The sequence below is a fragment of the Macrotis lagotis genome, chromosome X (genome assembly GCF_037893015.1).
Source record: "Macrotis lagotis isolate mMagLag1 chromosome X, bilby.v1.9.chrom.fasta, whole genome shotgun sequence".
In the NCBI taxonomy this organism is placed as follows: domain Eukaryota; kingdom Metazoa; phylum Chordata; class Mammalia; order Peramelemorphia; family Peramelidae; genus Macrotis; species Macrotis lagotis.
In genome coordinates, this window is record NC_133666.1 from 254785374 (window position 1) to 255053078 (window position 267705).

At 35.4% G+C, this 267705-nt stretch overlaps 2 protein-coding genes and 1 pseudogene across 12 annotated transcripts in view; 1 reads left to right on the forward strand and 2 right to left on the reverse strand.

The window, feature by feature from the left end:
* Positions 1 to 20393, reverse strand: part of SREK1 (splicing regulatory glutamic acid and lysine rich protein 1) — a 55607-nt gene extending 35214 nt beyond the window's left edge. For 2 of the 5 annotated variants that reach the window (XM_074204424.1, XM_074204426.1), the window contains exons 1-5: positions 20208 to 20393; positions 12325 to 12458; positions 6524 to 6639; positions 3424 to 3588; positions 3102 to 3280 (exon numbers count right to left, since the gene is read on the reverse strand). In XM_074204424.1, the coding sequence (XP_074060525.1) occupies positions 3102 to 3280; positions 3424 to 3588; positions 6524 to 6639; positions 12325 to 12458; positions 20208 to 20368 (755 nt within the window). In that variant the 5' untranslated portion in view covers positions 20369 to 20393. Of the gene's footprint in view, positions 1 to 3101; positions 3281 to 3423; positions 3589 to 6523; positions 6640 to 6923; positions 12459 to 20207 lie in introns of those variants that run through there. The other 3 variants (XM_074204422.1, XM_074204423.1, XM_074204427.1) reach the window with 3 other exon arrangements.
* Positions 20394 to 30512: 10119 nt separating this feature from the next.
* Positions 30513 to 31947, forward strand: LOC141499009 (26S proteasome regulatory subunit 4 pseudogene; annotated as a pseudogene).
* An 8463-nt stretch (positions 31948 to 40410) lies between these two features.
* On the reverse strand, positions 40411 to 242624 carry ERBIN (erbb2 interacting protein). Of its 7 annotated transcripts, XM_074206732.1 has the most exons (29): positions 242520 to 242624; positions 192504 to 192628; positions 168557 to 168710; positions 144964 to 145020; positions 138512 to 138709; positions 127504 to 127621; positions 116495 to 116573; positions 109606 to 109695; positions 102228 to 102284; positions 96796 to 96859; positions 95684 to 95758; positions 93331 to 93475; positions 91178 to 91250; positions 87382 to 87511; positions 86660 to 86775; positions 85247 to 85316; positions 77714 to 77813; positions 75178 to 75299; positions 74390 to 74563; positions 72974 to 73156; positions 71334 to 71448; positions 68093 to 68273; positions 64102 to 65665; positions 55219 to 55362; positions 52654 to 52776; positions 49133 to 49342; positions 47297 to 47389; positions 45832 to 45906; positions 40412 to 44725 (listed from the first exon to the last, which is right to left on the reverse strand). In XM_074206732.1, the coding sequence occupies exons 5-29, from the start codon at positions 138698 to 138700 to the stop codon at positions 44618 to 44620; spliced, it is 4398 nt and encodes a 1465-aa protein (XP_074062833.1). In that variant the 5' UTR covers positions 138701 to 138709; positions 144964 to 145020; positions 168557 to 168710; positions 192504 to 192628; positions 242520 to 242624; the 3' UTR covers positions 40412 to 44617. The 7 variants fall into 7 exon arrangements, with proteins under 7 accessions (XP_074062839.1, XP_074062833.1, XP_074062832.1 ...); XM_074206731.1 differs by lacking the exon at positions 168557 to 168710; XM_074206734.1 differs by lacking the exons at positions 55219 to 55362; positions 168557 to 168710.
* Positions 242625 to 267705: the final 25081 nt, after the last annotated feature.

Below are 267705 nucleotides of genomic sequence, written 5' to 3' on the forward strand. Positions count from 1 at the left end.
AGAATCACAGCATCTACTTAGTTCCTATAAGGCTAAAGTAGAAAGAATTGGTATACCTTGCTTAGTATGGACAATAGTTTCTTTACTTCCCCTCAAATCTGTTCCTCCCAACTTCCCTCATCTTTGAACCACCATCCTCCCAGTCACCCATATTCATAAACTTCAGTTATCTGACTCATCCCTCTTCCCTAACACCAAATCCAATCTATTACTAAGTCCACTTGGTCCTATCCTTTTAGTATCTCTTACATCCATCCCTTCTTCTCCAGTCAGAGCCACCACCCTAGTACAAACCTTATTACTGTTCACCAGCATTATAAGAACTCCATAACTCATCTCTCTACCTCTGATCTCCCCCAATCCATCTTCCATTAAGTGACTAAACTATAACCTTTCTAATGTTAAGTTCAAAAACATATCACATCCTTGTTCAACAATAATCACCAGTTCCTCACTGCCAGTACAATAAAATACAAACACCTCTTCCTGACATTAGTAACACTCCAAAAATCTGCTTAAATCTTCTGGGTTTATTTCACACTACTTACCGTCAAACATACTATGTTCATCAATCATTCTCTTCAAAACTGTCAAACTTATTTTCTCAGTCTCTTTTGTAGGTTCATCATCAATGTCCCCCACATTCTATGCTAAGATATATTCCAGGGCTCCTCCCTGAGTCCTATTCTGTCTCCATCTTCTCTTAGTGTACAGTCTTGGCACATTTATGGTCAAATGATTGAGCTCACCAGTTCTCACAGATTCAAGTAGTTTCTCTTTACAGAACTTCCAAATCTACATATCCAGGCCACATCTCTCTCATGAACTTTCATTAGCCTCCAGACATCACCACCTGGATGTCCTATAAGAATCTCACACCTGGCTAATCCAAATCAGAAGTCATTATCTTCTCCCTTAAACACTCCTCCTCCTCCTCCTCCTCCCTAATTTCCCTATTTCTGTCAAGGGCACCACCACCCTTCCAATCATGGGCCATTCTAAAATCTGATATAAATCAGTTGCCAAGGCTACCTTGCCAATGTCTCTCACTTCTAATCCCTTTTCTTCACTCACCATAAGTCTTTTAGTCCAGGCCCTCATCTCTCTCACGTGACATAATACCACAACCTTCCCTCCCTTAAGTCTCTCCCTTCGATTATTTATCCTTTCACTCAAGCCATCAATTGACATTTCCAAAGTCCAAATCTGACTACATCATTCATCTGCTCAAAAGGCTTCTAGGGCAGTTAGGTGGCACAGTGAAGAGAGCACAGGCCCTGGAATCAGGAGTATCTGAGTTCAAATCCGGCCTCAGACACTTAATAATTACCTAGCTGTGTGGCTTTGGGCAAGTCACTTAAGCCCATTTGCCTTGCAAAAACCTTAAAAAAAAAAGGCTTCAGTTTCAGTAGTTTTCTAGTGACTTTAAAATAAAAATACAAACTCCAGTTTAGTATTTAAAGTCGTTCACAATCAATCTCCAGCCTATCTTTATAAGTTGACTATACATTCCTCCAGTCATTATTACTCTACATTCCAATTAAACTTGCTACCTATTTACTCTTTCTCTGTATGCATCCTCCTATATACCACACACCTCCATGCCATTTTCAGAAGTAGTCCCCTCCATGCTGGGAAAGGACTCCCCCTTTATTTCTGATGCATAATTCTCAGGTTCCTTTAAAGTACAGTTTATGTACTACCACCAAGACCTTTCCAGATTCGCTCTAATTCCCTTCAATTATTGAGCCTGATGCTTTCTAGCCATTTTCATGCCCTGCCTCTTTACATTTGACCAGGCTCTTCAATTCCCTAGGGCCCTCCTTGCTCTTGATTGACAAGGGTTCTCTATAACTAGACCCAGAGCTACCAAACTGAATGCAGCTCTCCAACCATCATCATACATGTCAACACCTGAGTGCTCAGCTTTGCCCTCCCTTTCTGCTTCTACCTCATGGATCAATAATTAAAAGTACACTATTATTTCTGTTAAGGATATGGACAATCACAAGTTCTATGGTTCTATTCACCACCCCTACTGACTTCCCAATCCAAAACATCCTTCCAATATGTGTTGTCCTTGAGGGCAGAAAGTGTCTTCTTATTTTCTTTCATTCATTCATACTCTATATGTATCAATGAACATGTTGAATCCCCTATTAGAATGTAAACTCTTCAAAGGCAGGTATTATGTCTCACTTTTTTGTATTTATAACCCCAGTACCTAGTATAGTGCCTTGATTAAATAGATCCACTAATACGAACTATTTATCTGTTAATCTAGCAGAAACAAATGGATAATTATAGCAAGCACCTAAGCAATTCAATAATTTCTGTGATAACTTTTGGTCTGAAAAACCTAAATGACAGTCTATTTTTAGTGAATCAGCTAAAGTCTGCTTGTGATTCACTGTTTAATTTAACCTTAAAAAACCTCTAATTATTTGATGTGCAGCCTGGGCCTGGAATCAGCAGGACTCATCTTCTTAAGTTCAAGTCCGGCCTCAGACACTTACTAACTGTGTAACTCTGGAAAAGTCACTTAACACTGTTTGTCTCATCATAAAACGAGCTAGAGAAGGAAATGACAAACCACTCCAGTATCTGTGCGAAGAAAACTCCAAATGGGATCACTAAGAGTCAGACTCTACTGAAACAACTCAACAACAACTAAATTTAGCAAAGATCCAAGAAATAATTTCAAATGATCCCCTCAGTTCTCTCAACTAGTCCATATCACATGCTTTTTTAAAAGTATGACACAAAGAATATCTCCAAAATCAAAGTTTTGAAAAATACTGTGTGTGATTCAGTATTTTCATATTAACACTAAATTAAGATCTGTAGTATAAACAATGGCAAGACAGACTTGGCAACTGATTGGACATCAAAGTCTAGGATGGTCTAGTTTGAGAACTTGGATGAATAAAAGGGTGGTGGGGCTCTTAACAGAAACAACTTAGGACTACATAATAAACATAAATGTCATTCCCTCTTAAATGGTAATTGTTAAAAAAAAAAAAGGCACACATTTAACAAGACCAAAAGTAATAATTAATTTTTCCAAGACCATTACAATTTCTTCTTTTAGAACTTCTTACTTCAGTGGCCTGTCTCCAAACATTACTCCATTAAAAGCAAGAGCTCTTGGTACAGAGTTCTGATCTGCAAATTCCACAAAAGCAAATCGAGTTGGCTGAGTCTCATCACCTGCCATACGAACAAACTTCACTTCTCCAACTTGTTTAAAAAATTCAAGTAGCTGATCAGCTGTGGTTGTCTAAAAAGACACAAATAAATCATAATAAATCTGTGATCTAAAGAATCAGATAGACATCAACCAATGGCAATAAAAAAAAAAATGTCATTAAGGGGAAAAAGGAGTTACTAGTACTATTTAGGTTTCCTTCTTTAATTTCTTACCTGGGAATTCAAGTTTCCAACGTAGACAGTCCTCCTAATTTCATCAATTTTGGAAGGATCCACATTTCCCATAAGTGGTGGCTGTGGTATCTCTCCAAGTGTTGCAAGGTTAGGATCTAGTGCAGCTGCTGGTATAGCTCCCAAGCTGCTAAGTGAAACACTAAGCTGAAGGACAGACGGAAGGAAGGAAGGAAGGAAGGAAGGAAGGAAGGAAGGAAGGAAGGAAGGAAGAGAGAGAAAAGAAAAAAGAAAAAGTACACATGCTTTTACTATTAAATATCAATCAATAAGTATTCAATAAGTACTTCCTATGTGCTAGACATTTTCCTTAACACTGAGAAATACAAAGAAAAGTTTCTTTCTTCAAGCTACTTATAATCTGATGGGGGACACTATGTGAAACAGCATGCATAAAAGATATACAGTCTAAGTGTAAGGTAAGCTCAATGGGATGAGTGAGAGTCACAAAAGATTTGCTGGTGAAAGTGAGATTTGTGCTGAGTATACAAGAAGGCAGTAGAGGTGAGGAGGGGAAAGTAGTAGAGACAAAGTCCCGTATGAAGGACTGTTAAGTAGGCCAGGCCAATCTAACCCCGGGAGGGTTGTAAAGAATAAGACCAGGAACAGCTAGGTGGCACAGTGAATGGAGCACTGGCCCTGGAGTCAGGACCTGAGTTCAAATCAATCTGCCCTCAGACACTTAATAATTACCTTAACTGTGTGACCTCGGGCAAGTCACTTAACCCCACTGTCTTGCAAAAAACCAAAAAAGAAAAAAAAGAATAAGAAGCCAAAGAGGTAGGAAGAGGTCATGTTTTAAATATGAAAGAGATGACTTTACAGTTGCTCTTGGAATATTCCCTTATGACAGAAAAACCAAGATGTCATAATTTTAGTCCACAGGCCAATTGGAAGAATTATAATATAGATTCCACTAGAAAAACTACTTCTAAATTGTTGGCATGTATAATCTCTCCACCAATGAAATAAAACATTTCCTATCTAAGAGAGATTATCTTTTTGATAGCAGCCTTAGTAGAGCTCTTAAGGTCTCTTGGCCTCTCTACCAGAAGTTACAGCAAAAAGAAGTCATCACCCAATCTAAGCTTTACAGATCCTCAGACAAGAGTAACAATCTGTCACTGAACCTGTCCACAATATATTAATAGTTTTTTGTTTGTTTTTTTTAGGTTTTTGCAAGGCAAATGGGGTTAAGTGGCTTGCCCGAGGCCACACAGCTAGGTAATTATTAAGTGTCTGAGATCAGATTTGAACCCAGGTACTCCAGACTCCAAGGCCGGTGCTTTATCCACTACGCCACCTAGCCACCCCTCCTATTAATGTTTTTAAGAAGAAATTTCTATTATTTACTATTTTTCTCATTACTAATAATTTATTAGGACTTCAAACACTTAAAAACCTGTCAATCAGCCTAGTGTGAGTGTCAGGCACTGTGGTGGACAACAGAGCTGTAAGTACAAGAAATAACAATGTTCTTATACAATAAACATATTCTCTAATGGAGAGAAAACTAATACATTATGAAACTATGCACAGCATATGTGTGTGTGTGTGTGTGTGTGTGTGTATTTTTCCACTTTGTATATGTTTATTTTTATATGCATATACAAAGGGGTTAAATATAAAGTAAATGAGTGGGGAAAGCACTATCAATAGAGTGAATCAGGGAAGAAATGGTGGTGTGAGAATCCATGAGGGAGCAGTAAGGAGGACATATTTAAGCCATGTGGTATAACAAGCACATGGGAATGGTGCAAAGTAGGGGACAGAAAGAACTGTTCAATGGGAATGCAGAATGTAAGAGAAGAAGTATTGTTCAATGAAGCTGTAAATGTACTCTGGGAACAGGAGGAATATGGCCTTAAAAATTAAAAAGAATAGTTTATATTTAATCTTAGCAAAAAGGGAGCCAGTAGAGTTAACTGAATAGGGAACAGATTTAGATCTACACTTAAGGACAAGGAAACCCATTAGGAGGTTGCTAAACTCATGAGCTGTGTGATTCAAAAGATGTTGTAGAGCTAGAAATAGCAAGATTTAGCAGCAGATTTGCATATACTAAGGGAAAATAAAGAACACAAGATGCCAAGACCAAGATTACAAACTGAGACTCTAGTGTATGGTGGTACTTCAATAGAAATAGAGAAATTTGGAAAACAGGAGAGTTGGAAAGAAAATGAATTTTAGATATGTTGAGGTAAAAGACATTCAGCAACAGGGAAAAGCTCAATACTGGATGAGAGGGATATCTGAGGCTGCAACTTGCTGGAGAAGATAGGCAGGTCAGAGAGAAAGTATTTATAGTGGTTTTCCTGGCAAATATAACGATTATCCTTTTGTCAGAAACTTGGGTAAAGAGGAGAGAGAGTGGGAGGGATTTAATTTTTCCTTGATTCATCCCCTAGAGCTCACTTCCTCAGATATTATTCCAAACCTTTCTTTTGCTCTTAAAACCTCCTATCCCCTCATTTTCCCACTCTTAGCTGAAATTGCCTCTTATTTTTCTAAAACACTTCAGTTCTTTGTTGCAGCAAGGGCTCAGCTGTGACTGGACTGCATGAATTCATTCTGTAACTTTTTTGAGGAAAAGTATCTATGGAATTTTTAACCATTTCCTACTTGTTGTCATGGGGGAGGGAAGAGTTTAAATAAATTGAAATATTTTCTAATTAACTAGTTCAAAGAAAAAAGGGGGGGAGAGATGAAGAGTAGAGTCTATTTAACTAGGGAAAAAAACAACCAATCAGAATTCCAGACTATGAATTTTAGGTTGTTATAAATAGTCTAAGTTTCATAAATTATAACTTCAATTTTCTAATGAAGAACATGTGATGTAATGTTTTTCAATATTCTTTAGGTGTTTCAATAAGGGATAATCCTGAGAATATTCTGCTCTAACATTAAAAAAGAGGAAAAGAAAATTTCAACAGTAGAACTTACTTTCAAATTTGTACTTTTTTAAAGTGTTCAACTCAAAGAATTTTTTTAATAAGACTTGACTGTTTACAAGCATAAGTAATTAAATTATTTGAAAATAGTTTTGTCAGTTGAAAATCCCAAAAGGATTAATACTACTTACTGTAGTCAAGGGATTTGGAGTTGGTATAGGAAGCAACCCTGCACCAGGCATCAGACTTGTCATAGTTGGAGCAGGAGCCAGTAAAGAAAGAGCTTTGGATTCTTCAGGAATTTTACCTGGAGAGGCAAGTTCCACACATTACAGAGAGCAGAAACACCACATAAACTTTAGTCTATGATTTTAAATTACCCTTGCACTTAAAAAATAATAATAATAAATGAATCTATCTATCAGATCCTTAAAAAGAAATAAATAAGAACTTAAGTCTTTCCTTTACCCTACTCTACTAGGAAAAATAAAAGTGATCAAAACTTCAAAGACTAGCAATCTCATTAATGGAATATTATTTTAAAAACTGAATAATGTAGACAATTATTTAACACTTTGAGCTATGGGTCACCTGTACTGGAAACTTAATGTTCATGAACCAAACGATATCAAGCATGGACGCTTTCCCAGGACGGTGTTTTCGCGGTGATCGAAAGTTGTGTTACACATGACAACCGTTCGTGTTGGCTGCATCACTAATAGCACACAGAACATCAGATACAGAAAAGAAGAACATTTTTTAAAGTTTAATCCCCAGAAATGGCAAATAACCAAATTAGTAAAAAAAGAAAAAAAAAAGAAAAAAAGAAAAAAGAAAAAAACAAATGTGCGAATTGAAATCTGAAATCTGTTCCTAAACCAATGCCCCTTTCCTATCACTGAAACTACCTATTTATGATGCAAACGATACTGATGATGCCCAGACTCCATGTTTATTTCAAGTAGCCAGATAGGAGGCAAAAAGTGTTCCATATAGTATTTTTGTCAATTTTAATTTAAATGGGGGGGGTAAGGGGTGTCCTTATACATATAACTAATACAAACATGATTTCTGTGACATATTGAGATGCCTCAGATAATCAATTTTTATAAGTTCCCCTTGAATAATTTTGCTAAAAATTAGGGAAGTGAAGTAATTAAACAAGAAAATATATCTGACTTTCAAGAAATCCCTTAATGCTTATATTTTAAATCATACTTGCTTGAAAAGAGACAGTTAACCATCATATCCTCTTACAAACAGCCCCAATGACTACTATAACAGAAGTTAACAACTAATTTCCTACAGATTTAGAGGGGAGAAAAAAACCTCAAATGACTGTATTTTAAAACTCCAAACTGCCTTTTAATCAATATCTAACAAGTGTTTAAACCCAATCAGTTTAAAGACAATGATCCATTTATTTTACTGTACTCCATTTAATTCAATGTTGTTTTATAATTTACTGAATAAAACTGCTAACCTAAAAATTATTTCACTTCAAAGGTCTGAATCCAAGATTTAAAAATCTGTAAAGATTTTATAGGTACTATTCATACCTCTGTGGCAGAGTGGATATGTACTTAATCCCATTATAAGCTTTCTAACTGAGAAATTTAATTCAGACTATATAAAACCATCCCAGGGTAAAACTGGGTATATAGTAAATTAACTGGTAAGCGAATTTTCAAAAGCACTGTATTAGGTTTTTATTGGAATGATCTCACTCAAAATATTCAAATATATAGCAAAATCTGAAAAATTTCATCAGAATCTGGATTCTTTCTCTAACAGGAAAGTTTAAACAAAAAAATAGTTATATCTAATTTATAGGAACTGAACAGAAGTGACAGCTTACTAGATTTAGATTTGTTGATACAGCCAAGTCAACAGTAAAGTATTAGAATCCTAAATTTTGAAGCAAATTATACTACTTAATTTGACTAGTATATCAAATTACACCTAATACTACACTATTTGAATTTAAGCTCGTATACATGCAGCTTTAACTTGCACAAAATTAAGATGTAAGGTGGTTTTAATGACTGGAATTGTTTCTAATTTAGCCTACATTTAGTAGTTACTTATATTAGCAAATTCAGTTATGCCAAGTAACTGCTTTTCTTCTGTAGTATCTGACCGTGGATTATATATTCTTTAGAATGGATAGTATGATTTTTTTAAGTCCCAAAATCTAACAGCTCCTGAAGAGTTAATCTACATCCCTGAATTCAGAACATATTGTAAACATCCTTTGATTGCTAAAATAGTCATACATAAAAACAAATCGTAATTCCTACACTGTCTGTTTTAGCATCTCCATCAGGAGAGATCCATAGAAGAAAGTGTGCTTAAGTTATTGGTGGAGGGATAAGGGGAACAACAGCTCAGCACATATGAAAAAGTGAATCAATTAAGTTTTAGAAAATCTTTCATTTATATTTGAATGAATTTAATAGCAAAAAATCTTATTTTAAGTCATATTATATGCTAGGAAGTATTTTTCTGATTCTGTCCTTGGTGATACTTGAAAAACTTGTTTCACTGCTTAATTCCTAAGATAAAGTTCTATTAAATTTATCCTTAAAAGTCTTAGGTGTGTAAGAGTGGAATGTAAATGGCCATCTCTCTTAATTTGTATTTATGGAAGACAACAGTTAGGAAAGACAATATGTTCTCCTCTTCCTATGGCTCAAAATTCATTTACACAAACTAAAACACTGAAGATATGAAGAATTTGAACAAAAGAACCAAACATACACACACACACACATATACATACGACACACATTCTCTCTCTCTCTCTCTCTCTCTCTCTCTCTCTCTCTCTCTCACACACACACACACTCACACACACACACACACACCAGAAAAGCCAACAGCTTTCCCCCTCCAAGAAGCATTCCCCACGTAGACAGCTAAAAGCCTTCCTAGTTAAAGAAAATAAGATTTTTTTCCTGTAATGATTAAGTATTAAAAGTCTCTTCACTCCAGCCTTCATATATAATATATATGTGCTATATTATAAAAATATTCTTTATTATAAAAATGGGTTGCTATATCCTTGATGATTCTGATATCCCTAAATTTCAGGAAAATGAAAGCAGAAACTACAAATTAGCTTTTTTTTTAACTGAAAGATGTGGTTAGTTTTAGAAAGCAGTCTGCAGAAAAAAGTTTCACTGAGATTAGAAAGTATTCAAAAGTATATTTATCATTGTTTTAGTACAGAACTTACAAAATCAGTAATTAAGATCTAAGCTAAGTTTCACAGCACTAAAACTGAATTTCTGACACAAAATTTATTTGGCCTTAATTCTAGAGTTTAAGTTGATAAACTGCAAATATACTACACCTTCCTTTCATATACAACTGTGAAACAAAATGTTATGAAATCTTAATGGAATACCATTTACAAAGAACTGGAATACCAGTTCACAAGTTAAAAGTGAAAGAGATTTAACAAAACAAAAACAAAAACAAAAAAGGGACAAAATAAAGAAAAAGAAATTAAAGTAAAGTAAAACAATAAAAAAACAGAGACAGGGCGTCCATCTTCAGCGGGTCAGACTCCGATCTCATTTCCCCCATGAAGGATTCACTTGACGGCAGGTTTAGTGGCATGGCAAACAATGCCTAACTCAGGCAAGTGTAAACAGGTCTGCCTTGGCCAGTCTAGTCATCTAATAATGCACAAATATCACATAGAGAAAACATACAAAACCAAATTAATAGTCAAAATCCATCTACCAGAAAATGTGGACACAAAGTTATGACTGATGGTTATGTGGCACCTTTATGTTTCAACCTTTTCTTTTTCTAAGTGTAACATTTAAAGAAAAATCTGGGTATGTACGCAAGGAGAAAAAAAAAAATCACATTGGGACAGTGTAATGAAGCTGTAGTTTAAAATGACATTTTATGACTTGTAATAGCTAACGGTTCATATGTAATGTTACACATTGAACATTATTTCCACAACTGAGGTTCTTCCTCTTATATTGCCTACACTTAAGCAGTAACCTAAAATAAACTGAAAAACACTTTCCATAAGCTTTTATTAGGGTTTCCTCTTTATTGTTACAATGCTTTTTCTAAAGTATGCAAAAATAAATGCTGACAGTATTGACTGCTACTTAATGATGTATACAGAAACTCTCATTTTACAGTATTCAACGAGAATTTTTTCCTTTCATTTATTCTGAAGTAGCATCATGCTATTTTTAGCAAAATAGTAAAGCCTTACAGTTTGCAGTGCAAAATCTGATCCATAATCCACTGTAAACTTCAAAGAACAATCATTTGCCATATAGTAAACCTTTAGTTAAATTATTCTTTGAAATAAAAGATATATCTGATTTTTTTTCTAATAGTTCAACTATCCATGGGGGAAGTTTAATATCTTTAAAAAAAAACCATCATACTTACTTGTAACTAAAAATGCAATAAAAATCACTGTTTTTACATTCTGTGAAAACTTCTATCTTAAAATGGTAAAAAGTACTCAACTGTAATTAAAATTTTACTTTTAGCTTTTACTGAATATCGCTCAAAAAAAAAGGAATTAGACATCTCACAGTTAAGACTTTCAGGTATTAAGTTCTCCAAGGAGATATAGACAATATGCCAAAGTTACACTGGTAATGCAAAGAGGTGAAATGTTTTCAAAAAAAAAACCCTGATACCAATAGTAGTTTTTCAAGAGTATAGTTATGGGTAAGCTTCTGCACATTTAATCTTAGTGGCTTGTTGGTTGAATTCCAGTAAGAGAGATCTTCTATGGGAATTCTTCACCATGCAGTTTCTACTTGGCATAGTGCATTTGTTACCTTACTCCCAAGCCTTTCAAAAGCAAATAGTTAACATACCTTCCCCAACTATTATAGACTCAAACCCCTCATTGTTCAGACTATAAGAGATATTACACAAATAATTAATTGGATTCTTTGTGGAGAACATCCATATTTAAACACATTTGAAAAAAATCCAAAATGTTCTATCCTGGGATCTCAACTACACCAAACTGTCTTCACTGCATTGGACTTTTAATGTTTATACAGTCCCAGAATAATGCATCCTGAATTATACACAAAGTCTCAAAGTATAATCTAGTCATTATCTTACAAGTAAATTTGTTCATGTGATATAAGCCTCTAATGAAAACATTCTTTAAATATTTTAGAAATTTAATTTAAAAATTTCAATCATTCCTAGATGCTATAAAACAAAATCTTCCTTCAAAGGAATTAAAGTAAAAGGTCTAGTTTTTAAGTAAATATTAATATTTTAATCCTGAAGTTCTTATATATCCACCAACATGGTGTATTATAAGTGATTTAAAGAGACTAAAATATGCTATCATTTAAAAATCAATACTGATAATTACTTGTTCTTAAGATAATGTAAGGCACTTAACCTTAATGAACAGTAACCTTAAGGCCTTTGGCCTCTTTCTGATGGATTTCTTAGAATATATTTTTTAACTTCAAAAAAAGCCTGTAAAAGTAAAAAATAAATTTGTTTTATATAAAGTCAGTATCAAGAATGTGAAAATAAGATCAATAAATTTAATGAAATAAATTAGATTTTTATCATTAACACAGACATCATTACTTAGATAACCCCAAATTGGCAAACTGTGCCCACTCTGTTTTGTTCCAATAAAAAAAAAACTATTAGAACAAGTTGTTAAGGAGTTTAAACTCCTATTATGCTGAGGTATTTAAATAAATAATAACCCTTAAGTTGATAATCCTTTTAGAATATGCTAGTTTGTAATACTCCAAAATTTTTAATATTTAGATGCATAGCTAAGAACAGACAATATATGCATTTTACTACTAAAATGAAATCTTTTTTTTCCATTTCCAATTTTGTTTTTACTTTTAAACCACAAAACAGAGTACCAGCTACTTGCCAATTTCTGGGAAAACTAAAGGCCATCAACAAAAAGGACAGACTGACATTACAGAAAAACATCTAAAATACCAACCTTCTGCACAGGGTACAACTATCAGAGCTCTGTCAATAAAAACCGTGTTAGTTAGATGCTGGGCCACACCAACACTCGATGGGTCACGAAACTTAACATAACATACTTTGGAGGAAAAAGCAAGAGGTGCGTTGCTGCAAGATAAAAAGAAAAACAATCAGTCTTATAAACTTATTTAGATTTTTCATTGTTTCTCTTCTTTAAAATAACTTATAAAATCTTACACAATCACTTAAGATGAGTTATTATAGCAACTTGACCAAACTTGAGTTCACCACACATCCACTTCTTTTAATGTGTTAATGATCAGATAACTAGGACACTGCCCAGTGCTTAACCAGAAAGATGTTTGAAAACAAATATTTGATCTAGAAATAGTCAAGCTGGATAAGTAAGTGGTCTCCTTTATAATGACCTTGTAGTTTATTTAAACCAGAGATGTCAAACATGATCCAAGCCACTCTCCCATTACAATCTGGACCAGAGTAAAATGTAAGTGGGAAATATTTAACAAAATAAGTAAAAAATGTAATAAAACAAAGATATTTTAACAATACATTTTAAAATTAAAACAATATGCCATTTGAAGCGATCCTTATGGATGATTAGTCCCTTTTCTATCTGACTAGCTTTAGACTATTTATAATAGTCCAAAGATACTACTTATAATAGTCCAAAATCATTCGCAATCCCCTTTCCTTCCTGAAACTCAGATACCAAGTATTTTTGATTATACTTTCTTCTGACCCGTTCTTATAAGGTCACCTCTTTAGTTTAGACCTTCATCAATTCTCTCCTTTCTATGCTATTAAAAATGACCTCCAAAAGGTACACTTCCAAAAGATACCCTCTACAACTGCCCAAATAAAATTATTAACATAGGTCTGACCTCATCACTTCTTTGTTCAAAAATCTTCAATGGTTACACACTACCTAAAGCATAAAATAGAAATGTCTCCATCTATCCTTTAAGACTCTACCTACAATCTAGTTCTTCCCTACTTTTCCAACATAGGCATACATGCTTAATTCATGATTCCTCTCTGGGGACTTTATATTCTAGCTAAACTGGTCTATTAGCAATTTCTCCAACTCAGTGATGGAATCATCACCATACATGAGTGTACTTTCCTCCTCTCTTAACAATTCATAATTTCCTAATAAAGGCTTCATTCAGTTTACCTTCTGCTGTGAAAAACTTTTCTAGACTATTTCATGTTGCTCCTTAAAAAAATTGGATTTATCTCTTCTATTCATCTCACTCTCCACTCTTCACAAACACTTAAAATCTAAACTCCTTGAAAGCAATCATTTTTATCTTTTAATGCCTGTCATTCAACAGTATCATAGGCACAAATAAACATTTCTTGAGGCCTCAAAAGTGGTCAAAAGAAATCAAGGGTCTTTTTTACAAGTCCAGACATGTACTAACACCTATTTTGAGAGGTTGTCTTATAAGTAAACTGACCACAGAACATCAGAGCGAGCAGGGACATGAATATCTTGTCATCTGATTAAGGGGAGCCAAACCACAGAGGTCAGAGTTTATGAGAGCAACTGTTTCAATCAATCAATCCATCTAACTAGACAAAGTTATCATTCACAAGTTGGTGAAAAGTTTTAAAGCCTATTAAAGCCTATGTATGCAATTTAAAGGTTATAAAGTCTTGATACTTTTTACTTGATACTTGCTACTTTTACCCAAAGTAAGAAAGCAAGCATGCTGTAAGACACATGAATCAATATAGAAATCTTGCAATTAAATTACTATACTAAACATCATTTTAGAGGTTAAGACTTTTAAGATCATTTTATACAACATATAATAACACCACTTGGAAGTGTTGAAGAAAAAGAAACATCGACTCAAGTCCGCCACTCTAAAATATAGTAAATCCTTTGATGTTGATGAAAGATTAAAATTCATGTTCATAGGAATGGGACACTTGGGGTAACAACAGTGATGTAAGAAACATCTCAAAAACTTACTTAAAAAAAAGAACAAGTAAAACCAAAATTATTTTTATCAAAATTAAACTTACTTATTTAACTAATAAGGCTGACTATGGCAAAATAGTTTTGCTTTGGAACAGAGATATAAAACTGGCCCATCACAAAAACTCCCAAGTGGAGCAAGATTCAGATAAATATGTGATTGGTAAATGCTTAACAAAATAAATAAAACTACAGGTAAATGTTAATTTGAAATTTTCTATATCAATATACAGCCAACAGGGATCCATTTCGATTTAATTTCACTGTCCCACTAACTTCTGTGCCTATGTCCCAACCCCATTCAACCCCCAAATCAAGTCTTCCTAGGATATCCTTCCCTAAGACTATACCTATAAATACAACATCATCTCACTCCTTTTTCCCCACTTCTCCCAAACCATCAAATGATTGAACATCTATTCCCTGACCATAGTCATATTCTCTGAGAGTAATAGACAAAATAATCAAAACGCCTTTCTACTATAAGAAGTTTTTCAATAAAGTATTTGGAATACAGTGATGATGTGAACCTATGTACTCTATTTAAATAGATTTCTAATATAAATAATTTTAAGACAAAAAATTTGGCATAGCAGGGGCTAAACGCATATCATGAAGATAAATTTATATATATTACAACTACATAGGGTAAAAATGAATGGTTTACTACTGGTTTGGATGTTTCTTTGTCATTCTATCTTCAAGGTATTTCATACAATTTTCATCTCCTATTTACTTTATAGGGTCATTAGGTAAAAGTGAACATTTTTAGGAACAAATTTTCAGGAAGAATATAATCTAACTTTTAACATTCAGAAAGAATTTTTTTTTAGGTTTTTTTGCAAGGCAATGGGGTTAAGCGACTTGCCCAAGACCACACAGCTAGGTAATTATTAAGTATCTTGAGGCCGGATTTCAACTCATGTACTCCTGACTCCAGGGCAGGTGCTCTATCCACTGTACCACCTAGCCAACCCCAGAAATATATTTTTAAAAATGCTAACAGTGGAAAGAAAGATATATGAACAAATTGACACTGTAATTTTTAAAAATCAGTCTAAGAAAAGGTTTCAAATTTTTTTGTAAACATTTATGAACTGTTTAATCTTATTTTAATCTAAAAGGACTATACTTCTCAGCTACATTTTAAATAGGAAATTCTAGACAGTTCCTTTTTAAAGTTAGCCCTAAATCTTAAACAGCATTTGGTAACTATTTGTCTTCAAAAGAAGTACTTTGGGTTCCTTAGAAGAAAATTTATTAAAATCAGAAGTTTTTTAAACCTAGACATCTCATTCAATATATATTCAAGCAAAAAAATAAAAAATGAGTATAGAAATTACATAAACATATAAATAACTCACAGCAAAAGGGAATGAAAAATAACTACAAATTTTTTTTGAAACAAGTTAAGATATCAGGAATTGCTGAAATGTGATTGATGAAAACTCTTAATATAAAATTTGAATTTTTCATCTGAATTCACTTTTATACAGCAATCAAAATTTTCAAAACAATCAAAACTTTATTTTAAAAATTAAACGGGGGCGGCTAGGTGACTCAGTGGATAGAGCACCAGGCCCTGGAGTCAGGAGTACCTGGAGTCAACAAAACATATTTCTAATCTCAGAACTAAACTAATAATTCCATCAAGTCATGAATAATCAGAAAATGCATTTTACTGATACTCTAAATTGGAAGCTCTAAGACCCTAATACAATATTTAAAGTATCACTATGAAAATACTTATTCATCACAGAAGGCAAAACCCCAACTTACCAAAAACAACATCAAACAACTGGCTGTTACATTTATTTACAAAGTCTGGCTTTATATATTTTATTTAAGAATGGAAAACACACACACACACACACACACACACACACACACACACACACACAAAGAATGGATAACAATGACACATAATATTTTTCAAAGAAAAAAATTTTAAAGGGTCTTCACTTCAATTTGGACAAAGTATTTCAAAAGCCTTTGCAAACTGAACCAACTATTCCAAGAAAGCAATTTGGAACTATGTCCAAAGAGACACCACTGTTAGGTAAGACATCCAAAAAAGGGTAAAGGATCTATTTGTACAAAAATAATTTTAGTAGTTCTCTTTGTAGCAGGTTAAGAACAAGAAATCGAAGGGATGCCCTTAAATTGCAAAATGGCTAAACAAGATGTGCTTATTATTGTACTGGAATATTATTGTGCTATAAGAAATGAAAACAGGTTGATCTCAGAAAAACATGAAGACTTACAAGGACTGATGTATATGGAAGTGAACAGAACTAAGAAAACACTGTACACAGTAACAGCAATATTGTACAACAGATAACTGTGAATGACTTAAGTTATTCTCAACAATACAATGATCCAAGACAATCTTAAAGGACTAATGATGAAATATATTAACCGACTCCAAAGAAAGAACTGATATTGTTTGAATACAAACTGAAGCATGCTATTTTTCACTTTCTTTCATTTTTCTTTTATTTGAATTGTTCTACACAAAATAACATGGAAAAGTTTTACACGAAAAAAATTTCAAACTTAGGTTTCAAAATGCTTTTTATGATGACTTGTTTTTATTTTAAATTTCTTTTTTTAATGGAGAGGGGGAGAGGAAAATTTCCATGAACTTAAGTTACTGGTGTTCTTTATGTTTTTACAGATGTACTTTTAATAGACCAGATTTTTGCTAGAATGTGATCAATTCTTTCAGTGTGAAACCATTAGCACTAATTAAATAAGAAAGCTTTAGGGAGCAGCTAGGTGGCACAGTGGATGGAGCACCAGCCCTGGAGTCAAGAAGACCTGAGTTCAAATCTAGCCTCAGACACTTAATGATGCCTAGCTGTGTGACCTTGGGCAAGTATTACTTAACCCCATTACCTTAAGTAAATTAAAAAAATTTTAAAAAGAAAACTTTATTACAAGATATCTATGTTCTCATGATATATATATTCTATTCCTTACCCCCCAGCACATTTCACCTAATTTAATTCAAATTTTTCAAGTGCCTTCTAAAGGTAGTACACTATATATACACAGGTATATAGTGGTTTATAAATTTTATGTATTATACATTTATATGCATCTAGGCAGCTGGTGGCACACTGGATAGGACCTGAGTCTAGAGTCAGAATGACAGCTTGAATACAGCTGAATTTGAACACAATTCAGCTTCAGATACTAATTAGCTAAGGGACCCTGAGTAAGCACTTAACCTGTTTGCCTATTTCTTCAACTATAAAATTAGGACGTTGATAATAACAACATCTACTCCATGGGGGTTTTTTAAAGGACCAAATGGGTCAATATTTGTAAAATAGTTTCCTCAAAAAGCTTTTAATGTAATAGAGACTTAAGTAAACAGACAAGAGTAACACTAGGAATATAAAAGGGACCTGTTGTTAGTGTTGAGAATTTCCTAAGAGTTAATTTATGTACTAGATGGCTACTGATTTTTCAAGCAACTAATTCCTAATTAGGGTGAATCAAAATGCTTTTGTTTGTGTAATAGAAATCAAGGACATGTTAAGTTCAAATATACTACAACTGAGTTCATTTAAACACAAATTTATTTCTAGAAATGCTTTTTCTAATCTGGTCATTTCTGTTCCCACTGTAAAGTCATTATGAGTTTCCAGGTCAAGTCCTTCCTTCATTGTACATTTTGTAAAATTCTGTACTGCATCTACATACATTAGTGACAAGCATTAGCTGTAAATGTGAATAAAGTATTTGTACAGGAGATTCAGGTAATTTTTTAAAAAGGTAATATAAAAGAAGTCGAAGAGTAACTAAAAAAGATTCAAAGATCAAATTTAGCTGGAGGAAAGCATCAGAGGCTATGGAGTTAAAATTGTTTTAAAGAACTTCAACAGCTTGTATGGTAGAAAGTCATTCAAAATAAACGTCTATATAAACACAATAAGGTATAAAAGGGAACACAAGATCAAAAAATCACTAGTAATCTAGTCTGGCTAAGGCATAATATATAAATTTGTATTAGTATTTAAATAGGAACATACCTATCTTAACTATGTATTATTAGAAAGATTATTTTAGCAGTATTGTTAAAAAAGGGACACCCTACTGAGGTTAAGGAAAAAATACAAACCCTTTAGCTTGACATTTAAAGCCATCACAACAGGGTTTCTATCTTCCCTTCAAGTATTATTTAATAATATTTCAAGGACTCAGCATTCCAGTCAATCTGACATGCTGATCGTTCCTTATACAAGGCATTCATCTGAAATGCACTTCCTCTAATTTCCACTACAGAAGGATCTCTGGTTTTTTCCCCAAACAAAATTCAAATGCTATCTTCAAGAGGAAATAGAAACTTTTCAAGAGAAGCAATATGATGATTAATTCCAATAAACAGCTTTACCACCGATTTCCTGGGCTAATCTTCACTTCCCTGGCTCTGTTGTTTCTTCACCTGTAGGACTGGATGCTATGTTTCTAAGGTTCCTTTCAATTCTACACGTATTTCTATCACCATCAGTGGTGTAAATACAAAAGGATAATGTTACTTTGTGTACTTATCTGTGTTCTTGTATTTCTCCCATGTCCTTCCTTGAAAGTAGGGATTGGTTTTTTTCCTTTATTTGGGGGAGGGGCAACCATAGATGTTTATTATTGGGAGCATGTTTGTTAACTTGGGAAGGGACAAAGCAGAAACAAAGGCCTGAGTTACAAGGTTACTACTATGGTCCACCCTCTGGAAAAAAAAAGTTTGGGTTCCCCCCCATTTCCTGGCAATTTAAACCAGTGAAAAATATCTTTCCACAAAGTTAATTAGCGGAAAGCAGCCAAAGGCACAGAAAGGTTAAATGATTCGTGTAGGGTCACAAAGAGAGAGAGATGAAGTTTAAACCCGGGTCTTCAAGCACTCTATCCAATTTTGAAATGTTTAGGTATGCCGGAACTAATCTTATGAGGACCCCAGAGATCTATCACAAAATAATACATCAACAAGTACTATGATGCTTCCCTTTTTAACCGGGGGGGGGGGGGGGGGGGGAGAATTTGGAACTCAAAATTAAAATGAATAAATCAATAAATGGACTTCCAGGGGAAGGAGGAAGAAATCGTGATTAAGTGCTTAAGTAACTGTAATTAATAACTGTTTTGCAAGAATACCGTAATATCAGAAACTGCCGGCTGGTGTGTTATTGTTTAACTCCTTCCTCCCTACCTTTTTTAACGACACAAGGAATGGCTTGTCAGGGAGGGAAAAGGTTTCTATCTAGGGTTTTGTTAGAGAGAAGAAAAGGCCACAGCTTCGAGTGGACTATTCCACACAACAACCACATTTTTTTCAAGTTTCCTGTTACTAATCCTTTTCTGAGGCGCTCAGCCGCGGACTGGGGGGTCTGAGCATGTCATTGGGCCGAACCCCAAAAAGCCCAAGCACAGGGGGCTCCCGGCACGGGGCAGGAGGCAGTGCCCGGGAAGACACGGGAGGGAGGCCGGGAGGCCGCCGGGCCCCGGGCCCCGGGCGGCGCCCACGCCGACCCTTCCTGGGCGGGAAAGCGGGTCCCGGGCTCCGGCCATGAGGGCTCTGCCTAGGCCCGTCCGCGGCCATCTTAGATTCAGGCAAAAAAAAAAAAACAAGCGCCCGCGGCCGCCCCCCGCCATCGGGCCGGCGCCGGCCGCGCTCGGGGACAAAGCCTCCTGCGGCCGGCCGGCCCCGCTCCGGAGCCTCGGCCCGGCCGCCACGGCGCGGGGGGCCGCCGGCCGGCAGGGGTCTCCGTGCCCGGACCCAACATGGCGGCGGCGCGGGCCGCGGTCACGTGGGCCGGCGCGCCCGCCCCCGCCCCGCAGTCTCTATGGCGCCCGCGCCCCTCCCCCCGCGGAGCCCGGCCGCTTACTCCGGGGGGTAGAGGCGCAGCTCCTCGATCTCTCCCAGGAAGGTGAACAGGGTCCGCATCTGCTCGCTGGTCACGGCCGACGACAGGTTCGTCACCTGGATCACCGCCGTGTTGGTCAGGCCGAAGCCCAGGCCCAAGGTGAAGCCGCCGCCGCTGTTCATGCCGCCCCGGGTGCTCGCCGCCGTCCCGCAGCCCAACGTCCACTGCGCCGCCGCCGCCGCCGCCGCCGCCGCCACCGCCGAGAGCCGAGCGAGAGCGGGGCGGAGGCGCGGCGGTGCGCGCTCCCGACGGCGGCTGGGGCCCGGGCAGCTCTAGCCGGCCCCTGCGCAACTCCCTGCTCCTCCGGGCTGCGCGCGCCCCGGCTCGCCCCCTCCGCGCGTGCGGAAGCGTCGCCCGGGCAACGGGGGGCGGGGGCCTCACCTGCGGCCCCTCCCCCCGCGGCGGCGCGGAGCGCGGGAGTGCGTCACGGCCGCGTGCGGGAGCCGCCCCGGAGCGCGGACCCGGGCCGGGCCGGATGTGTGCCCCGGAGCGCGGACCCGGGCCGGGCCGGATGTGTGTGCCCCGGAGCGCGGACCCGGGCCGGGCCGGATGTGTGTGCCCCGGAGCGCGGACCCGGCCGGGCCGGATGTGTTCGGAGGGCCCGGCCTGCCCGCCGGGAGCTTGCGAGGGGAGGCCACGGGGCGCCGCGGGAGTCCGAGCCCCAGTGCGGCCGCAGACACTCCATAATGACCCCGCTGCGCGGCCTTGCGCAAGCCACGCAACCCCACTGCCTTAAACAAAATCAAAAAAAGAAACAGTCGTAATAATAATAATGCGGTTAACGTCTGTCACGTGTTCATCTTCACAATAACCCCGTGATAATCTTCATTTTACATAAGAGGAAACTGAGGCTGAGAGCTGTTCAAGGCAGGTAGATCATGCTTGCATGCTCAACACTCTACCCAACAGCTGGGGATATTAAGAAGTGACAGATGAGGGGAAAGGGCATTCCAAGCTATTATAAATTCATGAAGGGAGAGAGAAGGGTCTTGTGAGGAGAAGCAGGGGCAAGTGGAGGGAAGGCCGAAGATGTTGTAGTAGGCAAAGAAGCACAGAAAGGGAGGTACCAACCCTCAATCAGGAAAGGAGAACATTCTTTCTTCCCACAAATGCATCTATTCTCAGATTATAGGTCATAGACTTCTGTTGACTGGTCTGGTAATTTTGCCACTACTTGTAAAATTTTTATGGAGATGTTTTTGAGGTTCAAAAAACGAATTTAAAAATCAACTTCTGGAAAGTAATCTTTTAAATGCTGAACACTCTTTAAAATAATCATATTCACAGGGTAGAGGGTTGGGTCAAATACAAGGAAAATTAAAGTGATAGATCTTTTTCTAGGACTTTATTAAATAAGACACTAAAATTCAAGCATTTTGTTTGCTGGAGTGGTACAGGAAGGAAGGTAAGAGATGTTCCAAAGGACACTCCCTTGTGGTAGTTGTTTTGGGCTGCAATACCTGACTCTCAGTTCTCAACTTCAGATTCCACAGAGAATTTCTAAGTCTGTTGTCATTCATGCAAATAGTTTCTTGGACAAGCAGAGCCAAAAAATGAACCCATGCACAGGTAAAAGAGCAGGAGAAAGCAAAGATAAGAAATAATAAAAGGGAGTAATGAATATGGGGAATGGGATTGTGGAAATACTACTCTACTTGCAGGAACCCTTCCATTTCCTCTTCCCTGCTGTTCTGACAAGATTGTAATTTAGGCAGCTGATCTCTTGTAGTGGAAGAGACCCTTTTCCTCACAAGTAAAAGGAGAGAGACACAAATATATGCACCTGGACAGACAAGAAGAAGAAATAGAATGTGGCTATGCAATCACCTGTACATGAAACCCATTCTGGCTAGCATAACAGGTGCTACCTTTATAGAACTTTTGTTCTGCCTGCCACTGCAGAGTTGATGCAAGAAGTAGACAGGTCAAAGGCTGAGAAGACATTCAGTACACTGATAACAGCCTGCTTTTATTTATTGCTGTCATTTGGATTAAAGATCTGGTGAGGTAAGTTGATTGAAACAAAATAGGTCTAAGGCAAGAGGACTATTTTCCCCAGCAGTGTGGTGGCCAAGTCATGCTACTTGATTGCATAGTCCAGGGGTTGAATGTCGAAGGGAATGGCAGGTGAGGCTAGGTGCTGCTGTGATTTCCTTCTGTTCAATCAAGGTCCTGACTGCTATGTGTAAGATCAAACATTCACTAGTCCCAGTACCCCTTCCAGTCAAATCTCAAGAATCTGTTCTGTTATCTTCAGTCGCTGCCTCTATTGATGCCCTTCCCTTAATTTTCAAACATAGGCATATATTGTTGATCAAGATTTGTTTTTGAACTTTTTCATCTCTCCTACTACCTAGCTTCTAACTCTTAAGTGCTATGACTCTACAAATCCAATTAAGAAAAATTAAAGCTGTAAGGTGTATTTTAAAGAACAAAAGAGAGTATTTAGACTATACAAATCTTTCTCCATTTAATTCAGAATTACTATATACATATATATATATATATATATATATATATATATATATATATATTAACAAGTCTTTGAAGGAGGGTAGGAGAAGGGAAAATGCATGGCAAATTTAGGACATTTTGTTTCTCACCTGAAGTTAGTATGTAGCAGTTGCTCTAAAAAGAACTAAGGGTAAGTACTCATTAAAAAACTGGAAGTTTAAGTTCATAGAAAAATATATGTTAGAAAGGCCCTAAAAATTTAGCAAATATATGTCTGTCTTTAGAGAACTCAATAACATGCAAAAATTCTAACTTGCAAAACAGATAGGAGGAATTTTCATATTATAATTGGATATCTCACTACATTGTAGGATTCTTTTAAATACAAACCTTTTTATGTGGAGTTAAAATGAAGTTTATTTGCAAATCACTTTTGTATAATTATACATAATTATATTATTTAAATTTTAATAACATAGTAGGATCAGGAGAACAATTTGCATGATGACCACAATAATGTAAAGAAAAACAGCTACAAAAAGACTATGATGCTGTTCAATATAATGACTAATCATGACTTCAAAAGACAAAGGATGAAGAATTCTATTAAAGATTTTATTTATTTTGAGTTTTACAATTTTCCCCCAGTCTTACTTCCCTCCCCCACCCCCCCCCCACAGAAAGTAATTTGTCAGTCTTTACTTTGTTTCCATGTTGTGCATTGATACAAATTGAAGGATGAAGCATTCTACCTACTACTACTGTCACAGAAAAGAGACTAGCAGTATAGTGGTGCTAAACGAGATACACATTTTTAAACATGATCAATGTTAACTTTTTCTTTCTTTTTTTTGTTCTATTATTTTTGTTTCAAGGTGGAGTATTTGTTTAGGACAGTTAATGGGTAATCATAGAGATGCAAAAAAAGAAAGAAAAGGCCATCCCTGAAACATTTAAAAATACTTAAAACTAAAATTTCAAAAGAGACCATAATCATAACAGTTTTATTATTACCATGTTAACTTTTTTTTAGATTTTTTTTTTGCAAGGCAGTGGGGTTAACTGACTTGCCCAAGGCCACACAGCTAGGTAATTATTAAGTGTCTGAGGCCAGATATGAACTCAGGTACTCCTGACTCCAGGGCCGGTGCTCTATCCACTGCGCCAACTAGCTGCCCCACCATGTTAACTTTAATAAGCACTTTACAGATGTTCTCAATTGATCTCTTTTTTGTTTTTATATATTGAAATGTTCATTTTAAGTGATTTCTTATAAATTCTTAATAGAATTGATTTCAAAAACAAGAAAAATGTTTTTAGAAGAATATAAATAGCAGGATGTGCTTTTGAAATGAAGAGTTATAGAATATTAGAGTTGGACTAATTATATTGCCCAGTCCTCTACCTGCACATCTCTTTCCCAGCATTCCCAGTAAGTAATCCATGCATTGATAGACCATTTCTCATTCTACTTTCAGCTAGATCCAACTGTTACAAAATTTTTCCTTTGAGAAGAATAATATTAATATTATTGGAGTTTCACAAAATATTCCACAAAATATTCACAGATATCTTATTTTATCCTCACAATAAGCCTTGGAGATTGATACTACTATTATTATCCCCATTTTACAATTGATAAAAACTGAGTTTGACAGAAGTTAAGTGAATTGTCCAGGTCTCACAGTAAATATCTGAAGTTAGTCAGATCTTCCAGACTTCAGGAAGAAATCTATCAACTTAACTACCAAACTGCCCAAAGCCCCCTGAATTCTGTTTGTGTAATTTTTCTCTAGTGGTCCTAGTTCTGCCCTTTAGAGCCACAAAGAAATAGAGAATGTCTTTCATGTGGTACCTCATGAATTTTTTTAAGACAGCTATCAGTCTTCTTCAGAATTTGCATTCTCACTTGTTTCAAATATTGCTCTTAAGATTTTAAGTTTTTCGGAAGGCAAAAATGAAAAGCTTATACCTCAATAAAAAGGAATTATGACTTTTCAATTAAACTTTTTCCTTTATATTCCTCTTCCTAAAGAAAGAGGGGAAATTGTTTTGTACATCTGTTTGAAAATCAGTTGAATAGATATTTGTTAAGTATCTACTACATTTTTTTTTTAGATTTTTGCAAGGTAAACGGGGTTAAGTGGCTTGCCCAAGGCCACACAGCTAGGTAATTATTAAGTGTCTGAGACCAGATTTGAACCCAGGTACTCCTGACTCCAGGGCCTGTGCTTTATCCTGTATGCCACCTAGCCACCCCAAAGCATCTACTACATTGTGCAAGGAAGATACTGTTCTGGATTATCCAATAGAGTATATGAACAACTGAAAGAATTAAGAAAGACACCAGGAAGAAGATAGCCCTTGGGCTGAAACAAGAAGAGGAAAGGAAGGAACAAGCATTTATTAAATACCTACTGTGGGCTAGTCACGGGGTTCAACATGTTACAGATATCTCACTTCTTAGCAAATGAGTAAGGGTAAGAAAAGGTTAGGAGGTAATATCTCCAATGCACTATTGGTGGAGTTGTAAGTTGATCCAACCATTCTGAAGAGCAATTTGAAACTACACCCAAAGGGCAATAAAACTGTGCATTACCTTTGACCCAGCAATACCACTACTAGATCTATATCCCAAAGATATCATAGGAAAGGGGAAAGGACCCACATGTAGAAAAATATTTACAGCAGCTGTTTTATAGTGGCAAAGAATTGGAAAATGAGGAGATGCCCATCAGTTGGGGAATGATTGAGCAGGTTATGGTATATGAAGTTATAGAATACTATTGCTCAAGACCTCATGAGTGGTTGGACTTTAGAAAAGTATGGAAAGAATTATATGAAGTGATGCAGAACAAAATGAGCAGAACCAGGAGAATACTCTACACTGCAACATTGTTTGATGATCAGTTATGATGGATGCAGCTCCTTTCGGCAATTCAGTGATCAAAGACAACCCCGTTATCGACAATGCCATCCACATCCAGAAAAAGAACTATGGAGAGCGAAACATACTATATTCACTTTTTTTCTCCTTAGTTCTAATTCTTCTTTCACAACATTACTAATATGGGAATATGTTAAACATGATTGTCCCTATACCACTTTTACCAGTTTATTCATTGCCATGGGGGAGGGAGAGGGGGAGGGGGAAGGGAGGGGTGGTACTAAAATGTGGAACTCAAAAGCTTGCAAAAGGTTGAATGTTTTTTTAAATTCATTTTTATTTAAGATATTATTTGAGTTTTACAATTTTCACCCCAATCTTACTTCACGCCCCCCACAGAAAGCAATCTGTCAGTCTTTACTTTGTTTCCATGTTGTACCTTGATCCAAATTGGGTGTGATGAGAGAGAAATCATACCCCAAAAGGTTGAATGTTGAAAACTATCTTTGTATGTAATTGAAAAAAATAAAATAACATTCACACACACAAAACAGGAGGGATTGTCCTTCCAGAATGAAATATACCTTGTGTCAAAACAGAGGAATGGAGAATGGAATGTTGAGTTAGAGAAATATTTAGTTGTTCAATTTGGCTGCAATATACTGTGAGTGAAGGGAAAATGGTGCAGTACATAGAGACAAAACACATTGCATCTGGAATCAAGAAGACCTGAGTTCAAATTCGATCTCAGATACTACCTATTTGACCTTGAGCAGAACAATAACTATCCTAAAACTCAATTTTCTTTTCTGTCAAGTGACGATAATAATGTATCTACCTCCCAAGGATGTTGTAAGGACAAAACAAGACATTTGTAAAATAGTTTGCAAATATCATAGTGCTATACAAATTCCTTGTATAAATATTCTGCAATCCTTCCAAGAAGAGTGGCTATACATTCAGGGAGATAAGAAGAAAAAGAAGAAAATGCCTTAAGTGACTGAAAGTTGTATTATGTCTAAGGATATCAGATAGGACCTGGAATGGTTCAACAAATTCAATCAGTTTGCATGGAATGCCAAGGACGTGGGGAACAAATCAGCCCTAAAGATGGATATAAAAGCTGTGATGGAAGGAAAATTGTTCAAGAGAAGAAGATTTTTAGAGGTTCATATTGAGAAGGATAAGTATTTTACATACCCCAGAGAATTTGCTTGTCTTACATTGGAAGAAATTTGCTTGAAGTTGCCTTATAACAACCTGAGATCCTAGACTTCTGTGATTGTTCTCAGTATCAATAAAGTCCTCAAATATATAAATATATTTGACTTGAGGTGCAAAGAACAAGTCCACACAAAGGATATTGGAAGAACTGTAGCAAATAATGTTCAACGGAAACAAGATTGCATAGTAGCAGCAAAATGAGGACACATAAGTGTGATGAAGTATCAGAGTCATTGGGATTCTGGGATACATTAGGAAGGAAAAGTCAGAAAGCCTACAATTATATGTGATAAAATCCTAGAAAGTTTAATTTCATATCCTACCTATTCATCCTCAGTAGTTTATCTGGAGATTTCTCAGTCACCAAATTCATATATCCTTTCTATGGTCAATTCCATGTCCTTCTTACAAGAAAACTTCTCCCATGCCCCAAAACCATCCCTCACTGATAACCACAATGAAGGGTATCTTGGCAAGGTTAGTGGCCAATTGAGAACAAGATAACAGGCTTTGCCAGGATTCCCTGGACCTGTGACCAAAAGTATTCCGTGGAGATGGTGCTTTGATACTGCAAAGGAAAAAATATCAAGAACCCCCACACCACCACTTTGTTATACTGCTTTAGAACCTCTGACCTTTACCAATATGTTTCCCAGTTGGGAACATAGAAAAGACATTGTTCAAATCATCAAAATGGATACAGAAGTTTCTAATCAGATAATCCTTGTGGAAGATGTGTTAGCCAAGCTTTGTAAAGCCATTTATTGACTGACTGATCTCTTAGCCAGGCCCCTGAAGGAGTCAGTCCTTTGAAGCTTAAATTTACCTTAATGATAAAGACTTTTGAGTAGCAGTAGACATGACTAGAGAAGAATATAGTGTTGCAGTTATCTTGGAAATGAGTGATCCTTAAGAAAACAAAAAGACTTTTCTAAGCATCAATGCTGCCAGTAGAAGATAAGGCCAGAGAAATTGCTGTTGTCACTTTCAATATCATTGGGCCAGAATGATGGAAATCTATTTGCTCTTCAAATTTGTAAAAGTCAAAATAAAATGATCCGAAGTAGAATTGTGTAATTTTGTAAATGTGTAAAAGAACTCTGAAAACTTTCACTCTCTGGCTCAGAAGGTAAAACACCCACCTCAATTAACAAGTTTCTCAGGTAATTGTGAGAGGATGGTGATGCCCTCAATAGAAATCAGAAATTTGGGGGGAAGGTTTTTTTTAAGAGAATAAGATAATATGTTTCATTTGGGACATATTGAGTTTGAGATATCCAGATATCTAGTTAGTAGCTGAGTGTTAGGTTCCTGCCACCTGGCTTATCCTTTACCCTTACACCTTTACAAACATTGAAGAGGTGGAAGACAAGGATGAAAAGTTCTCCAAGTTCTCCATTTATTTACCAGAATACAAGTGCTTAAATATCTTCCTCGGTCCCTGGTCCACTCCCACTCCCGTGACACTCTCCAATTAACCAATAAATAATGCTCTGGTGCTAGAGGACACCAGGTGATTAAAGTTTACAGTACTCCCATACACAACAGTCCCTTACAAATCCCCCTTTTTGTTTTATTTTTGAAGCAAAATTCCATAATTCAATTACATAATGAATGCCACATAAATTGTAAACAAAAGTTCAAAAATAATATAAACAAATGTCAATTAAACAATAATAAATACAACTAAGCATCCAAGTCAGTTAACATGAGTTATAAAACAATGAGTTATTAAATTTTACAAAATAATATTTCCATCATTATATTATGCATGAATCCACAGATTTATCTCAGAAGGTGGTCATGATTTGTGATATTTCCCTTACCATAAACATGTCTTTTGCCAACAAAAGACCTTTCAAAGCAATCAAATTCAAAACCCAAACTAAAAGGAGTAACATTAACTCAGATAACTGTAACTATTTCAGATCTGAATTGCACACACACACACACACACACACACGAGTTAGACACTAACACAAACACAGGAACAACTCTCTTGAAACATATTTACCAAGCCGAGATTGACACCCTGGACAGTACCAGATCTCAGAATATAGAAACATTTTCCCACCTCTCGAGGCCAGTAGAGAGATGTGAAAACATCCTATTGATGATTAAATACACATATACATACATAACACACCAAAATATTAGCCAAAAGCATAGGCTTCATTCAAAAGATGAAATCTGAATTTCCCAGTCCCAGGAAAAAAGTCTTCTTCCCCTTTTTTTCTAAACTAACTGATCACAAAGACTTACATGAAACGATGCTGAGTGAACTGAGCTGAACCAGGAGAATATTGTAAAGGATAATAGCAATATTATGTGTTGATCTACTAGAAATGATTCAGGGACAGCTAGGTGGCACAGTGGATAGAACACTGGCCCTGGAGACAGGAGGACCTGATTTAAAATTTGACCTCAGACACTTAATTGCCTAGCTGTGTGACCTTGGGCTAGTCACTCAACCCCATTGCCTTAAATAAATAAAAATTAAAAACAAATTTAAAAAAAGACATGATTTAGCTCCTCTCAGCAATACAATCCTCTAAACAATTACAAAGGCTTAGTTATAGAAAATGCCATCCATATTCAGAGAAATAATTTATAGAGTCTGAATGTGAATCAAGGCATACTATTTTTGCTTTCTCTTTTTTTTTTCTTTTGGTCTTTATCTTCATCTGACTAATGTGGATATATGATTGCACATATATAACATAAATCAAATTGCCTACCTTTGGGGGGGGAAAGGAAGGAATAAAGGAAAAAATTTAGAACTCAAAAAATTTTTTTAATAAATGTCAAAAATTGTCTTTACTTTTAATGGGAAAAAACTAAATACTATTTAAAAGGATTTGAATTCCAAATTCTATATCTCCTTCCCTTCCTTCTCCCCATCCTGAGATGGTAAATAATCTCATATAGGATACCCACGTGTAATCCTAGGTAATATATTTTTATATAAATCATTTTATGAAAGAAAATTCAGAAGAAAGGAAGGAAAGAAGAAATAGAGGAAAAAGTGAAAAATAATATGCTCCATTTTGTTTTCAGATATAATCAGTTCTTTCTCTGAAGGCATTTTTCATCATGAGTCTTTTGGGATTGTGTTGTCATTATATTGCTGAGAAAAGTCAAGTCATTCATAATTGTTCATTGTTACTATTTTACTGTTTTGTTATACAATGTTCTCCTAGTTCTGCTCATTTCACTTTGCATCAGTTTTTCAAACATTTTCTGAAATATGCCTCTTTGCCATTTCTTATAGCACAGTAATACTCCAATGCAATCATTTCCACAATTTGTTCAGTCATTCCCCAATTGATGGGCATACTCTCAATATCCAATTCTTTGTTACAAAAGAAAGAGGCACTATAAATATTTTTAAACAAATAAGTTCCTTTCCCTTAAAAATAATCTCTTCAGGATATAGATCTAGTGGTATTGCTGGATCAAAAGGTATGTAGTTTTATAGCCCTTTGGGAATAGTTCCAAATTCTTTTAAGAATGGTTCAATCAAGGGGCAGCTAAGTGGTGCAGTGGATAGAGCACTGGCCCTGGAGTCAGGAGTACCTGAGTTCAAATACGGCCTCAGACACTTATTAATTACCTAGCTATGTGGCTTTGGGCAAGCCACTTAATCCCATTTGCCTTGCAAAAAAAACTAATTAAAAAAAGGTTCAATCAGTGGGATGAGGATGGGTCAAAGTCAGAGAGGTGGACATGGTCCTGGGAGATGGTAAGAAGCATGACAAGAAATAGAAAAAGAAATATAAGCCTCTAGTTCCAACTAGTTTGAGAAAAAAAGAAGAAAACAAAGGGATTAAATGCTGCCAACAAATTGCCACTTACAATATCTTATACTCAATGCAGGCTAAAATTATTGAATTTGGAGAGAATTAAAGATTATCTTCTTATGGAAGAAGAGTTCATCAGATATCAAGAACAAATGAAACCACTGGAAGAAAAGTAAGAAGAAGAACAATCAAAAGTAGATGACCTAAGAGATATCCTATTGCCAATAGGGACCTTGGAGGAGCTCATTGATGATAGTCTTCCTATTATATGTATCTCGGTGGCAACAGAGCATTATGTGAGCATTCTATCATTTATAGACAAGGATGTGCTAGAACCAGGATGTTCTGTCCTCCTCAACCATAAGGTTCATATGTGATAGGAGGTCTGATGGTTGATGATGAGCCCCTTCTTGAACACTGATAATGTTTGTCCTTCATTCTCGAAGAAGACCATGATATTAGGGGAGGTGATGCTATGACAAGCACATGAATTGGATTTTAGTAAGGGATGCTGTGCTGTCATCAGCCTCATTTTCTCCTCCATAGCCATCTGTGTCCAGTGGCCAGATATGACTCAGGATGACTGAAGATGGCCCTAGATACAAGGCAATCAGAGTTAAGTGACTTGCCCAAGGTCACATAGCTAGTAAGTGTCAAGTGACTGAGGCTGAATTTGAACTCCCCTCCTGATTCTAAGACCAGTGCTCTATCCACTGTGTTAAAGTAGAGAAGCCCCACAGAAGACATATGCTGATATAGGTCGATTGCATAACCAGATTCAAGAAATTAAGGAATTTGTGGACTTCCTCTCACTCATCTTGATATTATGAGGAGGTGGATATTAAATCACCCAAAGGAATAATTCTCTGTGGTCCACCTGGCAAAGGTAAAAACCTTGTTAACCAGAGTTGTAGCAAACCAGACATTCGCAACCTTCTTCAGAGTTGATAGTTCTGAGCTTATACAGTTCTTAGGGGATAGGTCTAAACTCATTAGAGAATTGTTCCAAGTAGCTGAAGAAAACACTCCATCTATTGTCTTCACTGATGAAATTGTTGCCATTGGGACCAAAAGGAATGATTCAAATTCGGATGGAGAAAGAGAAATTCAGCAAATGATGTTAGAATTGTTGAACTAGTTGAATGGGTTTGACTCTGCAGGAGGTGAAAGTGATTTTGGCCACAAACAGAATAGAAACTTTGGATCTAGCATCAGTCAAACCAGGACATATTGACCAAAAGATTGTGTTCCCTCTGCCAAGTCAAAAGAAAAGACCAAGAAGCACATCTTTCAGATTCATATATTACTCAGAGAGGATGTGTGGGGCACTCATTGAACTATGCTGGTCTTTTGTTCTCTCTGTTTCACTGAATTCCGAAATAAAGCATTCTCTTTCAGAAAGCAAAAAAGAATGGCTCAATCAGTTCACAGCTCCCTGGTTTTCTTACATCCCCACCAACTTTTATCAGTTTTCTTTTCTAACATATTAGCCAATCTGTTATATGTGTCATTATACTTCAGAGCAGTTTTTATATGTATTTCTCTAATTAATAGTGATTTCATATAATAATTCATATAATTATAATTTTACTTTCTTCTTCCAAAAATTGCCTATTGGCCAACTGGGAAATGATTTATATTCCTATAAATTTGACTCAGGACTCCATATATTTGAGAAAGGGGGCCGAGAGACACCTGCTATAAAAGTTCTTTCCCAGATTTCTGCTTTCCTACTAATTTTGGTTGAACTGGCTTTGTGCAAAAGCTTTTAAATTTAACATAATCAAAATTATCCTTTCTACTCTTGCAATGTTCTCTCTTATTTGGTCCTAAATTCTTCCCTTCTATTCCATTTATTTTATTACCCTTGATGAATAAAAATAAAGCGTATATCCATTTTAACTTTATCATGGCATATGGTGTAAGATGTTAATCTAAACTAAAATTTTACCACACAAGGATGGCAGAAGAAGATAGTTTCAGTAAGTCTTGAGTTATCAGCCAGTGGTGAGGGGCATCCTGTTCTGTGGAGCAGAAACAGGAAGAACAACAGATAGTAGAGGCAGATGAAGAGTAGAATGAGCCCATAAATTCCAGCTTCTGCCCTCTAAAAAGGAAGGCTTTGGGCAAAGTTTACTATTCAACTCTCCAGTCCTCCAATTAGAGGGGAGAGCAAAGCTTCAAAAAAAGTAGTTAGACTTTTAGAATTGTAGATATAGCCCAGGTTTGGTATTAACCCATTCATACAAGGGAGCATAGGTAAAGGCATGACATTGGTGGCCAACTTAGATTCATTTATTCCATCTGAACCTGAGGGTCAGCTATATAGCTAAAACTCAGTACAACTATGGGCAGCTAGAAGCCTCATGTATAGAATGCTGGCCTGGAGTTGGGAAGATCTAAGTTCAAATTTGACCTCAAATACTTATTAGTTGTGTGACCCTGGACATGTCACTGAATCTCAATTTTCCTGGGTTTCTCACCTGCAAAATGGGGACACATTAGAGAAAGAAATCCAGGACCATTCTAGTATCTTTGCCAAGAAAACATAGCTTATTCATGAGATCACAAGGAGTAAGACATGACTGAAAAACTGGAGATAACCCTGATATGGAGGGATGTGCTCCTTATTCCTTACCATTGTCACTCACAAGGCCTTAATTGTATACTTCCTTTTTACAAAAATTCAGTTGATATCATTGAGTTTTAATTTTATTCTCTTCAATTTCAACATTCATCCTTTTGCAAGCTTTTGAGTTCCACATTTTCTATTACCCTCCCTCCCTTCTCATGTCAGCAAGCAATCTGATATAGATTCTACATGTACTATTTTTTTAACATATTCTCATTTTAGTCATGTTCTGAAAGAAGAATTATCATTGACCTTTTTTTTTTTAGGTTTTTGAAAGGCACTGGGGTTAAGTGGCTTTCCCAAGGTCACACAGCTAGGTAATTATTATGTGTCTGAGGCCATATTTAAACTCAGGTCCTCCTGACTCCAGGGTCAGTGCTCTATCCACTGTGCCACCTAGCCGCCCCTTTGATTGACTTCTAAATATCAGATATTTATTATGTCAAAAACAATAATAAAAGCATAATTACTCAGTGGAGTAAGAAATGGAAAACCATCCCCATATCTTTGTCAAGAAAACTCCAACAATTTACTCAAAAGAAGGAAAATGTAGGATTAACAAAATAAAACAGTCTATACAATCCCGAATTATACTCTCACCATTGAGGCATAAATATAAGGAAACTCATATGCATGGGGCAATTCATAACTCTGGAATGTGGACTTGGAAACCAGTGGTAGATCTTTGGGAACAGTACACATTGTGAGTCACCTACTCCTCTTCTTATTTTTTTAAAGAAAGATTTTATTTGAGTTTTACAATTCCCCCCCCCATTCTTGCTTCCCCCCCCCCCCCACAAGAAGGCATTCTGTCAGTCTTTACATTGGTTCCATGTTATACATTGATCTCAGTTGAATGTGATGATGGAGAAATCATATCCTTAAGGAAGAAAAATAAAGTATGAGATAGTAAAATTACATAATAATATAACAGTCCCCCCCCCCCCCAATTTCATGGTAATAGTCTTTGGTCTTTGTTCAAAGTCCATAATTCTCTCTGGATACAGATGGTATTCTCCATTGAAGATAGGCTAAAATTGTCACTGGTTGTTGCACTGAAGGGATGAGCAATTCCAGCAAGGTTGATCATCACTCCCATGTTGCTGTTAGGATGTACAGTGTTTTTCTGGTTCTGCTCATCTCGCTCAGCATCAGTTCATGCAACTCCCTCCAGGCTTTCCTGAATTCTTATCCCTCCTGGTTTCTAATAGAACAATAGCGTTCCATGACATACATACATATACCACAGTTTGCTAAGCCATTCCCCAATTGAAGGACATTTACTTGATTACCAATTCTTTGCCACCACAAACAGGGCTGCTATAAATGTTTTTGTACAAGTGGTGTTTTTACCCTTTTTCATCATCTCTTCAAGGTACAGACCCAGGAGTGGTATTGCTGGGTCAAAGGGCATGCACATTTTTGTTGCCCTTTGGGCGTAATCCCAAATTGCTCTCCAGAAAGGTTGGATGAGTTCACAGCTCCACCAACAATGTATTAGTGTCCCAGATTTCCCACATCCCTTCCAACAATGATCATTATCCTTTCTGGTCATATTGGCCAGTCTGAGAGATGTGAGGTGGTACCTCAGAGATGCTCACCTACACCTCTTCTAAACCTCTCTACTTTCCCTGTAGATGGATCCACTCCTCTCTTTTCATCTATTAGAGTTTCAATAGGTTTGTTCCATGATCTCTAAGTCCATCTTCAAAATGTACTTTAATTTGGTGATTTAGGTTGATTTTCCTTCATAATATTAGTGGGTATTCAAGTGTCTGATGCTTAGCCTTCCAATTTAACTCATCTAGGAAGATGCTCAACCCTGAAAGTTAAAGGATTGAGTCTTGACTGGCATGCTAGCCCCCTCGCATCCTCAGAGATGGGAGAGTGGAAGTCAAATGCCAGAAAAACAGAGGCATTAAGAGTGTATTCAGGAAAGGCAAGGGGCAGCAGCCACAAGAGGTGTAGAAAAATTGAAAAAAGGAAAAACTTCAAGGAGCTACAAGAGGAGAGCTGTGGAAAGCAGTCACATAAGGAGAACAAGGACTTTAATGATGAGATCCTCAGCAATAGATCTGGTGCTTCACAGCAGAATTGGACAGATTTTCATTTATATCTTTTAGGCAATCCGGGTTAAGTGATTTGCCCAGACTCACACAGTAAGAATCTGCAAACCCATTTGAACCCGGGTCCTCCTGACTTCAGGGTAGGGTAGGTACTTTTATTACCTCATTGATCCCATAACCTGATTAATTGAAGCCCATCTCTATTCCTTTTATCTTGTTAGTATTATAATAAATTGGTTAACGTGTTATAAAACTATATATGTCTTTGTTCAACCAAAATGGAGAGAGAGGCAACAAGGGAGTCCCTAAGATAAGAAAGAAAAAGACTTGAGAATGCAGTATTTGGCCAGTTATTATTTGGATGGGAACAAGAGCTGTAGAAATAAGAACTGTTGATTCATTTTTCCAGGAAGAGCCATATTTTCCCCAAGGATGGAAATCTTTCATGAATTTGCCTATGCATCAGGAGTAACATTTGACTTATTGCATTAAATAATCACAGCCATCACTTCATCCACACGAAAATAGATGTTTCTCATGTTCTTCTGATGGTTTTGTATATCATCAAGTCACTGCACTCTTGGACAACAAATGACAGCTCTCATTGTACTTTACTGAGAGGAGGGTCATGGGGTTTCATCCCCTATTTTCCAGGACTGAGAGTGCTTGCTGTGGAAAATCTAAGTTTATTTGCCCTTCAGTATTGCTTCCATTGATGTCATGGCAGTCATTGTCTATGTTGTTTTTGCTTTTTTTTTTTATTCCATTTCCCTTTCTCTAAATCTCTTTTATTTGTTGTTGCTTGGCCATATTAATATTTCCCATTTTACAGATGAAGAAAGAAAACCCAGAGAATTTAAGTGACTTTCATACATTCAATGAGTTTATTGGTGAGATTAGGAAATTGAATTCAGAAATCCTGACTCCAAGTAAAGCCTTCTTTTCACTATATCATCTTGCTTAATATTAACAAACAAAATAGAATGTTTGCTGATTAATTTTGGACTCAATAATATTCTAAATTACCATATCTTCTAATATAGTATTTTTGAAAATAATTTAACACAAATGGTTTTTACATCAATTATGCCATTAATACAGATTTGCTTCTCATTGTTCTTCAAACCCCTTTCCAGAGAGGTTTCCAGGGATAGAAAATTTCATTGACCTGTTTTGTTGCTGGCCAAAATTTAGCATTTGGCTCACCAGTTGTTAAATCCAATTGTATATGTATTTTATTGTTTTGCAGTTCTCCTGATGACTTACTGTTACATATAGGTGACCCTGGGTTCTTGACAACTATGCTAATAAAGGAAAAAGCTCTGTAGGTGTGACCTTACTTTGACCAAGCTTTGAGCTCAGTCTGATGACTGATCATTTTAACACTCTACATTTGGGAGGGAGGGGGTTAATTTTTCTGAATTTTTTAAAACAAATTATCCAAAGTTAGCAGCACAGGTTTACAATTTAAAACAAAACAAAAATGATGTTAATTTTTCTCTACAAAATCTTTTCTAAAACAATTTCTATAGAAAAGATTTCTATATGCTTCTGATTGCCTACATACAAGTTTTGATAGAAGCAGCAAATGTTACCAGCAAAATAAAATTTATTTTAAGGTCTCATACTGGGGGACCCAAAGTAAAGATGTTTGTTCTTGTTGTAAGAAGATAATGAACATATAGAAGAATTGTGCAGAAACTCAGGGAAGAGAACAGATGGGATTTTTGGCAAATGAGTGGCAAGTCTGATAGCTGGCAGTATGGTTTGGACTGATGCCATGGCATATGGTGCTGATAATATTTCATTCACTTACGAAAAGTGCTGCTTAGTCATTGCCAGGCTGAAGATATCTTTTTACTACATTAAAATAAATGTAACCAGCCAAGGCTGCCATGTCACCAAACATCTCTTCTGATAGTTTTCTGATGTCCAAAGAGTGTGTTCCTAACCAAAACCTTTGTAGATGTGAAAAGTTGCTGATTTTTCTACTATTGTTTGGGCTCAGAGAACACACACAATACAAAGATGTTAATAGTGATGATGATTGTAATCTTCAGCTTTGTCTGTAGCTGAAAAAAATTGGGAATAGCTCTTTACTGCATTGAGCAGAGAAGCATTCAGCCAGTAAGAAATATTTAGCACCTTCCTATTTTGCTAGTATTCTGAGAAAGCCCATCCAAGAGCTTGAGTTTACCATGTAAGAATAAAGGAAACAGTAAATAAGACATCTTGAATACTTTAAAAGATCCATGATTTTATTAGTTGATGTAGAAGGCAACCTTTCTACACTGAAGTAGAGTTTCTGTGGCTAAAAATAAAAATCATGGGGGTTAACCCCCTTGTGCAAAACCTCCCTGACCTTAGGATGATCCTCAGATGAAAGACTGCCATCTGTCACTAGATCCATACTTGAAGGCTTTCCATTTGGGAAACCTTAGCCTGAGCTTGGACTCAGAATAACCTTTGAGAATCCAAGTAAATATTATGAGGCCTCAAAATATGACATTAGTGAGAAATACAAGCATATTGTATGACATGCCAAGTCATATGGTAAGAAGGTGTGAGGAGAGAAAAAGGAGAGATTCAAAGTAAGGATTAGTGGAGTATTCATTCTATTCTGAATGAGTCTTAACTATAATGATGAAAAAGGAAATAATTTCAAAATTTTTTTTTCTACACTAGGATTGCTAATTCCATTGTCTCAAGTTCCTTAAGAACTCAAGATCCCAAGACTTGAAAGGCTTCATTTATCTATCATCCAGAGTGCCTGATGTAATTTTTTCCCCACGTCAATTAAACAATTATTTCAGAAGCAGGACTTGAAAGTCCAGTGTGCCTGTCTTCAAGGTGAGCTCTCCATCCACTATTCCTCCCTTTTTTGCATATTCTTGAAATATGACATCATTCAACAACTACTAGCTTAAAAACAAGGCCAATTCAAACCAGGAAACATGGAATTCGAGGAACTTATACTCAGGGTCCCTGGACATTCTAGAATTATTTTATATGAACTCTAGATCTCTTGACCCTAAGTAATAGTGTTAAAAGGTTGTCGGGGTTCATGTATAGAATTGTTTAGAGACTCCTCACAGGAGACTGAATTGACATGACCCAATACGAACTAGCTTTTTCTTCTGAGACGAAGTGAGATAGTTGTAGTCAATTGTCAATTAAAAAAAAAAAAACCTACTAGTACATAACATGATCATTTATGCAAGGTAGACCTTAAGAGATTATATAGTCCAACCTCTTCATTTTGTAATTGAGGCTCAATGAGTTTGAGTGACACAAATGAAGTAGAACAGCCAGGATTCAAACTGGAAAGTCAAAATCAAAATCAAAGTTCCCATGATTCCAAGTTTAGCATTTCTTCACTGGACTAACATCAAACTTAAACATGCAAAATGCTGTGACTCACTATCTCAGTTTTATATATATGTATATACATACATGTATGTATGTATATACATATATATTTTATAAACAACATGAGGATTTGGGAATTATATTACTGTGGAAAATTTAAGTGGTCTGTTCACATATCTGTTTTTATCAGAGAAAAAAATATGCAATGACAACACTAGATTAGCAAATATCAATCTAAAAGTTTTATTGTTTCCTGCCACATGGCTACCCTCAATAATCAAGGCAGCATAAAACCATAATTAAAAAAAAATTGTAAGTTGGTTCTTTTATTCTACTTCACATGGTATCACAACAGGACCACCAGGCTTCATCCATTTTCTAATTTAGAGTGGGAATTTAGGCAACTTATTGGTGATCCTCTCATATGTATCATTATATGTACCACTTTCTCTTTTTTTTTTTTAAGAATTTTTGCAAGGCAAATGGGGTTAAGCAGCTTGCTCAAGGCCACACAGCTAGGTAATTATTAAGTGTCTGAGGCTGGATTTGAACTCAGGTGCTCCTGACTCCAGGGCTGGTGCTCTTTCCACTGCACCACCTAGCCACCCCTCTCCTTTTCTTTTAAAATTTTTTTGCATTCATTTAAAAAAATTGAGTTCCAAATTCTTACTCCCTCTAGCCCCTCCCTGCCCACAAAAAATATCAAAAAAACCTACCATTTAATATTCAAGGTTCAGTTGTGTTGCTTGTTATGACTGTGTTCAGAAGATGCTTTCAAGTATATAGTATGTCTAACTTGTGCAAACTATATTTCCCTATTATCCATGTTGCAAAAAAAAAATCTCCTGTAAGAAAAATTCTTGGTTCTTTCTTATTTTGCCTTAGCTATCAGTGACACTCTCAGGATTAAGATTGTTGAATTGATGAAATATCTATTGCACTAGCGTAAACACACTGTACATAGTATCTTGGTAGCATTAGGAAGGCCTGGTGCAAGGAAAACCCTTTGTAAACTCTAAAAATGATTATCAGCTTCTAAGGAAGCCAGCCTAGCCAAAGTAGCAGTATGTCCTAAGGGAGAGACAGGAGTAGCTGGTGCTACTATAAACACTGAGTTTCAGATCCTTTTCTTCCAGGACTCCTCCAGGTCACCAGCTTTGGCCATTGTGAAAGGTAGTAACCTTTGTGGAGTTTGGAACTGGCATGGCATCTGTAAGTACTGTAGTATCATCCTACTGAATTGACATGACCCAATACAAACTAGCTTTTTCTTCTGTTTCTGAAGATCCAGAAAAATTCTTACCACTTTAGTCTTTGATACTGCCAAATGGTTGTTCAACATTAGAAATTGTTATAGATCTATTAATGGGAATGAAGTGGAAGATGCCTAATCATCTGCCTTGGTGCTACACCCTAAGAACCAAGAGCCTTTCAACCTGCTGATTTGAAGCTGAAATCTCTGTTGTTTGTACTATTAGACTGAATGTTCTCGACTGCAGACTTATCTTTTCTATTACATGCCCAATAGTTAACAGAAAGAAATCCACCCTTTCAGTCATCCATCCATCCAATCACCTCTTTAAAACATTAATCTTTATTTTCTTCCATATTATAATGAAATACTTAACCTTATTCAACTAGCTCTCTAAGTCTAGATTTCTCATCTTAACACTCCATTTTTCTCTGGAATTGTCTCAGTACCTTTTACCTCTTGGAGGATGTTATTTTTTTTAAGTGGTGGATCACATGTTACACATGTTCAAATAATCTTCTACCCTTTTATAAATTCATGGCTTCTGGTAATTTTTGATCTTCCCTTACCTATGTACATTTCTCCAATACCTGAGGGCAGGTCTGTGGGCCATAAATAAGGGAAACTTTGCCTTCAACATAAAGCTTCTACTTTGTTCTTATTAATTCACAAATTAATGTTATGCTTCCCCCAATGAAGGAGTTTAATAAAGCTGCTTTGAGGAAAGCTGATTTAATAAACCACCACCTTTAAATTTTAAAAAAATTATACATTCTGATGCTGCATTTTTCTGTATTCCAGGATTTAACACAGTCTGTAGACAGTTTCTCATAGTATGTTCCAGTCACACACACCTTAGAAATGTCAGAAATTCATTGCGATAGTACTGCTACTGCCTTCTCTTCTTTCTTCTAGGCTGTGGTGTTTTTGCTTCATTTTGCCAAATAATTCCACTTGTAGTTCTGTGAATAGTGCTACGTGGATAGGACAAAAAAGCACAATACTTGCATTTAATGCTATACACAGGCTTTTCCTGTCATTTATTTTGTTTTTCCATGTTTTATACCTTGCACCTTCCCCAATTTTTTTATGGCTATTTCCTTCCCTGTCATCAAGCTATCTCAATAATTTGGTACTTGCTAGTGCTTTGGTGAATCAAGAAAATACTGTTATAAAGAAATTTTCTCTTCAGGCTTTTTCTCCTTATATTTTGATGTCTATTTATTGAAGATATGTAGGGGCAGAATTGAATATTTAAATGCCAGCAACATGTGAACAAGTAATTTATTTCCTAAATTCAACTTTCTTTTCTTAAATGTTGGGGGGGGCAGGGAACCACACATATGTTTCCAATTTTTGAGTTAGGGCCAATGGCCCTTTTTCCTTGGGAGATATATTTTGAAAATTAAAGGCTGAGAATTAGAGAAAAAAAGTTTCCTATTTTTTTTCTTTTTTTGAGACTTCTAAGTGGATTCAGCTGAGTCAGTATTAGGCTACCTAATCAGAATGATATATAAAACTTAAAAAACAAACCACACAGCTTTAAAGATCATTAGTTTATTATCTATTCTTCAGGTGTTACCTCAGAAACAATCTAGTTATATACAAAAATTTGGAATGTTGAATAAATGCTGATTGATAAAAACATTACATAGCTGCTGACATGGGAAAATCTGGGGAAAAATAACAGCAAATTAATATTCAAGGTTCAGTTCTGTGTTGCTTATTGCTATGATTGTGTTCAGAAGATGCTTTCAAGTATATATAACACATATATATATATGTACACACACACACACACACACACACACACACACACACTCTCTCTCTCTCATCCCCACTCATACTCATTCACATCTACATTCACACTTATTAAAACTTCAATCCAAAAAGGTCAGAAATATATTTACAAAATAAATACAAGGAAAATTTCAAAATTTCTCTATAGCATTCAAACCAATTCTTTAATGAGCTGTCACAAAATATGAATAAGTTGTGTTTGTGTAAGCATCTTTATGATGAATAAATTTCTCTAGTTTCATGTTTATTCATTTAAAAAATCCCAGATTCGAAACATGAACCACTGCTACTGGAAAATATTCATTCTGGTTTAGGATTTTTCTATCTTATAATCATTAAGATAAAATTAAGTATTTAGGGGTGATGATCCTTACATGGACTGGATTTTAAACTAAGAACAACTTTACAACTTTTAAAAACTAGACCTAGTTTCTCTCTTTTCAAATAGAAACAACCATCATAACACTTTAATTATATAAAAATTGTTACTTGCTAAGCAAAATGACAATTGATGTTAAGATTCTGAATGTTTTGGGATGAGTTTAGGGTTGAACAAATAATATGGAACCTGTGCAGTTTTTTGTCTCACTGAACATTCCAGGTAAGGAAAAACTGGGGTACTCTATGAATTACTGGTTAAATTGAAATAAAAGGTTTAGAAACCATTAATACAGAATAATGTATAACTTGTTGCACTTATGGTATTTAAATCAGTTATATGGAATATAAAAAATTAAATCAAGGCCAGCTCAGCAAAGAATCAGTTCTTTCAGACTTTCACTTCTTAAGGTTATAGGCTGTGTAGATGATCAAATTAAATAAGCAGATACAGGAAAAAAACACACATATTCTGTGTATTCCCTTTTCAAAGGCATAATGTGATTTAAAGCAATGAAATGCCAAGATTTTGCATTTGCAAAAATAAGGAAAAGTCAGAGAAGAAATCTGAGAATAAAGGGAATACTGAGGCTTGTGATATAGAAACTATGTTTGTCATTCTTTTCTTTAGAGATTACAAGACACATACAATAAGTGAATTTTATCAAAATACAGCACATTTTTTCTAATATATCCAAAAAATCAACTCCTATGTAAATATTACTGAAAATCAACTAAAATGAGTTAAAATATACAAAGAGTTGTTAAAGGGTTTCAATTAAAATTTTTAAAACTATACAGTACAATAAGTCATAACAAGTTGAAAGAAGTGCAATAATATTTGAATTCATTGTATTTAAAAAGTACTGCCTATTTACTTTATTTTGACTAGCAAAGAAGGAACATTTCTTTCCAACTCACTTTTCCAAAAAAAATCAAAGTAGGTTGGTTTTTTTGACTAGCCCTATATAAAAAGTCTTCATTATATTTGGGTTGAAGAATAATGTTTATCAGTTTAAAATCATCAACTTACATTTCTCAATAATTAAAAATGAATTGCAATAACTGAATATTGCTCTCATGAAAGGCTAATGATTAGCCTAGATTAAAAACAGTTATTGGTCTTCTATGGCACTTTTCCCTGGTCCAAACAACCATGCAATAATTCTTACCACTGCACATTATTCAATCACAAAGGAGAAATGACCAAATAAAACAGTTCTGGTGAACAAAATTAATAAACATGCCATCAAATATTTTATACAGTAATAAGGAACAAAGGCAGCTGGTGGTAAATCACAATTACATTAACATAGTTAGAAACCCTTTAATGACTCTGAAGTGTCTAGTTCACATTTAATGTTACCTGTAGGAACAGCCCTTAATTGAAGATCAATACAAACTGGCAGGTCTAAAGGACCCATCTCTTTGCTAAATAACTTTCCACAGCAATTCTCCATCACTGTGCCACTGTTTCACACACTTGCTTTGGTTACCTAGCTCCATGCGTATTGTTTCTTTTTAATTTAACAAGGCAATGCAAGGTCAAACAAAATCAAGATGGCTTTCCTAACCCTTCCTGCATCATGCACTTCATGAGTGTTACAGGTAACACATCTTAAAAACTGGCCATTTCAGTTTCATTTAAAAACAAAACAAAACAAAATCTATAAATAAGCTTAAAATGGAGTACTGATTATAGATCAGATTAAAAAGTACCACCATTTGCACAAAATTAGGGGATTTTCATGGCAAAGATGAATGCATGGGGATATAGACAATAAGAGGTAAAAAATTTCATGTGACTAGAAAAATAAAACTTCAATCACCAATAGCAGATGAATAATCAATGGCTACAGCAAGAACATATCCTGTAGAGCTCATAAAAATGTAATTACAGTCTTTTTATTTAAAAAAAAAGACAGGTTTTATTGCAGTATTCTTTTGGTAGACAAGCAATTTTCCCCCATTCTTTTATCTAGCCTTGGAAAGGAACCCAACCAGCACCACCTTCATCTACCCATTCATCTATACAATGTGCACGTAGCAAAAACCAACATTTCAAATCTCTTGCCCACATTTACATAAGTGGTTTCAGCAGAAAATATTAATACCAGGTGAGGTGAATAAAAATAAAGGCATAAACAGCTACAGGACAGATAGCCCTGCCATCAGTCCAAAGCCTTCCACAAAGTTTAGTAATGTGTATGAGTTATCAAAAAATAAACCTACATTCTATTCAAGAACACACAGGTTTGTTCTCGTAACCTTGATTGTTGTTAAAATGTTTAAAAATCTAATGAGATTTATTCACCAGATGATTCTCCAGTTTCCTGTATGTTCCATACAGTGGTTCTTGCCCTCTAACCACAAATTCAGAATTTCATTAATGTACAAATTTTTCACATAATCTTTCAAGTTCCTTTTCAAATACAAAAATAGTCTATTCGGTTCCCCCCGCTGATGTCTTGCAATGAAACTTGCTGACTTTTCCTTTAGTCCCCAGTGCTTATGAAGAAACTTCTCGTACAATGATGAGTTCAACTGTGTTTTGGAAAGTTTTTAGTAAGGATACTGCTTGTCCATGATCAATATTGATAAAACTGTAGCCATTAGCCTAAAATGAGAAAGAAGATTTCCTTTCAAAAAACACTTCTACAATAATTTGTTTCTATATATTCTCTTACCAATAAATCCCTTCTGAATAGGTACTTTTAGATGGTTTTTCATATGAGAAGAAATAATGAAGGACAACCTAGAAAATTAACTACTCAGTCATTTTTATAAAACACTAAAATTTTCTAAGGAATCATCTATTATCAGAATTCACTACAAGATTCCCAGGTATCTTTTCAATAAAGATGTTTAGTTCTTAACTGGTTCTGTCCATTTGTCATTCAAAAAAATTATAATTTAGGATATTCTGAGAATACCTATTTTTGGCACAGGGATGGGAAATGTTTTTTCCCCAGCAGGAAGCAAAAGTGGGTGATCCAAGCTGTATATATTTTTTTCCTCTGTGTTTATTCTTCCCATTTGCTTCCTTTTACTATTATGGAAGGGTGAAACTGTACGAAGTGTGCTGGTAACAATGGTCAAACTTTAGTCTCCCTGCTCTAGCCTGGGAGCAACTGAATGATTTTCTAAGGTTCCCCCCCCCGCCTTTCTTTTGGCTCTGAAAATTTACTTACCTTGAAATCTTTAGTAGATAGAATGGGTTTAAGGGAACCATGTGTAAGCTTTACTCTTGCCTAATTGTGAGTCATTTCTATTTCCAACCACTCGGAAGGGAGGAAGATGTCTGCATGTCTGTCTAATTGTAGCTAGAATGGGATGCAGAATTTCTCCTCCTTCCCCACTTTTTAAAAACTCTACTCAGATCTGATCAGACAATAAGAACTCAGGAGCCCTAGTAGTCATTGCCTTTAAATAAGGTTCATTCTTTGTCTTAGCTAAATCTGAGGGGGGGGAAAAAAAAAATCTATTTTTTTATTCAATTTGTTATACATAATTTTCCAAAGTAAGGGAAAGGATTTCAAATTTTAAAATATAAAATGAATTAGTTAAAATGCTAGTAAATATGGGAAATACTTCTTTCCTGAATGCTTATTAATTATATTAAATTTTATTGAGTAAGTTTTCAGGCTGATGTATAATATGCAAATCAATAAGAATTTTAGGACAGAAACATGAAAAAATCATAAAAAAATATATAATAATCACCTGAATAATTTTATCTCCAGGTTGCAATAGTTTTGATGCTGGTCCTTCAGGTTGTACCCTGGTAACAAATATGCCCTTTAAACAAGAAAAAAGAAAAAGAAAATTCAACTAAAACCATAGTGAGGAGCACCCTTTTCTTTCTCGAGTTAACAAAACACTTAATCTTTCTATTTCCACTATCATAACAATTATTGTTGTTTTTCCTTTTTTCAAAAAGGAACAATGACATGATGGGGTGATGTCTTGACCAATATATGAATTGGATTTAAGTAAGCAGAATTGCACTAAGTCATCAGCCTCACTCTCTTTTCCTGAGTCATTAATGTCTGGTGGCAGGAAGATGACTGGTGAAAGTCTGGGATGAAGTGGGTGACTTTGGTGACTTCAATGTCTGATCAGGCTCTAAGCTCTCCACAGTGTTATGTCCATGTGGAGCCACAGATGAGGGTTGGCCCTCACAACAGAGGTACTAGTCCGCAGAGCAGTTGAAGGCTGTCCTGAAGTGGCAAGAACTGAGTCTAAGACTGTCTGTGACGCACAGTAGCTCTGGGTATTGCCAAGGACCAAATCATTTAAAATTTCCTTATTCTAGGCTATTTCTAAGGCTACAAGTTACAGATGAATTTTAATCTGTATAAATGGAGGGCAGTTTCCCCACTAGGCGTTCCCTACACAAATTAAATCACTGTAGATAAAAACAAAGTATGTCATTTATCAACTTTCAACAGAACAGGTGTGCACCTTATATATTTTGGTATCTCACAGGGAACCTCATATTCATGATGTTCCTTAAATAATGATAAAACTGAAATGAAAGAACTGAGTTTCTGAGTCTCAAGAAACCTTGGAAGAGATCTTGGCAGCTGTGTACAAATCCAGGCCTGATCAATATCACAAGTAGAGGGACATCTGAAAGGCTGAACCTTATCTTGTGAAAGTAGGATGACTTGCCAAAACCACACACCCTAATTACCAACAGATCCTTTCCATTAAACCAGAAAACTTACCTTTAGCAAGGTACACCAATTCACCATTTATGAGGGGATGTTACAAATAAGAGAGACTAGATCTGATTTTGTCTACAGAAGGCAGAACTAAGACCAAAAGTTAGGTAGAAATTACAAATGAGACTGAAGAACCTCAGGGTTTTTCAGAAATTCTTTGACTGAATTAAATAAAGCTCTTTATTAAGTTATCCACAGCAATGTTTCTCAGTCCTTAGCTTTCTTTCCTATCAGCAGATCTATCTTTCAATTCCTATATTACTGTGAAGATCAAAGCTTTTTATTTTGTTTTTTAGGCTTTTGCAAGGCAATGGGGTTAAGTGGCTTGCCCAAGGCCACACAGCTAGGTAATACTTGTTTAACTCATGAACTTTAGAGATAATAAAGTCATTTAAAAAAATACACATGTAGCTGGTGAAAATTCACAGGATATTTTGAAAACAAATACACATAAAACTTACATCATCATCAGGTCGGAAAGGATTTCCTCTTCCTCCAACGCCTCCTGATATGCTAAATCCAAGCTCAGGATCCTTTTCTACTCTTACTCGAATCTGAGTTTATGAAAATAAAATGAACTATTATTACTTTGTTTCAAAAAAGGTCCGCAGCAAAATGAATACTTACCATCTAACATACTCTTAACTTCTCTAAATACAAAATTTAAAATTTGTCTAAAAAATGACAGTAGGTTTTTAGGTTATTGACAAGAATGGACTAAATAATATGCTGTTAATTAGTGAGTTAATTGCATTGCTGGAATTACAAAAAGCATGGCTTCTAAATTTGTCTACTGCTTTAAAAGTTCATAGAAATAAGCTATCAATAATAGTAGGTCTACTATTTTTTTTTTACATTTAATGGACAAGATTAAAAGCAATAGACTTATATTAAATGAGCATCAGGGTAATAGATAAAGAATAGGGAAGTATACATGCATATGGCCATTCTCTATTATGAAATCAATACATCATAATCTGTTCACTGTTTTGTGAAATGTTTGTTTTAAGATCCTTAGGTTTTTGAAGAAAATTCATTTTTTGGATTTAAAGATGTGCTTTCAAAGAGCTGGATGTTTTAAACTTAGTAAGATAATAATTATCTCCAAACTAGCTATGTTAATAAGATGATGAGCTGAAATTTTATGTTCCTGGAGAAGAATCAACCAAAAAGCCAATGGCATTTTTTTCTTACCCCGAATTTTCACTGATACTGATAAGCTCACCATCACTCCAGGTAATAACAAAGGAGGACTGAGAATATTTTTTAAAAGTTCATTCTCAGGCAGGGTGTGAAAAACACTAAAATTCCAAAATTTCAGAAATTAAATTCTAATATCAACTTTGAAAAATGATGCTTAATAATTGGAAATTAAGTAAATGTCCTTCAATTGGGGAATGGCTTAGCAAACTGTGGTATATGTATGTCATGGAACACTATTGCTCTATTAGAAACCAGGAGGGATGGGAATTCAGGGAAGCCTAGAGGGATTTGCATGAATTGATGCTGAGTGAGATGAGCAGAACCAGAAAAACACTGTATACCCTAACAGCAACATGGGGGCGATGATCAACCCTGACAGACTTGCTCATTCCATCAATGCAACAATCAGTGACAATTTGGGGGCTGTCTGCGATAGAGAATACCATCTGTATTCAGAGAAAGAACTGTGGAGTTTGGACAAAGACCAAGGACTATTACCTTTAATTAAAAAAAAAACTGATATCTTATTGTCTGATCTTGCTATCTCTTTTACTTTATGTTTCTTCCTTAAGGATATGATTTCTCTCTCATCACATTCAATTTGGATCAATGTATACAATGGAAACAATGTAAAGACTGACAAACTGCCTTCTGGGGAGGGGGGGTAGGGAAGTAAGATTGGGGAAAAATTGTAAAACTCAAAATACATAAAATTTTTAAAAATGATGCTTAATATTCAGTCTGAATTTAGCGAGTCAAATCACTGTTGTAAGGACAGAACTTGGGAAAATATCTGCCTTCTAAGATACAAAGATATCTAAGATTCTAATTCCTTGAGTAAAGCAGAAAATAATTAAAGGAAAAAAAGGGGCAAAACTTATCTTCTTGAGGAGCCTACGAACTCATATACAAAATTTAACCCATGAAAACACTTAACCTTCAGACAAAATTATGTTAACTACCCCTCCCTAATGAGAATTCTATAATGGATTTATTTATAGAAACATCAAAAGGATACCAAAATCTAGAATTCCTAAGTGAAATACATTAAAGGTTCATTCTAATACTCGAAATTTTTTTTTAATTGTTCTTACCTCTTGTTTTGCCAGTTCATGGACTTGTCTAGGAGAACATTGGGACTGTATATATGGAGGCTGGTGGGCCACTTTCAGCATCAAGTAATCAATTAGTTGTTCTCTAGAGGGATGCCTTGCCACAGATGCCTGAGGAGGGGGGTGATGGATTTGACTATAATTTGCCTGAGGCCTGGGAGGCTGGCACATCTGTCCATTACTCAAAGGCATCTGAGGAAAACATGGAAGTGTCTTCAAATGACCAATAATAATGTTTAAAAACATTCTTTGGATTTTTCTTCTCAGAATAATGAAAATATTTGTGTTTAGCATTATACAAACACAAGATGTCATTTAGTAACACTTTTAGTATAATTTTCAAAAAAAAGTTAAACTGTTTTCTCTAGTAACTTAAAATTATCAACCCCTTAGTTTAAAACAAGCACTCAATAAATCCCTGAGTGATTGCTGATTAAAATTTCCCCCCATGTGTGCAACTTCTCTTAGCCTTCTACTAACAAAAATGAATTTCATAAAAACAGGTTTGCCTTAGAATCACTGTATTTTCCAGTTCAATTAAGTAATATCTTAAAAACACCTCTGTTTTCTCATCACAGAAAAATATCTGATTCAGTCACTAGGTAATTCAAAATTCCCTAAGTCTTAACAGACAATAATCCCAAAGTGCTATATTCTTAAAGGTAGGAGAAACTTTCAATTTTTAGAAACAATGACTAAAAATTGCTTTTGTAAGAAGTGAAACCAACAATTTATATAGATTAGTGGGACAAAGCCATAATTTTGACAATATAATCATTCATATATGCTTTGCTAAATATAATTAGTCTTTTCCTTAGGAGGAAACAAAATGACTTGGCTAGTCTTAGAGAGTTAAGATTTTCTTAATGATCATGAACATCATATCAATCCCTCTTCCATATGAAAACAAAGCCATAATAAAAACTGAAGATAACATAACCAGCACCTTATCATGGAAATCTTAGAAATGCTCCTTAGAAGTGATTTTCCTTTTCATCTAAAGGGCAAAAGTTAATTGGGAGGGACTTTGGAGTTCAGATATTGTGAAAGTACAGTCATCAATCAGCTAATGTAAAGAAGTCTTTTCCAAAGGTACTTTTTCCTATTCAGTTATAGCTATTGTACTATTCTTGAGCTATACTCAAGACAATTCTGAACTTATGAAAGAAAAATTGGTGTCTTTATAAAAAAGGACAAAGAAAGAAAGAATAAAATCCCTTTCTTGACCCCTACTCTATAACTGTAGATGTAGTGAATCTTTTTTATGACTTTGAGACAAAACTGTACTTGCTGGTTCTGATATGGCTACTATAGATTTAAAGTAATTTGTCTATACTGGTACAACTTTGAGTTATCCTATTACCTTATAAATTTTCAGTGGGTGATGGTTTCTAGCCAAGATTCTTTCTGTAAATATTAGATATTAATCCTATTGATATACTAATTTTTGTAAAAAAATTAATATACGAACTTATTTACTTCTTACTAAATTTCTGTGAGGCAGACAGTAAAAATGATTGTTCCTTTTTTATTTTTAAAGAGATGAAGAAATTGCTGGAGGGGCTGTAGAAAAATTGAAACATTAATAAACTATTGGTGGAACTGTTAAATGATCCAACCATTTAAAAGAGCAATTTGGTGTTATGCACAAAATGTTATAAAATTCTGTATCCTCCCTGATCCAACAATACCACTGTTAGGCCTGTTTCTCAAAGTGATCAGAAAAAAAGGAAAAGAACATATATGCTCTAAAATATTTATAGAAGCTCTCCCTTTGTGGTGGCAAAGAATTAGAAACTGAGGGGATGCTTATCAATTGAGGAATGGTTGAATAAGATATGGTATATGATTGTGATGGAATATTATTGTGCTCTTAGAAACCAATAACAGGTTGGTTTTAGAAAGAAATATAGACTTTCATGAAATGATTTAAAGTGAAATGAGCAGAACCAAAAGAATGTTGTTTACAGTAAAAGCAGTATTGTTCAAAGAGTATCTGTGAATGACTAAGCTATTCTGAATAATATGAGCATTCATGTCAACTATAAAGATCTTATGAAGGAAAATGATATCCATTTCCAGAGAAAGAACCAATATCTGAAAGTATGTATTATATGGTCTGTCTCTGTCTCTGTCTCTGTCTCTCTCTCTCAGAAATGTTGGCTTTCTCTAATGTGAGAATGGGGAGGAAGGTGGGAGAAAACTCAGAAGTCAAAATGTAACTGAAAAGAAATTAACTAAATAAAATTTTAAATGAAAAAATTAAGATATGAAAGAGGATAAATGACAGAATTCAACTATAATCAAGAATAATGAAAGGGGGAAACAAACAGAAAAATATAGAATATGTGTACTAACTGGGTAGGGAACTGTTAGTAAAATGAATGCTACTGGTTTCACACTAAAATACCATAGAAATCATTATGTGTGGGCTAACGTTTCTGAAATTTTTGAGATTCCTTTGAAACATAATTAAAGAATAGCTATGCTCAAGATCCTTCAGTGGTTCCTGAATTATCTAGAAAATAAAATGCAATCTCCAAGATCTTCCTACCTTGTATCAGATCTTCCCTCTTTTTCCCTTATTAAATTGTAAGCTCCTTGAAGTCAAGGACTTTGTCATTTTTTTCATCTTTAGTGCCTTAGCATGGTGCTTTGCATAGGGTAGGTACTTAATAATATTTTTATTGAAACAAAGAGAAGAAAGGATAATAAATGAATGATAAAGAGGCTGTGTATTATGTCTAAATGCACACAGGATTTTTAAAAAATCTGATTTTTAAAAAATCCCTGAGCAATAATTTGCTTTAGAATAGTACTATCTATGTGACTAAAACAAGCAAATCAATCCAGATATCTGAGGTATAATGAGTAAAAAGCACAAATTTATCACCAGTAATTATAAACAGTTTATAGAATAAGGTAACTTAATAATATTGAGATAACTTAAACCTAGTTTTATAGGATCAAATTCATTTAGTTCAGCTCCCTAATTAAAACTCATGGGAAGTGGCATCCCAGAGAGATGAAATGATTTGTTCAAGATAACACATCTAGAATGGAGGGGGAGAGCTACGATTTCATCTCCTTTGATCAAATCTTAGCAGTCTTCCACTCTATCATGCAGCCTCTGGAACACTGATTTAATTAGGTATTCAGAATAGGACTCTATTCAAGGGATTTATGTACCTGAGTATGAAAAAGACTCTAGCAATACTGGAACTCAAGCTCAAAAGACAATATTATTTGTGTGTGTCACATTATCCTGTTTCAAAAACATTACTGATATCTATCATATTATCTTAACATAAAAAAATCTTTGAAGGCACTGGGAAACAGGACCTGCAGTAAAATCAAAATCCTACTTTAAACTTTTTAAAGTCCACTATTTAGAAAATCTCAAATAACTACTTAGAATGTCAAACTCTACATCATTTTTATGGTTTATAACCTAAAAAGTATAATCTTATAGATACTATACTATTTATTTCCTAAACACCTACTTTCTTCAAGCTGTCTGGAAGAACATCTTTGTGACTATATGTAGCAGATGAGTAGTTCTGCTGTCCTGAAAGGAAAACATCATCTTGGCTTGGATCTCCAGGACTATCGCATATCTGGGGATGCTTGAAATGAGGGGGGGAAAATAAAAAAAAATTAAACAAATGTGCCTTAAAAATGTTAAAGCAATAAGATGATTCTGAAGGGAAAATTAGGAAAAAGTGGGTAATTAATAAGGTGGTATGAATCCAATCAAATATTTAATCAATTACATGACAATGTTTAATCTAACAAAGCAAACCTGTAACAGTGAACATATAGATTACAACAGATCTCTTTTTAATATTCTTTTTTGATTTGATTAATTGGTTGAATGATTGGTTTGAAAAGAGCTTATATCCCATTAAAATAAGTATCTTATAAACTTTCTTTTGGGGCATGGGGTATTCCACAACAGTCTTTTATTTACTATTATCTAATTATTTTCAAACAACACAACAACAACAGGGAGATAATAGAATTAAAAAAAGACATGACCTAAAGACATGTGTATATATATATATATATATATATATATATATATATATATATATATATACACACACACACACACACACACACACATATATATATAAATATATAGTTTTAGATAAGTGAGCAGATTCTGAGTTCTTTCAAGAAAAGTTTAAAACCAGCTTAGTACAACTGTTAACTTTAGGAAATTCACTTCAGGGGCAGCTAGGTGGCACAGTGTATAGAACACCGGAATCAGGAGGACCTGAGTTCAAATGTGACCTCGGACACTTAATAATTACTTAGCTGTGTGACCTTGGTCACTTAACCCCACTGCCTTGCAAAAACCTAAAAAATAAAATAAAAAAAAATTAGGGGCAGCTAGATGGTGCAGTGGTTTGAGCACCAGCCTTGGAGTCAGGAGGACCTGAGTTCAAACAGGACCTTGGGCAAATCACCCCATTGTCTTACCCCGCCAAAAAAAAAATTTAAATTTTAAAAAAGAGGAAATCCACTTCATTCTAAAATCCCACAGACTATTTATAAATCCTTAAGTATTTGGTTTGATTTAGAAACTATGTTTAGAAACTATGCCCAGTTGTGGCTGCTAATTAATGTTTAAGTCGAATTTTCAACCAGCTTTGACAGTCCTTGTTAACACTGCTTTTCCCTGGCCTGAGACTTTTTTATGACAAATCTCACCAATTTTTAAATCACCAGCAGAAACTCCAAGTTCAAGTTCAAATTTGTAACTATTTCTTATCCTCCTAAAAGGTAGAGATATCATATATTTGTTCACTAAAAGCAAAACAAGACATTGGGCTCAAAGCCCCAGAATTAAAAAGGAAAAAACATGACCAATGGCAGGTCATAGTTATGAGAAACAGCCTGTGGTGAGAGAAGTCAGAATATCTAAACTAGATCTGTTTTAGGATTTTCATTTTCTTTCTTTTAACCTCAGATCAAGGCAATTAAGAGTGAGTTCTACTCAAGATGGGATGAACCTGGGGTAGGTAGGTGGCACAGTTAGCACTGACCCTGGAGTCAGGAGGACTTGAGTTCAAATCCAACCTCAGACACTTAATAATTAACCTAGCTTTGTGACCTTGGGCAAGTCACTTAACCCCACTGCCTTGCAAAAACCAAAACCAAAACCAAACAAAGACAGAACGAACCCAGTAACCAAGAGCTACTACTGTGGAGGTGGGCAGAGGAAGCTAAGAGGAAGAAAAAAAAAATCAAAAAGGTAATGCTGGACTCATCCTAGGACAGGGGCCGAGTAGCTCAATCCTTGAAAGTGGATAAAGATGAGATCAACAAAGTCTCACTGTAGGATGAAAAGGTCCTATCAAGTAGGAGGGAAGTCCTTTCAGAAATTTTTGTTCACAGACTTTAAGTTCTTGCAATGTCACTGCCTACTTGAAGGTTGCTATAGAAAGAACATTAAAATGGATCTTGGTTATATACCTCTACCCTTCCTCCAAATCAGGATACTCAAATACTGTGGGCTGTGATTTTTCCACAGTATATAAGATTTATTTTATCCAGTCTTGCATTAAATCATATTTAGAAACTTCTAAAAATTTTTGGCATTTACTTAATAATTCTTGACAACTCAGGACTAAGTTGTATTTTTAATTGGTTAATTCTTAATTATCTAAGTGTAACTTATCTTGTTCTTCTTGGATTATCTGTGACCTCTACCTTAAATCCTGGACAGGTTTTCCTTCATTAAGTATATTATTGGTAAGTACACAGGAAATGAAAACAAATTTTAAGATTAGAAGAAAAAAAATTTGCAAGCTAAAGAGAATTTTAAAAGAAACCCATATACCAGTGTAGATAACTGAGAGTTGATATTATTACTCATAACCAAAACTGAAAGCTAAGGAGTTTAAATAAAGTTTAAAGGTTCAATGCTGAATAGTAGCATAACTGGACATCAAGATTCCTAACTAAAAGAAGAGAAAGTCATTTTATTAATCATGAACAGAACACTTTAAACTTCTTTTTCTTCTATGTATTGAAAAGACTGATCTAGTGTAGGTACTCACACGAAACATGTGCCCACCAGAACCTCTTCCGTCTGCAACACTCAAGGCAAGACTGCCTTGGCTGCCGTGCAGATCCCTAGAGCTGCCATAGTGAAAGCTGCTTACTGCAGCAAAATTGGAATTAAAGGACCTAGACAGCATGCTCTGAATAAAGAGGGGACAGATTTAACAGTGATTAGTGCAGCATGCAAAAACCACAGGACATGTTATATACATAGACTTGTATACAAAAGTATACTCAATGACATGCAGAAGTAATAACATGCAAACAAGTCAACTGTCAATGCCATTGTTACACATAACTTTGAAGCCTATTAAGACATACAAAGTACACATAAATCACATGTAAATAAAGTATTTACATATTTGAACATTAAGGAAGACAATACATGAATGATGTTTATTTATTTAATAATGATAATTTACTTATTACCAATATCTTATAGAAAGTGTTAGGAAGCAGAACTGAAGTCACATCTAAAAGACATTCATCCAGCCATAAAGCTGTAAACATTTAAACATACACTCTCTACCTCAGGGTACACAATATATTTTTCAAAGTTACCTCATCCTTATTTATTTCAGTTGTTTTTTAAATTTTATTTATTTAAGGCAATGGGGTTAAATGACTTGCCCAAGGTCACACAGCCAGGCAATTAAGTGTCTGAGGTTGAATTTGAACTCAGGTCCTCCTGACTCCAGGGTTGGTGCTCTATCCACTGAGCCATCTAGCTGACCCTCAGTTAAGTTTTTTAAAAAATGTTTCTACCCCCCCAAAAAAATCCTGAGGTGGAAACAAATTTGACAAAAAAAAAAAAACTATTAATACAGGGGTAACTTGCTGGTGGTAGCTGTGTGGTCTTGGGCAAGCCACTTAACCCCATTTGCAAAACCTAAAAAAACAAAACTATTAGTACAAGCAACAAGGTCCTCTCTTCACAAGACAATTAAGTCCACTCAAAAGGACAAAAATTAAAAAAAAAATACAAGTGGAGACTGTATTACTTTGATAGTCTTTGTGAAGCAAAGAACCAGATCCTGGTATATTGAATCTACCAGTGATCTCTTACTTTCTAGAAGTCATGAGGAAGAAAGGGAATTTTGGCATACATTAATAGAACTAATATTAACATTGACTGCTGAGGCTAAGCATCCCCTTGAAATTTACTTGCCTGCTTTCAAAAGCTACATAATCAGTAAGAAGACAAACTTATCTCCTTTATAGTCTATGTGTACATATTCAGGCTTTCTTTTCTCCAAGTTTCAACATCTTACCTCCAAATCATCAAAATTTATTAGCAGGATGTGGGGACAATTTTAATCACATCTTGTCTGGACAACTAAAATAGTCTCAGTTTTGGTCTCTTTGCCTTAAGTCTCTTCCTCACTCCAATTCATACTCTTCAAAACAATAAAAAGTAATTTTCCTAAAACAAAGGTCTGTTCATGTCAAACTGATGCAGGAAATTATGGACATAGATGTGATTAGAAACAAATTATGTGGAAGGAAAACATAGTCTGTGCCTATCTGGGGAACTCCTAGTTGTTCAAATTTACTCCATTGTTAAATGTGAATTGCTCAATATGCGAGTGGCCTTGGCTCATTCTCCTTCCTCCAGTTTCTGGTTTCCAGTCTACCTGACTTTGGCCATTGATGTGTCAAAGCTTGTGCTGGAGTGACAGGAAATAACCTCTTAGATTCAGAGCTCATGCACCTTGGGAAAGGAAAGACCAGTATGTAGCAGACTACCTGGAGCCAGGTTCTGGATCACTCTCCAAGTACCACCCTTGTCCAACCAGTTGCAGAAGTGCATTTAAGTCAACTGCAAGAGAAGTTGACCTCTTTCTTCACCCTACCTTCCTCTTCCAAGGACAGAGAACTTTCTCCCTTTCTTTCTAAATTAGTCCATGTGCTCTTGGCCTAGGCCTGCTGGAGAACTATGGACCTCTATGCCATGTGGTCGGACTAAGCCAGCATTTATGGCTGTCTATCCTTTCCCTCCTAGCCTGGCTATTTTCCTTTTCATTTTTTTCTCTCACTTAAATCTCCCTTAACTTTTTATTGTTCAATCCTGATCTCAAACAGCTTATAAGCTGCTTGCTGCTTCTCCAGGAAAAGATTTTAATCTGTCAATTTTGCAGGCTTGTATAATAACTCCTGAGAGATTTTAAAATTCCAGGGCTATATGTGAATTCTTTCACCTTGATGACACCAATCCCCAGCAACAAAACAATTCCTCAACTATGGACTTAACTATTTGACATATAAATCACCTAATAATTCAGTCTCACACAATGCTATATTCTCCACCTCTGGGCTGATGAAAGTGGTTGTTTCCCATCCTCCTAGAGCAACAGTGCTCCTTCCTCAAACCCTATATTCATTCTGCTATCTCTCTCACTGCAATGAGTTCTTTGAGTGTTTAAAGTCTTGCATATACTAGACATTTAATAAATGTTTACTTCTAATCCTGGGGATGAGGGTGGCAATACAGCTTTTAGGCTTGTGGCTGTGGACCCTCAGTCTCATCAGTTAGCAGCAGCACCACAAAGGAGTATATGGGAATAATGTAAAATAGAATTTATAATAATTGTCTGATTGCCCTATTTCCCAGCCTCCACTATAGTCCTCTTTTGACACCTCATTGTGACATGAAAAATGATCTTCAATTCTTGAAGGCTCTAACAGCACAGTTATAACATGGGCAGCTAGGAGATGAAGTGGATAGAACTCTAGGACTGGAGTCTGGAAGACCTGAGATTAAATGTCACCTCAGATACTGACAAGCTGTGTAACTTAAGTCACAAGTCACTTAACCCTATTTATTTGTCTTTCTTCATCTCTAAAATGAACTGGAGAAGGAAATTACAAACAAATCTTTTTTTAAGAAAACTCCAAATGAAAAAAAGAAAAAAGAAAACTCCAAATGGTGTCACAGAGAGTTGGACATGCTGAAATGACTCAACAACACTACAGTGCCTTACATTCTGCTCTGGCAAATCTAAAGCTAGAAATTCTTCACATACATAGCTGGTGGTGGGTAACAGTTTTGTGGCCTAAACAGTGGTCTAGTTAAGTGCAAAGAGGTCCTTCATATTTTCTTTCTTTTTTTTTCCTTCATATTTTCTTGACATACCTTTCAGATACCACCAATTAAGTCAATAAGGAATTATAATTTATATCAAAAGGTGCAAATCACAGTGACAAAATCACAGATCTTCAAAGTTATTTAAATACTGTTCTGAATTGTTTCATATATATGTAAAAAAATCTTGTCTTTTGGACAAGATAGGAAAATCCTTGAGTTCAGAAACTTGGTATTATGCTTCTTTTGTTTACTTCACAGTACTGAACTTATGTTCTGAAGGAAGAGACACTATGACATAAGATACATAGAAAATATATGAGTAATCTTAAAATTATTGTGAAAGTTATTCTGCTTAGCTAAGTTTTTGTCTTAATTTTGGTCTGTCCTCTGTACTTCTGAAATGCTTTGATGGCTCACTTGATTCCTTTCTTTTCCCCCAGTTCATTAAATGATGCTATTATTTCACTTCCTTCTCATTTTATAACACGACCCAATGATGCACCATTTCAATAATGATCAAATTTTCATCCTTGTTTCAAAAACCTTTAACTTGTTACCACTGACACCGCTGTCAAATCTGCATAGTCTACATTCATCTGCACTATTACTCTTGATCTGCCTTCCAATGCTGGAGGATGTCATGAAACTATGTTGACTAGATCAACTATAGAATTTATTCTTTCTTCTCAATTGGCTCCACATAGTTTCATTTATTAAAAGTTTCACTTTTGCATCCCCCCATACTCACTCCAAATTCTATTTTACCCAAATCTGTAAAGCAATCTGTAAGCATGTTTGCCCTTTATTTGACTGAAAAGATCTTTACAAAATGACTTTTTTTTCCTCCTACTGAAGCAAGTGAGGTGGTTTTCTTCCTTGTCAAAGCTAACCCATGTCTCTGATGTCATCCACAATCTAATTTCTCATCAAGGATTGTATTCCTTCAGTCTTCTTCCCTCCCCTCTTCATCTTTAGTTTCTCTGCTGGCTCTTTCCCTTCTTATCGACAAACACATATTTATATGCCCTATCATAAGGAAAAAAACAAATTCTCCACTCCATACTTTATCATGTATCTTCAAGCTTTCATAATTGTTTTTCTTTTAATCCCCTTCACTGTCAAAATTTTTTCACTATCCAATCATTCTTCCTCATCATCCTTCAATGATGTTTTTTTCTCTACCACTAATGAAACTGTTTCTAAGAATGACTTTCTTATCATCAAGTGTGATAAAATGTGATAACTTCTCTTTTGATAACTCTTTCTGCTTGAGCTATCCTTTCTAGGATTGTATGATGTGTTTCTTAGCTGACAACTTTTCTTTCTCTTTTGTAAATGTGAACATTCCTTGCCTCCCCTTCAAATCTGTCCTTTCTCATTTCTCTAAACTCTTACAACTTAGAAACCAATTCAATCTTAGCTTTATTGATCACATCTATTCAGATGATAATCAAATCTTTATCTCCAACTCCAACCTATCTCCAGTTGTAGAGTATCTTATCATCACTTCAAACTCAACTTAAACAAAACTGAAATTATCTTGCCTTGTTAATTCTATTTCTTAACTTGACTTTTCCATGGACAGCTTTTAACTCTTTTCCTTCGGTTCCCATATTCATTTTAAGTCCTGTCATTGTTACCTTTATAATATCTCATTTTTTCCTTTCCTCCACTCCTTTTTATTTCCCATTGTTGCCATTATAGTCCTCATTACCTCTTATGTAAAGTACTGTAATAAGCCTCTTGAGTGATCTCTATCCCTCTTGTTTTTTTTTCAATCTTTCCAAATTTATTCTATGCACAACTGATAGGTTAATCTTTATAATGCACAGGTCTCACCACATCCCTTCACTCCTTAAAAACCTTTATTTGTGTTTTTATTCCAAAGAAATGCAAATTTTTTTACTTAAAAAGGGTCATTCATCCTCCACACCTCTCAAAAAATGGTTCCAAACTACCTTTGCAAGTTGATCACATCCTCCACATGTTATATGCCCAATCAAATTTGACTCCTTGCTATCACTTGATATCATTCTGCCCCTTCTTAACCCTGTGCCTATGTTCAAGCCATTGCTTGTTAATTCTGTATCTTTCTTCTTGAAATTCTTCCTTTCTAATAAGGCCTGACTTGGATGACATTTCTTCCATAAATGTCCTTGTTACCTCAAAGTGATCTCTCTTCTCTCCATGTTCTCACTAAGCCTGAATCTCTCCTATGCATCTGGTCACTGGACCCAGATGACTCTGGAAGAGAAAATAAGGCTGGTGACTTTGCACAGCACACCTTCACTTAAACCCAATTCACTTGCCTGTCATCCCTGATGTCATGGTCTTCTTTGAAAACTAAGGTAAAAAAATAACCTCTGTTGAGTAATAAGAGTAGCTCCACTGTTGGCAAAGTAGGGCTACGCAGCTCCTCCCTCCCTCCCTTCTTTCCTTTCTTCCCAAATTTGCGAGTTCTCTGCCTAAAGGTCTGGGGTTTGCAGGCCCCAAATCACACTGACTCTTTGCCTGGCCAACAATTCTTTGGGCCCTGATTTGTTCAGAGTGAATTCAAATAGCATTTTTTTTTCTGTTTTGGCCAGAAAACCTAAGGGTTTCCTCCTCCCAGATTTTGTGTGTGTGTGTGTGGGGGGGGCGGTGAGGGAGGACTATACAAAAGAGGTTCCACCCTTCTTTTCTTTCTCACCAGCCTTAATCACTGAGATACCCTGAAGGTCTTACCTCCCAACAATTTTTTTCTTTTTCTGGTTCAGAAGTAGTGATTTTTGGCCTCTTTTCTCTCACCTAACCTTAATGATCTGGGAAAGACCTAGCTTTAAAAAGTCAAGGTTTCCCTCTGCATCCAGGGCCATAAAAGTTGTTCTGATTCATGTCTGAACCACTGGAGCCAGATAGTTCCAAAGAAGAAAGTGAAGTTAGTGACTTAGCACTTCTCTTATTTAAATCCAACTCATTTGCATGTTGTGGCATCATCACCCTTAGGTCAGGGTCTTCCTTCAAGAATGAAGGACAAACCTTCAACTGGGGAATGGCTTAGCAAACTGTGGTATATGTATGTCATGGAACACTATTGTTCTATTAGAAACCAAGAGGGACAGGAATTCATGGAAGCCTGGAGGGATTTGCATGAACTGATGCTGAATGAGATGAGTAGAACCAGAAAAACACTGTGCACCCTAACAGCAACATGGGGGTGATGATCAACCTTGAGGGACTCATTTAATCCATCAGTGCAACAAATCAGGGACAATTTGGGTCTCTCTGCAATGGAGAATACCATCTATATCCAGATAAAGAACCATGGAGTCTGAACGAAATTCAAGGACTATTCCCTTTAATTTGGGAAAAAAACTTATTGTCTGATCTTATACTTTATGTTTCTTCCTTAAGGATATGATTTCTCTCTCATCACATTCAATTTGGATCAATGTACAACATGGAAACAATGCAAAGATTGACAAATTACTTTCTGTGGGAGGGGTATAGGGAGAGAAGTAAGATTGGGGGGAAATTTGTAAAACTCAAAAATAAATAAAATCTTTAAAGATGAAGGACAAGGAGCAGCTAGGTGGTACAGTAGATAGAGCACTGGTCTTGGAGTCAGGAGGACCTGAGTTCAAATCCAGCCTCAGACACTTAATAATTACCTAGCTGTGTGATCTAGAGCAAATCACTTAACCCCATTGCCTTAAATAAGAAAAAAATAAAAAAAAAAACGAAGGACAAAAAACAATATCAATGCATATATCTCATATGCTCTTGAACCAAAAGCTCTAAACAGGTATTATCCCTTATTTCAACTCTGAATAATTAAATGATTATAATTGAATAATTAATAAATATTAGTTGAATTGGTGCCCTTAAGTGTGGCAATACTAGGTGAAGATATCCTCTGACATGAGACAGGATCATTGCCATTTTGGATTCATTTTTCAACTACCTTATATTGTTTTGACTTAGTGATGTTACTTCTATAATGTCTTTGGCCTTCCTCATTAAATTTATATCAACACAGCCATCTCCTCTTGACTTCTATTACTTCCACTCTGTTAATGTCCCCCCTACGTGACCTTCCCAAACTTGCACTTTTACTCATAGATACCTGGGCAGTGCTGGAGGATGTCAAGATAACATGCTAACTAGGCTGAATACAAATTTATTGCTTCCAATTCTAACTAGACTCTCACTGATTCATCTAATAGATTTCCTTATTTCTTTCAGTGGCTAATTCAGATCTTTTCTCTTACTACTTTAAGCTCTGAACTTTATCAACCAACTTGATGAGACTCATAGTTATTTGAAGTATTCTGGACAAAGATGGAGATAAAGAAGGTTCAGTTTGATTTTTCTATCAAAATGGTAATATACTTGTCAATGAGGAAAAAGTACATAAAAAAAGTTTTATTACTTCATATTAGCAGAAGATCCTTGATCTTTTTCAGAGTAGGAAAACAAACCAAGTTCATATATGTATATATATATATATATATATATATATATATATATACACACACACACACACACACACACACACACATATAATATATACATATATAATATATACACACACATCTCTCTCTGTCTCTCTATACATATACACACATCTATATATAGATGTATCTCAAAATGTATATTAACTATTTGTAGCTAAGACAGAGAAAGAAACTGGCCCATGTTCAAAGATCAAAGATGCTTTGAAACTGAGCTAACTCCAAAACCAAGGCCTTCCTGCTATGAAGTTTTTGTTTTTAAGATAAGGCTTAGCTGTGTGGCCTTGGGCAAGCCACTTAACCCCATTGCCTAGCAAAAACCTAAAAAAAAAAAGATAAGGCTTAAAATGGTAAAGGAAAAACTAAGGATTAATGAATATATTCAGTTGTATTAAAGGTTTTTATAAAATTTAGCTAAAATATCATTTTAAGCATGATTGCTTAAGGTTACTTAGAAGTTCAGCTACTTTCAGTTTTATTTTTAATGAGTTAAGCTAGAAATAGTAAATGATTTTAAATTAGGAAAAATTTGAATCAATTATAAGCAAAGTATACATTCTGCATTTTGGATTTTAATTAAGGCATTCCCTCCACCTCTACTTGATGGCAGAATAGCAGAGTTGCATTTCTACGGTTTTTTTTAAAGGAAGTGAATAAATGTCTTTTAAAGATTGAGTTCATAAATTCAGAGATGTGGTGCCCATAAACATCCCATTGGCCATAAAGTTAAGTGAAATAAAATAAGCTAGGATTACCATCTAATGAACAGAACCCTACAAGTTTTTAAAAGGCATAAAACCACTGAGGTGTGAGCAAGAGAGTTAGTTTGAAGAACATGAGGCAAGCAACATGAAAACAATTACAAGAGCTATTTGCAATAATATTTATATGATTTTTATAATGTGATCAACTCCTCCTTATACTAAATTTAATGGAAAACAGTAGGCAAATGTTAATGAAAAACAGAAAATTTACAACTCCCTAAGCCATTAGCATGTGTTAAGAAATTTGAGGGATGAAGCGGCTATGAAGGAAAATTCATTCTTGAGTTATATGTAACAACAGATGTTACAACCCCACTCTGATAGAATCATAAAATTTGAAAGCCGGAAGAAAGTTCTTGGGTCAATCCACACAAAAAAGGAATCAAAATTATATACCAATTCAGAATAAATAAATTTACTCTACACAGACAGACATAGACACACACACACACACACACACACACACACACACACACACACACACAGCAAGATCATTTTGATTAGAAGACAAAAAATACATTCATGAAGAAGAGTTACCTTTTCTAGTTTTTTAGCCTCAATGTGTCGCAGTACTTGTTCTCTCCAGTCATGAGGGACTTTACTTTTTCCTGGAGGTTCTAATAAAGAATGCTCGGAACTGACTCTTGGATTTGGTCTTTTTGAAGGACTAGTCCGTGAATAATTAAAATCACTAATTGACATAGTTCTTTCTGGTATTTCATTAACAGAGGGTCGAGCACTCTGAGGTCGAGCTACATTTGGACCATCTATGCTATAAGCTCTTGCAGAAAGGGGTCTTTGTGATCCTGATATCATCAGTGGAGCTCTTCCCACTGAATGCAATTCTCGATAGGTTAAATAATCTCCCTCAGGAATCTGGGGTCTCCTGGTGGGACCTGGGTCACCAAGATTTACAGAGGCTGTAGAGGATATGCTACTTTGTCTCTGAAGTGTATTTCGGCCTGCTCCAGGAACAAGTCTGTCATTTTGTGGGACTGCCCACATATCCATAAGCCTTGTTGGTCCCATCCTCTGATGTAAGCTGTATGAAGCATTAGCTCGAACATTGTTATGGTTAGAGAAATTCATATTTGCAGAATGTTTTACATAATTAGGGTTTTCCGTGCTTTCTGATCTAAGAAGACGTGGAGGGGGTAAACTGCCTTGATCAACTTGGGCATTTTGCTTGGAGTGCCACAAAGTATCCTTGACTGTAGCACTGCTACTGTACTGGACATTATATTGTGGGGGACCATACAACTGAGGTACAAAATGTGTACCAGATGTTCCAGAACTTCTTCCTATGTTAATATCTTCTGGGTTGTGATTTGAATCAAATTTATATATGGTTTTTGTACATGATATTAAGTCAGAACTTGAAGAGGAGCCAGTAAACACCTGCAAAGGCTGATCATAGAGAAGTGTGGCCGACTTACTCCGGACTATGTTTTTTCCATCAATGCCAGATGATACTGCTTTGACTGCTGAATTTGGCTGCTGTGGACTATTGTCATTCAAAATTTCATATATTTTCAGTCCTCCAGTCTCCATATTTGTTACACTATGAGATTTTATAACAGCCCCAGCTGGTCCACTTCGTTGGGGGGACAAATCCTCAGTACTTTTTGAAACACACATATCCACAGAAGGCTGAGAATCAAGGGCAGAATCCTTAAGTTGCTCAGTCCTCTGAGGAGACTCTGCAAGGTCTACAGAATGTCCATTAAGTTTATTTATCGAATCTAGATTTGGATACTTATTTCCATTTTCCAAGTGCTCAGTTTCCTCTTTAGCATTATTCATTAAATTTGCTGATTCTAATTCTTGTGTTATCTTTGATCTTTCCTTTGTTTCTGATTGAAATGTATTATTAATTGTGAGTTTATTAAGATTTCTGTTGATTTGATCTAATTTTTGAGGGTCTTCAGTAGTGGTTTTTAGATTAACATCTTTCTCCAATATAGTCAATCTCTCTTCAATGTTCAAATCATATTCTGTCAAATTGAAAATTTTTTTCTCATGGGCTTTGAATTTTTCTTCTGCTGAGTTACTTAAATCACTACCATTTTGTAAAAGATTATTAAAATTTTCATCTTCTTGCCTAAAACAAAGAATAATTCTTAGAAATGACAAAAATACAACTATTATAAATGCTGGCAATTAAAATCTAATTAATCTAATTAATCATTTCCCTTTTAGTTTTTAAAAATCAAAAATATGAAGTCAAACTAAAGCAATAATACAAATTGAAGATTATATCAAAAATGAAAAATAATCAAATACTATATATTGAATTACTACCAAGCAAAACAACATGGAGAAAAATTACTGATATTTCTCAAATCTAATTTTTGTTAACAATCACATGCACACAAACATGTGTGAAACATGTGTGAAAAGAGAAGAAAAAGGATTAATTTAATTTAAATTTAGTTTATTGGTGAATAGACTAAAGTCATAAAATGCTATAAAATGAGATAGGTTTAAAGTAGTGAGAAAAGGGTCAAATGCCTTCATGAGGTTAAGAGACTCATACTGTTATAATATTAAAGAAATTGTGGATTCTTAAATTATTCATATCAAATAGTAATTAATTATGCCACTAGGTGGTGAAATGAACAACTAACTGCCTAAATTTTCTAAAGAACTTTAATAGAGAATACAAGGGTACTTAAATTGTTTAATTCCACATTACTATGCTGTACTTAACTGCCCACAAATGTTCCAAAATTTTAAGAGATATGATTATATAATCAAACAAATAAAATACTTGAGCACTCTGAATATGCAGTATTCAATTAATATTCAAATTATTAATCTCCAAAACATTCTTTGGAACCTTATCTTTCCTTAGGCAGCACAGAATAAAACAAGTCTTCTTTAATAATAAGGGATCTAGCAACATAAAAACATAGCTTTTCCTTCATTATATGAATGACATGATTCTTATGTCAAACTATAAATTTAAAAGTTAAATTCAAAGGTCAGTCACACTGTTGCTGAATCAAAATTCCTATTTTATGGCAAATGAAATAAACAATTTCCATCTCTGCTTAAATAACAGTGCAGGGGGGCAGTTAGGGACACAGTGGATAGAGCACTGGCCCTGGAGTCAGGAGGACCTGAGTTCAAATCAGATCTCAGACACTTTATAATTACCTAGCTGTGTGATCTTGGGAAAATCACTTAACGTCATTGTCATGCAAAAAAAACCCTAAAAAAAATAATAGTGCAAGGTTTGAGAGTCAATCTGTGAAATGTATATAGATATGATTCACTTCAGATAAGGTTTTTAACCTGGAGTCCATAGATAAAGGGGGTTATGGATGGTTCTCAAGAGCTCTATCCCTAGCAAAAGAAAATATTACAACCTTATTTTTGTTAACCTTTTTTTTTGCTCCGAACCACTTATTGAAATTTTTCAAAAACAAGACTGTTCACTCAATAAACCCAGTGCAAGACATATACATGTAGACACGTCTACCCAACTTTCCTAAGTTCTCTTAGTCTCCAGACTATGAAAAAGGTTGTATCTACACAATTTTCTTACAAGAGGGGAATAGTCTAATCCAGGCTCATCACCACTGTACTTTCTCATTACCTTTTAAGATGAATTTTTAAAAAACAGCATTATTCTGAGAAAGATCAGACTCCCATGACACAAAAAAGATTAAGAACCTTGCCCTTGACCCAAAAAATGAATTTAAGATAAAAGCTTATGTCTCTTTTAGAACTATTCAAAGGATTCAAAGTAGATTTGCTTCAAAATGTCTGAAAAAATAAGAATATAATTCAGTAGTATACTCTGTGATATTAACTCAATACTTATCAGGCTTTGATCTTTAAATAAAACAGCTATTTGTTCCTTACTTCAAAATGTTTTATTAGCACACTAATTAATTAATTAACCTTAAAATTATCATCATTATTTATTGTTATCAAGTCTAAATGATCTAATTTCCTCTAGGAACTACTTGTTTTTTTTAAAAGTCACATTTAATAAATACCAGCATAATGGAACCATTAATTACATATCAATCACTCTTTCAAGGAGCTTTGATTAGCAATTTTTTTGGTCAATTATATTAATTACAAAGCTCAACAAACAGTGACGGCCAATCATGATGTGAATTTGATTTAATAATCCATGATACTTCTCTTCTCCACAAGTCTTTTGAAATTTGAAAATTAAAAAAAAATTGTTTTGGGGGAATTTGCCAGACTGGCTATTAACAGCAAACCAGGCAGATGAACTGTACAGATTCAACTGTCTGTTTCATTTTGTCTATCTATACCTAGTTCAAGAGCCAAAACTCTTTGGTCATATAAAAGGCACTTAAAAGGACTAAAAAGCATATGTACATTAAAGATAAAATAAATCAGACAAGTAACTGAAAAACTTTATAGCACTTAGCAATAGTGGGCCTTAAATTTTCAGTATTATTTTTTTATTTACAATGTTATGATAATATCTAAAGGCTACTATGTTATAAATATAAGCCATTTTATTTTAAAGAAGTTCACAAACCTGATTTTGGAAATAACAGCCATATGTGTTTCTTTCAATGGAGAACACAATGAAATGTCTTGGCTACTATCAGTATTAAGAGAAACTGAATCTGACATTCTAGACGGAGAGGAGCAATTGCTGTTATTTTGGTTGCTGTTGTGTGTGGCTTCATCTGATAAAGAATCAGCATCCTTATCATCTGGAAGAAAATTTCATCAGATCAGTCTAATATACCATCATGTGATTTCTAGGTAGTTCACTTTACAGAAAAATAAAATAACATTCAGATCATGCTCTTATTCATGGGGTGGGGTGGGGGGGACTCTCCATAGATAAGGGCAAGTATTTTATAAAAGGTAACCTTAAAAATTATATCTTATTCCTACAAATTCTAAAAAATAACAAAGTCAATGACCATAATTACTTGTTTAAAAAACCATTCTAATTGTTATTAATCAAATAATAAGGCTATTGTAACATATCCAAAATGTTATTAAATATATTATAATGCCTATTACATTTTCTTTCTAATTCTGCTTATGAATTATATTGGGGGAAGAGTGAAAACTGTTAAGTATGGCAGTAGAAAATAACAATAGGGGTGGCTAGGTGGCACAGTGGATAGAGCACCAGCCCTGGAGTCAGGAGTACCTGAGTTCAAATCTGACCTCAGACGCTTAATAATTACCTAGCTGTGTGGTCTTGGGCAAGCCACTTAACCCCATTGCCTTGCAAAAAACTTAAAAAAAAAAATAACAATAGAGATAATCAGTAATTCCCACAATACAATATTGAGAACTGGGGTACTCATGGGCTCTGTTATCATACACAAATAAAATATATATAATAACAAATAACTTGAAATAAATAAATTGACTTTAATCACTATGGTTTCAAACTAATATGTATAATATCATCTTCCTAGTCACTCAGGCTCACAACTTAGTATCATGCTCAGTCCCTTACTCACATTTATCCTTATACATCCAAATCTGTTGTCAAATATTTTTATTGTTATTTTTACATCAACTATCATATGGCCCCATTCCTCTAATCATTGCTACCACCCAGGGTTTAGGCTCTCATTGATTCCTACCCTCAATAACTTTCCCATTGGTTTCCCTACTAATCTTCCTAGAGTATGGATCTTAGAAAAACTACACTTACTCACTAGATTCAACTGGTTTTTTGCTTACCTCTAGGACTAATATAAATTATCTGACTTCTAAAGCTTTTCACAATTTTACTTGGTCCCTTTCTACCTTCTCAGTCTTCCTATACAAATGCTTCAATACATAGCTATTCAACCTACTTGATATGTCCTCCCTCACACTTTCTCTATCTCCCTTCTCCCCCAATCCTTCCATCCCCTCCTCAGCTGTTTTTTTGTGGCTTCCTTCAAGGCCTTTCCTAGCACTCCCTTATCCATGCCCCTAATTCCCTAAGTCCTGTCCCTTTGAGATTACCTTTCATTTGCCCTGTATGTATCTTGTATGCACAGAGTTGCATTTCTATGTACCTCCTGATTAGCACAGTGCCTGATAAATAGTAAATGTTTGATAATTGCTCAATGACTTGAACGGAATTGTTATTGCCAATGAATTAACAATGAAAGACAAATGTGTTTTCTGAGCACATATTTCCCTTTTGGTTTTTCTGTCTTCTCATGGGACTACCAGAAACCACTCCCTGTCACTGCCTGGGTTTCCTGGAGCTATCCTATTGTTTCTCATCTGAAAGTGGCTTGGTCACACTGAGTATGACCTGGGCAGATCACTTAATCTCCAAGTGCCTCAGGCTACTTGTAAAAGTTTGCCTGAGGGGAGGGGAGATCAGGGACCAGAGCACATTTTAAGTTGAGATCTAAAATCAAATTATATCAAGTCTCTGTGCTTTGTAATTTTGTTTATAAACTCATAATCTTACTAGGCAATCTGTAGGTCATAGTATTACTTCTATTTTTCCCTTAAATAATCTCAGCCATGCTGCTCCTCTCTACCTTATCCATTTCTATACAGGAGTATATTTTCTCAATATACTAGACTATTTCACTTCCCCTTTTATCTGATCTATTAGCTGCTTAAATTTGCTATTTTAGCTATGAGTAATGGGTGAGCCCTAAGTAGGAGGAGTCAGCCCTAAGTAGAGGAAAAGGAATATAGACAAGGGATGTAGCAGAAGTAGTAAAGATATGACGATAGATCAATATGTGGGTTGAGTGTGAGGAGCTGAACTGAAACTAAGACTTAAAAGTCTAGCCCTAGGTGATAAACCTCCTGAGAGCATAACTCTCAGCTCCTCGCTCATATTCACCCCTATACATCCAAATCTGTTGTCAAATATTTTTATTATTATTATTTTCACATCAACTATCATATGGCTCCATTCCTCTAATCATTGCTACTACCCAGGGTTGAGGTCCTCATTGCTTTCCACTCACAAGAGCTTTCCCATTGTTTTCCCTACTAATTTTCCTAGAGTATGGATTTACAAAAACTATACTTACTCACTAGATTAAACTGGTTTTCTCTTACTTCTAGGATCAAATATAAATCATCAGGCTTGTACAATTTTTCTATAAGATTCTGGGAACTGTATATAAATACCTTTTATAAGGTTTCCATGTAAAATTGTTGAATAAAAGCCTTGGTATTTAAAAGAGTAAACCATCAACTACCTAGGAAAAAATATTACTGAGAAATGCCTACCAGGTTAAGTGTTCTCAATAATTAAAGTCATTTTTCTTTTAATATAATTAAAAGTTTAAGTCAGGATGATCTTACTCCTAGTAAATATCCTAGTGAGACAAGATAGCTTTCTAGCTAGTGATCCTAAGTCACTAAAATTTCCTATGTGCCAAAGGCAAAACGTGTAAGAAAAATTTGCTAATTTCCTAAATTATAGGTCCTTCAAATATTGTGATTATATTAATAGTTTTAACATGAACTTGTGATACAAGGAGAATTACTAGACATCGTTTCATAGAAATTTCTTCTTTACATAGCCAATGAATCATATAAGAGAAAGAGTTGGAAGTTAAAAAAAACTTATCCATGAATAAATTTCCTGTGGATGAAATGGCATAATCTTTCTTTAAAGTGAGGAGGGAAGGAATCAAAAGCAAATTATGAAATATTAAATCTCAACTAAATTAAGTTTTTAAAGTAATGGCATTACTATAAATTATATTATTTTCATAAAATGTTCATTGTAAATGACCCCAACCACTTATTTTTGATATTTTGTTTCAACAACTAACCTTTTTTATTATTGCTAAGTGCCACCACTTTTGGCTGATTGATGGAAGTTTCAATTAATGGTGGTCGCATCTCTGCCATTTTCATCTCTTCATCAGAAGAAAGTTCTTCAGATTCCTGTTTAAAAAGAAAAAATATTTACTTAAACTTTTACTTGAGTTTCTTAAGAATTTTTCAAAGTAAATGAATGGTTATCAAAATAAAGAAATACAAAAATAGAGAGGAAGAATGCATATGACACGACTTGGGTTATTAAGATATACAGTGATACATCTACAAGCATCAGTAACCTTCACTGTACTTTGAACTTTAGTAAAAGGATCACTGGCTACTTCTCATCAGCATACCAAGTGGCTGGTGACAATAGATCCTAAGCCAAATTAGAAGGTCTGTGAAATCTTTCTTTGGTGCTTTCCTCCTTCTTCCATCCCTGACCTTCCCACTTGTTAGGAGGCCCATTTTCTTCTACATTCTCTCTCTTTAATACTCAGTTTATTTATGCTATCCTACAGATTTGCTTTCCCTCAAAGTGAAAAACACTCCCAAATTACCCTGTTCATTACCCTGTATGGTTCTGGAACCAAAGCCCCAGTAGATCAGGCAAGACTAGGGAAAAAACCTACTCTCCCCTTCATACAATAGTAATGCTCCATTTATTAGGCATTCTAAAAAGATCCTCAAAAGCACTGAAATAGCCACTGAGAATAATCCCATGGAACTCATTTGTAATAATTAGGAAAAATACTGGCATGTACTTAAATAAAGTGGGGTTAAAGATTTACTATATATTTCAGTTCTTTGATGGGGTCTGATCCACCAAACAAAATTTATGTAACAATGACGATTTTAATAGACCTATAAATATCACTTCCTAACTTACAATTTAGTGGCAGCCTGACATAGCAGAGTCAGAAAGCCCTGGATTCAATGCTAGTCTCAGACACAGACTAGCTGTGTGATCAAAGGCAAGACACATAAGGACTGCAAACTACCCAGAGGTCAGGCAGCATATATGGAGAAATTTCCTATACTGTAAGTCCCTCTATCAATTAAATTAAAAGATTTCTTTTCTCTTCTTCCTCTATTCTCCCTCCCCCCAATCTCATAGATACTATGAAGATAAAAGAAGCTTCTGAAAGAATTCTGAAACTTCCAGGCTCCAAAAATATGCTAGACTCAAGACTTTTGGAAAAAAATTTAATTGCTTAGGCTAGCCTTTCAGGAAAAACTCCCTTTTAAATAAACTGGGGAAATATTCAAGAAAATTGAACTTCCTATTTTGGTGATTGAAGGAATGACATTAAATTGAGAAATACAATGCATCATACTGATAATACTTTTTCCTTGCTTTCAGCTGAAATAGGTTTAAAGAAAAACTATACTAAATTCTCAAATATTTTAGAAAGTCAAACTATTAAACTTCTGTCAAATTGCTTGTCTTCTTTACATTTAAGTACAAATATAAAATCCAAGTTGAAAACAATTAAATTTAAAACACTATGATGATATATTAGCAATCATGTTAACTTAAACATTTTTGATATATTATCAACATTTCTGTGCTTAAGGGTAAAGAATGCAATATGACAAAGGTATTTCTCTTATCACTGCTGCTGAAAAATCAACACAGACAATATCATACCTCAAGTAAGTCCTCTTGGTTCACAATTTTCTTTGGGTTCTCAGAGGTTTTACCTTGAGAGATCATTTGTGGACTTCCAGCATTGTTCTCAACTTCAGTTTCACTGACCTTTTGTACACAGTTTCCTATTATATACTTTTCTCTATCTTCTATTTTGTTTTTTATTGGAGTAGTTTCTGAAGTCTATTAAAAGAAAACAAAATAAACATAATTTTGGTTCAAAATTCAATTAAGAATTTGATAAATTATTTAGGTTGTATAATCCTTGCTGACAAAGCTGATATGGAATCTATTGATCTTCTATATATAGTCAAAGGGCTCTGAATGAGTAGAAATACCTTGACTTGTGTTAAGAAAGTTTGATTGAGACTATATTTGACATGGTAAGAATTAGGACTAAATAAGTAGCTTTTGGTAAAAACTTATATCCCATGTATACTTTTTTCTTTCTTAAATCTCAATTAAATGAATTTACAATTTTAAAAGGAAAGCTATGGTGGCTTCTATACAATGAAGAATTGTTCTTTAATTTGAATTTGCTAAAAGTGAGGAAAAACAAAAATTTACTATCATGAAATAAGTCTACAGTTAATTCCCTACAAACGTGAAAATATATATTAAATTCTTAAAGTGTAGTGTTTTTATTTTTAAGCTGCTTAAAACAATACAATTAAACTGAAGTTAGAGATTGTGTAGCACAGGTAGTGAAGATGGTGTATATCCTCTAAGATGGGAGAAGGTACAAGGATGGGTGCCTGGAAAATTTAAATGCTACTTTGAGTAAATACAAATACATCAAGTCAGAATCAGTTCTACAAAGAATGATGGGTTCCCACGGGTTTCCTAAGAGCTACCTATACCAACCACATCTTTACTTAAGGATGGCATCATTACAACATTATCAATTTACACTGAAATTTAGGCACAGGAATGCATCTACTTGAGATAGGTATTTCAGGATGAGCAGATAGCAATGTTACAAAAAGAAAGCACCCAAAACAGGCATTAGTAATCAATGGAATGAGAGTTTTATTACTATCAACTGTCCCTCTTTTTCATCCCAACACTCACCCTTACTTAACAATTTTTATTGTTATCCGAGTGAGTTCCTTTAATCAGGCATAGCAGTTGTAAAATTTGGAATATTTCTTTTCAGAAGTTGTTAATTCCTGAAAATACTGTTCTGTAGATTGGTGCCACAGCACCCCTCCCACAAGTCCCACCACAACCCCAACAATATTCTCTCTCTGCTCATGCCCTTCTCTCAGATGAACAACTGCAGGAACAGAAGGTGGAATCCTGAAGAGTGAATGTGAAATTTTGTTTAACATGAAGGATAATTATACAATTTTGTCATTAAAAAAAATTAAGCAATTTTGTTTCTCTTTCATAATTCCAAGGTGACATTTCTCTAACCTTCACACCGACATCTCTAATGGTATTTTGTTGATCATCAAGTGGCTGTGAATCTTTTCCAGAGCACTCAGTCATTTCTTCTTCTTTTAATCTATGGACAATTGTTTGAACTGTTTTGACCATATTTTTAAGTTCATCTGGATATGGTGTTGGATATCTCTTCAAATTTCCTTCCTGTATGTATAAGGAAAAAAAAAACAAGCATAAATGACTTTTAATTGTCCCTTCCTTTCTGGAGGGAAATGAATGAAGTTGATTCCAAGACAACTTTACACTTCAAAGATTAATATGCAGATATTTTTGTTCCAGTGCCCAAATACTTTCTGGTTTAATTTTTATTATCACTGACTGAGGTCTGCGTTAGTTCATGATAGGCAAAAAAAATTAAGATTTGCCTTTAAGATTTTCAGCATATCAACAATGGTTTTTGGTAATATACATATAAAATAACATTCTTTTACTTATATTTTATTACTTCCATTCTATTTTTTATTAACTAAAAATTCAGGATGAAAATAACCACCCCGCTCATACTAATTTCTATCTTCTTTTAATTCATAATATTTGACATTTCATTTGACACCAAATTTGACACTTCGTTTACCTACCATTTTGTATTGTTCATATCAGTTGTTTAAGGGCTTATCTTTCCAACCAGATTAGAAGTTTCTTGAGAGAGATTCTCTTTTTCAATCTCTTCACCACACAGGACAGTGTTAGGCACATAATAATGAATAAATACTTTCTGATTTAACTTTACATTTGGAGAGAGAAGAGGAAATACTAACCCTAGGAGGTGCCTCCCTTTCATCTTTGTCTTCATCACATTCAAATGCCACTTGAGCCCGTTGCTTCCTTTGTTCCTCCCACAAAGAAGGATTAAAACTTTCATTATCTGATATGAACATAACTAACAAGAGAAGGGGAGAAAAGGAATTATTATTTACAATGACTACAAAAAATAATTTCTTACTCATTATTTTAAATAATTAATGTAAATATACGTCTAAGTCAGTGAAAGCTAAGCCAGGCTAGAAGCTTTAGGCCTAAACAACAACTGTTCTTCATATTCATTTGGAGATGAATTCTGATTGAAGGAAAATCTTCCCTACAACATCTGCACTTTTCTCATTGCTCTATCATTATACTTTCGAATGGAGATGGTCAACTATAACAAATTACATATACTGCTTTTGTGCTGTATGACAACTTTAAAGATATTTGAACCAGGTTTTCAGACTTTACAAATTCTAATATTAGTATATAATTGCATATTATATGATACATAGAGAATACAACATATGAGTCAGCTAATATGTATTATGAAAATGAGAAGTCAAAGAATCAGGCAGTCAAAGGTTTTGTAATTGGAAATGACCTCAGAGATCATAGGATCACATATTTAGAATAGAGAGTCATGAGAATCCAGATGATATAGGGTGGCATCTAGAATCATTGGGGAAAAAAAAAACAAGCATAAATGACTCTTAATTGTCCCTGCCTTTCTGGAGGGAAATGAATAAAGTTGATTCCAAGACAACTTAACACTTCAAAGATTAATATGCAGATATTTTTGTTCCAGTGCCCAAATACTTTCTGGCTTAGTTTTTATTATCACTGACTGAGGTCTGGGTTAGTTCATGATGGGGAAAAAATTATCCATCCCAGCATGACAGCAGTTGTTAACTACCTGAAGGACTGTCAAATGGAAGAGGGATTAAAAGTACTGTCTCTGATCTAAGAATAATGGGAAGAAGTGGCAAAGAAAAAAAATTAGGCTTAGCAAACTATCTTGGAAGGTAGACTTCCTCTCATTGGAAGTGTTCAAGTAGGAATTGTCAATAGGCAATCACAATGTCAAGAGACTTATGTGAAAACAAGGGTTATTACAAAAGTGATGAACATGTATCTTGAACCTAAGGCTTCCCAATCTTTACTTAAGCTTACATTTTTTTATACTAGCAGGACAAAAAAAGAAGGGATACTAGGAAGGGGCATGACAAGAGAGAGGGAAATGATGCAGCAAAAGTAGATAAAAGGACAAAACCACTCCCCATGGGAAGGAGCAAGGGGATGGCACAATTCTCATTTCTCTTGGGAACTGCTAAGCAATGAAGAGAGGAGGGTCTGCTTTTCCACAAAGGACTCCAGGTACACAAGCATTATCCTAGCCTGGCACAGACTGGCTAGTGCCTGTTATGCTTCCCAAGGATATACAGTAAATCAAATTTGGAATGCAGCAGCAAATTATGTCAGCTCAGAAGGAGCTTCATGCTTGACAAATACATTCTCCTAAATGCTCTGGTTCCAGTATTTTTCTGGAAAATATGACAACTCAAAAAGAACCCCCCCCCCAACATTGCATTATTTGTATTTGTATTTGTAACCCTTCACCTAGGGGATACATGACCTACAGCCAAGATTGATTAAGTGATTTGCCAGGGTGATGCAGCCTTTGTGTGTCAAAGGCAGAACCTGAATACAGGTCTTCTCAGTGACAAGACTAGCTTTATCTATCTAACAACTGTTGACTTTTAGTGAGAGATGACATATAAATGAATACAAGCATAGAAAATTTTAAAAGAATTAATGGAAGATAATCCTAGAGAGAAAGGACCCCATAGCTAAACAGAGAGACTCTGGAAAAGATGGGAAAAATTTTGAAGACTTTTGGGAATTCTAGGAGCCAGGATGAAGTGGGAGAACATGTCAGGCATGAAAGAATGCACAAAGACAAGACACAAATTTCTGTGTGTGAGGAACAACAAAGAGGCCAATGTGGGTAGATCTCAGAATAGATGGCAGGGAGCAATGATAAGAAGTCAGCAAAAGGAGAAGCCAAACAGAATTTATGGCAATCACAAGGATAGAAAAATAGTTGTTATTTAGATTCTTTTGATTAGAATGGAATTTTATCCATAAATGATCCTCTCTAGCTCCTTTGTATTTAGAACCTGAAACTGTGGTGTGGCTACAATGGTGATTATAGGAACATACGGCAAAAAGCAAAGAAATGTGACCCTGTTCTGCATACAACCGGAGAGTCCTTTATCCCATTAAAGTGAATGGGTATTTGTGTCCAAGTAGGGAACTATAGTAGATTTTGTTTTCCATTTCTTACAATTTTCTAATTGTGTGCAGGTGAGCAAAAGCAGTTACTAATAACCTATTAATGAACTCATTAATGTCTATGAAATTACTTTAACATTATTTAGCCAGGCATTTCTGATTAACTCCCCAAATTCCCTTTAAAAGATCTTAGAGCTTTTAATTTATAAGCTTGTTTTCAAATGGTCAAGCATGGAAAAAAAATTAAACTCCTACCATCCTCAGTCCTTGGCTGCTGAGGGAACATGTAGTTTGTAAGCACCATTTTCTGTGTTTCTGGATCAGTCTCTTTTTGAAGAGGTATTAGGGGTTTGGACTAGAAAAAGAAAATAGGTGATTAAATATGTATTTTTCAATTAGGTTCCAACCTGGATTTTTCCAAGTTACTAACTGCCCTCCATTTCTCCCAATTTACCCATGTTACATTTTAGTAACTTTTTAAAGTAATATCTATTAAAAATCTGTTAGATGAAAATCTAAATTAGTATTCTGAAAAGGCAAGCTCTCATTATTATATCATTTTCAATGAAATAATATATTTGTAGCTAGTATACATTCAGCAAATATTAAGCACAGTTATTACTAAACCCTGGGGAAGATAAAAGGTTTAGATAAAGACATGATCCCTACAATCACAGAGTCTAATAAGTGACATCTAAGAGTAAGAAAAATAATACTAGATTTATGGTTCAAAGTATTTTCAAATGGTTCAAAGTACTGTACCATCTGTGGTACAAAATAAGAAGAGGAAATTGAGGCTCAAAAGTAAAGAAACTCAGTAATCTCAAGTCACTTTAATGATGAATCCTAATGACCTAGCATTGAAAATGAGTGGAAGGTGATCTCACCAGTTCACACCCTGAATTATACCATCTTTAAGCTACAAATACTATATTCCAAACTTAATCTCTTATTTTTTGTCTCACTCAATTTCTTATCACTAGAACTGCTTTTTTTTCTTTTCATCAGGATGTCAAAATCACTTTCCTTCCTTATTACCCTGCTCACTCTTCCCAATCACCCTTTCTCTCCCTATGCCCTGAATACCATGTAGACATCTCACTGGAAAAATGCCCTGGAATTTCAAACCCTGAATATTCTCAATAAGTGATTAAAACACACATCCTTGGGTAACTTCAAACCAGGGATTTTTTCTACTTCTGTTCTAGGTCTATTGAATATGGCTAGATAAAATCAAACTGCCTTTTATTTGAATATGACTTAACAAAAAATTACCTTATTTATATAAATTCCTGCACCAACCACTGCAAAGCTTTCTAATCAAGTTTGAGCCTGAACCTATCCTATTCCTCAACTCCCCCATGACAGAAAATGACTGGGTTTCCTACTTAACTAACAAATCATAAGGAATTTGGAGCAAACCCTTCTAACTCTCCTCCAATCTTCACAATTTCTTAAGTAACATCACCTACTTTCTTCTCTTCTGAGGAAGAGCTTCCCTTAATCCTTCTAACCTTTACCCATGATACCTACTCACCACTACCTCTTAGAAGATCTTGCTTCAACACTGTCTTCTCTCTGCACTTTCAATCTCACTTTCTCAACAGTGTATATACCCATATACCCCACACATCCCCTCTCTACAAAAACTGCCCAGGTTTGCCTAATCCTTAAAAAGAAAACTTCCAATGACTCTTCCAACTCATTCATGTATCACCCATCCTTCTTTCTCTTACCTTTTCAAAATACTAGGAAAATTTTTCAACATTAGGTCTTAACTTTTTTACCACCTATCCTTTCCTCAATTCCTTACTCATTTGGCTCTACTTTCTCTCGGGCAGGAAAATAACCTTATTATTCATAATGTTTATATACATTTATATTATAAGAAAATGTGACTGATTTTAAATTATTTTGTCTTACAATAGTTTGATCAAGACTGTCTTTAATGAAAACTGACTTATACTTTGCATAATACTAACAAAGTTAGAAAAATGCAAAGTAGGAATTCTGAGGGTATAATTTCTCCCTGGTTGTTCCTGATACTAGAAGTGAGAGTCTAAGACTCTCATGGCTTCTGCGATAGTTATTAAGCTTAAGGTCCTATTTGTAGAATCATACCTCTGAGTGAGAAAGTGATGGAGAATTTATTAAGATTCATTTTGCTGGGGCGGCTAGGTGGTGCAATGGATAGAGCACTGGCCCTGGAGTCAGGAGTACCTGAGTTCAAATCTGGTCTCAATAATTACCTAGCTGTGTGGCCTTGGGCAAGCCACTTAACCCCATTTGCCTTGCAAAAAAAAAAAAAAAGATTCATTTTGTTATAGAATTTTACCCCCCTCAGTGTTCAGGCCTCCAGTTCGCTTCCAGTGGGAGTTTATGGTTTTCCTCGTAGGAAAAAAAAAAAAAAAACTCCAGTATTTATTTTCCAAAGGAGTATTTTGAATTTCCAGTGCAAAACTGGTGATCAGGTAGTGGGTGCTTTTTCCCAGGAAGGGATTTTGGACTCACACAGAGGCTAGATTATATGCTGGAGAATCCTGACTACAGAGAAGGAAGGTCAGATTTCTCTTTTTATTCTCAGTCATATTATGTTCCCACTGCAGAGTGAATTTTTGGGAATAGTTCTTTTCAACAAATCTTAGGTATGACTCCACATCTAAGGTCTCTCTAAAACAGATTATTAACAAAATTCTTAATAAAAACGCATTCCTCTTACAATGTATTTGGGGCCATCTCCAGTCATCTGAACTTATCATTGGACTCAGATAGCTACATAGGAGAGAGTAAGGCTCGTGACTGTACACCCCTTCCTCACTTAAATCCAACTCACTTGCAAGTCATGACATCACTTTTCTGATGTCACAGGCCTCTTCAAGAATGAAGGACCAGAATTGTGGAGCTTGAACAAAGACCAAAGACTATTGCCTCTAATTTGAAAAACAAACAAGCAAATGTTATCTTATTATGCAATTTTGCTATCTTATATTTTATTTTCTTTACTTAAGAACATGATTTCTCTCTCAACACATTCAATTTAGATCAATGAATAGCATGGAAACAATGTAAAGACTAACAGACTGCCTTCTACAGGGTTGGGGGAGAGTGGGGAGAGGGAAGTGAGATTAGGGGAAAAATTGCAAAATTCAAAAATAAATAAATAAATTAAAGGGTTTTTTTTTAGAGAAGAATGCAAACATTTTGATTTGATTAAACATGTAAGATCATTCCAGACATCTGTCCATATTGATCATATTTCAAAATGAAATAAACAAAATAAAACAAAAATAAAAAACAAAAACAAAAATAACCACTAATGACTAACTTCATAATTAGCTTTTTTAGTAAATAGAAGTACATGTTTATAAAGATTTTTAAAATATAAAAGATTTTAAAAACTAAATAAATTTAAAAATAAAAATGTTTAAAGACATACAAAAACTTTTAAAGATTTACATAGGATTTTCTAGATAAAAATTCTGTGAGATATTATTTTATTATCCCCATTCTACTGATGAGGAAAATAAGACCCAGAGAAGTTTAATAATCTCCCCAGAGTAATGATTTGGAAAACTAATTTAAATTTCAAAAAAGATCTTTTCAGATCTAGTACTCTTTATGCTTAACGATTCTTCACCAATGTTTGAAACAGTTTACTACTTACTTCCTCGTGGATCTGCTTTTTTTCTAGGAAAAGGAGCTCAAGGACAGAATAAGTGGGAGAAGTACCAAAAGAGAGGTATCTCTGAAGTCAAGGTTTCTTCTTGGTTTTCTTCTCCATCCTTATATTTATTTTCTCCCTTGATAGTCATTCATTCACATCACAGCTTCAATTAGCTCTACATAGGTAACTCTACATATGTACCAAACCTGTATCTACAATTACTTAAAAATACTTCCATGAGCCAAAAGGAAAGCATAAGAGCTTTCCTTTTAAACTCATTCTTGACTTGAAAGATTTCCAATGTTCTATTTAAGGTCAAAATTAAACCTATTTATAATTAACCTCTACTAACTAGGAAAATGCCCAAAAAAGAAAAAAAGATAGCTTTTACATGTAACTATATCCATATCTCTTAGACCTGCAAAATTGAGACTACTGACAACTAACAACTTCAAGGAAAAAAACAGTAAGATGGAAAAGTAAAAAAAAACACAATTTTCTTAAAATTAAGGGAAAGGACAGTGGCTAGAGTAAAAAATGAGTGACAATATGTAAGAAAATGTTTCACTATCTTCTCTAATTTTTCACCCCAAGAGTCTGAAATAGAAAATTATGCTATATGCATGCCAAATAAAAACAAATTTTAAAAAATGATTATGCAGTTAACATTTTCAACATTTTTCAAGGTGATCTTATTCAATATATTAATTATGGAGAACACAGTAAATGGACTTTTCATGAGTATGAATGTAATGCTTATTATGTGGTAATGAGTCCTCCAGTATGTCCTTTTATACTATTAAGAAAATATGCATTTACTATTATTCTAAAGTTTCAATTGTAGACAAATTAATTCAAAAAGTTATCCAAAATTGAAGGAATTAATACAAATTACAAAATGTTGTAGAGTGAATATGTATGTAATACTGACTTTGGTACTTTGCAGCTCTGATTTTAAAGGTGTGAATCCATCCTTTACTGCCATCTCCTATTTACCATAGTATACAGTTAACTTAATGGACATTATTTCACTAGAATACACATTATCTTAGTGAGGTAACTGAGCAAAGTTTTAGTTAAGGATATTTATAATGTACATTTACAACAAAATTATTAAATTAATTATTTATAGATGCATAACATGAATAATGTAGGCAGCCAGGTAGTACAATGAAGAGAGAGAAAGAGCAAAGTCAAGAGTCAGAAAGACTCATCTTCTGGAGTTCAAATCCAGTCTCAGTCACTTTCTAGTTGTGTGACCCTGGGGTAAAGGATATAACCCTGTTTGCCTCAGTTTCTTTATCTGTAAAATAAGCTGGAGAAGAAAATGGCAAACCATTCCATTATCTTTGTTAAGAAAATTTCAAATGGAGTCATTAAGAGTAGGATCTGACTGAAAACAACTTTACAACAAACAAAAGATGAATAATAATACTCTAAGAAAATTACTTTCCAGTTTTATGATTGAGAAAGTGTATTTTCTAGAAATTATACAAAATCAAATTAATGCTAGTAAAATAAAAGAAAAATAAAAGAAATTTACCAAAGAGAAATATGCCATGTGTAACTTTTTTGTACCTCACATGTTGATAAGTAAACTGAAAATCATAACAGTGTGAATTATAAGAAAAAAATCTACCCTAAAAATGTTAATATTATCATTAATTCAAATTGAAATATATCATCTTCTAAAAATTACATATGATTATCAGTTCCCATAAAAAATCCTGAAGATCAATTTCATTCTCTAGTTGGGAAATCTAAATATACTACATTTAAGAATCAGAAAGGTGGGAAAAAAATTTAAATTAACAGCTAAGATTTGGTAAAAATATATAATGCTTCTCACAAGTTTTTAAGAAATTTAGTTTACCAGTATAAGAAGGGGTGGCTAGGTGGCGCAGTGAATAGAGTACCAGCCTTGGAGTCAGGAGTACCTGAGTTCAAATCCGGCCTCAGACACTTAATAATTACCTAGCCATGTGGCCTTGGGCAAGCCACTTAACCCCACTGCCTTGAAAACGCTTTAAAAAAAAAGAAACTAAGAAGCAGGGAATTATAAAAGTAAAGTAATATTCTAAGGGAAGGGAAAATTCATTTCCCTAAGGAAACGAACAGTAAGAAAATATGCAATTTTGCAAATTAAAATATAACTAGAATAGCATAGATATTTTTAGCTAAAGAAAAACTATGATGAGACTTTAAGAGACTGAATTCTCCGGCTCAGTGTTGGCTGCCATAATAGTGTATCTTACTCCAACATTTCTAGAAAAAATCTGATTTAATTTTGTCTCAAAAAAGATCATTGACATTGTCAATCATTAACATAATTTTTTCAGTATGAAGATTTTTACTACTTATTATTCCTGTGATCTTGAAAGACGAATTTCACTGCTCTTACCCTAAGTTTCCTCATCTGCAAAAATGTGGATCTTGGGATGGATGATATTTAATGCTTCTCTTCTTTTTCTAAATCTCAAGATATAGTGGCCCTAAATCTGCCATCACCAGAAAGACTTCACCTGCTTAACAAATTCTATATGAAGGCGGTTCACTTTTGAAAAATTTTAAGTATCATTCAAATCTAAGAAGGATTAGTAAGGTTTCCCAAAGGATTTTTATTTTCTGCATCAGTCTTTACTATCACTTTCCAATAAATAACTTCAGAATTGTTACTTGGTGATATAAAAATAAAGGTGGCTCCATGGAGTTCTCTGAAAACAGGAAAAAAGTAGACCAGAAGAGTAGATCCCACAGAATAAAATATTCAGTCCAATTTCATCCTTTTAAAGAAGAGGTCTGGGAAGTTAAATGGTTTGCCCAAAATCACACAGGATTGGAGTAGCAGAGTTGGGATATAAACCCAAGTATTCTGAACTCCATATATATTGCTCTTTCCACTCTACCATATTTCAACTGAGCAATAGACTATACTGAGAGTTTATTATGAGAAGATATGTGAGATGGTCAACTGGAAGGGAGCCATCTGTATTTGATCTTGGTTGAAATTCATAATAACCTATGTTTAGAACAATGTGGATATCAATTACCACAGAATCACAGGGCCAAAATGTTTTCTTAGTAATAGTGTACTGCAGATAGTTTAAAAGATTTCAAGTCTGCTGTATGACATAAAACAAGCTTCTTATATATCTGTATAGTATCTTGAGATTCTATTTTTAAAGCATTTATCAGAGTGCTTGATACATAGTAGGCATTTAATGCTTATTTACTCTTGGTATCTCCTTTCCTCCACTGTCAGAAACTAGACTGCTCAACAATAAAGGCTTAAACCAAAAGTGTAATACAGAGAATCCTCACCAAAATTCTCTTGAAGGAAAAAAATTTTCTTAAAAATTCTGCACTTTGGGGCAACTAGGTGGTGCAGTGCATAAAGCACCAGCCCTGAAGTCAGGAGTACCTGGGTTCAAATCCGGTCTCAGACACTTAATAATTACCTAGCTGTGTGGCCTTAGGCAAGCCACTTAACCCCATTTGTCTTGCAAAAACCTAAAAAAAAAAATCTGCACTTACCCAATAGTAAATTAATTTAAACCATATGTTCTCAGTTTCCTGAGGGATAGGAAGATCCTAATTAGAACTTCAATAAAGGCCTCTATCAAGCCCAGTGCTTTCCTCACAATCCACGTATCAGATAATCCTCATGATATGCCTTTCACAAAACTCTGCACCCCTTTTATTTATGCCATGTCAGAATTACTCAAATACTATTATTTTGTTTTTGTTTTGCAAAGCAGTGGGGTTAAGGGATTAAGTGACTTGCCCAAGGTCACACAGCTAAGTTACTATCTATTAAGTGTCTGAGGCCACATTTGAACTCAGGTCCTGACTCCAGGGTTGGTGCTCTATCCATTGCAACATCTAGTTGTACCCTAAATACCTTCTTTATAAAATAATTAAGATAATATGCCAGTGGGCAGCTAGTGGGTACAGTGGATAGAGCACCAGCCCTGGAATCAGGAGGACTCAAGTTCAAATACTTAATAATTACCTAGCTTTGTGGCCTTGGGCAAGCCACTTAACCCCATTGCCTCACAAAACAACAACAACAACAACAACAAGATAACATACTAGTAGTGAAGTAGCAAAAATGTTTTACCTACCTGGTTATCTGAGAGCCACATAGCAGTCAACTGCTGTAACTTTGTAAAACTAAAGGGCAAATTCTTCATTCTGTCAAAAGATAAAGCATCAGAAAACAACACAAATGTGGGAATGTTCTTCAATATTCTCATATACAATAATGCTGTACTTGTAGTGGCTTGCCCAAGGCCACACAGCTAGGTAATTATATGGAAATTATATTGGAAAATACTTAAATAACATAGGATCTTACAATAATAGTGATGTCTACTTCCTGCAGGTTTCCAAAGCAATTTACATATATTTTCTCATTTACAACCTTTTGAGAAAAACTCAATAAGTGTGGTTGTTTTCATTTTACAAACAAGAACAGTGGTTCAATGAGATTAGGTGATTTGACAAGAGACACACCACATTAATAAGGCTAAGGAACAGACCCAGATTTCTTCTGACTCTAAATTTATCGATATATTATACTAATGTTTCAAGATATAAATTACACTGGAATGTTTAACATATTGCCAACTCATAATATAACCACAGATAATGCCCATAAAAAATAGCATCCAATAAGTCTTTTTACAGTTTAAAAAGTCACTATTTTTTCCAGTTGAACTAATTTAAGAATAGCTAAGAAAGATATGGTGTTGCTCTATAAAGTTAGGCAATGTTGATTTGGAGTGAAGCCAAACAAAATATTATATGTTGAAACATAAAAAAATGCATTGGAAGAATTCCTTATGTCATAGAATTGGACAATGTGGCACTGTTTAGGTGAATAGATTATTTTATATTTATGACTATTTTCCAGACTTACTGAACCAGAGTAAAATGAAAAGGTTCAATAAAATCTCCTAAGCTAAAATGTCAAACTTTAAGAATCTTTGAAATATTCTTATCTAATGAGTATAAGATTAATTCAAAGTTAGATTTTACACAGAAATTTGGGATTAAAGTTGGGCAGATAATTAAAATAATGACTATTAGGGGTATAGTATAGACAATATTCCCTTACTAATTTCTATCATTCCATCTGTTAAGTTTGTTGTCACTACTCATCATGGAAATGTCAAATCTCAACTATGATCAGAAATATGTTACTTTCAAATGCAGTACTGTTCAATAGAATAACAAATGTGAAATTTTCTGTCACAATGTGTCACAAGAGTAATTTAATACAATGAAATTTCTACAAAATGTTCCAGGAAAAGAATGGCAAGTAAAACTGCACTTAATGTGGTAAATAATCAATATCTAAAAAACCAGAATAATTCTTTCATACAAAAATCAAATCTGTCAAACAAAGTAAAATTATTATTTAGGAAAATACAAGGATTAAATTTCATTTATGTTCTTATGAAAATTTAAAAACAAAAAAATTTGGCAGTGACATTTACATTCAGTATCCATAAAACATAATAGAACTCACAAACCTGTTGTCACTCAAATTGATGACTTTTAATTTTTGCATATCACCCATTTCTTCTGGAAGAGTCTCAAGTTTGTTAGAATGGAGAAAAAGCACGGTAACATGCTTCCAGTTGCCAATCTGAAACATAACAATGATGAATTTTGCAATGGTAAAGATAAAGAACTTAGAATTTTTTTTTTTTTTAGGTTTTTGCTATGCAATGGGGTTAAGTGGCTTGCCCAAGGCCACATAGCTAGGTAATTATTAAGTGTCTGAGGTCGGATTTGAACTCAAGTACTCCTGACTCCAAGGCTCTATCCACTGCACCACCTAGCTGCCCCAAGAACTGAGAATATTTCAAAAAGATTTACATTTATATTCAACAATATTTTAGTGATAATTTAATGATTTTTTTAAAACAAGAGTACTATTTCATAAAATGTCTTAATTTTCCTCTTCAAATTTTATTTCATTTATGAAAAAAATCATTTTTATCTTTCGACAAAATAGCTCAAGGTTAAACAATTTAACAAACTAGTAAACATCTATTAAAATATTTGATGAAATCATACACATTTCAGTGTATTTATTTTTAGGAGTAGTCAAAAAATTTCTTCAAACAAATAGTGAAACAAAATTACAAGATGAAATTGTCTTTTTGTAATTAAATATCAAATCAAGGCATTAGAAAAAGATGAATAAACCTTAAAATACATAAATCTAATTTAAGAAATGTTACAGTACCTCTGGTGGTAACTGCTGTAAGTAATTGTGATCTGCAGCAAAAGTTCTTATATTAGAAAGTTGCCCAATGGATGAGGGCAAAGCTTCTATTTCATTGAAACTACAATCCAATTCTTCTAATGATACGAGTCTGTAATATAAAAATTTTAAGTTTAAATTTTTTCAAGTATGCATAATTCAAAAACTTCTAACACTGTTATACATCTATATGAATCTTTTAATTCTCTGTCTTGTTTATAAACAGACATGTGCCAATCCTATATTTACATGTAGGTCGGTCCAATATTGACAAATAAGAATAAAATCTCATTGACTTCACTACACGAGTATACCTATTTTGATACTTCTAATTCTTCAATGGTTCTGCAATTTGTTTGGTCCATCATAGATTCAAACTATAACCTCCATTCTATCTCATCTTGTGCAATTCCCACCCCCACCGGTTTTCCATGAAAACTTCATATAGAATTTATCTCATACCTTGGAAACTTCATCTCCATACTATGAATATACTATTCTTGCTGCTAATTTCTTCAGTGTTTCTCAGACAAATCTATTTAATTCAAATACATACTACTGGGATTTTGCCCTTAAATCACAGTCATTTCTAAACATAACTGACAAACTGAAGTCTCTTTGTGATAAAGAAAAATAATGAAGCAAAAGCCTCTGATACATAAACCTTTATATGACATTATATACAATATTGTCTTCTAGTAATCTTCCACCTTTGTGCTGTGAATAAAAAGTATATTATCTCTTTTCCAGGGTTGTGTTGGTTTTTGATCAAAGTTCAACTTCTTTTTAATACTGTTATAACTACATTGTTTAGAATTTTATACACACACACATGGACACAGAGTTATTGTTCAATTCTTTTAAGTCATGCCTGACTTTTCATGACCTCATTAAGAGTTTTCTTGACAAAGACACTGGAACAGTTTGTCATTTCTTTCTCCAGCTCATTTTAGAGATAAGGAAACTAAGGCAAATAGGGATAAGTGACTTGCCCAACATCACACAAGCTAGTAATTCTCTGAAGTCAGATTAGCATGCAGGAAGTTGGGTATTCCAAGTTCTCTTATCTACTCTAGCTGAAAAGATGTACACAATACACACACACACACACACACACACACACGCACACGCACACACAGTGTTTAATGAGGATTGTACAATATGAAATTATTTTTAAATTTTTAAAGTAAATTGAAAATGCACGAATGCATAGTACCACAAACTAAATTCCCACAGTGGCCATGCACAAAAAATATGTCTTTTTCTGCATATTAAATCTTCACCTTTAGACAGGAGGTAATATAGTCATCTTCATTTTTTTGAATTCATGGTTTATCACTATGGTTCTCAAGTCTTTCTAATTTCTTTTTCTTTATAATGCTGTTCTCCTTATAGAAATGGATCTCCTACTACTTCTGCTCACTTAACTCTGTACAGTTTAGAGATCTTCAGTTTCCTCTAAAACTTTATGCATTTTACATTTATTATGGTAATGTCAATTAACGTAATTCCATTACATTGACATGCCACAATTTTTTTTGGCCATTTCAAGTAAAGAGCACTAGCTTTGTATTCAACTTTTGACTACAGTGAAAAATAGCTGCTGTAAATAGTTTCCTCCTTTTATTTCTCTGAAATATAGACCTAAGCAGACATATAAGTTGGATGGGTATTTTAAACTGCTTCACAAAACTGCTTGACTAGACAAGGCCTCATTGAATGTTTCCTCATTTTTTTCCCTCCTCTTTGTCCCTTCAATGGGTGTGAATTTGAATTTGCACTCCTCTAATTACCTGTTATTTTTTGCAAGATAGTTGTTGATAGCTTGGATTTCTTCCTTGAAAAATTGCCTTTGTTTATGCCTTATCTATTGGGGAATGGCTACTTATGAATTTGAAGTAGTTCCTCATACATTTTGACTAGTTGACCTAGGGATATGAAACTAGCTGTCAAGTATTGTTTTCCTCAATGACCACTTTTCCTTCTAATTTCAACTACATTAAATTTTTTTGTGTAAAAACTTTTAAATCATTAATAATAAAGTATCCAGTTTATTTTATGTGATCCCTTCTTGTCTTGTCTAGTCATGATCCAATATAATATTAAATAAAGTTAATGGGAAAAGGTGAACAGCTAACTCAAATAAGCAAACTCTGATTAAGCACTCACATCCATCTTAAGTGGGAGGGAAGGGAATACAAAAATGCCAACTCTCTACTTTCATGTTTTTATATTTAAAAAGAGACCTACAGCATCAAATTTATTAGAATTTCTCATAATTTTTACCATGCACATGTAGTTTTTTTTTGAGAAGCTTTTGAAGGCTGTGTTTTGCTATAGTGAATCAAATGCTTTTTTTTAAAACAATAGTTAAGATTATTCATTTCAAGTTTTTACAAAGTGCTTTATAAAGACTACCTCACCTTATCCTCACAACTCAGGTGAGGTGGTATTATTATCCGATTTTATAGATGAAGAAACTGAGTCTTAGGAGAAGTGACTGCCCAGAATCACACAGCTAGCTATTTTTAAGTATCTGCGGCAAGATTCAAACACATCTTACTGACTTCAAAGTCAAGTACACTAATCATTACATGAACTATCTCAAAAATTAATAGATCAACAATTCTCACACTTGTTTTAATCACAGGAAAATTTATATTCAATTCATTTTAAAATAATAATAAAAAAAACCATTACTAACAAACATACTCCTGGGCCGGTGCTCTATATCCACTGCACCATCTAGATACCCCTAAGCCATGCTTTAAGAAACAGCAACAGAGTAACAGACATGGTGGGATCATATCTTTTCCCACCAAGTCATTTACATGTTCTGAATGATGGGGTTTATGGTAAAAAAAAATCATGTACCAAATCATGCCTGTTGGTTTCTCATGTTTTCATCAAATATATTCATAAAATAGGTTCTACACAATTCTCAAAGATTTTAGAAATGAGTAAATAAGACTATGGGTCAGCAATTGCTGATGGCACCCCTTTCCTCCCTGTGACAGCATCAGACAACTTTTCCATTCTTTTGAATTCCTCCACTTTAAAATGTACTAAAAATCAATCTCTAGGGGATCTTTAATTTGTGTTTCCTTCAACACAGATTATTATTTTTGACTATGTCTTTTTAAGTGTTGCTTTCATTCCTTTACATAATAATGTATCAGGAAATTATTTCAGTGTTGAATATGAAAGCTAATATTGATTATCAACATTTTCTAGACCAGTTTAAAAGATATGAAACTTCATTCAATACAATATTATGTTAAAAAAAATACAAAGTGAATCAGCAATCTATTTTTTAAATGTAAGAGTATGTTTATTTATATGTAAAATGTATGCAAGATGAAGTTGTTGCACTATGCATATGAAACTTTTCATGAAACACTGAAAAGCAATTAGGAAGAAAATAAGCCATGAAAGATAAAGAATACAGCTAAACCAACTTATCCTGAGATCACTTGCAAATGAAAACATAAGAAAAATAAACAGATATGAAATGGAAAAGGTGTGCTGGCTCTTTTATACTAATCTATTTTCACCAGAGAATTAGAACCAATGTGTTTGTCCAGTGTACTATTTATGAAGAAGTGTCTATGGCATTCAAGAAGAAGAACACCTATCAATCAATCAATCATTTTAATATGTATGGAATCAACTTTGATGATTCTTTATAAAGACAAATAAATGTTGATCTAAAAATATTTAGGGTCTGCTGGATTAAATAAAAGTTCTTACTATCCTTGGTATGTCATGGAAAACTTACCCTCCTATAGAGTCTGGTAAATACATTAACTGGTTTTCATCTATTTTAAGTGTTGTTAATTTCTTTAATGATCCTGTTGAAAAAAGACAGAGAATACTATATAAAATACAGTTAAATGTGCTTTCTGTGCATAAAAAGCACCTTCTAGAAATCAATAATAATTTTATATTGGAGCTCTATAACTTGGTCAAAATAGGCAATTAGACCCAAAAATTACTACTAGCATTAAGTTTTGATATTCAAAACTAAAATAAAAATATTTGTGGTACATCTTTATAGAAAGAAGGGCAATTCACAGGAAACATATAAAAAAGTTAGTAACATTTTATTTGCCAATAAGAATTAGATACTAAACTGGAATGAAAGAATTCTAATTTCATGGAGAGAATGGAAAAGGTCAGGTGTTGAGAAAGGTAATTAATGACATTTTTAAAAAAGTTAAAATTGATACTCTTAAACTTTCACTCTAATCTCTGTATACAAGGAATGAAAATTTTAAAATGGATTTTTAGTAAAAAGTGAAGTGTTGATTAGATTGGATTAGAAGAAAATTCTCAATAAAACTATACTAGTAGACTATCAAGAAAGAGCAAACATCTTAAATTCAAATGAAAAACTGTTAAATTCTTTCTGTTCTAGTAAAAGGAACATGAAATTGATGATGCTTTTATTATTGACCACTTCACTGACATAATTCAGCCCAAGAACTAAATTGAATTCAAATATATTATAAGAAAAAGTATTATGTCCAAGATAAATTCTCAATGTGCTGGATGTGTGTGTGTGTGTGCGTGTGTGTGTGTGTGTGTGTGTGTGTGTGTGTGTGTGTGTATATATATATATATATATATATATATATATATATGTATAATATTATATGGTTGCTATATTGGATTATGTTTTCTTACCAAAATATCTTTTGGTCTGTTTTTAAAATGAGCTATGAAATAAAAGGGAATTAGACTTTACACCAAAAGTCCTCTATAGGGGAAAATTATATTTAATATAATTCAGATATAAAAAACTTTACTTACAGTAGGTGCTTTGTTTTGTTCTGTTTTGTTTTTTTGTCTTTTGCAGGGCAATGGGGTTAAGTGGCTTGCCCAAGATCACACAGCTAGGTAATTATTAAGTGTCTAAGGTTGAACTCAGGTCCTCCTGGCTCCAGGACTGGTGCTCTGACCACTGAGCCACCTAGCTGCCCCTGGATGCTTTGTTTTAATTAAGGTAAAACATTTTATTTCAAGAAAGCCTGGAGAGAAAGGGTTCCACTAAAAGAATCAAGGATAACAATTTAATTTGGTACACTATATTTTAAACTCTGGAATTTAAACTCTGGAATACATGGCAATGTAAATTTATACTAAAGGAATTCAAAACAAGGTAGATAAGATTATATAAGATACTAAAACCAGATTACATCTTAAATACATCTTATATTTTAGCTTTTCATATGATTCTACTTTATATTTGACAAATCAACAACACTTTTAAATAATTAAATGATGCTGTTAAAATCATTTTCAGAGGAGCTAGTAAGGTACTGAATTTCATCATTAGAATTCACTGCACTCCATCTCTATTTTGGGGAGGGAGGGACAGATCTCTAGAGAGAGGCAAAGTATTAAGTTCTAAAAATATCTGTGGAGATGTATGAAAAGTGCTTTACAAGTACTTTTTGAATGCTACTAATTACTATTAGTACTATTATTATTATTATTATTATCATCATCATCATTATCATTATTAATACCACACTCATCTCTTCGATTTTGATCTTTCCCCTGGTTTGCCTAGTAAACTCCTTTTGGGATTAAGAAAGGCCACTACATGGTTGGGTTTTTAAATCATTTTCATGGTAGCTACACAAGGACAGTGAAGAAACATGGCTTAAATGTCTTCCCCCCCCCCAATTCCTGAAGGGAAACACTACCATAGAAAGTAAAGGAAACTAGTTATGGTAATGTCAACAAAGAATTAAACAATGAATGAAAAATGAAAATGTCAAACAAAAAAAAAAGAGCAAAATTTCCTGATGGTAAATATAAGTGACTTTAAAACAATGAAACTTTAGACTTAGTACAGGTAGGGCAGTAAAATATATGTTTTCATTTTAGTAAAAGATGAATATAGTAACTATAAGCAATACAAACCAATAGATTCTGGCAGTTGTTGAAGTGAATTGCTAGACAGTAGCAAGTCTTCAAGACTTTCACAACCTGAAATTCCTTCTTCAACCATTTCAATGTTGTTCTTTGAAACATCCAAGTAAGTTAACTGCTTCAAGCTACCAATGAACTATGAAAGAAAAAGAATTCACTTGAAATAACTTGATCCACAAAAAAAGCAGTCAGAAAAATTTAGGTATCAATATGAATACTAATTTAAAACCAAAATTAAGTTTAAAAGAGAAATTTCAATAATTTTAAAACATAGGACGATGAATGGACTTATCATTTTTTAAATAACCAAGATAATATTCAAAGGACAAAACTGTATATCAAATTGTGAATAAACATATATCCTGTTTCCTTTCATCTCCCTACTCTTCTATGCATTTTTTAATTGATGGTGTTCTTTTTTCCCTAAATCACTATACCTCAATCTTCCCCCACCAAATTTTCTCCCTTCTTCTAGTTGCTCCAACTCACACCCTTCGAAGTGAAAAACTAACATTTCAATGAATAGTATGGACAATTTGGAATTTTCAGTCAATGTAATGTTGTCAAATATTTGCTCAGACATTAGGCTAAAGGCATTACTTATTTTGTAAGTGCACTTGTGGACAAAGAATATACATTTTTTAACCTTCTGCAAAAATTAGGCTTGGGTTCTTCCCAGAGATTTCTCATTAGCAGGCAGGTTGCTATACACTTGAAAAAGTTTATAAGTGGCCTTTTGGACTCTGTGAATTTATTAGCCTATTAACTGAGAGGCAGAACAAAGAGAAAAGTCTAAACCTAAGCAGTCCAGGGCAAATGTCCTTAGGACAATGGTGAGACTCAGATACTATTGATACTGATAGTACCCATCTTATTCCCTGGAAAATGGATGTGGTGAAAAGGGACAGGGTATGGCTAGTGTTTAGGGTAGCAGAAGTATTTGGAAACCATAAATACTATCTGAAAACTACTATCAATGACAAAATGAGGAAAAATTACTCAAGTGTTATTAATTCCACATCAAACCAGTATGATTTATGTGGAAAGACAGGACTAGGAGTAAAGAAACTTGAATTCTAGTTCTAATTTGGCATAACCACATGCATTTAAAACTTCTGGGTTTCAATTAACTCATTTGCAAAACAAAAAGATTGTACTGATGCCAGAGATGGCTTCCAGCTCTAAGATTCTATGACATAATTATTAATACTAAATATTAAATTATATGTAAAAGTTTGAAATATAAAATCAATAAGACTTATAGTTATTACCAGAGAAAAAGATTAGCACTAATTTTAGGGTAATCTATATAGATCGTCACCCTCATTCATCAAGAAGGCAAGCAGTATACCAATTATACATGTAAAGTTATATAAAATATTATTTCCATACTGGCCATAATGAAAAAACAAAACAAACCCCTCCAATCAAAAGGTGAAAAATAATGAGTGAAAAAAGTATGTGTCAATCCCATCTCCAGAATTCATCAATTCATTCTTGAAGTGAACAGATCATCATGGGTTTTCTAGAACTGTCTTGGATCTTTGTCTTGATCAGAGTATTTTACAACGTTCACAGTTGATATCATTACAATATTACTGGTATTGTGTACAATGTTCTTGTGGTTCTTGAGCAGCTAGTTGGCACAGTGGATAGAGCACTGGCTTTGGAGTCAGGAGGACAGGAATTTGAATCGACCTCAAACACTTGCCACTAACTAGCTATGTGACCCTGGGCAAGACACTTAACCCTGATTGCCTTGCATCCAAGAACATCTCCAGTCATCCTGATTTGTATCTGGCCGCTGGACCCAAATGGCTCTGGAGGAGAAAGTGAGGCTGGTGACTTAGAACAGCCTACTTCACTCAAATCCAATTCACTTGCTTGTTATGACATCCCTGATGTCATTAAAGAATGAGAGACAAAACATTATTTTTCTGGTTCTGCTTACTTCACTTTTATCAGTTCTTATAAAGTCTTTCTGGGTTTTTTTGGGAATCATCTTGCTCATCACTTTTTATAGTCCAATAGAATCCCACCTCAATCATATACAACAATTTGCCCAGCCATTCCCCAGACGAAAGGCCTCTTCTAATTGAGGAAATTTTAGATTCAAATAATTCCTTAAAGACAAATGCAGATTAATATGCCTAGAAAGGTAAGCTTAATGAGCAATGACAAAAAGGAGAGTAAGTTGATCAGTGTTCAACAACGAATTGAGCTATAACAAGAATATCACACAGTCCTGAGTAATACAGATGGAAGTAAATCTCCTACACAGACTAATGAATTAGTAAAAAACAAACTAACAGCAAATGAAACATTTATAACTTCAGATACATACCCCTGGAATAAAAGTCAGTCTATTACCATCCATCCAAAATTCTTTTAACCCATTAAGTTGTTCAAGTACTTCAGGCTATTTGGAAAGAAAAAGATAAATAATATATGAGAACTATTTGTAACTCTTTGCTTAGAACATTTCAGGGGCAATGTGGCATAGTGGACGGAGAATCAGCAAGGTAGTTAGTAATACTGGTCCTTCACTGATAGAGATGAATGACAGAGGATTCCAAGAAGGAAAATAATGAACCTCAAAATTCAGGTATAGGGTGCAAGCATATGTCATGTTCAATTAATATTAAGCATATCTATTTGGTTCAAGTAAAAGGTGTATGAGGAGAAATGGTTGAAAAGGCTAGGACGATAGGTTGACAACAGATTGCAGACAATGCTGATAGCTAAATTTGAATTTTACTGTCTATCCCAGAAGAATCAAACATGCCCAATGATGCTCCAAGCAGGAACTAGAATATATGATACAAATATTTAACAAAAAAAAATACAACAGGACACAGATATTATTAATACATGGTTTCCAAAGTCAGTTAGTGGCCCCCATTTCTGAGTTTGACACCACTGTTCTAGGCAATTGAGAGCTAGTAAACTGGGTTTTTGAGCGAATGCATAGTAAGAAAAGAGTTATCCTTTAAAAAATTATTCTGATAACAGTATCAAGGAAATGGAGGGCCAGAGACTAGAGGAAGTGATGCCAGTAAGAATATTATAGCCATAAACAAGAGGGTTTAAATTAGGGTAGTAGGAATGAAATAAAATAGCATGATGGATCAGCAATCAAGAGATCTGAATTCAAATCTTAGACCTACTATCTACCAGTAAGATCATAGGGAAGTCATTTTATCCCTGTGGATCTTGATTTCCTCTTCTATGAAATGAAGGTGTTGGACTAGGATCATGTCTCTAAACTTATGATCTTATGACAGATGATAGAATGTGAAAACCACTGCTGAATTGAAATTGAAATGATTTATAAGAGATTTTTGAGTCTCAGTGTTTTGAAGGATGGATGATACCATTGACAAAATCAGAGAAGTCAAGAGAATCAGCTGATTCAGGTATGAAAATGATAAATCAATTTTGTACATATTAACTTACCACTTCTGTGAATTCATTACTTCCCAAATCTAATCTCTCCATCTGAGTCAGTCTATTCATGGTTCTGTGTGAATAAATTAAAAAAAATTATTACAAAAATAGCCATATTTAAATGAACAGTATTCTAATGGTTTATTAAAGTGAGCAGTGTTCTATATGGATAGGGATAATTTCTATAATGGATAGGGATAATTTCAGAGTCAAGAGAAGTTGAGTTCAAGACTTTATTTCCAACACTTCAAGGGCTAATCACTTCACTTCTCAATTCCCTATGCAGATCACCATGACTAATAGAATTGGGATCTTAATATTTAGTTAAGTTGGTTCAAATGAATTAAGTTAAAATTAATTTAGTACTACCCCTCTAATTTTGATCTTTTTAAAAATCAACTTTTATGTATGCATATTCCTCTGAATCTCAAGAAAAACATGATTATCTCCCTAGATATTAGAGGAAGGGTGGGATAATGCATAGGATATAGTCATAGACAAAGGATTTAGAATTGAATTCTGTCTCTTTCACTTACTAGACCTTTACAAACCTGGAGAAAATAGTACATTTCTCTAACTTCAGTTTTCTCATCCACAATAAATGAGGAACTAGCTACCCTATGAGGTTCTTCTAAGCTCTAAATCCATCATTCTAAAGCAATATCCAATAATATTTTAAATCATTCAAAAGAAAACTTCAAAAAACTTTTAAAAAAAATCAAGGAGACAATAAGGTCTAACTTTTAAAAGGGAATATAAATATTTGACAACAATATTACACTAATACCAATAACAGAAAAATATCAATGAGACTTTTTATCCACTAAATTATCATATAGACAAAGTTAATGAAATGGAATAGCTAAAAGATCCACAAAGATTATTTTAGCATTTTGAGGGAAAAAGTAAAAAAATAAAATGATAGCAAAGTTATATAAATGTACATATGAACCTATTTTCCTCCCTAAACTTTTACTTTTATCTATCCCATTTGTTTTATTCTTCTTTTTGCAACTTACATTTCCATATCAATCTTACACTGATTTCTTTTTCTTATTTTCTTTCTAGCTTGAGAGCAATTTGTAAGCAAAGTACTACCATGAGCTAAGCTAAATGCCAGGGAAATAATAGTAAGCAAAATATTCCCAGCAAAAGAAATTTACATTCTAATGGGAAAGATAATATGTGTAAATATATGCATACAGGATACATGCAAGGAGATACAAAATAACCTTAGAGAAGAAAGGCATTAACAAAAGACCTCATGAAAATAGTGTATTATCTGAGTCTTGAAGGAAATCAAGGATTATTGTCAGATTTTATGGTTTGTAAAATCATCTTAAAAATGTGAATTATCAAATGAGAGATATAATTTCATGCCAGCCTTTGTAAGGATGAAGGAGAGGAATTGGTAGAAAGAACAAAACCAAATATATGTATTACTTCTACTCCACTATTTGGAGATACAAGAGAAAAGAAGCAGTGAACCAAAAGCTAAACTCCTTGGAAAAAACCCTCTATCCTTATTGTCTGCATCCAGTCATTTTCTTCATTATCTTCTAGAATGTAGCAATATGGCTTCCAAGCTCATTCCCTCAAGTAAATGTCCTATATCCAAAGCTACCATTCCTCTCTTAATTGCCAAATTTAATGTCCTTTTCTTAATCTTTATCCTGACTGACCTTCCTTGCAATATGTTATATTCTCCAGCGATCAATTATTATATGAATGCAGTTCCCAAAACTGTACACTGAACCCTTGTCTCTCTTCTTCTGAACCCTAGTCAAACATCATGAACTATGCCTTCTAAGTATTTATTTAAATGTCAAATAAAGAACTTAGCTTCCCCCAAATCCATGCCATTTCCAAACTTCTCTATTCTTCTGCAGGCACCATACTTCCAATCTCACAGGTTTGCAACTCTAATTTCATCCTCAACTCCTCATTCACACTGATCAGTTGTCAAATTTTGTCTCCACAACATCTCTCATGAGTTCCTCATTTCCTACTCACATCACAAGCACTATAGCTTAACACTAATAACCTGGATTACTGCAAAAATCTTCCAGTTTTATTATTTGTTCTGTCTCTACCTAGTCTAAGTTATATTTCACTTAGCTACCAAAATTATTTTCCAGTAGCACAGTTCTAATGATATCACTCATGTCTCTACTACCCTAGAGACAACTAGGTAATAACTAGGTAATGCAGTATATAAGAAGAAGGAGAAAGATGTGAATTCATATTTGGCCTCAAACTCTTAACTAGCAAGTCAATAAATCTGCCTCAATTTCCTCAAATGTAAACTGATGATTTTAACAACACAAACCCTCATAGCATTGTTGTGAGGATCAAAATGTTACTAAACTACACAGTACAGGCCTGGTTCACAGTAGGCCCTTAATAAATGTTAAGTTGACTATTATGGCTTCCATTCCAATCTCATACAAAATCTGGAAATCATTAATCATCATCATCATTATCATCATTAATAAAATTTAGGGTTTTAGTTACATCATCATTTCATTGTATAAACTGACATCAATAAATCAATGAAATAATTATGGGCCATTGTGGCAAAAAAATAAAAAATATAGCAAATTTGATAAATATTAAGGTGAAATAACAGATAATTGCAATAATCAGACCAATCACATGTTTTTATATGAAACTTAAAATTTAATGCTCTGTAATATAATCATACATACAGTGGACTATGTGAAGAATGAATTATATTGATATATATGGTGTGAGGTATTAGCTAAATCTAATATACAATGATATATACAACTACGTGAAGAATGAATTATATTATATTATATTATATTATTCAAAGTTTAGATGAACTAGGTAAGAGAAATAATGAAGAGAATGAGGTAAAGAAATGCTTTTCAGAAAAAGCAGAAAAATTAAAGTTAAAACAATAAGTTAAAGGACAGTAATGGAATGAAGAAAGGAGGGAAATGAAATCATGAAATCAAGAGAGAAAAAGGAACTAGAAAGCAAAACTGCAAAACTGGGGTGGGGAAGCAATAAATGGAAGAGGGTGGGAGACTTGGAAATAAGGGGAAGAAAAACAGATCAAACTGGGCTTCCTTTTCAAGAGTTTAAGTCAAAAATAACTGAAGAGACACAGAAGTATATATGCAGAGGTATGGAGATTTCAATGTAGAAGATAACATATACATATAAATACACACACACACACACACACACACACACACACACACACACACACAGCATATAAGGCATTTGGGGAGCTGGAGTTGAGGGGAGAGGAAGGTTAGCTCCCTGTCACTTTGAAAGGATTCAAGCAAAGGTTTTCAAGGAGGGGATGGATGGTCACCTTAAGATACTGTTGGAGTGGGAGTGATTCTTTGGTTCAAGTTTAGATTTTAAGTCCTTTGATATACTCTGTAATTCTGTGATAATTTATATCTGCAGCAATACCATTTCTCCTATTTGCTTCTGACCTATTGTAGGCCTGGAAATCAGATAGTTAACCTTTTTACAAAACTGTGCAGATGAAAGAGTGACTACTAAATGAAACTGATGATAAAATTAAAATCCAGGGCATTGAATTTGTGACCCTAAGTTGCTCAGGAATCTTTTTGCTTCCTTTCTGGTTCATATCTTTTTACAAATGGATCAGATTTCTAGTAGCCGAACTAGAAATAATATGATATATACAATGTAATATTTCCTAATCCTTCTAAAGTATGTATGTTTACTAGTGTCCACAAAATACATTAACTAATATTCTTTGAAATACATATTTTACTTCCTCAAATAATTTATATTTCTACTTGTAAAATTTATAATTTTATAAATGACCACATATAACTGCAGACTTAATTAAGTATCAAATTACCAAGATTCCTTTATAGGGATAGAAAGAAATAATAATTAAATTCATCTAGTAGAAAAGGAAAGATTTTTAAGGAAAATAATGAAAAAAAATTAGTGGAAAGAAAGGAGATCTAATTCAAAGACCCCTGCTACTGGGACAAAAATATAGTATTTAACAAAAATCCTGGAAAAAACCAGACCATACAAGGAAAGAAATTAGATTTAGCTAATACCTCACACCATATAGAAAGATAACCTCCAAATGGATACCTAGATAAAAGATGTTACACTATAAAAAAACTATTAAAGGAACAAGGCTGAATTTACCTCTTGGATATATGGATTGGAGAATGGTTCATGACCAAACAAATAATGGAGGGAATAACAAGATATAAAATGCTTAACTTTAGTTACATAAAATTAAAAGTATTGCATAAACAGAGCCAATGAAGTCAAGAGAACAGGTAAAGGGAAAAAAATCTTTTGCAGAAAGTTTCTCTGAAAAATGTCTATTTTTAAGATATTATGAACTGATTAAAATTTATGAAAACAAAAACCATTTACCAATTGAAAAATGATGAAAGTATGATTTCTCTCTCATCACACTCAATTTGGATAAATGTACAACATGAAAACAAAGTAAAGACTGACAAAGGTGACAAAAAAGGAAAATGAAAACTGTTGGGAGAGTATTGAAGAAAAAACAGGAATGAGAATGCACTCCTGATAGAGTTGTAAATGATCCAGCCATTCTAAAAAGCAATTTGAAACTATTTTTCTAAAGTTACTATTAGATGCACATTCTTTGCCCCAGAAATTCAACTACTATGCCTATCAAAGATCAAAGAAAGAGGGAAAAATTCTGGGGCAACTAGGTAGCACAATGGATAGAGCACTGGCCTAGAATCAGGAGGACCTGAGTTCAAATCTGGTCTCAAGACACTTAATAATTACTTGATCTTGGCCAAGTTACTTAAACCTATTGCCTTGCAAAATCAGAAACAAAAAAAAAAAAAGAAAAAGAGGGAAAAATTATACAAAATCTTGTATACAAATTATCTACAAAAATGTTGATACCTTCTTTTTTATAATGGAAAATAAGTAGAAATTTTATACACACACACATTCACATAAACACATATATATATGCATATGGATTAGAAGATTAGGAAATTATAGTAGAAATTGTAAGAATGTGTTGGAATACTAATGGACTACAAGAATGGAAGAAATTGATTCAGAGACCTTAAAAGATTTGATTAAATTGATGCATTGTGAAGTGAGTAGAAGGGAAAAAATGGATACTATAGTATAAAAAGGAACTATTTTGAAATATTTGAAAACTCTGACCAATGAAAGGAAAAATAATCAAAAATGAAGTCCAATATTCAGAATATGACACATCTGAGGATATGGTCAGTAAGAATTATTTTGTTTGACAATAACTTTATTACAAAGGTTCTCCTTTATGTTGCTTTGCCTACAGTGATAAAGGGAGAGGGATAAAAATGAAAAAAAAAATAGATTTATACTTTTGAAAAAGTTAATTAAAAAAAGAAATCATATAACATTAATAGTATATCTTTACTTACTTTGGCAACATTTTCAACTGGTTTTCTCTAAGTTCCAAAATCTGAAGTTTTGTTAACCTGTAAAATTAGGGAGGGAGGGAGAGAAAGAGGAGAGGGGGGGGGAGAGAGAGAGAGAGAGAGAGAGAGATTAAAATCAAAATTTGGTTCCTTTTTCTAGATGAATGGCAAGACAAAGTTACTAAATTAAGGGTGTATTTATAATATAAATAGATATAACAGATACAAAACATTTATTATGTGGTCACTATGTGCCATACTCATGGGAAATAAAAATTTTATTATTTAACTACAATGTTCCCAAGAGGGAACAAAAATATAATAAAAACATTTCTATTTCAGAAAAGCTTGAACAGCAAAATATACTTAAGAATACTTTTAAGGAAATATAAGGGGTGGCTATCTTTTTGAGGGCCTCTTTTTCTTACAGTTCATTCATGTTTAACTTTTTATGTTACGTTCACTCCTTTGAACTTCAAAAATTCTACATAGTTCTAATCTTTTTCATTAGGAAAGCTAGGAAGTCTTCTAACTTACTTCTTTTTTTTTCCCTCCATTTACATTTTGTTCAGTTTTGATAGGCAAGTTATTTTTAGCCATTAAGTTCTCTGCAATTTAGGGTATAATCTTAGCTGTGGCTTCTTGGTACTTGAATTTTTTGGGGGGGAGGGGGTATATTTTTCCTAAACAGGTTGCTCTGGATTTTAAGTATCATGTTCTTGGGACTTTTATTTGGAAGTGTTTGGGTTTTTTTTAGGTTTTTGCAAGGCAAATGGGGTTAAGTGGCTTGCCCAAGGCCACAGAGTTAGGTAATTATTAAGTGTCTGAGGCCAGATTTGAACTCAGGGACTCCTGACTCCAGGGCCGGTGCTTTATCCACTGCGCCACCTAGCTGCCCTTATTTGAAAGTTTCTTTCAGGAGATGACTGTTGGTTCAATTTCCACATACCCACCAGTTCTAAAAGATTTCTTTTAATATGATATCAAGGTTTTTTTTTTTGATTATGACAATCAGCTAAGTCCAAGGATTCTTGGTTTTTCTCCTCAATCTGTTTTTCAGGTCAGTTGCTTCCAATTTGAAATCTTTAATTTTCTTCTATTTTTCAGTCTTCTGACTTTGTTTTAATATTTTTGGTGCTTCTTAGATTGCTGATTTGGGAAAAGAGACAACTCCGCTTTTTGAAGAAGAGACTACTATACCAAGAACTATCCTTTGAAAGCCTTCTAATTCAAGATCTAAGAATTCTATTCTAATGAAGTGAAAGGAACAATATCAAACCAAAAGAACTGATAAGAAAACAGTTATCTTTCTTTCAGTAGAGAGTTAGAGCTTATCGAAGTAGAATATGATATAAATTGTCAGACCTAGCCTCCATGTTTGTTGGTTTGTCTTAAGATGATATTGTTTGGGGAAGTTAGGTGATGCAGTAGAGAGAGCACCTGCCCTGCAGTGAGAGGACCTGAGTTAAAATTCAGTCTCAGGCACTTAACACTTACTGTGTGACCTTGGGAAAGTCATTTAACCCCGCTGCCCCACCAAAAAAAAAGAAAGAAAAAGGATGTTTACTATTACAAGGTAATTTATAGATAAAGGGAAAAGTTACAGAAAAGTGACTAGTAATAAAAACAAAAGGTAACTATAACACTTAAAAAATATGCTGACTGAAAATAACTGATAAATAATGAGGAAGTCATTTCCAAATCAGCTTTCTCTGTACACTTAACTTATTAAAGAAAGCAAAGGTGAAAATTAATACCAAATTAGAATAATAAAAATGAAGTATATATAAGAGAGTATTCGTAATTGAAATAACTCCAAATTAAACTATTTAAACAAAATGATCTAAATTGGGAAACAGAAAAAAGAACACACACTGACAAGTGCTATCATAATTTGTTTAGTAAATTTAATTTTTATGTCAATGGAAATAATGAGTACAATTAAAGAACCTAGTAAATGCATGGCCACATAAAAGAAACAAGAATTTAAAAACCTTTGTAAAATGTTACAAGGAAGAATAATGTAAAATTATACACTGAAGTACCTAACACAACAGCAAGAAACAGTGAAGGGAATAAATAAGTTTACAAAAAGCTGGGCAAGACATCTAATTAAGCCAGTTCATGAGTATTTATGAACAGAAGATAAAAAAACAAGAAAATCTGTCAAGATTTACATAATAAAATTCTGAATCAATGACAGTGTAGTCAACACATTTGAAGGAAGAAGCAGCAGAATTTCATTCAAATATATAGAGAGCTAGAGTTCCAACAAAACCACAACAGTTGCAGGCTGAAGGACAATTTGGAGGCTGTTGAGAAAGCAATTAACCATCATTTATTAAATACAAACAAAAGCAATTGAGAAAATATTTAACTTTTCCCTTAATATACAGAGAAGCATAATTCAAGCCAAACTGGAAAAAAAAAAGATGACTGACAGTTTGGGGTGTGGGGTCAAGTTTTCAAATGATTTTTTTTAATACATTACTAAAATATTCTTGTTTAAGAGTAAACATAATGCCCCCTCCCCCCCAAAAAATAGACCCTTATGAGCAATAAAAGAGAAAAAAATTTTTAAAGATGTGCTTCAGTCTGTGTTCCAACATCACCAGCTCTGTTGTAGGTGGAGCATATTCTTTATAAGTCCATCACAAAAGCTACTTCCATATTTTTCCACCGTTGCCATTGCTGATCACAACTCCCTCCATTCATACTTCCCCACTACCATATACTATATTTTCTCTCTCCTTTCACTCTGTCCCTCTTCTTAAATGTGCTGTAGGGTAGCTGAGTGGCACAGCAGACTGATCACTGGCCCTGGGGTCAAGAGGCCCCGAACCCACATACCACCCCTAAGGCCCAGCAACCACCTGGCCCTGTTGTCCTGGACAGGCCATCCAATCCCAGCCCCTTTCAAGAAGTTAAAAAGAAAATGTGTGATATCTGACTACTCTCCTCTATGGTCTACCCTCTCCACCATCATTCACATCCCTCCCTTCCTCTCTGGGGGACAAGTTATCAGAGAAGTATCATTTGAACTAATACATTAAAGGAAAACACAAACTAAGAGGCAGAGATAAGTAAGAGAGGCATAAAATCAATCAGACAACATTCTAATGGAAGAATATAACATTCAAATAAGTAGATATGCAAGATAAGAAGGACGATTATCTCAGAAAGGAAGGTACTAGTTAGGGTATTGGGTTGGTTCTTGTCCTTTATTATCAAAGAAGACCAAAAAAGACATTACTATGTTTGACTGTGACTGATCAGACCAATGCTAGCTCAGAATGCTCAATGTAGAGTGTCCACTCTAAACTTACATATCTCACATTTCCTTTGAAACTGTTTCAATTCTGCCTTGTTCATAAACAAAGCATTCTCTCTGATGACGGCATGCCATGAAGGCAGTTCTGTGCTAGTGTCTCCCATGCTGCAAAATCAATTCTAAAGTTCTTAAGAGAGACCTTCAGTAGGGGCAGCTAGTTGGCACAGTGTATCGATAGAGCACTGGCCCCGGAGTCAGGAGGATCTGAGTTCAAATCCGAACTCAAACACTTAATCCTTACTTAGCTGTGTGACCTTGGGCACGTTACTTAACCCCAACGCCTTGCAAAAATCCACCCCCCCCCAAAAAAAAACCCCAATGTGAACCTTCCTGGAAAATACAGTGCCAAGATAAGGAACTCGTCCACAATATTTAAAATCCTCCATTTGTTGTAATCAATGGTTCCACCACATATGGATAGTATGATGCTGGTTGATGGAGCATCTAAGCTTTCTTGCTGTTAATTGTTAAACCAAAATTGGCATAAGCAGCAGAGAATCAATCCATACTTTGTTGCAGCTCAGTTTCAGAGGCTGTATTGAGTGCACAGTCATCTGCAAACAGAAGATCATGCACCAACACTCCCTCCACTTAAATCTTGGCAAATTCTTCAGCTCAAAAAGGCTACAAGCCATATGTGTAGTAGCTGACCTTAATGTTGTGTTCATCCTCAGTGAGGGCATTTGATAACACAGCAGAAAACATTATGCTAAAAAGAATGAGAGCAAGGACACAGCCTTGTTTCACTCCATTGGTGAGTGGAAAATCTCGAGAGTATCATCCATTATTGAGAAACCGAACACGCTTGTCATCATGAAATTGACATACAATACTGATGAACTTCTCCAGGCAATCAAATTTTGACATAATTTTCCACAAGCCCACACTACTGATTGTTATCAAAGGCCTTGGTCAGATCTACAAATGTTGCATACAGACCTCTGTTCTGTTCCTGGCATTTTTTCTTGGAGTTGTCAGGCAGCAAACACCATATTGACTGTTCTTTAACCCTTTCTGAAGCCACACTGGCTCTCAGAGAGGTGACCATCTTCCAGGTGAAGGATTAGCCTATTGAGGATGACTCTAGCAAGAACCTTACCAGCAATGACAAAAAGAGAAATACCCCTATGATGGTCACAGGACAATCTATTCCCTTTACCTCTATGAAGATGGACAATAGAGGCATCCTTGAATTCCCGGGGGATAATCACTTCATGCCATTTAACCTGGAAAATGTGTCAACTTTTGGATAAGCATTGGGTCCCCCACTTTATAGATCTCAGTTGGAACAGAATCAACACCAAGTGTTTTGCCACTTGAAAGGAGCCTAATGGTATTCAAAACCTCTTCCTCAGTTGGAGCTTCAGCTAGGAATAGATTGACTTCAACTTAAGATAAATGGTCAAGAGCTTCTCCATTGATTGATGAAAGACTGTTAAGAAGAATATGGAAGTGTTCAGCCCATCTCTAGCTTCATCAGCACTGAGTAGCTGACTTGCACCATGTCTTTGGCCCATAAATAGCCTTTGAGGCATCATAAAAGCACTTTGGATTGCTACTGTCTACATAAAACTGAATTTCATCTGCCTTCTTACCGAGCCAAGAGTCCTGTATCTTTCTTTTTTTTTTAAAGGTTTTTGCAAGGCAATGGGGTTAAATGGCTTGCCCAAGGCCACACAGCTAGGTAATTATTAAGTGTCTGAGGCCAGATTTGAACTCAGGTACTCCTGACTCCAGGGTTGGTGCTCTATCCACTGTACCACCTAGCTGCCCCATCCTGTATCTTTCTAAGGTTCTCTAGTACTTTATTTTTGATGGAATTAAATGCTGCCTTGTTAAAATTTTTTTTGAATTTTACAATTTTCCTCCCAACCTCACTTACCTCCCACGACCCCCCACACAGAAGGCAGTGTGATTGATTTTACATTGTTTCCATGATATACATTGATCAAAATTGAATGTTTTGAGAAAAAAATCATATCCTTAAGGAAAAAAATATAAGAGATAGCAAAATTATATAAAACATAAGACAACTTTTTTTTACTTGAAGTTAATAGTCTTTGTTTAAACTCTACAATTCTTTCTTTGGATACAGATAGTATTCTCCATTGCAGATACCCTAAAATTGTCCCTGATTATTACATGTTGAAATGAGCAAGTCCATTAAAATTGATCATCAACCCCATGTTGCTGTTATGGTGTACAATATTCTTCTGGTTCTGTTCATCTAGCTCTAAATCCTGCCTTTTTTAGACATGAATGACTCAACCTGTTGGTAAACCCTGTGGGGTTCTTGTTTTTCATTTAGCAGCTTCTATGTTTCCTTATCTTATGCATCAAACCAATCTTGATATTTGTGAGTGTTCTGGCTCAGATGAACAAATGCAGTGCTGTACATCAGATCTCTGAAAGCTGCCCACTCCTTTTCTGTTACACTGTTGCCAACTGTGTGTTGGCTCAACATTCCCTTCAAGTTAGCAACAAACTTGACAAGAAGCAGGACAGTATGGATAGAACGCTGAGGAAATAGAGGGGAGGTAATAATTAAAGGCAGGAAGAGACCACATAATGGAAAGCTTACATGCCAAAGATAGGAGAGCAAATAGAGTTGCTGAATAGGAGGTAATACAGTTAGATGTCTACTTTATAAACAATACATTGACAGCTGTGTGGAGAATGAATTAGAAAAGGCAAAGATCTGAGGCATAGAAACTAAATAGAAACTGCCTGAAGGAGTATTATCTTTCAAGTAATATCATGATATTATATCATACAATAATAAGCTTGAACCAACATGGTAGTTCTATTAAGTAGAGGAAAGAAGTTATAGATAAGTGATGTTGCATACATTAACAAGATCTGACACAACTGAATGCAAGCCTGAATGATTGGAGTACCCTTAGGAAAATTATGAAGTAAGAGGCTTGGGAGTAAGGGTGAGGGTGAGATAAAGAGTTCTATTTTAGCTATTTTGATTATAAGATGCCAAAAGCTTCTCCAATTGGAGATGGACAAAAGGCAGTTGTTAATGCAGGATGGAACTAAGGAGAAACATTAGAAGGCTAAATATAGATCTGGGAAACAGTAAGGAAGTGAAGGAATGTCTATATTAGACAAAGAAAACATTTTTCCACTGATGATCAGTTTTAATTTTATATTCAGCTACAAATTTGTTGGAGGCTAAGCCATGGAGCTCTCTCCCTTTATCTTGGTTATTGGGGGGTTTTGGTAGTTTCATTTTGTTGTAGAAGAAGGACAGGTAGAATAAAAAGAAAGACATTCATGTTCCTTGTCACTTAAACAATATGGTTTAGTAAAAATCTTTGATTTCTAGTTCCAACTTGATTCTTGATTCAATACATAAACCTCACTGCCTCCTTGGGCCTTGGTTTCACTATCTGAGAAATAAGAGCAAGAGGATAAAATAAGAATAAATAGGAAATTGTACTGATTATAATTAAAAAAGAACCAATGAGGATCACCAACAACTGTATAAGGATGACTATTAGGGAGGTGAAGAACAAAGTGCAAATAAATGATTAGAAAAAATACTGTATCTAGTATTTGAAAAAATATTATGGGGCATTTGATAACACCATGAAATGAAATTTACCATATTTTTTGTTTAAATTCTGAATATTTCCAAATTTAGAAAAGCAAGATGACATAATGCAAAGAGCAACCTAAAAACTGTGTGGCCTTGGAAAAATCATTTCCATACTATGGGCCTCAGTTTATCCATCTGTGAAAGGATGACATAGTTGGATCTTATAATCTATGACATTCTTTTGCAACTCTAAAATTCTACAATTTTACTATTCAAAATACAATATAGTATATATTAAAAGTAACTAATTTATTGGGTTTCCCCCAATACAATTTAAATGAAAATGGTCAAAAGAAGAACATTATAGAGGTAAAGTGAAAAAACTGTGAAAAATAACAATCACAATTTTAATAAATGAAAAACTTTGAAAAGTTAATTAACAAAGATACCTGTGTTATTATATGCATTTGAAAAAATAAAAACTACATATAAATACAACTTACCTGCCAAAATTGGCTGGCAAGAACTCAAGGAAAGCATCATTCAGATACAGCTGAGTTAGGTTCAACAGTTGAGAAAATCCATCAGGAAGTCTGTATGGAAAAATAATATAAATTTGATTCACGGACAATGTTTTAATATGATTTGGAGTAGTCATCAAAGAGTTTTTTAAGAGCACATGATACCAGTATGTATCTCTAATGTTTCAATCTGTGGTTCTCCAACTGAGGAATCCTTTTTTTTGTTGTGATTTAATAAGAAAACATGTACAATTAAACAACATTTCAAAGTTTTTGAAAAACTTTCTTGGTCTTTATAATGCAATTCAGGACAAATTTAAGAAAAATCCCCAAAATAATCTTCAAACATCTTACTTCTTCAAGGAACAATGGTTTACTTCAATGGTACAGGCAACTCTTTCCAATGTAAATCAGAATTATTCCACAATTTGACAGTGGTTAACTTCAGCTGAAGGAATTAGGGGTATTTTCTGACTTTACCTGAAAAGCAGTATGGTCTGACAGCTAAAGGACTAGCCTTCCAGAGTAAAGATCTTCATTCAAAGGCTTCCAACTGATACAAACTAGCTCTATGCCACCTAGTAATTTTTTGTAACCATTCAGTGTCCCTCCTCAACTATCAATGAAACCATAAGCATTTATTAAACCCTCATTTTATGTTAGATACAAGAGAAATACTAGATGCTAGAGATACAAATGAAAGTATTAAAGAATCCCGGGTTACAAGAAGCTTGAGAGACAATACAAACAAATACTGCAGGCAACAAATACAGTACAGTTTGAGAAGGAAGGTCTGATCAGTTGAGGGTTTAAAGAATAGATGCACATGCATGCAGGTGGTGTTATTGAGCTGGGTCCTAAAGAGAGGAATTCAATAGGATGTTAGTTTGAAGTAGAACTTTTCAAACATAGGGGAAAGGAAATGAGGTCCTATGTGACAGTAACAGATAAGATCCATGTGGCATAGAAAGGAAAATAGTGCATGATGAAATTAGAGAGAAATAATAGGCTTACGTCATGTCATGAATAACAATAAAAATCAATAAGAGTTCTTTTAACCTAGAAATAATAGGAAGTCACAGGAGAGTATTAAATAGGAGAGTAATACAGTTAAGATTAGTTCTTAAGGAAAATAACTTTAGCAGAAGAATGGAAGAAATACTGAAGTGAGAGACTTGAAGCTGAGAAACCAGCCCAGAAGCCACTGAAGTAATCTAGGCATGAGGTGATGAAGATCTGAGCTAAGGTAGAATGTGTGAATAGAAAAGGGGTAGATGAGAAAGGTGATTGTAGAGAGAAAGAGATGGCAAAATCTGAGAAATGATTAGAATGAGTGGAAGAGGAGTCAACAAGAAAACTAAAGTTGAAAACCTTAAAGACTGAAAGGATAATAGTGACCTCAATAGAAATAAAAAATTTTGGAAGGGAGGTACATTTCAGGGGGAAGAATGGTTTTTTTGGACATGTTGACTGTGAGATATCTTTGGGACATCTTTTATATCTTTTATCTGGGACATATTTTATAGCGATAAAATAGCCAATAGGTAGTTGGCGACTGAGGACTAAAGTTCAGGAAAGGAAATGGAGCTGGATATATAGATCTTTTAGTTGTCAAGAGATAATAATTACACCATAAAAGATAAGGTCACTAAGAGAGTGTGTATGTGCAAGGACAGAATAGGATTCAGAAGTTTTGGATAATATGCATAGTTAGAGAGGTCATAAAAAGAATGATAAGCTAGCATAGATATGAAGCAGTTTTATGGGGGAGAACAAACAACATAAAAACAAGAGAAGGTATTATCATAAAAATTCAGAAGAGAGAGGGTTTCTGGAAGGAGAAAGTGATTAATAGTGTCAAATGAGGCAAACCAGTCAAAAAAGAATGAGGACTGATAAAAGACAACTAGATTTGGCAATTAAAAGACCATTGATAACCTTGAAGAAAATAATTTCAGTTGGGTAAATGAGTTGGAGACGGATTAAGAGAAGAGGCAGAGGTACTAAGAACAAACAATTTCGAAGAGGTCAGAAAAGAAGGGAAGAAAGATGCACAATGATAGAGTCTAAGAATAAAATCTGGGAATATTTGAATGCAGTTAGGAAAGAAACAATAGATTAGATGGGCAGAGGTAGTATGTGGGGAGAATGAGTTCAGAGTAAATCAACTGGAGAAGACAGAATGGATATGGATAAACTGCCAGGTGGATGGGTAGAGGAAATTTACAAAGAATTCCTGGCACTGATGTTACAACATGCTTGGATTAACCCCTAATTCCTTCTTCAAAGTGTTCCCACTTTGTAATGAGTATGTCCTAAGTACAAAAAAAGATTACTGAGAAAGAAACAGAGAATAAAAGTTATCACCTAATGCACAGTGATTAAAACTCAAACAGGATTAGCAACTAATTTAGATGTAAAATTGAATTGTGAAAGGAAAAAACTATAACTAATAAATCATATTAAAAACAACTTGCTACAACATTTAAAATTAAATTTATTAGTTTAAGAGTACAATTGATGATTGCCAATAATTATTTTTGATGCTATATAAAAACCAGAGAAGCAGGATGATGCAGAAGCTAAAGAATCAGCAAGAGGCTAAGGAATCAGAAACAAATATGAATGAATGAATGAATGAATGAATGAATGAATGAAAAAGCAATCATTGCTAAGCACTGAGAAAATAAATAGAAAAGTAAATGCCTCTAATATATGCATGCTGTGATATTGGGTAAATGCCTCAGTATGCCTGCCCTGAGGCAATGTTTTAAGTACAACAGATGAAGGTTCTTCAGCTACTCTATATCAATGAAATAACAAAGAAATAAAGAAATAAAAATGTTAATGGAGTCTCCAAATTTACAGAGATGACAAGGTGACAATCACCTAATAGCTAAAGAGTTAAAAAATAATATGTTAAAAGTTCTGATGATGAATTCCGATAACTATAAACTGAATACTAAATAATTTTCTTTAATTTAAATATTCAAACTGTTGTTAAAAGCAAAAGATAAAGCTGTATATAAAAGACCTTATTTAAATAGTGCTATTTGAAATGTGATTATTAATAACTTAATGTGATGTCCTGAGGCTATCTGAAACTCAGCATGGGATCTTTAAGGTCACCTTCTACTGACCTTCCCTATTCCTATTGAAGACTCCACCAGCCTTCTAGTCACGCAGGGTCATAATCTTGCCATCACTCAACTGCTCATGTTCTTCAACCCCACATACCAATCAATAGCAAATTCTCGTGATTTCTAGCTCTAAGGCAGCTCCATCTATCCTCTCTTCTCTACTGATAAGGTCACATTTTCAAGCATTCATTATGCCTAGCCTAAAGAGTTTTAATGACCTCTTAATTTACCTCTATGCCTCAAGTCTATACCTACTTAGACCATCCTCCACATAGCTTTCAAAGTGATTTTCAAGGGCTGGACAACCAGGCCACTCTCCTTTTCAAACTATAAGGGTTCTCTGTCACCTTTAAAACCAAATATAAATTATGATATGACTTTTAAAGCTCTTCCCAACCTGGCCATAATCTGCCTTTCCAATTTTCCTACATTCACTTATCTTCTTACTATTACTCCTCATGTATTCTACCCTCTCTCCCTTCATTGTGCCTTTGCTCAGTGGTTTTTCTTCATGCCTAGAATGTTCTAGCAAGTAATTTCTGCCTTTTCAAAGTCTTGTTTCCTTCAAAACGGAAATCAAGTGCTATTTCTATATGAAAATTTCCTTGATCTCCTGCAGATGCTATTGCCACCTTTTGTTAATAGTGACTGTTTTTGTGTACATGTTGTGTACTGCTATGGAAAATGTAGGATTCCTGAGGGCAGGGTCAATTTATCTGTGCTTGTGTCCCACCTGCCCTAGAACAGTATCTGGAACATAATAAGCATTTAATAAATGCTTGATTAGGCACAAATATCTTTCAGTGTATATGTACATACATACATTTATAAATATAATAGAGTTGAATAAATAGTAAATGAACCAGAATGACTGCACAACTGTTGTGAAGTTTTGATAAAATGTTTAAAATGGGGATGGGGAGCTTTCCACTCAATTTTGATCCTAATTGATGAGGATTTGTTAAAACTCATTAGTCAATGAACTCTGTCTTGCTTTCAAATTTTTGTTGATACTTTCACTAAGCACTAATGCTTTGCCATAATTAATTGATGACAAAATTATTTGCCATTATCTAACCCAGTAGAAATAACAGAAGTACTTTTAAGTGAAAAACAATTCTTTAGATTAAAAACCTATGTTTATAGAGAAAGGACACAGTTCTGCCATTCTTTTATACCATTTGGAGAGGTGAGGCAAATGTATTTTCATCATAAAGTGGACAAGAAGAGAAGGTGGTAAAAGGGGGGAAAGGAAAATAGACTAACTGGTCCAGTGGACCAAGATATTCACTTTTTCAATTAAATATTAATTCCATTCCATCTAAAAATTTATGAGGCAATTAATTATACTATGTGTAGGGATCCATACCAGATTTACAACAACTACTACAACTACTATGACTCCCAACACCACTAACATAACATTTTAAGGTCTGTAAAAGTCTTTACATTATTATATTTTTATATAAGTATTATATCATTTTTACTCAAATAAACCTGTAAATAGTTATTGTTATCTCCATTTACAAGAGGAAATTAAAGATAGGAAAGCTTAAGTGAATTGGCCAGTGTCATACAGTTGGTATTTTCAGAGGTAGCATTTGAACTTCAGTCTTGATTTCCTTGTCTTGAGCTTCATCCACCAAACCTCATACACAGTTAAACTCAGATAGTCTCTGAATTCAAAAATCTAATAATGCACAGAGGATCAGATTCTGTTTGGCCTCAGAACATAAGCCTAGGAAAAATGTTAAGGGAGGGTATAAACTTAGAGAATTTTCCCTAAAACCAAGCCTAACAATTAGGTATCAAAAACCAAAATGAGCAGCTGGAGGAAACAGGCTGCCCACCTCAATGCATGCCATCAAGCAGGCAGTAGATTATCACTTAAGGTGGAAAAACATTTTGTGGTATAATTTAGACCAGCTAGTCACTGACTCTAAAATTTTTTGATGTAAAACATATATGTAAAATTATAATAAAAATAGGAAAAGTATATGATGTAGAGCTTCATACAAAGTGCTATGAGAAATATGAGAGGAAATTGTTCACATCTCAAGTTGGGATGGCTTCACAGAATAAAATGAGACATGGAACTGAAATATTTCAAAAAGCTAGAATGGAGAATCATCCATTCCAGGTAGGGAGATTATGAGCAAAGGTATCAACATGTCATATAGCAAGAGAATAGAGAAAGATAAATTTGACTAGAATATAGAAGCAGGAATGGTAAAAGTATGAAAAAATGCTTGACAGATATGCCAGAGCCAAACTCTCAGTAGACAAAGGGGAGGTATGATAGTTATATGAGAAGGGGAATGATATGGTTAGTCATAGCATTAGATTTATGCTGGCTTCAACAATTATCAGAACCTTACAGTTCTTTATATTTTCTGGAAACTCCTGAATTCCTAGAAAATGAACCAACCCCCCCACCCTAAATTTACATGGAGATAATTATGTCCCTTGTCCCACTAGGTGACAGAATAGACGGAGAATCCATCAATGGTAACTGTTAAGTTAAGAGGATGGGGAAGCTTTGAAGGCAATAAGAATAATTCCATTTTTGGATACCATAAAATTCATGTATCAAAGGGGCATATGGACTGACTATAGCATATTCCCAGGGTAATGGAAGATGTGGGGAGGAGAGAAGGACAAGGCTTGAAAGTACATGAAAAGTTGTCACATAGAAGAGGAATCAATCAGCCATCTTCTGCTTTCCCCAGGATGTTAAACTAGAAACAATGGTAAAAGTTGCAGGAGTCAATTTAACCAATTTAATTAGGAAAAATTTCCTAACACTTAGCACTATCCAAGAGTAGAATGGAAGCCTCAAGATTATCTTCAAGCTAGGGTTGAAGGACTACATCTGAGGGATGTTTTAAAAATATACTTTGGAGGAGATATATTTGATGATACAAATTCAACCAATTGTTCCTACTGTTTTGATGCTATACAAAATTAGTTAAAGTTTAGTGACTGATCCTCTGGAGTCCTGAAGACTAAAACTGTTCTAAGACCTCATGAAATTAGGTAACTCTTGATGTTGATGGAGATTACAATCTGTGAGTTTTCTATTACTATGTGATTTTTGTCCATAGAGTTTTACTTGAAGAGAAGCAATCCAATAAGCTCACAGTCAGTCGTCTTTGATAATTTGGGGGGAATAACAGTATAAGAAACAAAGTAACTGTTACTATCTTTAGTTCTTGCAACTTGCCTCCTTCTCTGATCATTTTTTTTATACCCCCTCCTGTTCATTAGTCATAACTAAGAATAGATCTCTATTTACTGTCCCTTGGGTCAACTGCAATAAACAAAATATTCAAAGACACTGAAGCTTTATTACTTGTACCTATAAACAATAGAAGAGAACTACAAGGATTGAAAAGATGCTTAGGTACCAGAGTGACTTAGATTTTCAAATGCAAATAAGTCCTGCCTTCTCCTCCTCCTCCTCCTCCTCCCAGTGAAAGACTGAATCAAATACCTAACTATATAAACCACTATAAAAATGGCAAAAGTTAAGAGTCTATATAGCTTTGGAGGTCAATTTGTAACAAAAATTAAAAAAGCATTTAAAGGAGAAGTAATGAATTGGTAACATTTTAAAATAAAGATAGTTTAATTAACAAATGAAGTTAATATATTTGCTCTTTCAATTTTATTTTGAATTAAAAGTTATTTGTCATATTAAAAAGAAAAAATACATTAAAAAGAAAACTTACTTTGAAATGGGATTTACGCTGGCTTCAACAATTGTCAGAACCTTACAATTCTTTATATTTTCTGGAAACTCCTGAATTCCTAGAAAATGAACCAAAAAAAAAAAACACAACCCTAAATTTACATGGATAATTATGTCCCTTGTCCCACTAGGAATATAGTCTTAAAATACAATCAAGAACCAAAAAAACCTATTTGTAGTAATATTTTCATTAATATTATCAACATTATATGTCATTTAAAAAAATCAACCAATTGTCCAATAAAGAGGGATGTGTTAAATAAATTTTGGTAATGTAATGAAACCAAGTAGCATAAAAAAAAGTACAGGGAAATCATGAGAAACGCTATTAAATAATGTAAAAGAAAAAAAAGAAAGAGAGCAAGAACAAGTGGACAGAAAATGGTTTTCTGAAACAGGAATAACTAGAGTTAATTCTCATTGCTGATACATACTGATTGTGTGATACTGGGTAAATCATTTAACTTCCCCAGTGGTCTACATCAGAGATGTCAAACTCATAGTACCATCAAAACTCTTGAGTCCAGTGGAACCAGACTGAAATATAATTGATAAAGGTTTAACAAAATAAATAAAAATATAATACAACATAGATAATAGTAGTTTGCATTTTTTTTTAAAGTCAACATGTAGTCTGAAGGATCTTTTTCTATTCAACACCATTGGTCTAGGGCACTTTCTAAGCTTTGCAGAGGACTACTGATTTGCTTTTGTAGGGAAAAAAAATTCCCTTAGAGGAAGTTCACCACACCAAGAAATCACAGACCCAGTACTTAAGAAAAGTACTTTGCTGGGGACACATAAAGATGCTATCAGCAACAATATCACAGCTAAGGTGCACATGGTTCTTGGAAGTTTACACTATACTTTATTTACATCTATCATCTCATTTAATCCCAGAAGTAACTTTTGTAGATAACAGTTTCTAATATTCTAGGCCACTGAATAATGGCAAAAAAGATGGGAAAGAGGGTAGAACATATGAGGAAGAACAGCAAAAAGACCAGTCCAACTTGACCAATAAGCGTAAGAAAGTTAGATTAGACCCAGGTTGCAAAAGACTTTAACATCATACCATAATTTATATTTGATCTTAAAGGCAACTGGGAATGCTTGGAGTTAGAGGAAAGTGACCTGGGTAGTTCAGCACTTGAAAATCATATTAGCACTACGTGGAGTAATAAAGTGATAAAGATTTGAGGTATAGAGATAAATTAAGAGGCTACCCAGAGGAGCTATGATGAAACATGCCACCTACTTCCTGATAGAAAGATGACCAACTCTAGTTACAGGAAAAACCCACACATTTACAGGCATGACAAACATATTTAAAATTTTTTATGATAAACATTTATACACACACACACACACACACACACACACACATACATATCACCATTATATGAATTGATTTCATTTCACCATGCTCATTTATTATAAGTATTTGTTTTTCTTTATCTTTATTTTTAATTGAGAGTAGAGATTGAAGGAGAAAAGTAAAAAAGTGACTAAAAGCAGAAAGCCTTTAAAATATTTTTTGAAACAAACCAAATTGGGAAGAAAGGAAGTTAAGAAAGAGGTATGGGGCAGCTAGGTGGTGCAGTGGATAGAGCACTGGTCCTGGAGACGGGAGTACCTGAGTTCAAATCCAGCCTCAGACACTTAATAATTACCTAGCTGTGTGGCCTTGGGCAAGCTACTTAACCCCATTTGCCTTGCCCCCCCCCCAAAAGGAGGTACAAACACAAGCTAAATTTAAAAGTAATGTGTGGAATTATTATATATAATTTTTTCAAAAAATAAGTGATATGAAACAATTTCATATAGAATGCTATTTTTGTCCCCTGCAATGCAAGTGGAAAATTTTTTTAAACTTGGAATTGCAAAAATATGTAGATTAAAGAGGGTCAGAAATATGTGCTCAAGTAAAATGTATACTAGAGTAGGCAGACAGTCTTTCCCTAATGTGAACTAGAAGAAAACAAAACTACAGAGATAAGAATGGTTTACTGGGGGGGATGTTTGAAAGCATTCTTATTATATGATTGATCCTTCATTCTTAGAAGCTTACATTTCCTTAACATTTTGCAGTTTAAGATATTATGTTAGGGGCAGCTAGGTGGTGAAGTGGATAGAGCACCAGCCCTGAAGTCAGAAAGACCTGAGTTCAAATCCGACCCCAGACATTTAATAATTACTTAGCTTGTGTGACCTTGGGCAAATCACTTAACCCCAACGCTTTGCAAACCCCACTCCACCAAAAAAAAAAGAAGATACTTTGTCACTTTGAGGAAGGTTGCATTGACAATTTACAATTGTCACAATTTAAAGATAAGGGAAGGCTTACTTTAAGTCAAACAGCTTGTCAAATATCACAGCAGACTCAAAATTAGGTTTCCTAATTGAAACAAAGTTCAGTTATCTTTAAAAGCATGAAAATGTTTGGGCAAAGTCAGAATAGGATGGTCGTAACATTACTTTGAATACCCTTGTGTGTTCAGATCTGTCAGTCTAAAAGAGACTAAAAGAATTTATTGCTAAAATGAGAAGTTATATTTCTAAGATCCCTTGAAGCTGAAATGCTCACAACTTAATTTCTTACTGACTTCAGAGATTTAATAGCTCTTATTTGCATATTGAGGAACTATTTATAGATTCATAGGAAAATTTATCAGAAAAATTTTCATTTCTCAATGGACAAATAAGTGTAGTATGTAAATAAATAGTTCTGATAGAAAGAAATTCAAATAATCAATAACCACAGAAATGATCTAAAAAATTAATAGAGAAATGCCTATTAAAACAACTCTGAGGTCTCATGTGCCTCATTACATTAACAAAGATGAGAAAGGAAAATGACAATTTTGGAAAAGCCTTGGAAAGATAGGCTAACACAATCACACTGCTGGAGGACCTGTGAACTATACTAGATTGTTACAAAGTAATTTGGAACTCTAGCAAACAAGTTCCTAAAGGGTGCAAACTAAGCAGCAATACTAGACTTAAACTCTCAAAGGGATCAAAGAGTAAAAGGATATAGGTACAAAAACATTTGTAAACACTCTTTTTTGTAGGGGCAAAGAAACTAGAAATTATAGGGCCATGATCAGAAAAATGAAATTATGGCTTCTGAATGTTTATAGAATATTATTGCCTTATAAGAAAAGTTGAAAGTTTCAAAGAAACCTATGATGAGGGGTGGCTAGGTGGCACAGTGGATAAAGCACCGGCCCTGGAGTCAGGAGTACCTGGGTTCAAATCTGGTCTCAGACCTAGCTGTGTGGCCTTGGGCAAGCTACTTAACCCCATTTGCCTTGCAAAAAAAAACTAAAAAAAAAAAAGAAAGCTATGATGAAAAGTAAATGACTAGAATTACATGAACTGATGAAAAGTAAAGCGAGCAGTTTCCTGAGGAATGATGACAAAACATGATGATAAATGCTTTACCACGGGGTGGCTAGGTGGCGCAGTGGATAAAGCACCGGCCCTGGAGTCAGGAGTACCTGGGTTCAAATCTGGTCTCAGACACTTAATAATTACCTAGCTGTGTGGCCTTGGGCAAGCCACTGCCTTGCAAAAACCTTAAAAAAAAATGATGAACTAAATGCTTTACCATTATCTTCCTATCCCCATCTTCTGCTAGACAGTGATGAACTTATAGTGCAGAATCAGTTATACACTTGCAGAATGGTCAAAATATGCTTTTTTATTGAGTTGTACATTATTAGTTTTTGAAAATCTATTGGTGTCTTTCTTTTTCAAGTATATTTTCTCTTTTTTTCCTAGGGAATATGTTTCTTGTGTGTTCCCTTGGCTGCTCTATTTTCTAGGGTGTTTGCAAAGCAATTAGTCTGCCCAAATAAAATTGAGGGATCAGAATGATACAAATGCCTCTCTTTAATTAAATTTTGCATTGATGATTAAGTTATTTGTTGTTATTTTATTATATTAACACATTATTATATACACAAACCTACAATTTCTGGTGGTCTAAAGCAGACTCGTGATACTCAAAATTCCTTTAATTTATACTTGAATTTCTTTCTCTTGATCACTTTGGGATTTTATCTCTGGAATTGTTAGATTTCACCTTTTTGAGAGGTGGAGCCAAGATGGCAAAGAAAAGGCAGTGACTCGCCTGAGTTCTTCCAAAAGCCCTCTGAACACCTTTAAATAGTGTCAACATTTCCTAGAGCAGCAGAACCCACAAAAAGATGAGGTAAAATAATTTTCCAGTCAAAGATAACTTAGAAGGGTGGCAGGAAAGGTCTGATGCACCTGGAGAAGAGAGAAGCACAGTCCAGCGTAGATGCCAGCACACCACAGGTCTCAACAAACCAGAAGAAGGTCTTGGGAGCAAATCAATTGGTAACAGTTGCTTCTGCAGGTCTCAGTCCATAAGTTGTAAAGGGACTGAGATTACAGGGATCTCTCTGCTAGCTCTAAGGGCAGGACTCAGGTGCTTTGCCCATTCTCAAATTTGGGTGGCAATCCCAGGAAAAAGGAAAAACATAAAGCTTGTAGTTACAATGGAGCAGGGACCCTTGTCACAGCTGGCAGAAAACAATGCATGTGGTTGCTCACAGGACAGAAGAGTAGTATCCACACCTCTCCCTTGGTCATATCACCACAGAAGAACTGAAAGCAGTTGCACAAATCCCCTGAAGCTTGGAATAGTATGTCCTCCAACTTGGAAGCAGAGCACTACTCTAAAAAAAGAGTTAAAGTTAAGAAATAGGCTGGAAAAATTATTGTGGAGATAAGAAAGATCAAGACACTCAAAAGGTAACAAAGTCAAAACTCCTATTTCCAGAGCCTCCAAGAAAAACATGGAAGAGTTCAAAAGGAATTTTGAAAACCAGACAAGCAGAGGAAAAACTGGGAAGAAAAAGAGAGTGATATAATCATGAAAAAAGAGTCAACAGCTTGATAAAGGAGACACCAAAAATACCTTTAAAAAACAGAATAGGCCAAATAATAAAAGCAAGTCACTTAACCCCATTTGCCTTGCAAAAAAAAAGTATAAATTAACCAAATGGAAAGGACATATAGAAACTCACTGAAGAAAATAATTCCTAAAAAATTAGAACTAAACAGAGAGAAGTTAATGATTTTTTGAGAAATCAATAAACAATTAAAAAAACCAAAATTATAAAAAATAAAAGGTAGTAAGAAATATTCCATTGGAAAAACAACTAACCTGGAAAATAGGTCCAGGAGAGAGAATTTAAAAATTATTGGGCTACCTGAAAGCCATGACCAAAAAAAAAAGAATCCAGACATTATTTAAGAAATTAACAGGGGTGGCTAGGTAGCACAGTGGATAGAGCACTGGACTTGGAGTCAGGAGTACCTGAGTTCAAATCCAGCCTCAGGCACTTAATAATTACCTAGCTTGGGCAAGCCACTTAACCCCATTGCCCTGCAAAAACAAACAAAAAAAATTAAACAAGGAAAACTGCCAATATTCTAGAATTAGAGAGCAAAATAGAAATTGAAAAGAATCCTTGATCACCTCCTGAAAGAGATCTCAAAATGAAAATTCTCAGAAATATTATAGCCAAATGCCAGGGCAAAGTCAAGAAGAAAATACTTCAAGAAATAATTCAAATATTATGGAGTCACACAGTCAGGATGACATACGATCTAGCAGTTTCTGCATTAAAGTATGGCTTGGAATCAAGAGCTTGGATTACAACCAAGAATCACCTACCCAGCAAAACTGAGAACAATCCCCTAGGGGGGAAAATGGACATTCAATTGAAAGGGAATACTTTTAAATATGTGAAAAGACCAGAGATGAATAAAGAATTTGACTTTCAAATACAAGACTTAAGAAGCATAAAAAAGTAAAGAGAAATGGGAATTCATAAGGGATTTAATACAACTAAACTGTTTCCTGTAGGAATCTACCTGGGAAGATGACACATCTCATTTTCATCATTAGGTCAGTTAAGAGGACACATGAGAGCACATGAGTGAGTTGAATAAGAAAGGTAGATATCTAAAAAGATAAAACCAAGGGGTAAGAGAGGAATGCGATGGAAGGAGAAAAGAAGAAGTGGGATGAGGTAAATGATCTCACATAAAAAAGGCAAGGAAAAAGCTATTACAGTGGAGGGAAAGATGGAAAAGAAAAAAAGGAAATTGGCTCAAAGAGGGACTAATATATAAACTGAATTGGGAAATCTATTTTAACCTACAAGAAAGCAGGAGAGGAAGAGGCTAAAAAGGGGGGGGAACATTATAGAAGGGAGGGTGGATGGGGAAGGCGTAGTCAGAAGGAAAACACTTGATAAAGGACAGTGTGAAAGAACAGAGAGAATAAAATAGAGGGGGAATAAAAGGGAGGAAAATATTTTTGCCTGAAACTGTGAAAAAAAATTTGAACCAAGTTTCTCTGACAAAAACTTTATTCTTTAAACATAGAGAACTGAATCAAATTTATAAAAATAAAAGCCACTCCTCAAATGATAAATAATAAAAGGATAAGAACAGTTTTCAGAAGGAGTAATCAAAGCTATCTAAAGCCGTAAGAAGAAACACTCTAAATCACTATTCTGAGGTACTACCTTCATATTTATTAGCTTAGTTAAGAGGGTAGAAAAAGAAAATGACAAATATTGGAGATGTGGTGAAAATGGGGCATTATGCACCCTTGGAGGAGTTGTGAATTGATTCGACCATTCTGAAGACCAATTTGGAACTATGCACAAAGGACTATAAAACAATGCATACCCTTTACCAAACAATTTTACTATTGCATCTGAATTCAAAAAAGAGATACATAACAAAAAAGGGAAAGGACAAACATATATACAGCAACTCTTTTCTAGAGACAAAAAATTGGAAATTCTATTGCGGAATGACTGAACAAATCATAGTATCTGATTGTGATGGAATTCTATTGTACTATAAGAAGAGATGACTTCAGGAAAGCAAGAAGCAGGCAAGGTGTGCAGTGGATGGAGCACTGGCCTTGGAGTTCAGATCCAGCCTCTGACACTTACTAGCTGTGTAACCTTGGGCAAGTTATGTAACCCTGCTTGCCCTGCATCCAGGGCTCTCCAGTCATCCTGATCCATATCTGGTCCCTGGATCCAGATGGCTCCAAAGGAGAAAGTGAGGGTGGTGACTTGAATGGGATTTGAGTGGACAGAAACGCATTGGAAGTGTTAGAATTAGAAAGCAATGCGGTTTACTGAGACTAATGAAAGTGTTACAGGTTGTGTCAGAAAAAAAAGACAAGAAAAAATGCTTTCAAGCAAGAATTGAAGAGAAACTATGTTTGAAAAGCAAAGTTACATTAATCCCCAAGTCTCATACTAAATTAAAAGAATTCCCATTTAGTGATTTTATTTGTAATTATAGTCACAATAACTGAAAAGATGATGAAACATTTAGCCACTGACAATTGGGAATTGCATGTTCTATCTACCTCTATGCAAATTTCAAGGGAATCTAATGAGAGGACTTTAACTTCATTCAATGACTTTTGCTTCCTGTTCTATGTTGTCTCATTCAAGGTATAGTCAAAGAAAAATGTCAGAGAAGGAAAACTTATGGACAGAGAACCTCTCATGTAATAGTAAATTAAGAAAGAGTGCTCACATTACTGGGAAACAGGATTATGAACACAGTGAAAAAAGAAATTTCATTATATAGAAATAAGTGAATAATGCCACATAGACTTAAATCTTCTACAAAGTCTTTTATAAAAACCTTTTATTCAAATAAAAAAGTCAATTCTCTTAAACATCATTTTTACTTAGAATGAATAATTCTCATTTAATGAAGTTTGACAATTTTGAAGCAAAGTTTCTTAGAAATTATGTCATTCTATTTGCTTTTCAATTCAGCCTCTTATTTAAGAAAAATTGTAAATTTCACTAGCACCTAGCTATTACAGCTGTATTAGTATTAGATGATATTCAACATTAAAACATTTTCCTCTATATATTTAAATAAAGTATTTTAAATACATTATTTTACAAAAATCAATAGGCCTATCATATCATTCAATAATATTCAATCCATTTGAAGGAAAGATTATATTGTAGAAAAAATATAATAAAATTTCAACAAAATTATGATTCATCTTTTCCCCCTATCTTTTCAAATGTAGTGATTTCCAAGTATTTCTTTTTTTATTTGTACAGAGATGCAGATTATAATCTACTGAGCTTTACAAACGCCATTTGTTAACCAGTTGACTATATAAACTCCCCAGCACCATCACCGCCAATAGGCAAGAAGTAACAAAGAATAGTGAATATCTAGCTTCAAAGTGAAGAAATTCTGATACTAAAGTCTGACCTCTGACACAGAATTACTGTGTGAACCTAAGAATGTTGTACATGATATCACAGCAATATTATATAATGAATGACTGTGAGTGATTAGTTATTAGCAGCAACAATATGGTCCAAGAAAATCCCAAAGGGCTCATGATGAATCAAGATATCTGCCTCCAGAGAAAGAACTGATATTCTCTAAATACAAACTGAAGCATACAATTTTTCTCTTTCTTTCTTTCTGGTTTGAGTCTTCTTATACAAAATGACTAATATGGAATTGCTTTACATGATTAAATATGCAGAACCAATATCAGATTGCTTATCATTTCTAGTAGGAGACAGAGAGGGAAGAATAGAATTTGGAACTCAAAACTTAAAAAAAAGTTAAAAATTATTTTAACATATAATTGGGGAAATACTATTAAAAATTTTAAAATTAAGTAGAAAAATTACTTAAGGCATAAATTCATGTAAGTTTCTCAAATAGTAACTTGAAAGACTGTAATAAAGATTTCCTTGAACCTTACAACAAATGGCCTCTTTATAAAGACCTTTTCTTTCTTGATATAGCAGTATTTTATCAATCATGTAATTAACACTTGTAAAATTAGTATTTACATTCTCCACTTAATAGATATTGATGACAAAATTATACTACATAAAAATTATGATTATGATTAAGTAAGAGTGAAGTGTTTCTGTAGATCATCTTTAGTTAATCTGAATCCAACCACAAAACTAGGAATTAATAAGTGGTTCAAGAAACATTTATTACATATCTAACATCTACAAAGAATCATGTGAGGTGCTTAATACAAGTACTATATCTCTGTAATGTGCAATTTAGAAAAGAAAACATAATAGAATGACAGGATTAAAAGTCAGAAGATGATCTTAGGGACTATCTTATCTAACCTATCATTTTACACATAAGAAAATCAGGGCCCAGAGAGCTTAAGTGAGTTTTCCTAGCTTACAGTGATTATTAGTAACAGAATAAAAATACATTAGACAGGAAGGAAATACAATGGAAATCTACTGTTTGATCCATCAGAACATGGATAATACTGGCATATTTGAGAGAAACAAGAGAAAGGAAATGTGAAATGATCTCCAAATTTACTAAGTAATTTTGACTTAAGATATTCTTTTCTTTAAAGTTTTCTCCTTAGAGATTTAAATTAACTTAATAAATTTTAATTAAATGTCCTGTTTCTGCCAGTAAAGAAAAACCAGGCAGGTCCAACATCCTTCCATACATAAGAACAACTAACTCAAAATTTGGCCAAGTATAGCACCTTCAGCTGAAGACCCTGTTATTACTGCTTTAATTGACTCTGGTTTCCTTCAATTGTCATACAGTTCATATAAGAGAAAGAATATGGTGAAGGAGAAGCTAGACAGAAGTAAAAAGAAGGGAACATCTACTTCTCCCATTATTCCAAGTAGGTAGGAAGTACATTTGTTCTGTTAACCTTAATACACAGAACTGTAAAGTCTTTGAGAGCAAGTCAGAGTCATATCTATCTTTTTATCCTTTCGTTACAAAAATTATGCCCTAATGGAAAAAAACACCTGGTAAGAAGATGTAAGCAAGATGAAAGAGTATAGGATGCTCTTAATACCAAGGTTCTTTCAACATCCACTTCCTAAAGGTGATGTTTGTCCTTCACTCTCAAAGATCATGATTATCAGGGAGGTGATGCTATGCTAAGTACATGAATTGGATTTAACTAAGGCTGTTTTTGAACTCCCATCCTCCTGATTCCAAGGCTAGTGTCCTATCCACTATGCCACCCAGCTGCTTCTACCCTTAATGCCTCAAGTTGAATTCTGGAGTACTATAGCCAGTAAAAGGGTGAGGTATAGTGCAAGACTTACATAAACTGAAGAAAAACAAAGTGACAACGATCAGGAGAATATGTCCATGGTAACATCAATATTATAAAATAATGATGACTAACTGGCAAAGATTTAGCTACTCTGATCATTACAAAGATAAGTGAAATTCCAAAAGACTCAAGATGAAACATCTATCTTAAGAGAAAGAACTGATGAACTATGAATGGAAATTGAAGCATGCATTTTTTACTTTTGTTTTTCTTCTCTAAGGTGGAAGAGAAATGCTAATAGCAATACAGAAATGTGAAAATGTTCTGCATGATTTCACATGTATTATAGGTATCATATTGCTTCCTTTTTCTCAATGGGTGAGAGTTAGGCTGAAGGGAAAAAGATATTTTGGAATTAAATTTATTAAATAAATATTAAAATACACATAAATGAATAATTCTTAAAGAACAGAGATAGGCCCTGCTCTCAAAGAAGAAGTGTCTGAAGAAGGATTTGAACACAGCTTTTCCTGAGAATTAGATAAAGAATAGAAATTTTCCTTGTTGTTCTTTCACTTTTGGAGGAGGAAAATGCACATTAAAGCAATGAAATGTTTTTAAAATGTTTTCTTATAAGGATACAGAAATATACAGTTTTAAATCCTACATAGAACACAGAATGTCAATATGGTGATATGTTAAATATCAAAGATATTTTAAATTTTGTTTCTTTATATATAATATTGAAACAATAATATTGTGTAAAATGCAAAAATTTAAAAATTTCATATACTCTGGTCTATAGTACTTCAGGAGCTTTTTTAATATATGTACAGTTATAAAAAAATTTAACAACTTACCATTTTTGCTGACATCTAGTTCCCTGAGATTTATGAGATTTGCAATGGATGCTGGCAATGTTGTTAAATCATTGTCTGGCAAACTCAGCTTGTGTAGTGACTGACAGTTAAATAGTTGCTAAAAAAAGAAAAAACAAAATATTTTTTTCAGAATTTTTGAAATGCACATATACAATCTTGTTAAAAAAAAACTCTCTAAACCCTCCCACATAATAAATATTAATAGTCATACTGAGAGAGAGGCAGAGAGAATGTGCAAACCATTGATCAATCAAATGTTATGATCTGGATTTTTGTTTTGCCTATCACTTCCTAAGTTGGTAAACCCATAACCTTGGAGCTGAGCATCTAAAGTCCCTTGAGCACACTGTAATATGTGTGAGTCTGTGGTATGTCACTTCTCTAGTCATCTTTACAAAACTCTTTTATTTATTTCTTTATTTTCATCCATATATACATGTATATTTTTGTAACAAAATTTTCTTCCACCATCCCTTTCCCACCACCTTCCCCTCAGCAGCAATCAATTAGGTTAGTCTTGTAAATATATTTTTTTGATAAACATCTTTACAAATTAGTCATTTTTAGTATGAAGAATTAGAATTAAGGGAAAGAGATACATAAGAGTTAATTTTTATAAAGTGTTTATCAGATTCAGAAGGGGTTTTTTTGTGTTTTGTTTTGTTTTTCTTCCTCTGGATGGGGATAATATAGTCCATAGCCAATTAAATATAACTGTCTTAGCTCACTGGACAGCTGAGAGGAGCTGCTTATAACAAGGCTGTTCATCTCACAATGCTGTTGTTGTGTACATTGTTCTCTTGGTTCTACTTCATTCGCTCAGCATCAGATCCCAAGAGTCATTCCATGCTTCTCTAGAGTCTCTATTGTTTCTTAAAGAACAATAATATTCCATAGTATTCATGTAACTTCTTTAGCCATTCCCCAGTTGATAGGCATCCTCTCAATTTCCAATTCTTTGCCACTACAAAAAGAGCTGCTATATTTTGGAATATGTAGGATTTTTCCCTTTACAATTTCTTCTGAATCTAGAACTGGAATTGCTTGGTCAAAGGGTATGAACAGTTTTATTGCTCTTTGGGCATAGTTCCATATTGCTCTCTAGAAAGGTTGGATCCATTTGTAATTCCACCAGCAGTGCATCAATGTCCCAATCCCCCCACAACCTCTCCAACATTGGTCGTTTTCCCTTTTGCTCATCTTGGCCAATCTGATAGGTGTGAAATGATACCTCGTTGTTTTAGTTTGTATTTCTCTAATAATGATTTGGATCAATTTAACTTCTTCATTTGAAAACTGTCTATTCAAATCTTCTGACCATGTATCAATTGGGGAATGACTTGTGACTTTATAAATTTGATGCAATTCTCTATATATTTTACAAATGAGACCTTTAACAGAATTCCTAATTGTGAAGATTGTTTCCCATTTTGATCTTATTTTAGTATAGAATGTGAGATGTAGACCTATGCCTAGTTTTTACCATACTATATTCCAGTTTCCCCAACCATTTCTGTCAAATAGTAAGTTCTTATCCCAGAGGCTGATGTCTTTGGATTTGTCAAATAGTAGATTGCTGTGGTCATTTACTGCATTTTCTTTTGAAACTATCCTAATCCACTGATCCACTACTCTATTTCTTAACCAGTACTAAGCAGTTTTGATGACTTCCACTTTATATTATAGTTTTAGATCTGGTAGAGCTAGGCCACCTTCCTTTACATTTGTTTTCATCAGTTTCCATGCTATTCTAGCCATTTTGTTGCTCCATATGAATTTTATTGTTACTTTTACTAGCTTAGTAGTTATCTGGTAGTTTGTTGGTAAGGCACCAAAATAAGTAATTTTATTTGGTTAGAATTGTTGTTTTTATTATATTAACTCAACCTAACCATGAGCATTTGACATTCTTTCAATTATTGAGATCTGACTTTATTTGGGTGATTAGTGCTTTATAATTGAGTTAATACAAGTTTCTGTGTTTGTCTTGGGAGGTAGATTCCCAATTATTTAATGTTGTCTTTAAATGGAATTTCTCTTTCTATCTCTTGCCCTTGGGCTTTGTTGTTCATATATAGAAAAGCAGATGATTTATGTGGGTTTGTTTTATATCCTACTACTTCATTTAATTCATAAATTGTTTCAAGGAGTTTTTTAGATGACTTTCACAGGTTCTCTATCATCTGCAAAGAGTGAAGTGTTGCTTCATCATTGCCAATTCTGATTCCTTCAATTTCTTTTTCTTCTCTTATTGCTACTGCTAGCATTTCTACTACTATAGTGAATAGTAATGGTGATAATGGGCATCCTTGTTTCATCCCTGATTTTACTGGAAATGCTCCAAGTTTATTCCCATTACATATAATATTTGTTGATAATTTTAGATAGATATTATTTTTTTTAGGAAAACTCCACTTATTCCTAAACTTTCTAGTGGTTTTTAATAGGAATGGATGTTGTATTTTATCAAAGGCCTTTTCAACATCTATTGAGATAGTCATATGATTTCTGTTGGTTTTGCTACTGATGTGTTTAATTATGTTGAGTATTTTACTAATGTAGAACCATCACTGCCTCCTCCCTAGTATAAATCCTACCTGATCATGGTAAATTATCCTGATAATAACTTACTGTAGTCTCATTGCTAAAATTTTATTTAAGACTTTTGCATCAATATGTATTAGGGAGATTGGTTTGTTTTGGTTCTTCCTGGTTTAGGTATCATCACTGTTATAAAAGGAGTTTGGCAGAACTCCTTTCTCTGCTATTTTTTCAAGTAGTTTATGTAGAATAGAATATGTAGAATGTTTGGTAGAATTCACCTGTAAATCCATCTGAAACTGTAGACTTTTTCTTAGGGAGTTTATTGATGCTTTCTTCAATTTCTTTTTCTGAAATGGGGTTATTTAAGTAATTCTTTCAATCTGGGCAGTTTGTATTTTTGTAAACATTCATCCATTTCCCTCAGTTTATCCAATTTATTGGCATACAGATCAGCAAAGTAGCTCCAAATTATTTCTTTAATTTCCTCTTCACTGGTGGTTAGTTCATCCTTCTCATTTTTCATACTGGTAATTTGGTTATCTTATTTCTTTTTTTTAATCAGATTAGCCAAAAGTTTGTCTATTGTATTGGTTCTTTCATAAAACGAATTCAGTTTTATTTATTAGATCAATGGTTTTCTTGCTTTCAATTTTATTAATCTCTCTCCCTTGACTTCCAGAATTTCTAATTTAGTATTTAATTGGAGTTATTTGATTTGTTTTTTTTTCCTAGCTTTTTTAGCTGCATATCCAATTCATTGATCTCCTCTGTCTCTATTTTATTCATAATAGGCATTTAAAGATATAAAGTTTTCCCTTCAAAACTGCTTTGGCTGCATCCCATAAATTTAATGATGTCTCATTAGTATCATTTTCTTGGATATAATTATTATTTCTATTATTTCCTGTTTGATCCACATTATTTAAGATTAAGTTATTTAATTTCCAATTAGTTCTTGGTTTATTTTTCCATGGCCCTTTATTACATGTAATTTTTATTGCATCATGGTCGGAGAAGTGTGTATGTATTATTTCTGTCTTTCAGTATTTGATTATAAAGTTTTTGTGCCCTAGTACATAGTCAATTTTGGTGTAGGTGCCATGTACTGCTTAGAAAAGGGTATATTCTTTTCTATCCCCATTGAGTTTTGTCCAGAGGTAAATTGTAAGTTTTCACTCATCTTCTTAACTTCCTTCTTGTTTATTTTGCTATTGATTTATCTAGTTCTGAGAGAGGGAGGTTGAAGTTGCCCCATTATTAAAGTTTTCTGTCTATATCTCCTTGTAATTTGCTCAGCTTTCCCTCTAGGAAGTTGGATGCTATATAATTAGGTGCATATATGTTTAGTAATGATATAACTTAATTACCAATGGTGCCTTTTAAGAAGATATAGTTTCTTTCCTTATCACTTTTAATGAGATTGATTTTTGCTTTTATTTTATCTGAGATTAGGATTGCTACCCCAGATTGTTTTTTTTACTTCAGCTGAAGCATAATATATTTTGCTCCAACCTTTTACCTTTACCCTGTGTGCATCTCTCTGCTTCAAATGTGTTTCTTGTCAACAACCTATTGTAGGATTCTGGTTTTTAATTCATTCTGCTATCTACTTCCATTTTACAGGTCAGTTCATCCCATTCAAATTTACAATTAAGATTATGAATACTGTATTTCCCTCCATGCTATCTTTCTTCATTTATATTTTTCTCTTATTGCTACCAAAATTTTAACTACCTTTCCCTGTTGACTTTTCTTTTAAAAATTTAATTTTGCTTATTTTCACTTATACCTTCACTTTCCCTTTAATCAGTCCCTTCTTTCCTTATCTTTCCCTTTCCTAATACCCCCTTCCCTGTAGATTCATTTAGATTTTTAAACCCAAGTGGGAATGCACCTTATTCCCTCACTGCGCTAAAATCTATTGAATAGAATTTACTCAGCAATCACATTCTCCCTACTTTTCCCTCTAAAATTATAAATCTTTGTGCACCTTCCCTTGGTGCTATTTATTGCTCTAACACTATTAATCAGGTATGATCAATCACAGTTTGATTATCTGATTGCTTGATAAGCTCATATTGTTATCAACTTATAACAGATTGTTTACTTGATAAGCCGCATTGACTCAAATTGCATCAAATCAAAATTATATTCATTTTTTACCCAGATTCTTTCAAGTACACACAATCCTCCTCATGAGCCATAGTATCATCCAAAGCCATTTCATTTCTTGAACTACCTGTGCCCCTCCCCACCCAGGCCTATTGTCTCTCACACATTACCCTCTCTGGGAAGAGGACCTCCCCCTACCCAGGACCTTGGTACTTTTAACCCTCTTGTTAAGTGAAGCATGGCTTAAGTCAAACCCTGATCTAATTAACTGCAAGAATCTAAAAGCTCTCTTAAGTACTGGGAGGCTCTGGAAGTCTCACCTGAGAACCTTACAAATAATTTTAAGTTACAGTCATTGACTCAGGTCCTCAGTTTATGATGCCCTCATTAGACAAGGTGCTAAGCCCCTGATAAAAATAAGTCAAAGGATAATCAAACACTTAAATTTAAAGTTAACTGTTAAGACCCCTGCTTATGAGTTTTCTTTTCCAGTTGGTTATTTTTACTTTTAACAAGGTTGATTTCTTTGGTCAACTTTTCATAATTTTCCTGCTTGACCTTCATTCCTTTTCCCCATTTTTCTTCTTCCTGTCTTCATTGGTTTTTAAATTCTTTTTTAAGTTTTTTAAGTTCTTCTATGAGCTTTGGAATTTGAGTCCAATTTATAGAGTGTTTTGATATTCCCCTGTTAGTGATTTTTCACTGCTTTTTTCTTCAAATGTGGCCTTTCTGTCATCTTTCTTTGTCTGTAAAGTACCTTTCTATAGTGAATACTCTTAGTTTTTGTTTTTTTTTGTTCATCTTTGGTGTTTTAGTTCTGCTACTGGGAGCATAGATCCAAGCTTTTTTTTTTCTTTGCTGGGGCTGGGCTCTGATCCCTGGTTTATTGGTCAAGATGTTGCCTATGCAGTCCAGGCCTCAACTTTGCAGAGATTTTTTTCCCTCCTTTATGTCCAGTTTCTGACTTAATAATGGTTTGTTCCCAACCCAGTTCTGTCTTTTATTCCAGTGTTTTCAGGGTTCAGACTTTGTTTGGGGTTGGTGGCCTCTGTGCTGGCATGCTATCTAGCTGCCCATATCTCTGCTACTATTATGCTGTCAGGACCTGGATTGCACTGTGGCTAAATGTCTCCTGCTGGCTTTCCCACTCTTCTGGACTTCACATCCCCTTTTCCCCCAAAGACACAGGCCTTCACTTAAGATCGTCCACAATGTCTGCAGTTGAAAACTTCTTTGAAACTTCTCTTTTTCTTGATGGGATCTATAGTGTGAATGTCAGAGTGGAGGCTTCATTTTTCTTTGGTAGGGAAGAGTTACAGGAGCACATTAGCTTCAGGCTGTCATCTTGCTTCTGCCCTGGAAGTCCAGTGGCTTCCTTCCTTCCACCTTCCAGCTCATCTTTATAAAAATCTTATTTTTGTGGGGAAAGGGGGGGGGAGATTATGTTTACTCTTAAAACAAGAATATTTTAGTAATGTGTAAAAAAAAAGAAATAAAGATAATAAATGTAAAAAATTGAAAATTAAAAAAAATAAAATAAATCATAAGGAAACTTCATCATATAGCTTATTTTTATGCTGATTTGGTACTAGTTACCAGCAAGGAGGGCAAGGACTTGTCCCTTCCAACTCAAAGGATAGCTTAAAGACAAACAAGCAAGACTTAATGCCACAAAAGGGAACCAAAACCTTTTCATTAGGCAAAGTTCCCAGCCTACTTCCAGTTGGATGCTAATTCCATGATCTCAACTAGAGAGAATTCAGAGACCCTCTAAACCTTGTTCTTGTTAGGGGCACATTATGCCCCAAGATCTGCAAGTTCTTACCATCTGCTCTATTACTTTCTCTACCTGAGTTTTCAAACCTCTACCATAACTGAACATAAATGCTAACTTTCTTTTCTATGCTGTCGCCGCCAATTAGAATATGAGTTTCTTTGAGAGCTATGACTGTTTTGTATCAGCAACACTTAAGATGAATGCTTGGTATGGAGTAGTTGTTGAATAAAGTCTTTTTTTTAGTTTCATTGTAATTCTCTATCAAGGATAAGCAACCTACAGCCAGCAGCAACCTGTCTTTTTATTTTACTTTTACTTTATTTATTCACAATTAAGAATGTTTTTTACATTTATACATATAATAAAACTTCATTTCAAAATGCACAAACATAATTAAGTTTGTAGGTGGAACAAAAGTAGGCACCAGTCAAGCTTCTTAAGTAGTTTGCTGATCCCTGATTTATAGTCTGTTTCCTCTAATTTCCTTTCATTATCTATCCTTGGGTGGAAAATCAGCAATAATTAACCTTTGAAAAAATTAAACGGGCATATATATATGTATATATATGTATATATATATGAATAAAATAATATGAACAATTATAATTAATTCAAGTCATTTCAAATGAAAAATTTGTGAAATAGATTAATTTGTAAGTTTATTATACATGTCAAATCAGGAAAACAGCTCGTAGCCTATTATATAATGATTAGAATATAAAGGAAATAAGGGGAGAATTATGAAATAAGATAGACTAATATAAAAAAGAAACAGATTATATTTTGCATTAAGTGTAAGGAAAAGGAATAATGATGGCAATGTACACTGTAAAGAGTAATGACTCCAGAATAATTGTTGAATTTAAATCCTGTCTCTTATAGCCTCTTTGATCTTGAATAAGTCACTTAAACCTCCTAGGCCCTATTTTCTTTATAAAATGAGGATGCCAAATCCAACTGCTTCTAAGATCACTGCAGTTCTAGACATCAATCTATGGGTAGATAGCTATTATGTTCCGACCTGCTTTAGGTCTAAGATTCTATTAATTACATTTTATTGATAGCAGAGAGCCAAATAAAGTTTTTGGGGAGAAAACATTAGGTACCTACAACTAGGTACCTCAGTGGGTAGAGTGCCAGGCCTAGTGTCAGTTAGACTTGACTTAAAATCTGATCTCAGATACTTTCTAGTTGTGTGACTTAAGACATTCAAATTCTATTTGCCAGTTTCATCAGCTATTTAATGGAGTTTTTCTAAGAATGAGATATAAAATGTGACTTTTTAAAAATTGTATGTCTGTCACACAGTAGGTACTATGTAAATGTTAGCTGCTTTCATTATCATTATAATTATTGTTATTATTCTTAAAGAGATTATCTTGGCAGCTTTGTGAAGGATGGAGATGAAAAATTCTGGAATCAGCTTACATAAGAAGTAATGTGAGCCAGAAATGAAATGGTAGTCTAAATAGAGAGAAAATAATGAATGAAAGCTATGTTATAGAATCAGAAATCACAAATCAATTTTCCAAATGTGATCCCAATGAAAACAGAAGAAAGCAAAATAATTAGTCCCCTCAATCTGGTTTATATTTCTATAATTACAGCTAAATATTATCTATTTTGAATAACATTATATATGGAAGTCATTTAAGAGTACAGTCATGTCTTATTTTATTGTGCTTTGTTTAATGTAGTTCACAGATAATTGTGTTTTTTACAAATTGAAAGTGTATGGCAATCTTCTATCAACAAGTCTCCTGCTGCCATTTTTCCAACAGCTCACATGTTTAGGTAACATTTGCTATAATGATCTTTGATGTTAAATTGTTTTAGAGGATAATAAACCACAATCATATAGGGCAGTACACTTAATAAATGTTGTGTGTGCACTCACTGCTACACTGGCCACCTGTTCTGTCTCTCTCCCTCTTCTCGAGCCTCCCTATACTGAGACACAATAATATTAAAATACAGCTGACTTATAACCCAATAATAGTCCCTAAGTATTCAAATGAAATCAATAGGATAAACTTCATTATTATCTTAAGAAACTTCCACAGTCACCCCAATTTTCAGTTACCACCACTCTAATCAGTCAGAAGTCATTAACACAGACAAAACACTCCACCAGCAAAGATTCACAGAAGGTTCTGATAATGGTTAGCATTTTTTAGTAATAAAAAGATATGTACAATTTTTAATACACAAGCTATCTCACACTTAATAAACTGCAATATAATATAAATATGACTTTCAAATGTAAAAAGAAACCAAAAGTTCATGTAAATCATTTAGTGTGGTATTTGATTTATTGCAGTGGACTGGAACCAATTCCATACTATTTCTGAGCTACATCTGTGTTTCACAAAGATTAGAAAGGAGGCAGGAGAAAAGGAAATTAATTTTTGAAGTTATTTCATCTTCTATTCCCTACTGTAACTCCCCTACCCCCATTATTCTATGTAGCTTTAATATTTATATTCTATTAGAGGACAAATTAGATGAATAGATAAATAAATCCAAGGTAAATTAAAGAAAAAGAGACATAAAGTGGAAGGACACAAAGATGCACTTCAGGCATAAAGAACAATATATACAAAGGCAAGGAGCTGAAAGATTATCATTTGGTGAAGATGAGTTGACTGGTACAGCCCTAATTCCCCATTTCAGAGCATCTGGGTTAACTTTCCTTCTTTCTTCTTCTCTGTTTCTACTGTCTTGCTCTACATTTCAACATCTTTATTGGGAGAAAATTAGAAAATATCTTTGGGATCAGCTAGTATTAAGAGTAGTGATAGAGCAATGGCCCTGGAGTCAGGAGAACCTGAGTTTATATCCAGCCTCAGACACTCAATTACCTAGCTGTGTGACCTTGGGCAAATCAGTTAACCCCATTGCCTTGCAAAAAAAAATAAACAAAAAATAAAGGGAAAAGATCTTCATTTTACTGTCCTACAGATAACACTGATATCCCACTGATACTCAATTAGAATTTTGTCTAAAATGATTTATAAGATCAAGCCTTCAGGGATCTCTGTGCCTTCAACTGGAGTATGGATTACCTGCTGCTGTCTCCTAATGTGCTGTCAATTGTGTTCATGGAGAGACACACATAAATTGTCCTATTGAAAGCAGCTTTATCCCTTTTTCTTTTGCTAGTGGCAGTAAAGTTTATGAAAGCTACTTCTGTGTGGGATGATGCTTTTCATCTGAATTCACTGCACTACATAAATGGAATGCTAAGTTTGGGAACGGTACCTTTCAATGTGATTAGAGTACAGATACTGTCAAGGAGAACAATGTGAAAGAAGTATGTAAATACAAGCAGGAGTCAAAATATAAAGGGCTTTAAATGCTAAGATGAGAATTTTATATTTTATCCTAGAGGCAGCAAGAAAATATGATAGTAAGAGACCTGAGTCCTGTGAATATTATTTTGGCAGTTAGTGTGGAATATGAATTAAAAAGGAGAGAAATCAAAAGGTTATAATTGTAAAGGTCACAGTCTAAACAGAAGAGTTGCAATAATAAAAATAACAATAAAACAAGATTTGAGAAAGAAAGATTCAAAGACTGCAATGGAGTCATGAACAAAAGAAGGAAGAGGATGCCTGAAACAGAATTAAATATGAAGGAGGAGCAGATTTTGGGGGGAGATCATTAGGGGAGTATTATTTTAGGCACAATTTTGGAAGGTCCAAGGTACCTATTAGACATCCAGAAAAAGTGGTCTAGCAGATACTGGGCAATGCTGCACTTAGATTTAAGGAGATGAATGAGAACTGAAATTTTAAGTCATAAGCAGAGGAGTAATTAAACACATGGGAAATATCATGAAAAGAGAGGATACAGAGAGAAAAGAATAGAGGATCCAGGGACCTTCTCATGTGGTCCTACCCAGATGAAGCAGGAAATGAATTATGGTGACAACAGATCAAAAGACTAAGAGGGAATCAGACAGGCAGGACAAAAATCAAGAAAGTGGAGATAGGACACTGGTTATATACAATAATGTCAAAAGCTACTCAGAGGTCAAAAGAGTTGAATGAAGAAAAGATTCCAGATTTCAGTAAAGAAATGAATGGAAATGAGGAAGAAAGGAATCAAACTATAAGAAACCAAATATGAGAAAATTTTGTAGTGAAAAAATGTGTAAAACATGCTATCAATATTAAAATTAAATGATGCATTATGCTTACTATTCAACTGCATCTGGAAATAATGCATTCACACTGATATTCTATTAGAATAGATCACAACAAGAATAGGGATAAACTGTAGCTATGTCATTTGTAAGGTATATAAATGCCTGTGAAACAAAAATATTTTCTAAGACTTTTGGTGTACCCTAAGGGAAGAAAATAAGAAAAAGAAGAAGACGAATACAAAGACGACAAATATGAAGATGAAGAAGAGGGAGAGGAAGAAGGAAGAAGGAAGAAGAGGAAGAAGATGCATTTCTATATTGCTTTCTCAAAAAGGCTTAATTGAAGTTACCAGAATTGGTAAAAAAAAAAAAAAACAAAAACCAAAAAAAACCAAAAAATATACCTTAGGAAGCTCTTCAATCTGATTTGCATCTAAATAGAGTTCTTCCAAGGTTTTTTCAAAAGTGAAAATTTCCTTGGGCACCTGTTCCAAACTGCAGTGGGAGTAATCAAGGGTGGTGACTGGTTCTTCTTCACCTCGAAGACAACGACATGGCACCAACCGCACAAACAAATTTCGCTTTGTAGTCATTTTCAGGCACTGCAAAATCCAAAAATAAAAATAAAATTTAAAATAAGACTGAAAATATCTACTACTAAAACCTTCACCAGTGGCTTATTAGGGCAAAGTATTAATCAGTTTTCCAAGACCACAAAATGGGTAGCATGCTAATGGCAGATCCTATAAGCTGAAAAATAACTGTTAAACATGGACACAGTCACATGCTATGTATCCCTTGTCTGAGAACAAGTATTACTAAATTCAGAGAACAATCACCAAAAGAGGCTTTTTTAAGAAGAAATTTTACTACAAAGGGGTTCATCAAATTGAGTTAAGAGGCATTATTTCCAGATAAATTCTTAACTTTTTCTGTGGCATGAATTTCTTTTTTCAGTCTGGTGAAGTATATGGAACTAATGTTCATTTTAACAATTACAAAGGAACCAGTTAAAGCAATATAATCATCTAATTTTTTTTTAAAATAAAAAATGTATATGGGTAGAGAAATCTTGAAATCAATTTATCAACCCCTTGGAGGTCTGTAGACTCCAAGTTAAGAACCCATGGGGTACAGCAACTCATCTACTAAGGCATGAAATGGTTGCAATCTATGTCAGTGGGGAAAAAAATGCACTGAAGAAAATATTTCTTTAGCAGACATTAATTTTCTCTTCTTTATTAAAAAAAGCAAAACACAAAACCAAAAAAAAAAAGAAAAACCCAGAAAAACATTTGTGATATATATTCATAGTGAAATATACTCTCATATTGGTTGTATTTAAAAGTATGTCTTCTAGGGGCGGCTAGGTGGCGCAGTGGATAGAGCACAGGCCCTGGAGTCAGGAGTACCTGAGTTCAAATCCGGCCTCAGACACTTAATAATTACCTAGCTGTGTGGCCTTGGGCAAGCCACTTAACCCCATTGTCTTGAAAAAAAAAACACCTAAAAAAAATTTTAAAAAGAGAAATAGAGATAAATTAAAAAACAAATTATTATTTAGAATTAAAAATTAAGTAATTATCAATAAATTATTATACTGAAACCAAACAAAATAGATTGGAAATGATATTTGTCATCAAACTCCTTTCTACTTAGTCTCAAATAAAATTCAAGCACTTTTCCATTTTTATAGCAAAAACTAAAAAAAAATTAAATGTTCTCTATGTTCACAGATAAATGTAATTTCACCCAAAAAAACCAACAATGAAAGAGGCACATTCTGAAACATTTCTATTTTTAAAATAGTTGATTATCATGATGACTTCAAAAATGAGATTCTGATTGAGTCTTATTCTAGATATAATTAAGATATAAAATTGCATTTTACATGAAGAAGAGACATCATGGAAAGGGAGAATAATGGCCTTCAAATTTGGAAGACCTGAGTTCTAAATCCTGCTTCTGATAACATGCTTGCTATATGATCATAGGTCTAACTAATTACAACCCTTCAATGTATCAGGAAACTCTCAATGCCTACAAGTTATACATGACTTATCAACTTGCACTAGTTTGTAGAAAGTTTCTATATTAGGATGCTTAAAAAAAATCACAAATGTGGAGATATTATAAAAACTTTATAAATTTGTATGAGAAGATAGACTTGGAACAAGAAGACATACTTTTTTTTAGGGGTTTTTTTTTTTTTGGCAAGGCAATAGGGTTAAGTGGCTTGCCCAAGGCCACACAGCTAGGTAATTATTAAGTGTCTGAGGCCGGATTTGAACCCAGGTACTCCTGACTCCAGGGCCGGTGCTCTATCCACTGCGCCACCTAGCCGCCCCTAGAAGACATACTTTTTAATACAACCAATATGAGAGTATATTTCACTATGAATATATATCACAAATGTTTTTCTGGGTTTTTTTGTTTTTTTTTTTTGGTTTTGTGTTTTGCTTTCTTTAATAAAGAAGAGAAAATTAATGTCTGCTAACAAAAAAGTAATATAAAAATTACTTTTAAAAAAGGTAATGGGGAAGCTAGGTGGCGCAGTGGATAAAGCACCGGTCCTGGAGTCAGGAGGACCTGAGTTCAAATCCGGCCTCAGACACTTAATAATTACCTAGCTGTGTGGGCTTGGGCAAGCCATTTAACCCCATTGCCTTGCAAAAAAAATACAATAACTGAATGCAGAGAATTTGAGAAGGTTATTAACAATTCAGAAAAGGGATAATGAGGTCCTATACTACAACAGTGGCTGTTTGAATGAAGAGAGGGGTATGGAAGTAAGAAATATGTAAATGGAAATCAATTGTAGGTAACTGATTAAATACTGTGGATATGGAAGACAAATGACTCAAATATTGAAAACTACAACAGAAATGGCAAAGTCTAGAAGAAAAATAATTTGGGAGTTACTGTAAATTCTGTTTTAAATATGTGAAATTTGAGATTTCTATAGGACATTGAGATGGACATGTCCTGTAAACAGACAGTACTATAGGACAAGAATGCCATATTATAGCAATATCCAAGATGGTATCTCTTTATGCTCCATTAAATAAACTTCTCTCTTATGATCAATAATCAAAATATGATATGTATGATTATTCCTTTATATCATCAATAAACTAAAAAAAAATGCAGTTTCCTAGGGACTTCTTATACCTGCATCAAAAATGTCCTCAAGATATGTACAGATTATGATCTTAAAGATATTGTGGAGATAAGAAAGCAGAAAATAAGTTCAAACTAACTGCTTTTTTGATTAATTATTGGCAGTAAAGTAAAATGAGTGATTTCTCACAGATCCTCCTATTTTTCCTCTCCCTTATGTAACAAAAATTGACATTCTATGTGCCCCCAACTATGTCAACTTCAGCACACATCCATCCCTCTATCATCCAAATACATGGTTTTTTGTTTCCACATTACATAGACTAATTTATATTAATTCAACTTTCTTAAGAAACAGGGGCAGCTAGGTGGCGCAGTGGGGGCAGCTAGGTGGCACAGTGGATAGAGCACTGGCCCTGGAGTCAGGAGTACCTGAGCCTAAAAGAAAAAAGAGGAGTACCTGAGTTGAAATCCAGCCTCAGTCACTTAATAATTACCTAGCTGTGTGGCCTTGGGCAAGCCACTTAACCTGATTGCCTTGCAAAAACCTTGAAAAAAAAAGAAATAGTAATAATGTTCGTCACTTTCTGGGTTTTTATTCACTTTCCATTTTTGGCATCAATGTTATGTTTAACTATATCAGGTTAAAACTTTTCATTAAAATGATATTTTCTCACTATAAAAAAATGGATGGATAATATAAAGGCAAGGAAAAATAAGTCATTTTTCATGTCCAAGAACTAATAGTATATCTTATCTCTATAAGTATACTGTAGATAGAATATAAGATTTAAAGACAGTAAGGATTTGATTCATACCCTAACTCTGACACTAGCTGTTAGACCAGAGGCAAGTCAATTAACCTCTTTGAGCTTCAGTTCCCTCATCTTTAAGATTGTTGTTGTTCAATTGTTCAGTCATATTTGATACTCTGTAACCCCATAAGGGTTTCCTTGACAAAGATCTTATAATAGTGTGCCATTTCCTTTTCCAGTTCATTTTACCAGATGAGAAAACTGAGGCAAACCAGGTGAAGTGACTTCGCCAAGATCACAATAGCTAGTAAGTGTTTAACATCAGCCTTCAACTCAGGTCTTCTTTACTCCAGACCCAGCAGTCTCTCATCTACCATGCCACTATGCTATAATACCTGTAATACCCATGTGGCAGGGATGTTTGTAAGAATTCTGTGAAAGAATATATATACACATACACATACACACATATATGCATGCATGTAAAAAAGTGGTTAGAAAAGTTTAAAAACTTATATAAAATCAGCTGTTTTTTATAATCCAGCAATGGACTCATTTAATTTGGTCCCCACCTAGCCTCATCAGGTAGTTGTAGTACTGGCATAATTATGATTTACAGAGAATAGTTTATACTCTGAGATACTTTCATAATTTAGTAGATTACCACCAGAAAAAAAAAAAAAAGGTTGTAAACACAGATATATTACTGATTTTCTGCTTTCTACTATCTCCCCCTGGTGGCAGCAGAGAGCTAGACAGAGCAGCACTAAGGAGCCAAGCTTTAGGTCTGTGGAACTGAATTATAAGTTAGAGTTCCATTAAAAACAAAAAGAAGGGCTGCTAGGTGGATAATTACCTAAACTGTGTGGCCTTGGGCAAGCCACTTAACCCCTTTTGCCTTGCAAAAACTTAAAACAAACAAAAACAGAAAGCACCTTATTTCAAAAGCAGCAATTTATAAATTCAAGAGAATATCACATATTTAGTTTTGAAATATCTGTCTGTTTGACTGAAAAAAAAAAAAGAGATGTGGTGATGTAACTTCTCCTTACTACACCAAAGTGCCTCCTCATTCCTCATTCTTGTCTACCAGGCAGATCTCTTAACAGCAATCTAGTTATACAATTTTGTATGAAGTTATAAGAAGTATACTATCTTTTTTTTTTTTTTAAGTTTTTGCAAGGCAATGGGGTTTAAGTGGCTTGCCCAAGTCCACACAGCTAGGTAATTATTAAGTGTCTGAGGCTGGATTTGAACACCAGTACTCTTGACTCCAGGGCTTGTGCTCTATCCACTGCACCACCTAGCCACCCCTAGAATTATACTATCTTAAACCTAGCTATGTTTGTTCCACTTCTGTTTACTAAACAAAAGTTCTGAGCAGACAGCTTGCAACATACTTCATATGCAGGTCTCACACAAAGAAAAACCACTTTCAAACAAACAATGGTAGATTACTACCATTGAGAATCATCTCATTAGTGATGATTTATTTAATTTTCACTTAAACCATAGTAGATGTCTATTATTTTTTAAATAACTTGCAAAACCCTTTCCTAATAAAAAATTCTGAAAGTAGTGAAATGATTATTATTATCCTCAATTAATAGATGGCAAACAATAGATTAAATAGGATGACTTTATAAAAATAGCATACATAGCAAAGGGAATAATAATTATAAAAAATATTAAAAACACATTAAAAAACACCTAGCAATGTATAAACTACAGAATGAGGGTCAAGAAAAAAAATCACATGATTAGAGAGGTTATTATAGCCAACTCTGTCATTAAATAGTTGCTTTCATATGGGTAATTAATTAAGATTGTCTACAAAATTAAGAGTAGAATAGACTTTGGAGATATATCCAACATTATAATCTCTCAGGTCATTTTCACTGGGCAGCTTGGTGATGCAGTGGATAGAGCACTGACTCTGGAATCAGGAAGACAGGAATTCAAAACCACCCTGAAACAACTGACACCAGCTGTGTGACCTTGGGCAAATCACTTAACCCTGAATGTCTCACATCCAGGGTCATATCTGTTCATATCTGGTCACTGGACTCGGATGGCTCTGGAGGAGAAAAATGAGACCAGTGACTTAGTACAGTTCCCCTGAAATCCAGTTCATGTGCTTGTCATAGCATCACCTCCCTCATGTCATGGCCTTCTTTGAGAACAAAAACAAACATCATCATATTTCCACTACTGAAATTATATGACTGTTAGAGGCTTAAAACTATAGCTTTATCAAAGCACTGAACTATTCGGACTCCTTTTATGCCCTACTCCAACTCTGCAAATCAGGATGTTAAAATACTGACAATTCAGGAATTTGGGGGGGGGGGGGGGGGGCAAGGAAAGAAATTAACCAGATTTATGGATGTTTAAAGGAGTTTATTTTCTCCCTCCTAAAGCTGAACATAATGGAATTTTAATTATCCATCAGGAATTATTTTTGGAATAGGCAATCTGTTAATATTAAACTAATTTTCTAAAGTTAACTTCTATGAAATACTTCTTTTTATAATATATTTAGTAAAAAAAAAGCATAATCCAACTTACAAATATTCATCTACTACTTGGAGCAATCAATTTTTTTTATTAGGCTTTTTTTTTGCAAGGAAAATGTGGTTAAGTGGCTTTCCCAAGGCCACACAGCTAGGTAATTATGAAGTGTCTGAGGCAGGATTTGAGCTCAGGTACTCCTGATTCCAGGGCCGGTGGCTCTATCCACTGCGCAACCTAGCTGCCCCAATATTTTTTAACGTTAGAGAGAGAAGTCATAAAAATTCTAAAGACACTGAGCTTCATCAGATGAAGAACTAAAATAGTTAAGTTATTGAAGTTTGAATATCAACAGGCACAGGTACTAATTGTTATGCATCATAAATCTATGAAATAAAAAATGTTTTTAATTTATATATTCATTACAAATAGCTATGATATTTCAATCAAATAAAGTTCAAGTTACTCACCACTGTATTGCAGTTATCTCCCTGATGTTACTTCCCTGAGCTCTAAAAGTCAACATTCTATAAGGAGCAAAGAAAGATAAGATTAGCTTGACAGGACAAATCTGAAATACTACAAAGCAGTAATTATCAAAACTATTTGATACTGGCTAAAAAATTAGATTATTGTTTCTTCCTTAAGGATATGATTTCTCTCTCATCACACTCAATTGGATCAATGTACAACATGGAAACAAAGTAAAGACTGACAAATTGCTTTTTGTGGGGGGTGGGGGGAGGGAAGTAAGATTGGGGAAAAATTGTGAAACTCAAAAATAAATAAAATCTTTAATAGAACAAAAAAATTAAGATTAGTAGAACATATTAGGTATATATATATATAAAACAAATAAAAGCAAACAAAGTAGCACTTTGTTCAATATATATTCAAAGATATCAACACTAGAACAAGAACTCACAATTCTACAAAAACTACTGGGAAAACTAGAATAGAAATTAGATATGACATTCACATACTATATAAGCTTCAAATGTTATAAAACTTGCATATGAAAAGTCACACTATAAAGATATTAAGTATAGATAAATGAAGGGCTCATGATCCAACAAAGAATAAAGGAGATAAACTGAAAGAAGTTGAAAAATGTATTATTAAATAAACTTTAAAAGTTTTGTTGTGTTTTGCAAACAATCAATGCAGTTAAAATTAGAAGTGAAAAATTTAACTTGGAAAAAAATCTTTAAGGAAATTTCTCTGATAAGACCTCAAAACAAAGACAGACATTCCCTAAAAGATGAATGATAAAAGGTTATGAATAAGTAGTTATTAAAGGAAGAAATCAAGCACTAAGAGAAGTACAAATTAAAACTCTCTTCACATCCTTCATTCTTGATCTCACCTCAGTCCCTGATACCCTCAAATAATCTCCTTTTCCTTCATATTCCTTCAACAGGCTTTTGTGACAATAATTTCTCCTAATTATCTCCTATCTATCTGTTCCTTCTCAGTTTCGTTTATTGGTCACAAAAGATATCCCCTATCTGCCTTGTACTTAAATTACTTTTTCATTTGATGATCTTATCAATTCCCATAGATCTACTTATCAATCTCTATGAAGCTCCTGACCTCATCTAACACATATCCAACTACAAAACAAACATCTCAAACTAGATGCCTCATAGACATCTTAAACTTAACACATCCAAAACTGAATCCAAAAAACTCATTCCCTCCCCCCCAAAATCATCTTTCTACCTTCCCTATTATGGCTGAGCATACACCATCATTCTCACCAAGACTTACAACCTTTAATCTCCCACTTTTTTTCATTTTCCATAACCACTGGCTGTCAAGTCTGTTGATCTACCTTCAAAACATTTCTCATACATGTTCTAATACAGCTTCTCACCACCTTACACCTAGACTACTGTACTAGTCTACCTTTCCCAGGTCTTTCTCCACTCTGATCCATCCTTCTTTAAGTTAAAGAAAGTGATCTTCTTAAAATACCAAATCTAGTAAATTCCTATTACATCTATGATGAAAAATACTATCTCCATCTGGCTTATATAGTGCCTTATAACCTTCCTAGCATTCCTATACCTTATTATCCCATGTCCTTTGTGATCCAATGACATTGGCTTCCTTGCTATTTACACAAGACATTCCATTTCTAGACACCAAATATTTTCACTGGCTGTCTTCCATACCTGTAATGCTCCCCCTCCTCAACTCTAACTCTTGGCTTCCCTGGAGTCTTTCAAAGCTTATTTAAAATCCAACTTTGCAAAAGACTTTCTTAGTCCCACTTAATATTAGCTCCTTCTCTTCAGGATTATCTCCAATTTATCCAATACAAGTTCTGTTTATGTATAACTATTGACATGCTAATTGCCCCCATTAGACTGTGAGCTCCTTGAGTATGGGAGATTTAAAATTTTTTTTTCCTTTCTCTGTATCCACTAACAGTGCCTAGCATACAGTAAGCATTTAATAAGCATTTAATAAATACTGGTTACCTAGAATCATTAAACTGGCAAAGATAATAAAAAGAGTGAAAAATTTTGTAAGGGCTACGGTACAAGAGGTATGGTATCATTCTGAAAAGCAATATTGAGGGGTGGCTAGGTGGCGCAGTGGCCAGAGCACCGGCCCTGGAGATAGGAGTACTCGAGTTCAAATCCTGTCTCAGACACTTAATAATTACCTAGCTGTGTGACCTTGGGCAAGCCATTAAACCCATTGCCTTGTAAACCCCCCTGCAAAAAGCAATATTGAATTGGACCCAGAAAGACTCTACACAGTGTATCATCTTTGATCGAGTAATACCACTATTTGGTCTATGTCTCAAAAAGAACAAAGAAAATAAGGGTGCTCCAATTAATTGGAGAATGACTGAATATATGTGAATTAATAGAAACTTTGATACTTAAAGAATTCTCAGCAATGAAATCTCTAACCATGAATCCTGAGGACGATTGATAATCTATGTTACCTATCTCCTTAAAGAAAAATGATGAATTTAAGAAGAATGAAAACAAAAAGGTAATAAGGAATGACTATTATTTTATGAGTAGGGAAGTGATATGGTGTCACCTAAGCTTTAGGAATATCACCTTGGCAGCAGAAAAGAGGAGAAATATGGGGAAGGAAGATCAATAAGGTAGCTATTACGTTTAGGTGAGAAATGCTGAGATTCTAAACGAGGATGGTAGCTCAGAGAATAGTAAAACAGATGTTATACATGTTGTCCAGGTTGGACGATCAAAATTGGTAATTGACTAGCAACCTGGGTAAAAGGTAAGTGAAAAGTCAAAGATGGCAATGAGCATCTTGGCATTTAGGATGGTGTTACTTATCCTCTGGATAATTAGGGAAAATCTTAAAAAAAGGAAGAATTTAAGGGATGAGCAACATTATATTAATGTATTAAACAACATAAACCAAGTATATAAAAAGAGACAGTCTTGATAGCAAATAGTTAACAGGGAGGTTAAAGACTGGTAGGTGACTAAAATGAAAGAGCTCTGTGCTATAGTAGATTAAGACAATTAAAGGCAAAACCCTTGCAGAAGGATACCTTCTTCTCCATAAGGAAGGATGTCAAATCCAGGTTGAAAACCAAGTAGGACAAATACAGATTATTAGATTAGATTGCAAGAAGCCCTTATATATACAGCCTAAGTGATATAAGGAGACTCATACCCCAAAAAAAATATTCTCCCCCCCCCCCCAGAAACACACAAAATTTTTGAAAGTAGGAGTGCAGGGGCACAGCTAGGTGGTACAGTGGATAGAGCACCGAACCTGAAGTCAGGAGGATCCAAGTTCAAATCCTGTCTCAGACACTTAATTATTACCTAGTAGTGTGACCCTGGGTAAGTCACTTAATCCCACTGCCTTGACAAAAAAAAATTAGGAATGTATAGGGCATAGAATTACAGAATGCAAACACCATGGCAATTAAAATATCTGGATAAAATGTGATTAATTAAACAAACTCATTAAGAAAATATAGAATTGAACATAATAACAATGGTTAAAAACAAGAACAATGTCTAATAGAGTAAATATTCCCTATTCAATGAAAACTACTAAAAACAACCAGAAAACAATCTTGAAGAAATTAAGTTTCAGAGTAAGGTTTCTAAACATTTTTTGTGTGCTTTGTCAGTCTGAAATAACGTTTTTTTAAAAGTGCATATGTATATAAGGAAAATATGGGAAAATTATTAACAATATATATTTTAAAGTATATGGATACCAGGTGGGAACTCTTGCTTAGGTCAACAATTCACACTATATGGTATAATAAGCTCCAAATAAATAAACACTTGTGATAAATATTTTAAAAATCATATAAAATTGGAGGAAACTGGAAAGAGATAAGTTTCTCAATTACAGCTAGAGAACAAATAGCCAACCATGTGTGTATGTGTATGCGTGTGTATATACACATACACACATATATATAGCTTTTTAAAATTCTCTGAAGTGTTTTATACATATTATCTGATTTGATCAAAACAATCCTGTGAAACTGATGCTATTTATCATCTTCATTTTACAAATGAGAAAACTGAGATCAGAAAAAAGAAAACTGATTTAGCCAAGATCACAGTAATAGTCACCTCATGCCTAGACAATCTGCAAAATCTTCTTAATCTATCTTTCAATTTATTTTTCTACACTCAAGAGGCCAAAATGATCAAACTTTCAATAAACCCCAGTGGTTTGCTATTTATTGCCAGTATCAAATATCAGGTCTCTTATTTTGCATACAAAGACCGTCATAAGCTGACCTTTTAAAATTCCAATCACCCTACACCTGACACCTTAATTCTTTTACAGTGTATTCTGCAATCCAGTGACAGGAGCTTCCTTGAGGTTCCTTGAACAAAACATTCCATATTTCCAAACTCCAGACATTTTCAGTGCTTGTTTCCTATGCTTCAGATGTTCAGCATTTTCATCTCCTGGCTGGCCTGACTTATTGAAATCTTAAAGAAAAGTATTTTTGACTTAACAATATTGTCATAATTTAATTGAAGTATTTTGTCAATGAAATGACTGATGTAGTACAGGGCAGATAAATCTTTTCTCAAAAAGCAGCCACATACTACCCTTTACAAACTCTATGGTTCTGTCATAGGCATTTTCTCTATTATGTAGATAGAAAACACTCCATCTCTCATGTCTTTGAACTATTATTTTTCCTCAATTTTATCACACAGCATCTCTAAATTCCTTCAGAATTTAACTAGAATGATATTCTACTTGATGACTTTTCTGATAACTACCAAACTACTAATGTTCTCTCACTTTTTTTATTTCCTAATATATATATATATATATATATATATACACACACACACATATATATACACACACACACACACACACACACACACACACATATATTATACACACACAATAGTTAAATATGTACATTTCTCCCTTAATAAAACTAAACGCCATGAGAACACTGATGGTTTTACATTTTGCCTTCATATTTCTAACAGGCAGTATAAACTTGACTCAAGGTAAATGCTTAAGAACTGTCTGTTGATTAAGAAACATCTACAGGGTCATAATAAAATCACTGGAATATTGAACTACTATCAAAATAGGTGAACAGACATTAATCTTTAGATACCTCAGTCATAAATCACATATTCCAAATTCCACTTTCACAAGTCCAAGATCGTCTAGTTAACAGAGGTAAAAATCCCATAGAAATTAATCTAAGTACCCACACACACAAAGTCAATGTATGTCCAGATTTCACTAAAACTTTCAAGGTTGTTAATCTGATTACAAAAAAGCTTTGTACAATGAATAATCTTACATAGCAAATAATTTCTTTTGATCTTAGCTAAACAGTTATGTTCTCTAACAAACATAAATGAAATAAGGTTATTTTTGTTACAGGTTTTTTAAAAAGGGAATCAACCTAAATTTTGGTTGATATAATAATATCCACTGAAGCTGCCACAAAGAATCAATTTAATTATCCTTTAGTAAGAATGAGGAAAAAACAAATTCAACTAAACTGACAAAAGACAAAAAGCAGAAAATTTTAAAAGATGGTTTGTACATAATATTTCCCACTTGTAAGCTCTGAATTCAGACCCAAAATGAATAAATGAAATAAACCGAAAAGCTCTCATTAAGGACTTACTTTATGCCATGCATCATGTTAAGAGTAAGAATACAAACAAAATTGAAATAATCCTTTTCCTCAAGGAGATTTAATTGGGAAAAGGGACATTAAAAAGCAGACCTCAGCTTCAGGGCAAAAAAAGAAAGAACAAATGGTCTTTGGGATGCCATGGACAGGAAAAGAGAAAGGTCCAAGAAAATTCAAGGTTCACTGTCAGCTCATATAACAATGAAACATCTGGGGTAGAAAGAGAAGTAATGAAGGTATAACAAATAGGTGTAGATAGTGGATTGGGCCTAGGGATCTTCCAACTTTAACAAAGAGAAGATAACTCCCTATCCATTCAAAGTGAAATATAAATTCATGTCCAGCTCAAAGAAGGAGGAGGGGTTCAACCTAATACACAATAATATGAGAAATTCAAGTGCATGGGGATTATTAATTATTAGTAAATCATCCCATAATTAAGAGTTAGAATTAAAAGGGCTTTTAAGTTCTTTTTAAGATGAACTCTTTTAAGCTCTTTTAATACATTGTTAGTGGAGCTATGAACTCATCCCAAATTTCTGGAGAGCAATTTGGAATTACACCCAAAGGGCAACAAAAATGTGTACACCCTTTGATTCAGCAATACTACTACTGTGGTCTATACCCTGAAGAGATGATGAAAAAGGGTAAAAACATCACTTGTACAAAAATATTCATAGCAGCCTTGTTTCCAAGAAGTGGAAATAAAGTAAACATCCTTCAATTGGGGGAATGGCTTAACAAATTGTGGTATATGTATGTCATGGAACACTATTGTTCTATTAGAAGCCAAGAGGGATGGGAATTCAGGGAAGCCTGGAGGGATTTGCATGAACTGATGCTGAGTGAGATGAGCAAAACCAGAAAAACATTGTACACTCTAACAGCAACATGGGGGGTGATGATAAATCTTGATGGACTTGCTCGTTCCATCAGTGCAACAATCAGGGACAATTTGGGGCTGTCTGTGATGGAGAATACCATCTGTATCCAGAGAAAGAATTGTGGAATTTGAACAAAGATGAAGGACTATTACCTTTAATTTAGAAAACAACAACAACTGATATCTTATTATGTAATCTTGCTATTTCTTATACTTTATTTTTCTTCCTTAAGGATATGATTTCTCTCTCATCACATTCAATTTGGATCTATATATATATATATATATATATATATATATATATATATATATACCATGGAAACAATGTAAAGACTCGCAAATTGCCTTCTGTGGGGGGGGGGGGGGAATAAGATTAGGGGGAAAAAACTGTAAAACTCAAAATAAATAAAATCTTTAAAATAAAAAAAGATGAGCTCTTAAGCTCATCTGAACAAATTTTCCCCAAGAAAATAACTACATAAATAGCAGACTGTCTAAGCCAATCAAAAAATCTTTAATATCCGAAATATTTTTCACAATTATCAGAAAATTAATAGGAGCTATACTAATAAAAAAATAAGTTGCAATAAAATATAATATATAAATATACAATACATCCACAATATAGAAAACTAATAGATTACTTTAAGAATTACTTGCATGCCAGAAGAAAAACAAATTTAACCAGAATAGGAAGACTTAGGGAGACATAGAGGTTTGAAATGGTGCTAAATTATACTCAGATAGTTTTTTTTCCTTATGAAGATTAATTTTAGTTTAAGACTTATGGCTTTACAGTCCCTCCTGATTCAGGTGAATAGTATTGGGACAACAAATTATGAATCAAAAAGCTCAAATCCTGACTTCTGCATTATGATTTTGGACAATCTGTTAACCAGTTTCTATGAGGACAAATTTCCTCAACTTATTGTGAAGATTAAATGAGATAGGAGATAGTAAAGTATGGACAGCAGCACTTCATTATGCTAGATTAATATGGGTTATGATTCTTCTTATTAGTCATGACTGGCTCACAAATACTAAGGGAAAGTCACGACAGGGATATAGATTTCTCTGATTTAACCAAAAAAGAAAGAGATAGAGTCAAAAAAAGGATAGCTATATAGAGCTAAGAAAAAGAGAATGACAAGCAGAATTCAGCAACATAGTTGGGTTACAGAAGAATCAAATAGACTGTGTCAAACAGTTCACCACTCTGGCCACCAGGTGGGTGTGTGGGTCCAATAACTGGGCTTTTATTTCAACAGTTTTCAGAAAGTGCTAAAATGCAGAAATGGAAAAATTTGGGTGTAAGGGAAAGAAAAAAAAAACAACCAAGTAGTAGATATGCCATATTACAAGTACACTCTTTGTAATTTTGAAATGTCTGTTTTTATTTTTAATTTGCTAATTTCCAGAAAAACTAATTATCAATTCTATTGTTTTATAAAGTAGGAAGTTGATTTCTAGAAATGTCACATGATAGTTGAAAGAGAAGGTTTGAATCCTGGTTGCTACTTACATCTCTTATGACCTTGGGCAAATAACTTAATCTCTCAAATCTCAGTCCTCTCAGCTATAAATAATCTGGGTGATCTAGGACAGTGCTCTACATGAATACTTTATGCTTCTTAATAGAATTGTCATTTATCACTATGACCTTTTTTAATGTCAAAATATATTAGCATATTAGAATATTAGCAAAAACTCCACTGTAACAACAAATACTTGTAGAGAGTACCATATGAATACTCACACATATTTCTCCAGTAAATTATTTTAGGCTTTCTACTTTAAATTGTTATAAGACAGGAAGTCAAATACTATTTTAAATGCTAAATATAAAAGAATTTATTTCACTACATGACAGTGGCTTCCTGGTCACATACAATCTTCTAGACAAATATCTATTAGAGCATTATTTAAACAGGTAAGTTTTAGACAAAGAAGTAATAGCATCTACTTACAGATTTTATCTTAACTGTTTTTATGGAATTTAAAACAAATTGTCCAAGTATAAAATCTTCTTCCTTGCATAGTATACATTTCTAAGCTTCATAGTCAAAAGATATTACCAAAAAAATTGGTCAATAAAAATATTTAGCCATTTACTTATTTATTTGGGGGTCTTGCAAGGCAATGGAGTTAAGTGACTTTCCCAAGGTCACATAACTAGGTGATTATTAAATGTCTGAAATTGGATTTGAACATAGATCCTCCTGACTCCAGAACTGGTGTTCTATCCACTGTGCCACCCAGCTGACCCTTATTTATTTAAAAATTTTTTTTTCTATCAGCATGGTCATAGTCACTCAGTCTCCAGTATATAAGCAACTAGGTAGCACAGTAGGAAAAAATTACTTGAACTATCAGGAAGACCCAAGTGCAAATTCTGCTTCTGATTCTATGTAGCTCTGGGCAAATTTGTTATATGCTGTTATATGCCTTAGTCCCCCCCCCAATCTGTAAAAAGGGAATAATAATAATTATAGCTACCCTCCCAGGATGGCTGTAAGGATAAAAGGAGATTGATATTTGTAAATCACTAATGCAAAACCTAATGTAATTCATAAATATAATTATTATCATCCTCATTATGGTCATCATCATCTTCTATTTGAAATCCCTAGAAGATAAAGTAAATCATAATCTTTTGATAACTCCTCACTTTAGATCTCCTTAAGAGGATACATAACCCAATAAATACTGACATTTTCTCTATAATTTTCCTTATCTTCATAGGGTCTCAGTGGAACATCTATGTCTTGAAAAAAGTTATGGAACTATATGCAAATGAATAGAAATCATCATCTAGTATTTTCTCCCACTTTGGCTAAGTACCCTGCGGCTATCTCTCACCACTATTCCCTGCTCTACCTGCCCCCCCCATTCCCCATTCAGTCCTTTCATGTATACCACAATGATCTTCTGGCTGTTCTTCACATAGGACCTTCCAGCTCCAATTTCCAGGTCATTCAATGGCTTAACTTATTCCCCAAAATGGAATGTCTCTCTTCTGCCTCTTCACATGCCTAATGTACTTCAAAAATCAGCTCAAGCACTACTATCTACATGAGACTTTTTCCATCATCAATTTCCCTTCTCCACAAAATTATATTTTATTTCATTTTCTTTATATTCTGTGCAGATATTTTTTGTTCTTGTATCCTCCAGTGCCTAACAAAGAGACTAGGACATAGTATGGGCTTAATTAATACATGCTTGGGTTTGATTGAAAGAGACAACAGAAACAGAATGAGGTAGAAATGTTTTGGCAAGTGATGAAGCACAACACATAGACAGATTTCAGTTTTAAGTACAGAGATGAGGAATACAAAGTATGAGACATGTCCCAATACTGCAGAGGAAATATAGTTCTTACAATTCCAGGTACAAAAATTAATTATTTCTGCCTTCAAAGACCAACTAGTATATTTCAAGATCAAAAGATGTTTAGGGATACAAAGGAAAAAAATAAACAGTCTTTCCCCTTGAGGAGCTTAAAATGAGTTGCTCAAGTTTAGTGCTCTGTTGTTTCATTTTCTTTTTCACTGCTCAGATTTTTATACAAAAGATGGCCCTTCTCCTTGCCAAAGCCAACACTTCTCTGCTTGAATCTTTAACCCTATCTTCTCTGAGCCCTAGTTCCTTTAAAAATTCCCTTTCTTCCATTTTCAGTTTCTCCTTATTTCTTTCCTCAAGGCAGAAAGCAGTCCCAGCCATTAAAAACTAACAAAAACCAATAAAAAAAATAAAAATAAATCCTTTGTATTTGATCCTACAAGTTCTTCAAGCTGGTCCCTTTTCACCCCATCAACAATCAAATTATTTAGAAGAGGTTCCCTACATTGCATTCTTCACTGCAACTAACTTTTAAGCCCCTTGCAATCAAGGCTCCTGGATCAACTGTACTGAATTTATTATTTCAATGATAAATAAGGAATTCTTTAACTATCTAATGTCCTTTTATCATCTTACCTGACTCCACAGTAAGTATCAGTATTGCCACCGACTTCCTACTCCTCCATAAGCCTCTGTGATACTCTGCCTCTGCTGCCTGCTCTCACATATTATGCTAAGGATCCTCTCTGATACAATTATCATTTTTTTCTTACCCTCAACTGGGCATGAAAGTAAACTATCAATTTAGTGGTTCCTATGTGTCAAGCACTATACTAAGTCCTGGGAATATGAAGAAAGGCTAAAATATTCCCTGCTTCAAGGAGTTCACATTTCAATAAAAAATGGAGGTTTGAGAGGAAAGATATGGTGCTTTAGACACAAGCAAACAACTATGATATAATCAATACTGATAAAATCAGATAAATGAAAGAGAGGGTACTCATAGAACCAGGAAATTTTCATAGCATGTGAAACTTTAGCTGAGATTTGAAAGAAGCCAGGGAAGCCAGAAGTGAGAAATGAGAATTTCTGAATTAACCAGGAAGAAAGGATTGAGAGTGGAAGGAAGGACAGCAATATGGGTGATGATAGAAATGCTGTTAGGATCATAGAAGTAGTTAACCTTTATTAAATAACCATGTAAAGGCTCTGTGCTAAATCATCTGGTATGATATCTCTTATTTTATAGATAAGAGAGGTATGACAGATGGCAAAAGAAAAAACATGATGGAGTCTAAACATGGAGCAATCTGTTTGAGGAACAACAAGGAGGTTATTATCAGTGGACTACAGAAGGAACATATAGAAGGAAGAAGACATGGTCAGATCTGTACTTTAGAAAGATCACATAGGTGGCTGAAACTGAGACAAGCAGATTAATCAAAAAGCTACTGAAGTAGCCCAAACATGAGGTGACAAAAGAGTGAGAAAAGAGAAAGGCTTATGTGTAATACTGTAAAAACCTGACAATCAACTAGATTGAGAGGAAGGAGTGGTAGGTACAGTGGTTAAAGCAAGAAGTCATAGATGGCATAGAAGTTAAGATTCTGGAGGACTGAGAGAATTGGTGGTTGGAAATGAGAGAGTTTGAGGGGAAAAATAACATGTTGTTTTAGACATGCTGCCAGCAACCAGGCAGTTGAAGATGTAAGAATGAAGAGTAGGAGAGGGGTTAAGATAGCATAAAATGGTCTGAAAAGATGTTTTCAAAATTTTGGGCCAGGTTCTCTTCTCTCTCTCTCTCTCTCTCTCTCTCTCTCTCTCTCTCTCTCTCTCTCTCTCTCTCCCCTCTCTCTTTTTGCAAGGCAATGGGGTTAAGTAATTTGCCCAAGGTCACAAAGTTAGGTAATTATTAAGTGTCTGAGTACAGATTTAATCTCAGGTCCTCCTGACTCCAGGGCCATTGCTCTATCCACTGTGCCACCTAGCTGCCCTAGGGCCTTCCTTTTTTCTACCTTAAAAATGTCATCTACTATGCTGGGTTCAAAATATCTCTATGCAGGTAACCTCCAAATCTATCTATCTATCTATCTATCTATCTATCTATCTATCTATCTATTTATCTATCTTCAACCAAATCTCTCAACTCAAGTTCTGCATAGTCAAATACATCTCCAACTGTATTTCCCATTGGCAGCTTAAATTTGACAACTCTGAGAACAGACCTTATTTTCCCCCCCTCCCCATACTGTGTCTTAATTTCTAAATTTCTCTTTATAGAGGGGCAGAATGTTTCATTCATCTTCATACCCTTTTACTCAAAACGAGATTCTTCCTTCTCCATTCCCCATATAGAAAAAGTTGCCAATCTCATCAATTCTGTCTACACAAAATCTCATTCATGCCTGTTTCCTTCACTGTTGGTATTTCTCTTTTTATTGTCTCCCTTCTCTCCACCCAGCTGCCCAAATCATGTTCCTATGAGAGGTATAACCACATGAATCCTGTAATTCAAGAAACTTTATATTTAGCCTTAGATAAAATAGAGCCACTAAACTACTTAAACTAACAGTTAAAGACTTCTAGGGCAGCTAGGTGGCCCAGTGGATAGAGCACCAGTCCTGGAGTCTGGAGGACCTGAGTTCAAATCTGTTCACAGATACTTAATAATTAACTATCTGTGCAAATTCGGCAAGTCACTTAATCCCATTGTCTTGCAAAAAAAGGGGAAAAAAAGACTTCCAAAGTCTGGTTTCCCATCACTTTCAGTCAATTCATATTCCTCTATTATATTTCAGCCAAACTGCATGACTAATTTAACTATTAGTGATATATTATGGATGATTTTTATCTTAACATATTTCTGTTGACTATGGACTAGGACTATACTTCCTTTTTTCCACTTCTTAAAAATTCTTCTCTGGGTTTGAATTCTCCTATTAAAAATTAAATATATGAAATATGAAAGAAAAATGATTTCTTAAAATACATAATTGGAAAGATTAGAAAAATATTGATGTCCCTGCCTATATAAAAATATATACAAATTAAGAGTAAGATTTGTAAAAATATGCATACCCAAATTCACAAACATGTTAAAATTCAGAAACAAATGAGAAACTGTAAGAGGATAGTTGGTGATGACATAGCTGTGATTTTCAACTTGCTGAAAAAATATGGAATTATTCAAAGAAAGATAATAACTTTTGTACCCACAATAACACTATTAAACATATCATAAGAGTTATCAATGGTATATGTCAAAAAATATTTAAAGTAATACTATTTGTGGTAGCGAAAGATTGAAAATGAAATAAATGTGCAATGATTGGGAATAATAACTAATCTATGATTTAAAAACAGAATATAATTGTTCTGTAAAAAAATAAATACAAATTCAAAAAGACTTGTATGAAGTATTACAAGGAGTCATTTATATAAAATGGCAAAGCATACAAAACAAAAGAGAACTTGTATACACATACACAATGATTATAACAGTGTAAACAAAAAATTCCAGAAGAAATAGAACTCAGATTTCCTAACAATCCTAGCTCCAGAGAGCACAGAATGAAATATTTATACTGTCTCATGGTAAAGAGAGAGATTAATAATATTATAATATAGACCAATAGACACAGATACTTTGTAGGAAAGTTTATATAGGGGTGGCTAGGTGGTGCAGTGAACAGAGCACCAGCCTTGGAGTCAGGAGTACCTGGGTTCAAATCTGACCTCAGACACTTGATAATTACCTAGCTGTGTGGCCTTGGGCAAGCCACTTAACCCCATTGCCTTGAAAAATCTTAAAAAAAAAAGGTTTATATAATTTTCTTCTTTGTTTCAAAGAAAACATGTAAATAGGGAGGTAGGAAGGAGGCAGCACACCTCAGCAGCCTAATATCAGGAATTGATTGTGATATAAAAAAATTAATAAAATTGTTATAAAAGAATATTCATAATAAATGACATAAAATCTAACATCCAAAATAAAAAATTGTGTCATTTTACAAAATGAATTCTCAACCCAAAAAACTGCTTAAAAGAATATGAAAAGAGAAAATAAATAATAATCACTCAAAAAAGGCAATGAATAATCAGATGCAAATTAAAATAATTATGAGGCAATACATTCTGTTCCATATAAAAATTAAATAAAAGCAATTAATTTCAATGACCATTTTATCTTATCAATAGAATTTGGGTGAGTATGGTAATTTGGTAGAATGCAATAAGGGTTTTAAAAAGAACATTTTTTTTTAATCTACTAGTTCTTTCACAGTGTTAGAAAAAAAAGACTTATCAAACAATAACAAATACTTTGAAAGAAATATCACAACAAAATTATCAAATCAAACCAAACAAAATATAGTTAAAAGATTTGCACAGTAATATGTCAGGGTAAGAAAGAGTAGAAATAAGCTACATGTCTAACAATAGCAAAACGGTTAATAATTTTTCTATTAACATAAGATATACAAGTATCAGGAATATAAAAATGCCTGGAGACATTTATAAAATATGAAAAATATAAATATATAAAATATAAAAAATGAAAAAAGTAGAACCAAAAGAGTACATACTAATTAAAATCACATAAGAGGGAAGTTGTTGAAGAATGATAGCAGATATTATACAATGAAAATGATTTTGAATTTATTTAAAAAACTATGATCCCAAAGAAGTCTTAAAAAGTTCTAATATTCTATGATACTATGATAATTATTAATACCATTAATTACCTACAAAATAATTTTTAAAGCTGATTTGAAGAGAACATCATATGATCTTTGGGATAAAAATTACCTGATATTGTCATCTTAAGCTTACAGATAAAGGTCTTACTTTTTTGTATAACAGCATTCCAGAAAAATACTTTTTCTACCACTACCAACATGTGCCATCTGCTACTGTGGAATTATCCTGTATGAACCTCTAGGTGGAATTATCTCTTCGCTTGAGAAGAATAATGCTACAGTTTAATCCCTTTACTATAGCCAATTTAGAAGCATCAATCCTTGAAGTTCTTAGTAATGTGACCCATAAACAATCCAATGAGTAAAATAGCTGTCTTTGACCATACAATTTTCAGCAATTCTAGAGTATAATAAAAATAATATTCAATCAAGACAGAAAGTTTCATTTTTAAAAGTATGTGAAAATAATTAGTGGTCAATATAAACAATTCTATGATTGAATTTTACAAATCCTAAGAGGTCTTTCTCATTTCACAGGTAATGATTGAAATATGGAAACCCACTGTTTATAACAAGCAGAGATGCAAACATATGGTATTTCAGTCAATTTATAACAAAATATAAATAAAATCAAGGTTATTAAATTGTCCAAGAAATAAACCATCAATATTTTGCTAACATTTTAACTTAGGTCAATTAGCTGCATAGGGAGAGAACAACCCTGTATTTCCCTTGATTAGAAACCTGGTCTATATAGCAAGATATTTCCACAATATTCAAAGAAAGATTAGTGGAAGAAAGCTAACCTATCTATAATCTTGGGGAAATAAAATCAAAAATCAAAGAATAAAAGATTCATAAACAAAACAATAGGAGATCTAATAGAGATAACCAGAGCAAGAAGTTGACAATTTTAATGAAGCTATAGAACTGTTCATTAAATTAAAGGATACTTTAAAAGTGAACCAGCAAGTCAAGAAACACACATTTGAAGGGTACTCATAATAAAGAGGGTATAAATTTGTCTCATTTCAGTCCAGAAGTCAAAATAAAAACAGTGAGTAGAAGTTGCAAAGGTAGAGTTTAACTGAATATATCAAGTCATACAAAAAGCATTTATTAACTTTTTACTATGCCCTGTCATTTAGACAATGAGAATACAGCAATTCTTGCCTTAAAAAAACATAGTCTCAAAGACTACAGACAGGTGTACTCATGTATATACTTACTTAAAGGGAAATTAGGTGGTGCAGTGGATAAAGCATAGGCCTGGAATTAGGAGGATAGGAGTTTGAATCCCACCCTCAGACACTTGACACTTAATAGCTGTGTAACCTTGGGCAAGTCACTTAACCCTGATTGCCCTACATCCAGTATCATCTACGGTCTTCCTGATCCATATCTGGCCACTGAACCCAAATAGCTATGGAGAAGAAAGTGAGGTTGGTGATATAACACAGCATCTCCTTCACTCAAATCCAATTCACATGTTTGTTATGGCATCACCTTCCTGATGTCATGACCTTCTTCAAAAAACAAATAAAAACAACTCCTGTCCCCCAGAGAAGGCAGTCTGACAGTCTTTACATTGTTTCCATACAATGATAAAAATTGAATTTTGAAAGACAAATCATGTCCTTAAGGAAAAAATAAAATATGAGATAGCAAAATTATATAATAAGATAGCTTTTTTTTTTAAATTAAAGATAATAGTCTTTTTGTTTAAACTCCACAATTCTTTCTTTGGATACAGATAGTATTCTCCATTGCAGTGACCCTAAAATTGTCCCTAATTGTTGCACTGATGGAATAAGCAGGTCCATGTTGCTGTTAGGGTTGACAATGTTCTTCTGGTTCTGCTCATCTCACTCAGCAGAAGTTCAGGCAAATCTTCCCAAGCTTCTCTGAATTCCCATCCCTCCTGGTTTCTAATAGAACAAGTGTTCCATGACATATATATGCCACATTTTCTTCAGGCATTCCCCAATTGATGGACATTCACTCAATTTCCAATTCTTTGCCACGACATACAGGGCTGCTATGAATATGTTTGTACAAGTGATGTTTTTATACCCTTTTTCATGATCTCTTCAGGGTATAGACCCAGTAGCAGTGTTGCTAGATCAAAGGCTATGCACATTTTTTGTTGCCTTTTGGGATTAATTTCAAATTGCTCTCCAGAAAAGTTGGATGAGTTCACAGCTCTTTTGCTTCTAAGGATATCAGGGCCATTTTCCTGGAGAATTTCTTGAAAAATGAATCTAGGTCTTTTTTTGATCATAATTTTCAGGTAGTCCAATAATTTTTAAATTATCTTTTCTGGATTTGTTTTCCAGGTCAGTTATTTTTCCATTGAGATAGTTCACATTTTCTTCTAGTTTTTCGTTCTTTTGGTTTTGTTGGCCAATTATACTTTTCAAGGCATTCTTATCCTCATTGACCTTTAGGACTCTATTTTCCATTTGACCCAAACTAGTTTTTAAGATATTATTCTTCAGTATTTTTTGTAATTCCTTCACCAAGTTTCTGACTTTGTTTTCATGATATCATTTCTTTTCCCAATTTTTCCTTGATTTTAAAAATCTTTTTTGAGCTCTTCCATAGCCTGAGACCAATGCATATTTTTCTTGGAGGCTTTGAACACAGAAGCTTTGACTTTGCTATTTTCTGAGTGTGAACTTTAATCCTCCACTGGACCAAAGTAGTTGGATTTTTTTCTTCTGTTGTTTGTAAATTTCCCCAGCCCATGACTTGATCTTAGCTTGGTTAAGTTGGGGCTCTGCTTCCAAGATGCTCTGTCCCAAGCTTCTGAGGGATTTTCCAGTTGTCTCAGTGACCTTTATTCCTCCAGTCTTATAAGAGTCTCTGATTGCTCTCTTGGCCTGTGCTCTGGTTTATGGATGACCACAAGCACTCCCCTTTGCCCTGGAACCATGAGGAAGGCTCCCTGTTCCACCTATGGCAATAGGGGATCCCATACTACAACCAGGATCTGAGTATAAGCAAAGCCACAGAGTCCTGCTCCAGGGATAGTGGAGAGACCCCTGTAGTCTCTCCCCACCCCCTTACCATCTGTGGGTATGAGTGCTCTGGAAACAGCTGCTGAGTGGTTCCCTGCTGGGTGGCTCCCCAGATCCGCTTCTAGTTCTCAGTTCAGGGCTATGCCGGCTTTGCTGAGGCCATGCCAAGACCTGTGTTGGACTGGCCTCCATGCTCACTCTGGTGTGGCAGTTTTTTTCAAAACGCTGCCCTTCCCAGTTATTCTTGGCAGTGAGAAGTCTGGAAACCACCACTGCTGCCACCAACCCAAGTGCCCTGCAGGCTGTTCCTGAATGCCTTAAGCCGGTTTGCTGGTTTGCAGGGCCATGGGCCCTTTCTAACTCCACCGTAACAGACCTTTCCCTTGTATCTTTCAAGTTGTCTTGGGATAGAATATTGTTTCACTCAGTCTTTTTGTGGGTTCTGCCCCTCTAGAATTTTGTTAGAGTCCTTATTTAAAGTGATTTGGAATGGGGAGAGCTTCTGGGAATTCTTGCCTTTACTCTGCCATCTTGACTCTGCCTCTGCCTCTCCTTTTAAAGACATTTCATAAATAAATATGATACTATTGTTATTTCCTCTTATATTTTTCTAACATATATATAATAGAAACAAATTGCTATTCATTTATTTTATATTTAATGTTTGCTGAACTTGTGCACTGGTGGATAAAATAACTGCTTTTTGTAGTTGAATAAAAGTATCATAATGTAAGCTTCTCTTTTGGAGGCCCACTGAAGTTCTCCTTAGTACTACTCTGCTAGTAGTCAGAACAATAGGGATCATATATTCCATGATTTTGATTTCCTCTTCAGGTCTTTATATTTCATATTGTTATATGGAAACTTGGTAGTCAGCATTTATTTAAAATAATATTCTTGAAACCTTTGTAAACTGTTATGTCTGGGAAGTTTTGAATTACAGTATAAGTGCAGTTTTCTATCTAGTTTGATTGGGTTTTTCAGGATATTTTGAAATTTGTACTTCTAGGCACAAGCATTTGTCTTTTGTCAATTTGTGACTGATAGTAAGCCTCTGATGTGTAATTCTAGCTAGTAGGTCCACATCTTGCTAGGTATTTGGCAGATACTAAAATTTTTATAGCCTGCAGTGATTTAAGAGGTTTTCTTTGTTTGCTTCCACAGCCTATGTTGATCAGTGATTCCAAGAGTTCTTAAGGATAACATTTATGTAATTCCTGGTGGCAAAGTCCTTATCCTGAATTGTCATATAAATTCTTTCCTTTGCCATAAACAGATCCTCATGATCAAGCCATTTGGTGACTGCTTCTTTGTCAACATTCTTGGCTAAGTTTATGGGAATGTTGCCTTTAGAGGTCCTTTTGGTTCTATTATTGCATGTTAGTTGTTTCATTGTCTCCATCTAGAGGGAAACACTTTCAACTGTATTTGACAAATACAGTTATATGTCCCATTATATCAGTCTTTACTATTTCTTGTTGAAATGGTGTCTGTCTATTCCAAAAATGTTGCTGTTTATCATGTTACATGTATATGTAAATATATTATGTGTATGTATGCATGTACATGTGTATGCATGTGATTTGTTTCTAGTGTTGCCTTAGCATAGTGAGCCCTAGGTTTTGTTAATAATGAATGGGTTGCTTTTAGGATAATTTTTAGGTGCCTTAATGTCCATTTTACAATTGTCTAAGATTGTATTGTTGTTAATTGCTTTAAACCTGTTTTTCCCATTCAGTTTTGGTTTCAGAATGCCAGTGAGTACATAATGAATTAATTCACAGACTACTATTTGATACTGTTTTGCTCCATATTTCTTGACAAGAGGAGATGAAAGTATTTGTAGGCATTGCCTTTATTGACTGGTTCCAAAATTTTCACTTAAGAAGTTCAAATGATATTTTGCTTCTATAGATTCTATGAGGGGCAGCTAGGTGGTACAGTGGGTAGAGCACCGGCCCTGGAGTGAGGAGTACCAGAGTTGAAATCCAGCCTAGCTGTGTGGCCTTGGGCAGGCCACTTAACCCCATTTGCCCCGAAAAAAACCTAAAAAAATTAAAAGTTAAAAAAATAAAAAAGATTCTATGAGGTGAAGGGGCTATTTAATATCTTTGTAGAGCCATTTTGGTTTGGCTTCTTTAATTTGAAAGTCAATGCTTAGTTCTGTTAAGAAGCTATAATAATGAGTTTAAGACAAGATAGACACACTCTTTTTGCTCTTAATTCTGCATATCATTTTCTTTTAAGTATATATTTAATTCTACAAGCTGTGAATGGTCTGCATAAAGTACAAAAGTAACATAATTGGCCTATTTTTGGATGGGTTGCTGGTGTCTTAGGTATATAATGTTAACTCTTATCATCCCAGCTTTTTGCTTTTTGTTTTTACTTTTTTGGGGTTTTTTTTAGGTTTTTGCAAGGGGGTTAAAGTGGCTTGTCCTAGGCACACAGCTAGGTAATTATTAAGTGTCTGAGACCGGATTTGAACCCAGGTACTCCTGACTCCAGGGCTGGTGCTTTATCCACTGTGCCACCTAGACACCCCTAGTTTCTTTTTAAAAATAGATATTTAGTATTTTATTTTCCCCAATTATATGTAAAAGCAATTCTTAATATTTATATTTAAAACTTGAGTTCCAAATTCTCTTCCTTCCTCTTTCCCCACCCACTCTAATTGAGAGGTTAAGCAGTTCGATACAAGTTATACTATAATGTGTAGTCAGGCAAAATATTTCATAATTGTCATGTTGTGAAAGAAAAAAAAAACCAAGAAAAAAGTTTAAAAAGCATTGCTTTCAATTTCTGATTAAGCATAGTTAAGATTTCTAATAGACTTTTGTTTCCATATCTTTTTTGTGTTTTCTTTTTGCTTTTAATTACAGCATGGTATTCATATTATCAATTGTATATACTAGCCAAATCCAGTTCCTCAAGATATGTTTTTAAAGTGTTTTTTGCCCTGAAGGTGTTTTATGCCTGTCTGTGTAGTATTCCTTAATAATTCTGTCTTTTGCCCTATATTTCTTTTTTTATTGAAATTTTATTTTATTTTTTCCTATTACATGCAAAGGAAGTTTTCAGCATTCATCAATTTGCAAGTTCATGGAGTTCTATATTTTTCTATTCCTCCCCACCCTCCCAGCCATGGGAGCAAGCAATCTGATAAAAGATGTACATGTATAATCATGCTTAAAATATTTCTATATTGGGTATATTGTGAAAGAAGAACTGCAATTTAAGGGGAAAAAAATTATGAGAAAGAAAGGAAAACATGTTTTTAAAACAGTGAATATAATATGTTCTACATTCAGACTCCATAGTTGTTTTTTTTTTCAGGATTTGAATGGCTAGCAGGTTTTTCAGGATTGTCTTTGAAACACTGGGAGGATCTGCATCCATTATAGTTGATCATCTCACCCTGTTGTTGATATCATGTACAATTTTCTCTTGGTTTTGTTCACTTCACTCAGCTTCAGTTCATACAAGTCTTTCCATGCTTCTCAACTGCTCATGATTTCTTCCAGAGCAATAGTACCCTGTAGCATTAATATACCATAACTTACTGAGCCATTCCCCAATTACTGGATATATCCCCTCAATTTCCATTTCTTTGCCTCTACAAAATGAGCTGCTTTAAATATTTTAGAATATATGAGACTTTAATATGATCTATTTGGGACAGAGCTATTACTGGCATTGCTGGATAGGAACAGTTTTATTGTCTTTTGCTGCCCTACATTTCTTACCGAGGCAGCAGTTGATTCATATCCTATTGTGTTCAGGTTCTAAAATGCTTTTATACTCAAGTCAAATTCTGTGAGAGAATATAATTTGTTCATTATGTTTATTTAAGTTGGCAACTTTGAAAGTTCACTAATTTTGGGGATAATTGATCTAATAATTTTATACCATCAAACTTTAAATGTACTTTTCTAAATTTCAATCAAAAAATTGCCCCATTTCCTTTTCAAAACCACTTGGTGCATCAGTGATGTTTTTATTACATCATTATTAGCTATAAGTTTTAGAATTTTTATTAAGTGATGATTTTTAGTGATCTCAGGGTCTTCAACTTTTTTACCTTCTCCAGTTTTTAGTAACTTTTCAACTTCTTTTCAGATATCTCTAAATCTTCCTTTGCTCTTGTCAGCAATACATTGAGTGATTTATACTTGAGGGTATATATCATGGTCAAAAAAACCCAGTATGAAGTCTTCCCCTATAATTAGATCTGTTTTCAGTTTTGTTATACTATTAACACATAATGAAAGAATTCATGTTTTCATTCCATCTGTTTTAAGCCATCAGCACCATTTGCACTGAGGAATTTTCTAGTAGGTGGGGTTATTTCTATTTTGTTGTAGTGTGTTTTTGCCTTCTTGTGATAGTGTAACACAAAGAACCACTCCTACTTTTTGGGCTAAGTTGATCATCAGAATAATTTTTAATAGGGCTATTCTTCAAATTCCTACTGTCACACTTTTTTTTCTTTTTAAAGATTTTAAGAACAGTGTCATCTTATTGGGCAGAGTACTGATCTAGTTGGTGGTATGACCATACCTCACCTGCTTTCCTTCTCATCCTTCACAGATACTATAGTAGGCTCAAGATATTTGGAGCCATTTTTGCACATCCTTGTGGGCTTCTATTTCCCTACAATATATAGTTTGAGCTTTGAGGGATTATTAGTAGTTAGGTCGGTAACATGCTAGAATAGGTAGAGAACATGCCAGGATTGACTTTTGTGTTCAGTCCTTCCTCTGACACACATACACACTTATTGAGTAAAACCCTGTGCAAGATATTTTTAATCTCATTTCAAATTAGAGAAGGTGCTAGGCCTACATTTGTAGAGGTTCCCTTTTCTAGGAAAACCACAAGTGTCTAGGCCTTATATCTATTATAGGGACTAACATATATATCCTCATAGTCCAAAGTAAAGTCTTAGAAGAAAAGAGACTGTGTGATTTTTTTTTTGTTTGTTTTGCTTTTGGTCTGTATCTTCCCAATATCTAGGTTCATATATGAGCTGTACTTAATAGATGTTTGTTGAACAGAATTAGGTGCTACCTGTATTTCCTTCCATTTTGATTATTCATTAAAGAAGGGGCTTTAGAGGGTCAGGGGGACTAGGAACCTCTGGCCTGTGGACTCTTTGGTCTGGCAACTGCAGGTTGGACTCAAAATTCAATAAAAGTAGCTTTTGGGGGTGAATTAATTGTTTGACCAAATACAGTAGGCTAGTGATGTTATAAATGTCCAGTTAACCCTTGGCAGAAAAAAGGTTCCTCACCCCCCTGCATTAATGAAAAACATTTTATTTCTGGTGAGCAATGATAAAATTCTTTTTTAAAAAAAATTATGTTTTTTTCCCTTCAATTATATGAAATTTTTTTAACTTTTTAAATTTTTGAATTCCAAATTCTCTTCTTCATTCCTAAGATGGCAAGAAATTTGATATAGGTTATACATGTACAAACATGCAAAGCATATTTCCATATTAGGCACGTTGCAAAAGTAAATCTAGACTGCCCCCCAAAACCTACGAAAAAGTAAAGTGAATAATATTAAACTTAAACTGCATTTGGACTCCATTAGACTCCACTTATTTCTCTTGGGTGGGATAGCATTTTTTCATTATGCTATCATTCATTAGCTATTGTCTTGGATCTTTCTATTACTGAGAATAGCTAAGTCATTCACAATTGATCACTGATCATTATTTCTGATATTGGATACAATGGTCTCCTGATTTTGCTCATTTCACTTTGTATCATCAGTCATGTCAAATTTTTCCAGGTTTTACTGAAATTGTTTTGCTTGTGATTTCTTGTAGTGCAGTAGTATTCCATTTTAACCATATACTATAACTTGTTCACTCATTTCCCAATTGATGGGCATTCCTTCAATTTCTACTTCTTTGCTTCCACAAAAAGCTAGATGGCACAGTGGATAGACACTGACCTTGGAGTAAGAAGAACAGGAGTTCAAATCTAGCCTTAGACATTTAATGTACTAGCTGTGTGACCTTGGGCAGGTCACTTAATCCTAATTGCCTTGCATCCAGGGACATCTCCAGTCATCCTGATCCATATCTGTCCACAGGACCCAGATGACTCTGTAGAAAAAAGTGAGACTGGTAACTTAACACAGTTCTCCTTCAAATCCAGTTTATGTTCAGGTTATAGCATCACCTCCCTTATCTTCGAGGATGAAGGACAAATATCACCTCAAAAAGAATACAAATATTTTTGTACATTTGAGATCTTTTACTATTTAAAAAAATTCCTTGGGATACAGACCTAGTAGTGATATTGTTGGGTCAAAGGTAATGCAGTTTTATAGCCCACTGGGCATAGTTCCATCTCTAGAATGGATGGATTAGTTCACAACTCCACCAACAATGCACTATTGTTCCAATTTTCCCATGGTTCTTCCAGTATATATCATTTTTCTTTTCTGTCATATTTCTATATTATGTGTGTGGTACCTCATAATCATTTTAATTTCCATTTCTCTATGTAGTAATAATTTAAAACATTTTTATGACTGTAGATGACTTTGATTTCTTTATCTGAAAATTACCTGTTCATATCCTTTGACCACTTAACTATCAATTGGGGAATGACTCGTATTCTTAAAAATTTGGGAAATGAGACTTTTATCACAGACACTTGATGTAAAAATTTTTCCTTTAGTTTTCTACTTCTAATCTTTCTTGATCTGTTTTGTTTGTGCAAAGTCTTAATCAAACTTATTCATTTTGCATCTCATGGTGCTAATTCGTTTTTGATCAAAAATTTTTCCCTTTACAGTGATAAAATTCTTAAGAAGGTAAACCACTCACATTTTACTGAATCATTAACAATTTTTATGATTGGTTGGTTCTTGTCCTTTATTATTGAAGAAGACCAAAACGACATCATTATGTTTGTGACAAATTACAGTGTGTCTGACTGTAACTGATCAGATCCATGTGGAATGCTCTACCAAAGGTTGGGCACAAATAGTTCATGTGAACACCCTGGGGTAAGTCCTCTAAACTTTAATATATGTCATATTTCCTTTGAGTTTCTTCAATTCTGCCTTCCTCATAGAGTGTAGCACCCTCATTGATGAGGACATGCCAGGCTGGGCAGTCCTTTGCCAGTGTCTCCCATGCTGTACAGTCAATTCTAAAGTTTTTCAAAGAGACCTTCAGGGTGGTCCCAGTATCACTTCTTCTGACCCCCTTGTGAGTGCTTGCCCTATGTGAGTTCTTCATAAAATAATTTTTTTGACAAGCATATGTCTGGCATTCTAACAACATATCCAGCCTATTGTAGTTGCACTCTCTGTAGAAATGTTGGAATGCTAGGTAGTTTAGCTTGAGAAAGGACCTCAGTGTCTGGTGTCTTATCCTGCCAGATATCTTTACTTTAAAAAAAAAATTGGGGGGGGGGGGGGTTCAAGGCAATGGGGTTAAGTGACTTGCCCAAGATCACACAGCTAGGCAATGATTAAGTATCTGAGGCTGGATTTGAACTCAGGTACTCCTGACTCCAGGACTGGTGCTGTATCCACTGCCCCAACTAGCCACCCCCAGATGATCTTTAGAATCTTCCCAACACAGTTTAAATGGGAGAGATTCAGTTTTCTGGCATGACACTGGTAAACTGCCCAGGTTTCACAGGCATATAGCAATAAGGTCAGCACAATGGCTCTATAGACCTTCAGTTTGATATTCAGTCCTACATCTTTTATTTCCCACACTTTCTTTTGGAGTCTCCCAAATACTGAGCTAGCTCTGGCAATGTATGTGTCAACATTATTATCACTGTGTACCTCCCTGGAAAGGATGCTGCCTAGGTAAGTGAACTTGTCCACTCGTCCATAGTACTCAGAACTTCTCCATTTGCTTTAATCAATGTTTCCACATAAGGATGGTGTGATGCTGACTGATAAAGCACGTGTGTTTTCTTGGGGTTGTTAGTCCAGAATTAGCATAAGTAGCAGAGAATCAATCCATACTTTGTTGCTTCTCAGCTTCAGATGCTTCATTGAGTACACAACCAACTGCAAACGGAAGATCATGCACCAACAGCCCCTATACTTTGATCTTGGCTTGTAGCCTTTTCAGGTTGAAGAATTTGCCATCGAGGTGATAGCTGACCTTCAGGCCATGTTCAGTCTCAGTGAATGCTTTGGATAAAATGACTGAGAATATCATGCTAAAATTATGGGAATAAAGACACATTCTTGTTTCATTCCATTGGTGACTAGAAAAAAATCTCAAGACCATAGTCCACTATCTAGAGCCTGGGTAAGCATACCATCATGGAACCAACTGACGTACAATACTGATGACCTTCTCTGGGCAATCAAATTTTGACATCATTTTCCATAAGTCCTCACCACTGATGGTATCAAAGGCCTTGGTCAGATCTACAAATGTTCTATACCAACCTCTGTTCTATTCCTGGCATTTTTCCTGGAGTTGCTGGGCAGCAATTACTACATCAGCTGTTCCTCGACCCTTTCTGAAACCACACCGATCTCAGGGAGGTGTTCATCTTCCACGTGAAGGATCAGCCTATCAGAAAGAACTCTAGCAATATATCCCCCTACCTCATAGATCTCAACTGGAATAAAATGAGCACCAGGTGCTTTGCCACTTGGAAGGAGCCAAATGGCATTCAAAATAACTTCTTCAGTTAGAACTTCAGCTATTAACTGATTGACTTGAACTTGAGGTAAATGGTCAATGGCTTCTGCATTGATTGATAATGGATGTTAAGAACACTATGGAAATGTTTAGCTCCCCTCTCTAGGATCACATCCCTATTGTTAATCACTGTGAGATCCAGCATCACTGAGCAGTTGAGATGCACCATATGTCTTTGACCCCTAAACAGCCTTCAAGTCATTATGGGGTTAGAGAGTGAGTTCAAGGAAGACTTAGTACCTTGGTGTGAGGGCTCTGGAGCCCTCTTCAGGGCTGCTTTCCACCTCTGATGTCCACCTGAGCCACCTCACTCTCCTGTGACTCTTAAGAAGTTGTAGAATGCACAGCAGGCACATACTGGTAAACCAGGTGTTTTGGCAGGTTGGCTAAAATAGGTTGAGGGTAACCGAGGGAGTCTCAAACTCATCAGTGAGTAGTGGGGGGGTATCTATCCCAAGCATGTGAAGTCTTCCACTGATGGAATGGGTGGAAGAGAATATTTCATTTCTAAAGCCATGAAGTCAGATGAAGCAAGTACTGTGAGGTGCTTAGAGCTTGGTTATTTAAGATGCATAGGTCATCCACTGCATCTAGAGCCATCACCAGTTGTCTGTGTTTCTATGCTGGGTCATGATGACTTTGGAGGAGAGAGTGAGGCAGATGACACCATGCAGCTCTACCTCATTTAGATCCAATTTACCCACACAACAAAAGACATTACTCATAACCATTCCTCAAAGTCCTGTGTGAGCAGCAAGTGATGAAGCAGCGGGTGTGAATATACTGGGAGCTGTAATCGCAACCCTGCACACAGGTGGCCCAGGTCACAGGGTCGCTTCTTCACTGAAAGCAGCAGTGAGATTTGGCAGTCCCCTGGGTGATTGAGCAGCCCTTTTAAGGATCGCATTGCTCACCACCTGATGTGAGGAAGGGGCTAGAATAAGTGCCTTATAAATTGTCTGCTTACCCAACCCTGGTCTGATTACCACAGCAGGCAGGGATCCCACAGGGTAGTCGAGACATGCAAATAAACCTACAAAAATTTCTTCAAAGAAGATTCCACTCATCATTGGTGCATGGAACATTTGTACACTCATAGAAAGATCCAATAGGCTTGAAAGATGAACAGCTCTTGTTGCAAGAGAACTCAGCAGGTATGTTTATCCAAATAGCAGCCCTGAGTGAAACAAGGCTGGCAAATGAATGCCTACTGATTGAAGTCTGAGCTAGATACAAATTTTTCTAGAGTGGCCACAGTGAAGGGGGACCCCAGGAGGCTGGGGTAGGCTTTGCAATCAAAACTAATCTAGGGGGTGGTTAGGTGGCGCAGTGGATAGGGCACCGGCCCTAGAGTCAAGGGTACCTGAGTTCAAATCTGGCCTCAGACACTTAATAATTACCTAGTTGTGTGGCTCTGGACTAGCCAATTAACCCTATTGCCTTGCAAAAAAAAAACAAACCTAATCTAGTCGACCATTTTGAATGCCTATAAAAAAGGAGTGAATGACAGGCTCATGACAATGAGATGGTCACTTCCAGGAAAATGCCATGCCACCATCATCAGTGCCTATGCTTCCACCATGTTGAACACTGATGAAGTTAAAGAAAAATTATATGAAGACCTGGAGATCTTTATCATCAATGTACCAAAGGAGGACAAGCTTATAATTATGGGTGACTTTAATGTCAGATAACCAGACATGGCAGAGAGTCTGTTGGGAAGAATGGAGTTGGAAAGAGCAGCAGCTATGATCACCTTCTTTTTATTTTAATTTATTTTTAGGGTTTTTTTTTTTTGCAAGGCAATGGGGGTTAAGTGACTTGCCCGAGGCCACTCAGCTAATTATTAAACATCTGAGGTCGGATTTGAACTCAGGTTCTCTGACTCCAGGGCTGGTGCTCTATCCACTGCACCACCTAGCTGCCCTAGTCACCTTCTACTGAAGACTTGTGCATCTCATGACTTTCTCTTCACAAACACTGTCTTCCATTTACCTAAATGCAATAAAACCTAGATACCCTCTCATAGCAAACATTGGCATATGTTAGACTATATGATTATAAGAAGAAGAAACAGGCAGGATGTGAGAGTGACAAAGACAATGTGTGTTACAGAGTGCTCTCTCAGTTCAATATTCACATTCAACCAAAACAGCGGCCCCAAGGCAAAATGACTACTAGAAGAATTACAGTGTCTCTCTAAGCAGAACAGTTTGTTTGCTAGCTTGTAGGGAAAACTGAGCCAACACAAAAAACAGCTACAATGAAGCAGAAAAAGAGCAGGCAGCTTTCAGAGATTTGATGTACAGTACTGCATTTGCTCAGCTAGGTCAGACCCCTTGCAAACATCATGACTGATTTGTTGAAAATGATGGAGAAATACAGAGATACAGAAGCTGCTAAAGGAAAAACGAGAACTATAGGTTTACCAGAAGGATAGTTCATCCATTTCTTAGAAGGCAGCAGCATTAATTCCATCAAAAAAGTAAAGTACAAGTGAAACTTAGAGATGCAGGACTCAATAAGAAGGCAGATGAAAGAGGAACATTCTCTTTTCTTAGAGTAATGCACATTTGTTGCTTACCTTCCATTGATATCATATTTATCTTTTAGATGCTGATTCTCCTGCTGGATCAAAACTTTTTAAGATAATATTTAGTGTTTTTATTTCTATTATAATAAATGCTAATATATATATAACTCATAAAACAAAAGCTCTTTGTGAGTGTGGGAGGAGAATCTTCAATAACATTTAAGAGTATAAATGGATCTTGAGACCAAAAAGTTTGCTGACTACTGGACAATACTGATCTTTCTTGGAGAAGCTAAAGGAAACCGTTTTGTTTAGAGACAAATGGATGGTTTTGTCATTAGAGCACTGAGCTTGAGTTCAAATTCAGACTCAGAAAATTACTGTTACATGACTCAAGTCAACTTACTTGACCTCTGACTCAGTTTCCTCAGCTGTTAAATAGTGGTAATAATGATAATAATACCTCTCGAAGAGAATGATTGAAGATCATATGAGATTATATTTATGGAGTGATTAGATGCTGGGAAAAGGCTCTTGACAGATCCTCTCTTCTCCCTTGGGAATAATGATTTATTGGGGCCAGAGCCAAGATGGTGGCAGGAGAACCGCCTTTCTTAGGAGCTCTCTCCAAAATATTTCATAAACCTTAAAATTATAGCTAAAATTTCAAGAGACAGAACCCACAGAAAAATCCAGTGAGGCAATTCTCCAGCCCAAGGTAATCTGTAAAATAGTGGAAAGGCTCTGTTCCATGGGGTTGGAGGAGCAGAAACAAGCTGAAGAGACAGAGCTTTTTAGCCTTCCAGGAACAGCCCCAGGGCACCTGGACCCTGGGAGACTTGCCATCCCAGGGAGCACCAAGCACAACTTGGAAGTTCAGCAGGGAGACCTCTACCAGAGCAAGCATGAAGCCCAGGGCAGCGTGGCCCTCCTCAACACAGCTTTGGTCCTTGGCGCAGCCCAGATCCCAGGAAATGGAAGCAGGCCTGTGGTGCTGCCCAGCAGGGAGTCATCTGACAGCTGGTCCTGAGCACTCAGCCTGCAGAAGGTAAGAGAATGGAGGGAGACTACCGAGGTCTGTTCTCTGACCCTGGGACAGGGCTCTGGGGCTTTGACCACATTCAAACCCTGGTCATAGTCTGGGGCCCCCATAGAGCAGGGACCTATCCTCACAACGTTGGGCAGAGGGGTGAACCTGTGGCCAGTCTCACAGGCTAGGAGAGTAGTCAGAGCCTCCCATAAGACCTTGAAGGAACTGAGGTCCTTGCAGGGGTGGCCCAACAATACTCAAAAGCTCATGAAACACCCCCAAACCAGGCACAGGCTGGAGAAATGAATAAACAGAAAAAAAAAGGAACCTGACCACGGACAATTACTTTGGTCCCATGGAGGACCAAAATATACAATCTGAAGATGATAAAGTCCAAGTTTCTGCATCTAAAGACTGAAAGAACTATAGACATTGGGCTGAGGCAATGACAGAGCTCCAAAAAGATTTTAAAAATCAAGTAAGGGAGATAGAAGAAAAATTGGGAAAAGAAATGAGAAAGATGCAGGAAAAACATGAAAATGAAGTCAGCAGCCTAGTTAAGGAGATCAAAAAAAAATACTTAAGAAAATAACATGTTAAAAACTAGCTTAGGTCAAATGGATAAAACAGTTCAAAAAAGATATTGAGAAGACTGCTTTAAAAAGCAGAATTGGCCAGATGGAAAAAGAGATAAGAAAGCACTCTGAGGAAAACAAATCCTAAAGATGTAGAATGGAGCTAAAGGAATCTTGCTGACTTTGTGAGAAATCAAGACACAATAATTCAACACCAAACAAAATGTAAAATTAGAAGAAAATTTGAAATATCTCATTGAAAAAAACAGATGATCTGGAAAATAGATCCAGGAGAGATAATTTAAAAATTATTGGCTACCTACAAGTCATGATCAAGAAAAGAGTCTTGACCTCATTTTTAAAGAATTTCTACAGGAAAATGTGCCCTCATATACTAGAAGCAGTCCACCAAAAGAGATCAAGTTCCAGGACTCCCAAGTCAAAGAGAAAATATTAGAAGCAGCTAGAAGGAAACAATTCAAATATTGTGGAGATACAGTCAGGATTACACAGAACTTAGCAGCAACTACATTAAGGGCTTGTTCAGCTTGGAATATAATATTTTGGAAGGCAAAAGAGCTTAGAATGGAACTGAGAATCAACTCCCCAGCAAAACTGAACATCCTCTTCCAAGGGAAAAGATGGACTTTCAGTGAAACAGGGGAATTTCAGATGTTCCTATTGAAACAACCAGAGCTGAACAGAAAGTTTGATCTTCAAATATAGGACTCAGATGAAACATAGAGAGGGTGAACAAGAAGAGGAAATTATGAGGGACTTAATCATGTTGAACTGCATATATTCTTGAATGCAAAGATGATACTGATAATATTCATACGAACTTTCTAATTTAATAGAGCAGGTAGAAGGAGTCTTTATAGATGAGGCACAGGAGAGAGCCAAATTTGAAGGTATAATATAAAAATAGAATAAATGTAAGATATTTCATGTAAGAGAATCAAGAAATAGCTTTTGCAATGGTATAGAAGGGGGGAAGATGAGGGGGAATGAGGGAGCCTTCATTCTCAATAGGGTACAGAATTCTAGAAGAAAAAGAAGAGAAGGACAGGGGGAGGTGAGGGGTGATGTGGATGATAAAGGAGAAGATAGATCATAGGAGAGGGTAGTCAGATATAAAATATTTTCTTTTTTATGTTGCAAGGTTGTGGGATTGGGTGGCCTGTTTGGGACTATGAGGCCTGGTGGTTGCTAGGTCTCTGGGGTGGGATGTAGGCTTAGGGCCTCTTGGCCCTAGGGCCGGTGCTCTGTCCACTGCACCACTCAGCTGTCCCACAGTACATTTTAGAAGAGGGACAGAGTGAAAGGAGAGAGAAAATATACTAGATGGTAGTGGAGAGGAATGCGTGGAGAGAATTATAATCAGCAACAGCAACTGTGGAAATATATGGGAGTAACTTCTATGGTATCAGAACATAGACTGAAACTTGTTTTTTTCCTCTTTCTTTCACTATTTCTCATGAGGTTTTATATTTTTGTGGGGGAGTGGATATTATGTTTACTCAAGAATATTTTAGTAATGTGTAAATAAAGAAAAATTTTAAAAATAATAATAAAATAATAATGATTTTTCTGCTTACTTATTCAATTTTGATAATCCATTATTTCTTTCTTTGAAAGTTTTCGATTAGGATCAATAACAAACCTCTCAGAAATCATATGATTATATCAATAGATGTGGGAAAAGCCTCTGACAAAATACAGCACCCATTCCTACCAAAAACACCAGTGAGGGAATATGATAAACAGTGTCTATCTGAAACAGCAACAAGCATTATATGCAATGGGGATAAGCTAGAGGCACTCAGGGGTGAAACAGGGATGTCCATTATCATCACTATTATTCAGTATTGTGTTAGAAATATTAGCTTCAGCAATAAGAGAAGAAAAAGAAATTGAAGGAATTAAAATTGGAAAGGAAGAAACAAAACTCTCACTCTTTGCAGATGAATGATGGTATACCTAGAGAATCCTAAAAAATTATCTAAAAATCTACTTGAAACAATTAGCAACTTTAGCAAAGTCACAGGATATAAAATAAGCCCTCATAAATCCTCAACACACACACACACACACACACACACACACACACACACACACACACACACACACACATATATATATATATATATATATATATATATTACTAGCAAGCAAGAGCTAGAAAGAGAAATCCCATTCAAAGTAACTTAAGACAATATAAAATACTTGGGAGTCTACCTGCCAAGGCAGACTCAGAAACTATGAAAACAACTACAAAACACTTCTCACACAAATAAAATCAGATTTAAATGACTGGGCACATATCAACTGCTCTTGGATAGATCAAGCTAATATAATAAAAATGACAATTCTACCTAAATTAAGCTACTTATTTAGTGCCTACCAATCAAAATTCCAAAAAATTACTTTAATGAGTTAGAAAAAAATTGTAAGCAAATTCATATGGAGAAATAAAATTCAAGAAATTTCAGGGATTTAATGAAAACAAGTGCAAAAGGAGGTAGCTTAGCCCTACCTGATCTAAAGTTATAATTTAAAGCATCAGTCAACAAAATTGTTTAGTCCTGGCTAAGAAATAGAGTGGTAGATCAGTGGAATAGACTAGGTACAAAAGAGATAGCAGGAAATGATTATAATAATCTGCTGTTTGATAAACCCAGAGTGCAGTTTCTGTGATGAAAACTCTTCAATAAAAACGGTTGGGAAAATTGGAAGTTAGTACAGCAAAAACTTAGATTAGACCAACACCTGACACCTTATACCAAGATAAGATCCAAATGGATTCAAGATTTAGACATAGAAAACAATATTATAAGTAAACTAGAAGATCAAGGAGTAGTTTACCTGTCAGATCTATGGAAAGGGAAGTAGTTGATGACCAAGGAAGAGATGGAGAACATAATTAAAAACAAACTAGATAATTTTGATTACATTAAATTAAAAAGCTTTTGCACAGACAAAACCACTGGAACCAAGATCAAAAAAAATGTCGCAAATTGGGAAACAGTTTTTACAACTAGCATTTCTGACAAAGGACTCATTTCTAAAATATAGAGAGAACTGAGCCAAATTTATTTTTAAAAAAAGTCATTCCCCAGTTGTCAAATGGTCAAAGGATATGCAGAGGCAATTTACAGATGAGTAAATCAGCTATCCATAATCATATGAAAAATTGCTCTAAAATCTTTACTGATTAGAGAAATGCAAATTAAAGTATTTCTGAGGTACCACCTCACATCTCTTAGATTGGTCAATATGACCAGAAAAGATAGTGATCCATGTTGGAATGGATGTGGGAAATCTGGGACACATGCATCATTGGTGTAAAACAGAAATTGAGGGAATCTACTGATCACTTCTTGAAAGAGATTCCAAAATGAAAACTGCCAGGAATACTAAAGCCAAATTTCAGAACTCCCAGGTCAAGGAGAAAATATTGCCATGGGGTTGATGATCAACCTTTAATGGACTTACTCATTTCATCAATGCAATAATCAGGGACAATTTTGGAGCATCTGCATTAGAGAATACCATCTGTATCCAAAGAAAGAATTGTGGAGTGTAAACAAAGATGAAAGACTATTACCTTTAATTTTTTAAAAAATTATATATTATGTAATTTTGCTGTCAGATTTTATTTTTTCCTTAAGGATATGATTTTTCTCTCAACCCATTCAATTTTGATCAATATATAGCATGGAAACAATGTAAAGACTATCAGAGTGTCTTCTGTGAGGGGTGGGGGGAGGGAAGCAAAATTGAGGATAAAATTGTAAAATTCAAAAACCTAAAAAAAATTTAAAAAGAAAACACTACAAGTAGCCAGAAAGAAACAATTCCACTATCATGGAACTACAATCAGGATAACACAAGATTTAGTAGCTTCTGCATTAGTGGCTCATGGGGCTTTGGAAGATGAGGGCAAAAGAACCAAATATCAACTACTCAGCAAAACTGAACATACTCTTCCAGGGGAAAAGATAGCCATTAAATGAACAGGGGCCTTCAAACTTTCCTGATCAAATGACTAGAACTGATCACAAAGTTAGATTTTCAAGTACAGGAATCAGGTGAAAAATAGAGAGGGTAGATAGGAAGGGCAAATTATGATGGACTTAAATTGCTTATATTCCTGCATGGGAAGATGATACTGATAACTCATATGAACCTTCTCATTTAGTAGGGCAATCAGAAGGAGAATATATAGATAGGGCACAGGAGGGAGTTGAATTTGAAGGTATAATATATTAATGAGATGGAGAGAAAGGAAAAATTGGGAAGAGAAAGGAATGTACTGGGAGATAGAGGTAGAATGGGACAAGTTATTTTACATAAAAGAGGCAATTTTGCAATGGAGTGGAAGAGGGGGAAGGAGATGAAGAATGAGTGAGCCTTTACTCTCATCAGAAATGGCTCAGAGAAGAAATAACATACACACTCAACTAGGTATAGAAATCTAACTTACCCTAGAGGAAAATGGAGAGAAAAGAGTTAGTGTAGAGGGTACTGGGGAGAGGAGAGAGATGTAGGGGAAAGAAGGGGTGGGGGATTGTGGGAAAGAATAGTCAGATACAATATACTTTTGAGAAAGGACCGCATGAAAGGAGAGAAAATAGAATAAATAGGTAGGAGGAGGGATTAGGATAGAGGGATACAATAGTAACTGTGGGGGAAAAATATTGAAGCAATTTCTCTGATGGACTTATGATAAAGAATACTATCCATCTATACTATCGCCCCCCCCACTAAAAAAGCTGATGGAGTCTGAATACTGACTAAAGCACATTTTTCCCGCTCACTTTATTTTTCTTGAGATTTCTCTTTCTTTGGGGGAGGGGGAAGAGATTGTGTTTACTTTTGCAACATGACTATTATAGAAATTGCAAGGGGCAGCCAGGTGATGTAGTGAACAGAGTACCAGCCCTGGAGGACCTGAGTTCAAATCCAGCCTCAGATACTTTTGCTGGGGGAGAATATGCTTCATTATTTATGAAAATACTAATGTAATGATTTTTGATGCATTAAGTCAAATATCTATGTTTAGTTTTTTTTTAGATCTTTTTTTGCAAGGCAATGGGGTTAAATGGCTTGCCCAAGGCTAGGTAATCATTAAGTGTCTGAGGCCGAATTTTAACTCTGGTATTCCTGACTCCAGGGCCGGTGCTCTATCCACTGCTCCACCTAGCCATCCCCCTAATTTCAGTTTTAAAGATTGTCATAAATAACTGAAAAAGATATCTTGCAAGGATACTTAAAAAAGACTTATACTGACCACTAACTTTGTAAGTATTACACTAAATAGTTTGCAAGGATAGCTGTTTCAAGTTGGTAGAAAAGTGCAACAGAGGAGCAGGTGATAAGATAGGTCCAAAAAGCCCAGGTGGGTCTTGAAAGCAGATAGACTAAGGAAGTTTGGTTTTGGTGTCTTTTTTGGGTTTTTTTAAATGGAAGGTAGAGGGTTTGACAAAGGGGGAAAGGGGGAGGAGCCAAGATGGCTGCATAAAGGCAGTGTTTCCCAGGAACTCCTTCCCTAAAAAACTCCAAAAGCATCAAATTATAACTCTAGCCAAAATTTAGAGGGTCAGAACCCATAGAAAGACTAAATAATAATTTTCCCAGTCCAAAATAACTTAGAACTTCCCTGGGAAAGGTGTGATTCACCAGGACCGGGAGTCAGAAAAAGTCCTAGTCACAGTGTAATCTTAGAACAACTTGAAGGGATGGTGAGAGAATTCTGCTACACTAGAATGAGTGTCGAGTGAGGACCGATGCAGAACCTGCAGGGAGAAACCAGCCTACACCCCCAGAGTACAGCCCACAGATGGTAAGGGGATCAGGGGAGACTGCAGAAATTTCTCTGCTTTCCCTGGGGGCAGGACTCTGCTGTTTGCCCACACTCAGATCCAGCTTGCAGTTTGGGCTTCTTAGATAGCTGAGCAGGGCCTTTCCACACAGCTCCAGGGCAGAGGGGAGGAGTGCTGTGGTCATCTACATATCAAAGCACAGGCAAAAGAGCATAAGACCTTGGAGGAATAAAGGTCTCTGTGGGGTGTCCCCCCCAAAAAAATCCCCAAGCCTGAGAAAGGTGATATTCTTAGGATAAAAGTTGTAGATCTTGAACTCCAAGCCTACTGGCAGTAAGTAGTTATCACTGCCTTTCACTGATTTGCTCTGTCATTCTTCTAATAAGAGAATAAAGTCTATGTGAACAGCAGAGAGCTGATGCCATTGCTTATTCAGCTACAATGAGGACAAGAATAGGAAAGGCAGATATTTAAGACACAGGTAAGAAATGACTACCTAGGGAGGAGCTGACCAACACAGTCCAAACTAAGTACAGGTCAGAGGAAGGGAGTGTAGCAGAATTCACCAGGTATCCCTTTATCCTCCTCCTTTATTTGAATACGTCCTGTTTCTTTATTTCTCACTAGCATATCTCTACTGGCCACAGCACCAAAGCAACAAGAAAGCTGTATAGATCATCTATGGTAATATCTATTCTCTATTAAATGAATATTTTAAAGGTTGGCTATATATGGTAGCTGGTGGTGCAGTGGGGAGAGTGTAGGCCTACAGTCAAGAAGACCTGAATTTAAAAGTATCCTCAGACATTTAACAGCTGTGTTGTGACCCTAGACAGGTGATTAAATCTCCATATGCATCCGTTTTCTCATCTGCAAAATGAGGATAATATACCAGCTACTCCCAAAGTTCTTGTAAGGATAACATGAGATTTTGTGTGTCAAGTGCCCATCATTGTGCAGGCATGGAGTAGGCACTAGCTAAAAGCGTTTCTTAGCTTTCTATCTGAAAAAATCTCATATAGTATACACTTAATGAACAATTTCGAAAACAATTTTATCTCTAACAAAATAGGCATGACCGTGGAGAAGGCTGACATAAGTTTTAGACTCTTTAGTGATAGGTAAGTGGTTCAGACTTCCTATGAGCACAGAAAATTCATTTATCCAAAAAGAAATCATGGGATGAGAGGGGATGGGAAGGGGAAAGAAAGGAAGAAGAAAATTCTCCTGGTTCTTAGGCTTCTTGAATTGTCTTCTGTTATTTAATGAAGGAAAGCACCAGTCATTCTTTTAGATATCATTGTATATCACCCAGTTCTCTTCTTAGCAGATGCTCAGGGTACATCATCCTCTTTCACAAACACTTTCAATCTCTTATTTTTATGAAACTCGCTAATCAAATCCTAAACTTTTATATTCTTTCTACCTACTACATGACTTCTATTTGTCTCTAATACTTAAAAAGACATACCTAGAAAAGGAGAACACAATTTTCACCTACATTTTGGTTTTGGTTCAGACCTCTGAATTCACATGAGTGAATAATCCCCTTACAACTTCTCTGTATATTAACTCAGTCTTAAAAAGTCACTTGGGTCATGGACAGTCTTAAATGACTTACTTACAATCCTATGCACAGTATGTATCAAAGATGGGACTTGAATTTGAGTCTTCTTTAAATCAAGGTGAGCTATCTATTATTCTGGGCCAAGCCTGATTAAGAGTCAGTTGGTTCAAGTCAGGGAATAGAACAAAAAGAGATCAATCAGAAAGAGTCAGTCAATAACCATTTATTGAGCTTCCTTTAAAAGGCTGAGATTTGAAGAAAGCCAGAAAGCAATGTTGAATGACCTCCTAAAAGAGCCAGGGACCAAAGTATCACTAGATTTAAACATGTGGAACAGGTATAAGAAGTCTGGAAAGTTTGAGTGGGGATAAAAAAGAGGCTTTGAATTAAAAAAAAAGAGGATTTTTACATTTGAACCTGGAAGTAAGAAGGAGTAAATGTAACTTATTGAGTAGGAAGATAACAGATCTAACCTTTAGGAAAATCACTCTGTAGGTTAAATGAACTAGCATGAGGAGAATTTTTGGGCAGGCAGATTTACCAGCAGACAGTCCAAGCAAGAGTAAGGGCATGTACCAGGTTGTGGCAGTATCAGAGTGGAGAGGCCTATTAAAGAGATACTGAAAAGATAAAATTGATAAGCCTTAGCAAAAGATCAGTTAGGGAGCGGGGCAAGAAAGAGTAAAGAGTCGAGGAAGACATCTAGGTTGTGGAAGTGAGAAGGTAATATTGCCTTTCATAGTCATAAGGAAGTCTGGGAGGAAGAATAGTTTTGAAGGAGATGAATTGAGTTTGGGGCATATTGATTTTCAGTTATCTGCCTAGAGACTATCCAATCTGAAATGTCTGAAAGACTTTCAGCAGAGACAGAACCCATTAAGTAGATTTGAGAATTATCAACCCAGAGATGATAATTAAAATTCATGAGAACTGATGAGATCACTGAGTTAAATACAATAGAAGAGAAAGTGGCTCAGGACATAGTCCTGTAGGACATCCATGGCTTGTGGGTGTTATCAGGATAAATTCTAGTAAAGGAGACAAAGAAGTTAACAGGTAGGAAAAAGAAAATGATTCTCTCTAGAGAAAAAAAAATGTAGAGAAAAGAGTATCACTGAGAAGCGGGTAACTGACAGTGTCAAAAGTTGCAAAGAAGTCAAGAAGGATGAGAATTGAGAAAAGGTTATTGGATTTGGAAATTAGTTATCACTGATAACTCTGGAGAGAGCAGTTTTGGTTTAATGTATTATATAAGGTTAAGAAAAGAATAACAGGAGAGGAAATATGGGCATCTATTGTAGACAGGCTTTTCAAAGAATAGAACAGATATGAACAATGATTAATGAAAATGGAAGAATTAGGTGAAGGGTTTTTTAAAATGAGGTAGCCCATGGCGATGTTTGTAGGCAGAAGAAAAGCAGTCAACAGACAGAGAGAGACTGAAGAAAAGTGAGACCAGATGACAGAAGGAGCCATCTGCTGAAGAAGCAAGGATGGAAACGCAGGTACAGGAATTAATCTTGGCAAGGAGGAAGAGCCACCTTTTAGTGTGATGATCGGGGGGGAGGCAGGGCAAGGGGGAGAAGACAGTGACTGAAAGCGTCATCTGAGGGTTGAGAGATGAAAAGAGGGAACAAATGGCCTCCAAATTTTTTCAGTAAAACATAAGGCAGACTTTTCAGTTGAAGGAATGGAAGGAATGGGAGCTATAGTAGGTTAAAAGAGGGAAGAAAACGTTTGAAAAGGCAGCTGTGGTGAACAGTACCCACTAGGGGTCCTCAATCAGCATCATTATAATTTTCTCCACCTTTATTCAGCAGCATGATTCAGAAGCAAAGGCAGTGACAGTGGAAATAATTCAAGTGATTCAAATAATTTCCCTGGCAGGGAAAAGTCATCAATATGATATGGGCCTGCCAAGGGGCAAGGGTAAGAGATGGTATAAAGCCGATCTAGCTCACCAAAGGACCAAGATGAGGGAAGGAGCTGAATACAGCTAACACCTGGGAAAGAACTGAGGGAATAAAGAGATCAAAAGTCTTAACATAGATGAAGAAAAAGATTTGGTGTTAAAAAGCAAATACCCTATGCCTCAGCATTCCTCCAATTGCCACCTGATAATCCCTTCAAATGGACTGAGAACATTCTTTAAATCAATTAATGACTAATAATGCCCTGTACTCTACTATGTTTCAGGTTATCAATAAATTCCTTCACACTCTTAATCAGCAGAACTCTCCAACTTGAATAAGTGTTTTCCCTGACAAAAATCACATTTACATTACTTTTATTTTCTTGTTTTGTAACCTCCCCCAAAATGTTGTCTATTTTCATTACCTACCTCATTCATCAAATACGCATCCAAATGACTTTTAGCTATTTCTAAAAACCCCTGGTCACTCTCAAATATTTGCTATCACTGAGGTTGTACTTAGCTGAAAGCAATTTCTTATAGATAAGACAATTAGATAGATAAATTGATTTTGAACCACTGCAAACTTCATAAAGTATAAAGTCTAAACTGGTGAATGACACAATGTTCTCTTCAATTTCTGGCATTGAGTTCTGTTATATTTTAAAAATCCATTTTAACACTTCACATTTATTCCTATTAAATTTCATTTTATTAAGTTCAGTCTATTGTTCTAGTCTGTCAAGTTATTTTTGGATGCTGTGTTAATCACCTAATATGGTAGGTAGCTATTCTTTCTATAACTGTGTCATCTGTAAATGACAAGAATACCTTTATTCAGGATATTAATAAAAATTTTATACAGTAAAGGGACAAGCATATATCTCTAGGGAACCCAAGTTGACATCGATTCATTAATGACTATTCCAAGAGTCATTCACCCAGTACTGAATCCATAATTAACCATAACCTAGACAATATCTCTCTAATTTTCCATAATATTAGAATGAAATATTAAATACAATCCAGCATCAAGGCAATCTGCATTTATAAAATTCCCTTAAGAAAAATAAAAAAAAAGAAATTTAATGTGAACACTAGCCCTTCATTACCATTTCTTCCCTTTTAAATATTCACAGATCATTCTAATAATAGACCTAGAATTCTGTCAGGAATCAAAATCAAGTCCATCAGCATAAATATAATAGGCTCCACTCTCCTTTAAAAGTGGCAAGTGGGCTACAAAGTTCTGGATATTTACCTTGCTCTCCAGTCCTGTGGAACTTCTCCCCTACTCAGTAATCTTTCAAATATTAACAGTAGCTCAGCAGTTATCCCAATTAGTTACTACAGTACCCTGCAAATGTAGTTGGCACAAGTCTGAAGACTTGAGCTCATAAAAATCAGTTAAGTGCTCTTACTTTTGCTTTATTTATCCTTAAAATAAACTGTTTTTTTTAATGTCTTTTCTAAACTAAAGATGAGTTTGAATGGTATAGAAAGTTGAAGCACAATAAGAGATATTCAGTTTTTCTTTCCCTCAGATATCACTTGAGTGTTTCACTCTCTTTCCCTAATATAATTTTTTTTAAATTCTTGTTGTCCTTATCATCAACCCAAGCTGAATGAATGAACTTGCCACTGTATTTATCTTTTGTCATTTTTTTTCCTCATAGGGAAAGGCCTATGAGCTTGATGGATGAATACAGTAAGGAATATTTTAGAAGAACATGAACAAGAATTACACAAGATGAGAAAGTGTAAATGGATTACAATCTGTACATCCAAGGGAATATCCTGGAAGTATTGAAATGGTCACAGCAAAATTTAGTATCTTGTATTTGAGAAGCAAAATATTTCAGAAAATTTAAAAGGTATTTCCAAAGTATATACTATTCTAAGATTTATTAAGTTATTTATATCAGCCCTCCCAGGTAGGTGGAAGAGATATTTTATAGTTAATAGAACTGAGCTAAAGAGTAGTGAAATCAATTAACTAATCCTCTTCCCTCAAGTCAAGTACAATTGAAGATTTTTAATAAACTAAAATATAAATGACTATTTTTACAAACAAATAGACTAAGAAAATAGGAAGAAAGGAACAGTATGATGAAAAGGATGACAAGATCTGAGCTCATGTTCTCTCCTAAATATTTATATGTAAATAAATGCATTTGTATTTAGGTGAGTATATATATACATACTCATATGTCATTAAAGGGCTTACCATGTGCCAGGCACTATGCTAAGATGCAGAGACACAAAGAAAGGCTTAAAAAAAATTTCCTATGTTTTCAAGGAGTTCAGAGTCAATGAACTATATCCAAACAAGCCATATACATGATAAACTGGGGATAATCTCAGAAGGAATCACAAAGAAGAAAGCTTTGAAAGTGACATGCTAAAATTTGTTATGAATTACTTAAAAATAAAAGCAAACTATACAGTTTCAAGTAAAAAATTATCTGAACCAATTCAACAAATACTTTTATAAAGATTAGTATTTCACTACTAGAACATACCAAATCATAATTTTTCTTTCCCAAATGAATGATATTTATTTACAAAAATTTAGCTAACTTTACCAGTTTGTAGCTTCCAACTCTGATCAAATGGTCCTATTCATTTCTATTAGCATCCAAGGGTTAGAAAAGGATGAGAACTAGTAACTGACTTTACAAAAATACACAAAAGCTACTACTGGACTGTGATAACAAATTATATCTAGAACAGAGCAATAACTCTGGTTTTTTTTACTGAGGTCCTGTATTTATTATCCATATTCTGATTCTACCTGTACTCTAACTGCAGTGTCCACACATTCCATATAAAATAGTCTTCTATATATTTTCTATTTGTTGAGATCAGTTAGAGTGGACCCATCCTCAGGAACCTTCAAATTTCTGAACACTACTCCAGCAAAATCTGGATGACTTTTTTTCCTCAATGCCCTGCCTCTTTGTCCTTAAACTTAAAACTGCTTTCCCTCTGGCCATCCAAAATCCCTTTCAGTAATACTTCACTTAGTGCCACTCATCAAAATTACTTAATTACTTTCCTTTCCACCTCCTAATTCTCCCTCTCATGGGGGGGGGGGGGGGGGGGGGGGGGCGCGCGCCTGTGCAGCGAGAGGGAAAGGAGGCAATAGGGATTATCTTGGATTTGCCCAGAGACACCGATCTATTAAGTGTCTGAAGCTACATTTGAACTCAAGTCCTCCTGACTCCAGGGCTGGTGCTCCATACACTGTGCCAAATCTAGTTGCCCCACCCCACTTTCAGTGTTATAAAAATAATTTTATTCTCCTGCATGCAAGTCAGCTAGGTGTCAAAAGAACAATTAAGAGTAACCTTAAACTAAAATGTGATTCATCTGTACCTCATCTAGGGTAACTCACATAGCACATTTATTTATATGCAATTTCAGAGTCATTGATGAAATGGCTATTCTTTATAGGTCCCAACACTTAATCTATTCTGCTTTTGTAAAATGTATACTTAAAGATTTAAGTTGAGAAATGAGCAGAGCAAAAAAGCTGCTCCGAAATTTCTCTTAAAATTCCCTGAAATAAGCAGCTACAGGGGTTGCTACCAGGCCATTCCTAGAAAGCATAGTAGGATAAAATGCTACCTCTGTCAAGCCCAAGTCCCAATTTTATTTTTTTTAAGATTTTATTTTTTATTTAAACATTATTAAAATATTCTTGTTTTAAGAGTAACCATATGGGGGAGGCTAGGTGGCGTAGTGGATAAAGCACTGGACTTGGAGTCAGGAGTACCTGGGTTCAAATCCGGTCTCAGACACTTAATAATTACCTAGCTGTGTGGCCTTGGACAAGCCACTTAACCCCATCTGCCTTGCAAAAAAAACTTAAAAAAAAAAAGAGTAAACATAATACCCCCTCCTCCATAAAAATATAAAATATCATGAGAAATAAAGTAAAAGGAAGAGAAAAAGATGTGTTTCAGTCTCTGTTCTGATACCATCAACTCTGTCTCAGGTGGATCACATTCTTTATCCTAAGTCCACCATAAAAGTTACTTCCATATTTTTCCAGAGTTGCTGTTGCTGATTTTAACACCCTCCCTCCATTCTTCCCCAATACCATCTGTTATATTTTCTCTCTCCTTTCACTCTGTCCCTCTTCCAAAATGTACTGTGGGGCAGCTGAGTGGCACAATGGACAGAGCACCAGCCAAGGAGCCAGGAGGCCCCAAGCCCACATCCCACCCCAAAGACCCAGCAACCACCCAGCCCCATGGTCCCAGACAGGCCACCCGATCCCAGCACCAGGGGAAATGTGTTATATCTGACTACCCTCTCCTATGATCTACCCTCTTCTCTATCACCCACATCCCCCCTCCCCCATCCCCCGCCCCCCTCCTTCTCTCCTTTTTCCTCTAGATGTCTATACCCTATTGAGTGTGTATGCTGTTTCCTCTCAGCCATTTCTGATGAGAATGAAGGTTCTCTCATTCCCAATTGCCTTCCCCCGCTTCCATATCATTGCAAAAGCTACATGAAATATCTTTTATATGAAATACTTTAGCCTATTCTACCTCTCCTTTCTCTTACTCTGAGTACATTTCCCTTTCACCCATTGACTCAATTTTTACAATTTATCTTCAAATTCAATTCTCTCCTGTGCTTCATCTATAAAAGCTCCTTCTACCTGCTCTATTAAATAAGAAAGTTCATATGAGCATTATCAGTATCATCTTTCCATGCAGGAAAACACACTGTTCACTATCAAGTCCCTCATAATTTACCCTTCTCTTCCTCTCTCGATGCTTCACCTGAGCCCTGTATTTGAAGGTTAAACTTTCTGTTCAGCTCTGGTTGTTTCAACAGGAACATTTGAAATTCCTCTGTTTTGAAAGTCCATCTTTTCTCCTGGAAGAGGATATTCAGTTCTGCTGGGTAGATGATTCTCAGTTGCATTCCAAGCTCATTTGCCTTCCACAATATTGTTATTCCAAGTCCTACAAGCCCTCAATGTAGTTGCTGCTAAGTCCTGTGTGAACCTGACTGCAGCTCCACGATATTGGAATTGTGTCCTTCTGGCTGCTTGTAATATTTTTCTCTTTGACTTGGGAGTTCTGAAGGAACTTGGCTTTAATATTCCTGGAAGTTGTTTGTTTTTTTTGGGGATTTCTTTTCAGGGGAGATCAGTGGATTCTCTCAATTTCTATTTTACCCTCTGCTTATAGGATATCAGGGCAGTTTTCCTACAGGAATTCTTGAAAAATGAGGTCAAGATTCTTTTCCTGATCATGACTTTCAGGTATCACAATAATTTTCAAACTATCTTTCCTGAATCTATTTTCCAGATCAGTTGTTTTTTCAATAAGATATTGCACATTTTCTTCTAATTTTTCATTCTTTTGGTGTTGAATTATAGTGTCTTGATTTCTTGCAAAGTCATCAGCTTCCTTTAGCTCCATTCTATATCTGAAGGATTTGTTTACCTCAAGGAGCTTACTTATCTCCTTTTCCATCTGACCAATTCTGCCTTTTAAAGCATTCTTCTCAATAATTTTTTTGAACTGTTTTATCCAATTGACAAACTGGTTTTTAATGTTATTTTTCTTTAGCATTTTTTTGGATCTCCTTGACTAAGCTGCAGGCTTCGTTTTCATGTTTTTTCCTGCATCTCTCATTTCCTTTCCCAAGGGGGGGGGGGGGGGGCAAGGTGGTCCCTGCTCTATGGTGGGGGTGGGTGGGTCTAGTCTGCAACCAAGGTCTGCAAGTGGTCAGAGCCCCAGAGTCCAATTCCAGGGTCAGAGGACAGACCACTCCCTCAGCAGTCTCCCTCCACTCCTTTTCCTTCCTTGGGGTGAGCACTCAGGGTGCAGTTTCCTGGGCAACTCCATGGACCTACTTCCATTTCCTGCATCTGGGCTGCCGCAACCGCTCTGAGTCCAGGACTGCGCTGAATGTTGCGACTGTGCTGAGGGGCCGGGCTTTGAGCTGGCTCTGGTGGAGGCCTCCCTACTGATCTTCCAAGTTGTGCTTGGTGCTCCCTGGGGTGCAAGTCAGGAAACTGCTTCTGATGTCAGGAGGCCCCGCTCCCTGGGACTGCTCCCGAGAGGCTGAACTTCCTTCGCTCTGGTGCAGCCACCCCTCCAATCCCTTATTTTCCAGGTTACCTTGGGCTGGAGAATTGCCTCACTGGATCTTTTGGTGGGTTCTGTCTCTCGAAAATTTAGTCATAATTTTAAGATTTTTGAAATATTTTGGAGAGTGCCCCTAAGAGAGGCTCTTCTCCGGCAGCCATCTTGCCTCCGTCCCCCCAAATCCCAGTTTTAAATGTTTCTTCATTCAATTAAAAGGCAAAACCTATAGCAGAAGGGCAGTGCTATGCCACATTAATGAAGGAAGACTCTCTACTCCCCAACATCTTCCCTATTCTAGATTTTAAAAAAAGAAGGGAGAAACTGAAGAGGTAATGAGTAGCTTTCTCTTCTTATGTCTCTGATCTCCTTAACAATGCAATAAGAGATTTTAATTTGACTGTATAAAAGTCATTATAATTCTTTTACTAGAGACTTACCAAGCATTCCTAGTTACTATGCAACCCAGCAAGGATTAAGTATTTTATGTTCAATTTAATCACAATAAGTCAATCATTCTATGAAAAGTTTGTTCATGTCATGAACCTCCATTCATAATTCAGAAGCAACATTAGTTCTGATACATTTTTTTGCCTAATATCCTTGTTCTAGTTTCTTATTTCTGCTGATTACTACTCTACCTTCCAGGGCAGCTAGGTGGTGCAGTTGATAGAGCAATATTCTTGGAGTCAAGAAGACTGGAGTTCAAATCTGGTCTCAGACACTTGACTCATACTAGCTGTGTGACCTTGGGCAAGTTACTTCACCCTGACTGCCTCGCATCCAAGGCCATCTCCAATCATCTTAATTCCTATCTGGCCACTGAACCCAGATGGCTCTGGATGAGAAAGTGAGGCACAGCACCCCCTCACTCAAATCCAATTCACCTGCTTGTTATGGCATCACCTCCCTGATGTCATGTCTTTTTTAAGACTGAAGGACAAAAATTGTTATTATTATTATTATTATTATTATTATTGTTATTATTATATGAGATATTGTCTATATCTAGTCCCAATTCCTTTATGATCCTACAAAAAATTGGTTATGGGGGCAGATGGGTGGTACAGCCCTGGAGTCAAGAGGACCTCAGATACTTAATTATTTAGCTGTGTGACCTTGGGCAAGTGATTTAACCTAATATCTTGTAAAAACAAGACAAAAAAACCCAAAAAAACTGGTTGTGTGTAGCAATATGGCGTTAATGTATATTAATAATGTAAATATATAAGCACTGTAAATTTCTGAAAATTTCCAAGATCTCAAATTCCAAATCAACGCTATTTTAGAGTACCTTGGATTCAACATGGCTTTGGATCTTCAGGTTTCAGACCAATAATACTCTTTAAATCTCAGAACACAGCAAACAGAATAACATGAACCAGACCACTCTTCATCAATATAGATTCATGTTCCTAAAACTACACAGTAATCTGGAACTCTAGAAAAATTAAGATTTCTTTCAATCCAAAGTCTACTTGAATACCTTGCAGTAGGGTATCAAATTTCCCCCTCCAAAAATTCTGTTTGAGGAAAAGATATTTACTTTTCCAAAATTTTTAAAAGAAAGCAGAAACATTATGTAAATAAAATCTAATGCATCAAATATAACATTAAATTATCACCATTTTCAAATAATAGGCTAGTCTTACCCGATCACTCCTCTTCCTTCACTTCACAACGAAGGATTCAGAGTCAATTTGGGATCTTAGACCTCAGATCTCCAATTCATCATAATATTGAAGCTGTCCATATAATTGTCCACTGATAGCAACTCCTGCATTAAAAAAAAAAGAATTAAGTATAAATGTTTCTGGAAAAGGAAGGATAAAATGATACAGGATCCTAAAGTCAACCTATCTTAATTAATAACAACTTAAGTGATAAAAGATAAATTCAAATGTCCACGAGATCTCAGCATTGGCATCAACATGAGACCTAAGAAATCTAGCCATAGCTTTGCCACTAAATTGTTATACGGAGGCAGCTAGATGGAGTAGTGGAGCCTTGTAGTCAAGTCAGGGGGACCTAAGCTCAAATTCAGCTTCAGATACTTAAATATTTAGCTATGGAACCTTGAGCAAGTCACTTAACCCCAGAGGGAAGAAGGAAGGAAGTTATCTAAAAAAAAAATAGTTACACAACCTGGAAATTTAGCTAAATTCTCTGGACCATAGTTTCTTCATGAATATCCCAATCTTGGCAAATTTTTACTACCAACAGATCTGTGATTTGTAGAAACTACAATCTTTTTTCTTTTTCCTAACTGAATCCTGCTTCTCCATTTCCAACTTTCTACTCCTGCTTCACAAGTGGAGGCTGCAAAGGGTGGAATGATCCACAGTAGAGCACTGAGGTATTTTATTACTCTAGCTTAGATCAGAAAATACAGAGAGAGAGAGAATCTCTAAAAAAAAAATTAAGCTCTTTTTAATAAGAAATTCTTGGGGTGGCTAGGTGGCGCAGTGGATAAAGCACTGGCCCTGGAGTCAGGAGTACCTGGGTTCAAGTCTGGTCTCAGACACTTAATAATTACCTAGCTGTGTGGACTTGGGCAAGCCATTTAACCCCATTTGCCTTGCCAAAAGCTAAAAAAAAAGAAATTCTTTTTCCAAGAGTTCAAGTATAATTTTTACTATCATCTCCCACATCCACACCTTTGTTTAGCATACACTCTCCCTTTAATTCCATCTTAGAGAATTTTTTTTAAGATGAAACTCAGGCACAATACAGGCATGAAATCTTTGCTGATCTTTTCATCTTTTAATGCCTGCAATCCTCCCAAACTACATTTATTTAACTATTCTATGTGTGTATGTATGTAAAGGTGTGCATATGTATAATATTAACTTTATATTTATGTTATTCATATATTTTTAATGTATGTTTCCCAGTTAGGATGGAAGTTCATTTTAAGTTAAGGAGCATTTCATTTTTTACACTTGAATCCTCTGCTATATAAGAACTTCCTAATAAATATCCATTCATTCACTGATATTTAATTTAAACCTCATTGTACAGGGAACAAAGGGACTGGAGAAATAGCTTAGCATTCACCTACATTCTCAAAATAATTCAATTTGTAGGGGCAGCTAGGTGGTGTAATGGATAAAGCGCCGGCCTTGGAGTCAGGAGTACCTGGGTTCAAATCCGGTCTCAGACACTTAGTAATTACCTAGCTGTGTGGCTTTGGGCAAGCCACACAAATGGGGTTATCATTTGCCTTGAAAAAAAAAAACAAAAAAAAAAAAAAGAAAAATTCAATTTGTAAATGAGTATCTTTCCCAGATATAACTCATGATTTAGTGAACGACTGGGTGAAAATATCCAATTACCATAGGATTAAAACTAGAATCTTATGGTGAAAACTTCAAAATTTTCAAATCCTATTGAATCAGACTTTTATAACAAAAATTTAGCTGATGTTTTGTTTGTTTTAAGCAATATATAATAAAAAATAAAATGTATAAATTAAAATAGTATTTCTATACCAAAATTCGATTATCACATGTACTTAATACATAATCACTAGTTTCACACTAATCTTTTCTCTCATACTCATATACAACAAAGTTCTACAATTCACTGAATTCTATAGCAAGCAGAAATCAAGCCCCCAAACTCCAGTGGTTTCAATCCCTTTCCACAGCAACATGTATTTAATTAATTTTTTTTGAAGAGAATTTTTTTTGCCTTTATCTCATTCACTCTGACATAGCAGGACATAAAACTGAAAGAAGGGGATAGGGAATGGAAGAAGAACTAAGGGAAGAAGAAGCATGAAGACAGGTTAAATTAATGATTCCAAACAGGAAAAGGTCTAGGCTCAAAGGTCCTCAGTTTTTTTGTGTTATGGATATCTTTGGCACTTCAATAAAACCTGTATATTCATTCTCACAATAATATTTTCAAACAAATGAAAGAAATGCTAAATTTCAGTTTAGGATTTAGTAGAAATAAATAATTAATCCCATTTAAATCCAAAGACTCCTCTCAAATCTATTCAAAGATGATTTGGTAAGTTGCTAGCAATAAATTCATACTAAGAAAACCTATTACAATTACAATTTGCCATTTTAATTATTTTAAATCTCAAGTTCTATTATTTTCCCCCTCAAACTCCCAATATACAAAATATTAAAATATCAATATCTGATGTGCTTTTCTAATGCAACTTATATCAACACAGTATAAGGATAGAAAACTGAGTAGCCATGTATGTGTGCACATATGTAATTACTGGTTAAGATGCATCACTAATGCTGAGTGATATGAGCAGAACCAGAAGAACACTGTATACTCTAACAGCAACATGGGGGTGATAGTCAAACTTGACGGACTTGATCATTCCATTAGTGCAATAATCAGGCACAATTTAGGGATATCTGTGATAGAGAATACCATCTGTATCCAGAGAAAGAATTGCGGAGTTTGAACAAAGACCAAAGACTATTACCTTTAATTTTTTTTAAAAAACACCATTATCTTATTATGTAATTTTGCTCTTAGACATTATTTTTTTTTCCCTTAAGGATATGATTTCTCTCTCATCACATTCAACTTAGATCAATGTGTACCATGGAAACAATGTAAAGACTAACAGATTGCTTTCTGTTGGGGGGGAGAGGGAAGTGAGATTAAGGGGAAAATGTAAAATTTAAAATAAATAATTTTTTTAAAAAGATACATCTATAAAAGAATCACTGAAGGGCAAGACAGGAGGTGAAGATATTTGTCCTTCATTATCGAAGAAGATTATGACATCAGGGAGATGATGCCAAGACAAGCATGTGAACTGGATTTAAGTGAACCTACTTTCTCCTCCAGAGTCATCTGGGACTAGTTGGCAGAGATGAATCAGGACAACTGGAGATGACCCTGGATATGAGATAATCAGGATTAAGTGACTTGTCCAAGATCACACAGCTTTAAATGTTCAGTATCTGAGGTCAGTGCTCTATTCACTGCAGCACCAAGCTGCCCTGTGAGAAAGGTGGTGTCCTTGAAGTAATAAGAAATTGGGAAACAGGAATTGGAGGCAAATGTATAGAATAATACTGGAACCTGACCCCATGTTAGGGAGAAGAGTTAGAAAGTAAAGGAAGGTGATACTGATGTTGGCAGTTTGTCCAGAAGAAACCACAGAAATTGCCAAAAGAGGAAGGTATTGAGAACGGCAACTCATACCTGCATCCTCAGCTACATCGATTTTTCCCATCCTCGTCTCTCTCTCTATAGACAGGTCAAAATCTCTTGACAATACTTTTGAGTCCCTCATGAAAATCTGATCCTTTTTCTTGGGTCAACTCCCCTTTGATTACATTTCCTTTTATCTTTTCCAGTAAACTGTCTCTAAATTCTCCAATTTAAAAAAATCTCATTTTTCTACTGATTTTTTCCTTGACACCCACAATTATGCCAAAAATGCCCCCATTCTTTTAAAAAAACTTCCAAAGTCTATCACTTCAAGTTATTAACTTTTCTTTCTATTTACCTTTTCTCAAAGTCCTAGAAAAAAATCTGTCTGGCTCATTGTCTTCAATTCCTCTCTTCTTATTCACTTCTCTACCCCTTGTAATCTGGCAAGCCCATCACTCAAATGAAACTGCCCTCTCCAAAACTGCCAATAATATCAATTGTCAAACCTAGAGTCCTTTTCTGTCTTCTTCCTTCTAGATTGTTCTGCACCATTTGACACTGTTTATTACCTTCTGCTCCAAATGTATTCTTTGAGGTTTCTAGACAGTGCTCATTCCTGAGTTTCTTCTCACTTGTCTGATTACCCCCCAGGTTCCATTCTTTTGGGGCCTTTTCTCTCCATACACTCTTATTTAGTGATCTCATCAGTTCAACACTGTCCTCTCTCCAGGGTTCAAGTCTTGCTCGACCAGCTGCCTACTGAACATTTTGAATTGGATGTCTTATAAGTATCTCAAACTCAGGGGAGAACTCATCTTCCCTTTTTCTAAGCCTACCACAGAGATGTGATTTCCAGATATAAAGAATGCAACCCTTGCACCACATGATACTCTCAGATGAGACTTTTTCTTCCATATGAAGAATTCTTATTCCCCTGTTTCATGGCAGACTTGCTGACCAAGGACCTAAGAAAGAACAGTGCATCCTTTATTTTTTTCTTCCTTAGGACCTTCTCTTTATCTCTCACAATGATTTCACACTCATTGCTCCCACTTTCTCTTGTCTATTCTGCTTGATTTGTCAATAGCAAATTTCACAGATAAATTGTAATGACAGATTCAGCCTTTTGTGGCAAAAATTGCTTAGTACATACTGATCTAGGTTGGTTGCTAGAACTCTACTTCTATATAGTCATGAGATTAGATTCGTTATGACTTCCACTTCAGAGTCTAATGTTCCCAAAGTTTCTTACAGTAGGATTTCCTCCCAGACAGAAGATCATCCTTCCCTCTACTCTCCTCCTCCATTTTCGACCTCTTCTCATAATTGTAATTGTGTCATCTGTTCTCATTCCCAGATCACTGGCAGAAGTTAAATGACAGCCCATACAGCTCCCTAAATCAATGAGTTAAACTTCTAACAATTCTCCCTTGTGTTCACACTGCTGGATCAGGGCTCATGGGAAAAGCAGTTTATGTCGTTACTTAAATAATTTTCTAAAAACTACTCACAATTAGAAAAACTCAAATTTCAATTATGACCCCCTTTTCTAGTATTCCTTCCTTTTGAGGAAATTTAATTCCACTTTCAATGGAAAAAAAACTATTATATTTGTTACAAGTCCTTAATTTTTACTTCTCAATATTTTCTTTGCCCACCATGATCAAAGAAAAAAACAGTGTAAAATAAGTTACCAAAACATAAATTTATATATAAAAATTATAAAAACATAAAGTTATATAAAAATATAGTCATGAAATATGATATTCATTTCATTATATGTAATCTAAGACTTTCCTCCCAGGAAACAGTATGATACTCACACTTAGCCCTTGGAAGAGGTTATCTGAAGTCTGGTTTCTTTTTATAATGAGTTTCTTAATATAGAATCTCTATGCTAGTTTTATACAGAGCATGCCTTTCTACTTATTAGACTTAAGCATAATACAAGCAAAGAATGACTTCCTAAAGTGGAAATGAGTCATCAACCTCTGGCAGGAAGTACAACATAATCAAAATAACCCTTTTCATCCTGGGTAAAGGCCAATTAAGGGTAGATGTCTAAAAAATTATGTCTCTAGACACTGAAGAATCTTTCAAAAAATAAAGGTAAAAGCTTTTAAGTGTAAATCAAGCTAAAAGTTAAGAATCCCTTTTTAAGGTGATTAAAAACATGCACCCAAACTGTCTAATTTCCTTTAAGAATTTTATTTAGAGAATTAAGAGGTAAAAATTAGTTAAGAGTTTAACATATTATTTATATGAAAAATAGAAAGACATTTATATGATATATAAAGAGAAGTCTGGGAAGTCAGGAGACCTCAGTTTTAAGTCCTGATTATACTTTTGACTGTTCTGCTATGTGATGCTAAGCAAGTCAAAGTCTCTGATACCAAGCTATAAAACATACTATAAAACATTTACCTTTTCTATCTTATATATGGCTCACAGAAATATCCTAAGGATAAAAATAGGAACATGAAAATACTGAAACAAAAATTAAAGCACTATAGGAATACATGTCTTTTAGTCCTAACTTTGCATAGTTTTTTATCAATCACTTATTGCCTTGTTTCCAAAAAAGTTTAACTGACAATGCCAATAAAATTAAAATTCAGACATTAAGTCATTCAATCAACAAGCATTTGTTAAACATGTTCTAGACAGCAGGCACTGTGCTAAATGCTAGGATTATAAAAAGAAAGCCAGTCTACTCCTTTATTCCTAAAAAAAAAGCCCTAGCTCTTAAGGAATTCACATTTTAATGGAGATAATATGCAAATGATAACTGTCTGTGTGTGTGTGTGTGTGTGTGTGTGTGTGTGTACTCATATGATGAACTGGAGATAATCTTAGAAGGAAGGAACTAAGATTAAGGAGAAAGAGGAGAGGTGATGTTTGTCCTTCGCTGTCAAAGAAAACCATGACATCAGGGAGGTGATACCATGATAAACATGACATCAGGGAGGTGATACCATGACAAACTCATGATCTGGATTTGAGTGAGAGGGTGCTAGGCTAAATCACCAGCCTGACTTTCTCCTCCAGAACATTTTGGGTCCAATGGGTCAGATATGAATCAGGACAACTTGAGATGGCCCTGGATACAAGGAAATCAGGGTTAAATGACTTGCCTAGGGTCACACAGATAGTAAGTAGCAATTGTCTGAGGACAAATCCAAACCCCGTTCTCAGGACTCCAAGGTTAGTGCTCCATCTACTGTGACACTTAGCTGCCCACTTCTGAGAGAAAGCAAGACTTGAAGACTGGAAAGTCAAGAGGTAGAGAAGAGTTCCAGTCATGGAGGAGAGCAAGTAAAATTGGAGATGGAGTGTCTTGTTTGAGGCTATCATCACTGGATCACAGAGAGAGTAGAAAGGATTAAAGTGTAAGAATGGAAAGAGGGGGAAGAACTTTAAATGTCTAACAGTTTATTATAGTTAATTCCTGATTAAACCAAGGCAATGGGAGATACATTACATTAAACTATTATTTATTATATATGTACTAGGTTCAAAGCATTGAAAATATTCAAATATTCAAATTGTAACTTTCTTGAAGAGCATACTTCTCTTTTTAATCTCTGTACCTTTCAGTTATTTAAATCCTTGAAACAAATAGATACACAAAGATAAAAAAAGTCCTTAACTTCTAGGCAAATTACAATGTAATTGAAAGAAAACACAGTATGATACAAAATAGAAAGTTATGGGGTCAAAAGGACAGATCAAAAATAAAATAGTTCTAAGAAAATGTGAAAAGATCACTTTCATTTGGTAGAAAATCTGGAAAAGTTTCAAGATATGGCACCCAGGCCAAGAGAAGGATTTCAAGGGGAGGAACTGAGAGGAAGTATACACTAATAATGAAGATTAAAGCAAATAATTAAAAAATGCAAGGGAATACCAAATGTGACCAAGGAACAGCTAGAAGTACAATTCACATAATGCAACAATCCCTCAACATAAATGAAGAGAGATAGTGGTTTGAATGAATTAAAGTTTAACAGTAAAAGGATCAAGCAGAAACTGACAAAAAAATTTTAAACACTTGGCTTGGGTATATTCTATATTTTATGACTTTTTCCTATGTTTTTATTATCAGCATATTTGAACTTTTTAAGACATTTCTAATAAGAACATTTTTCTATCTATAAAGACCAGATATGTCAAATGACAACAGATTTTTTATTCTTAAAACTTTTATTCTTTTTTTATTAGGTTGTTTTTTTTTTGCAAGGCAATGGGGTTAAGTGGCTTGCCCAAGGACACACAGCTAGGTAATTATTAAGTGTCTAAGGCCGGATTTGAACTCAGGTCCTCCTGACTCCAGGGCTGGTGCTCTATCCACTGCGCCACCTAGCCGCCCCAAAACTTTTATTCTTAAAACAGATTAATCTTTTATTCTCTAGTTTGTGAATGTACTTCCCTCCTGGCCTATGTCTATCAGAATCCAGTTTCCTTTAAAGATCAGTTTTAAGTGGTCACATTTCCCAAAAGTCTTTCCTGATTCCTCTAGTTATTCATTCTCTCCCCCGCCAATAACCCCATTTTAGAAGGGGATGAATTTAGGGTAAAAGATACTGAATTCTATCATACATGCAGAGTTTAAGATAGCTCCACCACACCCAGTTTGAAATGTTGAATGGGAAATGGCAATGCTCAGTAGAAAGACTGGGGCAGGATATATTCATATGGGAATCATGATGCAATGAATTAGCAGAGAATTATGAATACAGCAGTATTTTAATGCTGATAAAATCAGGGAATCTTATTAAGGGTATGGAAAGGTCAGTTCTTGAGATGTACATTGACTACTATAGTTTCACTGTGCAATGTAAAAATTTGTATCCTGATCTCCTCAGTCTTCAACCCTCTTATCAGATTCAGGGAAGGGGGAAAGGAGTTCCCCTTTTGCCCTCAGTGCCCAGATAAGGCTATAAAATCTGAGTTGGACCTCATCTTGAGACCCAGGAACCTCTCTCTCTCTCTGGTTCAGTCAGCTCTCACTCTGACAGGTTCTTTAGGGCCCTCTCAAGGCCTCCATATACCTAACCTTTTGTTATTCATTATTCATTTCTGTCTCAAGTGTTTGCAGATTCTTTTGGGAGGAAGTTTTTTAAAGTGCTTATTTTATTATATTTCACAAAAAAATCCTGAGCAGTTTTAATGTCCCAGAGAGTGTGTACAAATTCCTTTGCTTTTCAGTGGCTCCCAAATTCCTATGCTTATCTGGTTACCCCAGATTCCACTGGCAACATTCACCCACTGGATCTGATAAGGTTAAGAAGAGAATGTGTAGTTAAGAGAAATGGGGCTAGGACAGAGCCTTAAGAATACTCACAGAGTGTGTGAAATAGTTAAAAATTGAGTACAGGTGAGAGGAAGGAATGAGAGAGGAAGCAGAAATACTGAGAGCAGGAGGCTTTTCCAAGTAGGCTGGATGTTTTGGTGGAATAAAGGAACCAAGCTTTATCCAGACAAATGTTTATTTAGCAAGGCATGGTATTGCAGAAACAATTGGCTTTCAGTATCCAAGGACCCTGACCACAGTTAATAATACTATTTTGAGGGAGTAAGAAGAAGAAAAAACAGAATCACTGTTATTAAGGAACTTGGTTTTTTATTTATTGGTGGAGAGAATGGGGAACATTAAATTGAGTGGGATAGTTTTATGACATTCCTTGGGTAGGATGAGGAGTAATGTGCCTCTCCAAAATCAGCTTAAAAGCAGCTGAAATTTAGCTTCATAAAAAAGGCTATTTTTAATAGATATTGATGGGATAGAAAAATCTAGTTTAGGTTTTTTGTTGTTTTTAAAGAAGAGAGGCTTGGAAAATTTTGAAGGGAGTAGGGAAGGAAGAGATTGAAAATTTGAGAAAAGAAAAATGACTGACAAGTTTCAAGATGCTGGAAAAATAGAAAGGACTACATGAGATCAGAGACAAATGTAGAGAAAGGACTTAGTCTTCAAAAGGAAAAGAGCCAAATCACTGTCAGACATGGAAGAAAGGAAAAGAAAGAAGGGAGGATAATGATTCTGAGAGGTTGAGATAAAAGGGTTCATTTTCAAAAGACCTTAATTTTCTCACTAAAGTAAGAGGTTAGATCCCTATGAGAGCCAAGAGGGGGAGGGGGAAAGGAAAGTATGGGAGGCTCAAGTAGAGGGAAAAAATGGTTTGGAAAAGCTTCTGTGGGAAGTGAGATAGGGGATAAATTAAGGAGGAATAAAAGGACTTGACTTCAGGCAATGAAAACCCATTGGCAGTTGAATAAGATCAGTTTATAATATACTTAATCAGCATAGTTGTGATTTCTAATTCCATTCAGAAGGTAATAAGTTGCACATAGTAAGAGTAACTTAGGACTGAGATCTGGCAAGGAATCAGCAGACAGGGCAAGGGGACATGGATTTCAAAAGTAAAAGAGTTAAATTAAATTGACTATAAGGTAATCAATCATTGAAGCTGGGGTTTGGGAAACATGAAAACACCATCTACCAATGAGCTTCAACAATTTATAGGTGTTCCTTAAACAGAATAAAGAGTCTTTCTGATTCAGGAAATTACAACTGTTCACTCACTTTTCTCCAATTAGAAATTAGAAATCAGATTACCAAATCTGGTATCCTAGTTTATATTCTGTTCATTATTTTCTTTTAATGTTTAAAAAAAATCTTCTGACTCCACCCTATTTTGGGGGTCTAGGGCCTACCTGAGAGAGCCCAGTTCTGATTTGCTGTGCAACTGCACCCTGCTAATAATAAATTGACAAGATTGGAAGAACAACAAAATAATCTGTAACAGATAGTCTTAGACTTGTTTAGGGCACTAAGAGATTAAATAAATAGTGTTTGTGGACCAAAAAGCTAATATGAAACAAAGCAATCTCCATGTCAATCTAAACTATGGACACTCTTCATTTCACTGATTTTTTTTCCCTATGTAAAATATCTGGTTTATTTCTTTATTCATTTTCCCATTTCCCTTCAAATATTTGTATTTAATTATCTGTATACTTATTAAATCCTCAAAGTACAAAGTAACATGCTTGTTTCTGTTTTTATATCTGCCTAGGAAAGTGACTGACACATAAAATGAATTGTAGCAATGGCAAAGTACACAAAGTTCACAAAGAGGGAAACCTGTGGGCCTCAGCAATTATAAAGCATTCTTCTTCAATTTGAACTGTGTGGTACAGTCACAAGTGGCAAACATCTCTGGCAAGTATATGTCCCGATTTTTTGCATAACTTGCAATCAATAAATCCAAGTTATCTCTAGAAAGACCTAAAAATAAGGGGTGGCTAGGTGGCGCAGTGGATGGAGCACCAGTCCTGGAGTCAGGAGTACCTGAGTTCAAATGCAGCCTCAGACACTTAATAATTACCTAGCTGTGTGGCCTTGGGCAAGTCACTTAACCCCACTGCCTTGCAAAAATCTAAAAAAAAAAAAAGATATAAAAATAAGAACAGGAGGCTATGTTCTGGTTTGTCAAATTGGGTTAGGGTTAGGAGTGCTTTTTTTTTTGCAAGGCAATGGGGTTAAGTGGCTTGCCCAAGGCCACCCAGCTAGGTAATTATTAAGTGTCTGAGGTCGGATTTGAACTCAGGTACTCCTGACTCCAGGGCTGGTGCTCTATCCACTGTGCCACCTAGTGGCTCCCTTGAGTGCTTCTTAAAAAAATTATCAACATAGCAGGATTTTTATTGAGTGGAAGAGTAATAAGATTATATATGCTTTACGAAATCACTTTGGCAGCTATGTATAAGATACAAATAAAAATAATTAGGAGGTTATTATTCAGGTAAGGTAATGAGGGGTCTGAGTTTAGGAGCTAACTGTATGAGAGAGAAGGAAAAAGATATGAGATGTTGTAGTAGAAACTAAGCTAATCATCTCAAAATTCTAAATCAGAATTATTCAAAGGACAGTAATGCCCTAAAAAAAAAAGTTAGATTTGTAGGGAAGGGAATATAATCTCCCATGTATCCTACAAGCCCATCCTCACTAGTTCATGCTGTCCCAAACAAAATGAAAATGAGGGAGTAGGGACCCTACCAGTCACTGAGTCAAAGCCAGAGAGCCCACCCTGAAAGGCTAATAAATTTGCTACATTCACAGGATAACCTAAGGGAGGTAGGTATTTGAAAGGCAATAGGGGATTTTCCAAAGACACTTGGCACAACTGTTGCTAGAAGCATACCCAGTAGTGACTAAGAAGAGATTAGCCATTTACACAATGGAGGGATTGAGGGTAGGAGGGGGAGGTACTGGCTGGGGGATAAGGTTAAGATATAGAAGTTTAGGCTAGATTCCCCTACAGAATAAGGTAGTTTTCTTGTTGCTTCAAAATTAGGTGATCAACTCCAGAAGAAATGATGATGCAGGACAGAACAGAAAACTAAACTAAGACAAATCAGACACATACATCAAGATAATAAAAGCTGGGATTGACATGATCAATACCTAGGAGTCATTTATCCAAATCTAATCCTTCCCTCCAGATTCTAGAAAGGTAAGCAGTCTCCCTTCTCCTCATAGTCAACTATGTCACACCCAGGAGATAAAGCTGAGGCCACAACTGACATCCAACATGAAATAAGTCAAATGAATATTTGACAGGCCATATATTTGGCTTTATGCCACTGAGTACAATAATATAAACTCTATAGATATATTAATGATCCTAAAAAGAAGTTATGCCCTCTGAAACACTAGTCTATGACATTAACTTTGCTCTGTGTTTTAGATACATTCTCTTGATAAACTTGAGTTAACTAAGAAGTTTTGAAAGGTACTTTATAATTGAAGCAACTTGAATAAGAATCTTCATGCAAGATAATGTGATTTTATACTGCCTAAAGTTGTATTTAATTATATAATCTCACATGATAGATTAAAACATCATGCTTTCTTCTCTCACTAATACAATTAGATTTTTGGAACACTAGCAGAAACTATTTTACTCTCAATATAATGACTTTGTTTAAAATATCTAAAACTGAGGGGCGGAACCAAGATGGCAACAAGAGAGGATAGTCTCTTAGATGCTCTCACTTGAAATTTATAAGCTAAGGACACTAACTATATTTTTGAGAGACAAAATCCACAGAGGGAGCCAGTGAGGCAGTTCTCCAATCCAAGGTAACCTGGGAAAGAGTGGGAAAGGCTCGGCTCCACAGGTCAGAGGGATGGCCTGCCAGAACGAAGAAATTTCAGCCTCCTGGAGGCAGCCCCAAGGCACTGGGAGCCCCGGCTCACAGAAGCTGTGAAGTTTCCTGACCTACACCCTGGGTAGCACCAGGCACAACTTGAGCACATGAAGCCCAGCCCTCAGGGCACACAGCGAGAAGCATGGTTGTGGCAGCCCAGATCCAGAAACCGAAAGCAGGCAGAGCCAATAAGCAGCAGCCTCCAGGGCATGAGCGCAATGAGCCTAGGGAGGGAGCGGAGAGATTGCAGAGTTCTGTCCTCTGTCCCTGGAACAGGACTCTGGGGTTCTGACCACATTCAGATCCTGATCGCAGCCTAGGCCCTCCTTAGAACAGCAGGAGCCACCTCCACCTCAGCCCCGTGGCAGAGCGGGGGGGAGCTTGTGGTCATTCACAGAGCAGGAGGGAAGACAGAGCCTCACACACTGAGAGCCTTGTGGGGGGGGGGTGTCCCACTAATACTCAAAAGCTCAGGAAGCACCCCAAAACCAGGCACAGGCTGGACAAATGAGTAAGCAGACAAAAAAAGAGGAACACCATTGAGAAATACTTTGCCTGTGATCCCAAGAAGAATCAAAACACTCAATCCAAAGATGAGGAAGTACAAGCTCCTGCATCTAAAGACTCCAAGAAAAACAAAAATTGGGCTCAGGCTATGACAGAGCTCAAAAAAAGACTTTGAAAAATCAAGTGAGGGAGATAGAAGAAAAATTGGGAAAAGAAATGAGAGAGATGCAGGAAAAACATGAAAATGAAGTCAGCAGCTTAGTCAAGGAGATCCAAAAAAATACTGAAGAAAATAACATGCTAAAAATGAGCATAAGTCAAGTGGATAAAACAGTTCAAAAAGTTATTGAGGAGAAGAATGTTTAAAAAGTAGAATTGGCCAGATGGAAAAGGAGATAAGAAAGCTCTCTGAGGAAAACAAATCCATCAGACAAAGAACAGAATTGAGGGAGTTTGCTGATTTTATGAGAGATCAAGACACAATACTTCAAAACCAAAAGAATGAAAAATTAGAAGAAAATGTGAAACATCTCATTGAAAAAACAACTGATGTGGAAAACAGATTTAGGAAAAGATAGTTTAAAAAATTATTGGAATATCTAAAACTCATGATCAGGAAAAAAGCCTTGACATCATTTTCAAAGAATTACTACAGGAAAATTTCGCTGATATTCTAGAAGCAGAGGGCAAAATAGAAATGGAGAGAATCCACTGATCCCCCGGAGAAAGAGATCCCCCCCCCAAAAAAAAACCCAGGAATATTATAGCCAAGTGCCAAAACTCCCAAGTCAAAGAGAAAATACTACAAGCAGCCAAAAGGACACAATTCAAATATCATGGAGCTCAGTCAAGATCAGAAAGGACTTAGCAGCAACTACATTGAAAGCTCATAGGGCTTGGAATATAATATTCCGGAAGGCAAAAGAGCTTAGAATGAAACTGAGAATCAACTACCCAGCAAAACTGAATGTCCTCTTCCAGGGAAAAAGATGGACTTTCAATGAACCAGGGGAATTTTAAAGGTTCCTGTTGGAATGGCCAGAGCTGAACAGAAGGTATGATGTTCAAATACGGGACTCAGGTGAAGCATAGAGAGTAGAGGAGAAGGAGAAAATATGAGGGACTTAATGATGATGAACTGCATGTATTCCTGCATAAAAAAATGAGACTGATAATACTCATATGAACCTTCTCATTTAATAGAGCAGGTAGAAGGAGCTTTTATAGATGAAACACAGGAGAGAGCTGAGTTTGAAGATATAATGTGGTATAAAAATGGAGTCAACAGATAAAAGGGAAATGTAATGGGAGAAAGAAAAAGGAGGAGGAATAGGCTAAGATATTTCATATAATAAGATTTTTCTTTATTACAATAAGCTATTGCAATGATATGGAAGGGGGAAGGTAAGGGGGAAATGAGGGAATCTTTGCTCTCATCGGAGGTGGCTAGGAGAGGAATTAGCATATATACTCAATGAGGTATAAACATCTGGAGTAAGAAGGAAAGAAGGGAGACGGGGGAAGGGGGGAATGTGAGTGATGGAGAAGAGGATAGACCATGGGGGGAGAGTGGTCAAATATAACACATTTTCCTTTTTTACTTCTTGCAAGGGGCTGGGATTGGATGGCCTGTCCAGGACCATAGGGCCAGGTGGATGCTGGGCCTAAGGGGTGGTATGTGGGCTCGGGGTCTCTTGGACCCAGGGCCAGGGATCTGTCTGCTGCGCCACTCAGCTAACCTACAGCAGAGACAGAGTGAAAGGAGAGAGAATATAGTACATGGTAAAGGAGAAATACAAAAAGAGGGAGTTGCAATCAGCAATGGCAAGGGTGGAAAAATATGGAAGTAACTTTTGTGATGGACTTATCATAAAGAATGTGATCCACCCACAACAGAGCTGGTGGTGTTAGAACACAGACTGAAGCACATTTTTTATTATTATTTTTGGGGGGTTGCAGGGCAAATGGGGCTGGGTAGCCTGCCTGGGGCTGCATATCTGGGTGATTGTTGGGTGTCTGAGGCCAGATTTGGACCCCAGTGCTCCTGGCTCAAGGGCCAGTGCTCTGTCTGCCACCCAGACGCCCCTACTACTATTATTATTATTATTATTATTTTATTTTGGGTCTTTTTTTATTTTTTATTTTTAGTTTTTGCAGGGCAATGGGGTTGGGGTGGCTTGCATGGGGTCACACAGCTGGGTGATTATTGGGTGTGTGGAGCCAGATTTGGGCTCGGGTGCTCCTGGCTCCAGGGCCAGGGCTCTGTCCACTGTGCCACCTGGCCATACCTAAAATTATTACTATTATTTTTTAGTATTAATTTTAATTTTTTCTTTCCCCTTTACTTTACCACTCATGTGGGTCTACATTTTGGGGGGGAAGGGGGTATTATGTTTACTCCTAAACAAGAATATTTTATTAATGTATAAAAAAAATTTTGTACAAAATAAGAATAAATAATACATTAAAAAAATAAAATAAAATAAAATATCTCAAACTAACCTAAATACCATTTAAAAGTAAATGCTGGGGCAGCTAGGTGGCATAATGGATAAAGCACCGGCCCTGGAGTCAGGAGTACCTGGGTTCAAATCCGGTCTCAGACACTTAATAATTACCTAGCTGTGTGGCCTTGGGCAAGCCACTTAACCCCATTTGCCTTGCAAAAAAAAAAAAACAACCTAAAAAAAAAAGGTAAATGCTTCAACTTGCATGGATTGATGCTGAGTTAAATGAGCAAAGCCAGAAAGAATATTATATACACTAACAACACTGGGTGATGATCAACTATGATACTTTTGTTCATTTCAGCAGCACAGTAATCAAAGACATTTCTAAAAGACATGTCATACTGAAAATACCATCTATATCTAGAGAAGAAACTGTGCAGTTTAAATGAAGACCAAAGCTTTCTATCTTCAATTTTCAAAAGCTGTCTTGTGTATTATGTCATTTTTTCTCTGTTTTTTCCTTTCTGTTTGGATTTTTCTTTCACAACATTAATTAATATAGATCTATATTTATTATGATTATGCTTGTAGAGTCTGTATTTCATTGCTTTCTGTCAGAGGGTGGGGGGAAGGAATGGAGGGAGAAAAAAATAAAAAAATCAAATCCTTGCACATAAAGATTAGTGAAAATTACCATTGCATATAGCTGGAAAAGCAAATAAATAAAATATTTAAATTTTTTAAAAAAAAAGAAACCAAAAAAAGTAAATGCTTCAAATGTTTCTCCTAAAGTGGTTAACTATTTCTATCAGATTATTAAAGAGTCTCCTCCCCTTAAACAATCTATAACCATATAATTTTGAAGATTTTAAGCTAAATGGGGATATATTCCACTGGAAAAATGAAGAGAGTAAGGTTATGTAACATTCCTCCAATCCTGCCCAAGAATTGAGCCTAACATGGACTAGAGATCAATCAGTCATTTATGGTAAGCCTAAGGCATCTCTAGCCAGGGAATAAGTAATGGCCATAGTCATTGAATTCCCAGGTTATCAAGAAAATATATCATCCATATCATAAGTGGGTCATTTTCCCACAGGATTCTTTATTTAGAAAAGTACTTTCAAATATGCTAGCTTAAGTGCCCTTTACAGATGTCTTACCTCCTTATCACATATGATTTGTCTTTTTTTTCCTTGGAGGTATAATCTGAAACTAATTGAGTTTTTTATTTTTTTTAAGTGTTGGAGAACTTATATTCAGAGTACTTAAAATAATTAAATAATTAATGCATTTTATGGAGATTTATTTGACTCAAAGGGAAAAACCTTCTAGGCTTCATTACGTTCTTTCTCATTTAGGAAAAAAAGTGTGAAAAGGTTTTACAGGATGTGGTCTGACTAACTGAAAGACACCCATGCTAAGGAAGTGCAAAGTACATATTTACAGCAAGAAAAAGAATGATTTTTACTAATGAAAGAAAAATTAATTTTTAACGAACAAATTCTTATTCTATTTGCTATCTTACTAGGAAAAGCAATGGGAAAGTAAAAACAAAAAAAAACTTATGAAACTTGTGAAGCTAACAATTCTATATGTTAACCATATCAAGAATTTATTCTAAATAGTAATTTGTTAAGGCACAATATTTTACCTCAGAGAGCAGCAGGATATAATAGATAGTAAAGCTGGTCTCTGAATGCCCCTGCTTTCATTCTGCCCATCCACAAGAAGGAAAAGAACAGCCAGGAGAGGTAAGGTGCTAAAGATGTGGGTAGTAGATAACTGCAGGCTAGAGGGGAAAGAACTTTTGCATTCTGGGAATGCAAGGGAAAAGGGATGAAAGGGTCAGAGAGCTTGGACTCAGTATTCTTTCCCTGGAGTTTATTATGAGTGGCAGTACTATACTTCAGTAAATAGGCTGAAGACATCCAGCATAGAGATGTATTATGTAGCCTGAAAATAGAGGGCCCAAAGAGTAGAAAGAACATATTGCTAAATTAGGTATATGAGAGAGGAGGAAAAACAAAAAAGTCAAGGAATAAGGCCTTCATAAAAATCTAGCTCACAAGAAACATAGAGGCTAAAAAACAAAAAGGAGAATGAGGAAAACTCAAAAGGGAGCCAGGATACTATATCATGAAAGAAAATGAGCCAAAAATCTTCAATCAAGAAAAGAATTCTGTGGATTACTTAAAGAGCACTAAACAGTAAATTCCAAAATGGTTGAAAAGAGAAATACAACTGTAGAAAGAAAATATCAGAAATCAAATTAGGTCAGAATTTTGTTCCCCCCAAAAAATATGGGGGGAAAGAAAAAAAAGTAGAGTATAAAATGGACATTCTCTCTAAAGTAACAAAAAAAGTTAAAAGATAAAATGTGTTTGGAAGAAAATTGGGCTGATCAGAAACAGAAGACAACATTAACAGTAGACAATGATGACAATGATAGGAGCAGGGAGGGGGAATTTAAGTGAATGCCACAATGAAAGAAATAATACAGGAAAAATGTTCAGAACTTCTGAATAAAAACCAAGACCAAACAGATGATTGCTACTAGCAAAACCAAAGAAAAACAGAACCCATATTTCAAACTCTAAGGCAGAGTAGCTAAAACTCACAATTTAATTTAACAAGAAATTTTGCAAGTAGCCAAGGGGGAAAGACCTTCACATACGAAGAAATAATCTTGGATTACACTGCAGTCACCAGAAATCAGAAGAAAACGGAAGAGGCTATTCACAAAAAGCAAGGGAGTTCAATCTGTGTGGAGAGACAGATAAAATTCTTTGTTCATTCTCTTCCCCTTACTACCAATTCCTGCCCTCAAACTAAGGATCTTCAAACATATTATATTGATGCTACTTCAAGTTACTTAGTTCTCATGACCTACTACCTCACTCCAACCTTCAAACTCTGCACAGAAATGATTTTACACTTGATCTTATTATCCATCCACAAGTGGTCTACATTCATGTTCTTAGAATTATTAGAATCCTATCTTTCTCTATTCTACCCATTACTTACTCTCCCCCCCAGTCCCCCTCAATTCTTTTTTTGTTTGTTTGTTTAGGTTTTTGCAAGGCAAATGGAGTTAAAGTGGCTTGCCCAAGGCCACACAGCTAGGTAATTGTCTGAGGCTGAATTTGAACTCAGGTACTGCTGACTCCAGGGGTGGTTCTCTATCAACTGAGCCACCTAGCTGCCCCCCCCCCCCCCATTCTTCCTTGAGCCACCACTCTTGGACTTTCACTCTCTCCCCGCCCTATTTGTACTCTGGTGAATAAATTCTCCATTCCAATATCCCTTGCACCCTTCTCTGTCACAAATCATCCCTTACCAAACCCAAACCTTGTATTATTCCCTAACCACCTCCTTCATTCTCATATATTGTACTACTGAACAGTGCTAGAAGTTATGAAATTATGTTGATAGACCCACTACAAATCTGTATTCTCTAATCTTAATCCAATCTCACCTAGGCCTTACTTAAGGGCAGACAATCATTCTTCTCCCTCATCAATTCACTATTCTACCTTCTCATCTCTTCTAAATCAACCCCCCCCCCCATAATCACTCCTGACTCCCACTCTTTCTAAAGACCTTATTTTGTATTTCAACAAAAAAGTTGATGCCATTAACCAAAAACTGCCTCTTCTCCCCTCCAGGCTCAAATCAAACAGATGTCTTCCCCACTATCTCTTTCTCTCTAATCCTGAATAACAAGGCTTCCCTTTCCAAAGATAAATAGCTCTGAATTCACCCTGGATCTCATCCCCTCCCAACTTTTCAGAGAGACTGTCTCCACAATCAAGTCCTGACCTACCAGTTTCTTCTCTTCTACCTACAAAGACATATCTGCCCCAAATTTTAAAACCCTTGATTTTGCCATTTTCCCTAGCCATAACATCCTCTTTCTTATGCTTCACTCTATGATAAACTTTTGGAGAAAGTTTGGCGCTTCCACTTCCTCTCTCTTTCCCTTCTAAATCTTCTGGCACTTTGGCTTCAGACCTCATCATTCAAGTAACTACTCTTTAAAGTTTGGAACGATCTCATTAATTCACTCATTTAATAGTTTTTTTCTCTTTACTTATCCTTCTTGACCTTCCTAGATCAAAATTCCCCACTCCTCTCCTATTTTCTCCACTCCAAATTTTTCTTGATACTGTCCTCTATTGGGTTTCCTCCTACACCTAGTTCTTCATCTCTTCTGCTAGACTGTTTTTCCCCCTCCCTTGATAATCTCATCACATTTCTATGGCTTCAAGCTGATCATTTCTCTACTGATAATTCTCAGATTCAAGTACAAACACAGTCTTTCAAATTCTACATAAACTCCAGTGGTTCCCAGTTTGTGCATGTAAAGCTCTTCCTACCTCTTTGGTCTTCTTCCACTTGGCTTCTATCTGCACCCACACTGACTCAGCCAAACTAGTCTACTTAATGTTCCTAGTCTTTCACTTCCCATCTCCATGTCTTTGACCTGGCTGTGGTCCATTTGGTTTCCCTTCAAGTGTCATCCCAAACCCCACCTTTCACACAAGACCTTTCTGATCTCCCAGGCCCTCTGAAATTTCCTCCCCTCTGCTTTATGGAGAAAATTCCAAGATCTTGAATCCTACACTATTACTAAGAGCTTAGCATTACTTTTTTGTTTTGTATCTAGTTAAATTAGTGAGAGCCAGAGAAAATAAGCATTTGGTAAGAGCCTACTAAGAGTATGCCAGGTCCAGTGCCAAGCCCTAAGGATACAAAGACAGGCTTCAGAAAGAGAGAGTCTGTAAGTGACTGTAACCATTCTAGCTTGGTCTACAATTACAGACTATCAACTATGATCATAGGACAAGAGGATGTAAGGAAAGAGATGTAAGGAAAAGAAAGCTCTGAGTAGAATAATTAGATGATGTGAAATTTTCTTTTGTTTTTCAGGCAGGAGATGGGTCAGGTGGGTGGGTAGGTGGGTAGGTAGGTAGAATTCACAAATACCTGGAACTTTAATTACTGATAAGTTACCTCTGAAGGAAACAAGACCATATAAGAGCTAATTGTACAAAGAAAACTTTGAAGGAAACATTATGAGAAGACATAAAGAATGGATTCAATGAAAAACTGAAAATTTACAAAAGGATAAATACACTAATTCCATTAGTCTCTCCCACCGAATGATGCACACCAATTAATGAGAAAAAAAACTTGTCTGAATCAAGATGTGAATGGGATAATAGAATATCTAAGGCAGAACTGGTGGTTCAAAATAGGAATAAGACAGCAGCAGATAGGCAGAAATATGAAAAGAAATAGTAACTACTTTTAAAAAAAAAGAAAATCATTGAGAAAGGCTGAAAAGACAAAAATAATAAAGGAAAATGCAAGGTTTTGTTATAACTGCAGAAAATGAGGCCATAGAAATGCAGACTGCCTAAGTTTTCCTTCCAAGTGAAGATACAGACCTTGAAATCTCTTATCAATATAGAGTCCAATGAAAATGGAATAATTAAGCATAAATTCAAAATGAATCCAGTCATGTAATAATTTTCTTTTTCAAAATCTTCTCTTTTGGAGAAATTAGGCACCTACTCAGACTCTGTCACATAATCCAAAAGATGATTGTTTAGCAGCTCAGTTGAATATTTTAAGAAAGAAAACCCTGAAAATAAGAATTCAGATAAAATAGTCACAGATGATCAATTTCTTGAATAAGGAGATGAGGGTAGATCATGAAGAAATTTGGACTGCAACCATACTACAAAAACCCAAAATATTAATCACCAGGATGGTTCACTTTTGATATCAGATAGATAGAACTGAGCCAAATAGTCCTAATTAGGACTTCCCTGAAGGGAACTGAGTTGTACAAATAAGGATCAACCTACTCCAAGAGAAAATGTAAAAGTACATTGCAAGCAATCAGAATGTTGCTAAAATGCATTTTCTAATACCACAGCATGAAACCCTTAAATGTAAGCACTTAGATGCTGACAACAGTGTTTCTGGGAGAAGCATAGTTCCTAGCAGAACCTCTAAGCATGAAAAATAAAAATAAGAATCTTGTGGTAGTAATTTGAGCAATTCAAAAAGCAAGACCTAAGTATTAAGGTGAGCACTTTAAAAGTTTCATTCCTTTATATAATTTACTTCAATACAATGGAATTTTAAACGGCCAAGCTTTTCCAGCACCTTAAAATTTATTTTCCTTTTGAATTTAATAAAAGGGACTTTACCTACTAGAAAAACCCAAAACAAAACCCCACAAAAGTATATGATTATATCAACAAATGAAAAAAAATGCCTTTGCCTGACAAAGTACAACTTTATTTTTAAAGGTTTTTGAAAGGCAATGGGGTTAAGTGGCTTGCCCAATGCCACACAGCTAGGTAATTATTAAGCATCTGAGGCCAGATTTGAACTCAGGTCCTCCTGACTCCAGGGCCAGTGCTCTATCCACTGCACCACCTAGCTTCCCCAAAGTACAACTTCTTTAAAAAAAATTTTAATAGCAGAGTAAAAATAGAAAGGCCATTTCTGATATAATAAAAAGGCTCTATCTAAAACCAAAAGTCAAATCACAGCATACAATGGGACAATACAATAAACTCTCCAAATCAAAATAAACATAAAGCAAGAATAACCCTTCTCCCCTAGAAATATTATGGCACTAAGAATTAAACAATGGCAAAGAGACAAAAATCATGCTACATATAATAATCAGGGAAGCAATATTACAAAATTACAAAGAAATATTCAAAACTATAAATGAAGTATTTAAAAAATAATTGAAAAATTATTCTTGGGTCAGCTAGGTGGTGCAGTGGATAGAACACTGGCCCTGGAATCAGGAGGACCTGAGTTCAAATCCAAACTCAGATATTTAATAATTACCTAGTTGTGTGAACTTGGGCAAGTCACTTAGCCCTACTGCCTTGCAAAAACTAAAAAAAATAAAGAAAAATTATTCAGATTTGGTGACATATTAAACTATCAAAGGTATACTCTACAGACCTAACAAAATAAAAATAAAAATTAATTTGGAGGAACAACAAAAGTCTGCAATCTCAAAATAATTTTTGAAAGCAGAAATCAAACAATAATCAAAATTACTTGGCAATGATTAAAGTAAATCAGTAACGAAATATTCACACAAATTTGCTATAGGTAAGAATCTGAAACAATTAAATTAGTTAACACAGCATTTGATAAACTACAATAAAACTGCTTAGGGAAGAGCTCCCTCTGGGAAGCAATGAAAAAACTGTAAAGCAAGCAAAAATTAGTTTTAGGTCAAACTCTTATGCCATTTATCACAGTAAGTTCAAAATAATAAAATACTTGAAAATAAATGATCATATAATTAAAAAATTGGAAGAAAATGACAACAAATACTTTTTACAACCTATAACTAAGAAGATAATTTTTAAATGATCATAAAAGAAAATTTTGATTGTACAAAATTGAAAAAACTCTGATAAGAACAAAATCAATGTAGCTTGGGGGTAAAGGCTATTGACCAGGAAAAAAATCTTTGTTTCAAATACCTCTGATAATAGTTTGACAGAAAGCTAAGACATCTAAAACATTTTTTTTAGGTTTTTACAAGGCAAATGGGGTTAAGTGGCTTGCCCAAGGCCACACAGCTAGGTAATTATTAAGTGTCTGAGACCAGATTTGAACCCAGGTACTCCTGACTCCAAGGCCGGTGCTTTATCCACTACGCCACCTAGCCGCCCCTAAAACATTTAATATAAATATATGAGATCAGGAATTATTTCCCAATGACTAAATGGTTAAAGATTACAAATAAACTGTTCTAAAAAAGAATTATGTTATAAGCAAACATGTGAAAGCACTCCAAATCACTAAGAAAAATACAATAAAAATAACTGAAATAGCAGCTCTCACTCAGCAAATTGGCAAAAATAACAAAAAATGGAATAATCAATGTTGAGAAGTTACAATAAAATGGTTATAATCCATACTCAAAAGATTCCACTCTAAGGCACATAAAGGAAATCTAAGTCATAAAAAGAAAGCTCCTACACACTCCAAAACATTCATTGCATCACTTTTTGAGTAATAAGGAATTGAATACAATGTTAGGTTTAGGTATGTATCAGTTAGGGGGAGGTGATCTGTTTTAAGGTAACATAATTACATCAAGCCCTCAGAACATTGCAGGAGACTTCTACAACCAAAGGATAAAACTCATAAGCTAAGGACTCTAACTAAACTTTCCAGAGACAGAACCCACAGAGGGACCCAATGAGGCAGTTCTCCTACTCAAGGTAACCTGGAAAAGAGCAGAAAGGCTCTGCTTCCCGGGGTCAGAGGGGTGGCCCGCCAGAGGGGTGGCCCACCAGAGCCAAAGAACCTCAGCCTCCCGGAGGCAGCCCCAGGGCACTGGGAGCTGGAAGCGGGGGAGTCTCCTGAGCTGCACCCCGGGGAGCACCAAGCACAAAGTGGGGGAACAGCGGGGGACCTCTGCCAAAACAAGCACGTGGAGCCCAGCGTTCAGGGCACACAGCAAGCAACATGGTCTTTCTGCAGCCCTGATCCAGGAACAGAAGCAGGCAGAGCCGGTAAGCAGGAGCCCCCAGGGCATGAGCCCATTGAGCTGAGGGAGGAAAGTGAAGAGAGACTGCAGAGCTTTGTCCTCAGCCCCAGGAACAGGACTCTGGGGCTCTGACCACATTCAGATCCTGATCACAGTCTAGGCCCCCCCACCTCAGCCCCGTGGCAGAGGGGCGTGCTTATGGTCATTCACAGACCAGGAGGGAGGACAGAACCTCACACACTGAGACCCTTGTGGGAGTGTCCCAAAAGATCAGGAAGCACCCCAAAACAGGCACAGGCTGGGAAAAATGAGCAAGCAGAGAAAAAAGAGGAACACAATTGAGAAATATTTTGCAAATGAGCCTAAGAAGCATCAAAAACACTCAGTCTGAAGATGAGGAAGCACAAGCTCCTGCATCTAAAGACTCCAAGAAGGACAGAAATTGGGCTCAGGCTATGACAGAGATTAAAAAAGACTTTGAAAATCAAATGAGGGAGTTAGAAGAAAAATTGGGAAAAGAAAGGAGAGAGATGCAGGAAAAACATGAAAATGAAGTCAGCAGCCTAGTCAAGGAAATCAAAAAAAATGCTGAAGAAAATAGCATGCTAAAAACCAGCTTAGGTCAAATGGATAAAACAGTTCAAAAAGTTATGGAGGAGAAGAATGCTTTAAAAAGCAGAATGGGCCAGATGGAAAAAGAGATAAGAAAACTCTCTGAGGAGAACAAATCCTTCAGACAAAGAATAGAATTCAGGGAGATTGATGAATTTGTCAGAAATCAGGAATCAATACTTCAAAACCAAAAAAAATGAAAAATCAGAAGAAAATGTGAAATATATCATTGAAAAAACAACTGATATGGAAAACAGACTTAGGAAAGATAATTTAAAAATTATTGGAATACCTGAAAGTCATGATCAGGAAAACAGCCTTGACATCATTTTCAAAGAATTACTACAGGAAAATTGCCCTGATATTCTAGAAGCAGAGGGCAAAATAGAAATGGAGAGAATCTACCGATCCCCCTGAGAAAGAGATCCCAAAAAACCAACACCCAATAATATTTTAGCCAGGTTCCAGAACTCCCAAGTCAAAGAGAGAATATTACAAGCAGCCAGAAGGACGCAATTCAGATATCGTGGAACTGCAATCAGAATCACACAGGATTTAGCAGCAACTACATTGGAAACTCATAGGGCTTGGAATATAATATACCAGAAGGCAAAAGAGCTTGGAATGAAACTGAGAATCAACTACCCAGCAAGGCTGAATGTCCTCTTCCAGGGAAAAAGATGGACTTTCAATGAACCAGGGGAATTTCAAATGTTCCTGTTGGAATGGCCAGAGCTGAACAGAAGGTCTGATCTTCAGATACAGGACTCAGGTGAAGCACAGAGATTGGAGGAGAGGGGGGAAATATGAGGGACTTAATGATGATGAACTGCATGTATTCCTGTATAGAAAAATGACACTGATAATATTCATATGAACCTTCTCAGCTAATAGAGCAGGTAGAGGGAGCTTTTATAGTTGAAGCACAGGAGAAACCTGAATTCGAAGATAAAATACGGTGTAAAACTGGAGTTAATAGAAAAAAAGGGAAATGTAATGGGAGAAAGAAAAAGGAGAGGGGGAATAGGCCAAGATATTTCATATAATAAGACTTTTCTTTATTATAATGAGCTATTGCAATGATATAGAAGGGGGGAAGGCAAGGGGGAATGAGGGAATCTTTGCTCTCATCAGAGGTGGCTAGGAGAGGAAACAGCATATATACTCAGTGGGGTATAGGCATTCGGAGTAAGGAGAGGGGGTGACAGGGGGAAGGGGGGGATGTGAGTGATGGAGGAGAGGATGGACCATGGGGGGAGAGTGTTCAGATATAACACATTTTCTTTTTTACTTATTGCAAGGGGCTGGGATTGGATGGCCTGTCCAGGACCACAGGGGCAGGTGGATGCTGGGCCTAAGGGGTGGTATGGGGACTCTGGGCTTCTTGGCCCCAGGGCCAGGGATCTGTCTGCTGCGCCACTCAGCTACCCTACAGCAGAGTCAGAGTGAAAGGAGAGAGAAAATATAGTACATGGTAGTGGAGAAATGCCAAAGGAGGGAGTTGCAATCAGCAACAGCAACGTTGGAAAAATATGGAAGTAACTTTTGCCATGGACTAATCATAAAGAATGTGATCCACACACAACAGAGTTATTGGTGTTAGAACAAAGACTGAAGCACATTTTTTAATATTATTTGGGGGGGGGGGTGCAGGGCAAATGGGACTGGGTGGCCTGCCTGGGGCCGCATAGCAGGGTGATCCTTGGGTGTCTGAGACCAGATTGGGACCCGGGTGCTTCTGGCTCAAGGGCCAATGCTCTGTCCACCACCCAGCCACCCCTACTATTATTACTGTTTTATTTTATTTTGGGTCTTTTTTTTCCTTTTTCTTTTTTGTCTCTGCAGGGCAGTGGAGATCAGGTGGCTTGCATGTCACACGGGTGGGTGGATTGTTGGGTGTACGGGGCCGGATATGGGCTCAGGTGCTCATGGTTCCAGGGCTGGTGCTCTGTTCATTGCGCCACCTGGCCATACCTACAATTATTACTATTATTTTTTTTAAATTTTAATTTTTTTTCTCTCCCCTTTATCACTGAAGCAAATCTATAGTTATGGGGGGAGGGGGTATCTCGTTTACTCTTAAACAAGAATATTTTACTAATGTAAAAATAACATTAATTGTACAAAATGAGAATAAATATTAAATTAAAAAAATAAAAAAAATAAAAAAAATAAACAACCAAAGACTATTACCTTCAATTAAAAAAAAGAAGTTGTCCTATGTACTACATAATTTTGCTATATCTCTTATATTTTATTTTTTCCCCATGGATATGATTTTTTTCTCAACACATTCAATTTTGATCAATGTATAGCATGGAAAAAATATAAAAATTATCAGACTGCTTTATTTGGAGAGGTGGAAGGAGGGAAGGGAGGCTGAGGAAAAATTGTAAAATTCAAAACATTACAAAAAAGATAGGTAGAAAATGCTATTGTATATAATTGGAAAACAAAATATTTCTCTTAAAAAAAAGAAAAAATATATCACCTGCAAAGGATATAAACAGGCATTTTCAGGTGGAGAAATTAAAGTTACCTATAGTCATATGAATAAAATGTTCCAGATCACTTTTTATTAAAGAAATGCACATTAAAACAAGTCTGAGGTACCACCTCACACCTATCAGATTGACTAAAATGACAAAAAAGGAAATATGAGCAATGCTGGAAAGGATGTGGGAAACTGAACATAATGCATTGTCAGTGGAATTATGAACTGATCCCAATCATTCTGGAGAGCAATTTGGAACTTTGTCAGAAAACGATGTATACTGCTTTGATCCAGTAACCAATACTAGATCTGTATCCCAAAGAAATCATAATAAAAAGGGAAAAGAATCACAAGTGCAAAAATATTTATAGCAGCTCTTTTTGTCATGGTAAAGAATTGGAAACTGAGGGGATGCCCACCATTTGGGGAATGGCTGAACAAGTTATATTATAAATAATATGGAATATTATTTTTCTGTAAGAAATCATGAGATGTTTACAAATGTAAAGCCTATATCAGGTTGCTTTCTATTGGGGGAAGGGGAAAGAGGAAAGGAGGGAGTGAGAAAAATTGTAAAACTCCAAACCACAAAAAAAGAATGATTGGCAAAATCTACCACTGAATACAATTGGAAAAACAAAATATTTACATGATATAAAAAATTAAATTAAAAAAAGAACTCATGAAAGGAGGGCGACTAAGTGGTACAGTGGATAAAGCACTAGCCCTGGAGTCAGGAGGACCTGAGTTCAAATCCAGCCACAGATACTTAATGTTTCCTTTGTTGTGTGACCTTGGGCAAGCAAGTTAAGACTTGCAAAAAAAAAAAAAAAGAAAGAAATCATGAGCTACTGGACTGTACCACTTGCATGAACTGATGCGGGGTGAAGTGAGAGGAATCATTAACAGCAACACTGTGACAAGATCAACTATGATGGATACAGCTCCTCTCAACAGTTCAGGGATCAAACACAACCCTGAGACACCTGTTATGGAAAATGCCATCTATATCAGAGAGAGAACTATGGATTCTGAAAGCAGAGTAAAAACATTATTTCTTCAATGTGTAAAACTTCTATATTTTTTTCTTCCCCCCATGGTTCTAATTCCACTTTCACCATATGTCTAATGTGGAAATATGTTAAATATGATTGAACATGTACAACCTATAATGAACCTGTTCCTTACCATAGGGAGTGTGTTAGAAAAATGTGTATGAATGTTGAAAACTATCTTTCCTGTAATGGAGGGAGAGGGAGAGAAAGAAAAGAAAATGGAGGGAAAAAAAGAAAAAGGAAAGAAAAGAACTATGTGACCAGAAAAAGTGGTGAGCCAGACGTGGAAAGAAAATGGTGGCTCACAGATGAACACAGATGTACAAACAATACAGTGATACCCATGGGGAAAGATTCTAAGGAATGATTCCAGAAAATCATTCTAGAATCCTTTCCAACCATGATCATATTCCATTTTTGTCATTTTAGTCAATTTGATAGGTGAGGTGGTATCATACACAGGTGGACTACCTGTGGAGGACACGATAAGAGTCACATGATGAGAACTCAATAAAGGTTCAATTTGTATCTTTGGAAACAATACCCACAATAATGTGAACTCAGATCCCCTTATGTGGTTAAAGAACTATTATTCAGGAATCTTCCTTTGCTGGTAGATACGTAGAATGTGTTTGCTATCACTAACAATTGATGCAAGTTTCTATAACAGACAGTAGCTGTACATCATGGCTGATCGTACCAAGCTAGAAAAGTTTCAAACATAGGGCAATGATGAATAAAGAATGTATATTCTATCAAAGGTCCTCCTTAGAAAGGTCATGGGATGATTATTTTTTCAGCAATCTTTTTAGCCATAGCAATTCTAAGACTATACCCAGTAGGAGAAACCCCTATGCATCTCTATTCTTAAAAGTCAGTGACAAAAGGATGGAAACCACAAAGGACATGATGATACATACTGTTATAACATACTCAATATGATATAATAGAAAAAGTAGCATGGTTCATTGGCAAGGGTAAAGGATTTGGGGAGACAGAGATTGAATCCTTCAGCTCTTTAATTTACTAGCATATATCACTTTATTTTCCTCACAAGTCAAATGGTAATGACAAAATCTGTATATCAATCAGTTTGGCACATTGGAGCAGAGAATCAACTTCAGAGTATTACAGTTCCATTTCTGAATCTAAGGCAAAGATTCTTAAACTCTTCTATGTCATAGGAACCAAAGATACTATGCCACTACCAAAGTGTATACAACCTTGATTTGCTTTTCCCAGTAGGAGAAGTAGATTTGTAGGAATCATCTCTTGAGTGATTTTTTTTTTAACTAAAGAAATACATTTCTAAGAGAATTGTATCTAGGTCAGTATATGAGTTCTGTAACCACTGAACAAATTAAAGCTACAGGACCTATAAGGTGGAAAACTGATTAGAAAGAATACACACAAAAAGTATATAATAGGTGAAGAAGGCTAAAATTCACCATATGCAAATCCATTTCTCTGAAAATTGACCTTAAAATTCCAGGCCTAAAACAGAAGCACTTGTTATTTCTTCTATTCATAGCTTTCAGGCATCTTTTGAACAAATCTGGTACATGTGCACATACTTAGTCCATTCTGTTTTAAGAACCTGAAGCACCGTGTCCTCCTTTGAAATCAGTCACTTCTTTTTTATCAGCAATTCTTCTTGCCTCAAGCTGAACCCATCTTTGTGGACACAGGAATTCCAATTGTCCTTTGCTCTTCAATCTATATCTTCAGTTCCTTATAACTAATTCCTTTGAATCTCCCTATGTTTCCAAGTGGGAAAATAACTAATGATGTTTTAAAGGAATATTAAGGCTTAAAAAGAATAACTTAGACAGGAATATCACAGCTACCTTAAAATATGTAAAGAATGTGGAAAAGGGTAAAACTTATTGTATGCAGATTCCCAAGAGTAAAAATAGTAAGTCATATTTTTATTCTAATCTACGAGGAAACACAAAGTTCTTCCTTAGATATGACAAAATATTCCACTAATAAAATGTTTGCACCAAGAATCAGTGAATTCCTTTATCTTAAAAGATTAAGGAAGTGATGGCTACATAGTGTGATAAGACAAATCAATAAGCACCTATTAAGCATTCATTTATTATTTGCCAGCACTGTACTAAGAGTCTGAGATAGACAAAACACTACAACTATAAACCATAAAGGCAAAACATTCTCAAGGGGTGGTGGATCAGGGGAATAATTACCATATTTCCCCATGTATAAGATATACCTTAATTTGGGCGCCTGAAATTTGAAAAAAAAATGTATTACATAAAGTTATTGAACTCAAGTTTTACTTAACACAGCTTTCAGGCATCTTTTGGGCAAGTCTTGTGCGTGGACACTTAGTCCACTCCATTTCATGAAGCTGAAGCACCAATTCTATCCTCCTCCTCTGAAATTAGTCACTTCTTTTTCAACAATTCTTCTTGCCTCATGCAGAACCATCATTGTGGATACAGTAATTCCAATGGCCCTTTGCTCCTCAATCCATCTCTTCAATTCCCCCTCTGGATCAGGCCATTTGACTGACTCACCTCTCATGGCCTTCTTCTGCTGGATGTTTTCAGTTGGGTTTCTTCTTCCTATATAGCCAGTCTCAGATTGTTTTCTCAGTTGAAGGAGGACCAAACTGATGTCAACAACATGATTTCTATTCACTTTAGCAAACTGGATCATTTTGACCTTGAATCCAGCATTGAACCAAAATCTTTTCTGAGCCATTTCTGGGCAGAATTTGGCAAAACACCACCTAATATACTGGTAACAAACATGAAATAATGAGAACACAGACAAGCACAGAAAAGCGGGAAATGAAAGTAAAAAAAATCTACCACTGTATAAGATGCTCCCAGTTTTTAGACCCCAAAATTTTTTGGAAAAGGGTGTATTTTCATGGAAACAATGTAAAGACTAATAGACTGCCTTCTGTGAGGGGGAGGGAAGCAAGAATAGGGGGAAAATTGTAAAACTCAAAATAAATAAAATCTTTCTTTCATAAAAAGGGTGTGTCATATATAGAAAAATCCAGTAGGTAAACAATACACTGTAGTAAATGACCATAGTAACCTAGTGTTTGATAAAGCCCAAAGATCCAAGCTTTTGAGACAAAAATTGCTGGGAAAACTGAAACAGAAACTAGCAGAAACTAGGTATAGAGCAGCATCTCATACCATGTATCAAGATAAGGTCAAAATGAGTACTTTATTTACACAAAAGAGTGAAACCATAAGCAAATTGAGAGCAAGGAACAGTTAATCTGTCAGATCTTTTGAGAAGTGAAATATTTGAGACCAAACAAGAAATAGAAAGCATTACAAAATATAAAATAGATTATTATTATATTAAAGTTTTTGCAAAAACAAAATGAAACAAAAACAAAATTTGAAGGAAAGAAGGTAACTGGGGAAAAAATTTTGTCACCAGTTTCTCGGATAAAGGCTCATTTCTCCGATAGAGAACTAGGTCAAATTTATAAGAAAACAAGACATGCCCCAATTGATAATGATTAGAGGATATATGGAAAGACAATTTTCAGAAGAAGAAATCAAAGCTATCCAAAGTCATACAAAAAAATGCTCTAAGTGACTACTGAGTAGAAAAATGCACATTAAAACAACTCAGGTTATCACTTTACACCTATAAGATTGGCTACTGGGACACTAATGCACTGTTGGTAGAGTTCTGAACTGATCTAACCATTCTGGAGACCAATTTGAAACTATGCCCAAAAGGCTTATATAAAACTGTACATATGCTGATCCAGCAATACCATTACTAGATAGATCTGTATCCCAAAGAGAACACAAAAAGGGGAAAAAAAACCCCACATGTATAAAAATATTTATTGCAGCTTTTTTGTGATGGGAAAGAATTGGAAACTGAAGGAATATCCATCAACTGGGGAATGGCTGAATAAGTTTTGGTATATGAATGTGAAGAAATACTGTTTTTCTATAAGAAATCATGAATATGTAGATTTCAGAAAAACCTGCAAAGACTTAACATGAACTGATGCTGAGTGAAGTGGACTGAACTAGGAGAACTCTGGACAAAGTAACAGCAACATTACATGATGGTCAACTATGACAGATTTAGTTCTTCTCATCAATACAGTAAGCAAAAACAACTGTAAAAAAACTTGTGATGGAAAGTATCACCCAGAATCAGAGAAAAAACTATAGTCTGAATGTACATCAAAGCTTAGTATTTTCACTTTTTTAAAACTGTTTTTGTTATTTTTCTTTTAAAATTGTTTTTGTTATTTTTCTCATAGTTTTTCCCTTTCATTTTGATTCTTCTTTCACAGCATGACTATTATGGAAATATGTTTAAAATGACAATGCATATATAACCTCTAGCAGATTGCTCACTGTCTTGGGGAGTAAAGAAGAAAATTTTACAAAAACAAATCCTGAAAATGGCCTCTATTTGTAATTGGAAATAGCAATTTTTAAATAAAAGAAAAATAACACTGATAGATTTGTATCCCAAAGAGGATTTTTTTTTAACATGGGAGGTGGGGAAGGAAAGGACCTATTATTTATACAAAAATATTTATAACAACTTTCTCTGGTAGTTAAAAATTGAACTTGATGGAATCTTCATTCACTGTGGAATGACTGAACAAGTCTTGGTATATAATTGTAATGGAATATCATTGTGCTATAAGCAATTACAAGCAGGATGATTTTAGAAAAATACGGAAAGATTTACATGAACTGATAAAGTGAGCAGAATAGGAATACATTTTATACAATAACACCAATTTTATACAACGAAGAACCACGAATGACTTGATTATTCTCAGAAATATGATTCAAGAGAATCCCAAAGGACTCATGATGAAAAATACAATCTACCTCCAGAAAAAAGACTGACGCATATTATATTGCACTTTTTTCTTTTTTTCCTTTCCTTTCTTTTTTTTTGTTCAAGTGATAGTGTACAAAATGACTGATATGATTTCACATGTATAACCTATATCAGATTGCTGACTGTCTCAGGAATAGAATTTGAAGCTCAATTTTTTTTAAAAAGAATGTTAATTAATATAGAAGAAACTTAGATTAGACCAACACCTCATACCCTATGCCAAGAAAAGATCCAAATGGATACAGGATTTAGACATAAAAAACAATACTATAAGCAAATTAGAAGATCAAGGAAGGACTAGTTTACCTGTCAAATCTATGGAAAGAGAAGCAGTTTATGACTAAGGAAGAGATGGAGAACATCACCACTAAAAAAGAAACTAGATGATTTCGACTGCATTAAATTAAAGTTTTTGCACAGACAAAAATCACTGTAACCAAGATCAAAATAAATGTAGTAAACTGGAAAACAATCTTTGCAACTAATGTTTCTGACAAAGGACTCATTTCTAAAATATATATATAGAGAGAGAACTGAGTCATATTTAAAAAAAAAGCCATTCCCCAATTGACAAAATGGTCAAAGGAAAAGCAAAGGCACTTTACAGATGAGGAGACCAAAGTGATCCATAGTCATGAAAAATTGCTCTAAATCATTACTTATTAAGAGAATTGCAAATTAAAGCTTCTCTGAGGTACCACCTCACACCTCTCAGACTAGTCAATATGACCAGAAAGGATAATGATCATTGTTGGAAGGGCTGTGGGAAATCTGGGACACTATTACACTGTCGGTGGAGATGTGAACTCATCTAAACCTTTCTGGAGAGCAATTTGGAACTTAGCCCAAAGGGCAATAAAAATGTGTATAGCCTTTGATCCAGTAATACCACTACTAGGTCTATACCCTAAAGAGATGATGAAAAAGGGTACAAAAATATTCATAGCAGCCCTGTTTGTGGTGGCAAAGAATTAGAAATCAAGTAAATGTCCTTCAATTGGGGAATGGCTTAGCAAACTGTGGTATATGTATGTCATGGAACGCTATTGTTCTATTAGAAATCAGGAGGGATGGGAATTCAGGGAAGCCTGGAGGGATTTGCATGAACTGATGCTGATTGAGATGAGCACAACTAGAAAAACTGTTCACCCTAACAGCAACATGGGGGCAATGATCAATCTTGATGGACTCATTCTATCAGTGCAATAATCAGGGGCAATTTGGGGCTATCTGCAATGCAAAATACCATCTGTATCTAGAGAAAGAACTGTGGAGTTTAAACAAAGACCAGGGACTATTACCTTTACTTTAGAAAAAAAACTGATATCTTATTGTCTGATCTTGTTATCTCTTATACTTTATGTTTCTTCCTAAAGGATATGATTTCCCTCTCATCACATTCAATTTAGATCAATGTATACCATGGAAACAATGTAAAGACTAGCAAATTGCCTTCTGTGGGGGGATGGGGGAAGGAAGATTAGGGGAAAAATTGTAAGACTCAAAATCTTTTTAAAAAAAGAGAAAAAATGTTAAAACTTTTTTTTACACGTAATGGGGAGGGGGAAATAAAACACTTTTTTAACACTCTCAAAAAACTCAGATTTTAATTGAGGTGATAGCATGCAAACAACTACTGACATCCCTTCCATATCACAATTTTCCCCAATGCAATTTCAATTATAGCAGGGTGGCATAAGAAATTAAATGGGAATTTGAGGGAAGTATTGCTGCAACCACAGACAAAAAGGTCAAAAGACCACAGAAAATGCTTAGAAATACAGAAATGTATAAAACATATATTTAGTACTATATATCCTATGATCAAATACTTAACCAATATTTTATAAGGTACTGTAAATACCCCATAAAAGAAAACAAAAAAAAGTTAAGACTTCTTCTCTAGTAAGAAGGGAAGGCCAAAAGAATTTTAAGCAGTTTTGTAAGATGGCAGAGGCTCCATCCCCCTAACTCCCTCAATGTGGAAGGGAAGGCATATATGCATCAAAGGGAATTTGCAAAGAGTTCATGTATAAGGTAGGATTTTAACTGGAACCTAAAAGAAACTAGAGGAGAGAGAGAAGATGCCCCAGGCATGGGGGGCAGCTATGGGAAAAAAGTCTAGAGAAGGGAAATGGAGTACCTTATACAACATTTATGAAGGCAGTGTACCCAGATGAAGAATACCTGTTGGGGGGGGGGGGGCAGCTAGGTGGCACAGTGGATAGAGCACTGGCTCTGGAGTCAGGAGTACCTGAGTGCCAATCCGGCCTTAGACACTTCATAATTACCTAGCTGTGTGGCCTTGGGCAAGCCCACTTAACCCCATTGCCTTGCAAAAAGTTTAAAAAAAAAGAAGAAATACCTGAGGAGAGCAAAGTATAAGTTTAGAGAGAAGGAAAGGGCTAGGTTGGGAATGGCTTTATAAGTCAAAAAGAATTTTATAATTTACTGAAAGTGGCTAAATACTTGAGGCAAGACCACCAACAATAAAACTAGAAGATGATACTAGAAGAACCCTTGTACTCTTTAAACCAAGAGCCTTTGCTTCTTCAAAATACAATCAAAAGGGGCAGCTAAGTGGCACAGTGGATAGAGCAGCGACCCTGGAGTCAGGAGTACCTGGGTTTAAATCCGGTCTCAGACACTTAATAATTACCTAGCTATGTGGCCTTGGGCAAGCCACTTAACCCCATTTGCCTTGCAAAAACCTAAAAAAAAAAAAAAAATACAATAAAAAAACTATACAATCTATTGTCATAAGAGCTCCTAAATATATTATCTTTCCAAAGGTAAAAAGATACAAATGCTTCCCTAACCCCATCTCCCACTAGCCTTTCTCTTGCTTTTCATTCATTCTTCTAAGAGTTTAACAATTAAATGGCAAAATAATCCATATTAACATATTCTGAGACTGCAAAAGACCTTTCTGATTCTTCAATTATGGATATCTAGTAACTGACAAATTGATTAGATATAGATATTAGATGTATATAATAAATATTTGAGAGAAAGGGAGGAAGTTCAAGAGATAAGGAAATGCACATGAAATAGGCAGATTGATTGATATGGGATTGATAAGGACTACTCAAATAGCTATTAACAGTAAACCAAAGCTTGGAAAACCAGACACAGAAAATTTTTTTTCTTGGGGTTTTTTGGGGTTTTTTTGAAAAGCAATGAGTTAAGTGACTGGCCCAAGGTTACACAGCTAGTTAATTATTAAATGTCTTAGGTCTGATTTGAACTCAAGTCCTCCTGACTCCAGGGCTGGTGCTCTATCCACTGTGCCACCTAGCTTCCCTATGGAGAACAATCTTAATAACACTGCCACAAAAGACAATAATTCCTCTTCCCACAAAGAAAAGTATAATTCCTTTAATCAAGTGAAACCTAGAAAGTTGGCCAAAGACAATTACATTCCTACAGCCAAAAAAAAATAAACTTAGGGCTTATGCAAGTTCTTTTAAGAAAAAACAATTCCAAATACTATCACCATATGAATTATGAATTATACTTCTTTGAAAACAAAGGCATGAGGAGGCTGGGTGGTACAGTGGATGGAACACCACTAGAATCAAGAGTACCTAAGTTCAAATCCAGCCTCAAAGGCTTAATAAGGACCTATAGCTGTATGGCCTTGGGCAAACCACTTAAATCCATTTGCCTTGCAAAAAAACCTAAAAAACAAAAACAAAAACAAAACAAAAACAAAGGCACAGGAAGAACCAGGCAATGAGCAATATAGTTTAACATTTCTAACTCCACAAAGGCTTGACAAAAGCATCACTCCTAAATGCTTTCCTTTTTTTATATAATTACTTCTTTTAATTACACTGTTAACCCTACCTTGCCCCTTTATTCAAATTTCTATTAGAAATTACTTGTACAGAAGAGATCGTATTTTTTCATAAACCAGTGCTTCTTCAGATTCCATTAATTCCATATTTAGTTGAGTGTGTATGTATGAATTTCCTGCTGAACCTGTTTTCAGGTTCCATTTTAACACTTCCACCTTTGGCCAATTGCCAATTTCACAAATCACATTCTGAGAACATCTATAAAAGCTGTCCAGTTCTCCTATATTTGCAAACTGTAACTGAAAAATAATTGGGAAGGAGAGCAGAGTTTCAGATTTTTATTTTTGCCCAAGAGTTTTGAACAAGATTAAGAAACACAAGTTAAATCACATTCATTCCATAGACATTTACTGGGAATCTAAATGAAAAGTATTGTGCTAGGTAGACACTGGGAGAAATATAGAAGTTATTTAAGGGGCAGCTAGGTGGTGCAGTGGATAGAGCCCTGGCCCTAGAATCAGGAGGACCTGAGTTCAAATCCAGACTCAGACAATAATTACCTAGCTGTGTGACCTTGGGGTTACTTAACCCCATTGCCTTGTAAACCCCCTCCAAAAAAACAGTTATTTAAAACAGGGTCCCTCCCCCCAGTGCAACGTAACTTCAGAGGAATTAAATGGATGTAAAATGGAAGAATATAATCTAAGCTTCTTAAATTACTTTTCAGTTATGGTAAAATGGTGATTTTGTAATTACGGAAAATACAGTGTCCAAAACATTCAAATCTTTTAACAAGGTTCCAATACAAGACTTATGCCCCAAGGAAACCATTGAGTCCACATATACATATATAAATATATACATATATATAATGTATACACATATACATATATCCAAAATATTTCAGAGCACTTTTTGTGAAGTCAAAAAATTGCAGGCAAAGTAGAAACCCAACATTTGGGGAATGTCTAACTGACACAAGAACATAATATTAAATATGCTGAAAGAAAGGATGAATGTGATGAATACAAAGAAGCATGGAAAAATCTGCATGAACTGATACATAGTGAAAGTAAGCAGAGTCAAGAAAACAATCATACAATAACTACAACAATATAAAAGTTAAGAAAGACCACATATAACAGTAAGGTGCTCAGCAAATAGATAGCACTACAATCAGGAGGATCTGAGTTCAAATTTGATCTCAGACACTTAATATTTAACTGGGTGAACAGGGGCAAGTTACATAACCCCACTGCCTTGCAAAAATAAAATAAATAATTAAAAAAAAAAAAGAATGACCATGCAGCACACAAAAAGAGAACGTTGGAAAATTATAAACAACAAGTTTAGCATATGAGAAGATACTCCCAACACACCCTTTTGCAGAAGGTTCATAAGTATTGAATACTGAACATATTTACAGACTTTTTCAATGTATTGATCAATTATAATGATTTTTCCTCTTTTTACCAATCTTTAAAAAATATTTCTGTTATATGAAATAGCTCTCTGGGAGAAAGAGATACTAGGGGATAATTAAGATTTAAAAAATAGAAGACATCAATAAAAACTTTTTCCCCTCAATTTAAATATGAACACTTAAGAGGGATGGGAGCTGCTGAGCAACTGAGGGGAGTGGGAGGTGATGATAGTCAACCCAGCAAAATCAAACTCTAAATTAACAAAGAAGTCCAACTTAGCTGTGTGGCCTTGGGCAAGCCACTTAACTCCACTGCCTTGCAAAAACCTAAAAAAAAAAAAAAAAAACCAATAAGTCCAAGTACAAAACAGAATCCAGGCAGGAAATAATGGTTAATCCAGGAAGATGCTTTTGAACACAGGAGATAGGTTGCAATAGAAACATATGAGGCAGAGGATATACCCTTCTATAGACTACACACTTGAGAACTCTTCACTTTTCCTCAGTTCTGAGTTGTCAAGGAGTTGACTCAGAGTAACTAAGAATGTTTCTACTATAAGCTGCACAATATAACTGTGTGTGTGTGTGTGTGTGTGTGTGCGTATTTTGTATATGTGTGAGAGAAACAGACACTCAGAGAGAAAGATATAGATTATCTGGTAAAGAAGGTGGAGTATCAGTTATTTTGATTCTGAATAGACGTTGTCTACAGAACAATTTTTAAAATTGGTGGCACGGTGGATAGAGCACCAGCCTTGGAGTCAGGAGGACCTGAATTCAAATTCAGTCTCAGACACTTTAACAATTATCTAGCTGTTGTGACCCTGGGCAAGTCACTTTGCCAAAAAAAAAAAAAGACACTGGAAGATGACAACTGAGTTGAGGTCTAAAGGAAGAAAAGGATTTGAAGAGGCAGAAATGAAAAAGAATTCCAGACATGGTGAATGACTTACAAAAGGGCAAGAAATGTAATGTACAGTTCAGACAACCAGTGGGAAACAGATTTCATAAAGGGCAATAATAATATGAAATAGGCTAGAAAGTGATGCAAGCTAGTATGGTGGGAATTTTAAAATGCTCAGCTATAAAACTTTAGTATTTTATCCTAAGGTTATAAAAACTACAGATAGACATTAGGGTAGGGCATGTTTTGAATTAAACCTCTCATCCTGAGAGACCTGTCCTGTAATATTATCCTTCTACCCGAATAATTCTAGTAACAGTAAAGCAATTATTTTGCAAGATAGCTCTTTCCTTTATTGATGGTATCATAATTCTAATAAATTTCGTTCCTTGACCTGTAATCTGTCTCCCCCAACTTGTATCTACTGGTTGTCATATGGAACCATACAAGCTAAGCCTTATTCCTCTAATCAATTATCTTTAAATATGATAACATTGGTTATATAATCTCCTAAATATCTATCTCTTGGGGGTGGCTAGGTGGCACAGTGGATAGAGCACCTGCCCTGGAGTCAGGAGTACCTGAGTTCAAATCTGGCTTCAGACACTTAATAATTACCTAGCTGTGTGGCCTTGGGCAAGCCACTTAACCCCATTTGCCTTGCAAAATCCTTAAAAAAAAAATCTATCTCTCTAGGTTAAATACTAGATTCTTCACCTCCTTCACTTAGGTGTTAAAAATATTAGATAGTTGGAGTAATTTAAAGTAAACTGTGAATAAGACTTAACATCCTACAGTGTTTATAATTCAAAAACAAGAGTAAATCCAAATAAATTTATTTCCAAAGAAAACAATTAGTGAACAAGCCTAATCTCTCTGGTCCCTATCTTCTCCAGCATATGACACATGAAATCTGAATCTGCCACACTTCCATCCACCCAATTTCATCAATTCTGCAAGGGTAATACTAAGAAAAGAAATGTAAGTATAGTGTTGGACATATATGCACTGTTTTTATTTCCTTGGATTGCTGGTACCCTTGTCTTTCCTTTGACTGAGAAAGTAGAGCTGTGACTTAAGATGACAATGTTTAGTAATAACCTGACACCCAAGATTTCTATACCTCTTGGCCCTCCCATAATTCATGAATTTCCAACCAGTAATGTTCCACCAGGACCTGAAATTCAACATGTCCCAAACAGAGCTTATATTCTGCCCCATAACACAACACATTCTTCAGTTATAGTTCCTATAGAGTTTCACACATGGTCCAAAACCATGGTCTCTTTCCTCTTATGCACAGTGTGCAGTGTGGGTACAAAAACCACAAAAAGATCTGGAGTCAGAGGACCTGAGGTCAAAGTCCACAAATAACATTTGCTATTACAAATCTGTGGGATATTTTGAACATTCACAAGTTCTGCTATTACTACATCCACAAAAATGAAATATAAAGAGGCAAATAAAAATTAATTGAAGCAAAAACTTCATCAAAATTGCAAGATATAAACTCACATAAATCATTAGCATTTCTGTATATTACCAACAAAATCCAACAGTAAGATATAGATTAAAATGACAATACAAATTAATTTATTTGGTACCATACCAAACTAACAAAATATCACTTTAAAAAAACTATTAAAAGGGGTGGCTAGGTGTCGTAGTGGATAAAGCCTTGGACTCAGGAGTACCTGGGCTCAAATCTGGTCTCAGACACTTAATAATTACCTAGCTGTGTGGCCATGGGCAAGCCACTTAACCCCAATGCCTTGCAAAAAACAACAACAACAACAACAACAACAACAATAACAACAACTCTAAAAAAATAAAAATCCATGAAAAGGCTATTAAAAAATAACAAAATTAATCTGGAAAAACAAAACATCAAGAATCTTAAGGGAAATAATGAAAAAACTGGGTTTAAGAAAGGAAGGAAACCTTGAAGTACTAGACTGAAAACTTATAAAAATTATGAAACCAATTTGGTACTAGTTAAGAAACACAGAGATCAATCAGTACACAAGTCTGCAGGGTCCCCAATCTGTCAGTGAGATCCTGGAATAATAACTAACATTCAATAACTCAAGAAATAATGGAAATAGCAAAGACCTTTCCTTCCAGAAATGCAGAGCTCAAGTCTAAGGTCAACTCCTTGGTCAGAAAGTAGGCTAGAAGATGGAGCAAACAAATAAAGCAAATCAAAATGAGACTGCCTGAGGGAAAAAAATTGTAAAATAAATGAGAATTATGGAAGGAAGAATTGGAATGGAAATTTACAAATTAGTACAAAAGGTACAAAATCTTGCTCAAGCAACAAAGTTCTTGAAAATTAGAATGAACCAAAGAGAAGCCAAGAACTTCATGAGACAATCAGAAATATTACAACAAATTTAAAAGGCTAAAACAGAGAAAGAAAAAAGAAAACACAAAGAATCATATAGCAAGAACAGTAACAGTGGCTAAAACAGAGATTTCCTGATTCTTATTTTAATGCTCTTATAAAGACTTAGCCTTTAAGGAGAAAGAAGAAAAAGGAAGAAGGAAGAAGAAAAAGGGACAAGAACTAGAGATTATTAAGATAACATTCTGTCTGAAAAAATATGGTTAAGTTACCCAAAATGAACCTTAATCTTATTGGACAAACATTTCTTCTATAATTTTGTTCTGATTCGTATATTCGTCAGTAGAAAATCACTAAGTATTATATTTCTTACTTAATTGGAGGACAATTTTTTTCTTGATATCCAGATATGGAATCATTTGTTTTTCCTTTTCAACACTGAATTCAGTACACCAACCATGTCATGTTTATATTACCTCCCCTATTGCCTGTTGAGGCCAGTAACTTTTTTAACCTGTTTCACATGGAGAATGTGGATGCTCAAGGAAAATTAGCACTTCTGGTGTGAGAGCTTGCTGAACCCTTTTCAGGGCTGTTCATCCACATTTGGTGTCCAGCTGGCACTTATTCTCCCCTGGGGCTCCAAGAAGCTGTAGCGGATGCAGCAGCCACAGAACAAAACCATCTTAGCAGAAGAGTTAAACCAGGACAAGGCTAACTGAAAGGCCTCAAACCTAGAGAATGTCTACCTCAAATATGTGAAGAAATTCCCCCAGGAGAATGGGTAGATGACAAAAATTTATTTCAAAGGCTAGAAAGGCAGTTGCAGCAGGTTCTGTAGAATACTTAAGAGACCGAGGTCAGACATCAAAGATGCCAAAGTCTTCCACTTCATCCCAGGCCAGCATCAGTCATCTTGACTTTTGTCTTGTCACTGGTATTCAATGAAACTGGAAAAGAGAGTGAAACTGACAAGTTTGTAAAATACTACCTCAATTAAATGCAATTCATGCTGGAATCAAGCCTTCTTTCTTGAAATCACTGGTTCTCTTTCAAAATGAAGGACAAACAACCACAAATGGTCAAAGGACATAAATAAGCTAAGTTTTCAGGAAAAAATTATCAAAATCACTAATAGTTAAAAGAAAAGCAAATTAAAACAACTGAGTTCCCGCTTTATGCCTATCAGATGGACTAAACTGGTTAAAAAAAAAAGGAAAACGACAAATGCTAGAACTGTAACAGGTAATAATATACTGTTGGTGTTGTATGGATGGTCCATACTGAAAAGCAATTTGGAACCATGCCCAAAATACTATTCTGGAACTATGCCCAAAATACTATTCAACTATGCATAACCTTTGATCCAATGATACTGTATACTAGATACATACCCCAGAGAACAAAGAGAGGAAAATGACTTACAGTAGTCCTTTTTTGTTGGGGCAAATAACTGGAAACTAAGGGAGGATTCATCATTAAGAAATGAGTTATGGCCTAAGAATGGGATGGAATACTCTTATGCTATAAGAAATTATAAATGCAGTGGTTTCAAAGAAAACTATATGTATGAATTAATGCAAAGTGAAGTAATCAGAACAGAACAACTCATAAATAACCATACCATAAAAATAACTTTGAAAAACCTGGAAACTCTAATTGATACAATGGCCAGTCACAATACTGCTATTTCTTTCCAGATGAGAGAGCTGTGAGACTCATATTCAGATTTAAGCTTATTGTTTTCAGGGTTTTGGTTTTGGACCTGGTCAAAGCAGGAATTGATTTTGCTTGACTATACATGTTCCTAACAGGTTTTGTTTTTCTTGGGGTTTTTGCGGGGAGAGGGAAGAGCAATTTTGGACCTGAAAACAAAATTATATCCCCAAAGTTACAAAACTACAAATTCTCTGACTCAGAAATACCACTGCTAGGTCTATGTTCCAGAGGAATCAAAGGATGAGGAAAAGATTTCATATATATATATATATATACATACATACATATATACATACATATATATATATTTCAATTAACTCTTTTTTGTAGTGGCAAAGAACTAGAAACTGATGGAGAAATGGTTAAACAAATTATTTCATATGAATATTATGAAATACTACTTATGCCATAAGTAAGGAAGGTGACAGTTTCAGAGAAACCTTGAAAGTCTATGATCTGATGCCAAGTGCAGTGAGCAGAACCAAGAGAACAATTAAAGCCAATGTTGAAAGATCAGGCATGCTTATCAATTCAGTAACCGATCATAATTCCATGGACTCATGAAATGAAACATGCTATCCACCTCCTAACAGAGTTAGCTGATGGAATACTGATTTGAGACTTTTTTAAGACTTGGCCAAAGTGAGAATTTGTTTTGCATGACTATGTTTCATTTTATCAAAGGGGGTAGGAGGGGATAGAAAAGGGAAATGTAGTAGAGAGAGAATATGAATCTGAAAAGAAAATTTAATTAAAAAATTAAGGCCCCCAAAGTATCAGTTTCCAACCATGCTGCCTCATAGAACCCTCTGTAAAACATGAGCTGGCTATGAATATTCTGGGAGATTCCTTTGCAAGTAAGTGTATCTTAAGTGTCTCCTATAGTGACTCAGAAGTCATAAGGAAGGACCAAAAAAGAAAATTTGTTTCCAGGATGCTGGAGTCTGGAACTAGGACAGGTGCACAGAAAACTCTATTTGGAGGTTTCAGGCTTCTTAGTCAGATCTTTATACTAATAAGAATTCCCAGTGATCTGCCAAAGAGTTTTCAGTAGCAGACAGAAATCAAACACTCCCATCATAGGAGAGGCACATTCCCTTTAAATTTGTTCCCAACAGAAGAACACAGCTAAGCATCAAAGTCATTCTCAATCACATAAAACTAGAACTCAAAGACTATCTTCTCCAATAAGTAAACCCATAAAAGGCAAGAGAAGTGGTCTTTTTTCTACACACTTTTAAAGTACATGTTTATTTCATATGATTCAATAAATCATCAAATTAGAAAGAATCTGAAATCATCTAGATCAACCCTTAAAGATGAGAAAACAGGTCCCAAGAAACTAAATAACCGATATAATGCCACTCAGCTAATTTATGGGCAGCCTTTAACAAAAATCAAGGACTCAAGACTCTCACGTTGACTATTATACCAAAAGACTTCAATGTTGGGGAATGAGGTATTTCACAATCCCATGAAAATTTTCCAGATAAAAGAAGCTTACCCTTTAAGGTAAACTTTTTTAATTTCAACAAATGTATTATGTATTCTGATGCCTTCATAAAGAGAATACAATGAATATAATTTAAGATTTTCTTAATGACTGTACATCATTAAGAAATTAACTATTTTATTGAGTTGTAATGCAATACTGGCCCCAGGGACTCTTTATCCCTGTAACTAAGTGACCACAGTCAGCAAGGGTTTTTAGTTTGTCTGCCTTTTTGTCAGTTTTTCTCTCTTATTATCCAATCATCTGTCATTTCTTGATGAAATCTATTGCCTTTGTTTCTCCCAAACATCTCAATTTCTCTTTTAATTTGCTACCTCTAATCTGACAGTCTAGGAAGCTAGAAAAAACAGTTTATTAGAATTCTTTGCATAATCAAATTAAATAGACTGAGTTTTTAAAGTTCTCTGAGTTTTACTTTACCATAATGTGTGTCTACTATTTAGACTCAGGTCTTTTTTACACTCACCCCTGGATTTCTCCACTGTCTCCTGGATAATTTAAATCTCTGGATCTCTGGATAAATATAAAATTACTGTGCAAATTATTTATCATCACTATCTATCCATATAGTCTAGATAGCTCTCTAAGGTTCTAAATTGAAGAGGTGCCAAACCACATTGGAACATGGAATTTCCTCATCCTGAAGTTCCCTAAACCAATGAAACAATAGTTTCAGTTCCAGATCCAATTTGTTTACAGCACCCATTTTAGATTAGACATGAAGTAGCCTGTATCTCCTGCTATATTTCAGATCCCCTTTGTCATGTAATAATGCATGTGTGGACAATAAATGGAGATTTAGCCCAAAGTAACTGAACTTGTATGTTATTTTCATATTTTAATATATATTTCAACATAACTGCTTTCCTTTATGATCCCATGATTGCTACTATATAGCAATTTTAAAACATTATTCTGAGAAAGGATCCATTGGCTTCATTAGCCTACCGTGATGACTAAAAAAAGAAAAAAGAAAGTTGAGAAATCACAATTTAGTCTAACTCCTTCATTTTACAGGAAGCTGAAGCCCAGTGAAATTAAGTAACTTGTCCAGGGTCACCCTAGTATTATAAACTCTTAAGGTGAGAATGACAATGATCTGTTATAGACATAAAGAATGTAACATAGAAGTAATGATTTTTTTAAAAGTTATTTAAAAAAAAACGGAGGAAAGAGAGATCAAAATATAAGATGATCCAATATCAAACTATTCTACCCTTCAGGAGTTTATAATCTAAGTATGAAAATAAAACACATGCAAAAATGTTAAGTTACTATGTTAAATCATAAACTAGGTACACTTCAATGAAGAGCAAATACAAAAACCAGATTAGTTTAGGAAGCAAAGCCTTCCTAGAAGAATTTTTTTTTTAACAGGACCTTAAACACAGCAAGGGATAAAGAACAGTGAAAAAGAGATGGATATGCAGCAGTTCAAGGGGAGAAACCAAACAGTACACAGAGAAGGCAAGCTCTGTGACATTCAGAGCACTGAGCAGAGAAAAGGAAATGAAAATGACTGTCATATAAGGCAGTCAGAGGAAAAAGAGGGAAAGGAATTAGGTAGAGTAACAATAATTTAAGTTTCTCATTTTAGAGAAAGGGGAAGAAAAGTCAAATGATCAATCTAAGTGACAAAAGGAAAATGAATCTAATACATATTTGTGAAAGCAACTTGGGAAGTAATGTAAGGTAAATATATGGCATAAGCCTTACAAGAAAGAGGAAATGTCTAAGAAAGAGGAGAAACAGAAATCTCTTGGAATGAATTTGAAATTTGAACCTGTAAGAACCTTTAGAAAAAGCAGAGGTTACACCCATCAGATTTTCTTTATATCTTATGAACATTACATGCCATGATGGAAAGCAGCAAAAATTGCAAAGCCATGTTAAATTAAAAATGCATCTGAAAAAATAAGCATTCTAGGGGTTTATGTGCACTAAGGGTTGTTCCAGGAGAAAAGAGAAAAAGTGGCAGAAAAGAGTTACAATCAAAAAAAGGAAATGAAACAGCAAAAAAGGCAAGGTAGAATTGTATTGAAGAAAATCATTTCAGTTTCACAAACAAATTGGCAGGGGCGGCTAGGTGGCCTAGTGGATAGACCACCAGCCTTGGAGTCAGGAGTACCTAGGTTCAAAAAAAACCAAACTGGCTTACTAGTTTTTTGTTTAAAACTTACTTATCACAAGTAGTTAAATACAATTAAGATTACAAAGCCAGAGCTGGAAAGAACCTTAGAGGCCTTCATTTTAAAGAATGAAAAGGGGCAGCTAGGTGGCACAGTGGATAGTGCACCAGCCCTGGAGTCAGGAGGACCTGAGTTCAAATACAACCTCAGACATTTAATAATTGCCTAGCTGTGTGACCTTGGGGAAAGTCACTTAACCCTTAAGTAAATAAAAAATTGAAAGTAAAAAAAAAAGAATGGGAAAGTAGAGGACCAGAGAAATTGGAAAATTTGTCAACAATCAGGTAAGTTGCAAAGTAGCAGAGTCCCAAGTCTTCCCGACACCAAACACAAATCGCTCTTTTCCCTCCAGTATACTGCTTCACCTTCATTACTAAACCCAAGACAACTAAAACCACAAAATCAAAATTTGCCTTTGACACTTTGGCATAAGCTTTTTCAAGCACTCTATTGTTAGGATGACATCATCTAAAACTGCAAACTATTACTTAGTCCTCAAATCACATAATTATAAAGTGGAAGTAAATCAACATTTAAATTTTGTATTCCCAATACAGCAAATAAAAATCACCTTACGCAAAATTTCTAGAGATGTCTGTTACTGATCAAACCCTGTAAGAATTCTGAGGATGGTATATATGTGCACACTATACTTTGAGGCCATTTTGAAGCATCTGAACCACTGCAAGACAACCGATTACACTATTTAGAAGATATGTAATTTTTATAAATATCCTCAACAAAAAAAGCAAGCTTCACAAAATGCTAGGATGTAGAATTGGAAGGGGCCTGTCATCCTGTCGGGTTCCTTCATTTTACAAGGAAACTGAAGCCTATGGAAGTTAAATGAATTGGGATTGTGTTTACTCCATTTCTAATCTGTCAGAAAAAAGAAAATAATCTCACAAATTCATTAAACTAGTATCCAACAAGTTTTATGCTCTATGGAGTTCTAATAACTATAATCAGTGACTGAATTATGCTTTTATTTTTAAAAAAATTAAAATAGACATGACTAGAGAAATGGTCTCAAGGCAAACTCTGTAATTCAAGCTTAGCCTTGACACACACTTGGTTTAGGAACTTGAAGCCAATCATTCAGTGATCCAGGAAATTCTATGGATTATAAACTGCAGTATAATGGAGGACCTGCAATGGTAGTTTCCTAAGAGAAAGAGGGGAAAAGAGGGGGTGGAGAGGGGTAAGGAGCATTCATTCCAATCACACAAATATCACCTAGTTTAAAAAGTTTTTGACTCAAAACCACAACTCTTTATTTGTGGCTCCCCCAGAAGAGAAAAACAAAAAATACATGAAAAACAAAACCTGGTTCACAGATTTATAGCTTGATATAATGATCTTGTTTGTCACTAGGATATGGAAAGAAAACTTGGGAAAGTACTCAATTTTTCTAAGAGAACTGCTGCTCCATTAGGCTTTGTTGTTTCTGTGCCAAGGATGTGCCGTACAAGGAATCTCAAGTTCAATGTCATTTATTTTGTTCAGTTTTTTCAGATGTCCAAGAATAACCTCTTCAGCTAGCTAACAAGATTCAAAAATACATAGCCAGCTAGCTAACAAGATTCAAAAATACATAGCGTTCTTTATGTCTATAACAGATCATTGTCATTGTCACCTTAAGAGTTTACAATACTAGGGTGACCCTGGACAGTCAAAAATAGTTTGATTTAGTACTTACTTGGCAATCTAACTAATAGGAAAATACCTATCTGGAGACAAAAGACTGATAAAGGTCAGCTTAACAGGAAATTTAACATTTGTCTTTTTGTTGTTAATATAGTTAGTTAGGAAGAAGTAACTATATATTTGATCAAAATTTTTTAAACTGGGACTTTCTTCTCTCTCTAAGAAAACTACCATCTTTTTCCCCTTAAATGCACCAATTCTTTGAGAGCTGATAAATACATTAAAAATCAACTGATACTTTAAAGGGAAATGACCTACAGAATTTTTGCTAACATTCCCAAAACAAACATCTGTTTTTTAGCTCCTATTACAATCCTTCTACACTAACACCTTCTGGATCTGCTGCAACCCAAGAACCAACTGATAGAATCTTTAGTCTACTAATTGCTTTGAACACTTGGACTCTGATAGCCTTTCCAACTGTGACTCTTTAAATCTTTAAATCACAGTTTACAAAAAAAAAAGTTTGCCAGGCTTTTCATTAGTCCATTACTCTTAAGTCTCTTACTAAATAGAAATCTGTAAATTATCTATAAGGTATGTGGGCCAACTTTAAATCACAGTTTACAAAAAAATGTTTGCCAGGCTTTTCATTAGTCCATTATTCTTAAGTCTCTTACTAAATAGAAATCTGTAAATTATCTATAAGGTATGTGGGCCAAAATGTGCAATCCTCAAAAAAGGCAAGCATAAACACCAGAAAAGCTGCATATAAATAAATGTGTATTGTGGCTGTCTTGCAGAAAAAGACTACTTGCTGATGTTTTGTCAAACTGACACCTCCTCTTTCCTGAAAACAGCGAGGAGTCACACCTCTTATTTCCATTCCTCTCTAAACTGGGCACGGACGGGGAAAATCTGATTAAGGGACCTTGCTTTTCGGATAAAACTCGTGAAATAAGTCTTTTTCGTAGGGTTCCTCAGAAAGGGGCAACACAAGCGGCCTCCCGGGCGAACCCCCTTAAATCCTCCTGTACCCCAAGGCCAGACGAGGAGCAGGCGGTGCGGCTGGGCCCGCCGGCCCGGGACCGCGCGGGGTAAACAGACGTGGCAGGCGGCGGCGGGTCCCGGGGGCCGGGCACAACAAAGGGGCCCCGGGCGCTCCCCCACGCCCCCGGCTCGGCCGGGCTGGCGCCCTCTCCCCTCCGCTCCCGGCTGGCCCCCCGTTACCTCTCCCGAGCGCCGGCCTCTTCTTCGGGCTCCGGGGAGCGCGGCGGGGCCCCGGCTCGGCTCCGGGCCCGCGGGGTGCGGGCGACGTCGCAGGCCGGGCTCCGGGCTCAGGTCTGGGGGCGCGTGTCCCGGGCGCCCCCCGAGCGGGGTCCCCGAGCCCAGGGGAAGGCAGGAAAAAGTTTTGTGCGGGTACGCCGCGCGGGGCTCACTTCCTGCCGGGCCGGGGCTCCCGCGCCCGCGCCGCGCGGGGCACCCGGAAAACACGCTCCCGTCACACCTCCGGCTGCGCGGCCGCAGTGCCAGGCCCCCGAGCCGGCCGGGCACGGGCCGGAGCCCCTCCCGGCCCGGCGATCGCGGCCGCGCCCGCCCTGGCCGCCGCCTCGGCCCGGGTAGGCCCCCGCCTCCCGCGCCGCCGCCGCCGCCGCCGCCGCCGCCCGGGTTATTGTCTGGATCGCGCCTGCCGCGCCCTCGCCGCGCCGGGGCCCCGCGTCCGGGCACAGACAGGGAGGGGGCCGGCGCCCGCCCGGGTCTCCGTCCCCTCCTCCTCCTCCTCCTCCTCGCCGAGGGCCCGCGGTTTCCCGCCCGGAGCCCGCGACCGCGGCGGAAGCGGCTTCGCGACCGCGAGCAGCGCGAGAGGGGCAGCGGCGAGCGAGGCAGGGACGCGGGCGGCGACGCCGAGATCAAGGCCGGGGCCGGGGCCGCCTCGGCCGGCCGCGCCACCTTCACTAGACGCCGACCGGAGGGGGAGGCGGAGGGGGAGGGACCGGGCTGGGGCCGAGGCGGGAGGGGAGGCCGGCGGGGCCCGGGCGGCAACAGCGCCCCCCGCCAGCGCCCAGGGAAAGACGCCGCGCACCGCGGGCGCGAGCGGGGAGGGGCGGGGCCGCGGCTGGCGGCGCCCCGGGCCGGCGCGAGCCCCAACCGCCGGCCGCGACGGGGCGGCTGCGGGCCGGCGCGAGCCAGTCAGCGCGCGGGGGCGGGCCGGGCGGCCCAATGGCCGGCGTCGGCCTCTGGGGAGGGGGGCGGGCGGCCCAATAGCCGGCGTCGGCCTCTGGGGAGGGGGGCGGGCGGCCCAATGGCCGGCCTCGGCCTCCGGGGAGGGGGGCGGGCGGAAGCGGGCGGGGGAGGGGCCGCCCCGCGGAGCGCCGGCTCGGCTTCCCCGCCCGGGCGCTTCCGGGCCCGCCGGGTGCAGGGCCGCGGAGGCTCCCCCGGGCCGGGCCCCGCGCCGCCGCCCGGCCACCGGCCACCGGCCCCCACTCAAGCTGGCGGGGGGCTCCACGCCTTGCTCCTGCTATCAGACGGCGGCCTCCTGCCGCGCCGCAGCCTCCCGGGCGCACCCACGAGGGCCGGACCCCAGCAGCGGCCGTGCCAGCCCGCCGCCCCGGGGGGCTCTTGTTTTTGACGCTCCCAGACTAAAAGATGGTCTTGTTTCGCACCAAAGAGGAACAGGAAAAGCACAGCCTTCCAAGAAGCCGCAGCATTTTTATGCCAAGTAGCACGATTCCTGGGCCAGTGAAGCCACCGGCTAATCAAGCCTCGCTTATGACAGGGAATTATCGATTAAATAACCGGAATTTAGAAGTCCCAGATACCGCCTTATCTAATAGACGGCCTAAAGCTTTGATCCAGAAGCATTCATAGATTATCCCCAACAGATTATTTGCCAAAATGAATGTTTTCTATTGAAAACACCCTCAAAATTGTGTTCAAAACACAATTACAATTGGCCCTTATGGTTTCTAGAAAACTACCTGGATTACCGGATTATTTCCCTGATCTAAAGCTGATTTTAGAGGGATTTACAGATTAAAGGCATTGAATCTCTCTGGTCCTTGGGGACTGTGGTTGGTTTTTGTTTTTTATTTTCCTAAGGAATACAACCAAAACAATTTTACAACTGGTTGGCATCTTACAATTGGAAACTCATCCAACTTCCTCATTATATAGATGGGGAAATTGAGGTCCTGAGATTTGCCCAAATTCACATAATATGCAGAGCCAGGTTCCTTGTCACTCATTTGTTCAAGATCACATAATGAACATTATCCTCGCAAGTCAGAGATCCAGGCTTCCAATTATTTCTCTGGCATTTACTATGAATGTGGCCATGGGCCAATCACCAGAATTTTAGCTTCTGCTTTTACTACTGACTTTATAAAGCTGTTAAGAAAAAAATTTTGAAAGCTGTTATATAAATGGAAATTTATCTTTTTTATGTATTTCATTAGATATCTTCCAATTACATGTAGAGAAATTTAACAGTCCTTTATTTTGAGTTCCAAATTCTCTCCCTCCCAAAGCTCCCCCATCCTTGAGAAGACAAGCAATGATTTTGATTATACATGTGAGTCTATACAAAACATTTCCACTTTAGCCATATTGTAAGGGGGGGAAGCACAAAATAAAACAATAAAAACAAAGATAGTAAAAATAATTACATTTCAATCTACATCCAAATATGACTTCTCTCCCATCACATTCAGCTGACTTCAATGTATACCATAGAAACAATGTAAAGACTATCAGACTGCCTTCTGGGGGGGGGGGGTAGGGGGAGGGAAGCAAGAAGGGGGGGAATTGTAAAACTCAAAATAAAATCTTTCTAAAAAATAATAGCTACATCCAAAGTTCAGCTATCCCTGGAGGAGGATAGCACTTTTTATCATGGATCCTTTGGAATAGTCTTTGATCATTATCTTGATCAGAATAAGCCACTTTTTCACAGTTGATCCTTATAATATTACTGTTGACTTTGCATGAGTTTTTAAAAGCTTCACAGGTTTTTCTGAAATCATTCTACTCATTATTTCTTACAGCAAAATAGTTCTCTATCACCTGTATCTTTTTTCAAAGAGAAGCTTTCAAGTCAAGGAAGCAACTGATGCAGACTTTTAACCCCAAGCTAGGTACCCAGTATATCATACTTCTGTCAATAGATATAAAATTTGGAAAATAATATTTATGAAGTACTTTAAGGTTTGCATAGAGCATTTCTCTTTTCATCCCTATAAGATTATCTAAATACTATTTCCATTTGATATATGAGAAAACAAATTCAGATAAAATAGCTTGCCCAAAGTCAAACATGTAATAGTCAAAATTTGAACCCAGACCATGCTTTCCAAGTTAACCTTGATGGTTAAAATTAAATATTTCCTAGAATGGTAAATGTTTACATAATTAAGCTTTAATTCATCCTGTACTTCTAAAACTTGCTGAAATTCTGACTCAGACTTAATAATGTTGACTGGAATGGTGATGAGTTAGTCATTGATATTTCAAAGGATCTAATCTTTCCAAAGAAGACCAACCTGATTTAGAATCTCTAAACTATGCCTCTCTTCTTAAGTAGAGTCTGAAAATCTCATTCATCCTACAACTAGTAGTACTGCCTTTGGGAACACCCCTTATTTCAAGGTTCCCCTGTCTGCACCCATGGGAAATACAAGGGCCCTGTGGTTACAGTTCTTGAAACAAGACTAGAGAGGAAAATCAAAATTGTTCAAGAATTCACAAGTCCACAAGTGACAGGATTGTAGTGTCCTTTACCTCAATGTGGAATGCAGAAACTTAAGAAAGAACTGACTTTCTACTGGGGATACAAATGAAGTCTATTTCATTGAGTGTCCTCAATTCTTATTCCACATGAACAAGACAAGTTGTTAAAAGTCGACATGATGAGGGATTCAGGATACAGACTAAAATATATTTTTGGGACACAGCCAATGAAGGAATTATTTTGTGTATTTATTGGGGGTGTTGGTTTTCTTTTTCAGTGGGGTGGTGTCAGGGAGAGAAGGAAGATTTTGTTCATTAAAAAATTAAATTTAAAAAATTTAAAGGGAAAAAAATTGCATTGCCTAGGGATCAAGAAAACTCCCTTGGGAGGAAAGACAATTGACTTGGAGGGTTTCTGCTTCAAATTATTTCAAAACCCAGAAATGTCAGGACCCCACGAGGCTCTGAGTCAACTCTATGTCATCAGGGACTGAGGTCAGAGAACTCCACAAAGGAACAGATCCTAGAGATACTGATATTGGAGCAATGTCTTTACTATTCTCCTGAGAGAGATGAAGACATGTAAATTCACAACTTCCAGAAAAGAGTAGGGATGTGGTGACCTAAATACTAGAGGAGGAGGGGAAATCTTCCTTTTGTGGATTCTAAACTTTCCCAGCCAAAGAATAAAGAGAAAGTGGGAATGGTTTTTGTTTTCCAGACTGTTAGGTCCCCAAACTTTTCCTGGAATGAGACATTCCATCTCTTGACTTTGCACTAGCTATCCTTTATGCCTGGAATGCACCTCTCTTTTACCTCCAACTCAGTATTTCCAGCTTCTTTCAAGGCTCACCTCAAATTCTGCCTCCTATAAGAGGTCAATTCTGGCCTTTTACCATTCCCATCCCCCTTGCTAGAAACCTCTTCCCTGGAATTTTTTTTGTGTTGCTTTGTATATATTTTAAATTTTCTTATATGTTGGCTTATTCCCTTCCCCACCCTAAACATACACACACACACACACACACACACACACACACACCTAGAACTGCAAAGATTCTTATTGCTTGTTGAATGAATCAATCATCTCAAATGTCAAAAACCCTTTCCCAGCTGAATGAATAGATCTGGAATTCATTTAGGCCAAAGTCCTCCTCCTTTCTCCCCATCCTGAAAAGACTTACATGAACTAATGCTGAGTGAAGTGAACAGAACCAGAACACTGTACACAGTATCAGTAACATTATGTGATGATCAACTTAGTTGATCAGCTTAGTTCTTCTCAGCAATACAGCAATCAGAGACAATTCTAAAAGACTTATCATGGAAAATACTTTCCAGATCTAGAGAAAGAACTATGGAGTGTAAATGAAGAGAAAGGCATACTATTTTTACTTTTTAAAATCTGTCTTTTTTTTTCTCATGGTTTTCCCTTTTTGTTCTGATTCTTCTTTCACAGCAGGGAAATATGTATAACACAATTGTAAATGTATAACCTATATGAGTTTACTTGTTATCCTAGAGAGGGAGATGGGAAAAGAGAGAGAAGGAGAAGACTTCATAAAAATGATGTTTAAAATTATAATAGAATTTGAAAATTAAATAATAAAAAGGAGACTGATAATATTTCATACAGTTGGTGAGAAGGATTACATCAAAGTAATGATAGTGGAAATAGAGAAAAGAAGATAGATGGAAGAGATACTGTAAAGGTATGATCATTTAGAGAAGATAGCACCATGTTTTGAAAAATGGCAGATTGAATGCATAGTGGTCCCACTGACCAGAACTTGACCAGAAATAGTATCAGGCCTTGGGGAAAACATAAACATGTTTGAGACAAGTTGAATTTGAAATGCTAGTATGAGATTCAGGTGGAAATGTACTATCACCTTTTAGATGTGAATTGAGAGCTTGGAAGAAAGGTCAGAGAGGGAAGTATAGATTTCAAAGTAAAAGTAATAGAATCTCAGAATTGAAAGTTCAGCTAGTCCTACACATAACTGAATCTACTTGAACTGAGGATTGCTTACACATTTCCAGTGAAGAATGTACTAACTCTGCCCATTCCACTTTTGAAAATTTCTTAGTTAATTGAGTTAAAATCTACACCTGCAACTTCAATCCCCCCATTCCATCTAGGTTAAATGGAACAAGTTGAATCTATCCTTCCATAAGACAACCCCTCTCATTTAAAAAAAAAAGTTGCCTTGTTCCATTTTCTCTTCTAAAAACCAAACATTATCATTTGTTTTCAAGTATTCCAACCATATTGGTTGCTCTTCCTTTGGATACTCTAAAGCTTATAAAGTTCTTCCTAAAATGTACATAGAAGAATTGAAAACATTGTCCCAGATGTGGGATAATCAATGCAACAAATTCCCTCAGATTTGCCATTAGTCCCCTCTTAATGCTGTCTAAAATTACTTAAATATTTTTAAATTTCTATAGTTCATATCACAGAGATGAACTCATATTGAACTTGAAGTCCACTAAACCCTGCAATTTTTTCCAGACAAAACTGCTGTCTGGCCAAACCTCCTTCATATGGTATTTGTGAAGTTGATATTTTGAACTCAAGTATATGACTTTAGATTTATTCCTATTACATCTTGTCTTACTAGATTCAACCTAGGGTCTAAATTGGCCCTGTGAACCAAGCTATACCTCCCTGATATGTGTTACTTGCTAATTTGATAAACATTGCCACCTATACCTTTATCCAAATCTACTAAAAATGTTAAATAGCACAAGGACAAGGATAGATCCAAGAGCATTCCACTAGAATCCTCCCAGGGATGCTGAGCTATGGATGACTCTCAAATATAATTGACTTTCAGTTTAAATATTCTGAAACAATTTGGCAATTCTGTTTAAGATCTCATCTTTCCATTATATCCAAGGAATAATAGGAAAGATTTTTTTTCAAATGCTTTACTAAAATCGAGGTAACCCATATTATTCCTTGAAGTAATCTTAACTATCTAATAAACCTCTTTTAAAAAAGGGGAGCACGTTTAGTCTGGCTTGATCAGATGAAGCCTAACTGGTCTTTTATGATCACCACTCTTTTTTTCTGGAAATTCCTTCCCTTTAATAGTATATAGCAGGGGATTGGCCAATAAGGGCCCATTTCTCAGATCATGAACAGTATGTTCTACCTGGTAAGACTGCTACCAGGATTACAAATTGTATAGACCCTTTCTCCAGAGGATGCACAAGTATCCCTATTATTTCCTGTGCTTACTGCTCAAAGACAAAAAAGCCTTTTAATTGGCTGCTGAGCCAAAACCTAGTATGCATACAAAAGACTCAAACAGGAATCTCTCCATTCTGGAAGCTGTCAAGTGAAAACAAAGCACTGCTGTGGTCCTCTGGGTGGGGGAAGGGTTTCAGACCCTCTCTTTCATCATGTCTATGTAACTATAAATATTTGGGGCTAGTATTTGTTTTTGTTTTTAATCTCTGTCATGTTGATTTTTTTTTCCTGATGATTAGATGAGTGCTAGCGACTAAATGGACCAGATTTACAACCTTGTGAGCTTTTAAACATTCAGAAGAGATTCAACAACTAAAATCCATAGAAGAGTCTTCTATAGCCACAGCAACTAAGCAAGGTAGAGGAACCAAACTTGAGAAGTTATCTTTTTGATGAAATCCACGCTGTGGAATTATCATAGCTGATATGCTACACCCTAAAAGCCATTAACTCCACCACACATTCAGAAGTATACTAGAGGTGGGATATATTGATAGTTACCACTAATCTTCAGTTCACTCTCCCTGGGAATTAAAGGAGTAGAAGGGAGCACCTGGTCTTAAAGGTGTCTATACTTCAGTTCTTACTATATCTTTCCAATAAATATCCAAGAAAAATCATTTGGTTAATTGATTTTAATTGGTAAACTGATAAGGGTGAAATATTAGCTGGTGAGGGATATTGGGGCAAAATACTGGATAAGGTAACATGAGTGATGGTATTACAAAACAGCCCCAAACTCTCTAGGTTACCCCTAGAACCCATAGAGCAGAATATAGCCACATTCTGGGAACCTGACCTTCCAGTGCAATAGGGGTTAGATTAGTAGCCACAGGACGGACAAGCAATACAAATACATTCTAGACTTTTTTTGGTCAGGCATCAGAATTAACCTCACAGGCTTAAAGTATGCAGATTTCATTCTTTCCTTTTTTCTTTTAAAGGTAGATGACATTTTTCTGTCCTACAAGTATGTCTACTGTTCCCCCAATCTTTCAAAGTATCACTTACTGTGGCTCAGCAAACACACCCTTGAGTTCTTTTAAGTTTCTTTGAATAAAGTTATAAAAGCCAGTTGACTTGAGCTCATTAAAAACATATAGAAGGTCTCTTTCTATCTACTTTTTTTGTTTTGTATTTCAGCTCTGCATTACCCTTTTTTGTTTCATCTAGATAAAAAAATTATTTGCCTTGTGTGATGAAAAGTGGTATCCACTTCCAGAGATAGAATTGTTAAACTCAGAATGCAGACTGAAGCATACTTTTTATTTTATTTTTCTTTTTTCCTTTCTGTTTTTATTTTGCCAAATGGCTAATATGGAAATAGGTTTTACATGACTTCACATGTAGAGAGAATATCAAATTGCTTGGCTTTTCAAGGAGAGTGGGGAGGAGAGAATTTTGAACTCATTTTTTAAAAAAATGATTCTTAAATCTTATATTTAACTGATAAATAATAAAATGAATAAAAATATTTTTAAAACTTACTCAGCTTGGTAAAGGAAAGAGAAACAAAATGGAGGTGAATAGTTCTTCTTTGACTATATTGTTTCTTACCAACATTGCATTCTACTCTGAGTAGCAGTCCTATTCCTCTGGATCATGAAATTATTAATACAGAATCATGTCACAGTTTCATATTTATCCATCATTACCTATCCTGTTTTTAACTTTCTTTGCATGTCATTTTAAAAATCAAAGTTGGCTCAGGTTAACTGGGCGACAACTAGGAGTCAGGAAGAACTGAATTTAAATCCAGCCTCAGATACCTTCTAGCTCTGTATGCCTAGGAAAATCATTTAATTTCTATTTGCCTCAGTTTCCTCACCTGTAAAATAGGCATAATAGTAGCACTTACCTCCCAGGGCTGTTGAGTATCAAATAAGATAATTTTAAAGCAGTTAGGACAGTGCCCAGGACATATAAATATTAGCTATTATTATTGTCACCAATAATAATAAAAAAACATATTCCCTTGAATTCATATCAATTATATTAGTAAATTCCCTCTTTTTCTCTTCAACAAAAGTATTTCTCTTTGTGTCTTCAAAATTTCATTTCCAAAAGCTTCCCAACTCTCATGAGCTGACTCTTCCCCCTTAGAATTTTACTTCATGGTATTCCATTTCTTTCTCTTAAACTTTTTGAAATATGTTCTAGGATGCATATCAGATTATACCTAGCTTTTCTTTTCTCTGTCACAAATTCTAAAAGGGAATGGTCTCTTAATCCAAGATTTCCATGATTTTTTACCGCAGCATCCCATTTCTCTTTGACCAGAAGGAGCAGGTCTGTAATGACAGTTTCTCGTGGCTTCTTCTAATTTTTTTTTTTTAGGTTTTTGCAAGGCAAATGGAGTTAAGTGGCTTGCCCAAGGCCACACAGCTAGGTCATTATTAAGTGTCTGAGACCAGATTTGAACCCAGGTACTCCTGACTCCAGGGACAGTGCTTTATCCACTGTGCCACCTAGCCGCCCCCGGCTTCTTCTAATTTTGAAGGATAAAGTTATCTTTAAGGCAAGGCAAGAAGTTATTAGCTGCTCTTTTTTTTGCTTGAGAGAGCTCCAGCATATGTCCAGAAAATTGAAATCCTGCCATCACTACTACATCATATTTCCATGCTAGGCCAGACTTGAGATCTATTTCACAAACACCTCATCTATTTCCTCTTTCAATGTGGGTAGTCTGTAGTATATAAACAATATTGCTTCTGTTTCTGCCTACATTCATCTTCACCCAACTGTTCTAAACACCATTCTTCTTCTTCCCCCCTCTGGGTCTTGGATATCTTCACAAGTGAGTATTTTTTTAATATACGATGGTATTTTTTAATTTTTATCTAACTTTCTTTTGAATCAAGTATACTCTTCCACAGCCATATTACAACTTGCTTCCTTTCCTGCCATATTTCAGTGATATCAGTGAAGTCCAATTTGCTTCTTTTTATTATGATCTCTGATACCCTTTGCATATGGTCTATTCCTTTTACATAGAATTTCATAGAATCTGATGCTGTGGGCCTAATTGATTCTTCCTCTTTTATTTAATCTGAATTTCTGGGGCTAATCTTTTCCCTATGTTATTGTTGTTTAGTCATTTTTCAAACATGTCTGACCCTTTGGGGGTTTTCCCCCAAACCGCAGAAGTGATTTGCCATTTCTTCCCTACCTCATTTTACAGATGAGGAACTGAGGTAATCAGGATTAAGTGGCTTGCCCAGGGTCATGCAGTTAATAAGGATCTGGGGGAAAATTTGAACTCAGGTCTTTCTGACTTCAGACTTGACACTGAGCCACCTAGCTTCCCTAAGAACAATTTCTGGCTGTTTGTGTAGCTACTCTTTTCCCTATATTGCAATTATCCCTTTTAGTATGTAGTTTGGTAGTTTTCTCCCTCCTTTTCAGATAATAGTCCTTTTGATTAGATTTCCAAGATTCCATGCAAATGCATTTTACCACTTGTTAAATACACTCCATCCCAGTAGAATCCAAAAACCCATATCCAGTTCTCAGCCACCATCTTCTCAACCAAATGATCACTTCCCAAATCTGCTTTCCTCTTCAGAAACTTTTGCCTTCATTTGGCCACAGGGATGAGAGTACCACCTATGCCCCAAGGCCTTCAGTTTCTTGCTCAAGACTTCCTAATCCTTAGCAATGCTTCCGAGATTCTTTCTGACAGTATCATTTGTGCCACATAAATCACAAGAAGTGAGAAGTTGTCATCAGGTTTAACAAGTCTCTGGCAGTTCTCCTTCATGTCCTGAGTACATGCTTAAGAAAGACAGCAGACTTCTCCATTATTGGGGTCAGAATGACAGAGTTGCCCCACTAACTCTTCAGGAGGTCCAGCATCCTAACATGATTGTCTGACTCTTCTTTTTCTGGTTTTAAGTAGAAGTGATATTAGATGTGAGTGATTAAGCTCACCAGGGGCGAAGTGTAAAAAGAGATAAGTAACAGGGACAGGAAGCATGCCTGTTAAGGGTAATGAAAATGAATCAGAGCCAGAAAACAAAACAGAGAAAGACTGCTTAGAAAGATAAGAAAGTTCTAAAGTCCACTAAAGTTAATAGAGGAAAGTGCAACCATGGGGAGAGGGTGATTACCAATCAATATCAAATACTACAGAGAAATCAACTAAGATGAAACCTGGGGTCAAAGGAAAATAGGCCCTGGTTTTATCAATTAAAGGGCCATTGGTATTCTTTGAAAAAGCAATTTCAATAGATTGGTCTATTGGTCTGGAAGACAGAAAACAAGGGTTAGAAATAAGGGATGTTGAAGAGAGGAAATATAGGGTACAGACAACTTTTTTCAATTACTAGACATTTATTTCTCTCCCAGTCACCCCTACACTATTGAAAAAAAAACTAAAACCCATTTGACATATGCATGATTGCATGTTTTGCATAAAACATTCCCACAAGTCTATATCAAAAAATATATGTCTCATTCTGTTTGCTGAGTTCATCGTCTCTCTGTCATGAGGTGGGTAACTGCTTTATCAATGGACTTTTGAAAATGTGGTTGATTACTCATTGTATCACTCAGAATTCTTGAGTCTTTAAAAATTGTTTTCATAATTTATTGTCATTATAGAAATTGTTCTTCTGGTCTGGATCATTTCATTCTGCATCACTCCATACAAATATTCCCATGTTTCTCTGAAATTTCTCTATGATAATTTCTTAGGGCACAATACATTGATACTCCATAGTTTATTCAGCTATTCTCCCAAATGGTTGAATAACTATGATGAGCATCCTTTTAGTTTCCAAATTTTTTTATCCCAGTATAAAAAGAGTTGTCATAGATATTTTTTAATGCATGAATCCTTTTTTCCTCTTTCTTTAATCCCCATGGGATATCACTAGAACTGATATCACTACTATAGTAGGAGGTCTAATAGTGGCATCATTGAGTGAGAGGACAAATTCAATGACTTTGGGGACATAGTTCCAAATGTACAGTTTTTTCAAGAAATGTGACAATGCAGAAGAACAGAAAGGGGGAATGGAAACTAAAAGTGTTAGAAGGATCAAGGTAATAGAGTCTTTTTCTAGGCCTGGAGAGACCTGAGGATATTTGTAGGGAGAAGGAAATATGAGAGGAAGAGATTAAGATATATGAAAGAAGGAAAGTGATAGCTTCCTAGATGAAGTTGGAAGGGATGAAATCAAACATGTTGATAGTAGACTTAGTATTAGCAAAGAAAAAAAGAGAGAGGAGAGAGAGAGAAAGAGAGAGGATTAGAGGAGAGTTGTGATAATTCTTGGATGTCTTCAATTTTCTTGGTGAAGGAGGTTAAGCTATTGTTATAAATATAAGGGATAAAAATGTGATTTGAAACAGTGACTGTGAAAAACAAGCTAAGATGTCAGTAAGAGTAGAACAGAGGGAATGATGAACAACAAGAAAAAGCCAAATTGGGGTTGATTCAATCTTTCAAGAATTTGTGATCCACTAAATTAGATCATTACATCTCTGTGACTTGGTCCATGGTCACAAGTGTTACTGAACCTGGGGGGGAAAAATCTATCAACCTACACCATTATCCCATATGCTTATTCAAGCATAGGTGGATTAACTTTCAGACAACAACAAGTGACAATCTGTCACCAGATTCCAGTGAAGGTTTATTATTAATTTGTAATGAGTAAAATCAATTCAATTTTATGACTTTCTCTAGTCATCGAAAATTACCTAGGGTTGTTTATTTAAAAGTTAGTAAACTGTCAGGGAGCTGAGATATTCTAATATGCTCATTTATAAATATTAAAGTAGTAGACCATAATGTCAAAATTGGGTCTATGTCACTTGAAGCCAGAGTAGAGCAGATAGATTAGGAAATATGAAGATTCAAAAACCAAAGTACACGATGCAGAAATAGAACAAGTTTAATGTGAGTTAAGAAGTGGAGTTGAGAAGATAGTAAGTTATCATTAGAGTATAATTTGGAAGATAAAAATTTTGGAGGCTGTGCAATTCTGTAAGATGGTAAGACAATTAAGGCATATGGTTGAAGAGGGGTTGTTAGGAGGTGGAACAGCAGATTTAGTGTAAAGATTATATGCAAATGAACAAAATTAATTATAATTATGACAAAAGGAAAGAAAACGATTACTAGGCAATAGAATAAAAGATAATTGGGCAAAGATTAAAAAAAATTCCTCAAAGTAAATACTTATCCTTTCTTAATTTCTCTGCAAAATAATTGCTTTCTTTTGTTGATTTCTTTTGCATTATTCTTTTTCTGTCTCCTTTTATTTGGATTTATAATATCCTTTTTCATATTTTCCTTAGGACTTCCCATTCACTTTCTCATGTTTCTTTTAAGACAGTTGCTATTCTTTAATTCATTCTTTCTTCCAAATATCCAGTTCCAGGGGCTTCAGAATATAAATTTTATCATCATCATCATCATGCCTCCTTCTATGATTGAGACCCTTTCGCATTCTTATGATATATTTATAATAATAATAATAATAATATATCTAGCATTTATTTAGCACTTAAATGCCAGACATTATACTAAACTCTTTATAATTATTATCTCATTTGATTCTCACATCAACTCTGTAAAATATGTGCTCTTATTATTGCCTTTCACAGATGAGGAAACTGAGGCAAATAGGTTAAGTAACATCCAGGATTACCAAGCTAATGGGTGTCTGAGGTCAGATTGAACTCAGGTCTTTTTGACTCCAGTGTCATACTGTGTGTACTTTCACACACACACACACACACACACACACACACATGATGTAGTTTGATTTTCCATTGAGTTTATAAGAAAACTATGCATTTTGGTATGCACACCTCTTATATTGGTATTGTATAATACCACCTGATGGATGCCAGCTTGAATGCAAGCCCAGTTCCAGACTCTATAATCATTCTAGTTACAAACTAAACCAGTTACAGGATGTCTGGGCATGCTCTAAATCAGAGAGCAGGTACTTCCATTTTCTGTCACTATGCTCTTCTAGTAGTTGGCTCCCCAGTCTCTTTAAACTGGAGAGTACATCAATCAACATTCTCTGACTCCTCCTAATTTATTTATTTTTTAATTTTGGAGGGTTTTTGCAAGGCAAATGGGGTTAAGTGGCTTGCCCAAGGCCACACAGCTAGGTAATTAATAAATGTCTGAGGCTATATTTGAACTCAGGTACTCTTGACTCCAGGGTCAGTGCTCTATCCATTGTGCCACCTAGCCGCCCTCTTTTCTTTTTCTTGAGCAAAAGATTACTTGAATCTATAAATCTATACATTACCCCTTAAACTAAAACTTTCTAAAGATTTCATGGAGCAACAGAAATATATTACAAGTTATAATATGCTTTAAAAAATATTATTATAATGAAATTTTCCACATAATGGCAATTTCCCTGCCAAAAATCCCAGCTGATAGCTAATTCCTTAAAATACAAGAAATTTGAACACCTTATTGACATTTGCATTTATATAGAACTGGGGGGGGGGAAGGGGGAGGAATGAAATAATCATGAGGAAAAGAATATAGCTTGTCTTTTCATTAGATCAAATATAGGAATGTTAATTTCATTATAAGAAACAAAGGTTCTTAACCAGTTCTGAAAGATGAAAATAAAGTTTTGTTGTTAAAAATAATTTTATGAAATTATTTTTTAGTTGGATGCTTAATAGTTCTTTTTTTTGCTACTGTATTTCAATGATTCTTGTGTCATCAGAGGAGTGAATACTCCTTTCACTCACTCTATACCTTTTGCCTTTGGTAATTCTTAGCCAAGTGTTTTCATCAGGCATCCACCCAACATTGTGATGACCTTCCCCTTGTTCTATTAGTACCCTAGGAGTATCAATGTATCACTAGGGCTATCCATATGTTGTATCTCATTTTTGTCACATGACAAGCACCCTTCGTCTGGTCACTCATATACTCAATAACGTCTTTTATGGAGTCATCCTGGGTAATAAGTCACAGCTTACTTATTGTTTACCATGAGTCATTTCATTACACATTTTGACTCCAACATTGTGTAGATCCTTGACTTGCAGCTATATATAGCACCACCAAGAAAATATTCATAGAGTGAATTTTTAAATTATTTGATTTTGAATTTATATGCACTGAATAGTACATGTCATGAACCTGAACATACTTCTTTTATTTCTATTTACTTATCAATTTATCCCTCTTTCAACCATTTCACTAGTATGAACCACTAGTGATTTATATTACTTTGCAATATTATTCTTTCCAAATCATAACTGAAAAAATAAGCTTTTAATATTGATCTTTGTGGCAATTCAGACTCCTACTTAACAGTATCATCTTCTTTTGGATACCAACACTGCAATTTCTCTACTCAATCCAAGCCCACATCAACCAACCTTCAAAGTTATTTTTATCAAGTACCTTACTTGCTCATCATATAAACTCCTTTCTTTTGGTTTTAGCTTCCCCTCATCCCTTCCCACTTAACAGTATCTACCTAGATATACTATGTAGGTGGAGTTAATTGAAAGTTGTGAGTTTGACAGATTAAGAAAGGCTTTCTGAAGCAAATAGCTTTTAAGGTAAAGATATTTAGGGAATATTCTGAAGGAGGATCCAATTGATCTTTCACCAGTTCAGACTTGAATATAATTAGAAAATTAAAAAGAAGGGATAAGTTTATGTTTGGTAGATTCTGAGAAGAGAGATCTGATAGCTTACCAATGGACTTGAAGGACATGTAAAGTCTCTGTGACTGTCTGTCATAACTCCACAACTATATAAATATCAAGAACTAGCATTGATCATTACACCAAAGGTACCATTTGTGAACATTTTCAATATAATGGAAGTTCAATTATTGGTGCAACAAATCAGTGCATATTCTCTATCAAAAAAAACCCAAACCTGATGCTGGTCATTACAGTCTCACTATCTCCTATTTTTTGATGAGCAGTTCCCCTATAACTTTCTTTCCCCACCTCATACTTCCCTTTATCGTTCTGTTTAGTAATTAATAAGAGAATCTGCAACCACTCATTCTTCCTCCACCAAATGTGAGCATCGTTTTTTTATTTCTCATTTCTTACCTGGTTGCGTCATTCTAGGTCTTCTCTAGCTTCTTTACCAGTAAGCTCATTACTGGGAAAATCTTATCATCTTGCAAGATACCATCAGTCTTGTTATTCCCCTACATCACTAGACCCTATTCTTCTAATTGGAGGATGGGATGATGAACTCTAAACCATCTATTTAAAGGGGTCTCAACTCAGTATACTTCCTTGTTTCCCACCTGGCTGTACTACTTTGATGTCTGGGAAACAGACTGAGAAGGAATAAAGAGCAATTCTCAGAAAATCTGAATAGGCTAGAAAATAGAAAAGCTAAAACAGACAAATTCATGTTTGATGTGACCTCTTATCTCCTGCCAAGATGCAAAAGGTGAAGTGGGAAAGAGCAGAGGACAGCAAAAGTGAGGAGGCCAGGGGGCGGTTAGGTGGTGCAGTGGATAGAGCACCGGCCTTGGAGTCAGGAGTACCTGGGTTCAAATCTGACCTCAAACACTTAATAATTACCTAGCTGTGTGTCCTTGGGCAAGCCACTTAACCCCATTGCCTTGAAAAAAAAAATCTAAAAAAAAAAGTGAGGAGGCCAACATGACCTTGAGATTCTGACCAAACCTAAGATAGACAATAGAGTAAAGCACTGTCTAGAAGCCGGGAAACACAGATGGACTGAAACCAGGGTAAGGCACTCAGATGAGCTTGAGTATATGGGGCCTTGAGGCATATAAACTTGGCCCACAACCCCTTTCTTTCCTTCTTAATCACAGGAATGGGGTTTGGAGGTATGGAAAGAAAAGAAGGGAAGAGGCTGCATTGGAGAGTAAAAGGAAGCTCTTCAGTTACCTGTCCATCTTTCTCTTCCTGTTTCTCCTCCTGTCTGATGGTAGGAAGGATGTTGGGAGCAGAAAAGTTTTTTGGATCTTCTCAACTATAATCAAAGCAGTTAACACTTGGACATTTTATTTCTTTAATGCTTCCGCTTATTTCAATGTTATTTGAAACTCTTATTGATTGAGAGAGGAGAAAAGAGATTTCCCCTTCCCCTCCTCTGCTGCCCTCCCACCCCATCCCCAGAACAGACTGTGTAGAGGCAGAGACATTTCATTTATTGTGTGTGTGTGTGTGTGTGTGTGTGCAGTATCCTAAAACAATGAGTCCAAAAACCACATTGAGGGAGTTTATATGATTTTTTGACAGAGGACACTTTGGCATTGTGGTTGACATTCCTGTCATCCTTGTCAGGTGTTAGGGTTCCTTGAAACACAAGTATACTCGTGAACATGCATGTGGGCACATGTTTATGCACATATCATGGAGTCACTCCTTGTCAGAGCTCCACCCAGGGCTTAGAGTCATAAGAGTAAACAGAGAAAATTGAAGGTAGTATGATTCAAATCATGGTGTGGATAAGCTTTCACAATTCTAATAATTACCACACCATAATTTTTTTTTATCTTTTTGCAAGGCAAACGGGGTTAAATGGCTTGCCCAAGGCCACACAGCTAGGTAATTATTAATTGTCTGAGGCCAAATTTGAACTCAGCTAGTCCTGACTCCAGGGCCAGCACTCTATCCAATGCGCCACCTAACCACCCCTTTACTTCCTTTTAAGAAAAATCTCAAGCATGTTATTCTTTCACTTCTTGACCAGCTCATTAGTAACCTTGTATTTAATATTTTGCTTTTATTGTGTGTATATTTATTTTTCATATATATATATATATATATTAGATATAAGATCTTTTATAGAATGTGAATTTCTTGAGAGCAGGTGTTTTGAATTTCCAGGACAGTGGTTGCTTGGCTCTAATAGGTAATTAAGAAATGTTTGTTGATTAATCCCATAACATTTCTATTTGGATATCCTGTATCTATTCATAGGTTCATAACTGTTATTTTCTTCCTAAATATATTGGTGGTATACTTAGAACATTTATATCTAGTGAACTTTCACTTTTATGAAGACTAAGAAAAAGAGTATTTTTACATTTTTTTCTAAATCTCTTAATCTAAATTTACATTAAAAATTTTTGATTAAATTCTGACTTAATCATCTTCATGTTAATTGCATTATATTCATATATATGTATATATATATATATTCCTCCAATAAAATAATGGTCAAAGAATGTGAACAATTTTCAAAAGAAAGGCAAATTATCAATAATATTAAAGATTATGTCACTAATGATAAGAAAAATGCAAATAAAATTCTGGGGGATAGTAAATTGATAAAGATGATATAAAAATAAAAATAATTAATAGTGGAGGAACTTTGATAAAACAAGTCTACTAATGTACCATAGGTAGGACTGTATCAAACTGATTATTCTGTAAAATGATTTAGAATTGTGACTTCATAAAAGGTCAGATAACTGTTCACAGTCTTTGATCTAAAAATTCTATTACTTAGGATAGACCACAAGAGTTTCAAGATTCTATATATACCAAAATTTTCATAGTTTCATCTTTTGTGAGTAGAAAAAATAAAATGAATCTCAATCAAGTGAGAAAAATGGTTAACCAAATTGTCATAAAATTTGTAGTATGATGGATTGTTATTTTCAGTAAGAGAAAATGAATATGAGGAATTCTGAGAAATATGGGAAGACTTAAATAAACTGTTACAAAGTGGAGTAAACAAATTAGAAAACAATTTAAGCAATAATTATAACAACATAAAGTGAAAATAAAACTAAAACAAAAATGAATTCCATATAACAATAACAAAGAATCTTTTTTGAATAGGAGATCAGGAATGAACATATAGAATGGCACATATGTTGTCAAAGTCTGTCTCAGTTTTGCTTAACTGTGTTTTTTGGTTACAAGGAAGGGCTAGATAGATGAGAGTTGGGTGTATATCCAGAAATAATGTAAAAACAAAAGATATTAATAAGACACAGTTTTTAAAATTTCCTTAACAAGATTTTAAAAGGACTTTCTTTTTAAAGAGTTGATCTTATAGTATCTTGAGAGAGAAAAAATAATGAATACAGAAAAGAAAAAAAGTGAAGTTGTTTTGAGTTGGTTTTTTTTTTTATTTTAGCAGGGCAATGGGGTTAAGTGACTTGCCCAAGGTCACTGGATATTTAATTAAGTGTCTGGGATCAGATTTGTACTCAGGTCCTCCTGACTCCAGGGGCAGTGCTCTATTCATTGCTCCACCTAGCTGCCCCTATGAATTTATTTTAAACAATGTACTTTAACAAGTAATATTTGTAAAAATAATTACCTTCCTGAAATTTTGCATATTATGAAAAAAATTCCTTGACATGTCTTCCAAAATACAAGAGGAAAAAAAACTGCTTTGAATCTGAGTTTAATATCTCAAGTCTAAGTCTTTATTGCTTATAATTTCATTAATCTTCTTTAAAAGCTGAATCTTAACCAGAAATATTTGTTCTCAAGACAAGTACCACAAACCTTAAATGGGGAATGAGATATACAGTGTGCCTCTGTTGAGGATAAGGCAAGTCTGAAGGGGCATAAAATTACTTGAGAACCCAGCATCCTAGTTCAAGCTTCATCTGAAGAATGTGCCTTCTTGTACTTGAAGGAGATCAAGAAAGGAAGGGTAGGAGCTTCCTGGCTAATTATTCTTACCACCTAAATGATAAATTCCATTGTTTCTGCATGTTGAAATTAACCAATCAACAAATATTAACTCCTTACCATGCATATGCTTGACCAGAGATGAGGCCAAGACCCAACCACGCCAAGCAGAAAACAACACTTCCAAGAAGTCCCAACCACATTAAAATGCAATTAAGAAATATTTTACTCAATAAACAAAAACATAATATAGCATAGGTTATATCCATTTGCAGTTTTTTAAGTCAATAAACAGAGGGATCCATTTCTATTTGATTATGACAGCACTGTCCTAACATAATCAATGCCTTCTAATTTTTGTGCCTTAGGGAAGAACTCTAGTCATCATTCCCTAAAAATGTAAGTTCTATTATGTGAAAGTATTAATATGCATTTTAAAAATACCTGTTTGAACACTCTACATAGAATATATTCAACATTAAACAAAACTATAATGAAGAATATAAAATAACAATATTAGTTGATTGGTTATACCTTTTAAACCACCTTCCAATCTCTGATTATATGTTCATATTTTGATTATAACAATATAATTTTTAAAAAATAAAAACATTAAAGTATAAATTGTTTTAGTGCTTTTTCTTAGAGGGAGGAAGTTGTTTGGGGTTTCCTTTGGCTTTGATTTGCATTATCTAATATGTGTTTTTACTTATCTTGTAGTCCTTACTTGTATTGGCAATATAATACTCCACTATGCTAATATACCACAATTTGTTCAGTCATTCTCTGTTGAACATTTAGTTTATTGTTCACAATTATCAACAAATGCAACTATAAACAGATACAGATAGTTCTTTATTTCTGTTTACTTCCATAGCATATATTTCCCAAATAAGGATTAAAGAATTAAGGGAGTATGATAAAATTTATGACTCCTGTTATATCATCAAATTCCAAGGTACACCTGTTTTTTCTCCTGAGCTAAGATCATAATTAACAGCATAGTTAAACAATTAGAGTGAAAGGAATGGTTGCTCACTTTTTAAACTAGCTCTTATAATTCTTCAAAAAGAGTTAAGATCTTTGTTTTTTTTAAATGTTATTTTATTTTATTTTTCCAATGAGGAAAGTTTTTCAACTTTCATCCACATGCATCCACTCTCCTTTCCCACCCAGCTCCCTGCAGTGACACACAGTCATGTGCATATTGTACATATACATTTATATTTAACAAGTTTACTGATTAGTCATTTTCAGTATGAGGAATTAGGATTAAGGGGAAAGAAACAATTCCATGAGATAGGAAATACATAAGAAAATTTTTCTTTTCTTTTCTTTTTTTTGCAAGGCAAATGGGGTTAAAGTGGCTTGCCCAAGGCCACACAGCTAAGTAATTATTGTGTCTGAGGCTGGATTTGAGCTCAGGTACTCCTGACTCCAGGGCCCCAGTGCTCTATTCACTGCGTGACCTAGCCACCCCTAGAAAAGTTTTTAAAAACTGAATGTTATGTTCATTCAGATTCTGTATGGGTTTTTGTTTGTTTTGTTTTGTTTTTCTTCCTCTGGATGTGGATACTATTGTCCACAACAGATCTCCCCAGGTTGTCCTAGATCTCTGAATTGCTGAGAGGAAATGCATCCATCAAGATTGACTAACTCATAAAGTTGTTAATGTGTACAATGTTCTCTTAGTTCTACTCCCTTTTTTCAGCATCAGTTCCTATAATTCATCCCATGCTTCTCTAGAGTTTGGCCATTTGAGGTTTCTTATAGAATAATAGTACTCCATAATATTCATATACTTGTTCAGTCATTCTCCAACTGATGGGCAACCCCTCAATTTCCAGTTCTCTGCAATTTAGGGTATAATCTTAGCTGTGGCTTCTTGGTACTTGAATTTTTTGGGGGGGAGGGGGTATATTTTTCCTAAACAGGTTGCTCTGGATTTTAAGTATCATGTTCTTGGGACTTTTATTTGGAAGTGTTTGGGGTTTTTTTTAGGTTTTTGCAAGGCAAATGGGGTTAAGTGGCTTGCCCAAGGCCACACAGCTAGGTAATTATTAAGTGTCTGAGACCGGATTTGAACCCAGGTACTCCTGACTCCAGGGCCAGTGCTTTATCCACTGCGCCACCTAGCCACCCCCATTTTTTATGATTTTTTCTGGATATAGGCCTAGTATTGGAATTGCTGGGTCAGAGGGAATAAACATTTTCATTGCTCTTTGGGCATAGTTTGATATTGCTCTCCAGAAGGGTTGGATCAGTTTACAACTCCACCAGTAATGCATTAATGTCCCAGTCTTTCCACAATTTCTCCAACATTGATCATTTTCCCTTTTTGTCATCTAATACGTATAAGGCGATACCTCATAGTTGTTTTAATTTGCATTTCTCTAATCTAATTAATTTGGAGCACTTTTTCATATGATTATATATGGCTTTAAATTTCTTCATTTGAAAACCATCTGCTCATAGCCTTTAACTATTTATCAATTGAGGAATGACTTGTAACCTTACAAATTTGATGTAATTCTCTGTATATTTTAGAAATGAGACCTTTATCAGAACCCCTAGCTGTGAAAATTATTTCCCAGATTTCTCTTTTCTTTCTAATTTTGGCAGCAATGGGTTTATTAGGACAAAAACTTTTTAATTTAATATAGTCAAAATCATCCATTTTATCCAATTTATAATGTGCTCTATTTCTTTTTTGCTCACAAATTTTTCCCCTTTCCATAGATCCAACATATTTCTTGGTCTGTTAATTGGTCTATGGTGCTACACTTTATGTCTAAATTCCATCCCCATTTGGCTTGTTGTGTTTGTTAAACAGTAGATTACTGTAGTGAGTTACTACTGTTTCTTTTGAACCTATCCTAATCCACTGATCCATTGACTCTATTTCTTACCTAGTTCCAGGCAGTTTTGATGACTGCTGCTTTATAGTACAGTTTTAGATCTTGTAGAGCTAGGCCATTTACATATTTTTTATCAGGTCCCTTGCTATATTTGACCTTGTATTACTCCGGATGAATTTTGTTACCATTTTTTCTAGCTTAATAAATTAGCTATTTGGTAATTTGATTGGTATGGCAATGAATAAGTAATATAATTTGGGTAGTATTAGCTCAACCTAACTATGAGCAATTGACATTTTCCCAATTGTTTAGATCTGACTTTATTTGTGTGAGATGGACTTTGTAATTATATTATACAGTTTCTGGGTTTGCCTTGGGAGGTAGCTTCCCAAGTATTTAATGTTGTCTGCAGTTACTTTAAATGGAATTTCTCTTTCTATCTCTTGCTCTTGGGCTTTTTGGTTCATATATCGAAATACTGATGATTTATTGTGAGTTTATCTTATATACTGCTGTTTTGCTGAATTTGTTAATTGTTTCAAATAGGATTTTTAGATAATATTCTTGGGTTCTCTCAGTGTACCATCTATCATCTGCAAAGAGTGAAAGCTTTGCTTCCTCATTGCCAATTCTGATTACTTCAATTTCTTTTTCTTCTCTTATTGTTAAAAACTAACATTTCTAATACAATATTGAATAGTAATTGTGATAATGGGTATCCTTGTTTCACCCCTATCTTATTGGAAATGTTCCTAGTTTAACCCCATTATATACCTTTGTTGTTAGTTTTAGATAGATACAGATTATTATTTAAGGAAAACTCCATTTATTCCTATACTTTCCAGTATTTTTAATAGGAATGGATGTTGATTTTTATCAAGTCTTTTTCAGCATCAATTGAGATAATCATATGATTTTTCAGCATCAATTGAGATAATCATATGATTTCTAGTGATTTCTGATATGTTCAATTATGTTGAGTATTTTCCTAATAGTGAACTATCCCTACCTATCTGGTATAAATCCTATCTGATCATAGTGTAATATCCTAGTAATAACTTGCTGTAATCTATTTGCTACAATTTTATTTAAGATTTTTGCATCAATGTTCATTAGGGAGATTGGTCTTTAATTTTCTTTGTCTGTTTTGGCTCTTCCTGGTTTGAGTATCAGCATATTGGTATCAAAAAATTTGGCAAGAGGCAGCTAGGTGGCGTAGTGGATAAAGCACTGGCCCTGGAGTCAGGAGGACCTGAGTTCAAATCCAGTCTCAGACATTTAATAGTTACCTAGCTGTGTGGCCTTGAGCAAGCCACTTTACCCCATTTGCCTTGCAAAAACCTAAAAAAAAAATTTGGCAGAACTCCTCTTATTTTTTAAAATAGTTAATGTAGAATAGGAATTAATTATTCCTTAAAATGATTGTAAATTAGGAGCGGCTAGGTGGCGTAGTGGATAAAGCACCGGCCTTGGAGTCAGGAGTACCTGGGTTCAAATCCGGTCTCAGACACTTAATAATTACCTAGCTGTGTGGCCTTGGGCAAGCCACTTAACCCCATTCACCTTGCAAAAAAAAAAAAAACCTAAGAGGAAATGAAAAAAAAATTGTAAATTTTAAATTCATCTGGACCTGGAGTTTTTTCCCTTATGAAGCTTATTGATGGTTTCTTCCATTTCTTTTTTCAGAAATGGGTTTTATTTAAGTATTTTATTTCCTCTTCTGCTAATCTGGGCAGTTTGTACTTTTGTAAATATTTATCCATTTCACTCAGGTTATCAAATTTATTGACATACATGTTGACAAAATAGCTCTGAATTATCTTTATAATATCCTTCTCTTTAGTGGTTAATTCACCCTTTTCATTTTTGATACTGGTAATTTGGTTATCCTCTTCCTTTTTTTGTTTTGTTTTTGCAAGGCAATGGGGTTAAGTGACTTGCCCAAGGTCACATAGTAGGTAATTATTAAGTACTCCTGACTGTGGGACCAGTGCTCTATCCACTGTACCACCTAGCCACCCCTCCTCTTCCTTTTTTTTAAATTAGATTAACCAAAGGTATAGCTATTTTATTGGGTTTTTCATAAAACCAACTCTTATTGTTATTTAATTAGGTTGATGGTTTTCTTGTTTTCAATTTTATTATTTTCTTTGATTTTCAGAATTTCAAATTTGGTATTTAATTGGGGGATATTTAATTTGTTCTTTTTCTAGCTTTTTTAGTTGCATACCCAATTCATTGATCCCTTTCTCTATTTTATTTATATAAGCATTTAGAGAAACAAAATTTCCCCTAAAAAACTGCCTTTCCTGCGGTGGCTAGGTGGCACAGTGGATAAAGCACTGGCCCTGGAGTCAGGAGTACCTGGGTTCAAATCCGGTCTCAGACACTTAATAATTGCCTAGCTGTGTGGCCTTGGGCAAGCCACTTAACCCCATTGCCTTGCAAAAAGAATAAAATAAAATAATCAGCCAGAGGCACTCTAGAGCTATTTAAAAAGTCAACTTTTTTTCTTCTTTATTGCTACCTTTTTTTTTTTTACCACCATCATTTCCAAGTATATCCATCCCCTGTCTTCCACCAAAGGTATAATCTCTCATAAAAAATTTTAACAAAAGGAGGAAAAAAATGTAATTCATCAAAACTAACCAAAAAATGTAATTCATCAAAACTAGCAGTATACATAATATTCTACAGTCATTTTACTTTACCTCTGTAATGAGGGATAGAAGATACATTTTCTCAGTTCTTTTCTAGAGGCAAGGTATAATCATGTCATTATTATTATATAGCATTGTTATCATTTTATTATTCTCTCCATTTAATTGTATAGATTGTTATCTTGTCAGTTTACTTCACTCTGTAATATTTCCATATTTCTCTGAAGTTTTCATATTCATCTTATGATAAAATAGGGAAAATTAAAGCAGAATCTATATCATAAAATACAATCTCAATAAAAGAAACAACTAAA

What these genes read in the sequence shown, in the direction of transcription:
- ERBIN (XM_074206738.1), bottom strand. Translation starts at nt 138,700, where the DNA reads ATGACTACAAAGCGAAATTTGTTTGTGCGGTTGGTGCCATGTCGTTGT. An exon ending in TACAGCAGTTACCACCAGAG is followed by an intron (nt 86,776 to 87,381) that starts GTACTGTAACAT and finishes GTTATGTTTCAG; the next exon opens with ATTGGCAACTGGAAGCATGT. An exon ending in TTAGAGATGTCGGTGTGAAG is followed by an intron (nt 73,157 to 74,389) that starts GTTAGAGAAATG and finishes TTCTTTTAATAG; the next exon opens with ACTTCAGAAACTACTCCAAT.